The sequence below is a fragment of the Moschus berezovskii genome, chromosome 9 (genome assembly GCF_049115385.1).
Source record: "Moschus berezovskii isolate FMDL1 chromosome 9, NW_MosBer_1.0, whole genome shotgun sequence".
NCBI lineage: Eukaryota > Metazoa > Chordata > Mammalia > Artiodactyla > Moschidae > Moschus > Moschus berezovskii.
Genome location: NC_142468.1, coordinates 29,300,455 through 29,588,812, shown reverse-complemented (window position 1 = coordinate 29,588,812; position 288,358 = coordinate 29,300,455). Strand labels below are relative to the sequence as shown.

The 288,358-nt window shown below is 39.8% G+C and overlaps 2 protein-coding genes and 1 pseudogene across 3 annotated transcripts; 2 read left to right on the top strand and 1 right to left on the bottom strand.

Moving 5' to 3' along the window:
• The first annotated feature begins 75,830 nt into the window (after positions 1–75,830).
• Positions 75,831–237,928, top strand: SYT16 (synaptotagmin 16). Its single transcript, XM_055437169.2, has 7 exons — positions 75,831–75,900; positions 80,459–80,638; positions 204,042–204,254; positions 210,290–210,546; positions 216,624–217,064; positions 220,821–221,010; positions 237,110–237,928. Exons 1-7 carry the CDS (start codon positions 75,831–75,833, stop codon positions 237,421–237,423), a joined length of 1,665 nt encoding a protein of 554 aa, XP_055293144.2. The 3' UTR covers positions 237,424–237,928.
• LOC129562737 (large ribosomal subunit protein uL24) lies at positions 197,669–198,172 on the bottom strand. Its single transcript, XM_055436156.2, is given in 1 exon segment — positions 197,669–198,172. A coding segment is annotated over 1 exon segment (438 nt). The 5' UTR covers positions 198,139–198,172; the 3' UTR covers positions 197,669–197,700.
• A 6,741-nt stretch (positions 237,929–244,669) lies between the features above and the next one.
• On the top strand, positions 244,670–273,661 carry LOC129563306 (uncharacterized; annotated as a pseudogene). The gene is made up of 6 exons (XR_016038342.1): positions 244,670–244,711; positions 252,015–252,020; positions 257,208–258,107; positions 259,192–259,308; positions 270,623–270,738; positions 270,844–273,661. The product of XR_016038342.1 is annotated as an uncharacterized LOC129563306 (transcript).
• Positions 273,662–288,358: the final 14,697 nt, after the last annotated feature.

Here is a 288,358-nt window from a genome sequence, read left to right as displayed (position 1 = left end):
GACATCTGTTCTACCTATTCATAATTCTGCATTTTCCCCTCTATTCCCACTGCTTTGATATCAGCCCTTATTCTCCCAGAGGCTCCACATTAACATAAACTCAGGTGTGGTTGAAAGGGTCTAATTATGAATAACAAAAGACATTCTCCTCACCCCAGTCACTCAGGAAATTTCCAAGTGCTTTAGAAGCTCTGTGCCAGGAACTGGAACAAGGACCAAATGTGTATTTCTTATTATATCACAATATCACACCTGCTTTCCTTGACTCCTTCGTGATCTCCTTGAGTAACGTGTTAACTGGTCCTCATTTCTCAAGTATATTCAGTACCCCATTGCCAAAGATATCTTACCAAAAATTATACTTGGTTATATTGTTCATCTGCTTATAATTAAAATTTTCCTGTTACCTACTGTGCCAACATAATATGGGTCTAACTTTACCCAAACCCTGGTAGCTTAGATGGTAAAGAATGTGCCTGCAATACAGGACACTGGGTTCAATCCCTGGGTCAGGAAGATGCCTTGGAGAAGAAAATGGCAACCCACTCCAGTATTCTTGCTTGGAGAATTCTAAGGACAGAGGAACCTGGAGGGCTGCAGTCTATGGAGTTGCAAAGAGTCAGACACGACTGAGCGACTAACACTTACTTTCCAGCGGCATCATCTATTATTTACACTCTTGCCTGTAATCTTCTAACTCCATGCATCCCTGCATATGGTTTAGGAGGGGACTGGCGGCATGCTATGTGCTTTATAATTTGGCAGTGCTCAACAGGCCATATTTTTTCATCCCTGGCACAGCCTTGAAGGACCATTGTGTCTTGACTTCCCCTGCATGTCTGGTCAAAGAAATGTTTCTATTCTAAAACACTGAGCAAATAGCATCTCCTGTGGGAAGACTTCCCAGTCATCACAGGCACAGTGAAGTTATTTCCTTCTCTGTTTCCATCATAGTTTTCTCTTAGCTATCTTACCTGGTGGACTTACTTTCTTCGGTGGCAAATAATCACAAACTGGACGGGTTAGGACAACAGAAGTTTACCATTTCACAGTTCTGGAGGCTAGAAGTCTGAAATAAGGTGTCACAGGGCTATGCCCTCTCTCTGAAACCTAGCTTCTGGTGCTTTGCTGGCAATTTTTTGCATGCCTAGGCTTGTGGTTGTTTAACCTCTGCCTTTGTAGTCACAGAGCATTCTCCCCACCTCTTCCTCACATGGCTGTTCTCCTATAGGGACCCCAATCATATTGAATTAAGAGTCCATTCTATTCCGATGGACCTAGAAACAGTCAAACAGAGTGAAGTAAGTCAGGAAGAGAAAAACAAACATTGTATATTAACGCATGTATGTGGAATCTAGAAAAATGGTATGCGTGCTGCATGCTAAGTTGCTTCAGTCATGTCCTCCTCTTTGTGACCCTGTGGACTGTAGCCTGCCAGGCTCCTTTTTTCATGGGATTCTCCAGGCAAAAATACTGGAGTGGGTTGCCATTCCTGACCCAGGAGCTGGACCTACGTCTCCTGCATTGGCAGGCGGGTTCTTTACCACTAGCACCATCTGAAAAATGGTATAGATGATCATATTTGCAAAAGAGAAATAGAGACACAGATGGAGAGAACAAACAAGAGGGGGAAGGGGTATGAACCAGGGTGATTGAGACTGACATATATACACTACTATGCATAAAGCAGATAATTAATGAAAGCCTACTGTGTAGCTCAGGGAACTCTGCTCAGTGCTCTGTGGTGACCTAAATGGGAAGGAAATCCCCAAAGTGGAGGGTATATGTGTATGAATAGCTGATTCATTTTGCTGTGCAGTAGAAACTAACACAACATCATTAGGCAACTGTGCTCCAATAAGAATTTTAAAAAAAAGAGTCCACTCTACTCCAGTATGGCCACATCTTAACTGTTTACGTTTGCAATAACCATGATTCCAAATAAAGTCACATTTTGAAGAAATGGAGGTTGGGACACCAGCATGCCTTTTTTTGGAGTGAGGACACAATTAAATCCTTAGCATCTGTCTTTTCTTAACCTTTTGTGAATTTGTGGCCTTCCCTGCCTGCTCTGTCCCATAAAAGTCTCCTATGAAATGTTCAGTATGTGTTTTTCTTTGTTCACGAGATAATAAATTGTGAGAAGGAAGGAGAGGAGTCATGCATCCTTCATTAGGTTATGAATGAAGCAGAGGTGAATTTCTTCTTGCTATCACAGAAATCCGATGAGAGCACTGACTTTGCCTGTTTGGTGACTAACATATCTTTAGTGCTCAGAACATGCCTGACTTAGAGTAGGTGTTAAGTAAATATTTACTAAACGTTCATACATTTTTAGTTGGATGGAAACTATTGAATGAGTGGATTAAACTGATAGGAAATAAATTATAGATAATTTTGGAAACACTTTGCTGGTCTTTACCCTGGCCAGGTCTTTGCCAAAGTTGTTTGGTTGCATTCACAAGCTTTTGCAAGTAAAACTGATCCTTCCAAGCTGCTAGCCTGAGGGCTTTGTTGTTGTTCAGTCACTCAGTCACATCTGACTCTTTTGCGACCCCATGGATTGCAGCACACCAGGCTTCCCTGTCCTTCACCAGACGGTAGGAGGCTGGTATAAAGGTAACCACTGCTGGGGTGCTAATGGCATTAGAACTTGTGTTTGCTTGTTTGTCCATAAATCAGCATCCTCCTGAAGTCTTGGTCCATCTAGTCAAGGCTATGGTTTTTCCAGTACTCATGTATGGATGTGAGAGTTGGACTATAAAGAAAGCTGAGCACCAAAGAATTGATGCTTTTGAACTGTGGTGTTGGAGAAGACTCTTGAGAGTCCCTTGGACTGCAAGGAGATCCAACCAGTCCATCCTCAAGGAGATCAGTTCTGGGTGTTCATTGGAAGGACTGATGTTGAAGCTGAAGCTCCAGTATTTTGGCCACCTGATGAGAAGAGCTGACTCATTTGAAAAGACCCTGATGCTGGGAAAGATTGAAGGCAGGAGGAGAAGGGGACAACAGAGGATGAGATGGTTGGATGGCATTACTGACTCAATGGACATGAGTCTGGGTAGACTCTGGAAGTTGGTGATGGACAGGGAGGCCTGGAGTGCTGCAGTTCATTGGGTCACAAAGAGTCGGACACGACTGAGCAACTAAACTGAACTGAAGTCTTGGTGGGTCCTTCCTGTCCTTGAAGGGTGTCACAAGGAGGGAGATTTTGCCAATAATCCCTGATAAAATTTGATTCTAATTTTCAGTCTACTCCTGAAAACTCCTAAATCATAGGAGATTGGAACCTAGTTTTGCTCCTGTGTGCTGCCTGAATTGGATGTTTAGCTCAATTGCTATTCACTACCTGGCATTAATTGATAATTGCCTGGTTGCACTGAAACTGCCCATCCCTGGCTTCTCCCAGGGTCTCCCAGGGAGTTTTGGACTGTGGATGCTCCCAGTTATGCCTCATTTGGATCCTGATTTAGGACTGTCTTCTTAAAAGAGGGCAAGATTTTCCTTGTTTCCTTCACTTCTTTGTTTTTCCCCTGGACTCTTTTCCTTGGATGTGGGCTCTGCTGCCCCACTGCACAGCAAGTCACAAAGGGAGGGTGCAGCTTCTTTCTTGGGATCACTTGGCAGCAGTTCAAGATGAAGGGTAAAGGCAAATCTGGGAGTCCTTGTACCCCAGAGACAGTGGAGAGTCAGTCTTTGAGTCTGCATGATGTTCTGAGGTTTCCGTTTCTTAATAATGGCTTCTGGTTTAGGTCAAACTATTATGAAGAGCGTTGAGTAATGGTTTTTTCTGGTTTGAATCTTGAAAGTTTAGTATGTGAAGCTACTTTTAAACTCTGGATAAAGAATATAAATAGCCACCTTGCATCCTTCCAGAGGTGCACAGTTGGAGTATGTCTCTGTCACTGAAACATATGCTTTCTATTTGCTATGTGGTCATTTAAGTGACCAGCTGGGCAGCATGAACCGCAGTGTAATGATCTGAGATAAAGAGAAGCTACCGGAGAAAGAAAATCCATGTGACATGAAGCGCTGGGCTGTAAACAGGTGGAATGCTCACTGACACACTGTACTATTCTCTCTGGGCCTCTGAAGGCCCCTCGACTGGAGCTTGGCCCACTTTTGTCACATGAATTATATTTATAAATTTTTCCCTTTGTCTTTCATTTCCTATATCTCATTACTATAATTAGCAGCTCCTAATCATAATTCACTTGAATGTGTGGGACCACTGGGAGGTTAGAAACATAGCAATTATTGAAAAAGGGAGATCATTAAAACTCACTTAGAGAAGATGAAAGAATAATCATGAACACATTTTCTTTGGTAGCCTAAGACTTGTAAGGCCATCTAATTGCTTCTGTTATGCTTGGGGTCAATGTGGAGTATCATGCATTTACTTATCAACCACTTTGAAAACCTCTCCCTTAAATATTTCTTCCTTGTTTCTTCAACAACCTGCCAGCACCCTAGGACCATTACAGATGAGAGAAACCCACTGCTCTTCTCAGATGCCTGACATTTTATCCAAATCATCCATCTTGATTTCTGCCAGCAAATCTTCTTTGGGAAGCTTTCAGTTTGCTGTCAGGTATTAACACCTTTGTGTGAATGAGTTTTGTGGGTATGGATGTTACCGTCTTGCGAAGATTCAGGCTTTCACTTTGTAGTGTAGTGTTGTTGCTAGAAAGCGGCCTTCCAGGCAGGAACTACATTTCCCAATCCCCTTTGCATCTGTCTGGGGCCATGTGACTGAGTTCTGGCTGGTGGAGTGTGGATGGAAGTGACATTAGCTGCTTGCCTGTGACAACCTTCTGTGTAATCATGTACTTGTCCTTTTGCTGGCTGACCATCCATACCCAGGGCTCCTTGGAGGTCAAGAGTTGATGACAGTGGGGTCTTCATCAGTCTGAATGAAATTATTATTTGAATAACTATATAGAACATCTCCCCTCCACTCATACTTCCTGATGCAACTGAAATTCTCCTGTGTTAAGCCACTGAGAATTGGAGTTTATCTTTTACCTTTCTAGTGCTACTTTAACAAATAAAGTGGAAAACACTTCATTAAAAATATGTTTTGAGAGATAGTTTGAGACAACCAGTTCCTGAGGGTAAAGGAGGGAGGGATTTTGGCTAAGGGTGAAGGTAGAAAGGATCTAGAACAGCAAGCAGTGGGCCCCCAAATAAATTTCCTTACCTAATCATTCTTGTGAGGACTGTGTACTGCTTGTAGCCTATTGGTTAGAAGGAATTTCTTGCTGACTTGACATTTAAGATTTCTTTTCCCACTTTCCAGCTTTCTTAGCATAAAGTTTTCCTTCTCCTATTTTCATAACTTGCAGTGACTATTTGTAGATCATCTTCTATCGCCCTAAGCAATAGAGTGTACTTGTTTTAATTTCCCCTCACTCCTGGCTCCCATGTCAAAATCTCAAACTTATACATAAGCAGTTACACTAAGCAGCTCAGGATGTATTGTTTGTCTGTCCTTTCTTATATCCATCCACCTAGCCATCCATCTGTCCTTGCATCCATACATTGCTTGTTCTCACCACCTATTTTGTACCAGGAACTCTGTGAGGCTCTGAGGACACAGTGATAAATGAGATACATTGCACCTCATCTTATGGATTGGATTAAATTAGAAAGTGTTTTAGAGGTGAATTAGTAGAAAACAAAGATCATGGCATCTGGTCCCATCACTTCATGGGAAATAGATGGAAAAACAGTGGAAACAGTGTCAGACTTTATTTTTTTGGGCTCCAAAATCACTGCAGATGCTGATTGCAGCCATGAAATTAAAAGACGCTTACTCCTTGGAAGGAAAGTTATGACCAACCTAGATAGCATATTAAAAAGCAGAGACATTACTTTGCCAACCAAGGTCCGTCTAGTCAAGGCTATGGTTTTTCCAGTGGTCATGTATGGATTTGAGAGTTGGACTGTGAAGAAAGCTGATTGCCGAAGAATTGATGCTTTTGAACTGTGGTGCTGGAGAAGACTCTTGAGAGTCCCTTGTACTGCAAGGAGATCCAGCCAGTCCATTCTAAGGGAGATCAGTCCTGGGTGTTCATTGGAAGGACTGATGCTAAAGCTGAAACTCCAATACTTTGGCCACCTCATGTGATGAGTTGACTCACTGGAAAAGACTCTGATGCTGGGAAGGATTGGGGGCAAGAGGAGACGGGGACGACAGAGAAGGAGATGGCTGGATGGCATCACCTACTCGATGGACATGAGTTTGAGTGAACTCTGGGAGTTGGTGTTGGACAGGGAGGCCTGGCGTGCTGTGATTCATGGGGTCGCAAAGAGTCGGACACGACTGAGCGACTGAACTGAACTGAACTGGGTATTTTAAATGCCTATCATCTCTACCCTGTGCAAGAAGTCCCAGTAGATATTAGTACACAGAATTTCTGCTCTAAAAGTCTGAAGCAAAGATGGGCCTACTACCCCTTTGCTCTTAAAACTAATGGTGCTGCATTAAGGGTGAGGAGAGTTGAGTACAGTGGCTCAGTTCTCTCAATAGCCACTTGGTTCACGGGAACTTGAATCCAAGAGCATCATATGAATGACTTTTAAATACTAACCATTTTATTCTTGGTTATAGCTGCTTTGAGTATTTTCAGTACAACACCTGTTAGTGCTTCCTGACTGAAATCTGTACATTGACTATAGATTGATGTTCTTATGAATTATTATTACAAATGAAAATTTGCTTCATTTATAAATGACATCTGCATTAGTTATATTTTGGCATGGAACAAATTGCCCCACAAGATGACAACTTAAAACAGCAAACATGGTTTCATAGTTGGTGATGTCAGGAACCCGGAGTCACTTAGCTGTGTGGCTCTGGCTCAGGCTGTCTCCTGAGGCTGCAGTTAGAAGGTTAGCAGGGGCTGCAGTCATCTGAAGGCTTGACAGGGGCTGGGAGATCCACTTCCCTGAAGGCTCACTCACAGCTCCTCACCTCTCAGTAGGACTGGTCATGATCTGGCTTCTCCCTTCCCCCACAGCATGCTATCCAAAAGAGAGAGCATGCCACAGTATCCTTTAGGGCCTACCTTCAGAATTGACATATTCTATCAGCCACACAGATGACCCTGTGCAACATGGGGCAAGACTACAGAAGAGCATGGATACTAGGAGGCAGGGGGCATCCTAGGTCATCGGGGGCCATCTTGATGGCTGAATGGCTGCCCTAATATCCTTTTAACATAACTATTTTTTCACTCTTAGAAATGCCACTTCAGTCATATGTGCATTTGATCATGTTCCTGCAAACAGATTCAGGCCATGTTAGGGCTTCTGGGATCACATACAAAGCCCGAGGTTATGAGAGACTGCTTTTGTTTTAGGTGGGGGTGTGTGTGTGCATGGTCATACACTTTTGATTTTGTAGCTTCTTTTTTCAAATACATTGCAACTTTAAGGGTCTTCCAAGGTGGCGCTAGTGGTAAAGAACCTGCCTGCCAGTCCAGGAGACATAAAAGATGTGGGTTCAGTTTCTGGGTTGGAAAGATCCCCTGGAGGAGGAAATGGCAGCCCACTCCAGAATTCTTTCCTGGAGAATCCCATGAACAGAGGGGTCTGGAGGGCAACAGTCCACAGAGTTGCAAAGAGTCAGACGCGACTGAAGTGACTTAACACCAAGTGACTTTAAAACCTTGGTGACCATTTAACTGTGGGTCCCCTTGTTTCACAACCTCACGTGAGAAAGGTGGTGGGATGCCCATGTGGGACAGACCAGTCTTTGGTCTTGAATGGCTACTCCTTGCATGCCTTTCCTTCCTGTTCTTCCTCCCACAAGCTGAATGCAGATTTGACTTGGATGTCCTAAGTTTTGCCGCTTGGTGATATCATAAAGTGTTCCTTTAATTTGAAACTTTTCATAGACAACAAAACCAATTCCATTCTCTCCAATCATTCCACCTTCACCCTCTCCCACAGAGTCCCAAAGACTGGTGACCAGTCCAGGTTCGACGCATAAATTTTCCTCTGTTCATTTCTTTGCATTTGTGCTTTTTTAATAAAATTCTTTTTTAGAAATAAAAAAAAAATAAAACTAAAACTAAAACTACTATATTAAAAAAAAAAAATAAAATACAAATGATCTTCGAACTTTTGCTTATGACCCACCTAAGAGAAAGCATGTGCTCCCTTGCACATTTTAAGTTGACATCTAAAATTTTTCATCATAAATTCAAAGAACGGCAAAGTGTATCGCCAACATGAAAATTTTAAAATAAAAGCATTACATCATCAAAAAAAAAATAAATAAAATAAAATAAAAACAAAAACAAAAAAAAAAAAAAAAAAACAAAACCAAGCTGAGGAGAGTCAAGCATATGACATGGGTTAAATCAGTGAACTTGCCTGAAGTGAAAAATTGCCTGCCACTTGTTAGAGATGTAGATTCTCAGCACGGTGCAGACCTGTTGAATGAGGTTCTTCTGAGGAGAGACCTGTGGTTTTAAACAAAAGCACTTCAGATAATTTTTAAGTCCTGTAAGATGAAAGAAACACTGTGTTGGATCAAAATGGGCCCAGTCAAATGTATATCAGACTTCTTTGAGTTCAAATATAAGTTGCAGTTTGAATTAAAGAGAACAATTTTAATAGGCAGATAGTTTGGCTTCCAGATTTCTCTCAATGAACATTTGTTCCAAATTGAGCAGGATTGGTTGATGCTCCTTTGGTAGTCTGGGCTTCATGGTGCCTTCTGGGCTGTGAGCATCACTCCCTGATTGAAAATCTAGTGCTCAGAGACACAGGAGTTTTTAAATGTAAGTGTTCTTGAAACTTAAGTCAGCTTGATGTTCAACCAAAACACAGCAAACCATTTTAAACATTAAAATCAAAATGAGCCATATTGTTTTGAGAGTACTTTCAAAGTAATACAAGGAATTTTCAAGGTAGTCTATTTCAAGATAGTCAATTATTACTTCATATTGCTAACTTTAAAACCCTACAAGTGATAATACTGCATTTTTTCATGGCATATATTTACTATTTGTTTAATTTCCTGTGGCCACTATAATACCGCAAACCTGGTGGGTGCTTAGAACAACAGAAATTTATCCTCTCACAGTTATGGAGGCCAGAAGTCCAAAGTTGAGATATTGGCAGGGCTCTGCTTCCTATGGAGGTTCTAGGGAGAATCTTTACTAGCCTCTTCCAGCTTTTGATGGTGCCCAGTGTTCTCGACTTGTGGCTATATAACTTCAATCTGTTTTTACATGGATTTCTTTCCTCCCCCTTGTGTCTCTTGGAAGGAAACTTGTCATTAGATTTAGAGCTCACCTAGAGAACACCACCAGATCTTCAAGCTGGATCTAGAAAAGGAAGAGGAACCAGAGATAAAATTGCCAACATCTGCTGGATCATCAAAAAAGCAAGAGAGTTCCAGAAAAACATCTATTTCTGCTTTATTGAGTATGCCAAAGCCTTTGACTGTGTGGATCACAATAAACTGTGGAAAATTCTGAAAGAGATGGGAATACAGACCACCTGACCTGCCTCTTGAGAAACCTGTATGCAGGTCAGGAAGCAACAGTTAGAACTGCACATGGAACAACAGACTGGTTCCAAATAGGAAAAAGAGTACGTTAAGGCTGTATATTGCCACCCTGCTTATTTAACTTATATGCAGAGTACATCATGAGAAACGTTGGGCTGGAAGAAGCACAAGCTGGAATCAAGATTGCCAGAAGAAATATCAATAACCTCAGATATGCAAATGACACCACCCTTATGGCAGAAAGTGAAGAACAAAAGAGCCTCTTGGTGAAAGTGAAAGAGGAGAGTGAAAAAGTTGGCTTAAAGCTCAACATTTAGAAAACTAAGATCGTGGCATCTGGTCCCATCACTTCATGGCAAATAGTGGAAACACTATCTGCCACGGAAACAGTGGAAACTGACTTTATTTTTCTGGGCTCCAAAATACTGCAGATGGTGATTGCAGCCATAAAATTAAAAGACGCTTACTCCTTGGAAAGAAAATTATGACCAACATAGACAGCATATTAAAAAGCAGAGACATTACTTTGCCAACAAAGCTCCGTCTAGTCAAGGCTATGGCTTTTCCAGTGGTTGTGTATGGATGTGAGAGTTGGACTATAAAGGAAACTGAGCGCCCAAAGAATTGATGCTTTTGAACTGTGGTGTTGGAGAAGACTCTTGAGAGTCCCTTGGGCTGCAAGGAGATCCACCCAGTCCATCCTAAAGATCAGTCCTGGGTGTTCATTGGAAGGACTGATGCTGAAGCTGAAACTCCAATACTTTGGCCACCTGATACGAAGAGCTGACTCGTTTGAAAAGACCCTGATGCTTAGAAAGATTGAAGACAGGAGGAGAAGCAGATGACAGAGGATGAGATGGTTGGATGGCATCAGTGACTCAATGAAAATGAGTTTGAGTAAACTCTGTGAGTTGGTGATGGACAGGGAGGCCTGGTGTGCTGCAGTTCATGGGGTCTCAAAGAGTCAGACACGACTGAGCGACTGAACTGAACTGAGAGAATCCAAGATGATCTTATTTGAGATCTCACTTTAATTATGTCTGCAAAGACCTCTTTTTAAAAGTCATGTCATAGTAGTCACAGATCCTGGGGGTTATGTACTTATCTTTTGAGTAATTACCATTCAACCATTCAACTATACCACTCTACTGTAAAAATGAAAGCAAACCAAATAAATTGTAGTATCTGGGGTTAACTATAATTTATTTTTCTTTTGACTGAATATTTGTGGAGTCTTTAATCAAAAGTAGCTAAGGCAGGATTTAACCATGCCTTTGGTTTTGTTCATACTTAACTCTATTTTCCTTCTGTACTGCTTCTGCATCATTCTTTGTGTCCATTTCCACACTCCCTGCTGTTTTCTTTCTTTTTTTTGATATTGTGATTTTTATACAGTTAGAGTCTGCAGTATCTATTTTCATTTAAAGTTCAGTCTTAAACAAGAGGTTTCTGACCCAAATTTGGCAACTCTTATTTCCATTATGATAATTATTTCTGTTTCTTCTGTTACCCTGTGTGTGCGTGCTAAATCACTTCAGTTGTGTCTGACTCTTTGCGACTCTGTGGACCGTAGCCCTCCAGGCTTCTCTGTCTATGGAATTCTCCAAGGAAGAATACTGGAGGGGATTGCCATTTCCTCCTCCAGAGGATCATCCTGGCCCAGGGATCAAACCCACGTCTCTTATGTCTCCTGCATTGGCAGGTGGGTTCTTTACCATTAACTCCACCTGGGAAGCCCTCCCCGCCCGCCCCATTGTCCTGTTCAGTTCAGTTCAGTCGCTCAGTCGTGTCCAACTCTCTGCGACCCCATGAATCACAGCATGCCAGGCCTCCCTATCCATCACCAACTCCCGGAGTTCACCCAAACTCATGTCCATAGAGTCGGTGATGCCATCCAGCCATCTCATTCTCTGTCGTTACCTTCTCCTCCCACCCCCAACCTTTCCCAACATCAGAGTCTTTTCCAGTGAGTCAACTCGTCGCATGAGGTGGCCAAAGTATTGCAGTTTCAGCTTTAGCATCAGTTCAGTTCAGTTCAGTCGCTCAGTCATGTCCGACTCTATAAATACAGGCACTACAATTCTATATCTATTTTCCAGTGTGATATAATATTATCTTAACGCTTTCTATGAAATGTCCACTGTCTTTAAGTGTGTCCTGATACTTGAATCTAGCTTTGGTGAGATATAATAACCCCCCATGTGGAGTTCTGGATAGCTTCCATTGCTTTTCAGAAGCTGTTTTCCTGTGTTTGTTTTCTGTATTTAGTTGTCATATGTTACCCTGAACTACTGTTTGTCCTTTGGCAACAACTTGCTCTTTCACTGAAGTTTTATAGTCAGTCAGCTTCTTGCCTATTTACTAACTATGTGGGCAGTGATTTTAATGGACCTACCTGAACTTTTCCAAATAAAATGTGTAAGGTATTCCCTTAGACAGTTTTCTTTTATCTTGTTGGATAGACATTTCACAGGAACATCAACTGGGTAACTAGATGCCTTTGAAATGGATGCAGAGGTTAGATTTTTTGAAGGACTGGCCACACACTAGAGCCTAACCAGGTCTGAAGAACTGCTGTCAGAACCAGACATTTGCCAGAATGGTTTAAGACCATTGCCTTTAATACCGACTCAACCTACATAAACATACCTTTAAGTATGTTGGGTCTGAAAGTCAAGGTTTGGACAATTTAGAAGGGGCATTCACATTGTTATAGTTCTGGATTGTTCATAGCAGGCGTTGGAAAATCAGGTGCTCTACCAACTCATCTTCACTCAGTCAAATGATTGTTGTTTTCACTTGAAAAATATATAAAAGGAAATGCTGGAGGATCTGCATCCTTGAAATGAAAGAGCCACAGCAGATGACTAAGACTCAGAGGAGCTGTGTCCTATGTGTTTAAGAAAAAAGCTGAAAGCAGAGCAGCTTAAAAAATTGAAAGCATTAAAATCAATATTTAAGAGGTTCATTTAACCATAACAAAACACCTTAGCAACAGACTTTTTTTTTATATGCATTGCAAAGTAAGTGAGCCTCTCTAAGCTGGGATTGGCCACTCAGTGCAGTGAACCTGTGAAAAAGAACTCGATGTTCCATTGAACTGGAAGCAAATTATGTTGCCAGGGAAACCAGCGCCTCTGTGCTTCTCAGGTGAAAGGATGTTTGATCTTTAAAACAACAGAAACAGGGGTTTACATGAGGAATATTATCTGCATTGCCCAAAAAGTGCAGTTAGTGGGAAACATGTATTATTGCTGCAATTTGCCAAATGATTGTAGAGGCAAGAAATTGTTGGGAATGCATTTGGTACATACCTTACAAGGGATGCTGGCAAAAATTCAAGTGCAAATTTGTTCACGTCGTGTATATTTTCAGTATAGTAATGGGAGTGGCAGTCTTCAGGCTTTAATGGCATTTTATAGCTAATTTTAAGCAAGCAGTTAATATTTGGTGCTACTTCTCTGGGTACATCCTGGGAAACTAAAGATTTCTCAGACTTACCTCTAATTTGAACAGATTTCTCTAAGCACCAAGAAACATAGAATTAAGCATAAAAAGAGAAATGTGTGGGCTTCTTTAAAACTGGAGGATTGACTAAGATCACTAAACTCATTTTGCTTTTGACATGTGAACACTGTTGTCACACTGACAGTGTCACACACAGGTGTGACATTGTGTGCACTTGTGAGCAATGAGTCACTTGTTGGGCACGATTTCAAAAGAGTCAGCTTATATTACCTTGTGTTTGGGAGCTCTTTGAATTATTGAATTAAGATAAGGTTTATGGCCTTTGTATTTGCTGTCTTGCAAAGAGTGTTGAATAATGAACTACATTTTTAATCAAAGATTTCCTTTTACTCGAATCCCTTATTTCCCAGTAGGCCTAACCTGATTCATTATGCTGAGTTCTCTAGGAGGAGTCTGTGTAACCTTGGCTTCCTTCTGAGGAGAGATGAATATTGACTTGGGGGAGCAGCAAGGAAAAGGACAGTGTTAACTCTGAGAAGTACTTGAGTTCCCACGTATCTGTAATCTTTATCCCCCCAGATACGAAGCACTAAAGGAGTTACAGAGACCTAGTCCTCATCACTGTAATTTCTTAGTAGGGAGAGACAGATAGAAATAGGATAAAGAAAAGCTACAGCAGAGCTCTGAAATAGTGCCTGGGATGCGGTAGGCACTCACGACGTATTTGTCAAATGAATGGAGACACAAAGTGCAGTGGAAGCACGAAGTGGGGGGTGATGGATTCTACTGGGGATCTGGAGTCTTGGCCCTTCCTCATTTCACCCAGACCTCAGTTCAGATGCGACGTCCTTTTAAAAGCTTCCCCCACTCCCTGCCCCATCCCTTGTCAACAGCTCAAATCTATTAATACCTTTGTCTCCTTACCTCACTGCGTTTTTCTTCTTACACTTGTCACTCTCTGCAAATGTATCAAATATTTACTTGTTTACTGGTTTGTCTCTCCCACTTGACGGTGAGCTCATAAGTGCAGGGCTTTTTCCTGGCTTGCTGCCGTATTCCCAGAGCCCCAGGGCCCAGTTTATGGGACAAGCTCAACACATATTTATTGAAAGAATGAGACAATGAATGAACGGTGGGTTCTGGGAATACAGTTTGCTGCCATGGAAGCCCCAGGACTTACTTTACATGTTAGATGACAAAGACTAAGTCTTGAAAAGACCCTGAAGAGTTTGGTGAGCTGGCCAAATTAAAAACAGTTTTCTTCTTGAACCTGTAAATATAGCCCTTAAGAAAAAAAAAAATGATGTGCTATAATACAATATGGGCTTCCCTGGTGGCTCTGTTGGTAAAGAATCTGCCTTTAATGCAGTAGACACAGGTTCAATCCCTGGGTCAGGAAGATCCCCTTGCAAAGAAATGGCAACCCACTCCAGTATTCTTGTCTGGAGAATCCCATGGACAGAGGACCCTGGCAGGCTACAGCCCACAGGGTTGCAAAGAGTCAGACACAACCTAGTGTCTAAACCACTATCATAATACATTAAGAGGGGTGGTATGGAGTGCTGTTATACTCTGTTAGGTGATAGACAATTATTCCTGTTGATGGAAATTAAAGAAAATATACCCTCTGCTATGATTTAGGACACTGGACTTCATTTATACTTGGTTTGGCTTCAACTGAAAATGATCGAGGAGAAAATAAGATCTTTGTGTGGCGTGGCATTTTTTGTTCTTTTTGGCTGAAGAAAACTTGGAGACAATAAAGCTAAAGGAAAGACCTTACATCTGTGCATGTTGAAAATACACCAGGCAAAATGGCTCTCCTTCATGGGACGAGGCCAAAACTTGGCTTTGCTCAACACAGCAGCATTGTCTACAAACTATTTTATTGCAGTGTCATGGAAAAGGAGCCACACAGAATTGGAGAAGCTCCAGACTTAGTGGCAAATCTAATATTTTGAAGCAGGTTTTGGAGAAATCAGTTATGTCACATCTTTAGCATGCAAATAGATGACATTACTGGATGTGCCATGATTGCCTCACCTGTATTTCTTATTTGGAGAGTTCTTTATGAAAATTTTAAAAGTTGTTGACATCTTTAAAATGATGTAGGGAGTTCTAATTTGTTCAGTCTGAAAGAGCATTAATCTCTCTGTAGTAAATTTTTATATCACTTCAGGATTGGAGAAGCCTCATAACTTCTGAAGCTCAGGTTTAAGGGAAGTTTCTTAGCCAGGCAACATTCCAACTGTGATGAAAGGTTTGGCCTCCGTACCCAGATGGAGTATGTCTACTCTTGCTGTTTTGGTGAAGCGAGAGCTCCACATGTTATATTGTTGCTGAATCACGCTGTCTATGTGAAGGAATCCCATTCAGTACTTGCATGCTATTTTAATATACTTTTAGGACTCTTCTCTTTTATTTTCAGTCTTTACTTGAAATCCAGACTCATTTATCCAAGTGACATCTTCACTTGGGTGTCTAGTGGGCATCTCTGGTTGAACATTTCTAAGACAGACTTTTGATTCCTCCTCACCACCCATATTCCTCCTGAAACACCCCTGGGTTGTGTGAAGTGGTGCCATCTGTTTGCTGGGGCTGAAACCTGCAATTGTCCTTGATATTTCATTCTCTTGACACCCTCTGTCCATTCTGTCAGCCATACCTGTTGGCTTCATTCTGCCTTCAAAAATATATCAAACTTTATCACTGTCACCTAGGTATAGGCCACCACTATCCACCTTGAACTACTGTGGGAGGCTCCCAACTAATCTCCCTTCTTTCCCCTTCTCCTTCTAGCCCAAAAGTCCCCAACCCCTGGGCCACAGACCAGTACCGGCCCTGTTAGGAACTGGACCACACAGCAGGAGGTGAGTGGCGAGTGAGTGAGCAAAGCTGCTTCTGTGTTTACAGCTGCTCCCCAATGCTCACATCACTGCCTGAGCTCTGCTTCTTGTCAGGTCAGCAGCAGCATTCGATTCTCATAGGAGTGCAAACCTTAACCCTAAAGTCAAGGTGGAATATCCTGAGATTGCCATCGAGTAGAAATATAGTTCACAATAAATGTAATGTGCTTGACGCATCCCCGAAACCATTTGCCTCCTCCACCCCAGTCTGTGGAAACTGGTCCCTAACGCCAAAAAGGTTGAGAACCACTATTCTATATTATTTTCCAGACTGCAGCAAAATGGGCCTTTTAAACTATAAATCAGGCCTTGTTGCACTCAAAGCCTTCCATTGGCTCCCATCATATCTAGAGTCAGATCCAAGTTGTCACCATGGCCCACAGAGTCATACATGACCTGATCCAACTTCATTCATTCCTGCTTTTCTCCTTAGCAGGAACTCCTCATCACTTACTCTGGAAGAAAAGCCTCTTTACTATGTCATCTTCTGTGCCTTCACTGCTTAGTTTTCTTCATAAGTTTGTGGTTTTGGGGAGACATTAAATAACACCCCCCTTTCCTGTCATGTTCTTAATTTTATAAATAGGATGTCAAAGACAGTCAGGTGGTGAACAAAATGTCAGCCATTTTCACGATAAACTTGATGGATGAACATGGCTTTAGATGTTTAGCCAAGAGGGATGCAGCAATGAAGAGAACAGAGACACTTTTCTCATGGAACTCATATTCTAAAATGACAGATTTTTAAAATTCATATATATGAATATGTATGTATACATGTACATAGTATATGTACATGGAGTATATTATATGTATATGAAGTATCCCCATAGGACACACAGCTTAAGAATGGGATCATACTATGAAATTTGCTCTTGCCCGAAATTCTTTGAATTTCCAAACATCAAATTTTTGAAGCACTTGATTGAGCGATAGGCATACATTTAAACTAATTTATCTTGAGAGAAATAAAAAACCCAATTAGAGCCATTTGGCAGAGAGGAGTTAGTTATTTTTTGGCTTCCTTTTCGAATATGTGTGTACACACATGCACACATATGTATAGGAATTAGGCATATGTTTTATTTCCTAACTCTCCATGGTGGATGATAGTTTTGGTGAGATTGACATTATAAAGCAGATATCTGTATTAATTCTATGGGTGGAAATATTTCTCCTCTGTGCTGGAATCTAGTGTGACTATACCTTGTCAGTTGTTCTTTCTACAGGAATAAATCTGCAGGCCTCTGGAAACACTGCAGAATTCGTTTGAAGGTTGCTTCCACTGGAAGACCTTTGTGTTAAAGCATGGATTATTAATCCTCTGCCTGCTGACATCAGTGCATCAATGATCCAGTCTTTGCCAAAGATGATCTCATGAATCTGAGGACAAAGGAAATGGTACAAATTGAATTCAACCCAAATCTTGGAGCATTCCTGTGCTTCTTGATACAAGCCTGTGTGTCTGTCAAGGTGAAACATGGGGGCTTTGATTCTTGGGTGCTGTGTCTTTTTGAGTAATTTTCCTCAGGACCAGTTGGTATCAAAATGAAAAATTGGTTAAATATTAAAGATGACTTGCATTCTATTTCAGAACCATCTCATACTTTCAACTTTGTATTTAAGTAAAAACCTTCAAACTTCTGTTGAAATTTATCTTTGAGCAGATTTTTTGGGTGAGGGGAAATTTGGATTTATTTCCATCATTTTCAGGAAATAACATATTAATTTCTTATAAAATTTATTTTATAATTTTCTTATAAAACTTATTAATTTCTTATAAAAATAATAAAAATGAGCAAGAAATGTAACTCTTTGCAAGGCTGCTTGCGTGAAGGAAATAAATTTTTAGTCCACAACTGCCTTGTATGTTTGTGTGTGGTTTTGCTCATTTTTGTCCATGCAATGCTTATATTAGATTCTCAGAGGGGTTTGTGATCCTAAAAGTTAAGATTACTGTCCTAGAGTATTCCATCCTTGCATGGATGTCTGCTGTATTGCTTATACAGCATTCATTTCCCTCTTCTAGTAATTGTGCCCAATGTCTTTAACTGTGTTTAGGACATAGTGTAGGGCTTCCCTGGTGGCTCAGATGGTAAAGAATCTGCTTACGTTGCGGGAGACCTGGGTTCAATTCCTAGGTCAGGAGGATACCCTGGAGAAGGGAATGGCTGCCCACTCCAGTATTCTTGCCTGGAGAATTCCATGGACGGAAGAGCCTGGTGGGCTACAGTTCATGGGGTTGCAAAGAGTTGAACACAACTGAGCGACTAACAGTACATAGACAGTATGGGAGCCCTGTGACCTGGCTCTAATTAAGTCAATGAACGTATCCATCCTCTGGGCCACAGAGACAAGTGCATGGCCCTAATGGTCCAATAAGAGCCAGTTCCAAGATGCTTTTTGAGATGTTAAAGAAGGAAGCAACCTTCTCCTGGACTTGGTGCTTCAGTGATAGAAACCTGGAAGTGCTGTTGCCACCGTAGGGGAACTCTCCCCAAGCTGAAAGTGAAGCCTGCATAACTGACAGAATAGCCCAGGGGTCAGGAAGAACGGCCTCCTGATACTGTCTGATCATGTTGGATTTTTTTAAATTTTTATTTAATAAATGGTACAAAGCACAATGCCATAAACATTAACAGTTAAAATTTTACCAAATGAAAAAAATACTATAGAATACACAGTTGCAAAAAGCTACATTAAGTTATTTTACAACTGCCTCAAGCTGCAAAAAGAAAAACCCAATGCCATACCTAAGTTATCCCTCTCTCAAAATAATGCCATTTATATTATAAACCACGAGCTCCCCATCAAAAGATGGGAACTGCTTTTGTTAATTCATATTTATATATATGACTGTATCACTTTGCTATACACCTGAAACAAACACAACACTGTAAATAAAATATAGTACAATATAAAATAAAAATAAGTAACAGATCTTTGGGGCTTTACACTGAGTTAGAGTTCCTATCAGAGGGATAACAGCACCACAGCCGCACGGGATCCTCCTGAAGGAGGCACACGAATGACTGGGTTACAAGGGTTACAGGAATGAGAACTGCTCATTTCCCAGAAACTACAGCTCACAGAAAACCAACAAAGGCACGAGATACAGACCATTCACTTATGAATGTGTAAACTCAAGAAAGTCCACATCACTCCTACAACATGTCGAAAGTGCCTCAGAATTCACGCAATACCAACTTTCTCATGGTTCTGGTTAAATTACATATACCAGTTTATAACAAATGGCAAAATCTGTAACTCTGTTCAAAGTTTTAAAAGATTACTTAAGAATAGTTTCTTGTATTTCTATGCCACCTTTATAGTTCTGGTTTCTTATTTCTTAATTAGTAAATTCAGTGTGCAGGTTCTATCCCAGGCTAATTTATACACTTCCAGAAGGAATGGCCTCTTAAATCCACAAAGTATTGAGGTGGGGAGCCCCCAACCACGTCAGATTCGTTTCACATATGATAATATACATGTTTCAATCCATTCTCCCAAATCAACCCATGTTGGATTTTAAGTTATATGAAACCACCTGTTCTCTTGCTTAAAGCTACTTTGGTTGACTTTTCTATCACTTGCAAAGAAGAGTTAGGACTACTATATAGTGACTGTTTGTGGCCCCATGGACTGTAGCATGCCAGGTTCCTCTGTCCATGGAATTCTCCAGACGAGAATACTGGAATGGGTAGCCATTCCCTTCTCCAGGGGATCTTCCTGACCCAGGGATTGAACCTGGGTCTCCTGCATTGCAGGCAGGTTTCCACCGCCCTCCCCCAATTATAAATAAACATAAAACTATACATCATAAGCAATAATAAAATAGAAAAATTTTTAGTCTTAGTAACCAGAGTTTTGGGACTGAGGGATTTTCTGGCTGATATATATCACGAGTCACTGTTTAATATTATTGACAAAGATCGAGTTTGTTGTTCTTCCTTAAGCACACTTTTTTCTCTGTATTAGCCAGTGTCATGCTAGTAAGACAGGTTTGGGAGATTTGAGTAGTCAGTCAGATTGGGAAGATAATAGCAAGCACCCAGAACAATCATGGGAGTGGGAACCATATCCTGCAGCAAGGCTAACCTAAAGGCAACCAGTGGCTATATCTAAGAATATCCAAATGAAAAGAGGATAAAGAGCGAGGAATACAGAATCTGGGGGTAAGGGAAGTAACAAGCCAAATGTCCAGTGATAAGGAGATGGGGTGAATAAATTGTGATATATTCTAACACTGAAATATCTAGTAGCCTTTTAGAATTGTATTTTAAATGTTTATTTATGTTCATGGAAAGAGTCATAATATATTGCCTGAGAAGAAAAGCATGGCATTTTAGAAGAGTATGGTCCTGTTTTTTCTCCTCAACACATTAATATATATAAATATTAATAAAACATTCTCAAGGATGCCTCTGAAAATGCAAAAATGATTATCTCGTAGTGGGATTAGAATGATTTACCTTTAAAAAGTTTTGCTTGTGTTCTAATTTTTCTATAATGAATATGAATTCTTTGTGTAAAAGAACAGAAGAAGTTAGCTTCTGAGAGAGAAAATGACTAGTATTGCAAGTGTGCAGGCGGCGTTTCTAGGTGTCAGAGAAATATAGAGTAGAGAATCAAGAATTATAAAAACCTTTCCCTAACTTTTGGAAATAATAAAAAAAAACTCAACATCTGGGGAGGAGGCATAGAAGAAAGGCAGATCTTGGTGTACAGTCTTAAAGATTCAGCATTACAGAGAGTGACCACTGTTTTAACCTTTCCCTGTGGTAGTTTCCAAGTCAGCCCATTACTTAGGTTTTTCTTCAAAGGGGATATATCTTAATGTCACTGAAATACTTGTTTCATTGTTTAATGAAGAGACCTCCCTGTCCATGTGATAGAAATATATATTGTTAATGATCACAAAACAGGTAAATACTGTCTGTTCAGAGAGGCACCACTTTCTTTCCTAGCCTGTTCTCATTTTCCTAAGACAGACCTTTATCATCTCTCGTTTGCACTAATGTAACTGCTTCCTGGGCTTCCCTGGTGGCTCAGAGGATAAAGCATCTGCCCTCAATGCCGGGTACCTGGATTTGATCCCAGGGTCGGGAAGATCCCCTGGAGAAGGAAATGGCAACCCACTCCAGTATCCTTGCCTGGAGAATCCCGTGGATGGAGGAGCCTGGTGGGCTACAGTCCATGGGGTTGCAAAGAGTCGGACATGACTGAGCGACTTCACTTTTCACAACCGCCTCCTAGTTGTTTTCTCTCATTCCAATCTTTTAAAGATAAGTTACAGGTGTACAATGTAGTGATTCATAATTTTTAAAGGTTATACTTCATGTAAAGTTATTATAAAATATTGGCTCTATTTCCAGTGCTGTGCAACATATCCTTGTAGCTTATTTTATACGTAGTAGTTTGTACCTCTTAATTTCCTACCCCTGTCTTGCCCCTCCCCACTTCCCTTTCCCGACTGGCAACCACTAGTTTGTTCTCTGTATCTGTGAGTCTGTTTCTTCTTGTTGTTGTTATATTCACTTGTCTATTGTATTTTTTAGATTCCACAGTATTTGTCTTTCTCTGTTTGACCTATTTCACTTAGTATAATGCCTTCTAAGTCAATCCATGTTGTTGCAAATGACAAAATTTCATTCTTTTTTTATGCATGAGTAATATTTCGTTGTGTATATATATATGTATATATATAACACATCTTCTTTTCCATTCATCTGTTAATGGGCACTTAGGTTGCTTTCATATCTTGGCAACTGTAACTAAAGCTGCTATGAACATTGGGGTGTGTGTATCGTTTTAGTGATTTTGTTCATTTCAGATATATACACAGGAGCAGAATTGCTGGGTCATATGTTCGTTCTGTTTTCCGTTTTCTGAGAAACCTCCATACTGTCTTCGATGGTGACTATACCAATTTACATGCCTGCCAACAGTGTACAAGGGTTCTCTTCTCTCCTTACTAGCATTTGTTCTTTTTGATGATAACCATTCTGACAGTAAGAGGTGATATCTCATTGTGGTTTTAATTTGCATTTCTCTGGTTATTACAATGTTGAACATCTTTCCATGTGTCTGTTGGCCATCTGTATGGCACATTTATTTTTTTCTAATTAATTATTTTATTTTAATTGGAGGATAATTTCTTTACAACATTGTGGTGATTTTTGCCATACTTGACATGAATTACACATGGGTGCACATGTGTCATTTCTTTGGAAAAATGTCTTCCCATTTTTCAGGTCTTCCCATTTTTAAATATTTTTTTTTATGTTGAACTGTTTGAGTTATTTATGTATTTTGGCTATTAACCCCTTGTCAGTCATATCATTTGCAAATATTTTCTCCTATTTAGTAAGTTGTCTTTTTGTTTTGTTGATGGTTTCCCTTGATGTGCAGAACCTTTTAAGTTTAATTAGGCCCCATTTATTTATTTTTGCTTTTAGTCCCTTTGCTTTAGGAAACAGATCCAGAAAATATTGCTATGATTTATGTCAAAGAATGTTCTGCCTGTGTTTTCTTCTAGGAAAGAAGGTTTATGATTTCTGCTTTTATAATTAGATTTTTAATCCTAGAATAGAGGATATTCTATTAATAATTCAGTGCTTTTACAGTTTTCCCAGCACCACTTATTGAAGAGATTGTCTTTCCATTGTATAGTCTTCCTCCTTTGTTATAGATTAATTGACCATAAGTGTGTGGGTTTATTTCTGTGCTCTCTATTTTGTTATGTGTCTGTTTTTGTGTCAGTATCATGCTGTTTTGATCACTGTAGTTTTGTAGAATAGTCTGTAGTTCAGTTCAGTCACTCAGTCATGTCTGACTCTTTGAGACCCCATGGACTGCAGCACACCAGGCCTCCCTGTCCATCACCAACTCCTGGAGCTTGCTCAAACTCATGTCCATCAAGTCGGTGATGCCATCCAACCTTCATCAGGGTCTTTTCAAATGAATCAGTTCTTCATATCAGGTGGTCAAAGTATTGGAGTTTCAGCTTCAATATCAGTCCTTCCAATGAACACCCAGGACTGATCTCCTTTAGGATCAACTGGTTGGCTCTCCTTGCAGTCCAAGGGACTCTCAGGAGTCTTCTCCAACACCACAGTTCAAAAGCATCAGTTCTTTGGCACTCAGCTTTCTTTATTGTCCAACTCTCACATCCATATATGACTACTGGAAAAACCATGGCTTTGACTAGATGGACCTTTATTGGCAAAGTAGTATCTCTGCTTTTAATATGCTGTCTAGGTTGGTCTTTTCTTCCAAGGAGCAAGCATCTTTTAATTTCCTGGCTACAGTCATCTGCAGTGATTTTGGAGACCAAGAAAATAAAGTCTGTCACTGTTTCCACCGTTTCCCCATCTATTTGCCATGAAGTGATGCGACCAGATGCCATGATCTTAATTTTTTGAATGTTGAGTTTTAAGCCAGCTTTTTCACTCTCCTCTTTCGCTTTCATCAAGAAGCTCTTTAATTCTTTACTTTCTGCCATAAGGGTGGTGTCATCTACGTATTTAAGGTTATTGATATTTCTCCCGGCAATCTTGATTTCAGTTTGTGCTGAAATCCAGCCTGGCATTTCGCATGATGTACTCTGCATATAAGTTAAATAAGCAGGGTGACAATATACAGCTTTGACGTACTCCTTTCCCGGTTTGGAACCAGTTCATTGTTCCATGTCTGGTTCTAACTGTTGCTTCTTGACCTGCATACAGATTCCTCAGGAGGCAGGTAAGGTGGTCTGGTATTCCCATCTCTTGAAGAATTTTCCATAGTTTGTTGTGATTTACACAGTCAAAGGCTTTGGCGTAGTCAATAAAGCAGAAGTAGATGTTTAGGGAGCATGATTCCTCCAGTTCTGTTCTTTTTCAATATTGTTTTGGCTGTTTGGGCTATTTTGTGTTTCCATACAAATTTTAAACTTCTTGTTCTAGTTCTGTGAAAAATGACCTTGGTGTTTAGACAGGAATTTCATTGTATCAGTAGATTACCTTGAGTAAAATGGTCATTTTACCTATATTCTACCACTCCTTGAACATAGTATATCTTCCCATCTTCTTGTGTCATCTTTAATTTCTTTCATCAGTGTCTTATAGTTTTTGAAGCACATGTCTTTTACCTTCGTAGGTAGGTTTATTCCTAGTATTTTATTCTTTTTGATGAAGTAGTTAATGGGATTATTTAATTAATTTCTCTTTCTGAGAGTTCATTGTTAGTATATAGAAATGCAACAGATTTCTGTGTGTTAGTATTATATCCTGCAGCTTTAAATAATTCATTGATGAATCTAGTAGTTTTCTAGTGGTATCTTTTAGGATTTTCTATGTATGGTATCAGGTAATCTGCAAACAGTGACTCTTTTACTTGTTTTCCAATTTGGATTCCTTTTATTTCTTTTTCTTGTCTGATCTGATTCCAGTCTTTTTACTTCTAAAAGACATTGTATTAGTTTCTTCTCACTTTTGTAAAAAATTACCACAAAACTTGGTGGTTTAAACATACACATATTTTTATTATTAATATCATTCAGTATTGTGGCTCAGAAGTCTGAAACATGTCTCACTTCTTTTTGTAGGCTTTAGAGGAGAATTTTCTTGCCTTTTGCAGTCTTTAGAGACAGCTCACATTCCTTGACTCATGGTCCTCTTCCTCCATCATCAAGCCAACAATAGATAGTCATGTTCTTCTCATGCTACCATTTCTGTGGTTCTCTCTTTTGACTCCCCTTTCCACGTTTAAGGACCTGTGTGATTGCATTAGATCCATCTAGAAAACCTAGGATAATCTTTGTTTTATGGTTATATGGTTAGCAACCTTAATGCCACATGCAACCTTGATGCCTGTTTGCCATGCAACCTAACATATTCACAGGTCCTAGGGGTTGGAACATGGACATCTTTGGGGGCCTTATTCTGCTTCCCATGGACATCATTCATATAGCTCCCAGAATAAGTCTTCTAGTATGCACACCTGGGTAGAACTGTCTCCTGATTAAAATCTCTTCGAGCCTCTTAATCATCCAAAAGCATGCAAGGTTTGTCATCCTCTGGCTTTACTTCTATCTCAGCCTTTGTCTCCCCCTTGCTTCTCAGTTTGTGCACAGAGAATACTAACCTTGCAGTAATTTCTCCCCCCACCTTGCACGCACACATTGCTGTTTCACACCCCTGTGCCTTTGCTGGTACTGATCCTTTTCCTCTTTAGTCATCTGGTTCCTATGCATGACATTTTCCTCCTATCTTCCTGCTTTCCTTTGCTGGTTCCCCTTCCCCTCCTAATTTCTAAATGTTTGTGCTTTCAGAACATGTTCATAACCTTCATCTCTGTCCTCTCTCTCCCTTCTTAGATGATCTCATCCTTCTCATGACTTCAAACACCTGATAATTCTCAAATTTATACCTCTAGCATTAGATCTGTCCTTGACTTGCATATATAATTGCCCACTAGAAAACTTCACTTGTGTGTCCCATAGACATGGTAGACATTTGACATTCAAGATAGGCTTCCCTCTTGATTTCCTGCCACCTCCAAACTGTTGAATTCATTCACTTATTTGTTGAATACATGTTTATTGTTCTGTTTTACAGTACAACCAGGAACTTTTATTGACTGACTACTGCATGTACTGGAAAAACTTAGAAAAGTATTCATCTTCAGAATATCCTTACAATGTAGTTATTCTCATTTCCATTTTTACAGATGAAGAAATTGAAGCCCCCAAAGGCTTAGTCATCTGCCTCATTTATAGAGGAGGGAGTGGTAGGATTTGAACCTTGACAGTCTGCAGATTTCCTGCTGTCAATAACTAGGTTAGACAGCTAACCAGTCTCAGACTTGTTTCCAGTAAACTCTCCTCAAACCTCCAGGCTGACTTAGGAACCCCTCCTCTGGGTTCCCTCCGTCCTCTGTGCTCACTTTCAACTTGGTAGTTAACACACGATAGCTAAATCTGTGTCTTTTATCTCCCTCTGGAGAATGCACGTGGACTTCCTCATCTTGGTTCCCTCAACATCCAGCAGAGACCTGGGTACAGTAAGCACTGACAAATTTGTTGTTGGACCAAACAAATGCTCCTGTTTTGCTTCATTCTTTTCATATCCCATGGTCCTGTAACAGTGAGCTCTCTTAGAATCTTGTCCCTCACAAGGTGTCACTTTTCCCTTTGATCAGGCCCAACACCATCGCTCTTTATTACAGAGGTCACTAAATACATCCTCATTCTGACAGCACCTGAAATTTTCCTCTGAGAAGCCATCTGTAATTAATCATAGAAAGCGAGGGGACCATTTTCCTAGTTCCATATCGCTAACAGGAAACTTCTGGGTTTCTGTTGTATTCATAACCTTTGCTCTGTAGGCAGTGTCAATATTGAATTTCGTGTCTGCCCTGTTTGTATATTCTTTCTCGGTTTTCTCCTTAGCTGTCTGTGTTGCATATTGAGCAGTGTCACCTTAGGTTGTGAGCTGCTTCTCTGAATCCTGGCAGCTTTGTTGATTAGAATAAGGGGCTTAAAGCCACAGAAGGAGCATTTTGCTTGGCCTCTTCTGTTTTAGGGCTTCCCTGGTGGCTCAGAGGGTAAAGCAACTGCCTGCAGTGTGGGAGACCTGGGTTTGATCCCCAGGTTGGGAAGATACCCTGGAGAAGGAAATGGCAGCCCACTCCAGTACTCTTGCCTGGAAAATGCCATGAACAGAGGAGCCTGGTAGGCTACAGTCAGTGGGATCGCAGAGAATCGTACATAACTGAGCAACTTCACTTCTTCTGTTTTAACATTGTCTGACCCAAACCAGCTACTCTGCAAGTTATTAGTTACGTGGGGACTCAGCAGGAGAGAAATAACAGTAAGTCACCTGTGGGGTGACAACCTCAAAGTACAAGTCCCATTGGAAGTGAGATGAATCAGTAGAGTGGTCGTGAGAAAGGACTTTGGAAGAGGCAGGCCTGGTTTCAAGTCTCAGCTTCAATAAAATACTCGTTTCTTTACTCAAGACAAGTCCTTCTATGAGTTCTTCCCCTTGGCTTTACAGCTGGCCTAGGGTTCTTATGTGTAAAAGGAGACTATTTAGTACATACTGAATATTCAGGACTTCCCAGGTGGCTCAGTGTTAAAGAATCCACCTGCCAATGCAGAGACACAAGAGATGCAGATTCGATCCCTGGGTTGGGAAGATCCCCTGGAGTAGAAAATAGAAGCCCACTCCAGTGTTCTTGCCTGGAAAATCCCGTGGACAGAGGAGCCTGGCAGGCTGAAATCCATGCGGTTGCAGAGAGTTGAACACAACTGAGTGACTAAGCATACATGCCTTGAGTAGTCAAAGCACAGTTTCAAAAGAAAGAGCACACTTACGGCCTTTCCTAGTACCATATGTAAAGAAGTAAAGAAATGCTTTATGAATTCTTACTGGTGGTGATGAAACTAATGTTAGAAAAAAGCAGACTGATTATTTGTGTACCATTCTTTCTGTTCATTCTGGCATACTGGAAGAGAATGGGCCTTGAGAATTTTTAATTATGTAGAAAGTTATTAGGATAACAAGGAAATATTCCAAGAAGTTGGTCTACAAATTATGGCAACTATGGTACCAAACTCATTCAAGTCAGTATATTGATAAAATCAAACAGTTATTTCGTTACCTTTTTCTTTTTAAAAATGCCATATGCTAAGTTGTGCAGGTTTCTACTGCTCTGGTTGATTGTGCAGAGTCAAGCAACCATTCCAGAGACCCAAAAATCTCTCTTCCTCAAATCTCTTACTTCCTGACCTCACCACTAGATGACAGTCTTTTTTGTGTGTGTTTTGGCTAATGAGTGAGGGTAACACTTTGAGTGAATTGTTGTGCAGTTGTATCTTTCTAGATGACCCAGTAAGATCAGGAGCAAAACATTGTTTATAACCTCTGAGCACCCTAATGCGATTATTGGGATGCAGTACAGTTAAATGCCTGTGCCAAACAAATGGAAAAGAAATTTCAGCTCAAGTATTTATTATAATGCTCAGAATTTAATTATCTGGTATTTGGTATGTTTTCTAAAGTTCTTGAAAATCATGCTGTCACTTCTTTATAATGATTCAAAATTAACACCTTACTAATAGAAATGTGACCTTTCTTCAAAACCATGTTGACGAAACTGATTTTAAGACTACATTCTTTATTAAGACCATAATTAATAAATTGCAGAACAGCTGTCAGTCTTCTTGTTTGGAGAAATGAATAGTCTCTCTTAAAAGTTAAAGCTTCACTCAAGCAAAGTTAGTACTTAGACAGTGCTGTCTATGAAATGCCACTGTCCTTGCTGGATCAGGATGGATGGGAAAGGGGTATGAAGACACTGAAGTTATTTTGACATAAAAGTTGAGGTGGTGATTCTTACATATTAGACAGTTGCTTCAAATAGCCTTTTTTATGACCTAAGATATACCTGTCACTGTGCTAGGGCCATGGAGAGACACAGAAGAAGTATATAGGGAAGAGAGGGGGCAAAGAGTAGGGGTTATTTGGGTGACACTTATTTATTGAGATGATGAAATTTAAAGCACCACAGGACCCATAATAATTTGTGGGTTTTTGAGAATATTCAGAATAATCTGAGACATTTAAGCCAAGGTAATGCCAGATCTCATCATTTATGGAACATTTGACTATGATATATAAGGCTTAGAGTGTCATTTGGATGAAATTGTGGAGCAAGACCTGAAAACTACATTGCAGTTTAACCTAAGAATAACAGGAGCAGCAATGTGCTGTGTCAACAACTAGTATGTTATGCATTCAGAACTGAGGTGTACTTCCTTTTTAGTATAAAATCATGTACTTGAATTAACTCTTGGTTTGGATATTGAAAGTGTTAGTCACTCAGTATTGACTGATTACTTGTGACCCCATGGACTGTAGCCCGCCAGGCTCCTCTCTCAATGGGGTTTCCCAGACAAGAATACTGGAGTGGGTCTTCTTCAGGGGAGCTTCTGCACCCAGGTATCGAACCCAGGTCTTCTGCATTGCAGGCAGATTCTTTACCAACTGAGTCACCAGGGAAGCTTTGATTTGGCTTCAAAATTCTATATAAAATTCTATATAAATTCTCAAAATTCTATATAAAAACTTCAGTGATCTAGTTTGTGCCCTTGTCTACGTCTTGCACTGAGTTGCTTGGTTCTCATGCCGTCACGCTTTCTTTTTAATGTGTGTGATTCTCTTGCTTATGAGGAGCTGAGCAGATACATTCTTCAGTTCCTTATTGTGTAAAATGGTGATGATAATACCGACCTGATAGAAGTAGTGTATGGATTAGATAAGTTTGCTGTCTCCTAAATTCAGCTACAAGTGACAGAAAACCCAAATTACAATGCCGTACTCTTGCCTGGAAAATCCCATGGACAGAGGAGCCTGGAAGGCTGCAGTCCATGGGGTCGCTGAGGGTCAGACACAACTGAGTGACTTCACTTTCACTTTTCACTTTCATGCATTGGAGAAGGAAATGACAATCCGCTCCAGTGTTCTTGCCTGGAGAATCCCAGGGACGGAGGAGCCTGCTGGGCTGCCGTCTATGGGGTCACACAGAGTCGGACATGACTGAAGTGACTTAGCAGCAGCAGCAGCAGCAGGAAACAAGTCAGAAGTTTATTTCTCCTTCCTCTGAGCAAAGTCCACAGGTAGTTTTGTTGTTGTTCAGTTGCTATTGTATCCGACTCTTTGCGACCCCATGGACTGCAGGCTTCCCTGTCCTTTACCATCTCCCAGTTTGTTCAAACTCATGTCTGTTGAGTGGGTGATGCTATCCAACCAACTCATTCTGTGTCACACCCTTCTCCTTCTACCCTCAATCTTTCCCAGCATCAGGGTCTTTTAGTTAGGGATCATTGGTCTGGCTTCTCCATCATCAGGGATTCAGGCTCCTTTTATTTTGTTGTGTCACCATCCTAATGCAACGTCAAAGTTTCTCGTAACGCTTGTATGTGTGTCTCCTTGGACAGGCTGCCTTTAATCATATGCTGCTGCTGTTGCTAAGTTGCTTCAGTTGTGTCCGGCTCTGTGTGACCCCATAGATGGCAGCCCACCAGGCTCCCCTGTCCCTGGGATTCTCCAGGCAAGAACACTGGAGTGGGTTGCCATTGCCTTCCCCCTTAATCATATGACCTCATCCATTTTAGGGGGATGCTGAGACATGCCATCTTTGTTCTGGGATGGCCAACTGTTTGGCTAATAATTGATGGGTTCTATTCCTAAGGAAGAAGAAGAGACTAGATATTGGGGGCAGCTAGCAGTCCATTGGAGAAGGCAATGGCAAGCCACTCCAGTACTCTTGCCTAGAAAATCCCATGGATGGAGGAGCCTGGTAGGCTGCAGTCCATGGGGTCACTATGGGTCGGACACGACTGAGCAACTTCACTTTAACTTTTCACTTTCACACATTGGAGAAGGAAATGGCAACCCACTCCAGTGTTCTTGCCTGGAGAATCCCAGGGACGGGGGAGCCTGGTGGGCTTCCATCTATGGGGTCACACAGAGTCGGACACGACTGAAGTGACTTAGCAGCAGCAGCAGCAGCAGCAGTCTTTGGCCTGGCAGCCTAGGAGAGTTTTCGGCCTAACATGTTCTTCAGTTGCTTGTTCGCTGCCCCTCCTTCCCCCTTTTTACTTTTTTCAGTTTTTCACACCTGGGATGAGTCTTCATGTTTAGATTGGAAAATGTTAAGCCTGAGAAGAGAGATTTTTGGCAGTAAGGAAGGAATTCCTGTGGCCAGTTTCAGCTAATTTGTGATTGTAGAAGAAAATCTTGGCATAGATTAGTATCAAATCATGTGTTGTGTAACGAGTGTTCTCTGTGGACACAAACTGATGTATTAGCATTTGTGTTTAAGTACCTAATTATATTCTCAGCATAAAAATGTGGAAAACAAACACTTCCCAAAATTACTTCAGAGCTCTTTAGCACTGCATAGACCCATTGTAATTAATAAAAAGAAGGGATTCTTCTCCAGGATTTTTGAAGAATGTGTAATTAAAGTTTTCCTGTGCACTTATATTATGTATTCTCTTCTTAGGAAAGTTTCAAGGTTAGGCTTTAATGTGGATGGCTTTCATGGTTTTACTTTATTTTCTTCTAATATTATGTGATGCAATTGTTGTATTCCTCTATTCACTTAAAGTGAATGAGTCAGAATCTGTCATCTTGAAAGTGATGTTCCAGAAGAATCATCTGAAAGCTCTGTAAGGCCTACACATGAATTTCTGTTTTATCTTTAATGCAAAGGAGGTGTTTTATCCTCTATTATTGTGGATATTTCACAAGAATGAGAAATCAGGAGAAAACTTGGACATTCAACAGCCAGAATAACAGTTCAGATTGTGTAAGGTGCTGTAAATACTCTATGAGAGCAGGAACTTTCTGCCTCAGTCCTGGCTTTGGCTCTGGGACGTGCTAGGTACATGGTCAGCTTTTAATAAAAATATATTGTCTAAATGAACCAGTTGAATGCATGCATTGCCAACAATGGTGGGTGATGTGACTTAACAGTGCTTATGCAAAAGATACAGGGTTTCTGATCTACTGAGAACAGAAGTCAAGTTGTGACTTCTAAACAATTAATCAGGCAGTAGATACAGGAGGAATTTATTTTGGAGGTAACATGAGTTTGAGGTTGATTATGCATTGGAGAAGGAAATGGCAACCCCCTCCAGTATTCTTGCCTGGAGAATCCCAGGGACAGAGGAAGCTGGTGGGCTGCCATCTGTGGGGTCACACAGAGTCAGACACACTGATGTGATTTAGCAGCAGCAGCAGCAGCATGCCCAAATTAATGCACAGAACCAAAATAGGGTATGTACTCAGACTGGTTGAATCTCATGGTGGGAAGCACAGTATTTAGTTTTTCGTACCACCCCTGTGCTTCCCAGGAGGTGCTGTGGTAAAGAATCTGCCTGCCAATGCGGGAGACACAAGAGACAAGGGTTTGATGCCTGGGTTGGGGAGATCTCCTGGAGTAGGAGATGGGAATCCACTGCAGCATTCTTGCCTGGGAAATACCATGGACAGAGGTGCCTGGTGAACTGTAGTCCATGGGGTCACAAAGAGTCGGATTCGAATAAGCACAGCACAAAGCATCACCCCTGTGAAGGAAGGGCATAGACACACAGGCATCCGAGTATATGAGTCTCATATTGGAGTGGACTGGAGAGGCTGTGTATTTCAGTTTCTTTCCTGATTCTTGGATCTTTTCAGCAATGCCGCTAACAAGTGAGGGCCCAGGCTCTGTGCATTCTTCCAGTGATGAGTGACTCAATTTAGTTAGAGACATGCTCTTCCATTTACCAGAACATTCTGCTTCTATCTTTGGGAAAAAAAGAGTGTGACCAAGAGTAAAAATGATCGCAAATATAATGTCTAATCAGGCTCAGTTGGAAGGAGAGCACCTTCTATTATTTTGAAGAGAGGATCTGTTTTTGTGTTGGCCTAATGGTTGGGAAGATTCCCCTGGAGAAGGAAAGGGTAACCCACTCCAGTATTCTTGCCTGGAGAATCCCGTGGACGGAGAAGCCTGGTAGGCTACAGTCCATGGGGTCGCAAAGAGTCGGACACGACTGAGCGACGGAATGGAATGGAAGGGGAGAATTGGACTTCAGAATGGTCCATATATCACCTCTGAAGCAGAAATTCTTTTTTGTTTTGTTTTTAAGGCAATATTATTATTATTGTTTTTGGATTCAAGTTTTTTTTTTTTTTTTTTTTTTTACTTTAGAGTACTGTATTGGTTTTGCCATACATTGACATGATTCTGCCATGGGTGTACATTTTGAAAACGAAAAATGTGAAGTTATATACTTTTTGTCTTCATCAGAATCCTAGCTGTGATCTTGTACTTACTTTTTATCGTATGAGCTAAAACTACAAATAAGAGAAACAAAGCAATTTTATGATAAACCAAAATATTTATAATTGGAGTCTGAGTTTAGTCAGGGCAGTGAATTACATTTGTTCCCCAAAAGGAATAATTACTTACAGCTTGATAGCAAATGAATAATAATTTGTAGCAAATTTATCAGGAAGATAATTCTGCCCATAGAAAACTAATAGTGCCACTGAACAGGTGGTTATATATTTGTAAAAATATTAGGTTATTAAGGCAGACGGTTCTAATATCTATTTTGTGAGTCAGACCAGTTTCTCTACCTCCTCTTTAGCAAACATTCCTTTGGGTGGTTCTCATACTTAAGTATGCTTTCCTTTATCCTTTTTAGATGGGAACTGTGATCTTCCGTAGTTGGAGAGCATATTATTAACTCCAAGAAGGGCAAAAAGTCATTATGACTTAGAATTAGAGAACAATTAATAATAAGAATTCAGAGAGGAAGGGGAAGTGGAGGTGCTTTTTCAGGAAGTATTTAAGTAGCCGTGAAGCAGTTCTGGTGATGGACAGGGAGGCCTGGTGTGCCATAGTCCATGGGGTCGCAAAATGTTGGACATGACTGAGTGACTGAACTGAACTGAAGCAGTCGTTGAATCAACTTTATCAAGGAAATACCATGATTTAATTTGCTTTGCAGTCCTGAATATCACAAAGCCACGTATGTTTGGTTTTGAACATTTCTCGGGCTCACTTGGTGTTCTGAGGGAGGGCATGGTTTTTGAAAATAGAGGACGAACCACAATAGATGCAAATTTGATATTTAACCTATTAAAGCTTTGTTTTATTTGAAATTAATTTGAGCATCTTTTGTGCTGTGGATTTTTAAACTCCTTATGGATCTGTGTCTTATGAGTTCATCTGACCATGTCTAGAAATGAAGGAAGTTGAAAGCTGGAGATGGACAGAGGTTGGAGGTGGCGCAAATGCCTGGGAAGGAGGGGAGGGATGTTCACCAGTGCTGCGATGGAACTGCTTTGTTTTCGACTCCCATCACCAGAGATAGGAATGGACATTTAGGGCCCTAAGGGAAGTAAGTGATAGCTGTTTGCTGAGTAGCCATCGGCAGGAAGAAAGGACATAACCAAAGTCTGCTCCCCTGTGCTTGTGTCCATTTTAAAACTAGTTTTGACCTTGACACAGAGCTTTGAGCCTAACGAGCCTGTATATAGCTTCCCCATCTGTTTGTCTAAATACTTAGCTAGGAGAGGTAGTATATGAGTTTCTGGAGTCATCAGAAATCCCACGGCAACATGGTCTGACATTTGTGGACCCCTGATTCCTTTGAGTCTAGGTGAGAAGCCCAGTCTGCTGGAATTGTCAGGAACAGGTGGTGGCAATGACATTCTGTTCTCATTCACAGAGCTTGTTTCTTTGCTGTAAGATTGGCTGATGTCTGTAGATATTGGCTATTTCTCTCTTCAAAGGCACATGGAGGCATCTGGTTATTTCTTTTTATAAATAACCTGGGTTAAGAACTGAGCCTTGCTTCCTTCAGGGGCTGGAGCATAGTACACAGCTTGTTATCCGGAACAAGATAATGAGGATAAGTACATAAATAAGGGTGAAAGCACATCCCAGAGCCCCGGCTCTTGAAGGAAAAAAGGTGATTTAATACACGTAAGCCTGACACTTCCTGCGTACATAGTCATTAGTGACGACCTGTGAGGGTGAGGGGAAATTGACTCTGTCCTGTGGAGCAAGAACATTGCTAAATGTCTATGAAAAATTTTCATGCTCAACAAATTTTGCTTCTTTGCCTCTTCAATATTGGCTTAGCTCTGCTATCCATTCTGAGGTCCAAAGGGACAGTGATAAAGGGACTTTTGGAAAGAAACTTCTAGTTATTATTTATGTAGTCAATTCTTCCAGCTCTGCTCTGCACATCTCTGTAGGACCCGATGGAGCAGATTCTGTGAAGTTTGCTTGTCAAGCCTCCTCTTCAACCTCTCTGGTTTGGCAGACTGGAAAAATGCTGCTGGAGTTGCTAGAGGTTTGGGTGGTGGGCATGAAGTGAAGAAGGGGAATTCTAGGCATGCATAACTTAACACATAGAGAAGGACAGGAGCAGATGAAAGCTATAAGGTGTATGTAGGGGAGAACGTGTACTTGGCAGGTAAGGAAGAGAGTTTGGAAAGGGTCTTGTGAGGAAGAGTAGCCTGGGAGCTGGGCTCAGGATCCTGGATTGATGCTGCTGTTGATAGAGCAGCCTTGGGCATGCCACTAACTGCCTGTTCCTTAGCAGCCTCAGATGGAAGGGGAGGTTAAATTCACTAGATGATCTCTTGTTGTTGTTTAGTCGCTAAGTCATGTCTGGCTCTTTGTGATCCCAGGGACTGTAGCCCCCAGACTCGTTGGTCCGTGGGATTCTCCAGGCAAGAATACTGAAGTGGATTCCCATTTACTTCTCCAGGGAATCTGCCCAAATCAGGGATTGAAGTTGTGTCTCCTACATTGGCAGGCGGATTCTTTACCACTGAGCAGGGAAGCAGATTATCTCTTAGGAGTCTTCTGAATATTGCTACTGCAGCTTTGCAAATGGAGGAAAGGGTCATGGAACCAGAAATTTGAGCTGCTACTAGAAGCAGGAAAAGACAAGAGAATAGATTCTTTGCTAAAGCCTCCGGAAAGGAATGCAGCTCTGCTGACAGCTTGATCTTAGTCTCAACAGACTCCTTTTGGACTTTGAACCTACAGAACTATACGGTAATACATTTGTGTGGTTTTAAGTGTCTAAGTTCATGACAATTTGTTGCAGCAGCAATAAAAAAGTAATGCACTGGCCTTTCTACTGGGTGTGCCATCCAGTCCATATGCAGACCTCATGCTACTTGCTTGTCCTTTGAAGCCTTTTGGTGGGTCCCCCCACACTCACATTGTCTTTTTCTAACTCAGCACCTCAACACTTTATACATAGGGGTCAATTAACAACCGTTGGATGAGTAAAGAAAACAGCCCATTTTCCATGGTCCAATTCATGATTTTTAATTTGAGGAGATAAATTAAAAATCAGTTGGTTACATTTTATATATCTCTTTCTGGGAACAGGATGGGGTTGAAATATATTCTATTCTTTATTATTTTCCCCCTTTTTTAGCTTCTGTTGTTTTAAAATTATAAAATACCAGTTTTTGTAGCCAATTTGATAAGTAAAAAAAAAACCTCAGTGGAGTCACTCAGGGATGACCACTGCCATTGTTTTGATGTGTAGCTTTCTAGTAACTTATTATAAAATGTTAGCAAAATAGTATGTGAGAAATGATACTTTAAAAATACATATATAAAGTTTTACATAGTATAGTATGAATGTTTTTCTTTTTTTTTAATTGATATTCTGTCTTTATTTTTTTTTACAGTTCATAACTTTTATAAATAAAATAAATTAAATGTACAGTGAATAAGTTCTCTGAAATATTTCAATATTTCTGCAGGTTTAGTAACATCGTAAAATACATTTCAACTAAAATTCACAAATCTAAAAACCTGTTAGGCATTTTTAGGCGTTTTAAGTTGGAAATGAAGACCAATGTTACATCGTAATATGCCAATTACAAATAGTACTTCAAATAGCAAATACTACAGTTTGTCCCAAACTTTAAAAACTATTCATGAACTCAACACTGAACTATTGATGGCTATGAGAATTGTTTCCTAGCCTTTTTGAAAATTTCAACCCATTTACGTTTAAGGTAATTATTGATAAGTACGATCCCGTAGCCATTTTCTTTATTGCTTTGGGTTCAAGTTTATACACTCTTTCTGTGTTTCCTGTCTATAGAAGATCCTTTAGCATTTGTTGGAGAGCTGGTTTGGTGATGCTGAATTCCCTCAGCTTTTGCTTGTCTGTAAAGCTTTTGATTTCTCCTTCATATTTGAATGAGATCCTTGCTGGGTATAGTAATCTGGGCTGTAGGATATTTTCTTTCATCACTTTAAGTATGTCTTGCCACTGCCTTCTGGCCTGAAGAGTTTCTGTTGAAAGATCAGCTGTTATCCTTATGGGAATCCCCTTGAGTGTTATTTGCTGCTTTTCCCTTGCTGCTTTTGATATGTGTTTGATCTTTGTTAATTTGATTAATATGTGTCTTGGAGTATTTCGCCTTGGGTTTATCCTGTTGGGGACTCTCTGGGTTTCTTGGACTTGGGTGATTATTTCTTTCCCTATTTTAGGGAAGTTTTCAACTATTATCTCCTCAAGTATTCTCTCATGGTCTTTCTTTTTGTCTTCTTCTGGGACTCCTATGATTCGAATGTTGGAGCGTTTCACATTGTCCCAGAGGTCTCTAATATTGTCCTCATTTCTTTTAATTCGTTTTTCTTTTTTCCTCTCTGTTTCATTTATTTCTACAATTCTATCTTCTAGTTCGCTTATCCTGTCTTCTGCCTCTGTTATTCTACTGTTTGTTCCCTCCAGAGTGTTTCTGATCTCATCTATTGCATTATTCATTGTAAATTGACTCTTTTTTATTTCTTCTAAGTCCTTATTAAATCTTTCTTCCATCTTCTCAATCCTTTTCTCCAGGTTATTTATCTGTAACTCCATTTTGCTTTCAAGATTTTGAATCATTTTCACCATCAAAATTTGAAATTCTTTATCAGGTAAATTCCCTATATCTTCTTCTTTTGTTTGTGTTGGTGGGCAATTATCTTGTTCCTTTACTTGCTGGGTATTTCTCTGCCTCTTCATCTTGCTTATATTGCTTTGCTTGGGGTGGCCTTTCCCTCTTCTTGCAGTTTGTGGAGTTCTCTTTATTATGTCGTTTCTTTGCTGTGTGTGGGGTTGGACGGGTGACTTGTCCGGGTTCCCTGGTTAGGGAAGCATGTGTCGGTGTTCTGGTGGGTGGAGCTGGATTTCTTCTTTCTCCTTTAGAAGACAATGGGCTGCTTTTCTGGGAGCGTGATGTCCTCTGCCAGTATTCAGAAGTTGTTTTGTGGACTTTACTCCGCGTTCAAATGTTCTTTTGATGAATTTGTGGGGGAGAAAGTGGTCTCGCCGTCTTATCCCTCCGCCATCTTGTTCCTTCCTCCCCAGAACACTGGATTCTTATATTCCACTTGGTCGTGGAGTATCTCTTCCCAGCAGCTCCAGCAAGGCGCAGCTGCTGTACCTTATCTTGGACGAGGGGTATCTCCTCAAGGCCGCCCCTCCTGCTTTGAATGTGGATCAGCTCCTCTCGGCCCTCCGGTGCCCAAGCAGCCACCGCCTCCTGGACGTGGTACAGCTCCTCTCGGCCACCGCCCTAACCCTGGGCGCGGGGCAGCTCCTCTCAGCCACGATTCTGCACGTGGTCGGTTCCGCCGGAGCCGGGCGTCTCTCATGTCTGCGCCGCCAGAGCCGGGCGTCTCTAGTGTCTCTGTATGTTTTTCTATAGTGCTTTTACAGGCATTCAGAATTCCTCTGGGTGGGCTGTACTAAAATTTGTTTTGAACACCTTTCTCATCTTGTTAAGCTTTCATATTGTTCCCAATTTTTCTCTGTTGTGAACACTGCAATGAATATATTTGCAATATATTTGTGCATGTCTCTGATTATTTCCTTAGAATGAATTCTTTAAGTGTGCTAACTGGGTCGAAGATTCTGAAATTTTTATAGTGTCTGGTATAGATCACAAAACTGCCCTCCAGGAAAACTGTGCCAATTTGCACTCCCACCAGTCCTTTCATCCAGCTGACCTTCTTGCTCTTTCCATCTTTTGAACACATGGGAGGACTAGACAGCATGACATCAAAGGTGAGAAGAAGGTTGTTTTACAATGAAAGTGGGCACTGCTTTCACCAGTTGAACACAGCTCCAGCATAACCGAGACATCCTCCTATCATCCCTCCAAAGGATTGGTACCACAACTACTCAGAAAAGTCTGTGAACTGGCCTCCTCTTCCCACCACACCAAATACCATGAACTAAGCACAGACTCACAGCCCCCTGCAGTCTTCATAGGCTTCCAGTCTCTGGAAGGAGTCTGTAAAGAAAACTTGGAATGGGGGCGCACAGACCCTCCTACCTCTCTGAGACCTGCCCCCCCCACCTTTACTCCAGAACTTATTTATTCATGAAGTTGAGCCACTCATGACTCATGTATGCAGGTGCTGCATATTATGTAATGTAGACATCTCGTTAGGTGAGAGGGTTTTTATTTTTTTGAATGTAAGCAGTTTTATTAGAAACAGATAGGTACCTATTTGCATTATAGAATATAAAACTTGGTTTATATTCTATAAAAAATAGAGTGTATATTTGTATGGATGCTTAGAGTCCCATAAGTATCTGCTGAGTGGACCAGTGAAGAGATATTCCACGACCAAGGTAAGAGAAACCCAAATAAGACGTTAGGTATTGCGAGGGGGCATCAGAGGGCATACACACTGAAATCATAATCACAGAAAACTAGTTGATCTGATCACATGGACCACAGCCCTGTCTAACTCAGTGAAACTAAGCCACGCAGTGTGGGGCCACCCAAGACGGAAGGGTCATGGTAGAGAGGTCTGACAGAATGTGGTCCACTGGAGAAGGGAATGGCAAACCACTTCAGTATACTTGCCTTGAGAACCCCATGATACCTCTGCTCACTCAACGTTAACTGTAAAAGCTTAATGCTGGACTTCCAAGCCAAGGTCAGGTTTGGGATGGTTGGTAGTTAGACTTGGTTGTGGCTGTTTTAGAATCGTTGATCTAGTATGCACAGAAGCATTCATAAAATGTCAGGCTTATTAGTTACATTCTCTTTTTGGTGGCAGAGTTTTTCCCTGTGAGTTTGAGAAAGCCAGGCTAGTTGCCATAGCAACACAAAAGCTTTCAGGCACTTGTTTGTTTGTTCTATTCCTTTGTTGGTTTATGGAGTGGTCTGTGGAGCCTCTTGAAAGAAGATGTGCTGCTTAGTGTTTGACAGTTAAATCACCCTGTTGCCTGTCAGAGAGGAGAGCTGAGGGAAGGCAAAGGGACAGCCACGAAGCTCTTTTCTCATTGTCTGCTTTCAAAAGAGTCTGGCTTTGGAGAGGAGGTACCTGAATCTGGAGCAAGAACTATCTCTCAGTATCTCTGAAATGATAAAAGAAAACCATTGAGAGTTGGAACCACCATCCCTGTATTTTTCATCCTGTTTTCCCACCCCTCCACTGCCATTACTCCAGGAACACAGAGTGCAGTTATATACTTCCTCTTGAAAGTCCAAGGGTACAAGAGTAGTGCGGGTCCATCTGTGGACTCTGAAACAGAAGAAGTTCTGGGAAAAACAAAATTGGCCCTTTCAGAGTAGGTGATCCCACCATTACCCTTCTTGCTTGTGCTCTGAGGATTACGAGTCCAGGAAGTGTGGTCCTTCCCTGGCTAACACAGCTGTTTGTGAGCAGCAGCCAGCATGGTTTCTCCAACCCTGGGGGCCTTGTTCCTCTTCAGTACAGTGTGATTGTATGGATGGTGAGGCTTCGGCTATCCGAAACGTCTAGGATTGCCTAAAGCAATCCTAAAAAAGTAAAATGTAGACAAATTTATTTTCTGTTTAAGGAAAAAATAGATTTTGATATGAAATACAAAATGAGGAAGATAGAAAGATCACTAGTATTTCACTGTGTCCACCTCCAATCAACATTCTGGTACAAATTTTGTATGTGTACATGTGTACATTCACACATGCATACATATATGTATGTTTTTATATATGTATTCATGGTGCTGGAGAAGACTCTTGAGAGACCCTTGGACAGCAAGGAGATCAAACCAATCAATCCTAAAGGAAATCAACCCTGAGTATTCACTGGAAGGTTTGTTAGACACGACTGAGTTACTGAACTGAACTGATGCTAAAGCTGAAGCTCCAATACTATGCCCACCTGATGTGAAGAGCCAACTCACTGGAAAAGACCCTGATGCTGGGAAAGATAGAGGACAGGAGAAGAAGGGGGCAGCAGAGGCATCACCGACTCAAAGACATGAGTTTGAGCAAACTCCGGGACAGAGTGAAGGACAGGGAAGCCTGGCGTGCTGCAGTCCATGGGGTCGCAGAGCTGGACACAACCTGGTGACTGAACAACCACCACAAAGACATATACACATGCATTAACTCTACAGATATTCATATATGTGCATTGCTATTGTTTTCAGAGAAATATGGAATTTTGTTGCTGAAATTTTTCATTCAACTATGTATTAATATCATATTTCCATGCCTGTAACTTTAATAATCATGTCATATTTTTTAATCATACAGCTATAGTATGGTTTGATTCAACCATTCCACCCTTTGACATTTAGGTTATTTTTGAGTTTCTATTGTTTTCTTTTAACAATTCTGGAATTACATCCTTTTGTACTTGTATGTAAATGTCTTAAAGAATGTACCCAGCAAATCAGCAGCAAAAGCCTATTAAATGTTAGTCATCTAAGTTTTCTCTTTTTTTTTTTTCTAAACTGGTAAATAAGCCTAGAAAAACTCTAATGACTGAAAACATAGAGTGGCTTTATGAACATTTGACATTCTAAAGCTGCCATATTAACTCTAAAATTGAGGCATGGCTATGTAAAGGAAACTTCAGGAAGACATGGTATGATTTGGGACTACACTAGTGAGTAAAATGTGCTATAGGAGACATTAAATTGCATTACATCCAACGCCAAGTTGACAACCAAATTTTTATACTGTGTGGAGACTTTATTGTGATGACATGTGGTACAGCATAGTGGAGCCTGGCCTGGAGCTAGGCAGGCTCAGCTAGCCAGCTTTCTCCTGGTTCTGCCACTAACTAGCTTGTCGAACCTTGTACAAGTCCTTGGTTCCTTACTTACAATGTGATAGAATTGTTCTATTTGAACTCTGAGGTTCCTTTTAGCTCTAAAACTCAGTGGTTTGAAGCTGATCCTGCTTTATTTAATTCATGTGTAGTAATCTATGGAAAGAACACCATGGGATTTTCACATACTTTTAAGAGTTTTAAACTTGATGGCCTGAGCAGATTACTGCAATTTTGTTGTAATAGGCCCAATACTATTTAGAGAAATAATATTTTTGCTTGCCCAGTGTCCATTTCTTCTTCCCTGTTAATTTTGCCTGGGACAGCCACCAGTCCCGATGGTGGGCTTTTGGGGTGGTACTGTCAATCAAGTGGCTCCACCCTTCCAGCCACGAGATCTGCACGTCTCTTCAGCAAGACTCACAGCCCTGTAATTATCAAAACTGAATCATGTTGATAGTGACTACCATTCATTCGCCACATCCAGGTTCCCAAAATTCCCTCCTTCTGACTCTTTTCTAGGCTTACTTGTTCTTTTTCTCTCTAAGCTGTGAATGCTGCTTATCTTTTCATCAAATTATGGTTTTGCATTTTAGCCAGAGTTGGATTTTGCTGTCTGCTACAGAAGAACCCTCACTCTCCTTGCTGGTGCTGGCTCTCCAGCTATCCAGGGCTTTGGACCCAACAGGCAGGTCACTCCCTTTCTCTAAGACTGTGTGTCCTGGTCTGTATTAGTGAGCCCATCCCACCTGAGGAAACTTCTGGTTCAACAAAATTAGCATCCTCAATTCATTGTCCCAAGACAGAGTGCTCCGGGACCATTTCTAGGCCTCTGATCCTGTAATCCAACCCCTTCCCCCAGAATGCCTCCCTTGTCAGATGCTACTCCGTTCAAGTCCCCTCTTCCACCATTCCTTTCCAACCCACTCCGAAGGTGAACTCTACGGCATTTCCACACCACTTACCTGCACATCTGAGGGCAAGCTCAGCAGATTTTTATAGCTAGTTTTCTTGTGTTGTGAAATCCTTAAAGGTAAATGACTAATATTCCTGTACCCTGCCTCACCCTCCGTCTCAAACAGCATCTGTCATGGAGTTTGGCAACAGAAACATTCACTAAATGCCAGGGAAGGAGTGAAGGGGGAAAACAGGTGAAGAAACAGCCTGAGAGTCTCTGTGCTGTTTTAGCATCTCATTTCATAAAAGTTTCTTTATCCATAGAGAATTAAAACTTATAGCCTAGATGTGTGTGATCTCTTCCCTTAAATTTTCCTCTCTGAAACTATGTGTGTGTGTGTGCGTGTGTGTGTGCGTGGGCACACATGTGCAGGGAGAGTTCAGAAGAGGCATCAGATGAAATTTAGAGTATTTCTCACTGGACCACCAGCTCTATGAAGTCAGGACACTTGTGTGCCATGCTTACCTCCCTATTTCCTGTGCAAGTGGGAATTCTTTCAATATATGATGGATGGATTACTGGGTGAATGAACAGATTCTAAGCAATCATGTTACTCTCTGGGGCTTCACACTGTCACAGCAGGGAGATGTTCCCATTCTTCTTCTTTCCTCCAATTCTCTGACCCACCAAATCCCCTAACTATATCATATCTGGGGGGTCTGGGATCTCAGATGGATCCTCATTTCTGCCATAGAAACAACAGTGTCAACAGTTCTGCTCTTACTGGAAACTGTCTCAATATTCCCCACCTCTACATGGAAAGGAGCGGGAGGGATTCCTGCCAATCTGAAGTTGCCACATGCCAAGACAATTACCTTGACTGGTCTCAAGGTCATCAGAGACTTTGTTAGCATATACGTCAGTGATTTTAACCAAAAGAGCAGAGAGAGGTGGCACATAGGTAGGAATTGATAACTGTTAAATAAAAGTTTAAGCTAAGTTAAACCTTGATCTCTTATGTACAGTGTCTTACTTTCAAGGGACTTGCCTTCATGATGGGCAAAGTAAGGAAGTTAGTCTTCTGCTAAAGCCGGAGATCACCTTGAGTTTTCTAGAGTTCACTAAATCACTTAGCTCTGTTAAGTAAGCAGAGAAAACATTTTAAATGGCTAGGTATGGTTGCTATTAACAATGTGGTTGCTCTAGTGATTATGAATAATAACCAACTTTGAAAATCATGATGAAATACCATTTTGAAGTAAAATCAGTTTAAAGCAAATGCAATCTTTGAAACTCTTGCAAATGGAATCACAGAGACGTCACCACCTGCTGAGAAGTCCCTTCCCAACCACCACTGAGGTGCATGGTAACAGCATTGTTGGAACAATCCTTTCTGTGGCCTTGTCTGTGAGACGAGTCCTCAGTTACACTGGGCAGCTGCTGGGAGGCTTTTTTAGTCCATCTAAATTCACCAATGAGAACAGTTTGTTCAGATTTAACAAAACAAGAATGTGCAGGTACACCTTGTGACATGAGGTAAAGAGAGGCTATTTAAAAAAAAAAAACAACAAAAAACCTGAAAACAGGCTGAATTGTTACAAGGAAGGGAATATGCCAGGCCCAGCAGCCCCAGGGTGATGAAAAGACACCAGGGACAGTGCCTGGGAACGTGACCCCCTCCCAGGGCAGGGGTTGGGGAGGTGAGGGGGCGTGCCTCACCAAAATCCTATACCACTCTCCTCTGCCTCCAGAACAGCAGAGACCACAGCTCTAAGAGCAGACAGAAACAGAGGAGAGGGGTGGGGCAAGGAGCAGAGGGCGAGGGACAAGGGAGTGTGGGAAAAAAAAAGAGAAAAACAAGAGCAAGAGAGAGGAAGGACGGGGAGGAGGTGTAGCAACATCAGTATTTCCTTAAATGCAAGCTCTCTCAAGAATTTTAGGGTCACTAAGGAGGGGACTTGTACCTTTCTCATGCCTGGTCAAAATGCCTAGGGTATCTTTGACACTGCCACTGCAAGACCAGTAAATGCAGCTTTTGCATCTTGTGTTGCTGGGAGTCAGTCCCCTTCAGCTAATAGTATAATGCTCTATCCCACCCATCCCCCAACAGCCAGAACAAATTTAGAATGATCTACTCTTGACTTCTTCATTTTTACTAAACCATAGCTCCCAATGCTCTTCTCTGTGCTGGGAAATTGTAGCAGAAAATAGTGACTCCTTATGCATCACTATGGAAACCTTAAAACTTCCTCTAGAAACCATAAAAAAAAAAAAAAAAAGGCAGCACATAACCCTACTCTAACTTTCAATCACGATTCTCTCCAAGGAAGAAAACTGAAAATTAGATGGATTCATTCCGAGTTCCCTTTTCCAATCAAACAGATGGGATTTAGATAAGCTCTTAAAGCAAATTGTGATTCACATAATAATATGTAAACTTATCTCAGATCTCAGAGGCCTTTTCTAAAGAAGATTCTGATAATTAAAATGTTCCTTTACAACTCAAATTCCATTAAAGCAATATAGTTTAAGTGAAAGCTCTCTCAATGAGAATATTTCCTGGTCAAAAGGGTTAGAGTATTTGTGTCCTTCGCTCAGTTTATTAAAGCCCTGATGATCATGAGAAGTGTAGTACTAAAAATCCAGATAACATTGATTTTCTTAAGTCTTTGTTGAGTGGTTTTAAAAAGTCATTCAAAAGAATTTGTATTTAGAAAGCACCTCCTTTGTGCATTCCACAATGCAGAGAAAGGTCAAGAACAAACAAGATGCAATTATGATCAGAAACATCCTGCTAAGTCTGACTTAGAGTCAGTAGGTGACTCATCCAGAAGAAGGTTCTAAATTCACAAGCCAAGCACTTTTCCAATGAAATGTGATGTGGAGGAGGAACTAGCATTCATCATACTTTTAGCATGTGCCAATTCTATGCTTAGTTCTTCCCAAACAACCTTGCTCGATTGGTTTTATTACCCTCCTTGGAGAGATTGCTAGGGGTTGAACCCTTTATAGTCTTATGAGACAAGTAAAGGAATTTGAACCGTATCTTATAACTAGTGAGAAGCCACTACCACCAGCTGAGGGGGAGTGACATGATAAAAATAGTTCTGGGGGGAAGATGAATTTGGTAGAGTGCTAAGGAGGATGAATTTAGGAAACAGCATAGAAACAGAATTCTACAGAGAATTTGTGGTCGTTCATCATGGGTACAAAAAGGATATGAACTGAGGGGTGGTGATGCTTCGAAAGTCAGCTGCAGAAGTCTGGACGGACCTTAATCATTTTCTTCTCCATCCCCACTAGGTATGTGACCCCTCTAAGAACTGATTGTCAGTCTCTTTCAGGGCAGGAGACATTCATGTTTATTCAGTGAGACAGCTACTCATTCTCTGATGTACACTTGTAGTTCAAGGGAAGACACCTGTATTAATCCATTTGGGCTTCATGACAAACACCACACACTTAAACAACAGAAATGTATTCTCTCACAGTTCTGGAGACTGGAAGTCCCAGATCAAGGTGTGGGAAGGGTTGCTTTTATTCGGAGGCCTCTTATCTTGGCTTCTGGTCAACTGTGTTCCAACCTGGCCTTCATGTGGTCTTTTCTTTGTGCCCACCAGTCCCTGTGTCTACGTGTCCTCTGCTTATAAAGGCACCAGTCCTATCCAATTAGGGGCCACTCAAAAGACTTATTGTAATGTAACCACGTCTTTAAAGACCTTAGCTCCAAATATGGTCACATTCTCAGGTACTGGAGCCAGGACATCAACATCTGAATTTGTAGCGGACACAACTCTGTCCCTAACAGCACCCAGGGGGAAGAGGAAGAGAACTGCAGGAGGAGGTCGGTCAAGTATTTCGCTTGCCTCTGGCCCCCTGGTCTCTCTCCTGGTGGAAAAACAGGCCACCCCCAGACAGAAAGTTCCCTGAGCTAGCCTTCTGTCATTCTTTTCTTGGACAATTTAGGCTGATGTCATCTTTGGGGGCTTTTCAATTCCCAGTTTTAGGAGGAGCAGTCTTTCTCCTTTTTATTTTCTTTTAACTTCTCTGGCAGTGCTAGTCTCTTACCAAATTTTTTGCAGTCGTCTGTTTATATGCATGATAATTTTATCATGATGGGAGGGGATCTTTGAAAATGAACAGAATATGTACAATAAACAGATGTGTGAAGTTACAGCTACATAGTGCTCATTATTGTCCTCCTTCCAGGATTGGCACTGATTTTTTTTTTAACCTCTCTGACCTCAGTCTCTGAGGGGCATCCTCTTCTTGTGTTCTCTGTTTCCATCAGCTGGCTCAGGCTGAGGCCCCAGATCCTCATGTCCTCACTTCTAAATTCTTACTCCACTCTGGACTTCAAGCTAGAATTGCTTTCCTCACAGATGTATGAACCCCTACTGACAATGTCTGTTGCAGCCCAACCTCAAAAAAGCCCTGAAAAAGGCAGGACACCAGAGCAATTAAAACTGGAGACTTCAGGGACTTCCCTGGTGATCCAGTGGATAAGAATCCACCTTCCAATGCAGGGGACGTGGGTTTGATCCCTGGTTAGGAAATTAAGATCCTACATGCTGTGGGACAACAGAGGCCAAGCACTGCAGTGAAGACCCAGCATACCAAATACAATCAATCAATCAATCAATTTGAAAACAAACAAACAAAAAAAACAAAAACAAAACAACTGGGGACTCCAATCATCCTGTGGGGGTCAAATCATGGCTCTGCCACTTCCTACCCTATAACTTTGTATAAGTTACTCTCCAAACCTCTTTTTTTCCTCATCTGTTAAATGATGATGATAATAGTTCTTATGTCAGAGGTTTACTGTGAAATTTAAATGAGTGTCTGTAATGAGCACTGTAAATGAAATTAAATAATGCCTAGCACAGAGTAAATGCCATGTAAGTGTAAAATATAGTAATTATTATTATGCTTGCTTTTGTTCTGAGTGGCTTCCCTGGAGAGTCAGATCTTGTTGGTTCCTTCTGTTTCCCCCTTCCAGACTTCCCTTTTCGTACCCACGTAGGGGTGGGCAGCCTTCCCTACAATCCTCCTCTGATCAGCTGTCTATATATCTGACCAGTAACCGGAAGTAGCTGACAAGGTCTGTAAATTATTCTGGCCTTGGAGGCCGTTATATGCTGGCACAGTTACAAAAGTTTCTTCTGGGGCCTTTGCCTTCCTCTCAGGCTGGTGCCTGGAGAATAGGCCCCTACTCAGCCACCATGGGCCCGCAAAGCCTCCACAGAAAGGAGACATTTGTTCCTTTCCCTGGCAAGAAGTGCCACCATTTTGGAGCCAAGAACCTGTTATGATTTGAGGGAAATTTTGCACGGTCCCCACTGGGGAAGAATGGTACGTCTTCTTGTTACCTTCTTATTATCTTTCTTCTTAGGATCTGCAGGACAAAGATATCACTGTTGGTTTTGAAGGTAAATTTCTCTGTCTCTGTCTTGGACTGGCAACTGCTGGGAACTTTATAAACCATTAACTGGTCCCATGTGTATGTGTTAGTCTCTCAGTCGTGTCTAATTCTTTGTGACCCTGTGGATTCAAGCTCGCCAGGCTCCTCTGTCCATAGGATTCTCCAGACAAGAATACTAGAGTGGGTAGCCATTTCCTCCTCCAGGGGAGTTTCCCAACCCAGGGATTGAACCCAGGTCTCCTGTATTGTAGGCAGGTATTTTTTTTTTTACCATCTGAGCTACCAGGGAAGCCCCTAGAGACCCCTAGTGAAACACTCGATTGTAACGGGACCCCAAGGGCTCTGAGATTCATAGCTTTGCCATTAAGGTATCAACACATAGTAATTCAGATCTACACCAGTACCCTCCCTCTCCAGGTTAGTCTTTGCCTTGGGCAAAGAGTGATGGTTTTGTTTTTTTTTTAATCTTTGAAATGTGCATTCTTAATCCTCCGTTTCTTCCCTACAATCTTGGATTCTTCTTGCAATTCTTGGTGACTTTGTGAGAAGTTCTTGATCCTTTCCTCCTTCTCCAGGGTGCCCCCCGTCCATAAGAGAGAGCCTCCTGCTCAGCGCCTCTCACTCTAACCCTCTCTCCAGCCTGCAGCTTCCTCCTTACCTCATCAGCTAGAAGCTCCTGTCTTTCTTCCCCAGTCTCCATAGTTCCTCTTGATGGATGGATCCCATTACCGAGGCTGCAAACATGCCTATCTCTTCACAGCAACAGCAAACTCTCATCTTTCTGCCTCAGTGAAGTGAATGAAGTGTGGGGGCAGGTCCTTAATTTCCAGCCTGTGGACAATTGAAATGATTTATCTTAAAGATGGTATCTAAAGACAAGTCAACAGCATTTCAGGAAAATATCTGGAGCCAGATTAAATTCATCCAAAGGCAGAAGAGGTTCTTTGTTTTTGCGAGTCAAGGCTTCTTTGGCCATATATACCAAAATACTACTCATCAGTCACATTCATTTGTTTATCAGTACTAAAAATTTCCAAAATTTTATCAGACTGGACTACCTTGCTGCAATTTGACAAGATATATTATATAAATTACCAGTTTCAGATATTGGTTGTGTTTTTATTTTATTAATAAGATAAGGCATTGCTTATAGACATGAATTATGGGGTGTTTTAATTGTTGGAGCACTTCTTGCTAAGTCACTCAGCTTCCTTTAACATTTTTCTTATTTTACAACAACTGATTCTTAAATTCCCTTCTTCAATTCTTGTTTTGTGTAGAATAAATTTTCTTCCTATGAAGCCTTCTTTGAAAATCTTTTTTAAATTTTGTGGAGTTAGGTATCAAGTCCAGTCATGAGTGGGTGCTCAATAAACAATTGAATTGTTGAAGGAATAACCTCAGGTTGATTTTCCATGTGGGAGAACAGGCTCTGTTCAATCTTCTTGCTCTTCAGTGGAGATACCAGTGATGATATCAAAATGGGACTCCACCAGGTTTAAGTAATGAAAATTTAGCTGGAAGAGATGTTAGATAAGCCAAGAGAGAAATTTCTTCTTCTGTTTTTCTACTCACAGTAGGATTCTGAAACAATCTCTGCAGGAGTTTAGATGGCTGTGATCTTATCAAATATTATGTATAGAATATTTTTGGTTTTGAATTGATATTTTAGTGAGTGCTTTCAAAAGTTGGAATGGGGACTGAAAGGAGAAAAAATAGGAGAGACTGTTTTGAGATGTTTTAATTCATTCTGAAATTTTTAAATTGGATTTGTTCATGTTCTGGGATGTTGTGGCCCTAAAAAGTTTTTTTAGGTATTTGCATAATACATGTAGTTTCTCCTCCTTGTGAACTGAACTATGCTGTGCTTAGTCATGTCTGACTCTTTGCAACCCCATGGATGGTAGCCTGCCAGGCTCCTCTGTCCATGGAATTTTCCAGGCAGAAATGCAGGAACACTGGAATGGGTTGCCATTTCCTACTATGAGGGATCTTCCTGATCCAGGGATTGAACCCATGTCCCTGGCAGACAGATACTTTAACATTGCACCACCTGGTAGATCTGTACCAAATATAAACTGGTTCGAAACAACATTCTCCAGTAATGTTTTCTGTCAATGGGTCCTTCATATTACTGTTTGGATATCCTATAGAGCTGATAGAGATGGCAATTTTGCATTGAAAAATTAGAGAGGCCCTGAAGGACATTTCTTTCAGAGGTTTTATTTCTATTCCATTTTCAGTAGGGCTTGGTCATATTCTATGGGACAGAAAAGGGAAACCAGTAAAATCGTGGAATCACAACCGTGTCATGAAGAACAGTTGGAGAAACTTGCAGTTCTTTACGTGAGAGTATAAATTTGGGAGGCCTAATTGTTGTCTTCAAGGAGATCCAACCAGTCCATTCTAAAGGAGATCAATCGTGGGTGTTCATTGGAAGGAATGATGCTAAAGCTGAAACTCCAATACTTTGGCCACCTCATGCGACGAGTTGACTCACTGGAAAAGACTCTGATGCTGGGATGGATTGGGGGTGGGAGGAGAAGGGACGACAGAGAATGAGATGGCTGGATGGCATCACCGACTCGATGGACATGAGTTTGAGTGACCTCCGGGAGTTGGTGATGGACAGGGAGGCCTGCTGTGCTGTGATTTATGGGGTTGCAAAGAGTCAGACATGACTGAGCGACTGAACTGAACTGAACTGAATTGTTGTCTTCAGCTATTGGCAGGGTTGAGACTGGCTTTCTCTGTGAAGAAGAAAATATACCCAGAAGATAGCGACCAAGAAGGAATGGGTTGCTTGGCAGAGTGGTGAGCTCCCCAGATTCTAGAAATGTTCAGGTAGATGCTAATAGCTGTCAATCAGGGTAGCATATACTAGATTGCTTAATTTAGTGAGATGTTGGAAGTTCTTGGTAAAGAGAAGCACCCTGTTCCAAAGATGCTGTGCTTCTATAAGAGGATAAACATCAGAGAGTGGTGAAATCAACACTGTTAGAATACATGGGCAAACCTAGATGCTGACACTGTAATGGCATGTATTTGGGGGCAGGTCTCTTGGCCTCTTTGTTCTTTAGACTTTATTTTAACAAAGAGGTTTGACTCAGTGTCATCCAGGGTTCTTTCTGTATCAACAGTTTAGGGTAATAGTTTTCCCAGCCAGTACTTTTGATAGTTGACTGTAGGCTCTAAAATATTAATGGACCAAAACCATAAGGCAGGAACAACAGAACTGTATGCTTATTGAAGACAAAGATGTACTGTATATGGGACTTGCATTTGAAAGGAACCTTCCTGAGACTTCTCTTGTTCCATACTCTAATACAGTAATGGTTGTATGCAATAACTCATCAGTTAGCCCACTTAAAATAAAATATAATCTTGGAGGTTATGATTTTTAATTTAATTAAACTAACCTGCTTGGAAGGAAAGTTATGACCAACCTAGATAGCATATTCAAAAGCAGAGACATTACTTTGCCAACCAAGGTCCGTCTAGTCAAGGCTATGGTTTTTCCCGTGGTCATGTATGGATGTGAGAGTTGGACTGTGAAGACAACTGATCGCTGAAGAATTGATGCTTTTGAACTGTGTTGCTGGACTCTTGAGAGTCCCTTGTACTGCAAGGAGATCCAACCAGTCCATTCTAAAGGAGATCAATCCTGGGTGTTCATTGGAAGGACTGATGCTAAAGCTGAAACTCCAATACTTTGGCCACCTCGTGCAACGAGTTGACTCACTGGAAAAGGCTCTGATGCTGGGAGGGATTGGGGGCAGGAGACGGGGACGACAGAGAATGAGATGGCTGGATGGCATCACCGACTCGATGGACATGAGTTTGAGTGAACTCCGGGAGTTGGTGATGGACAGGGAGGCCTGGTGTGCTGTGATTCATGGGGTCACAAAGAGTTGGACACGGCTGACTGAACTGAACTAACTGAACCTGCATTATGGATCTATTATGAGCAAAGCATCAGGACTATAAGATGAGTAAGAACACACCATCTCTAGTTTCAGTAAATTTAGTATTGTGGGGATTACAGCTGGATTAAACTAATAGTAATGCAAAGTCCCAAGTTCAGCGAAAAGATACAGCATGGATGTATACACTGATTTGTGGGACAGGGAAAGACTTGCAGAGGAGTTGGCCTTCCAGTGGGTTCTTAGAAGTTGAGGAGGACTTTGACTCTTTGAAAAGGTCATTCCAGGGATAGGGATTCTTATGAGGATATACACAGAGGTTTGAAAGGCCATGGCATGCTTAGGAAATAATAGGTATCTGGTAAAGCTGAACACAGGGCCTGCGATATGTGGTTGGTGACCAGACTGGAAAGATGGTTTGGGACTGGTTTGGAAAGGGTCTCAGATGTTAAGGTACTAGTTTGAGCTTTAATCTTTAGGCCAAGGGGAATCCTAGAAGCTTTTATGCATGACTTTGTGTCTACAATATATTAGTATTCTTTATTCAGTCGCTGAGTTGTGTCCAACTCTTTGGACTGCAGCATGCCAGGTTCCTCTGTCCTCTGCTATCTCCTGGAGTTTGCTAAAATTCATGTCCATCGAGTTGGTGATGCTATCTAATCATTTCATCCTCTGTTTCCCTCTTCTCCTTTAATTATTTTAAATTAAATTCATAATTTTAAAGGAATTGAACAGTTGAAAACTTGAGATAGACTTTTTAAAAAAAATCTAAAAACAAATGGAGTAAAAGGGAAAGGAGATGGAAGACAATATCAATTTGGAGGTTTTTGTAGCAATCTGGCCCCAGAATGGTAAGGGTCTGTTTAAAGCACTGCCCTGGGGATAGAATGGTGGATATTCAGCAGTTTCAGAGGACATTTGAAGAGGGTAATGAGTCTTAGGCTTGATAACCTAGGGAATGCCTGTAGGACATCCTGGTAGGGATACATGCATCTGATGAGCGTTTCCACTTGTAGACCTCAATGATGGCTGAAGTCATGTGAATACGTAAAAAAATAGAAGAAATTCTTGTTAAAGTGGGAATGGACAAAACATGGAGTCCTTAAGAATATAAAAACTGTGAGAAGTGGGGCTTTGACAGAATTGTTGGAGTGGTAGAAAAAAGTGAAAGTGTCAGTCACTCAGTTGTGTCCTAATCTTTGCGACCATGGACTATATCCCACCAGGCTCCTGTCCACAGAATTCTGCAGGCAAGAACACTGGAGTGGGTTTCCATTCGCTTCTCCAGGGGATCTTCCCAACCTGGAGATCAAACCCAGGTCTCCTGCATTTCAGGCAGATCCTTTACCGTCTGAGCCACCAGGGGAGTGTGATAGGAAGAGAACCCTAAATGAAAAGATTCTGGTGATGTTTTAGGCATACAGAAAGAAAACTTGAAGATTAAAGGTGTGTGATATGGGCTTTTGCTCTGTTCAGAGAGTTAGGTGTTTTGATCTTAAAGGACTCTTTCGAGATGTGACTGAGAGAGTCCTTGAAAGAAGATTGTTGAATCATCTATCCTGCACATGGGTGGAAAGAGGCCTCAAGAAGATCCAACTTTTCTTTCTTTTATTCACTGCTCACCAGGCAACCCTTAGAAATGTGATTTCATCTTAAATGGAGCCATCTGAGGTAGGTTGCAAAGAGTCAGACATGACTGAGCAACTGAACTGAACTGAGGTAGGAGGTTCACTGTGATTCTGTGGATACAAGATTTGTTCTAGTTTTTGGACCAGGCATAACCATTATAAAATAAAAGTTGGTGTCCTGATTTCTGTTGTTCAGTTACTCAGTCATGTCTGACTCTTTGTGACCCCATGGACTGCAGCACACCAGGCCTCCCTGACCTTCACCATCTTCTGGAGTTTACTCAAACTCATGTCCTTTGAGTGACGCCATTCAACAGTCTCATCCTCTGTCATCCCCTTCTCCTCCCACCTTCAATCTTTCCTAGCATCAGGGTCTTTTCCAATGAGTCTGCTCTTCTTATCAGATAGCCAAAGTATTGAAGCTTCAGCTTCAACATCAGTCTTTCCAATGAATATTCAGGACTGATTTCCTTTATGACTGACTGGTTTGATCTTCCAGTCCATGGGACTCTCAAGAGTCTTCTCCAACACCACACTTCAAAAGCATCAATTCTCTGGCATTTAGCCTTCCTATGGAGAATCCCAGGGATGGGGGAGCCTGGTGGGCTTCCGTCTATGGGGTCACGCAGAGTTGGACACGACTGAAGTGACTTAGCAGCAGCAGCATGGTCACTTCTCACATCTCTACACAACTACTGGAAAAACCATAGCTTTGACTATACAGACCTTTGTTGGCAAAGTAATGTCTCTGCTTTTTAATTCTTTGTCTAGGTTTGTCATAGTTTTTCTGCCAAGGAGCAAGCATCTTTTAATTTTATGGTGGCAGTCACCATCTGCAGTGACTTTTTAACCCAAGAAAATAAAGTCTGTCACTATTTCTATTGTTTCCCCATCTATTTACCATGAAGGATGGGACCAGATGCCATGATCTTAGTTTTTTGAATGTTGAGTTTTAAGCCAGCTTTTTCACTCTCCTCTTTAGTTTCTCTTTGCTTTCTGCCATAAGGGTGGTATCATCTGCCTATCTGAGGTTATTGATATTTCTCCCGGCAGTCTTGATTCCATCTTGTGCTTCTTCCAGCCCAGCGTTTCTCATGATGTACTCTGCATATAAGTTAAATAAGCAGGGTGACAATATACAACCTTGATGACTCCTTTTCTAATTTGGAACCAGTCCGTTGTTCCATGTACAATTCTAACTGCTGCTTCTTGTCTTGCATACAGGTTTCTCAGGAGGCAGGTGGTCTGGTAGTCCCATCTCTTTAAGAATTTTCCACAGTTTGTTGTGATCTACACAGTTAAAGGCTTTAGCATAATCTAGCATAATCAATAAAGCAGAAGTAGATGTTTTTCTAAAATTCTCTAGCTTTTTCTATGATCCAGAGGATGTTGGCAGTTTGATCTCTGGCTCCTCTGTCTTTTCTAAATCCAGCTTATACATCTGGACGTTCTTTGTTCACCTACTGTTGAAGCCTAGCTTGAAGGATTTTGATTTATCACATATATTATTGTTGGAAAAGCACATAGATATCATGCAGTCAAGACACAGCCCTGTCCTCAAGATTTCATATCACCCTGGGTTGTAGAGTTTGGTAGTATGGTGCTTGACCTGAACTTTCTAACTCAGAACCAAGTACTCTTTTTGTATTTTCTATGCCTCTCTGCCGGAGAAGGCAATGGCAAGCCACTCCAGTACTCTTGCCTAGAAAATCCCATGGATGGAGGAGCCTGCTAGGCTGCAGTCCGTGGGGTCGCTAAGGGTCGGACATGACTGAGCGACTTCACTTTCACTTTTCACTTTCACACACTGGAGAAGGAAATGGCAACCCACTCCAATGTTCTTGCCTGGAGAATCCCAGGGACGGGGGAGCCTGGTGGGCTTCCATCTATGGGGTCACACAGAGTCGGACACGACTGAAGTGACTTAGCAGCAGCAGCATGCCTCTCTGCCTTTCAGCCTCTGGCTTAATTAGAGTGAACTAGTCCTCAAGAATTTGAGCATGTCTAAGTAGACTTCGATTGGAGAAGGAAATGGCAACCCACTCCAGTGTTCTTGCCTGGAGACTCCCAGGGACGGGGGAGCCTGGTGGGCTGCTGTCTATGGGGTCGCACAGAGTCGGACACGACTGAAGTGACTTAGCAGCAGCAGCAGCAGCAAGTAGACTTTGAATATCGTATTGTTAAACTTCAAAGACCTGAAATAGTTTTTGGATTTTGGTGGCTACACTAGGATGCACCAGTTAGTAAGATTCCACTTGAAGCTGTCATCCTCTTTCATGTTTTAGAGTGTTCAAATGATCCTGGTTAACCCAGGAAGGAAATCCAGCTCCCTGTGACTCTCATCTGATGAGAGTAGCTCTGTACCCTGAAAGGACCTGCCTGAAGTAGGCACAGGTGTCTCAAGAGGCACAGTTTTCTGGTGAAAGTGATCAGCACACAGCCTGCTCTGACATCAGGGCTTTGTTTCACCAGACTTTGCAACATGGTGCCCACAAAGCACGTGAATAAAAACATCACGTTCTGTGCCTCAAAACCCTGCTTTCATAGTCCTTGTTTGCTTTGCTAATTAAGAGACTTTCACAACTCCCTCTTGACCTAAATGTGTAAAATATTGCATGTTGTTTTGGCTCTTCTAAATAGCTTTTGTTTGGCACATTTTGAATTTATAAGGTCAAGTGTAATTATCTCCAGATACCGAAGTCTCCATTAGGAATAATTTCAAAGACAGAGGAGCCTGGCAGGAGGCAGTCCATGGGCTTGTAAGAGTTGGACACGACTTAGCAACTAAACCAACAAAGAGCAATACATCTCAAAACTTACTTACAGGTCTCCAGCCTCTTTGCAGCTTTCACAAATGTTTAGATTTCTAAATTGACCTTGATTCTGGATGGATAAATGGGGAGAAGTTTGAGGGAGTAGTTGGGCTGGGTCGGTTACTTATGCTGAGGGCGAGGAGATTATATAAAAACAAACAAACAACAAACCTTTTAGATGAACCTTTCATAGCTGTGTTTTAAGATTAGTATTCAGGTCTGCCATATGGAGCCAGATCTCTGGCTGTCATGGTGTAACAGTTTGGCCCTGTGTAATGTTGCCCTGATGTGTGATGCTAATCATCATGGGGAAGCCTAGTGCAGACGGCCTCCCAGCTTCAGCACACAGCCCCTCTGGGTATGGATTCTGTGATGTGGGCATGTAAGTGGGTGGAAACTTTCTTAATGTGTCACAATAATAACAAAGCAGAATCCACTGCTGTTCAGTTTCCCCTAGAACTTCAGCCCACGCAGCAGCCTACTTGGTTCACAGTCCTATGTGAATGCTAGACAATTAGCAGCTGATAATGAAGAATGCCATGGGAACCAGTGGGAAAATAATACCTTACTCCAAGGATATAATGAAATGAAATTAGCACAGACAGTAAAACAGACAATTTATGGTGGGTTTTTTTTTTTTTTCTGTTTGTAATTAAAAAGAACCAGTAAATACTTCTAATAGAGAAATCTGAGAATCGATTAGAATCCCATCTGTTTTATTCAGAATTTAATTCCAAGGAGCCTTCTTAACATCCACTAAGGAACGAGAATAGGTGAAATGTGCCTAGTTTATTTGAATACAATGATAATTTTGTTCAAGTGTTGTTACTTAAATGGTTGTCAAGTGTGGTCTGAACTTTAAAAAAGGACACAAAGAGTAGACAGTAGATTTTGTTTTAGTTGCTAAGTCTTGTCCAGCTCACCTGTGATCCCATAGACTGTAGTCTCCTCTATCCATGGGATTTCCCAGGCACGAATTACTGGAGTGGGTTGCTGTTTCCTTCGCCAGGTAATCTTCCTGACCCAGGGATTGAACCTGTGTCTGCTGCATTGGCAGACAGATGCTTCTCTGCTGAACTTCCAGGGAAGCACCAATTTTACTGTTATCCATTATGCTCTTAGCTAAAATGCCAGGAGACTGAGTGTTCCCAACAAATTCTTAGTAACAGGGTGAACTTATATCTCTGTGGATGCCTAATTTTCTGAACACAAGGCAATACTTATATCATCTAAGAAACTGGGGATTTAAATGGTCCTTAAATCTTCCTATTTCGAGATGTCCCATGTGCTGCTTGACCCTTGAGCACAAAGAGCTACATACTACTTTTTAGAGTCAAAATGTAAATTTGAAGACTCTTTAGAATAATCTTTTAAAAATATTTAATTGCTTGAGACTGCAAGAAAAAATTTGTTTTGAGGATATTGGATTAGTAAAAAACAGTTCTGTTAAAATTCAGTCTCACTGTGTGGGCAGTTCTGTGAGTTGAAAAAAAGTTATAAACAAATCAAAATTATATTTCACTCCAAATGCTCTCCAAATGGATTTGTTTTGGAGAGTTGAAGGAATTTGGGTATCTTTCTGCTGAGACATTTTGCCTGTTTTAAGTAGGCCCGTCTCTCAATTTCTCATTTATAAAAATATTCTCTTTTTACTTGAAAGATAAATTGCCACATTGATTCAACAACCATTCCACCAAAATCTTGTGTATGTTCCCTGATGTTTCTACGTGACATGCTTTTATTGGGTGTATGTTCCTAATTTGATTATATAGTTAAGTTCAGAGATGTTTAAGTTATATGGAATTATATCCATGCTAACTGATAAATTTTTTTTGGTGAATGACATATAAGTTGTACAAGGCCCATATATCATTTATTTAAATTCAGCAGCATAAAGTGAAAGTGAAGTCGCTCAGTCATGTCTGACTCTTTACGACCCCACAAACTGAATGTAGCCTACCAGGTACCTCCGTCCATGGGATTTTCCAGGCAAAAATACTGGAATGGGTTGCCATTTCCTTCTCCAGGGGATCTTCCTGACCCAGGGATTGAACCCGGGTCTCCCGCATTGTAGGCAGATGCTTTACTGTATGAGCCACCAGGGAAGTCCCCAGTGACATATAAATTGTATAAGGCCCATATATAATTTATTTAAATTCAGTGATATAAACATGCCATTAAAATCCAAAAATCCAAAAATGTTGATTGTAGCCTTATAAACCATCAACATCATCTCATTCATTTTGCTTCTTTTTCTATCATCCTCCCCACTGGGAAGATGTAGGGAAATGGAGAGATTGAGGTTGGTGGAGAGGAGCTAAAGAGTTTGGGAAACTCAGATAAATGAACAAGGTCTCAGAGATCCTTTGGTCGACCTATTGGTGCATTTCAACCATTTTCATCCTTAAATGCTGCTTCTGAGCTCACCATCTGAGTATTAAAGAAAAGGAAAGCAAGCTAGCTGATAATTCTTGGCTTCTAGAGACGTGTGAGTGTGTGCATGTGTATGTGTGTTCATGTTCATGCTAAAGGGGGATTTACATTTTAAACATGTAAAGCAGACAAGTTAGATTACTTAATTCTCAGGAGAAGATGGACACATTTCAACACATACATATTACTGTATTAAAGATAGCACCCCATGTATACCCCCAAATGCTATGTTCTCGAGTGTCTGAGAAATGATTGGTTGCTAGTGACTCCATATGTTGCTATGTTTTATTTTGGAACATGTTAAAATCTCACTTAGGTTTCATTAAGCCAATTTTTTTCCCTATTTTTTGAAAGGTCTATTTTTCCCTTCCAAAGAATTCATTTGAATATGTAGTTAGCATATTCTTGTTAGCTACTACTAGGAAGAAAATTTAAGTAGCACTACCCATTTTCATATATCTATACACACACACACACACACATACACACACACATATATATGTAATATTTTATATTTTGTAGTTCTAGAAATATTTAGAGAAGTGGTTGACTATCCAGGATGGTTGTTTGAGGTTATAGTGCTTAACTAGCCCTAAATTAGTATACTGGCAAAATGATATGCTTCTAAGTATTTAGGGCTTTGTTCTTTTATTTTTTTTGGTTCCAGAAGCATCACTGTAGGAAAAAGGAACATTAAACCTCTCAGTTTAACTTGTTCTGTACTAATTTTTAAATGACATTTAATTTTGTATTTGGCTGTAAAAGCATGGCTGATAGTATCACTTCAGTTCAGTTGCTCAGTTGTGTCTGACTCTGCGACCCCATGGACTGCAGCATGCCAGGCCTCCCTGTCCATCGCCAACTCCCAGAGTTTACTCAAACTCATGTCCATTGAGTCGGTGATGCCATCCAATCATCTCATCCTCTGTCGTCCCCTTCTCCTCCTGCCTTCAATCTTTCCCAGCATCAGGGTCTTTTCAAATGAGTCAGCTCTTCGCATGAGGTGGCCAAAGTATTTCAGCTTCAACATCAGTCCTTCCAATGAACACCCAGGACTGATCTCCTTAGGATGGACCGGTTGGATCTCCTTGCAGTCCAAGGGACTTTCAAGAATCTTCTCCAACACCACAGTTCAAAAGCATCAATTCTTCGGCGATCAGCTTTCTTTATAGTCCAACTCTCACATCTATACATGACCACTGGAAAAACCATAGCCTTGACTAGACAGACCTTTGTTGGCAAAGTAATGTCTCTGCTTTTTAACATGCTGTCTAGGTTGGTCATCACTTTCCTTCCAAGGAGTAAGCGTCTTTTTATTTCATGGCTGCAGTCACCATGCAAAATTACCATGCAATGATTTTGGAACCCCCAAAAATAAAGTCTGCCACTGTTTCCACGGTTTCCCCATCTATTTGCCATGAAGTGGTGGGACCAGATGCCATGATCTTTGTTTTCTGAATGTTGAACTTTAAGCCGATAGTATAAATGAGTCTAATTGTACATTTATTTTGAATTTGTGCAATGAATTAGCTGTACATGGAGTTGTCACATTGGTGTTCAGCTCTTAAAAGTTTCTCATTTCTTAACTTCTTTTCTTTTTGCAGAGAAGGTCTGAGCATAAACTGTAGGTCAAGGACCTCAACTCTTACTGTGCCACCATTACTTTTGAAAACATCTCCTTGTTTTGCAAAAGCTGCTGATATCTAGTGCTATAGCTTTTATTGTCACCTCTTTGCCCTGGGACCAAAGGAGTCTGGGCTTGGGCTAAAATTAGTGGTGAATACCCGTACTGCACTCAGGTCACCTCTTCTCTGACCTTATTCACTGTCCTTCCTGGGAGGATCCTTGGGTCCTGAGGTAGATGGATCCCTGGAGAGGATTCCCTTCTCCAGGGGATCGAATCCAGGTATCCCTTATTGCAGGCAGATTCTGTACCAATTGAACTACCAGGGAAGCCTGTCGACATGTCTGCTGCTGCTGCTGCTGCTGCTAAGTCGCTTCAGTCTTGTTCAACTCTGTGCGACCCCATAGATGGCAGCCCACCAGGCTCCCCCGTCCCTGGGATTCTCCAGGCAAGAACACTGGAGTGGGTTGCCATTTCCTTCTCCAATGTATGAAAGTGAAAAGTGAAAGTGAAGTCGCTCAGTCATGTCTGACTCTTAGCGACCCCATGGACTGCAGCCCACCAGGCTCCTCCATCCATGGGATTTTCCAGGCAAGAGTACTGGAGTGGGGTGCCATTGCCTTCTCCGGTCGACATATCTAGGCAATCCTAAATTCTTTTTGAAAATGTATTAAGACACAATTGATATATGTTGTGTTAGTTTAAGATGTGCAGTGTGTTGACTTCATAATTCATATATTGTCATAAGGTTATTGTCATAGCATTAGCTGACACCTCCATCTTGTCACATAATCGATTTTTTTTGTCGCATAATTCACGTCATGAATTTGGTTTTGTGTGGCGGGAACAGTTAAGATCTAGTCTCTTAGCAGCTTTGAGTACTGCTGTCTGCAGCCATTGTGTTGAGCCTTAGATGGAGCTGGAATTTTTAAGGTGAACAAGCTTATGCTCAAGTCAGGGACTTATGCTGTATGACCACACTTGGGAACCTCACAGAAACAAAGTCATGCTGCTTTTTATTTACTTTTTTTAATTTATTTTTTTGTAGTCGTTGAAGGATAATTGCTTTACAGAATTTGTTGTTTTCTGTCAAACCTCAACATGAATCAGCCATCAGTCAGTTCAGTCGCTCAGTTGTGTCCGACTCTTAGCGACCCCATGAACCACAGCACACCAGGCCTCCCTGTCCATCACCAACTCCTGGAGTTCACTCAAACTCATGTCCATCGAGTCAGTGATGCCATCCAGCCACCTCATTCTCCGTCGTCCCCATCTCCTCCTACCCTCAATCGCTCCCAGCATCAGAATCTTTTCCAGTGAGTCAACTCGTCACATGAGGTGGCCAAAGTATTGGAGTTTCAGCTTTAGCATAAGTCCTTCTAATGAACACCCAGGATTGATCTCCTCTAGAATGGACTGGTTGGATCTCCTTGCAGTCCAAGGGACTCTCAAGAGTCTTCTCCAGAACCACAGTTCAAAAGCATCAATTCTTCGGTGATCAGCTTTCTTCACAGTCCAACTCTCACATCCATACATAACCACGGGAAAAACCATAGCCTTGACTAGACGGACCTTGGTTGGCAAAGTAATGTCTCTGCTTTTTAATATGCTATCCAGGCTGGTCATAACTTTCCTTCCAAGGAGTAAGCGTCTTTTGATTTCATGGCTGCAATCAGCATCCACAGTGATTTTGGAGCCCCCCAAAATAAAGTCTGACATGGTTTCCACTGTTTCCCCATCTATTTCCCAAGAAGTGATGGGACCAGATGCCATGATCTTTGTTTTCTGAATGTTGAGCTTCAAGCCAACCTTTTCACTCTCCTCTTTCACTTTCATCAAGAGGCCTTTGAGTTCCTCTTCACTTTCTGCCATAAGGGTGGTGTCATCTGCATATCTGAGGTTATTGATATTTCTCCTGGCAATCTTGATTCCAGCTTGTGCTTCTTCCAGCCCAGCGTTCCTCATGATGTACTCTGCATATAAGTTAAATAAGCAGGGTGAATCAGCCATAGATATACATATATCCCCTCCCTTTTGAACCTCCCTTCCGTCTCCCTCCCCATCCCAGCTCTCTAGGTTGATACAGAGCCCCTATTTGAGTTTCTTAGCCATACAGCAAGTTCCCATTGGCTATCTATTTTACATATGGTAATATAAGTTTCCATGTTACTCTTTCCATACATCTCACCCTCTCCTGCCCTCTCCCCGTGTCTGTAAGTATATTCTCTATGTCTGTTTCTCCATTGTTGCCCTGTAAGTAAATTCTTCAGAACCATTTTTCTAGATTCCATATATATGGGTTAGAATATGATATTTATCTTTCTCTTTCTGACTTACTTCACTCTGTATAACAGGTTCTAGGTTCATCCACCTCATTAGAACTGACTCAAAGGCGTTCCTTTTTATGGCTGTGTAATATTCCATTGTGTATATGTACCACAACTTCTTTATCCATTCATCTGTTGATGGACATCTGGGTTGCTTCCATGTTCTAGCTATTGTAAATAGTGCTACAATGAACAATAGCATACGTGTGTCTTTTTCAAGTTTGGTCTCCTTAGGGTATATGCCTAGGAGTGGGATTGCTGGGTCGTATGGTTGTTTTATTCCTAGATTTTAAGGAATCTCCATAGTGTCTTCCATAGTGGCTGTTTCAATTTACATTTCCACCAATAGTGCAGGAGAGTTCCCTTTTCTTCACACCCTCTTCAGCATTTATTGCTTGTAGACTTTTTGATGATGGGCATTCTGACCGGTGTGAGGTGATATCTCATTGTAGTTTTGATTTGCATTTCTGTAATAATAAGTGATGGTGAAAATCTTTTCATGTGTTTGTTAGCCATCTGTATGTCTTTGGAGAAATGTCTGTTTAGGTCTTTTTCCCACTTTTTTTTTCTTTGTTTTTCTAGCATTGCGTTGTATGAGCTGCTTGTATATTTTGGAAGTTAATCTTTTGTCAGTTGTTTCATTTGCTATTATTTTCTCCCCTTCTGAGGGTTATCTTTTCACTTTGCTTCTAGTTTCCTTTGCTGTGCAGAAGCTTTTAAGTTTAATCCAGTCCCAGTTGTTTACTTTTGTTTTTATCATTATTCTAGGAGGTGGGTCATAGAGGATCCTGCTGGGATTTATGTCGAGAGTGTTTTGCCTATGTTCTCCTCTAGGAGTTTTATAGTTTCTGGTCTTACCTGTAGGTCATTAATTCATTTTGAGTTTATCTTTGTGTATGGTGTTAGGAAGTGTTCTAATTTCATTCTTTTACATATAACTGTCCAGTTTTCCCAGCACCATTTATTAAAGAGGTTGTCTTCACCCCATTGTATCTTCTTGCCTCCTTTGTCAAATATAAGGTACCCAGAGGTGCATGAAATTAAAAGACGCTTGCTCCTTGGAAGGAAAGTTATGACCAACCTTGATAGTATATTAAAAAGCAGAGACATTACCTTGCCAACCAAGGTCTGTCTAGTCAAGGCAATGTTTTTTCCCGTGGTCATGTATAGATGTGAGAGTTGGACTATGAAGAAAGCTGATCACCGAAGAATCGATGCTTTTGAACTGTGGTGTTGGAGAAGACTCTTGAGAGTCCCTTATACTGCAAGGAGATCCAACCAGTCCATTCTAAAGGATATCACTCCTGGGTATTCATTGGAGGGACTGATGCTAAAGCTGAAACTGCAGTACTTTGGCCACCTCATGCAACGAGTTGACTCACTGGAAAAGACTCTGATGCTGGGAAAGGTTGGGGGCGGGAGGAGAAGGGGACGACGGAGAATGAGATGGCTTGATGGCATCACCGACTCTGTGGACATGAGTTTGAGTGTACTCCGGGAGTTGGTGATGGACAGGGAGGCCTGGCGTGCTGTGATTCATGGGGTCGCGGAGAGTCGGACGCGACTGAGCGACTGAACTGAACTGAACTAATAGATGCATGGGTTTATTTCTGGGCTTTCTATCTTATACCATTGGTCTATATTTCTGTTTTTGTGCCAGTACCATACTGTCTTGATGACTGTAGCTTTGTAGTATAATCTGAAGTCAGGAAGGTTGATTCCTCCAGCTCCATTCTTCTTTCAAGACTGCTTTAGCTATTTGGGATCTTTGGTGTTTCCATTTGAATTGTGAATTTTTTTTTCTAGTTCTGTGTAAAATGTCATTGGTAATTTAATAGGGATCTCATTCAATCTGTAGATTGCATTTGGTAGTATAATCATTTTCACTATATTGATTCTTCCTACACAGGAACGTGGAACATCTTGCCATCTGTTTATGTCATCTTTGATTTCTTTTATTAGCGTCTTATAATTTTCTGTGTACAGTTCTTTTGTCTCCTTAGGTAAGTTTATTCCTAGATATTTAATTCTTTTTGTTGCAATGGTGAATAGGATTGATTCCTTAATTTCTCTTTCTGGTTTTCCTGCAACTTTGCTATATTCACTGATAAGCTCTAGTAATTTTCTGATACTATCTTTAGGGTTTTCTATGTACAGTGTCATGTCATCTGCAAACAGTGAGAGCTTCTTTTCCAATCTGAATTCCTTTTCTTTTTCTTCTTTGATTGCTCTAGCTAAGACTTCCAGAACTATGTTGAATAATAGTGGGGAAAGTGGGCACCCTTGTCTTGTTCCTGATCTTAGGAGGAATGCTTTCAGTTTTTCACCATTGAGAATAATGTTTGCTGTTGGCTTATCATATATGGTCTTTACTATGTTGAAGTAGGTTCCTCCCCATTTTTTGAAGAGTTTGAAGCTCAACATTCAGAAAATGAAGATCATGGCATCTGGTCCCATCACTTCATGGGAAATAGATGGGGAAACAGTGGAAACAGTGTCAGACTTTATTTTTTGGGGCTCCAAAATCAATGCAGAGAATGATTGCAGCCATGAAATTAAAAGACATTTACTCCTTGGAAGGAAAGTTATGACCAACCTAGAGAGCATATTAAAAAGCAGAGACATTACTTTGCCAACCAAGGTCCGTCTAGTCAAGGCTATGTTTTTTCCCGTGGTCATGTATGGATGTGAGAGTTGGACTGTGAAGAAAGCTGATCGCTGAAGAATTGATGCTTTTGAACTTTGGTGCTGGAGAAGACTCTTGAGAGTCCCTTGGACTGCAAGGAGATCCAACCAGTCCATTCTAAAGGAGATCAACCCTGGGTGTTCATTGGAGGGACTGATGTAGAAGCTGAAACTCCAATACTTTGGCCACCTCATGCGACGAGTTGACTCACTGGAAAAGACTCTGATGCTGGGAGGGATTGGGGGTGGGAGGAGATGGGGACGACAGAGAATGAGATGACTGGATGGCATCATCGACTTGATGGACATGAGTTTGAGTGAACTCCGGGAGCTGGTGATGGACAGGGAGGCCTGGCATGCTGTGATTCATGGGGTCACGGAGAGTCGGACACGACCTAGTGACTGAACTGAACTGAACTGAACTGAATCATAAATGGGTGCTGAATTTTGTCAAAGGCTTTTTCTGCATCTGTTGAGATTGTCATATGAATTTTGTCTTTCAGTTTGTTAATATGGTGTATCACATTGATTGATTTGTGTATATTGAAGAATCCTTGCATTTCTGGAATAAACCCAACCTGATCATGGTGTATGAGCTTTTTGATGTATTGCTGAATTCTGTTTGCTAAAATTTTGCAGAGGATTTTTGTATCTATGTTCATCAGTGATATTGGCCTGTAGTTTTCTTTTTTTGTGTTGTCTTTTTCTGGTTTTGGTATCAGGGTGATGGTGGCCTCATAGAATGAGTTTGAAAGTGCTCCTTCCTCTGCAATTTTTTGAAAGAGTTTTAGAAGGATAGGCATTAGCTCTTCTCTAAATGTTTGATAGAATTCTCCTAAGCCATCTGGTCCTGGGCTTTTGTGTTTTGGGAGGGTTTTGATCACAGCTTCAATTTCAGTGCTTGTAATTGAGTTGTTCATAATTTCTATTTCTTCCTGGTTCAGTCTTGGAAGTTTGAACTTTTCTAAGAATCTGTCCATTTCTTCCAGGTTATCCATTTTATTTCCATGTAGTTGCTCATAATAGTCTCATAATCCTTTGTAATTCTGCATTGCCTGTTGTAACCTCTCCTTTTTCATTTCTAGTTTTATTGATTTGATTCTTCTCTCTTTTTTTCTGTAAGAGTCTGGCCAAGGTTTGTCAATTTTGTTTATATTCTCAAAGAACCAGCTTTTAGTTTTATTAATCTTTACTATTTTATCTTTCATTTCTTTTTCATTTATTTCTGCTTGGATCTTTATGATTTCTTTCCTTCTGCTAATTTTGGTTATTTTTTGTTCTTTTTCCAGTTGTTTTAGGTATAAGGTCAGGTTGTCTATTTGATGTTTTTCTTGTTTTTTGATGTAGGATGATTGTATTGCTATAAAGTTCCCTCTTAGAACTGCTTTTGCTGCATCCCATAGGTTTTGAGTTATTGTGTTTTCATTGTCATTTGTTTCTAGATTTTTTTGATTTCCCTTTTGACTTCTTCAGTGACCTGTTGGTTATTTAGAAATGTATTGCTTAATCTCTTTGTGTTTGTGTTTCTTACAGTTTTTTCTGGTAGTTGACATCTAGTCTCATAGCGTTGTGGTCAGAGAATATGCTTGATTTCAACTTTCTTAAATTTACTGAGGTTTGATTTGTGACCCAAGATGTGGTCTATCCTGGAGAATGTTCCATGTGCATTTGAGACGAAGGTATATTCTTCTGCATTTGGGTGGAATGTCCTGAAGATATCAATGAAATCCATTTCATCTAATGTATTATTTAAAACTTGTGTTTCCTTATTAATTTCCTGTTTTGATGATTTGTCCATTGGTGTGAGTGGGATGTTAAAGTCTCCTGCTATTATTGTGTTAGCCAATTTCTCCTTTTATGTCTGTTAGTGTTTGTCTTATGTACTGAAGTGCTCTTATGTTGGGTGCATAGATATTTACAATTGTTATGTCTTCCTCTTGGATTGATGCCTTGATCATTATGTAGTGTCCTTCCTTATCTCTTGTAATCTTCTTTATTTTAAGGTCTATTTTGTCTGATATGAGAATCGCTACTCCAGCTTTCTTTTGCTTCCCATTTTTTTTCCATCTGTCACTTTCAGTCTATGTGTGTCTTTAGGTCTGAAGTAGGTTTCTTGTAGACAGCATATATAGGGGTTTTGTTTTTGTATCCATTCAGCCAGTCTGTGTCTTTTGGTTGTAGCATTTAACCCATTTATATTTAAACCAGTTATTGATATATATGTTCCTATTGCCATTTTCTTAATTGTTTGGTGTTGATTTTGTAGATCTTTTACCTTCTCTTGTATTTCTTGTCTATATAAGTTCCTTTAACATTTATTGTAAAGTTGGTTTGGTGGTACTGAATTCTCTTAACTTTTGTTTGTCTGAAAAACTTTTGCTTTCTCCATCAATTTTGAATGAGATCCTTGCTGGATAGAGTAATCTTGTTGTAGATTTTTCCCTTTCAGTACTTTAAATATATTCTGCGCATTCCCTTCTGGCCTACAGAGTTTCTGCTGAAAGATCAACTGTCAAACTTATGGGGTTTCCCTTGTATGTTACTTGTTGATTCTCCCTTGCTGCTTTTAACATTCTTTCTTTGTGTTTAGTCTGTGTCTTGGTATGTTTCTCGTTGGCTTTATCCTATATGCGACTCTTTGTGCTTCTTAGACTTGATTGACTATTTCCTTTCCCATGTTGAGGAAATTTTCAACTATAATCTCTTCGAAAATTTTCTCATACCCTTTCTTTTTCTCTTGTTCTTCTGGGACCCCTGTAATTCAAATGTTGGTGCATTTGATATTGTTCCAGAGGTCTGAGACTATCCTCAGTTCTTTTCATTCTTTTTACTTTTTTCTGCTCTTCAGAACTTATTTACGCCATTTTATCTTCCAGCTCACTGATTCATTCTTCTGCTTCAGATATTCTGCTATTGATTCCTTTCAGAGTATTTTTAATTTCAGTAATGGTGTTGTTTATTTCTGTATGTTTATCCTTGAATTCTTCTAGGTCTTTGTTAATTGATTCCTGCATTTTCTGCATTTTGTTTTCAAGGTTTTTGATCATATTTACTATCATTATTCTGAATTCTTTTTCTGGTAGTTTGCCTATTTCCTCTTCATTTATTTGGACTTCTGTGTTTCTAATTTGTTCCTTCATTTGTGTAGTATTTCTCTGCCTTTTCATTATATATATATTTTTAACTTATTGTGTTTGAGGTCTCCTTTCCCCAGGCTTCAAGGCTGAATTCTTTCTTCCTCTTGGTTTCTGCCCTCCTAAGGTTGGTCCAGTGGTTTGTGTAAGCTTCATATAGGGTGAGATTTGTGCTGAGGTTTTTTTTTTGTTGTTGTTGTTCTTGTTGTTTGTTTGTTTTTCCTCTGATGGGTAAGGCTGAGTGAGTTGGTAAATCTGTCTGCTGATGATTGGGTTTGTATTTTTGTTTTGTTTGTTGTTTAGATGAGTGTCCTGCACAGTGTGCTACTGGTGGTTGTGTGATGCCACGTCTTGCATTCAAGTGGTTTCCTTAGTGTGAGTTCTCAATATTTGAGAAGGAAATGGCAACCCACTCCAGTGTTCTTGCCTGGAGAATCTCAGGGACGGGGGAGCCTGGTGGGCTGCCGTCTATGGGATCACACAGAGTCGGACACGACTGAAGTGACTTAGCAGTAGCAGCAGGGTTAGTTCTCTGGTAGTCTAGGGTCTTAGAGTCAGTGCTCCCACTCCAAAGGATCAGGGCTTAATCTGGTCAGGAATGAAGATTCCACAAGTGGTTTGTTATGGCATTAAGTGAGATGAAAACAAATACCCAAAAACGAGAAACCAAAGATGAACCCCAGACAAATGGCAATTACAGAATCAAGCAAATACTAATTAAAATAATGGAGTATACACAAATACATGTACACCCATAAGCAAAATCAAAACAGTCCAACTAAAAGTACAGTAGATTGACCTGGTGAACAAAGTAAATAAAAAATTATATTTATCAGTTGAACAAAATTAACTAAAGCACAAACCAGAAAACAAAACTAAAGCAAGGTGCCAAGTGGGGAATAAAGCAGTGAAAACAAAACTAACAAATATGTTTAGAGGAAAGGAAAGAAAGAAAAGAAAGAATAGATATGCAAGGTTAAATAGAGGTAGACGAAGAACATTTATATATCACTCACTGAGTACATAGCATTTAAAAACAACATCATTACAGAAAGACAACAAAATACAAAGTCTTAATACCTACTCTGGACTTCAGTGCATCAGGCGTTTGATGGGCCTGCCTCTCTATTGTTCAGCTGCCGATGCTGGCATGTGGGCTATGAGAGGCTATGGTGATGGCTCCACCCCCAATGCCTGACTGAGCAGTATCACCTTGCTTCCATGGCTGCCTGGCTTTCTTCCACAGGCATTTCCCACCACAATCTCCTCCGTCACATCCCCCTTTATCAGTCTCTCCACAGTCAACAGCAGCCCTCACCCTGGGATTGCTCCACAATCCCTAAACTCCAGCTCCAGCTGCTGCACCTTCTAGGGGACTGGCATCCCTGTCTGGGGTAAGTATGGCTGTGGCAAGGACTGTCTGATTCTCATTCTATTTAGACTGCCACAGATCAGCTGTTTGACTCTCAGCCTTAAATGTTTCTCCTCTGACTCAGTTGCCCCGATGTGGAGATTGGACCCCTGTTTCAGTTCCCCTGCCTATTGAGGGCAGGTGCAGTCCTACTAACACTCTTGTTTTTTCCCCTAGTTCCTTCCTCCTACTGAGTTTTGCGTGGTTCTGTATTTTCTTTTCCGCCAGTCAGGTACTCCTGTCTGCTCTCAGCTGGTGTTCTGTGTGCAATTCTGTGTCTGAAGGTGTATTTCTGATGTATCCGTGGAGCGTCCACGTCCACCTACTCTTCCGCCATCTTGTTCTCCTCCAATGCTGCTTTTTAAAGGGATGAATGAAATCAAAATGGTGTGATGGAAAATAGGACTGTCAGGCTGATGGCTACTCAAGGATGGTAGAGGTGTTTCAGTGAGTAGAGTGTAGATTTACTTCAGGCTTTCCTCTTGTTTTTAATGAGATTCCTCACAATCTTCAGAGCAGTGCCAAGAAAGCTTATTCCTGAGAAATTATAACTTTACTCTTTAATTATTTCTATTATCATTGCTCAGTTATTTCTGATTTCCCTGCCTTAGCATTTTGTTAAGTAAAATTTCAGTTTCCTCTTATGTTATATCTAGTACTTATGAGTCAGATGGCTGCAATTGGCTAGCCTTTTTTTTTTTAACCTTTTCAACAGCTGTGGAATGAAATGTACAAACATCCTTGACCATGTGACATTCAGGGGCCTCTTTGTTCATGTCTTTGCATGCTCTGTCTTCTCCTTTAGCCACTGCTTGTGAATCAATAGATGGGGCTCTCCAGTGGAATGTGAGAGATATATTTAACTTTGAGGAAGTTTTCAGTATGAACTATGTGACCGAACTTCATAGCCATTTGATTTCCAATTTAGTAATTACTGGAATAATTAGATGAGTTACTCTGCAGATGGCAGTGAAGTTTCTTGACATATGTGCCCTTGTCATCTATAGCAGATGATATGCTTGTTCTTCATCATAGCATTTGTATATATGGAATGCAAGATGACTTTAGGCTTTCCTGCCAAAATCCCTTATTTTGTTTAGACTCAAACTCAGTGGCATCAAACTCTCTGGCTTTGACCAATAGAACTGTTGGCTTGCTGTGTTCGATGTTACACATTGATGCTAGAGCTCTGCTGATACAATTCCCATACTCTACAATATTCACACTTTATTTTTAATTCTAAATTCTGAATAATAAAATTATACAATGTTTAAACATGAGGAAAATCGCTTCCAAGCCAAATCTCAGAAAACTAATTTTTCTCATGTTTCTTTCCAGTCTTTAATAAAGACTGGAATTGAGACATCTTTTTGAGATAAAATTCATATTCCATAAAATTCACACCTCTTAAAGTGTACTATTCGCTGGGTTTTAGTATATTCACAAAAGTGCACAAACATCAGCACCATCTCATTTCAGAATAATTTCATTACCTCAAAAAACAAAACCCATACCCATTTGCAGTCACTCCTCATTTCTCCCTATTCCTCCCACTATCCTGCTAGCTTCTGGAAACAACTCATTTACCTTCTGTCACCTTGGATTTGTCCATTAGAAATTTAATATAAGTGGGATTGATTACACAATTACGTGGCCTTTTGTGTCAGATGTTTTTCACTTAGTGTAGTTTTTTTAAGTTTCATCCATACTGTAGCGTGAATCAGTACTTCATGTTTTAGTGGAATAATATTCCATTGTATGGATATGCCACATTTTATTTATCAATGCCTGGACACTTGGTCTATTTCTACTTTTTTTGGCTATTATGAATAATGCTATGCACACTCATTCACAGGTTTTTTTGTGAATGTGTATATTTTCAATTCCATTGGCTATATACCTAGAAGTGGAATTGCTAGGTTATATTTGTAATTTTAAACAATTTTTAGAGAGGTTAGTTTGTCTGCAACCCTGGTTAAGTAATTCTTACAAGTCTGAGGTCACTGCTAACTTCTCAGTCATTTCCTTGATACTCTACTCATGTAGAAAGTATTGGGTTGGCCAAAAATTTTGATCAAGTTTTTCATAAGATATAACAAAAAAAACCTGAACAAATTTTTTGGCCAACCAGATACATACACTAGTTTAATAGCATTTGGCTCCCAGTCTTTCATGCACCTCTCCAGACTTCCAATTCAGTTCAGTTCAGTTCAGTCGCTCAGTCGTGTCCGACTCTCCGTGACCCCATGAATCACAGCACGCCAGGCCCCCTGTCCATCACCAACTCCCGGAGTACACTCAAACTCATGTCCACAGAGTCGGTGATGCCATCCAGCCATCTCATTCTCCGTCGTCCCCTTCTCCTCCCACCCCCAACCTTTCCCAGCATCAGAGTCTTTTCCAGTGAGTCAACTCGTCGCATGAGGTGGCCAAAGTATTGCAGTTTCAGCTTTAGCATCAGTCCCTCCAATGAACATCCAGGATTGATCGCCTTTAGAATGGACTGGTTGGATCTTGCAGTATAAGGGACTCTCAAGAGTCTTCTCCAACACCACAGTTCAAAAGCATCGATTCTTCGGCACTCAGCTTTCTTCACAGTCCAACTCTCACATCCATACATGACCACGGGAAAAACCATTGCCTTGACTAGACGGACCTTGGTTGGCAAAGTAATGTCTCTGCTTTTTAATATACTATCAATTAGGTACCCATAAATATACAGAAAAAGATGAAATTGAAATTGATACATTCTGAGAGGAATATGAACTCTCATGAAATAACCACACTCCTCAAACTAAGTTTTCCCTCTGCTTTAGCTACATTTGTGCTTATTCCTAGGATTCTTCATCATCCAATTCAAAAGACTTTATCTTCTCTCACTGTCTGCCACTGACTCAGATATACGGAGTTTACAGTAGTGAAGAAGGTAACAGCACACTTTCACCTGTTTAGTTAAATGAAAAGTGTAGGCCATATTCGAGATCTGCTAGGATGCAGAAGAAAAAAATCCTAAAAATTGGTAACTAAAGAAATAGTACCCTAGTTTAAGACAGAAACAAGAACACTTAGCACAAATTATCAGACATCATTGAAGAAAATTCTTCCAAGATTTATTTATTTATTTTTTTTAAAGTATTTTTATTAAAAAAGCACAAATGCAAAGAAATGAACAGAGGAAAATTTATGCGTCGAACCTGGACTGGTCACTTATGATAATATACATGCTACAATTCCATTCTCCCCAATCATTCCACCTTCACCCTCTCCCACAGAGTCCCAAAGACTGTTCTAAATGCCTATGTCTCTTTTGCAGTCTCTTATACAGGGTTCAGGTTACCATTTTTCTAAATTCCATATATATGCGTTAATATATAGTATTGATGTTCTTCTTTCTGGCTTACTTCACTCTGTATAATTGGCTCCAATTTCATCCACCTCATTAAAACTGATTCAAATGCATTCTTTTTGATGGCTGAGAAATACTCCATTGTGTATATATACCAAAGCTTTCTTATCCATTCATCTGCAGATGGACATCTAGGTTGCTTCCATGTCCTGGCTATTATAAACAGTGCTGCAATGAACATTGGAGTACATGTGTCTCTTTCAATTCTGGTTTCCTCGGTGTGTATGCCCAGGAGTGCGATCGCTGGATCATATGGCAGTTCTATTTCCAGTTTTCTGAGGAATCTCCACACTGTTCTCCATAGTGGCTGTACTAGTTTGCATTCCCACCAACAGTGTAAGAGGGTTCCCTTCTCTCCACACCCTCTCCAGCATTTATTGCATGTAGACTTTTGGATAGCAGCCATTCTGACTGGTGTAAAATGGTATCTCATTGTGGTTTTGATTTGCATTTCTCTGATGATGAGGGATGTTGAGCATTTTTTCATGTGTTTGTTAGCCATCTTTATGTCTTCTTTGGAGAAATGTCTGTTTAGTTCTTTGGCCCATTTTTTGATTGGGTCACTTAGTTTTCTGGAATTAAGCTGCAGGAGCTGCTTGTATAATTTGGAGATTAATCCTTTATCAGTTGCTTCGTTTGCTATTATTTTCTCCCATTCTGAAGGCTGTCTTTTCACCTTGCTTAGAGTTTCCTTTGCTGTGCAGAAGCTTTTGATTTTAATTAGGTCCCATTTGTTTATTTTTGCTTTTACTTCCAATATACTGGGAGGTGGGTCTTGGAGGATCCTGCTGTGATTTATGTCGGAGAGTGTTTTGCCTACGTTCTCCTCTAGGAGTTTTATAGTTTCTGGTCTTACATTTAGATCTTTAATCCATTTTGAGTTTATTTTGGTGTGTGGTGTTAGGAAGTGTTCTAGTTTCATTCTTTTACAAGTGGCTGACCAGTTTTCCCAGCACCACTTGTTAAAGAGACTGTCTTTTCTCCATTTTATATTCTTGCCTCCTTTGTCGAAGATAAGGTGTCCATAGAAGCGTGGGTTTATCTCTGGGCTTTCTATTTTGTTCCATTGATCTATATTTCTGTCTTTATGCGAATTATCAGACATCATTGAAGAAAATTCTTCCAAGCTTTAAAAGAGTCACAGACATGATGGTGAAAAGACTAGGTTCTAGGGAAAACCAACAAAAGATTCCATTAAAAGTCACATTCTGATAATTTTTGGTATTAAAAGAAAAATTAAATTAAAATTTTGTATTGAAAAGATTCTAGACCAAAAATTTCTGTTGCCCATATAGTAACAAAAAGTAGCTGCAGTGTCACATTCATTTATGAAACATTAGACATTAAAAGTTAATGCAGTGATGTCTAGATAATTTTGAGGAGAAAAACATTTTGGTACCTACCTAGGAATTTTGAACCTACCCATAGTTTAGTCACGCTACAAGAATGATTACTAACAAAAATATTTTCAACTACAAAAAGCAGAGTTATTTTGAATAATACAAGAGCTTTCTCCTAATTCTTTCTTTTATCTTTGGAGATTTATATTGAAACTCCTTATATTATGTATATATATATATATATTATATTGTCTTTAATCTGGAATTTGTGTATGTTTTCATATTAAATGCATTAATATAAAATATATCTCAGTGTTGGTAAAAATAGTTAAGAAAATAGAAAACAATGATAGGTGGTGAGTTTCAACATAATCTTTAAAAAAATATTTTTCAATATTTTAAAAATATTTTACTAAATGCATGAATCAATTTTTCTCTAAGTCTCTAAAATATAAGAGAAGTTTTTATCTAGAAAATTTTTTTACAAGACAATAAAGGTAAAATCAATACAGACAATTAGTATTTGCCCAAATATCAAAATGACTGGAAGGAAGTACACAAAATCTTAACTGTGGTTGTCATCATCTTTTTCTATATTTTGTAGATTTTATGTAATATACATCATGTTGTTTTATAACGGAAAAATGCAGTGTATTCAAAAATAAAGATTTAGTTCACTGATGAATGGCATTATTAGGTGCAATGTTTCTGCTTATAGACAATAGATGAGCCTTTTTTTCCCTAAGCCTGGATCTTATATAAATCATATCTTATGTTGTTAGTGTTACTGACCTACTTGAGGTATATATTTTCTTTCCATGTATCAACGTGTCATAGCACAGAAGAATTCAATATTTATCTAAGCATCAAATATGTATCATGCATCTCCTAGGCTAGCTGCTGAGAGCACATTGGGTAAATGAGGCAAAGTCCTTGTTCATATGAAGTTGAAAATTTAACATTTGAAAACACTTGAAAAAGCTGTTGAATTATCAGTGGGTGGGAACTCATAGTAGAAGCATCCAGCTTGGTCAAGAGGAACAAAAAAGGCTTTCAGAGGAAGTCTAGTATCAGTGTTAGACAGTAGAGACTGCACAGTCATTCCGTGGATTTGAAATGGTCTCTCCAAAGGTCTGGAGGTGAGCTATGTTTGGGAAACCAGAAATAGATAAATATGATGGCAACAAAGAGTTTGATGCTGGGGAGTGATGAGTGATAAAGGCTAGAATCAGCAGCTAGGTCATGAAAAGTCTTGCAAACCAAGTTGAGGAATTCAAGTTTTGTCCTACGGGTGATGGGAAGCTGTTGGAAGGTAAATTAGTTTCTGAGGGTTACCATGACATATTACTAAATACTTGACAGTATTTAGTAACAAATTTGTTCTCTCACAATTTTAGAGGCCGGAAGTCCAAACTTAGGATATCAGCAAAGTTGATTTCTCTGGAATCTCTGAAAGAGTACCTCTTCCAGGGCTCTCTCCTAGCTCTTTGTGGCTGCTGGCAAGCCTTGGCATTCCTCAGTTGGTTTCATAACTTCAATCTTTTCTCCCGTCTTCACCTGGTCATCTTCTCTCTGTGTTTTCTCCTTTTCAGTGTCTTTTAGGGATACTTATCACTGTATTTAGGGCCCATCCTCATCCTGGATAATCTCATCTGAAGATCCTACTCTAATTACATTGCAAAGACCTTTTAGTTTAAATAAGGTCACATTCTGAGATTCAGGGTGGATGTCTCTTTTGGGGGTCACAGTTAAACCCACTACAGAGGGCTTTAGTGGGGCAATTGAACAAATCAGACTTATTTAAGAAGGATCACTCTGGCTGCTTTGTGGAGAAGGGATTTGTGGAGGGTAAGGCCTGGGTACTTGGAGATCAGTGGGAATCTGGGTAAAGGATCCTAGGGGCTTTGGAGGTAAGAAAGTGGAGGTGAGTGTAGGGTACTCTGAAGATGGTCAGTTGTGACTGGGAAAAAGCAGGGCTATGGTTGAGAGCATATGGTGGCGAGGAGGGGCTCTTAAGGATGGGAGATACTTCGTGAATTTTTAATGCAGGTGAAAACGATGTGGTATCTACTAAGGGAAGTAGTTGAAAATACAAGAATTGGTGGGAGGCGGGAGATAGAGATGATTTTAAGTGTAGTTAATTTACAGTGTTAGTTTCAAGTGTACAGCAAAGTGATTAAGCTATACATCAGTTCAGTTCAGTTCAGTCGCTCAGTCGTGTCCGACTCTTTGCGACCCCATGAATCGCAGCACACCAGGCCTCCCTGTCCATCACCAACTCCCAGAGTTTACCCAGACTCATGTCCAACGAGTCGGTGATGCCATCCAGCCATCTCATTCTCTGTCATCCCCTTCTCCTCCTGCCCCCAACCCCTCCCAGCATCAGGGTCTCTTCCAATGAGTCAACTCGTCGCATGAGATGGCCAAAGTATTGGAGCTTCAGCTTCAATATCAGTCCTTCCAATGAACACCCAGGACTGATTTCCTTTAGGATGGACTGGTTGGATCTTCTTGCAGTCCAGTGGACTCTCAAGAATCTTCTCCAACACCACAGTTCAAAAGCATCAATTCTTCGGTGCTCAGCTTTCTTCACAGTCCAACTCTCACATCCATACATGACCACTGGAAAAACCATAGCCTTGACCAGATGGACCTTTGTTGGCAAAGTTGTGTCTCTGCTTTTTAATATGCTGTCTAGGTTGGTCATAACTTTCCTTCCAAGGAGTAAGCGTCTTTTAATTTCATGGCTGCAATCACCATCTACAGTGGTTTTGGAGCCCCAAAAAATAGTCTGATACTGTTTCCCCATCTATTTCCCATGAAGTGATGGGACCAGATACCATGATCTTAGTTTTCTGAATGTTGAGCTTTAAGCCAACTTTTTCACTCTTCTCTTTCACTTTCATCAAAAGGCTTTTTAGTTCCTCTTCACTTTCTGCCATAAGGGTGGTGTCATCTGCATATCTGAGGTTTTTGATATTTCTTCTGGCAGTCTTGATTCCAGCTTGTGCTTCTTCCAGCCCAACATTTCTCATGATGTACTTTGCATATAAGTTAAATAAGCAGGGTGACAATATACAGCCTTGACATACTCCTTTTCCTATTTTGAACCAATCTGTTGTTCCACGTCCAGTTCTAACTGTTGCTTCCGGACCTGCATATAGGTTTCTCAAGACGCAGGCCAGGTGGTCTGGTATTCCCATCTCTTTCAGAATTTTCCACAGTTTATTGTGATCTACACAGACATATTCTTTTTCATATCATTTTCCATTATGGTTTATTATAGGTTATTGAATATAGTTCCTGGTGCTATACAATAGGACCTTGTTTTTTCAATCTATTTTATATGTAGTAGTCTGTAGCTGCTATTCTCAGGCTCCTACTTTATCCCTTCCCCATCCCTCTGGGATAATTACTTTAATGCAAGAGAGGGAAATGGGGTGTGGAGCACAACTTGTGCACTAAGCAACACATCCATCTCATATTTGACTGCTTCTAGGTATTTTAAAAGGTCTGCAAAGTTGATAATGGTGCTACCGAGGAAGATGTTAATTCCTGTTTGAGAACTCTCTATGTGGTAGGTGCCATTCAGGTTATTTTCCATGTGTTAGCTCATTTAATCTTTAATGTAGTTGTATTTATTGTCTTCTTTTATTACTTAGAAAACTGAAGCGCAGAGAAGTTAAATAATTTGCTCAAGGCCACACTGATAATAAGTGGCAGATTGTGATTTCTTCCCAGGTGTTGTGACTCCTGAAACTGTGCCAGTAAACGTTGCTACCTGTGTTGCCTCTAGAGGCAGAGGGAATAATCAATACATGGATACTTTTTTTAATTCACAGTATATGTCGGTTTTGATAAGCAGGCACTATTATCATTTTGCAGATTACAAAGCTATTTTTGTCTTGTTTATTCTTTCTCTGGCTTGCCACTAGATTGATTTAGTGAGGCAGTGTCATTTATTTTCTTTTCATAGGGTTGGGACTGGTTTGATTCATCCTTTCTCTCTTTATCTGGAAGGTAGTTTGAGCTGGGTATTATCTCTTCATATTATTAATCCACACGTTAAACCTACTCAAGGATTAAAACTGCTCTTAGGAGAGTCATTTTCATAAGCTTTCGCGTATATCCAACTGCCTTGAATAACTTTTCCTGACACCTGCTTTGTGATTGATTCCTTTATACAACTTGATTTTTGGATTTCTTTATGAAATGTTGTCTTTCCCCAAACGACATTTCTTTGAAGGAGTCTTCTCTCAACCTGGAACTAGCTCTGACTTTTTTGTTCTATGTGCCTCACAGCTGAACTCAATAGCTGGGACTGTGGACCTGCGCAGCACAGGGTCATTTAAAGCTCGGGAATTTTTTGATGAGGAGGGGACAGGGGAAGATGGAAATTCATCTTCCAAAATTCTAAAACATTAGCATTCAAAATATAATTCTAATTTATAATATGGATGCACAGATTAGGAATTTTCTTGTCACCATTGGTAATCATCACCATCATGTGTTGCTTAGTTGAATTAGAAAAACCATATCCAGGAAATGACTTTCCTCCAATTGCTAATTTGACAGATGTATGTCTGCAACTTTGTCTTGTGTAATTAGTTTTTCTAAGTTTTAGGCAGTTGTATTTTAAAAGACTTGCTTTTATAAGACTGGTCAGCCATTTCAAGCTCAACCCATTTGACTGATATCTAATAGTTTGAATGCTTGATGTTGAATATTAAGTGAAGGATAGAGGCCGAGTACATTATGAGGAACGCTGGACTGGAAGAAGCACAAGCTGGAATCAAGATTGCTGGGAGAAATATCAATAACCTCAGATATGCAGATGACACCACCCTTATGGCAGAAAGTGAAGAGGAACTCAAAAGCCTCTTGATGAAAGTGAAAGAGGAGAGTGAAAAGGTTGGCTTGAAGCTCAACATTCAGAAAACAAAGATCATGGCATCTGGTCCCATCACTTCATGGGAAATAGATGGAAAAACAGTGGAAACAGTGTCAGACTTTATTTTTTTGGGCTCCAAAATCACTGTGGATGCTGATTGCAGCCATGAAATTAAAAGACGCTTGCTGCTTGGAAGGAAAGTTATGACCAACCTTGATAGTATATTAAAAAGCAGAGACATTACTTTGCCAACCAAGGTCCGTCTAGTCAAGGCAATGGTTTTTCCCATGGTCATGTATGGATGTGAGAGTTGGACTGTGAAGAAAGCTGATCGCTGAAGAATCGATGCTTTTGAACTGTGGTGTTGGAGAAGACTCTTGAGAGTCCCTTATACTGCGGGGAGATCCAACCAGTCCATTCTAAAGGAGATCAATCCTGGGTGTTCATTGGAATGACTGATGTTGAAGCTGAAACTGCAATACTTTAGCCACCTCATGCGACGAGTTGACTCACTGGAAAAGACTCTGATGCTGGGAAAGGTTGGGGGCGGGAGGAGAAGGGGATGACGGAGAATGAGATGGCTGGATGGCATCGCCGACTCTGTGGACATGAGTTTGAGTGTACTCTGGGAGTTGGTGATGCACAGGGAGGCCTGGCGTGCTGTGATTCATGGGGTCGCGGAGAGTCGGACACGACTGAGCGACTGAACTGAGGGGCCAGAGGAGTTATATTATAGGCAGAAGCAGCCACATGTGTAAAGGAATGGAGGTCTATCAACTAGGAACCAGCCTAGCCTGATGTACCTGGCAATAGTCCTTTTCCTTTCCCCTGTACACAGGTCTGGGGATGCCAGCAGGTCAGGGCTTGCAGAGTATCTGGCATTCTAATAACTGTGAAGATTCCAGATAACTTTGATCAGTTGTTAGAACCAGAAGGTGGTTCACTTGGTGATATTTTGTCCTTTGTGTTCTCTTGCTAGTCCCTCCTGAGGCCATTGGCTTCTTGTCTGCAGCTGGGGTCTTTCTTGTTCTTCTGGTTGTCCTCTTCCTCTTCATCAACAAGAAGCTGAGTTTCGAGACCACAGGAGGCCTTCCATGCCTGGAGCAACACGGGAAAAGAAAGCACTCTAAAGACAAGACTGGAATCTGTGAAGGGCCAGGTAAGCATTATGCTTTGCAGTCTTCTGAGCTTGGCATTGGCTGTGGTTTTGTTCAGGAAAGGAATGTCACTGTTACTGGATGGACCCCATTAAGTAATCACACATGAGCAGTTTAGCAGCTGCTGTGGTGGCGTGATGAATGGACATTACCAAAGAATACATTAGCTTTAGGAAAGTAATGCTGTCTTTAGGGTCCAAAGAGCAGATGGGAAAAGGCTGACCACCGCTTCCCGTCTTCTTAGCTTTTTAGATGTCTGTGTTGAGTTTCCCTCTGACTAATGCCTGAAGGAAAAGAAAATAAAAAGGATTTTGGTTGACAAGAGCCTTGATGTGTTTTGGTTTCATTATTTTGGAATGATGTTGACACTTCACTTTGGTTAGATGTTTCTGAGATTTTCAGTGCTTAGGGCCATTCCGTACCTCGTATGGCAATAGTCACTTTTCTAAAGGGAGGCTTTAAGTTCATTGAATCTATTCCATCATTTACTAACTTCCTTCCTTCAATTTAACGGGGAAAATAACACACTAAAAGAAATAATCAGCTTCCGGCTTTTAAAGAACACATTCTATTTTCAATTACTGAAGGATAGAACTTTGTGATACAGGATGTTATCACAAAGTGATTATAATCACACAAAAGCTGGATGTTTAAAGACAGTGCTCTTATTTTATAGGTAATCACTTGGCTTTTTTTAAAAAAAAATTTGTTTGACCCTGCTGACTAGAAGTTGGTACTTGCCAGCTGCCTCTACAAAGATTACATCATGACCACTGCAAGCTGCTGACCTTCAACACCCCCTGAAAGAAGTTCAGGGTGAAAATCAGGAATGAGGCACTCTGTGCTCTGAAAAAAAAAAAAAAAATCTGGCAGAACAGGCCTTCAGATAGGTAGGTCTTTTCAGAAAAAGGTTTTATGAGTTCCAATTCTTTCATCTTCTCATACCTAGAAAAACACTCTTGTCATTAATGGTGAAATCTGCTTTGGCTATTAAAATTTTTTTTTTTTTTTTTTTACAATTAAAAGAAAATAGAGTAGCTATGGTTCAGACATCCTGGGAAATAACTATTTCCCAGATATCCTGAAAAATGATATTATGGGTGTGATTTCAGATTAGACCCTGTGACCTAATGTAGAACTTAATGTTCCTGTAATGCATTTTTGCTTCTGTACTTTGCTTGCGGCTCATAAAACCAAAGTTACTCCATTTTAAGATAAGGTTGTTTTTAAGTGAAGATTCCTAAAATTGTTTTTGAAAAAATAAAAAAAAGAAAAGAAAAAAAAATTTGTTTGTCTGATTCTCACTCTTCTCCCCCATGGCCCATGGATGGGGCATGACAGAACTGGTGGAGGGACAGTTTTACATTATGTTTTTGAGCTGGGGCAAGGCCTTGAGGAAAACACCCCTTAGCTATCCCACAGCCTGGACCAATGACAATATTTGATTTATTGATATGGTACCTTATATAGATATGGTTTAACTTGTTAACTTTGCTATAATAAAAGGCATAATTTAGGAATAAATATGTATTAATTATCTATTACTTTAAAAAATTACCCCCCACAAAGATATTTATTATCTCACAGTTTTCAAAATTGATGAATATGGGGCTTCCCTGATGGTTCAGATGGTAAAGAATCCACCTGCAGTGTAAGAGACTGGGTTTGATCCCTGGATCAGGAAGATCCTCTGGAGGACGAAATGGCAGCCCACTGTGGTTTTCTTGCCTAGAGAATTTCATAGACAGGATCCTGGTGGGATATAGTCCCTGGAGTCGCAAAGAGTTGGACATGACTGAACAGCTAACACTTTCACTTCACTATCATGTATTAATTACTTATTACTTTAACAAATTACCCCACAACAAATATTTATTATCTCACAGTTTTCGAAGTTGATGAATATGGGGTTAGCTTAGTTCAGTAGTTATTACAGATCAGAGTTTTTCATGATACTGCAATCAGAATGTCAGCTGCAGTCATCTAAAGGCTTGATTGGGGCTGATGACCTCACTTCCAGGCAGAAGGCTTTAGTTGCTATGTGAACCCTCCGCAGAGCTGCTTGAATGTATTTTTCACATGGCAGCTGGCTTCCCCCAGAGTGAATGATCCAAGAGAGAAGAGCAAGAGGAAGTCAGTTTTTTAATGACTTAGTCTAGGAAGGTCATTCAATATCTCCTCTACCACATTCTGGTCATTTACTAAGTGCAGTCTATCTTCAGGAGAAGGGGGATTAAGTTCCACTTTTTAAGGGAATAGTATCAAAGAGTGTGCGATGTCTGTTAAAATCATAGGGGAGAATAGTGGAAGGGGTGTCAAGTGTAGTTCTGGCAGTTGATTTGTCATTCCTACTGTTGCGGTAGCCTTAGTTTTTGAACTCTACTTGGGACATCTGGCTTGTCTTCTGAAAATAGAGTGGAATATTTAAAATAGAATTTTTCATGTGAAATCTGGGACTTACAAACACTTTAGCCACTGTTGTTGCTGCTGGGACATAGGTGAGACTTCTGCTTGGTCACGAGGTGATATGGAGTTAGGGTTCATAGTGATTCTTTCCTCTTTCAGCAGCTCACTCTCACTAGTTGTATGACCAAGGCAAATTATGGAACCATTCTAAATGTTTTCCTTATCTGTGTATCAGGGTTATCAATACCCCCCTTACAGGGTTGGTCTCAATTATGCGAATTAATTTTGTAAAGGTTCCAGCATGATGCCTATGGTCAAGGCCTAATGGAACTTTAACCATAGTTGTGTAGTATTAACACAATTCCAGTCACAGTAGTGGCTTCTAGGAGTGACATCACACATGAACATATTGTATTCATTACTTAAATTGGGAGATTAAAGTTGGTGATGTTTTCTCCTTTTCAGACTTTAATAAGTACAAAGAACTAAGGTTAGAGCTATTTAAGATAGTTTCTTTTTGTCTTGTTTGACATGTTATCTGAGTAATTTAGAGACAATTATGAGTTATACTTGCAAATAAGTCAAAGATAATATTGAAACAATAACAATAAAGCATGAAGCAGAAGCTGTTAGCTCAAGCAACACTGAGAGTGGGATATTCTGAAGGGAGCTTTAAAAATAGTTTAATCAGGAGAATCTACAAATTACAATGAAGAAACAAACACCTTCATTTTGAAATTTCTCCTTTGAAAGTTTAATTATTCTTGATCAAGAGTCTTTGAAAAATGTGCCTCTAGCCCAGATTTTATCTGACTTTTGATGTTTGTCTTAATTATCATCCGCAGAACCCTGACTTCTCAGTGGAGATGGGATGTTCTTAACATATTTGGACAAATGTTAGGAAGGGAGGAAGGCAGCCTGGTATGATAGAAAGAAGCACAGTGAAGACAGCCAGAGCTTAGTTTTGCTGCTAATTGGCTGTGGTATTTTGGGAGGTTCACTTCACTTCTTTGGGTCTTAAGTCCTCACTTGCAAATTTATGAGTCTGGGCTAGGTTTCTCCCCATTGCTGCAATGCAGTCCTGTTCGATCCTTGGGGTTACCATAGCAATTTATTCTCTAGGTCTCAGTCTATGAATGGAGGACACCTGATGAAAATGATTAAAAAGCAACAAGACCATCTTACTCTGAGGGTGAACCATATGAAATGTCCATTTTTATGGATCAAAAAAGGGCTGGATATTAGCAACCTAATCATTATAATCTAATTTATGTGTGAGGTTCTGAAGAATAAAATAATTTTTTTTTGTTTGCGTGATAATGTTAGAGAGGCAGACATGGCAGTTTATTTTCTGAACCCGTTGTACAAAATAATTACCCCACAAAAATACCTTTTAGGCTATATACTTTTTTCAAAATTCAACGGATTTTCACATATCATTTATCTGAATGTAGGTAAAGGATAAAGAATTGAAACAGTTTCTTCCTAATAACATAGGTAATAATAATAATTAGGTAATGATAATTGATGGCTACCATTTATTTAGCATTTACTACTCATATTCTTGCTAAGTCTGTTACATGGATTATTTGACTTCTTAATACAAAGTACTTGTGTTATTTATTGGTAGTAATTGCTTTGGAATGTGAAGTCAAGTGGGCCTTAGAAAGCATCCCTACGGTACTGAACGAGGGGACTCAACGGAGGCAGGCCGGAGCCGTTACCGTCGCCATGACCCGTGGTAACCAGTGCGAGCTCGCCCGCCAGAAGAAGATGAAAAAGCAGAGTGACTCGGTTAAGGGAAAGCGCGGAGATGACGGGCTTTCTGCTGCCGCCGCAAGCAGAGGGACTCGGAGATCATGCAGCAGAAGCAGAAAAAGGCAAACGAGAAGGAGGAACTCAAGTAGCTTTGTGGCTTCGTGTCCAACCCTCTTGCCCTTCGCCTGTGTGCCTGGAGCCAGTCCCGTCACGCTCGCGTTTTCTCCTGTAGTGCTCACAGGTCCCAGCACCGATGGCATTTCCTTTGCCCCAAGTCTGCAGCGGGTCCCTTTTGTGCTTCCTACCCCTCAGGTAGCCTCTCTCCCCCAGGGCCACTCCTGGGGGTGAGGGGGTTACCCCTTCCCAGTGTTTTTTATTCCTGTGGGGCTCACCCCAAAGTATTAAAAGTAGCTTTGTAATTCCTAAAAAAAAAAGAAAAAGAAAGAAAGCATCCCTATGAACAAAACTAGTGGAGGTGATGGAATTCCAGTTGAGCTATTTCAAATCTTGAAAGATGATGCTGTGAAAGTGCTGCACTCAATGTGCCAGCAGATTTGGAAAACTCAGCAGTGGCCACAGGACTGGAAAAGGTCAGTCTTCATTCCAATCCCAAAGAAAGGCAATGCCAAAGAATGCTCAAGCTACCATACAATTGCACTCATCTCACACGCTAGTAAAGTCATGCTCAAAATTCTCCAAGCCAGGCGTCAGCAATATGTGAACCGTGAACTCCCAGATGTTCAAGCAGGTTTTAGAAAAGGCAGAGGCACCAGAGATCAAATTGCCAACATCCGCTGGATCATGGAGAAAGCAAGAAAGTTCCAGAAAAACATCTATTTCTGCTTCATTGACTATGCCAAAGCCTTTGACTGTGTGGATCACAATAAACTGTGGAAAATTCTGAAAGAGGTGGGAATCCCAGACCACCTGACCTGCCTCTTGAGAAACCTGTATGCAGGTCAGGAAGCAACAGTCAGAACTGGACATGGAACAACAGACTGGTTCCAAATAGGAAAAGGAGTGCGTCAAGGCTGTATATTGTCACCTTGCTTATTTAACTTATATGCAGAGTACATCATGAGGAACGCTGGGCTGGAAGAAGCACAAGCTGGAATCAAGATTGCTGGGAGAAATATCAATAACCTCAGATATGCAGATGACACTACCCTTATGGCAGAAAGGGAAGAGGAACTCAAAAGCCTCTTGATGAAAGTGAAAGAGGAGAGTGAAAAGGTTGGCTTGAAGCTCAACATTCAGAAAACAAAGATCATGGCATCTGGTCCCATCACTTCATGGGAAATAGATGGAAAAACAGTGGAAACAGTGTCAGACTTTATTTTTTGGGGCTCCAAAATCACTGCAGATGCTGATTGCAGCCATGAAATAAAAGACGCTTACTCCTTGGAAGGAAAGTTATGACCAACCTTGATAGTATATTAAAAAGCAGAGACATTACTTTGCCAACAAAGGTCCGTCTAGTCAAGGCTATGGTTTTTCCCGTGGTCATGTATGGATGTGAGAGTTGGACTGTGAAGAAAGCTGACTGCCGAAGAATTGATGCTTTTGAACTGTGGTGTTGGAGAAGACTCTTGAGAGTCCCTTGTACTGCAAGGAGATCCAACTAGTCCATTCTAAAGGAGATCAATCCCGGGTGTTCATTGGAAGGACTGATGCTAAAGCTGAAACTGCAATACTTTGGCCACCTCATGCGACGAGTTAACTCTGGAAAAGACTCTGATGCTGGGAAAGGTTGGGGGCGGGAGGAGAAGGGGACGACGGAGAATGAGATGGCTGGATGGCATCGCCGACTCTGTGGACATGAGTTTGAGTGTACTCCGGGAGTTGGTTATGGACAGGGAGACCTGGTGTGCTGTGATTCATGGGGTTGCAGAGAGTCGGACATGACTGAGCGACTGAACTGAACTGAACTGAATTGCTTTGGGGGAAGGGTAGATATGGGTTGTCACAAAGAAGCCATTGTTCAGTGTTTTTTAAAATCTTATTCATTTTTAATTGGTGGAAATGTTCAGTGTTGAGATAAAAGTTGATTAAAAATAAACATCCCATGGTGAAATAATAGTTTTGAAAGAATCTTAACTTTGAAAGAGAGATAAGATTTTGTTTTGTTTGTTTTTCCCTCAGAAGCTTTCTATATGTATCAAAGGCAACATTTCAAAGTTGGAACAGAGAGCTTAATTTCCAGAAGCACAGGATAAAAAGGATAGAGGATGTACAGGAGGGTGGCTCCTCCCAGGCAGGAGGAGAAGAAAGGCTTTCCACTAGTGGGAAGGGCAGCCCACGGCTTAGAAGGACTACAGGAAAAGAGATTTGGAGGGCTTGAAAATTGCCTGGACCCTGAGAAGGGTGGTGGGTGTGGGGCCACCTGACGTGGTTGTAGTGAGAAGATCGGAGTCCAACATGGCCTGAGGAAGCGACGAGAAGCAGAGCGCCATGTGCATCCCCTTGTGGAGGGTGGCTGGAGACTGCCTCACTCGTGTCCCATGTGGGCCCAGCATGGCTGCTGCAGAGGTGGAACATACTGGTGGGGATGTGAGGGCAGAGACCTGGAGGAGATTTCTAGCACAGCTCCTCATTGAGTAGCTCGTGTCACGTAGGGTTTAGGAGTTTCTGATGACCGTCTGGGGAGAAGACAGTAAAGGCCTAAGGGTCACTGTCTTCCTGCTAGGGGGTAACTGCACCTTGTGGTGGGGTGGCCTGTATCAGAGGCTGGGGAGCACACCACCTGAGGCCTCCTAGAGCCAGGACTGTGTTCAAGGGCACATAAACTATGCAGTTGCACAGGGCTGCATGCCAGAAAGGGATGCTTCTCTTGGGTTAGTGCTCTGCTGGTGCCCTCTTGAAATTCTTAATGGTTTTTGAACCAAAGGTGCTTCCATTTTTGCACTGGGTCTTCACAGTATGTACTTGTCTTGCCTGGAAGGATCCTAGGAGGTACTTCAGGTACACAGCCTTCCCTGGGAAGGCTGTAGAGGCAGAGGCTGACACTCCTCTGTGGGTCAGGGGAGCCAGCAGGGAGAAATAGCATATCATAGTAAATGAGCACACGTCTATGCCCATTGCTCTCTGATGAACAAGAGCATGGAGTGGGAGTGCAAATCCCCCAAACTGATTATTGATCCTAAATGAAACTGACTGACTGACTTTGAGGAAGCAAGTTGAAGTTTAGTGTCTCACCATGGAGCATGGGAAGGCGTGGGGGTGACAGGGACAAGAGCACCATGAGACAGCATGTGTATGCATGCTCAGTCGCTTCAGCTGGGTCCAACTCTTTGTGACACTATGGACTGTAGCCCACCAGGCTCCTCTGTCCATGGGATTTTCCAGGCAAGAATACTGGAGTGGGTTGCCATGACCTCCTCCAGTGGATCTTCCTGACCCAGGGGTCAAACCTGCATCTCTTATGTCTCCTGCACTGGCAGATGGTTTTTTTTTTTTTTTTTTTTACCACTAGTGCCACCTGGGAAAGACAGGGTGTTGACAGCTTTTGTACATTTAAGCAAAGCTGGTGTTCAGCCAGGGCTCAGCAGTCAGCTGTGCCAGCTGGAGCTTGGGAGTGAGGTGGCTCACATGTGACAGTGTCTCCCTACCTACCAGTTGGTTAGAAAGCCCAACTGGCCAGTTTCTCCTCAAGACTACTCCCACCCCTTCACCTGCAATGGGATGATTAACTTCTAGTCTAGCAGGAGCTCCGAAAAGCCCCACCTTTTTCTGCTTGGGTCATGATGGCTGTGGTTGTCAGATACTTTTGGTTTCAGTTCTGCATTTAGGTTCATGTACAACCTTAGTACAGCATAATTCAATTAGTAGATACTATTAAAATCTCCATGTTATAGATGAGGTAACAGAGGCTTTGAGGATGAATTGTTTTCCAAGGTATTAAGTGGCAAATTGGAGACTGCCTAATGTCAGAGGCCAAGGTCTTAACTGCACTACTCTTTTGCCCACCTGTTCTCAATGCAAGCCACTCTTTCATGTTTTGAACTTCTGGGATGGGAGAAAGTAGGGGAAAGGGAAGATTTGGAGGATGGTTTGGTTTCCTGTGGCTGCCACACAACCACAAACTTGGTGTTTTAAAAGAACATAAATTGATTTTCCACACGGTTCTGGGGACCAGAGGTTTGAAATCAAGGTGTCCACACTCCCAGCTTCAAGTGGCTGCCAACCATCCTTGGCATTCTTGGGCCTGTGCCTGCGTCATGCCCGTCTCTGCTTCCATCTTCACATTACCTCCTCCTATGTGTGTCATCTCTCTGCCACTTGTCATTGGATTTAGGTCTCACCCTGATAATCTAGGAAGATCTCACGATCCTTAACATAGTCACTCCTGCAAATATCCTTCCATCATTCAAGGTCTCAGGGACTAGAACATGGACATATCTTTTTGGGGAAGGAGTCAGACACGACTGAGCGACTGAACTGAACTGAATTTAGCATTAGGAGAGTTGATGAAGAATTGAATAGAATTTTTTTCTTTCTCCATTTTCCTTGAACAGTGGTATTTCACATTCTCCATCTGGGTTAGAATGATTCTTACAAAGGGAGATAACAAAAGCTGGTCAGATATTTTTGGTATAGACTATAATCAGCAGACAGAGTTCTTTCCTGCTGTGAGCCCAGTTGAACTACACTGTCTCAATCCTGGGAGGCTTTTAAAAAACTACCAGTGATCAAATCCCACTGCAAACTAATTATATCAGAATAGGGAGTGACAGTGGTGAGCAAACGGTACAGGTTTAAAAAGCACACCAGGTAATTTAAAGGTGTGCCTGTGGTGGAGTGCTATGGATGGAAGGGGTGTGTTCATTGCTAACATCCCCTTTCAGGTTGGAGAGGGTAGAGCTTGAGCAATGTTCATGCTGGCCCAATTTACATTTACTTCTGCCCACAAAGTATCCATCTGGTGGTTCCTCACCTATGTCTTTCCCTGACTGGTTTATTTCAGTTCTACCTTGGTCAGCGGGCAAGCTTTCCTTTACGATGCTTCCCCTCCCTACCACTGCATGTATACCATGGCACTCTTAGCAGATGACTTCCACACGGGGATTTTAAAAAAGGAAAAAATATTTAGAGAAAGTGTCTATAAGATTATTCAAAGTTGTCAAGTTATAACCATCTGTAATTTATACTCAAGATTCTGAGTTTACAAAATTTTAGTAAATTGGACCCAGACAGAAGAATTTGGCTGCCCAGCTTTGTAACTTTCCATTGTTTTCTGAATAATTGTCCCTATATTCCATTTTCCTTTTATGCCCAAATAAGAAAGAGCAATGACAAATTTTACAAATGGTATGAGTCAGGATCTGAAACAAATGTAAATATCTGGGAGGTTTTGTTTGCTGTCTTTAAAGTTGTATTTTCTTTGCCTGCAGGTCTGTGGGAGTGGTTTTGGATCTGGACTGATCAGATGAATTTTAAATGAATCAAATATTTTAGAATCAGTCAGTCAGTCAGTGAGTTCAGTCGCTCAATCATGTCCGACTCTTTGCAACCCCATGAACCGCAGCATACCAGGCCTCCCTGTCCATCACCAACTTCCAGAGTCCACCCAAACCCATGTCCATCGAGTTGATGATGCCATCCAACCATCTCATCCTCTGTCGTCCCCTTTCCCTCCTGCCCTCAATCTTTCCCAGCATCAGGGTCTTTTCACACAAGTCAGCTCTTCGCATCAGGTGGCCAAAGTATTGGAGTTTCAGCTTTAACATCAGTCCTTCCAATGAACACCCAGGACTGATCTCTTTTAGGATGGACCAATTGGATCTCCTTGCAGTCCAAGGAACTCTCAAGAGTCTTCTCCAACACCACAGTTCAAAAGCATCAATTCTTCGGTGCTCAGCTTTCTTTATAGTCCAACTCTCACATCCATACATGACCACTGGAAAAACCATAGCTTTGACTAGATGGACCTTTTTTGGCATCAAGAAAAGGCTAAATATTCCCCTCCCTCCTTTTTCCAATAGGATGATTAAAACCTGTCAATACTACTGAAATGCTTTTGATACAATTTATAAACTTTTGGATTGTACAATAGTTTGTTTTAAAATTGTGAATTAGCTATTTTTATAAAGTTGAAATCTTCAACCCCTCCCATCATCGCAACTCATTGTACTATTTTGTCCTTAAATAGTGGAATAAATGGAATAGCCCCTGTTTTCTTCTTGTCACCCTTCCCCAGTGAGGCTTATGCAAAAAAAGACCCAACCTGGAGAATAATGCCTAGAGGGGGAAGTCCACTTGTTAACAGTCTAAATTGAAAAGTATCTTCTCTTCCTATTTTAATGCTTTAATTTGTGCTATGCTGTTTCATATTTTTCTAAGTATGTGTTGTATTGGGTCGAACTTTTTGAAACTACTGTTTTTGTAGGTTGGAAGTTTCATATGGTTCAACTTATACCTGATATGAAAAGCTGTAAGGAGCTGTAAGAGTTTAAACACCAGAATACACCTTGGTAATAATCATTGTGGTGTCTAGTTACTTGTTTTGGTGACTTAAGATACAAATAAGTGAGAATGTTCTTAACAAACCCATCAAAGTAGGACTGATTGAACCTTGTTTGATTGGTAAAAATTCCAAAGAATGCAGTAGAAAAATTACTGCTTTGAGAATATTCATTCATCTATTTAGTATTGTTTATTAAGAATAAAAAAAAAAGAATCAATGTTATGTTGCTCAGTTTCTAAATCCTGGAAAAAAGTGATAAAAAGAGATATAGTCCCCACTCTCTCAGAAATTCCATTTTTGGATAATGACAGAAAGACAAAACTGAAAGTGAAGAAGCAAATAAAATAATTATAGATTATTGTAAATGCTGTGCTGTGCTGTGCTTAGTCACTCAGTCGTGTCTGACTCTTTGTGACCCCATGGACTGTAGCCCGCCAGGCTCCTCTGTCCATGGGATTCTCCAGGCAAGAATACTGGAGTGGGTTGCCATGCCCTCCTCCAGGGGATCTTTCCAACCCAGGAATAGAACCCAGGTCTCCTGCATTGCAGGCAGATTCTTTACCATCTGAGCCACCAGGGATACCAGGGAGCCACCTTATAAACGCTATAAGGGCCTAAAATAAAGACTAAATGACAGGATGGAGAGATTGACCTTAGATGCAGTAGAACGCATCTTGCTTTGTTGGGTGGAGAGAGATAAACACACAAATACATTATATTGGTTCTTTTTTTTTTTTATGTTTTTTAGGAATTAGCTTATTATCTTGCAGAGGCTTGCATGGCCCAAATATGCAGGACAGGTTGATACACTAGAGACCCAGGAAAAAGCAAATGATGCAGTTGATGTCTGAAGGTCATCTACTGGCGACTTTCCTTCTTGCTCAGGGGAGGTCACTCTCTGTTAAGGTCTTCAGCTGATCAGGTCTGGCCCATGCACTTTATGAAAGGAAAACCTGCTTTACACAAGTTCACCATTTTAATTGTTAGTCTTATCCACAAAAAACACCCTCACAGAAATATCCAGAGTAATATTTGATCAAAGATCTGGGCACTGTGGCCCAGCCAAGTTGGCATATAAAATTAACCATCAGAGGAGCTTACTTAATATCTTTGAATCCCTGTTTCCTTCAGTGTATTATGGTAGGGAGGCTGGGAAGAGATATTCATTTAAAAAATATCTTTTTATTATGTAAATTTGCAAACTTATAGGAAAATAGAGAATGGTATAATGAAGCCCATGTACCCATCACCCAGTTTCAGCATTTATTAACAAAGACATTTTGTTTCTAAATTACACCCTATTGTCTCCATTTCCTTGTTTTCCTTGCCCAAGATGGAATAGATATGTCTCTTTAAATTTTCCATCCTTTGCTGTTTATTTTCTTGCAATTTAGATGATGGGTTGTTGTCCCCTGCTCAAGAATTCAACCCAGCAAATGACCATGTTACACAGCTAGCTGATTGCTGGTGATGGGAGACATTAGGTTGAAAGTTGGAAAGATACTAAAAGTCCTTCAACAGATCTGAGCACTTTACAGTCGGAATATGAGCAGCTCTATTTTCCAAGCAATTTATGAGAGGGTGCCTAGTGAGTTACCTTAGAAACAGATTCTTCTTGTGGCATTTGAGCTGCTTCTGTGATGCTAGGATATTAATAAAAACAAATCTGAAGCTCTCTGTAGGTACAAGCTGCTGTGGAAATGTTTAACACCTAAGTTTGAGAACTCCCAAAACACACATCACTATTTCAAAAGCTGCAGATAATTCCCTTCATGATTTTTCACCTTCCCAATGACTATAGAGTTGTGTGTGTGTATATATATACTGTATACAGTCCCAAGTCAATTTTTGGCAGAAACTTTGAGCCTTTTTGTATTTGGAATAGCCATACTATGAAATCTTATGACTGACTTCTGGGTAGACCTCAGTGAATCTTGATAGTTTAGGTAGAAGCAATTGCTGATTGTTTGGTGAGTTGCAAGTCTTTCTTTACTCCTCCAGCATGGGTTCCCTGGATAATCTAAGGCCTTAAACACATATCTTTTGCTGGAGCTAGTGAAACTGTCTCACCAACTTTGTGGGTAGCTTTGAGGGGCTTTGATGTATTGAAGATGCACATGTCATTTCCACTTATAGATGAGGAAATTGCTTGTAAGTTTAACATTCATATGTTGGTCTGCATGTGCTAAAGAATGTTATCATCACCAACAATTGATCTCACTGTGATATCTTTCAGAGATACATCATGCTATGAGTTAGATGTATCAGAGGATACTGGGTTGTATGCTTCTCTTGTCAACAAGGATCATTATACTTTAAAGAGACACATGCCTTAAAAAAAAACAACAGTTGATGAGTAGGTGGCAATAGAAAGGATTATTATTTGTGTAGAATAGTCAGTAGCACAGGTCACTGTTTCTGCATTGAAGTGGGTGTCTATGAGCATATGTTGAGCTCGCTATTTGAGATATCAGTTCTAAACTGACAACTGGTATTGGAGTACCAGCTTTAAAAATCTCATGATTTTTTCTCATTCTGACAGATTAAGGTAAAAGGAAGGGCATGTCTATGGTTATACAGTTCCATCAAAATATCCACATTCCTCTAAAACCCACTTACAGCAAATGCCTTATTCACAAAATCTCACATAATTGCGAGTTTATATTATTCAGGCTTTAATGTTGAGGTTTAATGACAAGGTGATGGGTACTATTTGAAATGTATGAATTTGGGGATTCCAGAAACATTTTGAATCTTATTTTCTTACTTTCTAATCTCTGGATCCTCAAAACAGTTCTTATTATTTAGGAACAATTAATGTCAGTTTTATAGAATGAAACTGCTATCTGCTTAAAAACTGATTTTCTCTTTTATTTTCTCTGAAGAAGTGAAGTGAAGTCGCTCAGTCGTGTCTGACTCTTTGTGACCCCATGGACTGTAGCCTCCTAAGCTCCTCTGTCCATGGGATTTTTCAGGCAAGAGTACTGGAGTGGGTTGCCATTTCCTTCTCCAGAGGATCTTCCCAACCCAGGGATCAAACCCAGGTCTCCCACACTGTAGGCAGACGCTTTACCAGGGAGTGAGTATTAACCACAGAATGGTAATTTATAATTGTCATTCCACAATAGTGTGGGCCACTTGATGAGAAAGAGGGTGATGGAGAAAACCTTTCCATTAGGGCATTAACTCTTTGAATGTTTCTTTTAAAATTATCTTGAAGCAAAATACAAATCATGCTATAAGGCACATTATGGAAAGTATGATGAAGCTCTGTGTCTTACTGGGACTCTTAAGCAGAAAACCTTTTTTGGTTGTTTTTTAAGTTGGTCTTTGATCTTCCCAAATCTTTCCATCACTCTTCTGCTCCTAAACAAGTAATGCTTATTAAAGATGTACTTTGCAGGATGCTCGGGGCTGGTGCACTGGGATGAACCCGAGGGATGGGATGGGGAGGGAGGTGGGAGGGGGATTCAAGATGGGGAACACATGTACACCCGGGGCAGATTCATGTCAAGGTATGGCAAAACCAATACAATAATGTAAAGTAATTAGCCTCCAATTGAAATAAATAAATTAAAAAAAAATAAAGATGTACTTTGTAGCTCACTAGTCTATGTTGGAAGGATGTCAGAGTCCTTTTAAATGTTTGTTTTTCCCACAGGTAGGCTTTATAGTCAAAGACCCAACAGGTATTAATTTTAAGAACATTTTAGCATGAGTTCCATTTAGAATTCCCATCCCCCAAACCAAATCTGAAACTAACCCCAAATGTGTATTTTATGTGGGACTCTGTTTAGAAATGGGACACCAGTGTGAAATGTCATATTCCCTATCAGTTGGAGGATTTTCCTTTCCATTAACTGCTCTATTGGAGGACTCATACTAGGATGCTTTTTGGAATAAAAGGTAGTATTTTACTTCTAGAAAGTAGGATCCCATTCATTATGGTAGTAAATGCTAGTTGAACTGAGCTGTGTTAACAGAAATCTTCAGGGGTATTTGTTATTCTTCAGTAAGCAAACTTTCACATCTTTTAGTGAGAAATTGGAAGTATTAAACAAGAAAGAGAAGTAAAAAGTAAAATACAGGCATTGTTGGCTTAAATTAGAAAAATAACTGTTATTTAGGTCTAACTGAATAGATACAATTTGTATTTGTATAGCTATATATAATGTTATTAAATAGGTCACATTTGTATGTATAATTAGTTAAGAATGTTTGAATCCACTATCACGCTTAGAAAATATGCTCCCATTTCTTACTTGAAATTCCCTGCCAGTGCAATGGGAAATGTAAAAAGGATGTTTTCAAATGTTCTTTGATAGGGGCCACTGTGGCTGGGCAGACCTGAGAGACATCATTTACCACCTACCCAACCTACTTATGTTTGAAGCCACAAAGATCCCATTAAGGCTGCTGCTTTTGATGGGATCCCAGGGGGATCTGGTTATTAATGTTTGCCAGACACAGAAGTATTGACATTGTCGTGTCGTTAACATTACTGTTCTAAGAGCCAAGTCATCAAGGACCCCTGGAGACCTTGTTTTGGTAACCACTAATGAAGGAGATAAAATGTGTAGCAATCGTCATTTTAAAATAAGCAATTTTACTACCTGTTTAGTTTGTAGCTTTTGTAAACAAAGGAAAGGAAAACATAAGGAAAATATTGAACATTTGTTAGCATTGATTTAGGTTGAAAATTCCAACCTAAGAGTATTGCTGTGTTCATTCATAGACAGAAGAGGGCAAGTATAAACAAGAATGTGAGGCCATGTTCCAGGACCTAGAAGGAACATGTACAATGGATTAATAATTTGTGTTGGAATGGTTTTCTGGCTATACATGAAAATCTCATTAGATGAAAGATTCCTATTTCCCTTCTCACAGTCATGGTGTGAACCAGATTAAAACTTGTATAATTTTGATTGCTGAGTATCTTTCAGAGACAGACTAACCTCACCAACCTGTGCTATTTATAGAAGTGACAGTGGATAAAAGAGCCCCTTTGAGAACTCAAACTGGGGCTCTGTAACAACCTTGAGGGGCGGGATGGAGGGGGAAGATGGGAGAGAGGTTCAAGAGAGAGGGGGCATATGTATACCTATTGCTAATTCATGTTGATGTTTGGCAGAAACCAACACAATTCTGTAGAGAAATTATCCTTCAATTAAAAAAAATAAAATTAAAAAGAGCCCTTTTGAGATTCTGAAAAAATGATCTTTAGGAAAAAGTTTATTTATTCAACATTTTGCAAATAGATTAAAGTTTATAAAAAAAATTCCCAGATCTTACAGGAATAAGGAAACCTAGTTTGTGGAGGCCAACCAAATTTAGTTCAGTTTAATTCAGAAAATGAATGCCTTCTATGTGCTTGATATGGTTGCTAAATTCTTGAATTTGTGATGTCTGTATCATAGCTATGTTTGAAGCAAAATAAATTTCATGTGTGTTGGAGTACAAAGTACAACAGAGGGTAGTTAAGGAGAGCTCCCCAAACCCCTGATTTAGAATATTCTCTGCAAGGAATACTGACAACTTTCCAAGTGCAACTCTATCATTTTGCAGATAAGGAAATGAGTGTCTAGGGAATTAAACATCTTTCCCAAGATCATAAGTAGTTGCAGAAGTGGAACTGGCTGATGGTGCCACATATCTATTTTAGTGTTATTTCAACCATCTCTCATAATCTTTTTCTTTATTGTGTGATTCCATTTATATGGAATGCCCAGAAAAGGCAAATTATAAAGATGGAAAGTAGATTAGTCGTTGCCTGGGACTGGAGGTGGGAATGGGGAGTAAGTGTAAATGGTCATTTGAAATCTTACTGGGGTAATGAAGACATTCTAACATTGGGTTATAATGATGGTTGCACAATTCAATGAATTTACTAAAAAGTATTGAACTGTTTATAATTAGAATGGGTGTGTTTAGAAAGGTGGATTTTATGACCTGTAAGCCATCCCTCAGTAAAACTCTGCTGTTTGAGGTGTCAGAGACCAGCAGCATGAGCATTACTAGGACCTGATTGGAAAAAAAAAACCTTTTAGACCCTTCTCCTAACCTCTTAATGAAAAAAAAGAACTGTAAGGTAAATAGTCCCCTGAAATATTTTGATGATGAGGGTGATGATGATGATAATCTTATTTAGCTAGTTTTCTTTTCAATTTTACTTCAGTAGAAAATGCAGAAGTAAGCTTTACCTTCACTTTGGTGAAAGTTTTTATAAATGTAAAATTTATGATGTCTGGATTAATATAATTTAACTATATTCTGATGGAGTATACTGGATATATTTTTTTCTGAGATGTAAAGGATTGCATATTGTTTTTAAAATAAGTATTTTCATAGATTTGAATTTGGGAAAAGTTATTCAGGTTTTAATTGAAAATTTAATTTTTAAATGTTAAATCATTAAAAATGGTAACCACAAAACGCTATGAAAATATGGGGAAGGCCTTAAAATGTTAAATGAATGAAATATGATATAATACTGTCTGTGTGTGTATTCAGATATCCAAAACTATAGATTGCCTATTCTATGGTAGTGACTCAACTGGATGCTGACAAAAGGGCAAAGAAAAATTAACACTCCCTGATTTCATGGAGCTTCTAGTTTAGTGAGGAAGACACTGTTAAAGAAATAATTATGTAAGTCATCAATAAGCTACAATTATAACGTGTTAAGAAGAAGAAAGAGATATTGGAAGAGAGTATTTCAGGGGGACACATTTGGGTCTGGATTATGAGGTTTGGTTGTCAAACAAAGCATGCTGAAGAGCACAGTATAAGTTAAGTCCTGAAAGGAGAAGAATGGGTTTGGGGGGACAGGAGAAGGAAATCTAGAGAGAGGAGAGCTTTCTCAGCCAGTGGGGAGGAGCCTAGTGAAGTAAGATGCTGAAAGGAGGTGGTGAGATGCTAAAACATGGAGAGCAAATAGAGAGTGATTAAAGACAAGAAGTCAAACCATCCATAGCCTTCTACATCTTGTGAAGGATTATTTTTTGAGGGGTGGGTAGGAGAAAATGCAGAGAGTCATTTCAGAGGCTGTTGAAGTGGTTTAGGTGGGAAATAATGGTGACTTGGATTTGGATATTAGTTGTGCAGGTGGGTGAAGGCAGGTAGATCAATTCAAGAGATGAAAGAATGAGTAGGCCTTGTTGGTGAAGTCTAGATGAAAGACAAGGAGATAAGTGAACTGTTAGGTTGCTATGTATTGTGATTACCATTCTATGCAAATTGCAAATAAAAATTATAGAAGAAATACACAAAATTAACGAGAGGTGGGTTTAGGTGGAGGACTTATACATTATTTCCCTCTTATTTAAAACAAATTTTCATCAAGCTGATTTATTTGTATAATTAATGAAAAAAATTTAACAAACACTAAATGATTGCTAATAATTACAGTATTGCTTAATTTATCTCTAGAGGGCTGCAATTATCTTAGTTCCATAGTGTTTTCTTATCTTCGAACCTACAGTATTTTCAAGTGATATGAATGATGTTTCTATCTCTTCTCTTGGAACAAAAATCAACAACCTGGTAAATCTCCTGAGATTTACCTGAGTAGTCTGACAGTAATTCCTGTTAATGGTGCCTGTATTTTGCTTTCCTCAATTTCATTACTTTATCTTCTAATTACATTCTTTTGTGCTCTGGATGTTAATTGAGATTTTATTTTATTTTATTTATTTATTTTTTTATGATTATCAATTTATTTATTTATTTTTAAATTTGAATTCACTTTTTTTTTACAGTTCATAACTTTTATAAATAAAATAAATTAAATGTACAGTGAATAAGTTCTCTGAAATATTTCAATATTTCTGCAGGTTTAGTAACATCGTAAAATACATTTCAACTAAAATTCACAAATCTAAAAACCTGTTAGGCATTTTTAGGCGTTTTAAGTTGGAAATGAAGACCAATGTTACATCGTAATATGCCAATTACAAATAGTACTTCAAATAGCAAATACTACAGTTTGTCCCAAACTTTAAAAACTATTCATGAACTCAACACTGAACTATTGATGGCTATGAGAATTGTTTCCTAGCCTTTTTGAAAATTTCAACCCATTTACGTTTAAGGTAATTATTGATAAATACGATCCCATAGCCATTTTCTTTATTGCTTTGGGTTCAAGTTTATACACTCTTTCTGTGTTTCCTGTCTACAGAAGATCCTTTAGCATTTGTTGGAGAGCTGGTTTGGTGATGCTGAATTCCCTCAGCCTTTGCTTGTCTGTAAAGCTTTTGATTTCTCCTTCATATTTGATTGAGATCCTTGCTGGGTATAGTAATCTGGGCTGTAGGGTATTTTCTTTCATCACGTTAAGTATGTCTTGCCACTCCCTTCTGGCCTGAAGAGTTTCTGTTGAAAGATCAGCTGTTATCCTTATGGGAATCCCCTTATGTGTTATTTGCTGCTTTTCCCTTGCTGCTTTTAATATTTGTTCTTTGTGTTTGATCTTTGTTAATTTGATTAATATGTGTCTTGGAGTATTTCGCCTTGGGTTTATCCTGTTGGGGACTCTCTGGGTTTCTTGGACTTGGGTGATTATTTCTTTCCCTATTTTAAGGAAGTTTTCAACTATTATCTCCTCAAGTATTCTCTCATGGTCTTTCTTTTTGTCTTCTTCTGGGACTCCTATGATTCGAATGTTGGAGCGTTTCACATTGTCCCAGAGGTCTCTAATATTGTCCTCATTTCTTTTAATTCGTTTTTCTTTTTTCCTCTCTGTTTCACTTATTTCTACAATTCTATCTTCTAGTTCGCTTATCCTGTCTTCTGCCTCTGTTATTCTACTGTTTGTTCCCTCCAGAGTGTTTCTGATCTCATCTATTGCATTATTCATTGTATATTGACTCTTTTTTATTTCTTCTAAGTCCTTATTAAATCTTTCTTCCATCTTCTCAATCCTTTTCTCCAGGTTATTTATCTGTAACTCCATTTTGCTTTCAAGATTTTGAATCATTTTCACCATCAAAATTTGAAATTCTTTATCAGGTAAATTCCCTATATCTTCTTCTTTTGTTTGTGTTGGTGGGCAATTATCTTGTTCCTTTACTTGCTGGGTATTTCTCTGCCTCTTCATCTTGCTTATATTGCTTTGCTTGGGGTGGCCTTTCCCTCTTCTGGCCGTTTGTGGAGTTCTCTTTATTATGTAGTTTCTTCACTGTGTGTGGGGTTGGACGGGTGACTTGTCCGGGTTCCCTGGTTAGGGAAGCATGTGTCGGTGTTCTGGTGGGTGGAGCTGGATTTCTTCTCTCTCCTTTAGAAGACAATGGGCTGCTTTTCTGGGAGCCTGATGTCCTCTGCCAGTATTCAGAAGTTGTTTTGTGGACTTTACTCCGCGTTCAAATGTTCTTTTGATGAATTTGTGGGGGAGAGAGTGGTCTCGCCGTCTTATCCCTCCGCCATCTTGTTCCTTCCTCCCCAGAACACTGGACTCTTATATTCCACTTGGTCGTGGAGTATCTCTTCCCAGCTGCTCCAGCAAGGTGCAGCCACTGTACCTTACCTTGGACGAGGGGTATCTCCTCAAGGCCACCCCTCCTGCTTTGAATGTGGATCAGCTCCTCTCGGCCCTCTGGTGCCCAAGCAGCCACCGCCTCCTGGACGTGGTACAGCTCCTCTCGGCCACCGCCCTAACCCTGGGCGTGGGGTAGCTCCTCTCAGCCATGATTCTGCACGTGGTCGGTTGCACCGGAGCCGGGCATCTGCGCCGCCGAAGCCGGGCGTCTCTCGCGTCTGCGTCGCCGGAGCCGGGCGTCTCTTGCGTCTGCCTAATTGAGATTTTAGAATCTCCTATATTTGGGGCCAATTAGTATGTGTCAGTCACTCACTTATGCCTGACTCTTTGCAACCCCATGGACTGTGGCCCATCAGGCTCCTCTGTCCATGGGATTTCCCAGATAAGAATACTGGAGTGGGTTGCCATTTCCTTCTCCAGGGGATCTTCCTGTCCCTGGGATTGAACCTGGGTCTCCTGCATTGCAGGCAGATTCTTTACCATTTGAGCCACCAGGGAAGCCCCAATATGTGCCAGTGGCCTTGGAACACAGGTGCACTCTTGACTGTGATCACTCTAGCTAGTGTGATGAGAAGTGAGATTCTTCCTCATTTTGGTTGGGTCTTTAAAAAGGTAAATATTAATCAAATATAATTCATTCTAAATTCTCAATGAAAATGTGTGTCTGAAAATGTATTTTTCTGCAAAAGCTGTGACAGTGTCTTAAGAAAATTGTATTATTAAAGTCACGTTAAATAGTCCCTCTGGAAATGCTGAAGACCTTATGTGTTTATGTAACCACTGAATATTTGTGAAGTATATTTACATCTCTGCCTTGGAGATAATAGGTGCTTCAAAATACCCAATGGGCTTACGAAATTTGGAGAATATTTAAAAGATGTTGTTACAGTGGTAGAAACCTTGAACAATGAAAAATTCTTGTTGCATCAACCCAAGTCTTTTTGAGATTATTATGCTCATGTACAAAGCTTTCTGTTGCATAGAGTCTGATAATAGATTTTTAAATAAGTCTTCCTTGACTTAGGTTGTAGTTTAGAATTTTTTACTTTATTACACTTACTTTGGAAAAGGGTAGTTTTTTAAAACTTTATCAAACTTATTTTGGAAAATGCAAAATTTTTTATTTTTAGAAAGGTTTCAGTAGTAAAATAGGCAACCAAGGTGGGATGGAAATGGGATGAAAATAGACCATGGAATCCTTAAACCTGGATTTGAATCCCACATTGACTACTTATTAGGAAAATACCTTGCAATTAAAAAAATTCATTTTATTCAAGTATAGTTGATTTACAGTGTTGTATTCATGTCTGGTATATAGCAGAATGATTCAGTAATACATATATACACATACTTATTAGGAAAACACCTTGCAATTAAAAAATTCATTTTATTCAAGTATAGTTGATTTACAGTGTTGTATTCATGTCTGGTATATAGCAGAATGATTCAGTAATACATAAATACACATTCTTTTTCATATTCTTTTCCATTATGGTTTATTAAAGAATACTGAATATAGTTCCCAGTGCTATGCAGTAGAATCTTGTTGTTTATCCATTGTATATGCAAGGTTAATGTATTTTTACCTTTTAAAATGTCAAAAATTTTAGTTTAGTAATGAAAAGCTGATTACCTGTTATGTACTGGATTCTTCCAGGCACTTTAAAAACACTATATAATCCAATTTTCATAGTGAACATCAAGACAGGGGGGTAGAGGGTAGTGTTCCCCACATTACAGATAAAGACACGTAGGTGCACCCAGGTAACCTGACTGGCCCCATGCTCTGCCATAATTGAGGGAAGATCCAACACTGATTTTGTGTGATTCCAAAGCCATTGCTAGTTCTTTTCACACTAATTTTTCTCAATGTCTACTGATGAAAATATGTTTTGGTTAGAATGAAGTTTCATGTTTTGCTTTATGCTAATTGCCCCCCTGAAGCCCAGCAGTGAAGGGTCTATTGGATTGCCCATTCCTCAGCAATGACAATATGGCTGTATTATATCTATATTGTTGACATTGAGAGTCTTCAGTAGTTAATTTTTATGTTTGTTAAAACCCAACATTTAGAACACATTTTGGACAAATGCTACAGAAGATATTTCATTTCAATTTCACATTTTCATGCTCACATACCAAATTTGCTCTTAACAAAAAACACCTGTAGACTCTTTGGAATCATGCTAAAGATGGTTTGCAGCCTATATTATAGTTCTTATTTTGACTTCATGCATTATTCATCTTTCTAAGCCTTCTTGTTCATGCTAGGTAAAGCAAAATGCCTTTCTCCTAAAGGTATGATAATTGTCATAAAAATTATAGGCTTAATTAGCCTCATGACCACTTCAGAAAACCAGTAATAAATAACCCACATTTGACAGATGACACAGGAAGTTAACTAATGGCTGCCAGAAGGGACTTTAAATAAACCCAGTATTCTTGACGTTTACTTATGATTGCCCTACAGATTTTGGTAGAGAATAAGAAGAGTAGATTTTCCAAAGTGATTTCTCTTTTACAAAATGTTAAACATCAACACACTTCAGTAGATGAACTTGTGGAAGATTTTGATCTGGGGTTTGGTTTCCTGGGGACCATATCATTTGAAACAATTTCTTCATCTGACTCTCTCTAGGAGCTGATAATCCTTTAAAAACCATACATGCTTATGGGCTTCCACTTGAGATTTCATCAAAATAACATGGATTTTTTAAGGCATAGCTCCTAGAAGCTGGTTTTCTTCTTAGGTCATCACTCTCCTCTTCCATCCAACTGTCTGTCATCAGATAGGAAGTGGGTTAGAAAGATTTACCTAATAGCTTTTAAAAGACCCTGAGCATTTTTATTCTGGGGATGGCACACTTTTGTTCACAGTTACCCTTCGCAGGGTGGTCAAAATGTTTGAGAAAGCATATGGCTCAGGAATTTGATCATTTTCTCCCTATATAAGCACAACTCTTTAGTGTTGACTGTGTTTTCATTTATGTTTTAAATGACCTTAGTTGAACACTTTTATAGTTAAACTGTAATTCTAATTAAAACAAAATTTAAAGAAATGTAGCCACGAGGAATTCATCAGTGGCTTTACTTTCATCTTTATCAGTTAGCCAGTCAGTTCAGTCACTCAGTCATGTCTGACTTTTTGCAACCCCATGGACTGCAGCATGCCAGGCTTCATTGTCCATCACCAACTCCTGGAGCTTGCTCAAACTGATGTCCATCAAGTTGGTGATGCCATCCAACCATCTCATCCTCTGTCATCTCCTTCTCCTCCTGCCTTCAATCTTTCCCAGCATCAGGGTCTTTTCCAGTGAGTCAGTTCTTCACATCAGGTGGCCAAAGTATTGGAGTTTCAGCTTCAACATCAGTCCTTCCAATGAATATTCAGGACTGATTTCCTTTAGGATTGACTGGTATGATCTCCTTGCTGTCCAAGGGACTCTAAAGAGTCTTCATCTTTATCAGTTGCTACTATTTCTTTATTAGCTTGCTAGTTTAGAGGCCTGTAAGTACATATTATACTTAAAATCATAGAAGCTCATGAACTATTTTAATTCAAATAATGAGCCCTCTCAGCCTCTCAGCTACCACAGACTTTACCTATATTTTCCTTCTAATCTAGGAACCTGGACCATCTTTTCTTTTCTCATGTAGTTTCATTTTATTTTTTATTAAAAAATTTTAATAGAGCACCAGAATCAACTTTTTCTTCTAAGCAGTAAGAAAGTCACTCCCTCTCCCCCCAGCTAGTATACCAGGTATATAACTGGTATTACCCTTGACATGCTTCACCAATTAAGTTGAAATTTACCTAAGCAGTGAAGATATCTCCATGATTACTCTGCCAGTTCATAACCCTTTCACTTCAGACTGCTTTCATATACAATGAAAACTCTCCAGTGTTGCTAACGTGATAAGTTTTCAGATTCTGGTTCTAAACATCTTTTCCTTGAACTATTCTGGTATATAACAACTGAACATCCTTTCACATATAGATTTGGTCTCTTTCCAATCACTTTGAGATCATCTAATGATAGTTACTGAGAAAAGTAAAGAACAAATCCCTGAAAAGATGACTTACTGTAGAACACATCCAGCCTTAGTGTTAAAATGCTTTTTGCCCCACACTAATAAATTCTTGGGTTTTAAAGTGGAAGGGAACTGTTAGAAGTCACCTACTTTACTGCTGAAGAAAAATGAAGGAATTAGGGCTACTTAGCTTTACATTTTTTCACTAGTACTTTTCATTCACTCATCAACAAACTTTGATAGTGTCTCTACCATGTGTGTGTCGTGGAACTAGAAAGTATGAACACAGTCCCAGCACTGAAGGTCTCACAGTCCACTGGAACAGGAAGCCTGACCAATAATTACCACAACAAGTAAAGCCTTCTATCATAATGGCACACTCACAGCACTCTGAAGCCACACCTTTGTAGATGAAGAGTTGACTCATTCTAGAGAATATGTATTTGCCAGGTAGTGTAGGAAGAGAGGGCAGCCTGGGCAGAGCAAACAGAACTCAGGAAGGAGCACAGTCCCTTTGAAAAATGCTCAGTGTGTTAGTGTGATGAGTCAGCAGGACTTCAGAGTGAGGAGTGGTGGGGATTGGCTGAGTTCCCACCGTGGGTAGTGTCAGTGGGAATGCTCACACTCAGCTGGACCTTCAGTTAGGGCAAAAGGTAGGGTATTGAAATTGTTCCAAGTTGGTTGAATGAGAGCCATTGATCTGAGGCCCCTGAAACTGTCCTGTTGCACCTCTAGACCTCCTCACAGCTAGTGATTCAGCAGTTGAAGAGTAGACACCCAGCAGGAGGCCCTTAGGGAATCCCCTCTGGCCGTAAGGGCAGTAAGGCAGTGCTGGCATCAATTTTTTGAGCATCTCTCCTCTTGCTTGCCATGGTAAAGAATGTAAACTTTATCCTACAGGGTAGCACTTGAAAACCACATGCCTCCAGGGGTCAGGCAGACTACACAGAAAGGAGTGAAGCTAGTGGGTATAAACAGAGAGGGGTGACAACTGCAGTGAGCTGGAGGCATTCAAATTAATTTTTAAAAAATTCTGTATTAACAAACATGAATTAACCTTTGCCATTGCTCAAATTTTGAAGAAGAAGAAATAGGGAGCCATACTGTTATTTAGTTTTTTTTTGTGTGGTTTGTTTGTTTTAAACTAGGAGAATGATGCAAGATTTGTTTTTAAAAATGTTGCCATGAGGATTTGATGGACAGAGATTTCAGGAGACACGAAGACATGAGACCAAAAGCATAGCCTGTTACTAGATCCAAGATTGGATAAGAAAATTCTGGTATAAATTAAAAGATATTTGGTTGTATAGGAAAATAAACTTTTCTCTGTATAACAGAAAAATAAAAAGATTATTGGATTACTAAGGAAGACATGTCATTTCTATCTTAAAAAGTTTCATGTAAGGCACAGTGGTAGAAGCTAAGCCTAGTGCTTTTTAAGGAAACTTTCAAGGCTTGTGATGCCCCAAAGCATATTAAATTAAGCAAAATATTTATGGAGGAAAAGCAAACAAACACACACACACACACAAAAAACCCCAAAATTGTGGATGGTGAAATGGGGTGGAACAAATGCTGAAAGAACTCTTCAGTGTTACAAGCAGGGAATTTGTATGGTAACATTAAGATGTTTTCAACAGTTCTGAGAAGGCTTTATTAATTAGTTTAACACATTTGAGTACACACTATATGCTAGACACTGTTCTTTGCACAATTTTAAATAGGATTTGTTAATTCATTTATTAAGGATTTATTATGTGCTCAGCGTACTTGAAGGCATTGGGATAAACCAGAGAACAAAACGGACAGTCCTTGCCTTCCATGGAATTTCCATTCTAAGGAAGACAGGCAATACACCTGATGCAAGATCAAGTATGGTGAGCAAACCTAGAGGATAGATTGAAGCTGGGGAAGACTAGAAACTGAAACAGACTAGGTATGTAATATCTGAGGATATTAGAGTGTGGGGAAAGGTGATAACTATATAAGATATAATGGAAGTGAGTCTTTATAGACCCCAAATTAGCAGAACTTGGAATGGAAGGAATGGAAAGGGGGAGATTTGAAGAGAAATTCACAACCAAAAATCCCCTGGAGAAGGGAATGGCTACCCACTCCGGTATTCTTGCCTGGGGAATCCTATGGACAGAGGAGCCTGGTACAGTCCATGGGGTTGCAAAGAGTCAGACATCACTGAGCGGCGAACACTTCACTTCTAAATGTAAGTCAAGAGAGTTGAACACTTGTCGCAAAAGTGGTGTGCTGCGTTTTGATGAGCTGAAGTTGAGATTTGGGTGAGGTGTCCAAGTGTAGCTCTTTCCTTAGAACAGCATTTATCACACGTTGGGGGCTGGGTGTCAGAATCACTTGAAGAACATGACAAAAATGCAAAGGTCCAGGTCCTTCAATTAACCTGGGCCTCTGTTTTCTTTATTAGCTCACCAGGTGATTCTGACACAGCAGAGTTTGAGAACCACTGGCTTAGATAACCAGATGTGCAAATCTGGTAAAAGAGATTTAGCTAGGCCTGGAGATGTATATTTTGGAGTTTTAAAAAAGAGTGTTAATTGAGACTTATGGATAGGTCAGCTCTCTCAGCTGATGAGTATAAAGTGGAGGAGGGGAAAAACTGTGGGACAATGAGTGATTGCATATATGTAGTTGGTGGGTAGACAAAGAAGAGCCTGAAAGACAAGCACATGAATTATTCAGCCTCAAGAAAGTGCAGAGAGCTCAGTTTCCCTTTAACTGGAATGTGAGTTCCACAGGGACAGATACTTCAGGGTTACCTTATACCTGGCATTGTGCCCAGCCCTTCATAGTCACTTAATCAATGTTTGTTTATTGAATGAATCAATGTATGGCTAGTACAAAGTCTAAAGAGAAATTTTTAGGTAGGCAGTCATGTCACGTGTAGTAGCCTGAGGTCAAGAGGGCTGAAATTTAAAGGATGGCTGATAGATTTGGTCAGAAAGAAGCTATTACTATAAAAGAGATGGGGTGATTAAGTGCAAGCAGTGAATGCTCTGCTGTCATTTATAACTTTCATTGTGAGATGAGCAGTGTAAAGGCCATAAGTATGTACATACATAATGCACATCCATATGATTATATATCACAGGTGTATATGTATCTGTTTGTATGCGTGTATATCTGTGAAAGTATAGCTATTTAGCCCTAGAATCTTCATTGTACCTTGTTACTCTGTTGATGTCCTGTAGCTGCCTACTTCAAGCTGTGAATCTTGTGGGAAGAAGTATCTCCCAGAAATCTCACAGGTTGTGGAGGGCTATCTTTGGGCATTTGGAATACAGACAAGGGTAGCAGAATGCTAAGGGCATGTCTCCAGTAAGCTGCGTGATCCACTTACCACCCTCAATCTTTCAGAGGTTGGTTGTTCCCCAAGAATATGTGTAATTTTTGAAAATTGCATAAAAATATATAACCCTGCTCTAAGATGTGTTAAAAGCTTTTTAATTCTAGGTACATTTTTCCTTTGAAAGGATAACTCTTTGTATCACAAAGCAGAGATGCTTATTAGCCTGCTCTCTGGGATCTGCAGATGAAGCATCCAACCTTTCTTCTATTTTGAGATGTCACATTCAACTGCCTCTTAATGAAGATTCATTTATCCTTTTCACGCTGTTAAGCATGGCCTTCTTTCAGTCCACATGAATAGAGCCCATTATTGCTAATGGAAGTTTTGCACATGTCTGCAGAGGTGAACGGGCATTGAAATAAGCTACATTCAGACTTTCACAGTCAGTTTTATTTAGCTGCCTTAAGGATTCCAATGATGACCCCTTTTAGTCCCCAAATGCTGTTTGACATAGACTGTAGGAATCTGGTGGTGGCCTGAGGTTGTAACTTTAACAGGTGTAGGTATTTCTTTCCTTTGTTTCAGCTGAGACGTTTTGAGAGTGAAATATTCACAGCCATTAAGTGACGTCCAGTTTAATTTCTCATCATACATGTTCTGTAGTTCACATTAAGTCCAGAATGTTGAAGGAATGGAGCAAGTGGACTTGTAGACATTGGATAGCTGGCCATGCTGTTGGCCATGGCATCTCAGGATGCTCAGAACTTCTTCCACCCTCTCTCTTCCTGGATATCTAGGGCTTATGAAGCTCTCTAGCAAGCAGGAGATACATTATTTGCTTCGCTGGTTAACTTTAGCAAACAAGACTCTAAATTGAGTGATATGCTAGACGAGGACTTAAATGATATTCAGATTCTGGAAACTTGCTTTGAAGATGAAGAACAAGGCACTGACCAGCGCCAAGAGAACACAGATTCCTTGTTTCTTGAAGTGGGTCATTTCTCCTATTGTAATTGTGATTTTCAGGACTCTGGCCAAAGTTCAAGCCCCAGACTTAGCCAACATGTAAAGGACTCCTGTTCCATAATGACCCTGTGGCCCAATCAGACCCTTGATGACCAGAAGCCACCACATGTGCTTTCTTCTATTGTTGAGGAAGAACATCACCTTGAAAAGCAAAGGAGTAGCCTTCAACATGACTTTGACAGCCACCTCTCTGGCATTTTAGAAAATGTTAATGGAAAAAAGCAAGTTAAGCTAGCCAGTGATCCTTTTCTCTGGGTTTGTCCAAGGGAAATTTGTACTCATTTTATTTTTATTTGTTTCAGTTATCATTTGAATTTTATTTTTCTCTCATATCTTTTCACACACTGGCTTCTTAATGAGCAATATAATCCTTAGGAATATTTTCAATGTATGAAACTTTGGGAGATCTGTATTGGTGGGCTCCATATTCCAAAATAATAGTTCTGAGCAAGTGAAATGGTGAAAACGAGTCTGTGGGTTCTGTTTGAGAAGCCCCCTGTGCATATGTCATGCTGTTTAAAATATCTTTTAAAATGTTCTCTCTTTTTTTTAAACTAGGTTAGGAATCTCTAGATGTTACTATATTATTCAGTGTGAAATCCTGTGCAAAAAGCCATACTTGTTGCAGAATTTTTAGTTGATAACACTCCAAGAACACTTCTCACAGTGTTGTACTGAGACGTGATGTGAGATGACAGTAGATAGGAATTCTTTGGAATAAGAATAGCTCGCTTTTTTTCTAGCCTTGAATGGAAAGGACACATTTAAAACAAACTGCCTATAGAGCATCATCCTGTCAGAACTGAGCATATAATAGGCCTTCAATAAATGCATAATGAATATGGTGAAAATGTAATTAACTCTATAAAAATAGCTGTAGTATGTTCTGGCATAAATTTCTCACATTTCTGTTATACTAAGCCTGAAGTAAGGACATTCCATTTTATTTATAGACAGAGAGGTACATGATAGACAGAGAAAGGTATTGGGTGTGTTTATAGGATGTGGGTTTGTACACAAGTTCATGCAGATGGTTGGATCTCTTATGTTATATAAAGGTGAAATCATTAATTCTCTTCTTGTTGGCAGGAATAGATTTTTATGGAATACTTTCATGGTTTCTTCATCCATTTTCAGCGATTCCTTGTAGCTTTATTTTTTAGAGAAATATTTTATCCAGTTACACGAAGTCTTGGTAATTGAAGAAATATAATTTCATATTCTTTTTATAATGCTTTTTTGATCCTCTTACTCAAATTAAAGTAATATTATATGCTAGAATTAATTGGTGAAAATAATTTAGACTAATATGCTTTCTGAATCTGATAAACTATAAATAGATGCAATTTCAAGTCTTCTAAAATTATTTATAGAGATAATCCTAGAAATGTCTGGTCTACTAATAGGATTTCTTAGACCTGACTTGAAATTTCTATTCCTATTTTAGAAAATTCTTGCTTAAGTTGAACTATATTTAAAATAATTAACATGAACTTGGCTCAATAAGTGTTTAACACTGGCTTCTGTTAATTTTTGTAATAATAGAATGGCAGTTAAACAATTGTGGTTAATTTGTTCATTCAGGAAATGTTTGTAGCCTTATGGAGGCCTGGAACCATGTAACAGATTCATTTCTGTATCCTCAATATCAAACAAAATGTTGACTGTATAATAGGACATCAAATAATAATTACCAATGGAACAACAAGGAAAGCTAACAACTCTAAATACTATTATTAATCTTACTTTACAGTTGAGAAAATTGTTGCTTAGAATTCAAGAATATACCCAAGATTGACATTTAGGAAGAGGCAGAGCTTAGGGGGGCTTCCTTGGTGGCTCAGACAGTAAAGAATCTGCTTGCAGTGCAGGTTCAGGACTACAGGACTACAGTCCATAGAGTTGCAAAGAGTTGGACACGATTGAGTGATTAACACACGCACAGCTTAGGTAGTTAATGCTAGAGCTTATACATGTAATTTTCCTTGCCCCTAATCTTTTAAAAGTTAAAATTTACATATAGTAAAATTTCTTCTTAGTGTACAGTTCTGTGAGTTTTGACAAACACATGGTATCCTCACCACTACGCAGGTATAAGACAGTTTCATCACCTCAAAAAATTCCCCCATTTGGAGTCAATCTTTTTCTCTACTTCCAGTTCCTAGAAATTGCTGATAAATTTTCTCTTTCTATTGTTTACCTTTTCCAGGATGTCATATAAATGGAATCATGCAGTTTGTAGCCTTTTGAGTCTGATTCTTCCCATAATGTACTTACTGTAGTGCACTGGAGATCTATTCATGTTGTCCTGTGTTCCAGTAGTTTGGTTTTTTGTTGCTGAATAATATTCCACTGCATGATGGCCCCAGTTTGTTGAAACATTCATCCCTTGAGGGATATTTGTGTTGTTTCCAGCTTTTATTTATAGGAGTAAAGGTGCTATAAATATTTGCAGACCAGTTTTTTTGTTTTCAACTAGGCAAATGCCTATGAGTGGTATTTCTGGGTCATATGGAAAGTATATGCTTAACTTTATAAAAAAAATTCTGTTGTTTTCCAGAGTATAATTTTTCATTCTGAAAAGTTCTGTATGAGATTTCCAGTCACTCATATCCTTATGGTTGTGATATTATTAGCCATTCTCATAGATGTGTAGTGGTAACTTATGTTGGGAGATAATTTTCCATTGGTGTCTTGTATGTGCTATGAGCAGGGCAGAGCCACAAACAGCCTTTTGTTTTGGATTTCAAGGGTGTTTGTGTGACAGCCTTGGAAGTAAGTGTCTCCCTCCAGAGCACAGAGGATATTTGTTTGCTCTCCAGTCTAGTAAAGTAATGTCTCTCTTCAGGGAAAATCTTAGGCAAATTTGCTTGCAAATGATATAAGTTTTCCAAACTTGGTGTTCCCTGGCTGTGATATAAACCCAACGCATGCATGGAATCTCTCTGGGCCTGCCTCTGTGCTGCCCCTTTGATACTTGGAGATACTGTGAGTAATAAATTGTCCTTTGTCTCTGACCCAGAAGTCTTGCATCTTTGCCAAAGTCTATAAAACAGTAGCAGACAAACTTGTTATTGTGCAAATAGGGTAAAATCATAGATCCTTCAAAGGTTTTAACATCCCATTTGGCTTTCATTTGCATTTCCCTGATAACCAATGACACTGAGCATATTTTCATGTAGTTGTATTCTGTAAGACATCTTTGTAAGGGTCGTAAAATTTTTTGCCTACTTTTATTGAATTGTTTGTTTTCTTATTCTTGAGATTTCAGTTATGTTGATATTCTGAGTATGAGTTACCTTTTAGGTATGTACTTTAAAAATATTTTCTCCTAGTTTTGTGGCTTGAGTTTTTATTCTCTTCACAATATCCCTCAAAGAACAAATTCTTAATTAAATGAAATCCACCTTATCAAGTATTGCTTCTATGAATTGTGCTTTTAGTATCATATCTAAACCTTTCTACTGTGTTTTATTCTAGAAATTTTAAAGTTATGAATTTTGCATTTAGTGTTGTTCAGTTGCAGAGTCACGTCCAACTTGTTGCGAACTCATAAACTGCAGCACACTAGGCTTCCTTGTCCTCCACTATCTCCCTGAGTTTGCTCAAACTTTGCATTTAGAGCTATGCTCTATTTTGAGTTAATTTTTTACATGATGTGAGGTATGAATGAAGACCTCTCCCCATATGGGTATCTGATAATTCCTACACCATTTGTTAAAAAGACTATTCTTTCTCCATTGCTTGTTTTGATAACATTGTCAGAAATCTATTATCTATATACATGTGGGTCTATTTCTGGATTCCATTTTCCCCCTTAATCTGTATTTGTATTCTTTCTCTAATAACACAGTCTTGATTGCTATAGCATTATGGTCTTGAAATCAGGTGAGTATTTGACTAATACTTTCAAAAATTGCTTTGATTAATCTAGTTTGTTTCCATATAGTTTTAAATTAGGCTTATTGATTATTAAAAAATTTTTGTTGAGAATTTCATTAGAATTGTGTTGAATCCATAGATCAGTTTGGAGACAATAATATGCTAGTAATACTGTATTTTAAAATCTACTAACATGGTATACCACATCATTTATTTAGTTCTTAATTTTTTCCATCTGTTTTTTAGTTTCCAGAATACAGGTTTTATATATATTTTGTTAGATTTATACTAAGTTTTTCCCTTTTCTTAGATATAATTGGAAATAGTTTATCTATAACTTTCATTTTCCAATTGCTACTTGCTAATATATAAAAATGTCATTGATTTTTGCATATAATCTTGAATTTTGCAAACTCCTTGAACTCAATGATGAGTTCTAATAACTTTTTAAAATAGCTATTTTGGACTTTTCCTTGTAGATAATATCACAGAAATGACAGTTTCATTTATTCCTTTTCAATATCCATGTCTATTATTTCTTTTTCTTGACCAATTAATGGTGAAAGTGTGTATCTTTGTCTTGATCCTGGGCTTGGTGGATAAGCTTTGTCTTTCACTGTTATTTAGTATTAGTTAGGTGTAACTTTCTGTAGGTGCTCTTTGTTATAGTGAAGAAATTTGTTTCTATTCCAATTTGTTAAGAATTTTTAATCAAAACAGATATTTAATTCTGTCAAATGCAGTTTTGCATCTATTGATCATATGAGTGTTTAATTTTTGAATATTGAACCCATCTTGCATACCTGGATAAAACTTACTCAGTCATGATATACTATTCTTTTCATATATTGCTGGATTTTATTTGCTAATATTTTGTTGAGGAATTTTTTTCATCAATTTACATAAGGGATCTTAATATGTAGTTTTCTCACAATGTCTTTGGTTTTGGTATCTGGGTAGTGCTGACCTCATAAAATGAGTTGTGAAATGTTTCTCCTTTTTAATAGTCTGGACAAATTTGTGCTGAATCAGTATATGGAGATCAGCAGAATTTGGAATTTTTGTTGTTAGACGATTTTTAAAGAAATTTATTTTTTTATTTTTATTGGAGGCTAATTATTTTACAATATTATATTGGTTGGTTTTGCCATACATTGACTTGAATCCGCCCTGGGTGTACATGAGTTCCCCCTCCCGAACCCCCCTCCCACCTCCCTCCTCCCCTTATCCGCCCTCTGGGTCATCCCCACATACCAGCCCTGAGCATCCTGTAACATGCATCGACCCTGAACTGGAGATTCGTTTCACATATGATAATATACATATTTCAATGCCATTCTCCCAAACCATCCCACCCTCACCCTCTCCCACAGAGTCCCAAAGACTGTTTTATACATCTGTGTCTCTTTTGCTGTCTCGTATACAGGGTTATCATTTGCATCTTTTTAAATTCCATATATATGTGTTAGTATATTGTATTGGTGTTTTTCTTTCTGGCTTACTTCACTCTGTATAATAGGCTCTAGTTTCATCCACCTCATTAGAACTGGTTCAAATGCATTCTTTTTAATGACTGAGTAATACTCCATTGTGTATATGTACCAAAGCTTTCTTATCCATTCGTCTGCAGATGGACATCTAGGTTGCTTCCATGTCCTTGCTATTATAAACAGTGCTGCAATGAACATTGGAGTACATGTGTCTCTTTCAATTCGGTTTCCTTGGTGTGTAAGCCCAGGAGTGTGATTGCTGGATCATATGGCAGTTCTATTTCCAGTTTTTTGAGGAATCTCCACACTGTTCTCCATAGTGGCTGTACTAGTTTGCATTCCCACCAACAGTGTAAGAGGGTTCCCTTCTCTCCACACCCTCTCCAGCATTTATTGCATGTAGACTTTTGGATAGCAGCCATTCTGACGGGTGTGAAATGGTATCTCATTGTGGTTTTGATTTGCATCTCTCTGATTTTGAGGGATGTTGAGCATTTTTTCATGTGTTTGTTAGCCATCTTTATGTCTTCTTTGGAGAAATGTCTGTTTAGTTCTTTGGCCCATTTTTTGATTGGGTCATTTATTTTTCTGGAATTGAGCTGCAGGAGCTGCTTGTATATTTTTGAGATTAATCCTTTATCAGTTGCTTCATTTGCTATTATTTTCTCCCATTCTGAAGGCTGTCTTTTCACCTTGCTTATAGTTTCCTTTGCTGTACAGAAGCTTTTAATTTTAATTAGGTCCCATTTGTTTATTTTTGCTTTTATTTCCAATATTCTGGGAGGTGGGTCTTTGTTAGACGATTTTGAAATACAAAGTCCATTTCTTTAGGGAGTATAGAATTATTCAAAATGTCTATCTTTTTCTTGAGTGACCTTTGGCAATTTGGCTTCTCAAGAATTTTTTTTTTTTTCATTTAAGTTAAATTTATGGGCATAGTTTTTTCTTTTTATCTTTTTAGTGTTTGCAGTATTTATGATAGTTCTCCATTGTTTCCTGATATTGTTAATTTTTATCTTCATTTTTTTGCAATGGTCTGTCTGAGTAGAGGACTATCTATATGTCTATATATTTTTCAAAGAACTAGTTTTGGGTTTCATTAATTTTTCCCTATATTTTTTTTCTGTTCTTAGTTGTATTGATTTGTTTCTATTATTTATTATTTTCTTTCTCTGCTTGCTTTGAGTATTATTTGTCTTTTTTTCTAATATAATCATTTAATGGATACATTTTTCTAGGCACTACTTTGTCTACATCTAAAAATATTAAATATATTATATATATTTCTTAATTTACCTTTGATTTCTGTCTTGATGCATTGTTTACTTAAAAGTGTATAGTTTAGTTTACAAATGTTGGAAATATTCTATATAACTTTCTGTTACCAGTTTCTGGTTTAATTCAGTTGTGGCCTGAGCAGTTTTAGTTTTAAAATATTAAAGCTTGTGTTTTGTCATCTTGACCTGTTCTAACTTGTTGAATGTTACATGTGTACTTGAAAAGACTATGTATTTTGCTGTTGTTGGGTACAGTGTTCTATAAATTACTTCAAATTGTTTGATGCTATTTCAGATTTTCTATATACTTATTTTTATACTGATTTTGTCTACTTATTTTCTTCCGTTGGTTACTGAGACAGTAGTATTAAAGCCTTCAACTCTACTTGTGGAATTGGCTATTTTTCTCTTTTCTGTTCTTCAAGTTTTGCTTCATGTAGTTTGAAGCTCTGTTGTTAAATATGTACACACTTTAGAAATGTATGTCTCCTTGGTGAATCGACCTATTGGTCATTATATAATACACTTTTTTGTATCCCTGGCAGTATTTCTTGACCTAAAGTCTACTTTGATATAAATGTGGCTACTCCAGCTTTCTTTTGATTAGTGTTGGCATGACATGTTTTTTTTTTTTTTTATTCTTTAATTTTAAACCTATCCTTATCTTTATACTGGGATTCTTGTATGTGGCACATAATTGGGTCCTGCTTTTTTATCCAATTTGACAATCTTTTAGTTTTATTTGGTGTGTTTAGACTATTTGCATTTATTGTAATTATCGATAATGAATTAAGATCTGTCATTTTGTTAGATTTTTTCCTATTTGTTTCATCAATTCTTTGTTTGGAGATCCAACCAGTCCATCCTAAAGGAGATCAATCCTGGGTGTTCATTGGAAGGACTGATGCTAAAGCTGAAACTCCAATACTTTGGCCACCTCATGCGACGAGTTGACTCACTGGAAAAGACTCTGATGCTGGGAGGGATTGGGGGCAGGAGGAGAAGGGGACGACAAAGAATGAGATGGCTGGATGGCATCACTGACTCTATGGACATGAATTTGAGTGAACTCCGGGAGTTGGTGATGGACAGGGAGGCCTGGCTTGCTGTGATTCATGGGGTCGCAAAGAGTCAGATACAACTGAGCGACTGAACTGAACTGAACTGATTATTTGTTTCTTCTATCTTGTTTTCTTCTGCATTCTTTTGGATGGAATATTTTTGTTATTCCATTTTATCTCCACTAATGGGCTCATTATTTTTATCTCTTTAAAGAAAGTTTAATGATCATCGTAAGATTTTACAACATATAATTTTAGTTAATTGCAGCCTATCTTGAAATAATACTGTACTACTTCAGTTATAGTTTGGTGATAGTACAACAGTAAGCTCCAAATTCTTTCTTCTCATCCTTCACTTTTTGCTACTACATATTTTACTTTTACATATTCAGTAATATTCAATGTGCTGATACAATTTTGTTTTAGTTGGCTATCTCCTAGAATAATTAAAATAGGAATTCTATATTTACCTCATTTATGTTGTTTGAAGAACTCCTTAACTTTTCTTGTGCATATATGTAGCTAATAAATTATCTTTGTTGTTGTTTGTCTGAAAAATATTTAGTTTTGAAATACATTTTAGACAGGTAAAGAATTCAGAGTTGATAATTATTTTTCTCTCAGCACTTTAATGTTGCCATTTCACTGTCTTGTAGTTTGCATAGTTTTCATATGAGAAATATGCTATAATTCTTACTTTTGTTTCTCTGCATATAATGTGTCTCCCCCCGCCCCTCACTGTGTGCTTTAGAGACTTTATCTTTGGTTTTCAGAAGCATATATCTGGGTGTGTGTGTATGTGTTTCTGTTAATACTGTATATGTGTATGTTTTTCTGGCATTCATTTTTACTGGTGTTCTCTGTCCTTCTTGTGTCTGTGGTTTAGTGGTTTCATTAGTTTTGGAAAATTCTTGACCATCAGTTCCTCAAACATTTTTTCTAATCTATTCTCTCTTGCTCTTCTTGGTATTCCAGTTATACAATTATTAGCCTAGTTGATATCATCCCATAGCTTTTGGATATTCTTTTTCTTTCCTGCATTCTTTTTTTCCTTGGTATTTCAGTTTGGGTAGTGTATTTAATGACATAGTTTTCAAGTTGACTACTATTTTCTTTGTCTGTGTGAAGTCTGGTGATGAGCCAATCAAAAATATGTTTTAATCTCTGTTGCCTTGTTTTTCATTTCTAACATTTTGATTTGTTTAAAAATTATTTCAGTCTCTCTGATGAAATTCCTCAACAATTCATGCATATTTCTCCCTTTTTCAACTATTAATATGTTTTTACCATATTAGTCATAGTACTTTTAAATTCTTTGTGATATCTCTAACCCTTGAGTTGTATCTGAGTTTCATTTTCTTGATTGCTTTGTGTCTTTACAGTGTACTTTTGCCTTTTGCTTTATTGTTTGTCTTGTATTTTTGACTGAGAATTGAACATCATATGAAGGGGAAGTAAATGGTGTTTCTGCCTAGAAGTAGATTAGGCTTTTCTAATGCTGGGCCTTTAGTGTGAAGGTGTTGAGTGAATTTAGTCAGAATTTGAACTGGGCTTGGATTTTGTCGTTTTTATTGTTAATCTCCTTGTAGTATAGCCTTCAAAATGAAGTGAAAGTGAAAGTCACTCAGTTGTGTCCAACTCTTTGTGACCCCATGGACTACACAGTCCACGGAATTCTCTAGGCCAGAATACTGGAATGGGTAGCCTTTTCCTTCTCCAGGGGATCTTCCCAACCCAGGGATCAAATCCAGGTCTTCTGCATTGCAGGCAGATTCTTTACCAGCTGAGCCCTAAGGGAAGCATAACCGTCAAAACGCTCTATTATTACATTGTATTTAGGGCACAGACATGTTTGCTACAGAGTTGGTCATTATCTGCTCCATCTTTATCGTGGAATCTCTTCTTATTGCCTGCACCTCAGAGAGGGTCTCTCTTTGCAGGATGTTGGCCCTTTCCCAGAAGGAGCCTGATGTTATTCAATACTTGGTGTTTGCTTGTATGGTGTGGTTATGTTGGAAGTTTCTGTTTCCTACTGTTCTAGAGCAGCCTCTGTCTTAGGCAGGTGATATGTTCCTGTGTCTTGGGTTAGGGCCTTCTCAGTTATCCTGCCCCTCCCTCAGAGTTAGGGGATTTTCACATGTCTGACCCTAGGACTTCTTTCTACCTCTTCCCCAGAGGTGGTAATTTTTATTCTGTTCTATTCATCACCTTCATGTGTCTCTACCTGTGGTCTGAGGGTGTTGGGATTTGCTGCCCTTTCCCAAGTGGCCTGTGGCTTTTATTCTATAGTGGAAAGATGAGAGAGGAATCCTGGTGAGACATCTAATTTTTCCTATAGCAGCTGCTCTTCCCCTCCTCCAGAACCATACCATGCGGGAAGCTTTCTCCACCCCTGCCCTGCCTGCCCTGCTCTGCTCATTCTTGTGAGTACCAGGTGCTTTCTGTGGAGCCAAGCCTCTCAATGGGTTTCAGTTTTCCTGGGGTTTGTGGCTCCTGTGGGTTCTCTACTCTTGTGCTAGTACACACTTGATCTTTAGAAATTCTTTGAAAGTATTATCTTAATTTTTCTTGCCAGCTAGTATGAATCCAGTATTTACCCCTGGCAAGTAAATGCTTGTGCTCTTTCTCCCACTGAAAGAAGTTTTCTTTTTGTAACTTTTGGATTAGTTGGTTGCCTTATGACCTCAGCTATCTTAATGAGTTTTAAAATGTGTACTTTTACATATTATGTAGACTTCATTTTTATTTAAAGAGTGATAGCATTATTTCCAATTGTTTTACATTCTAAGTGAAAGCTAGAACACTTAACACTCTACTCTAAAATTAAGCTGGACATTCTCATTAATTTGGGTAACATGTTTGGGCTGGGAGATACAGGTACAAATAAAATATTGATCTTCCTTTAAGGAGTTTTCTAATGTCTAAGAGACAGTTATATGAAAGAGGTCCCATTTTAAAAAATTGTGGAAAATTAGAACAATTAACAACATGGTAACTTTTGAGATGGTTTTGTCAGTAGTGATCAGTGGAGGTTCCACAGAGCCGATGATATAGGACTACAAACTCTAGGAATGAGTTATCATTTAACAAATGAATGGAGAGAGAAAAGCATTCCATTTGAAGGAATGACATGAACACAGATACGTGGACAAGTGTGACATTTTCAGGGATGGATCATAAGGCTAGTCTAGAAGCATAGACTGCAATTGGGAAAATCTTTTTTTGTGTGTGTTAAATATTTAACTTTTATCTTGTAAGTAGCTGAGACTCTCAAAGAGCTCATAATCAAGCGTGATACCAACAGAACTCCATTTTAGAAGGATAACTGTGGCATCAGTTTGCAGACTACGTTGGAGGAAAGGATATATGATAGAGAGCTATCATGTTGCTGTTCAGTCGTTCAGTTGTGTCCAACAATTGTGACCCCATGGACTGCAGTATGCCAAGTTTCTCTGTCCTTCACCATCTCCCAGAGCTTGCTCAAATTCATGTCCATTGAGTCAGTGACGACATTTAACCATCTTGTCCTCTGTTGTCCCCTTAACCTCCTGCCTTCAATCTTTCCCAGCATCAGGGGCTTTTCTAATGAGTCAGCTCTTCGCATCAGGTGGCCAAAGTATTGGAGTTTCAGCTTCAGCATCAGTCCTTCCAGTGAACACCCAGGACTGATCTTTAGAATGGACTGGTTGGATCTCCTTGCATTCCAAGGGACTCTCAAGAGTCTTCTCCAACACCACAGTTCAAAGCATCAGTTGCTTGGCGATCAGCCTTCTTTATGGTCCAACTCTCACATCCATACATGACTATTGGAAAAACCATAGCTTTGGGTAGACAGACCTTTGTTGACAAAGTAATTAATGTCTTTGCTTTTTAATACACTGTCTAGGTTTATCATAGCTTTTCTTCCAAGGGGCGAGTGTCTTTTAATTTAATGGCTATAATAACCATCTGCAGTGATTTTAGAGACCAAGAAAAAAAGCCTATCCTTATTTCCATTGTTTCCCCATCTATTTGCCATGAAGTGATGGGACCAGATGCCGTGATCTTAGTTAGGTGAATGTTGAATTTTAAGCTAGGTTTTTCACTCTCCTGTTTCACCTTCATCAGGAGGGTCTTTTTTTTTTTTTTTTTAGGTAATTAATTTATTTTTTATTGGAGGCAAATTATTTTACAATATTATATTGGTTGGTTTTGCCATACATTGATATGAATTTGCCCCAGGTTTACATAAGTTCCCCCTCCTGAACCCCCCTCCCACCTCCCTCCTCCCTTTATCCTCCCTCTGGGTCATCCCCGCATGCCAGCCCCGAGCATCCTATAACATGCATTGACCCTGAACTATTGATTCGTCTCACATATGACAACATACGTGTTTCAATGCCATTCTCCCAAATCATCCCACCCTCACCCTCTCCCATAGAGTCCCAAAGACTGTTCTATACATCTGTGTCTCTTTTGCTGTCTCATATACAGGGTTATCATTTGCATCTTTCTAAATTCCATATATATGTGTTAGTATACTGTATTGGTGCTTTTCTTTCTGGCTTATTTCACTCTGTATAATAGGCTCCAGTTTCATCCACCTCATTAGAACTGATTCAAATGTATTCTTTTTAATGGCTGAATAATACTCCATTGTGTATATGTACCAAAGCTTTCTTATCCATTCGTCTGCAGATGGACATCTAGGTTGTTTCCATGTCCTGGCTATTATAAACAGTGCTGCAATGAACATTGGAGTACACGTGTCTCTTTCAATTCTGGTTTCCTCAGTGTGTATGCCCAGGAGTGCGATCGCTGGATCATATGGCAGTTCTATTTCCAATTTTTTGAGGAATCTCCACACTGTTCTCCATAGTGGCTGTACTAGTTTGCATTCCCACCAACAGTGTAAGAGGGTTCCTTTCTCTCCACATCCTCTCCAGCATTTATTGCATGTAGACTTTTGGATAGCAGCCATTCTGACAGGTGTGAAATGGTATCTCATTGTGGTTTTGATTTGCATCTCTCTGATGATGAGGGATGTTGAGCATTTTTTCATGTGTTTGTTAGCCATCTTTATGTCTTCTTTGGAGAAATGTCTGTTTAGTTCTTTGGCCCATTTTTTGATTGGGTCATTTATTTTTCTGGAATTGAGCTGCAGGAGCTGCTTGTATAATTTGGAGATTAATCCTTTATCAGTTGCTTCATTTGCTATTATTTTCTCCCATTCTGAAGGCTGTCTTTTCACCTTACTTATAGTTTCCTTTGCTGTGCAGAAGCTTTTGATTTTAATTAGGTCCCATTTGTTTATTTTTGCTTTTATTTCCAGTATTCCGGGAGGTGGGTCATGGAGGATCCTGCTGTGATTTATGTCGGAGAGTGTTTTGCCTACGTTCTCCTCTAGGAGTTTTATAGTTTCTGGTCTTACATTTAGCTCTCTAATCCATTTTGAGTTTATTTTGGTGTATGGTGTTAGGAAGTGTTCTAGTTTCATTCTTTTACAAGTGGCTGACCAGTTTTCCCAGCACCACTTGTTAAAGAGACTGTCTTTTCTCCATTTGATATTCTTGCCTCCTTTGTCAAAGATGAGGTGTCCATAGATGTGTGGATTTATCTCTGGGCTTTCTATTTTGTTCCATTGATCTATATTTCTGTCTTTATGCCAGTACCATACTGTCTTGATGACTGTGGCTTTGTAGTAGAGCCTGAAGTCTGGCAGGTTAATTCCCCCAGTTCCATTTTTCTTCCTCAAAATTGCTTTGGGTATTCGAGGTTTTTTGTATTTCCATACAAATTGTGAGATTATTTGTTCTAGTTCTGTGAAAAATATCTTTGGTAGCTTGATAGGGATTGCATTGAATGTATAAATTACTTTGGGTAGTATACTCATTTTTACAATATTTATTCTTCCAATCCATGAACATGGTATATTTCTCCATCTATTAGTGTCCTCCTTGATTGCTTTCAGTAGTGTTTTATAGTTTTCTATGTACAAGTCTTTTGTTTCCTTAGGTAGATATATTCCTAAGTATTTAATTCTTTTCATTGCAACAGTGAATGGAATAGTTTCCTTAATTTCTCTTTCTATTTTCTCATTATTAGTGTATAGGAATGCAAGGGATTTCTGTGTGTTGATTTTATATCCTGCAATGTTACTGTAATCATTGATTAGCTCTAGTAGTTTTCTGGTAGAGTCTCTAGGGTTTTCTGTGTAGAGGATCATGTCATCAGCGAACAGTGAAAATTTTACTTCTTCTTTTCCAATTTGTATTCCTTTTATGTCTTTTTCTGCTCTGATTGCTGTAGCCAAAACTTCCAGAACTATGTTGAATAGTAGTGGGGAGAGTGGGCACCCTTGTCTTGTTCCTGACTTTAGGGGAAATGCTTTCAGTTTTTCACCATTGAGGATAATGTTTGCTGTGGGTTTGTCATATATAGCTTTTATTATGTTGAGGTATGTCCCTTCTATTCCCACTTTCTGGAGGGCTTTTATCATAAATGGATGTTGAATTTTGTCGAAGGCTTTCTCTGCATCTATTGAGATAATCATATGATTTTTATTTTTCAGTTTGTTAATGTGGTGTATTACGTTGACTGATTTGCGGATATTGAAGAATCCTTGCATTCCTGGGATAAAGCCCACTTGGTCATGATGTATGATCTTCTTAATATGGTGTTGGATTCTGATTGCTAGAATTTTGTTAAGGATTTTTGCATCTATGTTCATCAGTGATATTGGCCTGTAGTTTTCTTTTTTTGTGGGGTCTTTACCAGGTTTTGGGATTAGGGTGATGGTGGCCTCATAGAATGAGTTTGGAAGTTTCCCTTCCTCAGCAATTTTCTGGAAGAGTTTGAGTAGAAGAGGTGTTAGCTCTTCTCTAAATTTTTGGTAGAATTCAGCTGTGAAGCCGTCTGGACCTGGGCTTTTGTTTGCTGGGAGATTTTTGATTACAGTTTCAATTTCCGTGCTTGTGATGGGTCTGTTCAGATTTTCTATTTCTTCCTGGTTCAGTTTTGGAAAGTTGTATTTTTCTAGGAATTTGTCCATTTCTTCCAGGTTATTCATTTTATTGCCATATAATTCCTGATAGTATTCTCTAATAATCCTTTGTATTTCTGTGTTGTCAGTTGTGATCTCTCCATTTTCATTTCTAATTTTATTGATTTGGTTCTTCTCCCTTTGTTTCTTGATAAGTCTGGCTAGTGGTTTGTCAATTTTATTTACCTTCTCAAAGAACCAGCTTTTGGCTTTGTTGATTTTTGCTATAGTCTCTTTTGTTTCTTTTGCATTTATCTCTGCCCTAATTTTTTACGATTTCTTTCCTTCTACTGACCCTGGGGTTCTTCATTTCTTCCTTTTCTAGTTGCTTTAGATGTAGAGTTAGGTTATTTAGTTGACTTTTTTCTTGTTTCTTGAGGTGTGCCTGTATTGCTATGAACTCCCCCCTTAGCACTGCTTTTACAGTGTCCCAGAGGTTTTGGGTTGTTGTGTTTTCATTTTCATTCATTTCTATGCATATTTTGATTTCTCTTTTGATTTCTTCTATGATTTGTTCGTTGTTCAGCAGCGTGTTGTTCAGCCTCCATATGTTGGCATGTTTAATAGTTTTTCTCCCATAATTGAGATCTAATTTTACTGCATTGTGGTCAGAAAAGATGCATGGAATGATTTCAACTTTTTTGAATTTACCAAGGCTAGATTTATGGCCCAGGATGTGATCTATCCTGGAAAAGGTTCCATGTGCACTTGAGAAAAAGGTGAAATTCATTGTTTTGGGGTGAAATGTCCTATAGATATCAATTAGGTCTAACTGGTCTATTGTATCATTTAAAGATTGTGTTTCCTTGTTAATTTTCTGTTTAGTTGATCTATCCATAGATGTAAGTGGGGTATTAAAATCTCCCACTATTATTGCATTATTGTTAATTTCCCCTTTCATACTTGTTAGTAATTGCCTTACATATTGCGGTGCTCCTATGTTGGGTGCATAAATATTTATAATTGTTATATCTTCATCTTGGATTGATCCTTTGATCATTATGTAGTTTCCTTCTTTGTCTCTTTTCACAGCCTTTGTTTTAAAGTCTATTTTATCTGATATGAGTATTGCTACTCCTGCTTTCTTTTGGTCTCTATTTGCATGGAATATCTTTTTCCAGCCCTTCACTTTCAGTCTGTTTGTGTCCCTCGTTTTGAGGTGGGTCTCTTGCAGACAACATATATGGGGGTCTTGTTTTTGTATCCATTCAGCCAGCCTTTGTCTTTTGGTTGGGGCATTCAACCCATTTACGTTTAAGGTAATTATTGATAAGTACGATCCCATAGCCATTTTCTTTATTGCTTTGGGTTCGAGTTTATACACCCTTTCTGTGTTTCCTGTCTAGAAAAGATCCTTTAGCATTTGTTGGAGAGCTGGTTTGGTGATGCTGAATTCTCTCAGCTTTTGCTTGTCTGTAAAGCTTTTGATTTCTCCTTCATATTTGAATGAGATCCTTGCTGGGTAGAGTAGTCTGGGTTGTAGGTTATTTTCTTTCATCACTTTAAGTATGTCTTGCCATTCCCTCCTGGCCTGAAGAGTTTCTGTTGAAAGATCAGCTGTTATCCTTATGGGAATCCCCTTGTGTGTTATTTGCTGTTTTTCCCTTGCTGCTTTTAATATTTGTTCTTTGTGTTTGATCTTTGTTAATTTGATTAATATGTGTCTAGGAGTATTTCGCCTTGGGTTTATCCTGTTGGGGACTCTCTGGGTTTCTTAGACTTGGGTGATTATTTCTTTCCCTATTTTAGGGAAGTTTTCAACTATTATCTCCTCAAGTATTCTTTCATGGTCTTTCTTTTTGTCTTCTTCTTCTGGGATTCCTATGATTCGAATGTTGGAACGTTTAACATTGTCCCAGAGGTCTCTAATATTGTTCTCATTTCTTTTAATTTGTTTTTCTTTTTTCCTCTCTGTTTCATTTATTTCTACAATTCTATCTTCTAGCTCGCTTATCCTGTCTTCTGCCTCTGTTATTCTACTGTTTGTTCCCTCCAGAGTGTTTCTGATCTCATCTATTGTATTATTCATTGTATATTGACTCTTTTTTATTTCCTCTAAGTCCTTATTAAACCTTTCTTCCATCTTCTCAATCCTTTTCTCCAGGTTATTTATCTGTAACTCCATTTTGCTTTCAAGATTTTGTATCATTTTCACCACCAAAATTCGAAATTCTTTATCAGGTAGATTCCCTATATCGTCCTCTTTTGTTTGTGTTGGTGGGCATTTATCTTGTTCCTTTACTTGCTGGGTATTTCTCTGCTTCTTCATCTTGCTTATAATGCTTTGCTTGGGGTGGCCTTTCCCTCTTCTGGCCGTTTGTGGAGTTCTCTTTATTATGTAGTTTCCTTGCTGTGTGCGGGGTTGGACAGGTGACTCGTCAAGGTTCCCTGGTTATGGAAGCCTGTGTCAGTGTTCTGGTGGGTGGAGCTGGATTTCTTCTCTCTGGAGTGCAATGAAGTGTCCAGTAATGAGTTATGAGATGTCCGTGGGTTTGGAGTGACTTTGGGCAGCCTGTATATTGAAGCTCAGGGCTAGTTTCCTGTGTTACTGGAGAATTTGCGTGGTATGTCTTGCTCTGGAACTTGTTGACCCTTGGGTTTAGCGTAGGTATGGAGACGTTTGATGAGCTCCTATCGATTAATGTTCCCTGGAGTCAGGACTTCTCTGGTGTTCTCAGGATTCGGGCTTAAGTCTCTTGCCTCTGGTTTTTGGTCTTATTCTTGGAGTAGTTTCTAGACGTCTCTATCTGTCATTTCCAAGGTGGTTCCCTCTGTTTTAGCTTCTGTCTGCTGGTCTCTTCAGTGTCTAATTTCCGCCCTGATACTAGGGGGTGGGTGGACACTTTTTAAGGCTCAGTTGTTCAGTCCTGTTCTGGGAAGGGAGGAACGCTGCAGTCGAATATCTCTGGCGTCTGTGGGGAGTGCTCGCAGCGTCTCGGCCACACTGGGTTTGCCCCCGCTCACAGCACGTATGCTGTCCCAGTCTATACTGCACAGGCTCTAGGTTGCTCTGCCGGGAACTGTCCGAGGCCGGCACCGGGTTGTATGCACTTCCCAGGTCTGAGCGGCTCAAGTTCAGGTTCTCAGGTACTCCACAAAGGCGCAGACTTGGTTGGGCCTGCGTTTTGTGCCTTCCCCGGTCTGAGCAGCTCAGGGGACCAGGTGTTTGGCAAGCGCGGTCTCTGAGACTTATCGCCTCCCCAGTCCCTGCCACTCAGTTTTCTGGGTGTACAACTGGCGTACCTTCTCAGGGGGATATCGACCGGCCCGAGCCCAAGAAGTCCTAATTAGCAACAAGCCTGTGTGCAGATTGTATCAGATGCCTTTCTGGGGCCGCGGTTGCCCGCTCCGGCTCTGGCTGCGCTCCCTGCCTGTCTCGGTGGGGGATGGGGGATGGGCCGACCGCAGCCGGCTCACTCTGCTCAGTCCTTTATTCTGTGAGCGGGGCTGGCCGAGTCATAGGTTAGAGCTTTCCGCCTTTTTGTGGGGAAGCTGTCCCACAGTCTGCTTTGCTCTCCCCAGTTCTCTCAAATTATTCTCGCGGCATTCAAGCCCAGTCCTCTCTCTAAGCAGTTCAGCCGGCTCCTCCCTGCCCAGCCCCCGCTGCTAATGGCGTATGCAGGCGTCTGCGCTGCTTCTCCGCTGGGAGTTACCGTTTGGCGGGTAATCTGTGGGTTTTAAAAAAATCTTAAAAAAAAAAAAAGAGGGTTATGTGGCCCTCTGAGCTTCCAAGGCTCGCCACAGATTCGCCAGTGAGAATGTTTCCTGGTGTTTGGAAACTTCTCTCTTTTTAAAGCCTCCCTTCCCGGGACGGAGCTCCGTCCTTACTTCTTTTGTCTTGCTTTTTATCTTTTATGTTTTTTCCTACCTCCTTTCGAAGACAATGGGCTGCTTTTCTGGGTGCCTGACGTCCTCTGCCAGCATTCAGAAGTTGTTTTGTGGACTTTACTCGCGTTCAAATGTTCTTTTGATGAATTTGTGGAGGAGAGAGTGGTCTCGCCGTCCTATTCCTCCGCCATCTTGTTCCTCCCCTCCATCAGGAGGGTCTTTAGTTCCTCTTCGCTTTCTGCCATAAGGGTGGTATTATCTGCAAATCTGAGGTTATTGATATTTCTCCTGGAATCTTGATTCCAGCTTCTGCTTCATCCAGCCTGGCATTTTGCATGATGTACTCTGCATTTAAGTTAAATAAGCAAAGTGACAATATAGAGTCTTGATGTACTCCTTTTTCACTTTTGAACCAGTCTATTGTTCCATGTACGATTCTAACTGTTGTTTCTTGACCTGCATACAGGTTTTGCAGGAGACAGGTAAGGTGGTATTCCTTACCTGTATTCTGGTATTCCTCTCTCTTTAAGAATTTTCTACAGTTTATTGTGATCCATATAGTCAAAGGGTTTAAGTAGTCAATGAAGTAGAAGTAGATGTTTTTATGGAATTCTCTTGCTTTTTTATGATCCAGTGGATGTTGGTAATTTGATCTCTGGTTCCTCTGCCTTTTCAAATTCCAGCTTGAACATCTGGAAGTTCTCGGTTCATGTACTGTTGAAGACTCATGTGGAAAATTTTGAGCATTACTTTGCTAGCACGTGTTCAGTTCAGTGGCTCAGTTGTGTCCAACTCTTTACAACCCCATGAATCATAGCACACCAGGCCTCCCTGTCCATCACCAACTCCCAGAATTTACCCAAACTCATGTCCATTGAGTCAGTGATGCCACACAACCATCTCATCCTCTCTCATCCCCTTCTTCTCCTGCCTCAATCTTTCCCAGCATCAGGGTCTTTTCAAATGAGTCACCCCTTCACATCAGGTGGCCAGAGTATTGGAGTTTCAGCTTCAACATCAGTCCTTCCAATGAACACCCAGGACTGATCTCCCTTAGGATGGACTGGTTGGATCTCCTTGCAGTCCAAGGTACTCTCAAGAGTCTTCTCCAACACCACAGTTCAAAAACATCAATTCTTTGGCACTCAGCTTTCTTTAGAATCCAGCTCTCACATTCATGCATGACCACTGGAAAAACCATAGCCTTGACTAGACGGACCTTTGTTGACAAAGTAATGTCTCTGCTTTTTAATATGCTGTCTAGTTTGGTCATAACTTTCCTCCCAAGAGGTAAGCATCTTTTAATTTCATGACTACAGTCACCATCTGCAGTGATTTTGGAGCCCCCCAAAATAAAGTCAGTCACTAATTCCCCATCTATTTGTCATGAAGTGATGGGACTGGATGCCATGATCTTAGTTTTCTGAATGTTGAGCTTTAAGCCAACCTTTTCACTCTCCTCTTTCACTTTCATCAAGAGGCTCTTTAGTTCTTCTTCACTTTCTGCCGTAAGAGTGGTGTCATCTGCATATCTGAGGTTATTGATATTTCTCCCCGCAATCTTGATTCCAGCTTGTGCTTCCAGCCCAACGTTTCTCATGATGTACTCTGCATATAAGTTAAATAAGCAGGGTGACAATATACAGCCTTGACACACTTCTTTTCCTATTTGGAATTATTCTGTTGCTAGCATGTGAATTGAGTGCAATTGTGTGGTAGTTTGAACATTCCTTGGCATTGCCTTTCTTTGGGATTGAAATTAAAACGGACCTTTTCCAGTCCTGTGGCCACTGCTGAGTTTTCCAAATTTGCATACAGCACTTTAACAGCATCATCTTTTAGGATTTGAAATAGTTCAGCTGGAATTCCATCACCTCTACTAGCTTTGTTCCTAGTGATGTTTCCTAAGGCTCATTTGACTTTGCACTTCAAGATATCTGGCTCTAGGTGAGTGATCACACCTTCATGGTTATTTGGATCATTAAAATCTTTTTTGTATGTTTCTTCTGTGTATTCTTGCCACCTCTTCTTAATATCTTCTGCTTCTGTTAGGTCCATACTATTTCTGTCTTTATTGTGCCCATCTTTGCATGAAATGTTCCTTGGTATCTCTAATTTTCTTGAAGAGATCTCTAGTCTTTTCAATTCTATTGTTTTCCTCAATTTCTTTGCATTGTTCTGTTAGAAAGTCTTTCTTATCTCTCCTTGCTGTTCTTTGGAACTCCACTTTCAGATGGGTATATATTTCCTTTTCTCCTTTGCCTTTTGCTTCTGTTCTTTTCTCAGCTATTTGTAAGGCCTACTCAGACAACCATTTTGCCTTTTTTCATTTCTTTTTATTGTGGATGGTTTTGATCATCACCTCCTGTACAATGTTATGAACCTCCATCCATAGTTCTTTGGGCACTCTATCAGATCTAATCCCTTGAATCTATTTATCATTTCCACTGTATAATCATAAGGGGTTTGATTTAGGTCATATCTGAATGGCCTAGTGGTTTTCCCTACTTTCTTCAATTTGAGTCTGAATCTGGCAATTAAGGAGTTTATGATCTGAGCCACAGTCAGCTCCCAGTCTTGTTTTTGATGACCATATAGAGCTTCTCCATCTTCAGCTTCAAATAATATAATCAATCTGATTTTGGTATTGACCATCTGGTGATGTCCCCGTTTAGTGTCATCTCTTCTGTTGTTGGAAGGGGTACTCCTCACTAACGCTGGGTTAGATGAGAGATTCATCTCTCCATGTGGTCTCTGCTGACATAGAGTTGAAGGTAGCCTTAATGATGGTGAGAATCCTGTCTCCACTAGACCTTCCTCTGACACCACCCAAGTGGAGAGGGGCAGGGATGCCTCATTACTCCAGGGTGGGGTACAGACTCCCCATGAGCCCTCCACTGATACTGTGGGGGGCACAAGATACTTATTACTAGCCATCAAGGAGGAAAGTTCTGGATTCCTACCAGCCTTCTCTGGCACCCCCTAGTGGAGATATTGTTGTGCGTGCATGCTTAGTCGCTTCAGTCGTGTAGGACTCTCCAAGACCCCGTGGACCATCACCTGCCAGGCTCCTTTGTCCATGGGATTCTCCAGGCAAGAATACTGGAGTGGGTTGCCATTTCCTTCTCCAAATATGACCTGAGACAAGCCAAAACGACCCTCATTAAAGCTTAGTGAGGATGGAAGTCTAGGCTGCCTACTTGGCCTTTGCTGGCATGATTGAGTGTGGGGGACACAGTTTTCCTGTGCTGTTTGATTACAGTATAAAATTTGTTATCTAAAACTTTTTTGTTTTGGTATTCTGTCCCTTTCCTGGCCCTTTGCACAGAGAGAGCAGGCGTCTCTGAGTTTTGTGTCTTTGCTTATTGGTGTTCCTGGGTTGCCAGCTTCTTCAGCTCCAAGTCTGCGATACATGAGGCAGAAGAACCCAGGAAACTCACCACCGTGTTGTTCCTTGAGTCTCATGGCCCCTAGCTGGTTTGCCTTCTTCTTGGACCTTTCAATCTTCTCAACTTTGTTTTATATACAATGCCCAGAGTTTTGAGCTGTACTTGGAGGGAAGAATAGGGAAAAGTATATCTATTCTATCTTCTTGGAAGTGAAAATCTTCAAATTAGCCCTCTATAACTTTGTGACTTTAATTTTCACCCAATTCTCTCCATTTTACAGTGAAAATAAGAGGAATAGAAAAAATGATAAAGGGGCAGATGTTTGTATAGATAGTATAGGGAGAAATATTCCTCTATAAAGAGACATCTTATATGATGGCCTTCCTCAGTAAACCAAATATTTATTGAATGCCTACCATGTACAACACATATGCAGAGTACATCATGAGGAACGCTGGGCTGGAAGAAGCACAAGCTGGAATCAAGATTGCCGGGAGAAATATCAATAACCTAAGATATGCAGATGACACCACCCTTATGGCAGAAAGTGAAGAGGAACTCAAAAGCCTCTTGATGAAAGTGAAAGAGGAGAGTGAAAGGGTTGGCTTGAAGCTCAACATTCAGAAAACGAAGATGATGGGCATCTGGTCCCATCACTTCATGGGAAATAGATGGGGAAATAGTGGAAACAGTGTCAGACTTTATTTTTTTGGGCTCCAAAATCACTGCAGATGCTGATTACAGCCAGGAAATTAAAACACGCTTACTCCTTGGAAGGAAAGTTATGACCAGCCTAGATAGCATATTAAAAAGCAGAGACATTACTTTGCCAACAAAGATCTGTCTAGTCAAGGCTATGGTTTTTCCCGTGGTCATGTATGGATGTGAGAGTTGGACTGTGAAGAAAGCTGAGCGCCGAAGCATTGATGCTTTTGAACTGTGGTGCTGGAGAAGACTCTTGAGAGTCCCTTGGACTGCAAGGAAATCCAATCAGTCCATTCTAAAGGAGATCAGTCCTGGGTGTTCATTGGAAGGACTAATGCTAAAGCTGAAACTGCAATACTTTGGCCACCTCATGCGACGAGTTGACTCACTGGAAAAGACTCTGATGCTAGGAGGGATTAGGGGTAGGAGGAGAAGGGGACGACAGAGAATGAGATGGCTGGGTGGCATCATCGACTCGATGGACATGAGTTTGAATGAACTCCGGGAGTTGGTGATGGACAGGGAGGCCTGGCGTGCTGTGGTTCATGGGGTCACAAAGAGTCAGACATGACTGAGCAACTGAACTGAACTGAACCATGTACAAAGCACTGGGGGAATGGACCCACATACACAAGCATAAGCTGTGGACCTTTCCTTCAGATTATTGAAATGTTTATACCATTTGTTTAATACATTACAGAAGATTAAAAAATGTTTTCAATGCCCTGACTCTTTGGTGGCAGTGGGAGTTGAGAATGCAGCAGAAAAGGAGAATGTGATAGTTCTGTTATCCCAAATCACTCATTACTTTATAGATGGAGGAGCATTACTGAGTTATCTCTAGAGAACTTCCATCTTTCTCCCTCTCCCTGATGAGATGGAGTCCACTAATTTACTTCAGATGCCTTATAGCCAGTGAACAAAAGCTCTTATTCCTCTCTTTCATCATATTATTTAAATGCCCTCAGGACTGTCTTAAACTGGGATAAGGGGCTGGACTCTCAGCTTCATGAATGTTAAAAGCCCATTTTGGGGAGGGATTTTACCTGCCAGTTAATAGTCTTATATTATTGTCATGTGCTCAGTTTTTCCTTTGTACCAGAGAATCACATCAGCCTCAGCATATGGGCTTCTTTGCAGTCTACTAGAGAGATGTATTTGGAGATACCGTAGGAGAAGGCAGCATTTTAATCAGTGATTTATATGCACTTTTAAAAAAGCCTTGTCAAGCCTGCTTTTCCCATTTAACCTTGAATTCTTTTCATAACGTTGTATCTTGATTTCATGCTTTTTAATGTGCCATATTTTTCTCCACAATAGATTTTAAGCTAAATTGGCCCGAAACAAGAGGGATGCTGAATGCTTTCTGTAACCATGGAAACATTTCTGGGCACTTACTGAGGACCTGGTTGCCAATAGTAATGCAACAGAGAAAATAGATACACTTCATTTAGCAGTTGCCTATGATTAAGAGACAGATAGAGTCTTTACAGTGCCATCTCAAGATAGGCTTTTTGGTTAAAAGACCCAAATCCCAAACAGCAACTTCTCAGTCTAGAAGCAGTTATGACACCTTTGATATGTGATGGGAAGGAGTTCTAATTGCATTTAAAAATCATCTTTGTTTACAGTTTTTCACCTCGTACTTTTTTTTTGAGACTGTTTTTTAACCACATGTATTTGTTTCCAAGAAATATGCTCACTGTTTCCTGAAATAGCTCGCTAATGGAATTAATGTGTTCCAAGTACATTGGCATATAGAACTTTAGCAATACTCTTTAGCTAGATGGAATGTATTTAAAAAATAGAACAGCAGGCTTTGAAATCATGGTGATATAATTTGACTTTTCAATCACATTATTCTACAAGGCTAATGTAACATGGAAGGGAAAACCATACTGTGTTCTTAGTTACTCGTTGATCTCAAACTTTATGGATTGAAGGTATTTTGTTCTGTTGATGTTCTGAGGATTACTTGTGGCAATTGAGACTAAATGGTTTCAGGGAGGAGAATGCAGTTGATTTGTAAATTATACAGCCTTCGTTTCTTTTCTAGAGGATGCCTTTCTGAACACAGAATGCTTACTTCCTGCTTTCCTTTAATTGCAGTACTGGAACTTTGCTTTTTTATTGCCTTAGTGATTTCTTGAAAGCAAACCCATCCCTAGTTCAATTTATCTGCATTTGTTAGTACAACATTATACTTCATTTGATTGCATTTGCCACCATATCACTGGTTATTCAGAACTGTCCATGAAAAAGTTTGAGTATTCTGAAAAAGCTTCAGAATTTGTTTTCTAAAATCTTTATGAAGTTAATTTTCTTGCTGTGTTGACTTGCATGTTTTAGAAAAGCTGGGTATTAATGAACATGCCAGTACCTGACCTCTAGAACCTTGACATTTCAGAACCTCTAGTTTTCAGAACCTTGACAAAACCTCTAGTTTTCAGAGGTTGTTATTGTCAGTGTTACTTGTTTTTCAACTTTGTGTCATTTTAAAAGGAAATTACATATGAAGGCAATGGCAAGCCACTCCAGTACTCTTGCCTAGAAAATCCCATGGACGGAGGAGCCTGGTAGGCTGCAGTCCATGGGGTCGCTAAGAGTCAGACACGACTGAGCGACTTCACTTTCACTTTTCACTTTCACACATTGGAGAAGGAAATGCAATCCACTCCAGTGTTCTTGCCTGGAGAATCCCAGGGACGGGGGAGCCTGGTGGGCTGCCGTCTATGGGGTCACACAGAGTTGGACACAACTGAAGTGACTTAGCAGCAGCAGCAGCAGCAACACAATTTTTTATGGACAGAAGTTAGAACATGTAACTTATATGAATGATCAAATAGAGATCCAATTTTTGCCTTAATTTCTAAATATTATTATAATAGGCAGTAGGACATTTTTAAGGACAAGTTTAAAGTAAGAGAGCCTATTTTCTATTTTCCTCTTCTTACTCCCATTAGGAACGGATTAGAGGAATTAAAGGTAAATTATGCTACGAATAAGCTTTAATTCCATTTTCACAATTCCCGGGGAACCAGAAAATTTTCCTTAATAATGAAATTACCTGATAATTAAAAGCTCAGGAGGCTTCCTTGCCCTGAGACACTCACTGTAATTGATGCAGGTGTATGTTTTTTGCAATTATCTAGCCCAACAGGGAAGAAACTAGAGTCAAGTAGTAACTGCAATTTAATAAGAACCTTTTTCATTTGTGTGCCTTAATTCTTCTTGCTGAGGAAGATTCTTACCTGTGGTGTTCTCTGTGATGTGTATTTATCTTTTAAAATACCATGGAGAATTTATCCTCTTCTCTTCTTCCCCTCTTATCTTTTCCTTTGTTTGTTAAGTCCTCTTTCTCCCTCCCTGGTGCTCTTTTCCAGTGTCCACTTTTGTGGAGAGGGAGTTTCTGAAAAGGGACCTTGCAGTGGAATTGCTGAGATGTGGTTATAAGTTCCTCTTTTCTTCGAGCTCTTGTTAATTATGCTAAGGGTTGGTCTGCTGCTGCTGCTGCTGCTAAGTCACTTCAGTCGTGTCTGACTCTGTGTGACCCCATAGATGGAAGCCCACCAGGCTCCCCCGTCCCTGGGATTCTCGGTCATTGTTAATGGAGCTTTTAGTGCCCTTCATATTTCCCAGTTTTAAAATTTATGAAGCATTTCAAAAACATAGAAAAATATAGCATCATGCAAGAAACACCCACCATGTAACTTTGCCAAGTCTTAACATTTTGCTATATTTAATTCAGATTTACTTGAAAGAAGTCATCCAGGTTGGAGATCATTGGAGTCCCTTGAGGATGCCTCTATGTTTTTCTTCTCTCCCTAGTAGGAGTAAAATAAATCTAAATTTGGGCATTATGATTCCCTGTGTGATTTTATTCTTTTGCTGCAAGTATTTGTAAATTCCGTTCCGTTCTGTCGCTCAGTCGTATCCGACTCTTTGCGACCCCGTGGACTGTAGCCTACCAGGTTTCTCCGTCCATGGGATTCTCCAGGCAAGAATACTGTAAATTATACAGAGCATAATTTGGCATGTTTTAAAGTTTTATACAAATGATAGAATATTGAACATCTTTTATTCTGCAACTTGTTTTTGCTTCCACTCAATGTTACACTTTTAAATTGTTCAGATACATGTCTATATGGTTTATGTTAACAGCTATATAGGAATCCACTGTATTAATTAACATTCCATTTAATTGATCTGTTCTTCTATTGATCTAATTTATCCTTTCATGTGAACATGTATTTCCAAATTTTCACTACCATAACAGATAATTCTGCAATGGAAGTATATCTCTGAGCACCTATACTAAAGCTTATTTCGATGGAATATATGAAAGAGACAGTCCTATTTTGAGCCCCCTTTTTAAACATGGTAATTTCTTCTTTGACTGAGGTCCCTTGAAAAGATCCCCTTATTCTAGCCCCACTGTTGATGGGGTCCTGAATAGGAACACAATTCATATGTTTCTGCATCACCCAGAGTTCATCTTTGGTACTTTGAATAGCATCACTGACTCAGTGGACATGAATTTGAGCAAACTCTGGGAGATATTGGAGGACAGGGGAGCAAACTCCAGCAGAACCGGTGTGCTGTAGTTCATGGGGTTCCAAAGAGTTGGACATGACTTGTGAACTGAACAACAACAACTCTAGATGAAAATCAACACAGTTTATAAGAGAGAACTAGTGACAATACATTGGAGAAGGAAATGGCAACCCACTCCAGTATTCTTGCCTGGAGAATCCCAGGGATGGGGGAGCCTGGTGGGCTTCCGTCTGTGGGGTCACACAGAGTCGGACACAACTGAAGTGACTTAGCAGCAGCAGCAGCAGCAGTGACAATACAGTCAGGAGAAAACCACTGTACCATTTCATTTGAAGTTTGGTTTTTCTTTTATGAAAAGTAAATTGGAGATATGCATTAGGATCTGTGCTGTTTTTTAAACTATATTCTCTCAGTTCAAATCCATTCTTGCATATCCTGCTTTGAATGTTGAGGCTGGAATTCTGCAAACTACAGTTCACCTTTGCTTGGGGGTATTCTCTGGTCTTGTGATAAAAGGACCATTGGGACATGGGAGTAGGGAGAAGGGCCTACTTTTTCCAGTTTTTGGTTCACTGTTTCTGTTGTTGGCATCTTAGCACTGCCCTTCATAGTGCTGTCAGCAGCGTGGGTTCTGGTCTTCAGCTTCTTTGAGCATTCCAGAGCCAGCCTTTTTGCGCTCCACTCAGAGGTGAGAGCACTTACCAGGTCATTCTCCCTCCACAGATGTCTGAGCTGCATATCCATGGGGCCTCACCTCTGAGCTTCTAGTTTGTAATAACCTTGACCTCTTCCTTTTGCTTCCCCAGCCAGAGGGTGGTCGCTGCCTCCTGCAGCTCCAGTCTCTGGCTATTTCTCTGTTGCTCCTTCTATTCATCCAGTACCCACTACCCGTGGAACCAGTTCTCTATACTAAATTCCCTCTGTTGAAATACCTATTGTGGGTTTTGTTTCCTGACTGGACCTTGACCAGTGTAGTAACTAAAGTCTTGTCCAGGCAGCTTTGTAGGTTTTGAAGTAGTCTACGTGCAAGAGCTACAATCTGCAGGTGAACTAGGGCTTCCTGGAGATGATAAGTAACTGACATGATGGACATCTAAGTCTTACCCATTCTGATATTCACCAGGTGAACAAATAAATATAACATGTCAGGTGAGAGATGCCACATAGAAAAATAAAACAAGATAAGGGGTTAAAATGTTTTACATAGGGTGGTCTTTTCTGAATTTTATACACAATGAACTGTCTGGGAAGATAGCAGTTACACTGAGGTCTGAAGGAAAGAGTGATCCTACTAGAGGGAACAGTAAAAGGACAAGCCATGGGGTAGGATGAGAATTGTGTTTGGTGGATTGATTATAAAATGTGGCTTTTCCAAAGCTTTTCAGTAGCTGGTCATCAGTAATACTGTCTAGTTATTACTCCAGAGTTTCTGTTGTTCTTGAGATTTCCTGATGTTTCAAGAATCTTAAGGATGTCAGGTACAGGATTATCACAGGAGACACTCATGATCACGACATGGAAGGACTTTTATGTCATTTCAAAAATCAATTCCTTGGGGGAAAAAGAAACCATTATGAAGTTGAAACTTAAAGCATTACCTTCTTAAGCTGTGATATCAAAGTCTATTGCAAAACCAAAATAAGAACTTCAAGTTTTTCTGAGACTGTCTAGATTTTATTCTGTTTTGATTCACAAAAAGCAGCCACTGCTTATATGGAACGTTTGAAAATTGCTCTCCTGCATTTAGACCCATAATGACAAGCAGTTACTTTCATTTGAGTCTGTGATAGATGAGCTTTACTCTTGCTACTTTGCTTTGCAAGGTTGGACTTCTTAGCCATAAAGATGGCATTGAGCAAATATTATTTATGTACCTGAAGAGATGCTATTTACAAAACTGAACTAAACTCAAACTATATGGAGGATTTCTCAATTTCTTATAAGCAAAGAAGAGTGGTTGAGCTCAAGTAACTGATAAGTGTGGGGATAAATCTGGTTCCATGAAAAGTTATATCCAGGAGTTCAGATGTTTTCTTTGGAACTTGGTCTCTCTCCTTCCCTATGTCTCTTATTTCTGCATCCATCTGGGCTGGTTCCCTTCTATGGCTCCATGTGTACTGAGATGGTTGCCAAAGCTCCAGATTTATATCCTCTTAGGTTATAATCCAGTGCAGAAAGAAATGCCACTTTCTGGCAACTGAAAAAATTCCTGAGGTTAGCACTCATTGGCTTGATTCTCCCTGCTCGGCTTGAATTATGTGGCAAACCTTAGTAATCTATGAAATCAGGGAAATATGGAACTCTCATTGGCCAGGCCTAAGTCATTTGTCATTTCTATAGCTGGTGTAGAGAAAGCTTTATCAGAAGCAAGGTCTAAGCATAGAGAAAAGGTGGTTTACCTAGAAGAAAATCAGGGTTCCAAAAGCTGAAAGAGTAGATATCGGGTGGCAAAGAAAATGAAGCTCTGTTGGAGGAGTCAGTGCCTCTCATGGATGTCTCCATTGCCCTTACACTGTACACTGATCAGAAGCCTGTTTCAGGGGTGAATCTGGACTCCTTGTATCATCGCATATGGCTTATTGTCATCACTGGTGCCATGAACACCTGTTTCTCAGTGTTTAGGAATACACATCTCTTATGAGTCAGGAAAAGCAATTTTTTATTTGATAATTTGGATTTTGATCATGGCTTAGTTAGTGTTAATCACTCAGTCGTGTCTGTCTCTTTGGTGGACTATAGCCCACCAGGCTCCTCTGTTCATGGAATTCTCTAGGCAACAATACTAGAGTGGGTTATCATTCTATTCTCCAGGAGATCTTCCTGACCTAGGGATCAAACCTGGGTCTCCAGCACTGCAGACAGATTCTTTACCATCTGAATCATCAGGGAAGCCCTCCCTTGAATATTAGAAAACCTTGCTAACTCATCTTTTAGATCGGTTTAACTGCATACTTAACTTCATGTTAAATCACCACAAACTTAGTTGCTTATATATGTATTTATTTCAGTGTCTGTGGGTTAGAAATCCAGAAATGAGTTAGCTGGGTCCTCTGTGCAGGGTCTCACAAAGGATCAACTGGATTGTGTTCTCATCTGGACACTGGACTGGGAAAAATTCCACTTCCAAACTCTCTCAGGTCATGGGCACAATTGATTTCCTTGTAGAAGCAGGATTAAGGGTGCCAGCTTCATGCTGGTTGTTGATTGCAGGCTGTCCTTCACTCCTGGAGGCTATCTGTGGTTCCTAGAGGATGCCCACAGTTCCTTGCCACATGGGCATGTGGTTGCTTACTACATGAAGTGAGCAAGGAGGGGCCACTGGCAAAAGGCATCTTATGTAAAGAAATCATGGGCATGGCATTCTGTTGGTTACAAGCACATCGCAAGTTAGTGGTTACATACTCTGTTGGTTACAAGCACTTCGCAAGTCCTGCCCACACTGAAGGGGAGGAGATCATACAAACTTATGGAAACTAGGAGGCAGGGATGGGGGGTAAGGATCCTAGATTTGCTATATAAGCAGAGAAACTACATGAAAGATAGAAGCTACTTAAATGACTTCATGTGAGTTATCTACTCTTACAGATTTTTTTTTAATGAGAAAACTGTATTTCTGTTTTGAAAATCAACTGTTCCTTTCTCTTGGCTGCTCTACAAATGATTCAGCCAGGAATTGTTCATAAAATGATTTTGGTTAGAACCTAGATCTATAGACCTGAATCGATTTTCAGATGGTAGAGTGTGAAGGGAATGCAGACTTCACAGGAAAACTCACTACTGGCATGTGCTTTCTCATTGCAAATGTCCAAGAGACCTTGCCAAAAGTCCTTATTGATTTTGTAGATCATTCCAAGTGAAGAACTTCTTTATTGTTAATATTAGAAATAATAAATATAACAGCAATAGTTATTCAACAAAGGGAAACCTTGCCTTTGTGCTAAATAGTCTATCTAATTGCATTATGTTATTTAATCATCATAATTTTGTGAGGTGTGTCCATGAGTAAGTGGGTGGATTATTATTTCTGTTTTTAAAGAAAAGACAAGATTTCTAGGGAGGTTCAGTAACTCTTTGCATGTCTCTAGCTGGTCAAGTAGCTGAGATTCCAAACCACATGTGCCTGACTCAAAACCTCAAGGTACCTTCCCCATGTAGCCAGCATCCCAAAGCAGATTGAAGCGCTCCTATGCCGTCCTGCACCTCTGTCCTCTGTTACAAGAAGTCCGGCTCAATAACAGTTACTAGCAACAAATTACTGGGCATTATATCTTTTACAGTGGACTTAAATGCTCCTAAGTTTGGTTTAAGGGATTAATGGAGAAATAGGCTACATTTGCAGTCTCCATTTCCCTGCTTGCTTCTTTCTTCACTACTGTTTGGCCTCTAGTCTTCAACTATAATGACCATGCACTGAATTATTTGACTAGTTTCCCCACCTTCATTTTACTTGACTTATTTGGGAGTGACAGTGTTGAATATTCCTCCTTTGAAACTCATTCCTCACCTGGGTTCTGGATACCACTTGTTCCTGGATTTCCCCTTGCCACGTCTTTTTCGCTCACCTTCCTCGGCCCATCCCTTAAACACTGGTTCTTTCTTACACAAGTGGTTTCTTATCCCTCGTGGCTCTCCTAACCTTCCCCTAATTAGTATGTACCAAATTATATTGATTCTGTCTCTACAATTTCTCTTGGATCGGTCCAGCTTGTCTCTGTCCCCTCTACCTTAACTTATCTGAATCTATCTACCTAATTTATCTATCTATATCCTCTTCCATTGGTCTATTTCAATAACGTCCTAACTGGTTTCTCTATGTTCTTTCCACCTCTTATCCATTTTCTAAGTTCTCCTCAGAATGTTCATTCCAAACTCTGCACCATATTTCATACCTTCTCATACAAAAAGCTTTCCAGGATGACTTCCTTCCTTTGAAAGATGCATAGCTTTCAAGGATTTGGGCCATTGTCTTCCAGCTTCCAGAAATACCAAGATAATTCACATCTAAACATTCGGTTTCCTTTCCCTGCTCCTGCCTAGTGAAAACTGCTCATTTTTTGAGTCCTCTCAAGTACCATTGTCTCTAGCAAGCTTGGTTCATTCAGGTGGCTATACAAAAATAGTATAGACTGAGTGACTTAACACTTCTCACAGTTCTAGATAATCAAGTTTTCCAGCACCAGCAGATTCTCTGTCTCTGTGAGCTCACTTTATGGTTCATAGACAGTGGTCTTCTGGCTGTGTCCTCACATAGTGGAAAAGGGTAAGAGAGCTTTCTGGGGTCTCTTTTATAAGGGCAAGAGTCCCATTCTGACTACTCTACCCCCATGAGCTAATCACCTTCCAAAAGCCGTGCCTCCTAATACCATCACATTGAAGGAGCAGGATTTCACCATAGGAGGATACAAGGATTCAGTTCATAACAGTTCATAATATTTTGGCATATTCCCCGCACTACCCCTCCCCACCCCCACCCCCATGCCCCTGGCCTTTTTCTGGTGGTTAGCTGCTTCCTTATCTGTTCCAATAGCATGTTACATTTCTCACTTCTCAGTAACATAGGTTTCGTGTTGTATATAACTTAAAAAAAATAATTGCACCCACTCAAGTCTGTAGGTTTCTTGATGGCAGGGATGTGTGCTTTCATTATCTTTAGAGTACGAGAATTTAGCACAGCATCAGTTTCATGAATGGAAGAAAATAAAAGATTTAATGAATGAACATACACCTTATCTTGGCTGGCCCCATCATATCTCATTACCTTCAAGAAAATGAGCAGCCTGTAAATATTCCACAAGTAACTAAATTTCAGACTGTTGGAAGAATCTAGTCAATGCCACTCTCCAGGTTTCCTAACACATTTGACACTGTGTTGGAAGACATAGGCAAAAGTACCTTAAGGCTTGCTTTGACCTTCTCCATCCAGTGTTAATGAGGACTTAAAAGACAGATGAAAATGAGCTGTGAATATGTGTCCGCCTTTCCTTGTAGTTGTTCATTCTTTCTCTGAGCTACACAGTAAGACACAGGGTTTCTGCTTCTGTGATTGAAGTGGGGAGCTCCAGTGCAGGGAGAAATGGCTGTGACATTACCACGTGGAGCACCTGTGAATGGGACGCTCCCAGACAACTCGGCAGGGCTAAAACCAGTAAAGTGTAGACCCAACTGATATGTTCTGGCAACATCTCCTGAGTATGCACTGGAGTCAAAAGATCAAGGGAGCAATAACTCTTCTTTGGCACTCCAGCTATAGCAGTGAAGTCATGATATCTCAGTTCTCAGCACCACAGCCCCAAGTCATTTTCCTAAGAGGTGTCTCCTTACCAGAAGATGTTTGACTAAGATGGGCAAGATGTTCTATGTATCAGAGAGGTACTACCATTCAATGTTAGTGCAGAAGAATATTTATTTTGCTGATGATCAATGGAATCTTTGAAATATTTCGATTGCATTTTTGGTTTGGCCATATGGCCTTGATTATAGTGGCACGTGTTCATGCTCTGTTGTATCTGACTCTTTGCGGCCCCATGGAATGTAGCCCGCCAAGCTCCTCTGTTCTTGGAATTCTTCAGGCGAGAATACTGGAGTGGGTTGTCATTTCCTCCTCTAGGGGATCTTCCTGACCTCAGGATCAGACCTACATCTCCTGTGTCTCCTGCACTGACAAGCGGATTCTTTACCACTGAGCCACCTGGGAAGCCCTGATTACAATGGAATCCTTGTTAAACTCTAAGCATTTGGCCCCCACATAGGTTTCTGAAACTGCTGTAATTTTATCTATGTTAACTTTGTATCATTACTTCTGATGTACATGTTTTATCTTCCCTGCTAGACAATCAACTCCTTAGAACAAGGATCACGTTTTAATCACCCCTGTCTCCTGTCACCACTATCTATAGCATTGTGACTTGCATATGCTAGATTCATAATAAATATTTTGTCAGTTAAGTTAGTGGGAATGTTAAATTTTGCTCAAATTCTGGTATAGTTCAGGTTTAGATTTAGGTTTAGTTCAGGTTCAGGTTTATGCAAAATCAAAGACAAGTATGACTTGGGAGACAAGTCAAAAGAATTCATGGTGGCTTACTCTTTCAGCCTGCCTTATTATTAAGGAATTTTTGACATATGGGGAATTTAAGAAGAAAAGTTGTGGAAAACTGATATTTTTCAAATGCCTGCTTTATTAATAATTTTTAAAAGATCCAATTGTTGGCATGGGAATATAAATGCTTCTTTCTACTTGATTGATGATCGACAGTTCCTCTTGGTTTTCTTTTTTTTTTTTATAGGTAATTAATTTATTTTTTATTGGAGGCAAATTATTTTACAATATTATATTGGTTGGTTTTGCCATACATTGATATGAATTTGCCCCGGGTTTACATAAGTTCCCCCTCCTGAACCGCCCTCCCACCTCCCTCCTCCCTTTATCCTCCCTCTGGATCATCCCCGCATGCCAGCCCCGAGCATTGACCCTGAACTAGTGATTCGTTTCACATATGACAACATACGTGTTTCAATGCCATTCTCCCAAATCATCCCACCCTCACCCTCTCCCACAGAGTCCCAAAGAGTGTTCTATACATCTGTGTCTCTTTTGCTGTCTCGTATACAGGGTTATCATTTGCATCTTTCTAAATTCCATATATATGTGTTAGTATACTGTATTACTCCGGGAGTTGGTGATGGACAGGGAGGCCTGGCGTGCTGTGATTCATGGGGTCGCGGAGAGTCGGACACGACTGAGCGACTGAACTGAACTGAACTGAACTGATACTGTATTGGTATTTTTCTTTCTGGCTTACTTCACTCTGTATAATAGGCTCCAGTTTCATCCACCTCATTAGAACTGATTCAAATGTATTCTTTTTAATGGCTGAATAATACTTCATTGTGTATATGTACCAAAGCTTTCTTATCCATTCGTCTGCAGATGGACATCTAGGTTGCTTCCATGTCCTGGCTATTATAAATAGTGCTGCAATGAACATTGGAGTACACGTGTCTCTTTCAATTCTGGTTTCCTCGGTGTGTATGCCCAGGAGTGCGATTGCTGGATCATATGGCAATTCTATTTCCAATTTTTTGAGGAATCTCCGCACTGTTCTCCATAGTGGCTGTACTAGTTTGCATTCCCACCAACAGTGTAAGAGGGTTCCTTTCTCTCCACATTCTCTCCAGCATTTATTGCATGTAGACTTTTGGATAGCAGCCATTCTGACTGGTGTGAAATGGTATCTCATTGTGGTTTTGATTTGCATCTCTCTGATGATGAGGGATGTTGAGCATTTTTTCATGTGTTTGTTAGCCATCTTTATGTCTTCTTTGGAGAAATGTCTGTTTAGTTCTTTGGCCCATTTTTTGATTGGGTCATTTATTTTTCTGGAATTGAGCTGCAGGAGCTGCTTGTATAATTTGGAGATTAATCCTTTATCAGTTGCTTCATTTGCTATTATTTTCTCCCATTCTGAAGGCTGTCTTTTCACCTTACTTATAGTTTCCTTTGCTGTGCAGAAGCTTTTGATTTTAATTAGGTCCCATTTGTTTATTTTTGCTTTTATTTCCAATATTCTGGGAGGTGGGTCATGGAGGATCCTGCTGTGATTTATGTCGGAGAGTGTTTTGCCTACGTTCTCCTCTAGGAGTTTTATAGTTTCTGGTCTTACATTTAGCTCTCTAATCCATTTTGAGTTTATTTTGGTGTATGGTGTTAGGAAGTGTTCTAGTTTCATTCTTTTACAAGTGGCTGACCAGTTTTCCCAGCACCACTTGTTAAAGAGACTGTCTTTTCTCCACTTGATATTCTTGCCTCCTTTGTCAAAGATGAGGTGTCCATAGATGTGTGGATTTATCTCTGGGCTTTCTATTTTGTTCCATTGATCTATATTTCTGTCTTTATGCCAGTACCATACTGTCTTGATGACTGTGGCTTTGTAGTAGAGCCTGAAGTCCGGTAGGTTAATTCCCCCAGTTCCATTTTTCTTCCTCAAAATTGCTTTGGCTATTCGAGGTTTTTTGTATTTCCATACAAATTGTGAGATTATTTGTTCTAGTTCTGTGAAAAATATCCTTGGTAGCTTGATAGGGATTGCATTGAATGTATAAATTACTTTGGGTAGTATACTCATTTTTACAATATTTATTCTTCCAATCCATGAACATGGTATATTTCTCCATCTATTAGTGTCCTCTTTGATTGCTTTCAGTAGTGTTTTATAGTTTTCTATGTACAAGTCTTTTGTTTCCTTAGGTAGATATATTCCTAAGTATTTAATTCTTTTCGTTGCAACAGTGAATGGAATAGTTTCCTTAATTTCTCTTTCTATTTTCTCATTATTAGTGTATAGGAATGCAAGGGATTTCTGTGTGTTGATTTTATATCCTGCAACGTTACTGTAATCATTGATTAGCTCTAGTAGTTTTCTGGTAGAGTCTCTAGGGTTTTCTGTGTAGAGGATCATGTCATCAGCGAACAGTGAAAGTTTTACTTCTTCTTTTCCAATTTGTATTCCTTTTATGTCTTTTTCTGCTCTGATTGCTGTAGCCAAAACTTCCAGAACTATGTTGAATAGTAGTGGTGAGAGTGGGCACCCTTGTCTTGTTCCTGACTTTAGGGGAAATGCTTTCAGTTTTTCACCATTGAGGATAATGTTTGCTGTGGGTTTGTCATATATAGCTTTTATTATGTTGAGGTATGTCCCTTCTATTCCCACTACATAATAAAGCGAACTCCACAAACGGCCAGAAGAGGGAAAGGCCACCCCAAGCAAAGCATTATAAGCAAGATGAAGAAGCAGAGAAATACCTCTTGGTTTTCTTTGTTGATCTTCACATCTCCCTTACCTCCAAACGTCAGGATGCAGGGTTTAGCCTTTGGACTTGCCTCTCTTCCTAATCTCATCACAGCTCAAGGTTTTAGATATTATTCATATGTTAATAGGGGCTTCCCTGATAGAACCGATGGTAAAGAATCTGTCTGCAGTGTAGGAGACCTGGGTTTGATCTCTGGGTTGGGAAGATCCCCTCGAGAAGGCAGTGGCAATCCATTCTAGTATTCTTGCTTAGAGAATTCCATGGACAGACCATGGGATCGCAAAGAGTTGGACATGACTGAGCGACTCACTCCCTCACTCACTCACTCATACATTAATGAATCAAATTGCCAGCATTCACTGGATCATAGAGAAAGCCAGGGAATTCCAGAAAAACATGTACCTCTGTTTCATTGACTACACCTAAGCCTTTGAAAATATGGATTATAACAAACTATGGAAGCTTTTAAAGAGATAGGAATACCAGACCATCTTACCTGTCTCCTGAAAAATCTGTATGCAGGTCAAGAAGCAACAGTTAATATGGAAAAACTGATTGGTTCAAGATTGAGAAAGGAGTATGACAGGGCTGTCTGCTGTCACCCTGTTGGTTTAACCTATACGCTGAGCACGTTATGAGAAATGCCAGGCTGGATGAGTTACAAGCTGGAATCAAGATAAGTGGGAGAAACATCAACAACCTCAGATATGTGGATGATGCCACTCTAATGACAGAAAGTGAAGAGGAATTAAAAAAAACTCTTGTTGAGGGTGAAGGAGGAGAGTGAAAGAGCCAGCCTAAACTGAATATTAAAAAAACTAAGATCATGGCATCTGGCCCCATTACTTCATGACAAATAGAGGGGGAAAAGGTGGAAGTAGTAACAGATTTACTCTTCTTGGGCTCTAAAAATCACTGTGTATGGTGACTGCAGCCATGAAATCAGAAGATGTTTGCTTCTTGGCAGAAAAGCTTGGCAAACCTAAACAGTGTGTTGAAAGGCAGAGACATTACTCTGCCGACAAGGTCCATATAGTCAAGGCTATGGTCCTCCCAGTGGCCATGCATGGTTTTGAGAGCTGGACTGTAAAGAAGGCAGAGCACCACTAGAGAAGCCCAGTCTATTGGGACGTCCAGTCTGTCCAAATCTGAATTTCTGATCTCCACTCAAAATCTTACACTTCCCACGGTCTTGCCTATCTCTAAATAGCAACTTCATCCTTCCAATTTCTCAGCCAAAATTCTTGGAGTCATCATTCGCACCTCTCTCCTTTTTTCTCTGCATATAACCCATCAGCAAACCCTGTTGGCTCTGCCATAAAAATATATCTAGAATCAGGCTTTTTCTTCCTACCATCACTGCTACCATGGTGCTTCAAAGAACCATCATCTTGCCCCAGTGTAGTTGAACTTACTTCCTGATTTCTGTGAATCCACTTTTCCTCTCATGTAATCTGTTTTCAGCACGGGACTCAGTGTTCCTTTAAAACTCAAGGAGGTGTGTTATCATTCCTTTGCAGTCAGTAATTTCCATCACATTTAAAGTGAAAGCCACAGCCCTTTCAGTGGCTATAAGGTCTTGAATAATCTAGCTCCATGCGGTTGCTCTGACCTCATTACACTCTTTTCCCTCTGTTTGCTCTGCTTCAGCAACTTTGGCCCCCTTACCTCTTCTCCTAAAACACCAGCTGTACTACTGCTTCAGGGTTTGTTTTTTTTTTTAATTTATTTGATTGCATCGGGTCTTTGTTGTAGGCATGTGGGCTTCTCTCTAGCTGTGTCATGCAAGCTCTAGAGCACAAGGGCTCGTACTTGCAGTGTGTGGCTCTCCAGTTCTGCCATCATCTGTTTCCTCTGCCTAGAATGCCCAATGTCCAGATAGCTGCAGGGTTGCACCATCACATCTTTAAGGTTGTTCCCTGGCCCTTATCAGAGGCCTCCCTGATCACACAGAGTTTGAATTGTATCTGTCCACTTCTATACCATTTTTTTCCCTCTATGGAGCCCATCAGGCTCCTCTGTCCATGGGATTCTTCAGGCAAGAATACTGGAGTGGATTGCCATACCCTCTTCCAGGGGATTTTTCAAACTCATGGATTGTGCATTGCAGGTGGATTTGTTACCGTCTGAGCCAACAGGGAAGCCCAAGAATACTGGAGTGGGTAGCCTATGCCTTCTACAGGAGAACTTCCTGACTGAGGAATCAAACTGGGGTCTCCTGCATTGCAGGTGAATTCTTTACCAGCTGAGCTACCAGGGGAGCCTGAAGGACTTTCTTTTAAGGCTTAGATTTCAACAGATGATCAAACAGAATTAGAATGTGTTTATTTCTTAAGTGAACCTGGAGAAAACCTACAAATTGTGGAACGAATTAGTTCTATTTTCTGAATTATTATCATGAACCGTTGGTGTGAAGACTCTGGTCTTCAGAGCCACTTGGATTCATATGTCAGCACTGCTGTTTTCTTGTGTGCTTGCGTATTACATGCTAAGTGCTTCAGTCATGTCTGACTCTCTGTGACCCTGTGGACTGTAGCTCACCATTCTCCTCTGTCTGTGGGATTCCCCAGGCAAGAATACTGGAATGGGTTGCCATGCCCTATTTCAGGTCATCTTCCCGACCCAGGGATCGAATGCAGCTCTCCTGCTTCTCCTGTACTGACAAGCTGATTCTTTACCACTAGCGCCACCTGGGAAGCCCCTATTTTCTTGTGTGCTGTGCATAGGCATCACTTAAAGAGGCTTCTCATTCCTCGTTTATAACATGTAAAAGCAATATCTAGTTAAATGTGAAAACCTACACAAGACATGTTAGGCATGTGACAGGTGTATTGTTTTTCTCAAATATTCCTACTCTTTATTTGTTGTCTTTTGCAAATTGCGGGTTGGCCTAGATACAGAGGAGGTGCTCCAGGCTTCCAGGTGTTTCTTCATGTGATACATTTGCCAACACACGGAACTGTCTTTTGCTATGTGATCAGGCAGTAGCTGGAGTAGAGCTGAAGTTGTGGGAAGAGACTCCAGATCCCCTCTGGGAGGAGAGTGCCCAGCAGACAGGGCACCCTCCTTTCCCAGGACACCTGAGAAAGATGAGCTGCCCGGAGGCCTGGAGTTCACTGGGTCCCAAAGAGTCGGACACAACTGAGCGACTGAATTGAACTGAACTGAACTGCGTCCTTTAATACTGCTGATCCAACATTCTATTCTAAATGGTGACATATCATAATCCCATCACATGGTATTATTGCAGTGTTTGAAACTTTGGAGATGGGCAGCAGTGGGAATTAGTGAAGGGAATTCTTTTTTCTATAAACAAATCCTTTCACTTTCTCCTCCTAACTTATTAGAGATACACTTAGATTAGCAAAGGCATTTGATTTTATCTGGGTTGTTCCATAAATCATATTTAATGGTTTATAAAGAAATTGACCTGACAATCTCGGAACTATGTTGAATTTCAAAAATTTCTTTGTTATTCCTTATTTTAGTGAGTTGAAAAGAACTTTAGAGATTTTAAGACGTTTGAGGCTGTCACTAATTTCATTTTATTAAAGTTTTTTCCTCCCTCTATAGTAAATAGGTAAAAGCAAATTAACATATGTCCAAACTCGTTTGTCAAAGCTTATATATATATATATTTTATCTCCCTATCACCTTATTTCTCTTTGAGAAGAGTAGCTTACAAACCTAGCACCTGTCTCTTAAACAAAAGAAAACTTTATTTATTTTTACAGAGCTTTGAAGAGTTCCTAAATTTATCTATAAATTTGCCCAAGTGTTGAATTCAAGTGTGGAATTGCATTTGAAGGGTTCAGTTCTACATTTTCCGTATTTTCCTAGGGAAGGGGTGGCAATAGCTAATGAAGATTTCCCTTCATCTCCCCAAAAGCTTCCTTCTCCACAGCTGTTTTCACCAATCAGCATTCTGATTCGCAGTAGAAATGCAGACCCGGCCCTCACCTTCGGTGGGCTCTGTCCACCTCCGACACGTCTTTGTTCGAGCATGTGGAGTCTGTGTGAGATGTAGTTAAAATTCCCAGTGGGCACAAACCGGACATCACTGAATGAGCTGGGAATTCGATCCTGGCAGGCTCAGCAGTGAGCGTGGCCGGCGCGCTCCTCTGGGAACCCGGGGTCCCCAGCTCTGGTGCGCGCCGCTTGCGCCGCTTGGCGGTAACCGCCAGCACCGACATTCATACGCATGCGACCTACGTGGATCTTCGCTGGAAACTTGAGTCCTTGAGTTCTCAGGGTGTGGGTGGTTTGAGAAAAAGAAAAGTCGTGTGGTTCACACTCGTGAGAGGCGACATTTTATTCTTTGTTGGGGTGTGAACTGTTTGTGATTTATAAAATCGTGTCTGCTGACAGTATAGGTGACCTCATGGGTTTATTCACTGCCGGTAAATATTCTCTTCCTAATCCATCCCTACCTAAGAGCTCTTCTTGTATAACTAGTAAACTTTGGTCATTTTTCCAAATAGGCTTTGATCTAGTGTCAGTTGGTCATTTGCTGGGAGGTGATTGTTTCGTTGTTATTGTTGTTTGGTTCTGAATCACTCCAGGAGACAAGAATAAAATCCCGAATAAATTTTACAGAATGTCTCATTTTCTAAGGTACCACTCTGAAGCAGCAAGATGCCATGCAATAAGTAAGAGAAATCTGACTTTGAGTTCCGATCTGAGAGTTTATTTCCTGGGCAAGTTACTTGGGGTCCCAGGGCCTCAGTTTTCCTATCTATGTAATCTAATTGTGAGTGTTCCTGTGTGCTGTATGCTGTGCTTATAGTAGTGACTGGCCTGTAGGAAATTCCTCATGAACATTAACCATGTGAAGTTTCATCAGTTGAACATTCACCTACATTATTGTGTAGCTTTTTTGCCCACGAGGTTGGTAAGGGTGAGATGGGGATGGTTTTATAATGAGCTTTTTAATCCCTTAGGGGTTCATTTTGGATACGGTGTAAGGTGAAACTCCAAATTGAAGGCTTCTCTGATGGGCCATATTTTTCAAAGTACCATCTGTTGAGCAATTTCTTCCTTCCCCATTGATTTTTGGGAAGCTGTGGAGCTTCCTTTATCATTTATCGCATTCTTTTATCTGTTTCAGAGACGCCCTCTCTAGTTTCTTAGTTGTTGCTCAATTCTTGTTCTTTTATTTTTTACTCTTTTATTGAAGTATTACTTATAGCCAGTGAAGTGAGGAGTCTTAACCGTACAGCTTGAAGAATGTTTATCTTTCCACTCTTGTCATTACCACCCACATCCAGTTGGAAACCTCAAACCTCTTCCTCCTACCGGCTCTGTAATACAACCACTCTTCTCACTTCTACCACCGTAAATTAAGGACATTTCTTTCTATTCTTTGTTTAGGAATAGAATAGGAGATACATTTTATGATACCCTTATTCTGCATCTTTTGAAGTAGCCATAGGATTTTTTCCCCTTCTTTATTCTACTGGGCAGATCATATTGGATTTTCAAATGTTAAACCAGCTTTGCGTTTTCAGAGTAAGTTCCACCTGGTGGCAATGTATGTTATTTTTCCTATATATCAAGGGATTTGAATTTCAAATATCTTTGTTATGATTTCTTGTATCTTTTTCATGAATGATACTGGCCTGTCATTTTCTTGAAATGTCCTTTTCAGGTTTTTGTACCAAGGTTATGCTTGCCCTATCACATGAGATGGATGGTGTTTACTTCTTTTTCTATTCTCCTACTATGTAAGTTTGATATTATTTCAACTTTTAAAGTTGGCAGATTTCACTAGTAAAGCCATGTGAGGCCGAAGTTTTATTGGTGAAAAGATATAATTGCTTAAGTTTATTTAATACATAGTGGATATTTCAGATTTTCTTCTTCTGTTGAATCTTTTCTATTATTTTCTTTTAGTTGTGCAGTCATGTCAGACTCTTTGTGACTCCATGGACTATAGCCCTAACCTGCCAGACTCCTCTGTCCATGGAATTCTCTAGTCAAGAATACTGGAGTGGGTAGTCATTCCCTTCTCCAGAGGATCTTCCTGACCCAGGGATCGAACCCAGCTCTCCTGCATTGCAGGCAGATTCTTTACCATCTGAGCCACCGGGTAAGCCCAGTTGCATAATGTTTTTCCCCAAAGTATGCATGTAAATTTATTCCTGAAAAATACTACTTTAGCTGCCACCTACAAGTTGAATATGTTATATTTTTATTGTAAGTAAATTTCAACATAGTTTCTGATTTTTCCAATTGTTTTTTCTGGATATCATTCTTTTATTGATTTCTAGTTTACTTCTTTGTAGTCAGAGAATATACTTGTGATTTCACTTCTTTGAAATTTGTGATGCTTTCATTCATGCATTGGAGAAGGAAATGGCAACCCACTCCAGTATTCTTGCCTGGAGAATCCCAGGGATGGAGGAGCCTAGTTGGCTGCTGTCTATGGGGTCGCACAGAGTCAGACACGACTGACGCGACTTAGCAGCAGCAGCAGCAAGAAAACTGTATGCAGGTCAGAAGAAACAGTTAGAACTGGACATGGAACAACAGACTGGTTCCAAATCGGGAAAGGAGTATGTCAGGGCTGTATATTGTCACCCTGCTTATTTAAATTATATGCGGAGTACATCATGCAAAATGCTGGGCTAGATGAAGCACAAGCTGGAATCAAGATAGCTGGGAGAAATATCAGTAACCTCAGATATGCAGATGACATCACCCTTATGGCAAAAAATTAAGAAGAATTAAAGAACCTCTTGATGAAAGTGAAATAAGAGAGTGAAAAAGTTGGCTTAAAACTCAACATTCAGAAAACTAAGATCTTGGCATCCGGTCTCATCACTTCATGGAAAATAGATGGGGAAACAATGGAAACAGTGTCAGACTTTATTTTTTTGGGCTCCAAAATCACTGCAGATGGTGACTGTAGCCATGAAATTAAAAGACGCTTGCTCCTTGGAAGAAGAGCTATGACCAAAACCTAGATAGCATGTTAAAAAGCAGAGACATTGCTTTACCAAGAAAGGTCTGTCTAGTCAAAGCTATGGTTTTTCCAGTAGTCATGTATGGATGTGAGAGTTGGACAGTGAAAAAAGCTGAGCGCCGAAGAATTGATGCTTTTGAACTGTGGTGCTGGAGAAGACTCTTGAGAGTCCCTTGGACTGCAAGGAGATCCAACCAGTCCATCCTAAAGGAAATCAGTCCTGAATATTCATTGGAAGGACTGATGCTAAAGCTGAAACTCCGATATTTTCACCACCTGATGTGAAGAACTGACTCATTTGAAAAGACCCTGATGCTGGGAAAGAGTGAAGGCAGGAGGAGAAGGGGACAATAGAGGATGGGATGTTTGGATGGCATCACCAACTCAATGGACATGAGTCTGAGCAAGCTCTGGGAGTTGGTGATGGACAGGAAAGCCAGGCGTGCTGCAGTCCATGGGGTCACAAAGAGTCAGACACAACTGAATGGCTGAACTGAACTGAAAGTTCATTTTCGATAACTATAAGGAGTATCAAGATGTGTGTTACGTGTATTCTCTATATTAAGGTAATTTGGTTAATCATGTTCAGTTTTTATATAATGTGATCTGTTTTCTTTTTTTACATCAGTTTTGATGAGGGGAATGTTAAAAAATGTTAAAAACATCTTAGTTCAGTTCAGTCGCTCAGTCGTGTCCAACTCTTTGCGACCCTGTGAATCACAGCACGCCAGGCCTCCCTGTCCATCACCAACTGTCAGGTGATGTAATTTAGTTCACCAGTGCCTGCTCTGTTGAAGAGCTAGGTGTCCATTCTTGAAGAAGCAAACTCATGGAAGGGCGTGTTTTCTTATTATATAATAATAACATCTTATACTAATTTGTACCAACATTTCCTTGATTGTGACTTATGTCAAGTAATTATGTAGAATTTTTTTTTTCTTCTGAGTATTTCATGAAAGCTACCAAGTTGGAATAGGCAAGTCCTGGATGTGAAAGCTTTAATTTACCTACCTCATTTATGTGTTATTTTTGTAGCTATAGTCTCTGTTTTCCTATTGGATGACTGCTGAAGTGTTCCTGCTGCTGCTGCGTCACTTCAGTCGTGTCCGACTCTGCGTGACCCCATAGACAGAAGCCCACCAGGGTCCCCCATCCCCGGGATTCTCCAGGCAAGAACACTGGAGTGTTCCTAGACCTTGCATAAACCCAAGAGTTGATGTATTGGTGGGAGCAGCTGGAAGTTCAAGATGTTGTAGTGGGAAAAAAAAAACAAAAACTTGAAATATAAGAAATTGTTCTTTTTTTTCTTGAAGAAAAATTGTTCTTTTTTTCTTGAATATAACTTGAAGTTATATTATTTAGGGTTGTTATGTCTTCCTATTAAATTTACCATTTTATCATTATGAAAAATTCTCATTTTGAATAAAACTTTTTGTATTAAAGTTTATTCTGATATTAATATGACTGAACCATACTACTTTAGGTTACTGTTTACATGTTAGATCTTTGTCCTTTCCAATTATATCAGATTTAAAGTGGGTCTTTTGTAAACAGATATACATTTGACCCTTGGACAACAGCTTGTTAAGGGCACCAACTCTCCCAGGTAGTCGAATATCTGCATGTATTTTACAGTCAACCCTCCTTGTAATTTACTCCACATTTGCAGTTCTGCATCTGGCAGATCCAATCAGTCTTGGATTATGTATTATTTACTGTTGAAAAATAAGTGGACCTATGAGTTCAAACCGTGATTGTTCAAGGGTCAACTGTAGTTGGATTTTTTCATTTTTTTCTATTATATCCATATTTATATTTTAAGTGGATTGGTCCATCAATTTACATTTACTGACATAATTGGGTTTAAGGCATCTTACTGTTTCCTTTCTGTACTCATTCTGTCTGCTCTTTGCTCCATTATTTTCTTTCTTGCCTTTTGGATTAATTAAATATGTGTATTATTCTATTTTTCTTAACTTTTAATTTATGTATTCTTTTATTCCTTAGGTGGTTACTCTAGAGATTATAATATTCATTACTGACTTTTTAAAGTCTACTCTAAATTAGGTACTTTTATCAGATACTTTATCAGAGCAGTGTAAAAATTTTATAACATTCTGATCTCATGTACCCTTCTCTATACTTTTGTGTTTCTGTGGTCATATCCTTTATTTATACAAATATCCCAGGGAGTTGTAATTAATTTTTGTTTCTATTGAGGAATAATTTAAATATTTTACCACTTCCTGTGTAGCGTAAAGTTCATACAACAGTATATTCCTAATTCCTATCTAAGGTCCTTTGCTGTCATACATATACTTTAACTTATGCTTTAATGCCCAATATGTTGCTATTAATTTTGCTTTAGACAATTCTTTTATAACAATTAGAAATAAGAAAAATTTTAAATTTACCTTTATTTACATAGTTTTTGGGCTTCTCAGGTAGCTCAATGGTAAAGAATCTGCCTGCCAATACAGGAGTTGCAGGTTTGATCTCTGGGTCAGGAAAATCCCCCTGAAAAGGAAATGGCAACCCATTCCAGTATTCTTGCCTGGGTAATCACATGGACAGAGAAGCCTGGCGGGCTACAGTCCATGGGGTCGCAAAAGAGTCAGACATGACTCAGCAACTAAACAACAACAGTGTCATTTTTATCACTCTTTATTTATTTTTATGTCGTTTCAAATTTCTGTCTGTATTATGGTTCTTCACTTCAAAGAAGTAGATCTTGTATTACAGGTGTGTTGCAAATAAATGACAAAGAATCTGCCATAATTATTACCTCTGTTCCCCCACATATAACGTGTCCTGTTTTTCCTATTACTGCTTCAAGATTTTTTTTAAAACACTGTTTTTCAGCAGTTTGAATATGATGTGTTTGTTTAACTTATCTGGATTTGTGTCTTTTAATCTTCTTAAATCGGTGGTTTGATGTTTATTAATTTGGGGTAATTCTTGGCTGTTATCCCTACACATTCTTTTTCTCTGTTCTTTCTTCTCCTAGTGGGATTCTGATGTCTCACTCATATGTTATACCTTTAAATATTGACCACAATTCTTGGATATTCTGTTCTTTTTTTTTTACATCTGTGTTTTAATTTGAATAATTACCATTGACTTATTTTTTTAACTTAATGGCTTTAAGCAACAGCTATTTAAATACATACTTATTTGGCTGAGTTGGGTCTTAGTTGACGCATGCAGGATCTTTGAATCTTTCATTGTGGCAGACAGGTTCTGTAGGCACATAGCCTCCGGAGCATGCAGGTTTCATTGATCCAAGGCATATAAGATCCTAACTCCCCAACCAGGGATTGAACCCCGTCCCTTGCATTGCAAGGTGGATTCCTAATGACTAAACTACCAGGGATATCCCTGTTGACTTCTTTTTAAGTTTATAGCTTTTCCTTTAATATGTTAAGTCTATTGTGATGCCATTAAAAGGATTCTCCATTTCTTACAGTGCTTTTCTTTTCTGACATTCCATCTGGATCTTTTTTTTTTTTTTAAAGTTTCCATCTCTGAATACATCATCTAATAGTGCATGTTGTCTACTTTTACTCTTAGTCTTTAACATATTCGTCATCGTTGTTTAATTTTCCTCTGTCATAGTTCTAGCATCTGTGTCTAGTTCTCTGGTTTGCTTTGTTTCAATGGTGTCTCATTTTTCCTCGTTTTTTTGTGTGTCTCATCTTTCCTCGCTTTTTTTGTGTGTCTCATCATTTGTTTCTGAAATCTAGACATCTTGTGTAATATATATTGGTTGAAAACTGAGGTGAATGAAGTGAATAGCACTTATGATTGGATATATGCATACCTTATCTTTTACTACAAGACTTCCCTGGTGGCTCAGACAGTAAAGTATCTGCCTATAATGTGGGAGACCCGGGTTCGATCCCTGGGTGGGGAAGATCCTTTGGAGAAGGAAATAGCAACCCATTCCAGTACTCTTGCCTGGAAAATCCCATGGGAGGAGCCTGGTAGGCTACAGTCCATGGGGTCGCAAAGAATTGGACATGACTGAGCGACTAGGAGTTGAGTCAAACTAACCAAGATTGAGCTTGGTTTAGGTTTAGTTATTGTTATTGTTACCTTCTATGAATTGTAGACTTCAAATTCTTCTAGTGTTATCATGGTATTTAGGATAGAGGCAGGTTTACCAGAGAGTTTTTCCTTAATGTTTTTCTCCATTCTTTGGTTTAAGCATTCCCTTTGATACTCACATCACAGAAGGTCTGTCTCCATGTTCTTGACACATCCCCTAGCTGTACATTGCTGTTTCTAGTCATGATACTTGCTAGCCTAGTGGGTGGAGTGGGATAGTGTTCTCTCTTGTCTGGTATAGATTTGTTCTTAGGGGAGCAGCATCTGCCTGACTCTTGTGGGTGTGGCATTCTTGGTAATCCTTTCTCTTCCCCAGAGGTATAGGAAAGCTAATGATCTAGATCTCCGATGTGTTTCTGCCACTCTTTGCTGGTAGAGCTAGAGAGTTTTTTCCATTCCTTTTCTTTAGCTGCAGAAGTCTTCACCTGTCCCTAAAACCAACAGAATTTTCTGTCTTTCCTCTTGTGGGGGATACATCTTCTATGCTTTAGTGGAGAAAGGGAGAAGAATCTGTGTGGACTTTGTCCATTTTCCGCAGTGGCTGCGGTTTCCTTCCAACAGGACAGAACCTAGAGGGAGACATCATCTTTCCCTCCAGTTTTTCTTACTAGTACCCAGTGAGAATGGCAGAGAAGAGTCTGTGAGTGGGTATAGATTTCTGCTGTATCTGTAGCTCCTAGAGGTTTCACACTCTCATACTACCTCATACTTAGATTTTAGCAATTTGTTAAAAATTTTAGCTAAATTATTCATAATGCCTTGACTTGGGTCCAGGGTCTATCTTAGGTAGGCAAGTTTTAGTGTCTTGTATCTTTTTGGAGGCTCCTGTCTCTCCTTAGATTTTGAGTAACTTGGTTGCCCTGAAAGATAAACTCTTTCTAAAGGATTCAAGAAAAGTTATAATTTTGCACTTTTTTTTTTTTAGGGTTAGGGATAATTTATTATGGGAAGCATACTATAGGTATTGTTGTTGTTCAATCATTATGTTGTGTCTGACTCTGCAACTCCATGGACTGCAGCACACTAGGCTTCCATGTCCTTCACTGTCTCCCTGAGTTTGCTTAGACTCATGGTCATTGAGTTATTAATGCCATCCAACCATTTCATCCTCTGTCATCCCCTTCTCCTCCTGCTCTCAATCTTTCCCAGCATCAGGGTCTTTTCCAATGAGTGGACTCTTTGAATCATGTGGCCAAAGTATTGGAACTTCAGTATTAATCCTTCCAATGAATATTCAGGACTGATTTCCTTTAGGAATGACTGGTTGGATCTCCTTGTGGTCCAAGGGACTCTGAAGAGTCTTTTCCAACACTACAGTTCAAAAGCATCAATTATTTGGCACTCAACCCTCTTTATGGTCCAGTTTTCACATCCATATATGACTACTGGAAAAACCATAGCTTTGACCATATGGACCTGTGTCAGCAAAGTAATGTCTCTGCTTTTGAATACACTGTCTAGGTTGGTCATAGTGTTTCTTCCAAGGAGCAAGCATCTTTTAATTTCATGGCTGCAGTTACCATCTGTAGTGATTTTGGAGCCCCCCCCCCAAAGTCTTTCACTATTTCCATTGTTTCCCCATATATTTGCCATGAAGTGATGGGACTGGATGCAATGCTTAGATTTTTGAATGTTGAGTTTTAAACCAACTTTTTCACTCTTCTCTTTTACCTTTATCAAGGAGCTATTTAGTTCCTCTTTGCTTTATGCCGTAGGAGTGGTGTCATCTGCATATCTGAAGTTGTTGATATTTCTCTCAGCAATCTTGATTCCAGCTGTTCTTCATACAGTCTGGCATTTCACATGATGTACACTGCATATAAGTTAAATAAGTAGGGTGAAAATATGAAGCCTTGACATACTCCTTTCCCAATTTTGAACCAGTTCATTGTTCCATATCCAGTTCTGACTGTTGCTTCTTGACCTGCATACGAGTTTCTCAGGAGTCAGGTAAGGTGGTCTGGTATTCCCATCTCTTGAGGAATTTTCCACAGTTTGTCGTGATCCACACAGTCAAAGGCTTTAGCGTAGTCAATGAAGCAGATGTAGATATTTTTCTGAAATTCTCTTGCTTTTTCTATGACCTAATGAATGTTAATAATTTGATCTCCGATTCCTCTGCCTTTTCTAAATCCAGACTGAACATCTGTATATTCTCGGTTCACATACTGTTGAAGCCTAGCTTGAAGGATTTTGAGAATTACTTTGCTAACGTGTGAAATAAGTGCAATTGTGTGATAGTTTGAAAATCTTTTGGCATTGCCTTTCTTTGGAATTGGGATGAAAACTAACCTTTTCTAGTCCTGCAGTGATTGCTAAGTTTTTCAAATTTGCTGCAATATTGAGTGCAGCACCTTAGAAGCATTATCTTTTAGGATTTGAAATAGCTCAGCTGGAATTCCATCACCTCCACTGGCTTTGTTCAGAGTAATACTTCCTAAGGCCCTCTTGACTTCACACTACAAGATGTTTGGCTCTAGGTGATTGATTACATCATTGTAGTTATCCTGGTCATTAAGATCTTTTTTGTACAGTTCTTCTGTGCTACCTCTTCTTAACCTCTTCTGCTTCTGTTAGGTCCATACTGTTTCTGTCCTTTATTGAGCCCATGCTTACATGAAATGTCCCCTTGTTATCTTTAAATTTCTTGAAGAGGTCTCTAGTCTTTCCCTTTTCACATTTAGGTGCTGTATCTTCTCCACAGAATTGTTTGTGATAGTGGTGTCTTAATCGTGGAGTTTCTCTTTTATCATTTACAAAACTAACTTCTCTGACTACTCAGTGCTCTTTGCCTTAGATTCATCTTTTTCTGAAATTAATCTGTAAGTTATTTCATCAAAAAATCTGTGGGAAGATGGGGAAAGTTCCCCAAGAGCTTGTTACTTTTTCTGTTTCCTCCCCTAGCTTCTGTGACTTTATCCATAAGGTTCAGTATCTGGATTCATACCCCGTTGCAGCCTTGGCCATATTGCGTCTCTGATAGCAGTGCTTTCCAGAATGAATATAGCATATGGAGTCAGGAAAGAGTAATGATTCTAGTACCTTGAAGGTAGAGCCCAAGAAAGAAGGATTGTGGTCTGAACTAAAGATATACATTGTTTTTTGGTTGGTGGCTCTAGATCTGGGTTTCTCTAAGGGTATGTTAAAAATAGGTATAAGAACTTTTACATCTAGAGGCTATTCTGATTGATTGGTGCTGATGTCTCTTTGGCTGTTAAAAAAGTTTAATATTATCTTGCTATCATTACAGTATTCTGATTTTTAGATTGAAGTGTGAGTTTGCTGTCCAGTGTATTTCAACCCAACCTTACCTGCATTGCATTAATACTCACAGATGACATTTCACTGATCACTATCCTTTAGTTCCTCTAGGGTCATGACCTTGCATGTTTGATGATATGTTGGAAGTCTTACTCTTCTTGATCTTTCCACTTAATCAGTTGTGGTTACCAGATTGGAAACACAACTCAGAAGTCTCAACACAGTCATGTTTAATATGAATCTTCTGTTCCTTCTGTTGTCTTCCCCCAAATTGCTTGAAAAGAGCCTTTTTTATTTCAGAGGGAATTTTGTACTTTGTGTAGTCAGTGCGTCTCTGAAAAGTTGTTCAATTTTACTGCTGAGCTTTTCATTACTAGGGGTAATATCAAATGTGTGATATGATTTCTCTGAGTTTTATTCACCAAAAAGTTGTTATCCTTATCCTCTGTATTCCTGAAGACTTTGATGCTTCATCCTGAGCAACTCTATATTCAGTGACCGTGACTGTGCTGTTCCAGGCTTGGCTGGGCTTTGGCTGGCAGAATTTGCTCAATTGTGCTGTGCCACTGTTCAGTGCCCTGGATAGTAACTTATGTTTGGCCTCTGCCTTCGATTGGTTGTCTTGTAATTGTTCAATCAGAGTTTCAGATAAGTGGATTGTGTACTTACTGGGTTATATTGAACAGTGTAGTGGTGGTGGTAGTGATGGTATTATAACTGATATCATTTCTTGAAAGCTAATTAGGTGCCAGGCTGTTCTGCTTTATATGCACAATTCTAAGTGCTTTTTATGTACAAGTCTTAAGTCCTATTGTTGACTCTGTCTTACAAAAGAGGAAATTGAGGCACAGAGGACATACTGGTTTATTTGAGCAGGATTTGAACACAGAAAGTCTGGGCTCTTGACCAAAATGTTATATTGTCTTTATAATAATTAACCTTTAGCATCCTTCTATTTGCTTAAACTTTTAGGTGAGTCGTAGAATATTTTATATGAATTTTCATGTTAATTATAGTTGTCAAAATAGAAGAATTATTTAAAAGGACTGATTAAGAAGAACAGGTTTATAGTTGAATGGGGAAAGTCACCAACGTATCAATATCTGAAAGGCTAAAGTCTTATGTTATTATTATAACCCGTATTTATATAGATTTTAGTAAAGTATGTACACAACAGTTTTATATTGGGTTTAAAAGACAATATACAGAGGGAACTTGAAAATTAATTTCTAAATGGAAACTTGAAAGTGCTAAACCTATAGACAGTACCATGAAGTGTAGTCAGGGCAAAGAAGTAGGAGAAACTTAGTGGAGTTTATTAAATATAAGGAAAAGCAAATATAGAACATGTCAGTATTCTGGGAGCTATTTCTTTAAAGCAAAAGTATCTGTCTATTCTACAGAGAAAAATTCATTCAAGGAGCAGGATTTAATGCAGTGTGTGATGTTTTGCACAATTACCTTTCATCTGAGTGGTCCCCATAGGTCCAGCCTAAGCATCACCATTAGGAATGAAGTGGTCCTTTTGGAGCAATGTCTTGGGTGAATGTGAGGTGAAAGGAGATACAAACAGCATCCATCACATTCCCTTAGACTGGCTGTGCCACACTTCCCACTGGGAACAGACGTCAGGCTTTTCTGCTGCACCTGTGTGAACAAATAGCGATGCCCACCAGTGGTTTGATCTTGATTGTGAAGCTTCTTGCTGCATTTGTGGAGATCATGTGGAACTCTAAAAATGATATGTTACACTTCCTTTCGGGAATTCTATTCCCAGAATAGTACAGTTCTTTGAAATCCTCATTTACATGCACTGCATGGTTTGCAGAAGGTGAGAATGCTCACACCTGCTTTGCAAATTGATAAACTGTGCCCTACATTCATAACAGGTGGTTTGCTTGAAGTCAGGTAGTGAGTCAGCAGTGGGACTTCCAGCAGAATCCAGTTTTTCTGTCACCTGCCGGCTCTCTGGAGAAGATCTCCCAGCTCCCTCTTCACGTTAGGCAGTTGGGGAAAGAAGTCTCAGTAGTAGGGAGACATTGCTGGTTTTATCAGTCTGAGGGCATTGCCTTTCTATGTGTGTATGTGTGTGTACACATTGGTGTATTTGTGTGTGTTTCTGTGTTTGCTCATGTTTTATGAAACATTTTTGCCAAGCGGTATCTTCTTCCCACTTCCCAGATGGTAGTTCTGATTTTTTTTTTTTTTTTGGAAATTGCTCACAAATCAGAAGGCTTCATTTGCCAGTTGACAGATTTTAACAGCAGCTGGTAGGTGACCACCCTCCACCACCCGTTCCTCCCACTCTCTTCCTCTGCTGGGCATCAACAGACAGTGCCAGAAAGCTTGGGGAGGCTTAGCTCTGTGAGGGAGGTTTGACCATTATTGGAAAGATTCAATACAAAACCAAATTGAAATGTTTCTTTCTGCTTAGATGAAAGCCGTTCTTACACATCTTTCTCTGACTCCTTTTTTCCCATCAGCTCCTTTTCAGTAGAATGGTACCTTTGCCGCATTTATTGTGCTTGTGAGAGGAAGAAGTTACTTTTGAAAGTGCTATAATAGAGCTTGCTGAATGAGATATTGAAAATTCAACCCAAAAGAGATGAATTCGTTGAGTAGAAATCATTTTGAAATGTCTTTGAATGACGAGTTATACTGAGACAAGTGTGGCCTTGATTGACTTTAATTGGTTGGAAAATACTGAATAAAAGATCCATGGAGGCCAGCCCCACACCAGCCCAAATCCCATCTAGTTTTGTGCTGTAAATTTTGTTTATTGCTCTCACTTTCTCTCTCACATATTTAGCTTTGAACTATCTGTCTCACTTCCTTGCCAGGAGCAGAATGTAGCTTTCATCAGTCTGTGGCATGGTTGTAGAGGTTTTCATTTGCTTTATGTTATTCAGATTCAAAGGTGGTTTTAACCTTTCTCTCTGTTAGTGAATAGAGTGTGTTATCATTGGTTGAATTCAAGCATAGATGCAATAAAATGGATTTCCAGACAGTGGCCTTTTGTATTCATCAAGGGAAAAGCTGCAAAGAAAGAAAATTGAGGTCGTAATGTATCTGTTGCATTTGGTTATTAATAAACATCAGAGATGTCATATCATTTAATTCAAGTTGAAGAACATGAACTTTGGAACCAAACTGCTTGTGATTAAAGCCTAGGTGACTTTGGGCATGTTAAGTTACATTCTCCATGCCTCAGTTTCCTTATCTATAAAATGGGGAGAAACAATAATACCTGTCTCGTAGAATTGTTGTGAAGATTACATGAGATATTGAAAAGCACACAAGCTACATAGAATAGATTTTCTTGAACTATTAAAATCTACTTAGTTTATTATTTTGAATGTTGGCTGTAAAATTTCTTTGAAAATATTTGCAGCACATTAAAGGATAAAAGGTCACAATGTACAAATAACTATAAGCCTCTTGATATTAAACATGATGATGTCCTCAAAACTAACTCCTGTTTGGTTGAGTTCAGAGAAAGATTTACACTCTGAGTCTCAAATGAGCTAAACTGCATTAATTTGCAGGTCTATTCACATTTAGCACAAACACTATAGTTAGAAAAACACCGTGAGCTGTTCAGAAATGGAGATGATGTTCACAGTATATTTCAAAGGTGGAAAAAAATAGTTCAACCTCATTTGAAAGGCAAATAGTTACTAATCTACGTAAAGGGTAGTTGAACTTTGGGACATCTTTTAAATTCTACTGATCGCGAAAACAAGAAAGGCAAATTTGAGCCTGGAAGTGATAGTGTTTTAGGACTGAAAATAATTTAGAAATCAGAGTCCCTGCATGTTATGGTCTGGGAAGCTGGGACCTGGAGGATATAGTGAACTTGCTCTATATCACACAAGTAGGTGATGATGGGGAACCTGCATCATGACTCAGGCAGTGACTTGATATCAAACTCTCCTCCCTGGGTAAATTAGGAAATTTGGATCAAGTGGTGACTCTAACTCAGTGACGCGTGATACCAACGATCTAGGCATTGTACTGAAGGTTAAGTGTGGGTGGTGTCTGTGTGTGTGAGTTTGGCCAAAGAAGAAGGCTTTAGATTTATCTGGTATTGGAAGGCTCACCTCCCTGGGTAAATTAGGAAATCTGGACACGAGAAAGGGCCTATTTAGGAACGATGGACTTCATCTGCAAGAGGCTGCAGATACTGAAATCCTAAAAAATTGCAGCAGCACAATTTTCAGACTATAAATTTGGAAGGGAATTTTATGGAGTTCAGAATAGCAGGTGAATTACTTTGACAACGGCTAGAGAGGTTAGGAGGGAATTCAGTAGCATAGATGAATGAAACAGGAATCCTGAGATAAATGACCCAATAAGTTGAAAGAAAGAGAAACATGAGAAGTGGAAGGAAAGTCAGGTTATGAAAGAAAATGGTAGAATCCTAAAAATAACGAAGGTCAATGTTGGCATTATTGTCAGCAGCTGAATATCTTAATAAAATTTGAAATTTCATAGAAACGTAGGATTATTTGAAGATAATTTTTTAATCATTTTCTTCTCTATGGAAAAGCCACATAGTATTATTGGTTTTAATTTCTTTCCTAGCATACTCTCCTAATAGTATATTATTTTAATTACGACATTTAGGAGGATCAGAAATCATTTACTTAAAAATTTCTCTAAATAGTGACAATTTCAATTCTATTATTTTGTAGTATCCATTAGTTTAGGATGCTTTCATTTAGCCAATACCCAACACATTCTTACTTGCATTTAGAAATATATCATTTATTTGAGTTTATAAAAATGAATCCACATAGGGTAATGATACTTAATAATGACTATGTCTATTACCTCTAAATGCCTCGTAAGTTTTGTAGACAAAAGTATCATTAACAAGTTTTGAAAATCTGATTAAACATAATATTGGTAGATTGGGGAGGTTCCAAATTTAGTTAAGAAAAAACTCATTATGGTACATTTAACAAAATTTTAGAAAGCTAATTAAGGAAGCGTTAAAGTAGGAGTGGTTAATGTTTTCTTTTCCCCAGGAATAGAGTATTTTGGTAAACAGATTTTTCCCCAGCCCGTTTATCTAGTGAAAGTGTCATTACAATGTATGAAATAAAATTTTATCCCTCATTATTTAGGGTACCCCCATCAGATTTTGTTTATTTTTTAATTCTGTAGTTTTAGAAATACATCAGCTGTAAATGTACAGGTAGGTCGTACTCCAAACGGACAACCAACAAGGACCTGCTGCATAACACATGGAACTCTGCTCAGTGTTATATGGCAGCTTGAATGGAAGGGGAATTCAGGGGAGAATGGTACATGTATTTCTATGGCTGAGTCCTTTCACTGTTTGCCTGAAACTATCACAAGATTATTTACAATATTGTTGTTGTTCAGTTGCTAAGTCTTGTCCATCTCTTGGCAACCCCATGAATTGCAGCACAGCAGGCTTCCCTGTCCTTCACTATCTCCCTGAGTTTGCTCAAACTCATGTTCATTGAGTCAGTGATGCCATCCAACCATCTCATCCTCTGTTATCCCCTTCTCCTCTTGCCTTTAATCTTTCCCAGCATTAGGGTCTTTTCCAATGAGTGGGCTCTTCACATTAAGTGGCCAAAGTATTGGAGCTTCAGCTTCAGCATCAGTCCTTCCAGTGAATATTCAGGCTTGATTTCCTTTAGGATTGACTTGTTTGATCTCCTTGCTGTCCAAGGGACTCTCAAGTGGCTTCTCCAGCACCAAAATTCAAAGCTGTTTTAAATAACCCTCAAAATCCTTACCCCTCACTCTGGAATAGAAACTGTCAATTTTTTGACTGTCAACACAGTCATCTTCCAGAAAACAACAAAAACTTTACTCTCAAGGGTAAACTTGACTGAACATCGTACCTGCAGACCATAGTTTTCTTAGTTTGTCTTGTATCTTTTGTGGCTATGACAGGTGCAGTGTCTTTTTTTTTTTTTAAAGTGACCTCATATTTGCATAGAAGGAAATGGCAACCCACTCCAGTACTCTTGCTTGGAAAATCCCATGGACAGAGAAGCCTGGTAGACTACAGTCCACGGGATCGCAAAGAGTCGGACACGACTGAGCGACTTCACTTCACTTCACTTCATATTTGCATATGCCTGTCTATTGTCCTGGATTAGATGGGTAATTTTTGAGTGCTGTTCTAAATCGCTTCAGTTGCGTTTGACTCTTTGTGACCCTCTGCACTATAGCCTGCCAGGTTCCTCTGTCCATGAAATTCTTCAGTCGAGAATACTGGAATGGGTTGCCATTCCATTCTCCAGAGGATCTTCCCAACCCAGGGATCTAACCTATATCTCTTATGTCTCCTGCATTGGCAGCCTGGTTCTTTACCTCTAGTGCCACCTGAGAAGCCCTGAAAGTGAAAAGTGAAAGTTGCTCAGTCATGTCTGACTCTTTGTGATCCCATGGACTATACAGTCCATGGAATTCTCTAGGCCAGAACACTGGAGTGGATAGCCTTTCCCTTCTTCAGGGGATCTTCCCAATCCAGGTAGCAAACCCAGGTCTCCTGCATTGCAGGCAGATACTTTACCAGTTGAGACAAAAGGGAAGCCCTGTGGAGGGTCAAATCTTACCCCTAGGGTGTTGTTAGGGTCAGATTCCAACCTTCAGGTTATTTGACATGTTGCTGGAAATGGTCGCCCCCTTAACTTCAACCTGCATCATGATCACTTTTAGTATATGTTCTAGAACTCAGGGTGAAGTAGTTCCGAGGACACCATAGCTCAATGGTTTAGCATCTTATTTTTGACAATACACATTGTTTCTATTTGTGCTTGTATATTGCTTTGATTTGTACTTTGTCTGAATTGTTTGGTCAGAATTATAGGATTCTGTTCATCTCTTTATTGTATTACTATAGCTCTTAACAACACTGAATCCATTGAATTAAGGGGGTAAAAAACAAAGATAAAAAAGTAGGGTAAGTTGAGCTATTTCAAATCCTGAAAGATGATGCTGTGAAAGTGCTACAATCAATATGCCAGAAAATTTAACTCAGCAGTGGCCACAGTACTGGAAAAGGTCAGTTTTCATTCCAGTCCCTGAGAAAGGCAATGCCAAAGAATGCTCAAACTACCACACAATTGCACTCAAACATTCAGAAAACAAAGATCATGGCATCTGGTCCCATCACTTCATGGGAAATAAATGGAAAAACAGTGGAAACAGTGTCAAACTTTATTTTTTGGGCTCCAAAATCACTGTGGATGCTGATTGCAGCCATGAAATTAAAAGACGCTTACTCCTTGGAAGGAAAGTTATGACCAACCTAGACAGTATATTAAAAAGCAGAGACATTACTTTGCCAACCAAGGTCCGTCTAGTCAAGGCTATGGTTTTTCCTGTGGTCATGTATGGATGTGAGAGTTGGACTGTGAAGAAAGCTGATCGCCGAAGAATTGATGCTTTTGAACTGTGGTGCTGGAGAAGACTCTTGAGAGTCCCTTGTACTGCAAGGAGATCCAACCAGTCCATTCTAAAGGAGATCAGTCCTGGGTGTTCATTGGAAGGACTGATGCTAAAGCTGAAACTGCAATACTTTGGCCACTTCATGCGACGAGTTGACTCACTGGAAAAGACTCTGATGCTGGGAAAGGTTGGGGGTGGGAGGAGAAGGGGACGACGGAGAATGAGATGGCTGGATGGCATCACCGACTCTGTGGACATGAGTTTGAGTGAACTCCGGGAGTTGGTGATGGACAGGAAGGCCTGGCGTGCTGTGATTCACGGGGTCGCAGAGAGTCGGACGTGACTGAGTGACTGAACTGAACTGAACATGCTAGTAAAATAATGCTCAAAATTCTCCAAGCCAGGCTTTAGCAATACATGAACCATGAACTTCCAGATGTTCAAGCTGGTTTTAGAAAAGGCAGACGAACCAGCGATCAAATTGCCAACATCCGCTGAATCATCAAAAAAGCAAGAGAGTTCCAGAAAAACGTCTATTTCTGCTTCATTGACTATGCCAAAGCCTTTGACTGTGTGGATCACAATAAACTGTGGAACATTCTGAAAGAGATGGGAATACCAGACCACCTGACCTGCCTCTTGAGAAGCCTATATGTAGGTCAGGAAGCAACAGTTGGAACTGGACATGGAACAACAGACTGGTTCCAAATAGGAAAAGGAGTACGTCAAGGCTGCCTATTGTCACCTTGCTTATTTAACTTATATGCAGAGTACATCACAAGGAACGCTGGGCTGGAAGAAGCACAAGCTGGAATCAAGATTGCTTGGAGAAATATCAATAACCTCAGATATGCAGATGATATCACCCTTATGGCAGAAAGTGAAGAGGAACTAAATAGCCTCTTGATGAAAGTGAAAAAGGAGAGTGAAAAAGTTGGCTTGAAGCTCAACATTCAGAAGACTAAGATCATGGCATCCAGTCCCATCACTTTATGGCAAATTGATGGGGAAACAGTGTAAACAGTGGCAGACTTTATTTTTTTGGGCTCCAAAGTCACTGCGGATGCTGATTGTAGCCATGAAATAAAAATACACCTACTCCTTGGAAGGAAAGTTATGACCAACCTAGATAGCATATTAAAAAGCAGAGACATTACTTTGCCAACAAAGGTCTGTCTAGTCAAGGCTATGGTTTTTCCAGTGGTCATGTATGGATTTGAGAGTTGGACTGTGAAGAGAGCTGAGCACGGAAGAATTGATGCTTTTGAACTGTGGTGCTGGAGAAGACTCTTGTGAGTCCCTTGGACTGCAAGGAGATCCAACCAGTCCATCCTAAAGGAGATTAGTCCTGGGTATTCATTGGAAGGACTGATGCTGTAGCTGAAACTCCAATACTTTGGCCACCTCATGTGAAGAGTTGACTCATTGGAAAAGACCCTGATGTTGGGAGGGATTGGGGTCAGGAGGAGAAGGGGACGACAGAGGATGAGATGGTTGGATGGCATCACCGACTCAATGCTCAATGGACATGAGTTTGGGTAGACTCCAGGAGTTGGTGATGGACAGGGAGGCCTGGTGTGCTGTGATTCATGGGGTTGCAAGGAGTCGGACACAACTGAGTGACTGAACTGACTGAACTGAACTGAACCTCCCAGGATCATGTCTGGAGAATGGCTAGTATAATGACTCCCTCAGAGTCAGGAGGGAAAGCAAGCTGGACCGAGGTACCCATTCTATTTCCTGTTTGCTCAGTAGCTGGTGATTGGAAGACATTGTGCAACAGAGTTAAAAAAAAAAAAAAAAGAAGAAGAAGAGTAGAATGTAGAATACAGGAAGAAATTAATGAGGGAAAATGTTTTAAATTTTATTAAACAAGTAGATATTCAGTTACAAGTTTAGCAAAAAGAAATTGATACAGATTAATAGAAGCTAATTTTGATGAACAGTGGTTATTTTCCACCCCTGCTTACCAATGAGTTCTGTTCCAAGGGTGTCTTCAGAAGCTACTTGGAACGTGAAAGGCTGTTTCCTGTTAAGAGTTGGGGCTGTCGTCCAGAACACATAAGCCCATTTAATCTGTGTATATCAGAAATACAAGATAAAGAGTTGAATAAATGTTAGTGAAATATATAACAACCATTGGACATATCTGTGTTAAAAACCTACTGTGTGCCTGATTATGGTGACAGGTACTTTTCTGTGCTTGATGCTTTGGGGGTTCCAATTCTTCCCACTATAGTTGGATGTGGCTAATTAATTACTGCTTTCATTTAATAAATATTTATCGAGCAGCTGCTGTGGGCCTGACACTGCACTAGCTTGGCTGTGAGGATGCAAAGAGAGGGATTCTGCCCCCACTTTTAAAGAGCTGCCTCTCTAGAGGTGACATGTACAAGTACATGGAGAATGTTAAACTGTTTTGGTAAGGTTTCGACTGGGAGTAAGCACTGATGGGAGGAGGAGCAAGAATAAGGGAAAGAAACCTAAGCTCAGGCTTGTGTTTTGGAAAGGGGAGGGGGGGACAGATCCTGAAGAAGTTTAAGCATTTTGAAGAATGATGTTAGAATTAAGAGTTTGGGATTGACATACCCACTACTATATATAAAATGAGCTTCCCCAGCGGCTCAGCAGTAGAGAATTCACTTGTAATGCAAGAGACGTGGAGACGTGGGTGCAATCCTTGGATCAGGAAGATCCCTTGGAGGAGGAAATGGCAACCCACTCCAGAAATCTTGCCTGAAAAATCCCATGGACAGAAGAGACTGTCAGGCTATAGTCCATTGGGTAGCAAAAGAGTCAGACAGGACTGAGCAATTAAACAAGAACAACAATATATAAACTAGATAACCAACAAGGACCTACAGGAAATTATACTCAGTATTTTGTAATAATCTATAAGGGAAAAGAATCTGAAAAGGAATATGTATAGATATATGGGCTCCCTAGGTGGCTCAGATGGTAAAGAATCTGCCTGCAATGCAGGACACCAGGGTTCAATCCCTGGGTCAGGAAGATCCCCTGGAGAAGGACATGGCATCCCATTCCAGTATTCTTGCCTGGAGAATGCCATGGACAGAGGAGCCTGATGGGCTACAGTCCATGGGGCCACAAAGAGTCAGACACGACTGAATGACTAACACTTTCACTTTCATATATATACACAAATATATATTCAGTCACATATATGTATGACTGGATCATTTTGCTGTACATGTGAAGCTAACACAACATTGTAAATCAGCTTTACTCCAATAAAAAGTTGTGAATGGGAGCTGAGGGAGCAGAGGTCATTCTGGGCACAGAAACACGAAGATGGGAATAAAGGAAAAAGGAAGCAGCACATAGGTTGGGAGTAGGTGGGTGCAGGATGGGCTTGGTGGGGGTTGTAGCGAGACCTATGCTGGAGGCTGGTGTTGAATGCATGAGTGAAGAGCTTGGGAGAGAATGGAGGAGCTGCTTTTGCTGGTTGCCGTTCTGGACTTGGCAGTTGAAGCTGTGGGTGGTCTGAGATTAGCAGGTCCAGTGTGTGGACTGAGCCAAGTGCTCAAGGCAGAACCCTTCAGAGCACTGGCGCCAAGAGATGAGCAGGAAGGATGCAGGGAAGCATGAGGCTGCCTTGCTGTGGAAGATCAGGGGAATAACCTCCTCCGTGGTATCACATTTCATGTGTGGATCAATAGGTAGGACTCAAAAGCAGCAACCTCGGAGTGCATCATCAATGGACAAGTCATTGCATTTCTTTAACACCTTTGCCTTTGAGCTGCAAGAGCAGGTCTCAGGTGCCCTGCGAACCCTGGTTTCCACATTAAGTGATTTTCAGCAGCATGGGCTTTTGACCCCTTCAGCTTAATTGTGGCAGGAACCCTGTTCACAAGGTCCTTTTACTTTTCTCATGTTTCAGTTCAGTTCAGTCGCTCAATCCTGTCCGACTCTTTGTGACCCCATGGACCGCAGCATGCCAGGCTTCCCTGTTCATCACCAACTCCAGGAGCTTGTTTAAACTCATGTCCATCAAGTCAGTGATGCCATCCAACCATCTCATCCTCTGTCATCCCCTTTTCCTTCTGCCTTCAATCTTAGCATCAGGGTCTTTTCCAAAGAGTCAGTTCTTTGCATCAGGTGGCCAAAGTATTGGAGTTTCAGCTTTAGCATCAGTCCTTCCAATGAATATTCAGGACTGATTTCCTTTAGGATGGACTGGTTTGATCTTCTTGCAGTCCAGGAGTCTTCTCCAACACCACAGTTCTGGTTCATTTCTGGGTTTTGGCAGACAAGCCCTTCTCATGTTTACCTTGTATGTTTATAATTTCTTCAGGTACTCTGTGCTATCTCCAACCCCTAGAGTTATGTTTTATTCTAAAAATGGATTTCTTTAATATCTTAAAATATTTTAGAATATTTGAGATTCCTGTATCTAAAAAAATATTTCTCAATAAATCTTGTGGGGAAAATTTTTGCATAGCTTTTTAAACACCAACATATGATTTGGGATGTCTCTTCTAGAAATCAGACACATAAAATTAACTTTTATCTTAGATTGATATATGCAGTATTTATCCTTGATACAAGTGTACAAACCCTTATTTGGAATCTCCAAATCTAAGACATTGAAAACCAGAATTTTTTCAAAATATCAGGGATGACTTGGACTGAGACGAGGTTATTTAGAACTTTTACTTATTTCTCTTAGAGTAAATATTTGCATGTTTTAATTATTAATGCATCTTATTACAAGATGTTGCCCCAGACCCTACTGGGGTGTTAACTAGATTATGATATGTGCACTGTTTTTTCCTTTTTAAAAATCCAAAGAACCTGAATTCTGAAATCTTAAGTGCCAGGTGTTCCAGCTGCATGCTTTGCAGTCTTTGAAGTTACTGACCCATCTAGGCTATTTCTGCTTTCTGAGATGAGCCCACTTTTTCTGCCTGCTTTCTGGCCCTCTGAAGGCTTTTGCTATCATAGAAGAGAGTTAATGGGATTATAATTGCCAGGTGAGGGCTGGGTCTATTTTTGTTTGTAAACTGTGTCTGACATCAGGTCCTGGGACTGGCATCTCATGCTGTTTATTGAGCAGATGGACTTTTTTTCTAAAGCATGTTTTTAATTAATTAATTTATTTGTGACTGCACTGGGTCTTTGTTGCTGTACCTGGGATTTCTCTAGTTGCAGCAAGTGGGGGCTAATCTCTGGTTTCAGTGCATGGGCTTCTCATTGTGGTGACTTCTCTTGTTACAGAGTGTAGACTCTAGAGTGTTCAAGCTTCAGTAATTGCGGTGCATGGGCTTAGTTGCCCTGTGGCATGTGGGATCTTTGCAGACCAGAGATCGAACTCATGTTCCCTGAATTGGCAGGTGGATTCTTTAACCACGGGACCACCAGGGAAGTCCTAGCAGATGGACTTTTAAATAAGTGAATTCCTTTTCATTATCTTTCCTTTTCCTCTCCTGATTCCAGGCTTTGCTGTAGCTCTGCTCTGCAGTCTCTAAACAGAATGAAAGCTGTCTTTATAGGGCACAAGTTTGAATAGTAGCTTCATCCCGTAGGCAGTTCTGATCAGTGGATTTTGCTGTTTGAAGTGCATTTACAGATTCTGAGCCTCATCAAGAAAGAGGGCCATGAACAGTTAGTATCCTTGGCTTCGGATATAGGAGGGAAAAGTTGTCTTGGGACACGTACCTAAATTTTGACAATCCCAGCTACTGTGGATGAGCAGAAACTCTTTGGGTCCCACTATGATCGTGTTTGTCCTTTGTCATTTGAGGCCCAGCCTTTCTTTTTGCGTGGTTCCCTGGCACCTGGGAAATGAAACACCTATTATTTGTATATTGCTTTTATTTACCAAGTAGAATAATGTAATAGAAGGAGTATGGACTTTGGAGTCAGACAGAGCCTACACATTACTTGATTTCTGTGAATCCCAGGAACTTCCTCTGTTGAGTGAGCATACAATGGCTACCTCTGAGGATATTCGGTTCAGTTCAGTTCAGTCGCTCAGTCGTGTCCGACTCAGGCCTCCCTGTCCATCACCAACGCCCGGAGTTCACTCAAACTCATGTCCACAGAGTCGGTGATGCCATCGTCCCCGTCTCCTCCTACCCCCAATCGCTCCCAGCATCAGAGTCTTTTCCAGTGAGTCAACTCGTTGCATGAGGTGGCCAAAGTATTGGAGTTTCAGCTTTAGCATAAGTCCTTCCAATGAACACCCAGGATTGATCTCCTCTATAATGGACTGGTTGGATCTCCTTGCAGTCCAAGGGACTCTCAAGAGTCTTCTCCAGCACTACAGTTCAAAAGCATCAATTCTTCGGCGATCAGCTTTCTTCACAGTCCAACTCTCACATCCATACATGGCCACGGGAAAAACCATAGCCTTGACTAGATGGACCTTTGTTGGCAAAGTAATGTCTCTGCTTCTTAATATGCTATCTAGGCTGGTCATAACTTTCCTTCCAAGGAGTAAGCGTCTTTTAATTTCATGGCTGCAATCAGCATCCGCAGTGATTTTAGAGCCCCCAAAAATAAAGTCTGACACTGTTTCGACTGTTTCCCCATCTATTTCCCATGAAGTGATGGGACCAGATGCCATGATCTTCGTTTTCTGAATGTTAAGCTTCAAGCCAACCTTTTCACTCTCCTCTTTCACTTTCATCAATAGGCCTTTGAGTTCCTCTTCACTTTCTGCCATAAGGGTAGTGTCATCTGCATATCTGAGGTTATTGATATTTCTCCCAGCAATCTTGATTCCAGCTTGTGCTTCTTCCAGCCCAGCGTTCCTCATGATGTACTCTGCATGTAAGTTAAATAAGCAGGGTGACAATATACAACCTTGACGTACTCCTTTTCCTATTTGGAACCAGTCTGTTGTTCCATGTCCAGTTCTAACTGTTGCTTCCTGACCTGCATACAGGTTTCTCAAGAGGCAGGTCAAATGGTCTGGGATTCCCATCTCTTTCAGAATTTTCCACAGTTTATTGTGATCCACACAGTCAAAGGCCTTGGCATAGTCAATGAAGCAGAAATAGATGTTTTTCTGGAACTCTCTTGCTTTCTGCATGATCCAGCGGATGTTGGCAATTTGATCTCTGGTGCCTCTGCCTTTTCTAAAACCTGCTTGAACGTCTGAGGATATTACTCAGTTTTAAATGGGATATTATATATAATATAATGAGTACATTGTTCAGTTCAGTCTCTCAATCGTCTCTGACTCTTTGCGACCCTGTGGACTGCAGCATGTCAGGCCTTCCTGTCCATCGCCAACTCCTGGAGTTTACCCAAACACATGTCCATTTAGTTGGTGATGCCATCCAACCATCTCATCGTCTGTCGTCCCCTTCTCCTCTCACCTTCAATCTTTCCCAGCATCAGGGTCTTTTCAAATGAGTCAGCTCTTCACACCAGGTGGCCAAAGTATTGGAGTTTCAGCTTCAGTATCAGTCCTTCCAATGAACATTGAGGACTGATTTCCTTTAGGATGGACTGGTTGGATCTCCTTACAGTCCAAGGGACTCTCAAGAGTCTTCTCCAGTACTACAGTTCTAAAGCATCAATTCTTTGGCACTCAGCTTTCTTTCTAGTCCGACTCTCACATCCATACATGACCCCTGGAAAAACCATAGCCTTGACTAGACAGACCTTTGTTGACAAAGTGATGTCTCTGCTTTTTCATATGCTGTCTAGGTTGGTCATAGCTTTTCTTCCAAGGAGTAAGCATCTTTTTATTTCATGGCTGCAGTCACCATCTGCAGTGATTTTGGAGCCCCCCAAAATAAAGTCTGCCACTGTTTCCATGGTTTCTCTATCTGTTTGCCATGAAGTGATGGGACTGGATGCCATGATCTTAGTTTTCCAAATGTTGAGCTTTAAGCCAACTTTTTCACTCTCTCTTTCACTTTCATCAAGAGGCTCTTTAATTCTTCTTCATTTTCTGCCATAAGGGTGGGGTCATCTGTATATCTGAGGTTACTGATATTTCTCCCGGCAATCTTGATTCCAGCTTGTGCTTCATCCAGCCCAGCGTTTTCATGATGTACTCTGTATATAAGTTAAATAGGTACAGTGACAATATACAGCCTTGATGTACTCCTTTTCCTATTTGGAACCAGTCTGTTTTCCATGTCCAGTTCTAACTTTTGCTTCCTGACCTGCTTACAGATTTCTCAAGAGGCAGATCAGGTGGTCTGGTATTCCCATCTCTTCCAGAATTTTCCACAGTTTATTGTGATCCACACAGTCAAAGGCTTTGGCATAGTCAGTGAAGCAGAAATAGATGTTTTTCTGGAACTCTCTTGCTTTTTTCATTATCCAGCAGATGTTGGCAATTTGATCTCTGGTTCCTCTGCCTTTTCTAAAACCAGTTTGAACATCTGGAAGTTCACAGTTCACTTATTGTTGAAGCCTGGCTTGGAGAATTTTGAGCATTACTTTGCTAGGGTGTGAGATGAGTACAGTTGTGCAGTAATTTGAGCATTCTTTGCCATTGCCTTTCTTAGGGATTGGAATGAAAACTGACCTTTTCCAGTCCTGTGGCCACTGCTGAGTTTTCCAAATTTTCTGGCATATTGAGTGTAGCTCTTTCACAGCATCATCTTTTAGGATTTGAAATAGCTCAACTGGAATTCCATCACCTCCACTAGTTTGTTCATAGTGATGCTTCCTAAGGCCCCCTTGACTTCACATTCCAGGAATGTGAAGTCACATTGTGGCTCTAGGTGAGTGATCACACCATTGTGATTATCCGGGTCATGAAGATCTTTTTTGTACAGTTCTTCTGGGTATTTTTGCCACCTCTTCTTAATATTTTCTGCTTCTGTAGGTCCATACCATTTCTATCCTTTATTGAGCCCAACTTTGCATGAAATGTTCTCTTGGTATCTCTAATTTTCTGGAGGAGATCTCTTGTCTTCCCCATTCTGTTGTTTTCCTCTATTTCTTTGCACAGATCACTGAGGAAGGCTTTCTTCTCTCTCCTTTCTATTCTTTGGAACTCTGCATTCAAATGTGTATATCTTTCCTTTTCTCCTTTGCTTTTGTTGTTTAGTAAATTTTGCTTCGAGAGTCCTTTGCCTACAAATGATTGCTCTTGTCCCTCACCAAAACCTTAAAAAAGTGGAAGGCAGGGATCATTATTTTCATATGAAGAACTGAAACCTCAGAAAAGTCAAGTAACAAAGGACAAGTCACACAGCTAACATGTGGCAGGATCAAGGCTAAAACCTGTGTCTTTTGATTCTAAATTCTTTGGCTTTTCACTTCCTGTCTTCATAAGTGAAAGAAAATATTTCTGAGCATAAAGGAAATTTTGGATGGAACTGAGTTCAATTCAGCCAGTGCTTTCAGTATGCTGACAGAGTCAAGGGCACTGAGCTCCATCTCGGGGCTGTAAAGGCCTGTAGAGGACTCTGCTTCCAGATAATCGTGGTATTTAAGGGACAAAGCATGGGGCAGCTTTGTCAGTATGAAATAAATGCTGTGGAGTCAGAGAGTATTTGTGGTATTTGGGGCCCAGTATTATTATAGTATCATAAAGTTGCTTTAAACTGTGTTTGTGCTCAGATGCTCAGTGGTTTCTGACTCTTAAAGTATCACAAATTTCTTTTAAACTGAGAGAACCCTAACAGGTTAGCTTACTCACATTAGCTGTGCTGTAAATGTGTTTGGGTTCAGTGGATACATCAGCTGTGTGGGAGGAATCAAAGATATAATTCAGTTGGGGAAATAAGGCATAAGTGAATAAAATGTTAATAAAGATTTTAAAATAGCTAGTCAAGCTTGAAGACATATCGCAAAGCAGTACATACTTATTTGCTTAATGAATTATGTAGACAGCATTTCTTGCAGAAATTCAGAGAAGAGAGCAATATAAAGTTCCTTGGCCAAGATTTTATAATTCTGTGTTATCAGGGAAAAATGTAGAATAGAGATCTCTTCACTCTCACCTGTAATACTCTTTGCACTTGACTACACCAGTCTGAATCCTTTTGGGTGTAAGTGACAGAAATTTAATCAAAAGGGGCTTAAGTGTGCATGCTCATGTGCATGCATGCCCGTGTGTGTGTGCGCGCACACACACACATACGCACATACACACTAGAGTTTTTTAGTTCACAGAAGTGAAAAGCCCAGTGAATTGTGCTTCCATATGGAAATGATTGGCTCCACTTCACAGAGGGTCTTAGTATCAGGAATCCAAAATTCTTGATTCTACTATTTTTTGTGCTGGTTTCTTTCTCAGGCAGACTGTCTCCTAGGTGATGGCAGATACAGGCCTATATCCTACTACCTTAACCTCAGCTGCAGGAGTGTGTGTGTGTTTAGTCGCTCAGTTGTGTTCAATGCTTTGTGACCCCATGGACTGCAGCCCACCAGGCTCCTCTGTCCATGGAATTTTTCAGGCAAGAATACTGGATTGGGTTGCCATCTCCTACTCCAGGGAATCTTCCTGACCCAGGGGTCGAACCTACCACTGTGGCACCTGGGAAGCTTTTTCAATATTTCCAGTAGAGTTCTAGGGCTTCTCTGGTGGCTCAGATGGTAAAGAATCTGCATGCAATGCAGGAGACCTAGGTTGGATCTCTGGGTTGGGAAGATTCCTTGGAGAAGGGAATGGCTACCCACTCCAGTATTCTTGCCTAGATAATTCCATGGATAGAGGAACTGGGCAGGCTGCAATGCATGGGGTCACAAAGAGTTGAATATGATTGAGTGACTAATGCACACACACAGCAAAGTTCTGAGGTTGGCTCTCATTGCTAGTGTCTGAGTTATTGCCTACTCAAACCTCATCGAGGCATGTTTTCATAAAAGAAAACCACATGTCTTTCCTGAGAGAGAAAGATTCTGAAATGTCAAAATTAACGTCTGTATATTGTAACGCATATGTAAAACTTGGGACACTTAAAAAAATTAAAAAGAACCTAAGTCTTTGTGTATTTACCCACTTAGTAATATCAGGGGCTCTTCATTTCTTTGTGTAGATGCAGATTTATGTCTAGTATCATTTTTCTTCTGTTTGAAGGACTTTTTAGCTTTTTTTTGGTTTTGTTTTGCCACTCAGATTCTTTCTGAAGTCTTTATTTTGCCTTTTATTTTGAAAGATATGTTCTCTAGGTCTAGAATACTGTCAGCTTTTTCTTCCAGCACTTTAAAAATATTTTTTCACTGTGAGATTTCACAATGAGAAGTCTCCTAACATTCTTGTCTATATTTCTCTGTTCATAGTGTCTTTTTTCCCCTCTATTAAAAAAAAAATCAGTAGACTACTTTCCCAGAGCAGTTTTAGGTTTACAGAAAAATTGAGTAAAAAGTGTGAAAAGTTCCCAAATAGTCTCTTCCAGCCTTGTTTCTCCTATTCTTTATCTTAGATTGGTGTGGTACTTTTGTTATAATTGATGAAGCAGTATTGATACATTATTGTTAACTAGTTCATAGTCTATATTAAAACTGTGTTGTTTTGTTTCTGACCATCTCCAACTGGTTTTTAGCAATTTGGCTATGATTTGCCTTAGTGTAGTTTCACCATATTTCTTGGATTTAGGATGTTTTCTACTTCTTGAATTGGTGGGTTTATAACTTGCATCAAATATGGAGAAGTTTGGCCATGATTTCTTTACATATTTTTCCTGCTCCCCTCTCTCCTTCAGGGTCATCAATTATATGTATTTTATGCTACTGTGCCACTGCTACTGATACTCTGTTCATCTTTGCCCAGTGATTATATTTCTCAGTGTTTCATTTTGAATTGCTTTTACTGTTTTCAAGCTCACTACTCTTTTCTTCTTCATTGTCCAATTCTGTGATTAATCCCAATCAGTATTAGTTTTTTCATTTTAGTGTAGTTTTCAGCTTCAAAATTTTCATTTGACTCTCTACTTATTGTGTTCATAATTTCTTCTAACTTCTTGAATACATGGAGTACAGGGATAGTCACTGTTTTAATGTCCTTGTCTACAAATTATCTATGTTTTTTATTATCTGTGTCATTTCTTATTCCATTTCAATTGATTGACTTTCCCCCTCATTACACACAATATTTTTCTGCTTCTTGGCGTGCCTAGAAAGTTTTGATTGAATGTCATACATCATAAATTTTATCTTGTTGCATGTTGGATATAGAAATATTCTTGAGCATTGCTCTGAGTTGTGATTAAACAATTTGAAAACCGCTTGATCCTTTTAGGTCTTTGTTTAAAGCCTTTTTAGGTAGGACCTAGATAATGTTTTATCTAGATTTAATTGTTCTTCCCCACTGAGCCAAAACCCTTCTGAGTGGTTTACTCAATGCCACATCAGTTATAAGATTTTCAACTCTAGTTAGTTGGACCAGAGCACTATTCTTGACTCTGTGTGAGTTCAAGGGACTGTTACCTGACCAATTTGAGTGGTTCTTTCCATGGTTTGCTCACTTACCAATTTTCAGCTGAAAACTCAAGTATGGCAGATCTCTAGAGTTCTCTCTCTTTTTAGCTCTCCTCTTTAATACTGCTTTGTGAGCTTTCATAGTGTGGCCTCTTAGCTTTATCACCTCAAATCAGGGAGACCACCAACCTTACCTGAGTTCCCCTTTCCTAGACAGTGACTTCAAAATGTTCTCCGGGTAATCAGCTTGGACTATCGTAGGAGTTACTTGCTTATATCTCATCTCTTAGGAATTGCTATTTCTGGTTGCCTTTGTTTAGAATCTTTCGAGCCATGGGTTATGTCCAGGTTTTTAGTTGTTTCCTGTGAAAATGCAGACTTTGTTTTTCTGTCTTGATCAGAGGCAGAGATCCCCTTAATGAACTCTTAATTTAAAATTGACTTCAATTTTTTTTTAACTTAGTTTGATGTTTTGGAATTTTATTTCTTGTTTTCCAAGTTTTACACAGTCTCTGAAAGTGAAAGTGTTAGTCTCTCAGTTGTGTCCGACTCTTTGCGACCCCATGGACTATATATAGCCCACCAGACTCCTCTGTCCATAGAATTTTTTAGGCAAGAATACTGAAGTGGGTTGCCATTCCCTTCTCCAGGAGATATTTCTGACCCAGGGATGGAACCTGTATCTCCTGCGTTGCAGGAGAATTCTTCACCATCTGAGCAACCTGGTATAGTCTCTAAGGAATGTTAAAGTTTATCTTTGAGTGTGATGAATGGTAGATTATCTATTTCAGGTTGAGAAGGTTTCTTTTTATTCCTAGTTACTGAAGAGTTTTTTTTTTTTTAATCTCAAAAGCTCCTGAAAGTGTTGAAATTTATTTAATGATTTTATACATCTATTGAGATGATTATATTAGCGTGATTATTTATACTTTAGAAAATTTTTGAGTATTTAGACTTCTCTTAATTTTTATTTTCAGTGTATTTTTAAAATACATTTAAATTTTGTTTGCTGCTCTTTAGGATGTTTATAACTAGGATCATCAGAGATTGAGTTACTGTATAAATTACCTTCTTTGATTTCATAAATGATATGGGTTTTCCCTTCTAGAATAGCTTATATGAAAGAGCCAGTTACCTTCCTTTGAAGGCTAGAAAAAGTCATGTAAATTCATCTGGATGTGATATGTCCCGTTTGAATTGTTTTTCTACATTTTTTTTTTTTTTTTTAGTGGTTATTGGTCTACATGTTTTCTATTTTTTCTTTTTTAAAAAATTTAAATCTCTTTTTTTCTTTTGTGATTTTTAAATGCCCACGGTGTCTATAGTTATATTTGTCTGAATCAACCTTGTAAATGGTTTATCTTTAAAAGATAGTTTTTATAACATCTTCTGTATTTTTTAGTGTTTTCTTTGTATTTGTATTTTTTAAATATTTGCTTTCCTCTTTTCTATTTCTTCTGTGTAGTTTGGTTTAATCTATTGATCAATAATACCTTGCATTGACATTTCTATCATATTAATTTTTTCATCTTTTTCTTGACTCATAATATATACTCTAAATTAATCCATAAATTTTCTTTAAGTACCACTTTAACTATATTCCACAAGTGTATGATATGTGATGTGCTCATTATTTTTTAGTTATTAATATTTTATCATTCCAATTAGGGTTTCTTTTTTTGACCCATCAATTATTTAAAATTGTGGTTTCTGGTTTCCAGAAGCATTTTTATAATTTAAAAAAGTCTTGTTTTATTTCTAACTGCATTGAAATTAAAATGTGGTCTAACTGTATTTTTGAAGCTTCTTTTGTGGCCTGATACATGGCTGATTTTTATAACTCTTCCACATATGCTTGCAATGACTGTATATTCTTAGATTGTTTTGCATTTCACCTCATGCTAGTTTAATGCCTCTTATGTATTATCTTCTGTGTGTTTGTGGGTGAGCTCATCTTCAGAAGGCATTGTTTTTGAATGTGGTGATTGATATAATCCCCTGTACCTTTGCTTATGGAAGTGTTCCTTAGAACAATTTTGTACTTGCCTCTGTTAGTACAAAATCTCCTGGATTTGCCTATTAATTTTTTGCTTTCAGATGTCTGCCCTGCGTTGATATTATACTTCTGTAAGAGGTAAAGACTTGATATTTTTATTTCTCACAGGATAATTTATTTTCCATTCACAGCTCCAAACAAATAGCAAGCTTTCTTCCCACTTCTCTAAGTACAAACTGTTAGATGGAATTTTACTTGTCCCCTTTTCCAAGAAAGGGCAGCATTTTTAGAGAGTAATAGTCTTTTTTTTTTTTTTTGCTTCCTTAGTCACTTTTTTTTTTAAAATTTATTTATTTCAATTGGAAGCTAATTACAGCATTGTAGTGGTTTTGCCATACATTGACATGAATCAGCCATGGGTGTACATGAAGAGTAGTAGTCTTATGCTGAGGTGCTGAATCCAGCCTTGCATGATCCCAAGGCTATTCATATCTGAGATATCAGTCTATGACCTGCAAACAAGTTGGGCTACCCCTCTGGGCTAATACCAGGTGTCTTTCAAATTTTATCGGCATTTCTGTGAGTTTGTAGTATGGGGGGTTCTGTATGGCCTCAGGCTTCTGAATAGCAAGAACATAAAGCTGGTCTAATTTTTAAGGATGAGTAAACTGAGGTTTATTGATGACCCAAGATTATTCAACTGGAAATTGTCAGAGCTAGGATTAAAACCTGTGCATGATCTGCTTCTTGTTGGCATTCTTCCTCCCTTTGGCTTTTATATGGTATTTGTGATAGATAATTTTATTTATCAACTTGACTGGGCCATGAGATAACAAGATTGTTAGTCAAATATTCTGAGTGTGTCTGGGCAGATGTTTGTGATGAGGTTAACATTTGAATGACTAGGAACAAAGCTAGTGGAGATGATGGAATTCCAGCTGAGCTATTTCAAATCCTAAAAGATGATGCTGTGAAAGTGCTACACTCAATATGTCAGCAAATTTGGAAAACTCAGCAGTGGCCACAGTACTGGAAAATGTCAGTTTTCATCCCAATCCCAAAGAAAGGCAATACCAAAGAATGTTCAAACTACTGCACAATTGCACTCATCTCACAAGCTAGCAAAGTAATGCTCAAAATTCTCCAAGCTAGGCTTCAACAGTACATGAACTGAGAACTTCCAGATGTTCACTCTGGGTTTAGAAAAGACAGAGGAAACACAGAGATCAAATTGCCAACATCCGTTGGGTCATAGAAAAAGCAAGAGAGCTCCAGAAAAATATCTACCTCTGCTTTATTTACTATGCCTAAAATTTGACTATGTGGAACACAAAAAACTATGGAAAATTCTTCAAGAGATGGAAATACCAGACCACCTTACCTGCCTTCTGACAAACCTGTATGTGAGATAAGAAGCAACAGTTAGAATTGGACATGGAACAACACTCTGGTTCCAAATTGGGAAAGGAGCACCATTAAGGCTGTATATTATCATCTTGATTATTTAACTTATATGCTGAGTATATCATGTGAAATGCTGGGCTTGATGAAGTACAAGCTGGAATCAAGATTGCCAGGAAAAATATCAATAACTTCAGATATGCAGATGACACTACATTTATGGCAGAAAGTGAAGAGGAACTAAACAGCCTCTTGATGAAAGTGAAATAGGAGAATGAAAAAGCTGGCTTAAAACTCAACATTGAAAACAACTAAGATCATGGCACCAGTCCCATCACTTCATGGCAAATAGATGGGGAAACAATGGAAACAGTGACAGACTTTATTTTCTTTGGCTCCAAAATCACTGCAGATGGTGACTGCAGCCATGAAATTAAAAGATGCTTGCTCCTTGGAAGAAAAGCTATGAAAAACGTAGATAACATTTAAAAAAGCAGAGACATTATTTTACTGGCAAAGGTCCATCTAGTCAAGGCTATGGTATTTCCAGTAGTCATGTATGGATGTGAGAGTTGGATTCTAAAGAAAGCTGAGCACCAAAGAATTGATGCTTTTGAACTATGGTGTTGGAGAAGACTCTTGAGAGTCCCTTGAACTGCAATGAGATCAAACGAGTCCATCCTAAAGGAAATCAGTCCTGAATATTCATTGGATGGACTCATGCTGAAGCTGAAGCTCTAATACTTTCACCTCTGATGTGAAGAACTGACTCTTTAGAAAAGACTCTGATGCTGGAAAAGATTGAAGGCAGGAGGAGAAGGGGACGACAGAGGATGAGACAGTTGGATGGTATCACTGACTCGATGGACATGAGTTTGGGCAAGCTTCAGGAGTTGGTGCCAGACAGGGAAGCCTGTTGTGCTGTAGTTCATGAGATCACAAAGCGTTGGACACAACTGAGCAACTGAACTGAACTAACATTTGAACTGGTCAACAGAATAAAGCAGATTGCCCTCCCTAATGTGGGTGTGCCTTACCTAATCAACTGAAAACCTGAGCAAGGGGGAACTCTGCTTGCTTGACTCCTTGAGCTGGAACATTGATCTTCTCCTCCCCTCAGACTGGAACTTATACCATTGGCTCTCCTGGTTCTCTCAGTCAGGATGGAATGACTCACTGGCTCTCCCAGGTCTCCAGCTTGCCAACTGCAGTTTTTTTTTACTTTTCTGCTTCCATAATTATGGGAGCCAGTTGTGTGTGTGTGTGTGTGTATTTTTCTACTGTTGGTTCTGTTACTCTGGAGAACGCCAACTAATATGCTATTATACTGATTTTAAGTTTATGTGTTTATTAATTACTGAAGCATTTGTTTTATTTCTAATTGTATGTTAGACACTAAGAGGACAGACTAGAGAAGAATGAGTTAAGACTGCAAATTCTTTGAAGATGTTAGAGACGTCACAGCTATAGAAACCCATTTAGAAAATGTAAGTAAGAAAAGTAATAGAAGGTGAACTGTTCGTGGCAGTTAAGCATATAGAGAAACAAGGGACAATGTACCCAGGGCAGCATTTCTCATTCAGTGGTTCTAGGCTTGTTCAGTTGGTTCAATGTCTGAAAATTGAGGTGTTTTTTTGTGGCACCCTATGTAATTTTAATGCATTTATTTTCATCGTTTTATCAGTAGAAACTATAGCTAGACTGTGTAAGCCATGTAATAGTCATAGCCATGAGTATGCATGTTCATGACAAAGCATGTTAAAGAAAGAGGCGTGATTTGTTGTTGTTATTTAGTCACTAAGTCATGTCTGACTCTTGAGATCTCATGGACTGTAGCCTGCCAGGCTCCTCTGTCCATGGTATTTCCCAGGCAAGAATACTGGAGTGGGTTGTTATTTCCTTTTGCAGGGGATCTTCCAGACCCAGGGACCGATCCCATGTCTCCTGCATTGGCAGGCAGATTCTTTACCACTGAGCCACTAGGGAAGCCCTAGAGGCGTGATAAATGCTGTCCGTATTTCTTAGTTCGTATTCATTTCTGTTATTACCTATTTGTGCTTGTCAGCATATGTGTGATAACAGGCACCCAAAGCATATGGGTACCCAAAGCTGTATGGGAAAAAATGGAACATTTAGAAAATATTCCATAATTTTTCTGAAAATGGAGAAGCATTATTTATTATCTAATTTTCAGGGAGATTATTGGGGGGGCTATTATTATGATATGTGCATACCACCACTGAATATCGGATGTGCAAATTGTGTGACTTTTGGAATATAGCTTTTCTGCTTTTATTTTTCCTGAAAAAGCTGTTACTTAGCTAAGTGAATATGTTCAGTCTATATTTTTTTCAGTTATGATATATTTGGGTATATTTACTGTGAATTTGGTGCTGAAGACACTTTGAAATTTCCTTATAGAAATTATCACTGTAGCTTGACTGGGCTACAGTTGAGTTTTATCTCAAGATAAAACAACTTTGGAAATTGCCTTAAGGATTATTTGCTGCATGGAATGGGAAGATGAGTGAATAAATGGAACAATTGTTAAAGAAATCTAGAAACTCAACACCTGCAAAGTACACGATCTGTTCAGTATCTTTCTCAGCCTTGCTAATATATCCCAAGCCCTTCATTTTAGTATCCATGGCAATGAGATTTTTTTTGTCTTCCTAATCAGAACGTTTGTAAATTAAAGTGTTGATTCATATTTGCTTATAAGGATTCATTCGAGTGATAGAGAACTATTGGGGGCTGGGGAAAAGAAAGCAAGAACAAACATTCTGGTTTCATGTTTTCTCTGCATGTGCAGAAATTTAATTATCAGGTCACTTCATTCTCAGCAGAGTAAATTACAGTCCTGGTCATTAATTTGTATGTAAATGCCACCATTGTAGGAAGACAACACAATGCTTGAGTCCTATCAAGAGATGCCCTTGTAGGAGGCATACACATTATCAGAGCTTAAAAGAGTCGGGCAAGTAAATGGTTTGTCACTTGCTCTTGTTCAGGTTAGCCCTCTTGAAACAATCAAACAGCTTAGAGTAATTGTCAAAGCCAAGTGTTCAGAAAACATTTTTATTTGAGAGAGTCCAAAATAGTGAGAGATGAGGACCCAATGAATACAAACATAGGTCTTGCTCAGAATACTACCTGGAGAGAGGGCTTTTTGTGATCTCCGTAGTCAGACGTGGTCTTCCCCAGTGGCTCAGCTGGTAAAGAATCTGCCTGCAGTGCAGGAGATCTGGGTTTGATCTCTGGGTTGGGAAGATACTCTGGAGAAGGGAACAGCTACCCACTCCAGTATTCTGGTCTGGAAAATTCCGTGAACTGTATCAAAGAGTCAGACACGACTGAGTGACTTTCACTTTCAATGCCTAATCACTAATCACTCTCACTCTCAATGCTTTCATGTTGCTTCATTTCTTATCCTGGGTTAGTGGCCTGGAAGGGAAGAGAAATAAGCTTCAACGAGGCTATAGTATCTCTGGATAGAGGACCATTCACATAGCTAGCTTTACACATTAACTAGCTTTACACATATCTGTCCAGAGATGCCAGGAAAACTGGGGGCTTATTTGGCAAACACTTGGCTCATTGGAATAAACAGAGTGAGCTGAATGTGGCAGCAGGGGAATCCAGGCTGTGTCAGCATCATCTGTCTTAAGGGCTCTTTAGGTTTGACTTGAGTTAGTGGCTCCTGACTGTTGCAAATAGGGTCCAGTAACTGGGGACACAGAGGAGTCAGACAAGAGCTAAATCTTGGCCTACGTCTCGAGGTTTATCTAGTAACTCGAATATAAACCAGAAAGCCAGGAGAGTTTCCCACATGGACACAGAGGGGATCAGAGAGACATTCCATTTGGTGTGGTCCTCAGACTTCTCTCCTTGGGCTAGAGCAGAAGGACAAGTTCTAGATTTCATTGGTTTTGAGTTTTCTCAACTGCACAGAAATGGCTGTAAATATTTGAGTCGATAAGGGGAGGACAGAACTTCAGGACCTTGCATTCGGGGAGAGACAGAAGGCTGCCATGGGAACCAGCTTTACTTTGATTCACATTTTAAAAACTTTCAGTTCAGTTCAGTCGCTCAGTCGTGTCCAACTCTCCGCAACCCCATGAATCACAGCACACCAGGCCGCCCTGTCCATCACCAACTCCCGGAGTTCACTCAAACTCATGTCCACAGAGTCGGTGATGCCATGCAGCCATCTCATTCTCTGTCGTCCCCTTCTCCTCCTGCCCCCAACCTTTCCCAGCATCAGAGTCTTTTCCAGTGAGTCAACTCGTCGCATGAGGTGGCCAAAGTATTGGAGTTTCAGCTTTAGCATCAGTCCTTCCAATGAACACCCAGGATTGATCTCCTTTAGAATGGACTGGTTGGATCTCCTTGCAGTCCAAGGGACTCTCAAGAGTCTTCTCCAGCACCACAGTTCAAAAGCATCAATTCTTTGGCGATCAGCTTTCTTCACAGTCCAACTCTCACATCCATACGTGACCACGGGAAAAACCATAGCCTTGACTAGATGGACCTTTGTTGGCAAAGTAATGTCTCTGCTTTTTAATGTACTATCAAGGTTGGTCATAACTTTCCTTCCAAGGATTAAGTGTCTTTTAATTTCCTGGCTTCAATCAGCATCTGCAGTGATTTTGGAGCCCCCCAAAATAAAGTCTGACACTGTTTCCACTGTTTCCCCATCTATTTCCCATGAAGTGATGGGACCAGATGCCATGATCTTTGTTTTCTGAGTGTTGAGCTTCAAACCAACCTTTTCACTCTCCTCTTTCACTTTCATCAAGAGGCTTTTGAGTTCCTCTTCACTTTCTGCCATAAGGGTAGTGTCATCTGCGTATCTGAGGTTATTGATATTTCTTCCGGCAGTCTTGATTCCAGCTTGTGCTTCTTCCAGCCCAGTGTTCCTCATGATATACTCTGCATATAAGTTAAATAAGCATAAGGTGACAATTTACAGCCTTGATGTACTCCTTTTCCTATTTGGAACCAGTCTGTTGTTCTATGTACACTTTACCAAGGTGCAATTGATAAACCACACACGTACACAGTGTACAATTTGTCGATTTTGACATCCTGTGAAACCATCACAAGAAGCAAGAAAACGAACATTTGTATCACTCTAATAGTATCCTCATTCTCCTTCATAATCCATTGTTCTCTGTAACTTCACCCTTGCCACCCTCTAGGCAACCACTGATCTATTTTCCGACATAGTATCCTAGTTTAAATTTTCTAGAATAGTATATAAATAGATTATATTATTTGTACTCTTTTGACTTTTTTCCCACTACTCTCAGCTTAATGTTTTTGAGATTCATCCATATTGTTGGAGGTATAAATAGTTCAGTCCTCTTGATTGCTTTCTAGTATTCCATTGTATTGATTTGCCATAATTTGTTTATCCATTTACCTGTTGCTGAACATATGGGTTGCTTCTAGATTTTGGCTCAGTTAGTTCAGTTCAGTTGCTCAATTGTGTCTGACTCTTTGTGATCCCATGGACTACAACATGACAGGCTTCCCTTCCAGCACCAGCTCCTGAAGCTTGCTCAAACTCATATCCATTGAGTCGGTGTTGCCATCCAACCATCTCATCCTCTGTCATTCCCTTCTCCTCTTGTCTTCAATCTTTCCCAGCATCATGGTCTTTTCTAAAGAGTCAGTTCTTCGTATCAGGTGGTCAAAGTATTGGAGCTTCAGCATCAGTCCATCCAATGAATATTCAGGACTGATTTCCTTTAGGATTGACTGGTTGGATCTCCTTGCAGTTCAAGGGACTCTGAAGAGTCTTCTCCAACACCACAGTTCAAAACCTTCAATTCTTCTGTGCTCAGCCTTCTTTATGGTCTAACTCTCAAGTCCATACATGACTACTGGAAATATCATAGCTTTGACTAGGCGGACCTTTGTCAGTAAAGTAATATCTCTGCTTTTGAATACGCTGTCTAGGTTTGTCATAGCTTTTCTTCCAAGGAGCAAGCATCTTTTAATTTCATGGCTGCAGTCACCATCTGCAGTGATTTTGGAGCCCAAGAAAATAAAGTCTGTCACTGTTTCCATTGTTTCCCCATCTATTTGCCATGAAGTGATGGGGCTGGTGCCATGATCTTAGTTGTTTTCAATGTTGAGTTTTAAGCCAGCTTTTTCACTCTCCTCTTTCACTTTCATCAAGAGGCTGTTTAGTTCCTCTTTACTTTCTGCCTTAAGTGTAGTGTCATCTGCAAATCTGAGGTTACTGATATTTCTCCTGGCAATATTGATTCCAGCTTGTGCTTCATCCAGCCTGACATTTTACATACTCTGCATATAAGTTAAATAAGCAGGGTGACAATATACAGCCATGTATTTGTTTCCCAATTTTGAACCAGATTGTTGTTCCATGTCTGATCCTAACTGTTGCCTCTTGATCTGCATACAGGTTTGTCAGGAGGCAGGTAAGGTGGTCTGGTAATTCCATCTCTTAAAGAATTGTCCAGTTTGTTGTGCTCCACATAGTCAAAGGCTTTAGCATAGTCAATAAAGCAGAAGTAGATGTTTTTCTGGAATTCTCTTGCTTTTTCTATGATCCAACAGATGTTGGCAATTTGATCTCTGTGTTTTCTCTGCCTTTTCTAAACCCAGCTTGAACATCTGGAAGTTCTTGGTTCATGTGTTGAAGCCTAGCTTGGAGAAGTTTGAGTCTTACTTTGCTAGTGTGTGAGATGAGTGCAGTTGTGCAATAGTTTGAACATTCTTTGCATTGCCTTTCTTTGAGATTGCCTAGTGGCTCAGTTGGTAAAGAATCTGCCTACAATGCAGGAGACTTGGGTTCTATTCCTATGTCGGGAAGATCCTCTGGAGAATGGAATGGCAATACACTCCAATATTTTTGCCTGGAAAACTCCTTGGACACAGGAGCCTGGTGGGTACTGTTCATGGGGTTTCATAGAGTCAGGCACAACTGAGTGACTGACAGTTTCACTTTCACTCATATCCATACATAACTACTGGAAAAACCATAGCTTTGAATATATGGACTTATATATCTTAGGGTTGCAAAATTTTTTCCTATGTTTTTCCTAGGAGTTTTGTAAAGTTTTGCAATTCAATCTATGATTAATTTTTATACCCACCCACATAGTGTGAACTATGGGTTCTACTTTATTAATAATATTCGTTTTGCTCAAGCATACTTATTTGAAAGACTTCAATTTCCCCCATTAAATTGCTTTGGAACCTTTGTTTAAAAAAAAAAACACAAAACAGTGGGCCATATTTCCATAGTCCTATTTCTGGACTAAATTTTGTTGATTAATTAGTTTACCTTTTTGCCGTTATCAAATTGTTGATCACTGTAGCTGTATCATAAGTCTTAAAAGCAGGTAGGTTGGTATTCCCACTTTGTTCTTTTTAAAAATTATTTTGAATATTCTAAGTCCTTATGTTTCCTTATACACCTTAGAGTATGCTTGTCAGATTTTACAAAGTGTCTGCCTGAATATTGATTTCAGTTCAGTTCAGTCTCTCAGTCGTGTCCGACTCTCTGCGACCCCATGAATCACAGCACGCCAGGCCTCCCTGTCCATCACCAACTCCCGGAGTTCACTCAAACTCATGTCCACAGAGTCAGTGATGCCATCCAGCCATCTTATTCTCTGTCGTCCCCTTCTCCTCCTGCCCCCAACCTTTCCCAGCATCAGAGTCTTTTCCAGTGAGTCAACTCGCTGCATGAAGTGGCCAAAGTATTGCAGTTTCAGCTTTAGCATCAGTCCTTCCAATGAACACCCAGGACTGATCTCCTTTAGAATGGACTGGTTGGATCTCTTGCAGTCCAAGGGACTCTCAAGAGTCTTCCCAGCACCACAGTTCAAAAGCATCAATTCTTCGGCGATCAGCTTTCTTCACAGTCCAACTCTCACATCCATACATGACCACGGGAAAAACCATAGCCTTGACTAGACGGACCTTTGTTGACAAAGTAATGTCTCTGCTTTTTAATATATTATCTAGGTTGGTCATAACTTTCCTTCCAAGGAGTAAGCGTCTTTTAATTTCATGGCTGCAATCAGCATCTGCAGTGATTTTGGAGCCCCCCAAAATAAAGTCTGACACTGTTTCCACTGTTTTTCCATCTATTTCCCATGAAGTGATGGGACCAGATGCCATGATCTTTGTTTTATGAATGTTGAGCTTCAAGCCAAACTTTTCACTATTTAGATTGTATTAAATCAATAGAATGATTTGGGAAAATTAATATCTTAACAATACTGAGTCTTCTCTATTTTTTTATCAGGAATATTTTATTGCTTTTGGTATAGTAGCTTGGAATGCCTCCTGTTAAACTTTAGGATATAGGTATATAATTTTCTATATTTGTGACGTCTTTGTCAGTTTTTTTTTCATTAGTATTATGCTGGCCTCATAAAATGGATTGAGAAATGCTCTCTTTTCCTCTGCTTTCTGTAAGATATTGGTGTTATTTGATATTCATGGAACTCTGTACCTCAAAACTGCAGAATGTTCTTTCTTTTTAAGTCCACATTATCACAGTGGACTGTATGTTGAGTCATACAAATCTATACACTTACTGAATTTTTTCTTAGTTACTTTATCAACTAACTACTGAGAAAAGGGTGTCAAAATCTTTAGTTTTATTTTGAGTTTGTCTCTTTCTCCTTTGAGCTCTATTAGTTTTTCCATCACATGTTTTGCTGCTACTGCTGCTAAGTCGCTTCAGTTGTGTCCGACTCTGTGCGACCCCATGGATGATAGCCCACCAGGCTCTGCCCTCCTTGGGATTCTCCAGGCAAGAACACTGGAGTGGGTTGCCATTTCCTTCTCCAATGCATGAAAGTGAAAAGTGAAAGTGAAGTCGCTCAGTTGTGTCCAACTCTTGGTGACCCCATGGACTGCAGCCCACCAGGCTCCTCGGTCCATGGGATTTTCCAGGCAAGAGTGCTGGAGTGGCTGTTAATAGTTTCATACACACTTACAATTTTTATGTCTTCATGAGTTGATCATTTTATTGTTTTAAAATATAATTCCTCTCTGGTAAAACTATTGTCTTGATGTTAATAGCTGCGTCAACTTCTTTATAGTTTGCGTAACTTATTTTTTAAATCCTTTTGCTTTTAACTTGTCTCTGTATTTGTACTTATGGTCATTAAATAATTGGGTCTTGCTTTTTCATTCAGTTTGACAGTCTTTACTTTCAAATGTGGTCTTTATTTTATTTGCATCAAATGTGTGGAAATTACTGGGTTTAAGTATATCATTTGCTATTTGCTTTCTAATTATTGCTTCTGATTTTCATCTTCTGTTGCTCTTACTGGTTTCTTTTTGTGTTAATCATCTGTGTGCTTAGCGTTCAATTTAAATTCCTCTAAAATTTTAGCTATACACATTTGTATTTTCTTTTTTCATGGATTTTGTAAGAATTACATATGCATCATTAGTTTATCACGGTCCACTAGTATTGTACTGCTTTATATTTACTCTTTGCTTTATGTCACAACATTACACACCTCTGTGACAGAATAAATCACTTACTTCCCCCTCCTTTGTGCTATTGTTATCTCATGTTTTACTTTTCCACACTGTATCAACTCTCCACTCCCATGCAATAGTATATAATTTTTTCAGTTATCTTTCAGAAAAAGTAAAAGGAGAAAACATCCAATTTTTTTTTTTTATTTACTCACATATTTACCATTGCTTTTCAATCCTTCACTTAGATCTGAGATTCAGTTTGTTGCCAGTTCCCTTTCTTTTGACGAACTTCCTCTAACTTTCTTGAAGTTCTGATGAATACTCTTTTTATTTATATAAAAATGTGTTTATTTCACATACTTTTTTGAAGGATAATTTCTCTGGATATCGGATTCAGTGTTGATGTTTTATTTTTTTCTTTCAGCTGTTAAACGTATCATTTTGTTGTGTTCTGGCTTCCAATGTCTCTGAGAGATGACAGTTTTCTTTGTTTTATTATTTTCTAGTATGCAATGCATTTCTCTTTCTCTTCTTACTTTCAAATATTTTGTTTTATCTTTGATTCTCAGTTAGTTGACAATTACGTGCCTCACTGCAGAACTTTTGAGCTAGATCATTAAAATGTTTGATTCTGTATGTTGATTTTTTCTGTATGTTTTTTCAGCACATTTGGGTGATTCCTAGTTCTTATTTTTTCAAATATTTTTCTTCCACATTTTTTGTTTTGTTTTTCCCTCCTTGTACTCCAGTTGGTGATGAATAGGGAGGCCTGGCGTGCTGTGATTCATGGGGTCGCGGAGAGTCGGACACAACTGAGCGACTGAACTGAACTGAACTGAACTCCAGTTATACGCATTTCAGACTAGATATGCTATCCTTGTTCACTGAGGTTTTGTTTATTTTCTTTCCAAATTGTTTATGTTCTTCAGACTGATTAATTTTTATTGAGCTCCTTCAAAATTCATTGCCATATCCAATCTGCTAAAAAGCAAATTGAATTTTTTAACTTTGAAGATTTAATTTTCAATTTTAAGTTTATTTCATTTTTTGAATATTGTTTTCATTTCTGCACTGAAATTATCCTTATGTATGGTCATTATGATCATCCTTTCCTTTGATTCTTTGAACTTATACAATAGATACTTTAAAGATGCTGTCTTCTGCATCCAAAATCTGAGTCATCTTGAGGCTAGTTTCAGTTGAATGCTGTTTTTCCTTGGTGATTCACATTTTTCTTGTTTCTTTGTGTGTCTAGTGACTTTTGATTGTATACTGGACATTGTGGGTCAAATGTTGTAAAGATATTAGATTCTTTAATCTTCCTGTAAAGAGTATTGTTTTTCATTTTAGCCCAGTTTCAACAGTGAAATTACTAGTTGATTCCTTTGAGTATAATGGTTTATAGTTTGTTATATTGGGCTTATTTCAGTTTTACTCAGTCTTATTTCTAGCGTTAGCCTTTCTAAAGTTTGAACAGAAAATCTGGAGTGTCTACCAAGCTACTCTGCCTTGGCCAAATTCAAACTCCTAACTCAGACTCTGCAGAGACAGGCTTCAGACAAAATGTCTAATCAAATTTTTAGTCTTCTAGCTATTACTTTTCCTAATTTTCTTGAATTTTTCCATATGTATACATAGTGCAGATTTCAACCAAATGCTTGAGCTAAATTCATATGCAGATTTCGGAGCTCTCCCTCTCTGGGTCCCTCTTTTCTGGGATTTCCTTTTACATTTTCAGTTGCTCTGGTTGCCCTGAATTCTGCCCTCTGACACCTCAGGTCAATAACGCCTATGGTTTCTGCCTGAGTCCTTGATGCCCTGTGCCTCATAGACTTAGGAATACTTTTAACAGATAAATAGTATAACCATGTAGTCATCTAGTAATGTTTTCTTCTTTAACAAATTAGATCTCCTCTAGTTTCTACCTTCTGTTCACTCTCTATGCCTTCAGATAGTTTTTTTTTTTCATGAATTTATAATTATTATTAGGTTAGTTCAAGTCATGTACTCTGCTGCTGTCATAACTAGAATCCTCAATATTGTAACTATTTCCTAGTGCAGTGATCTTTATGTTACTCATAAAAGTTTTTCCATTTGACTAATTAATATTTAGCTGTTACAAGTGCCATCTCTTTGTTCATATATGAAATGGAGTTGTCAAAACATCTCATACAAGGTGTAGGGTGACAAAACAAGTGTGCACAGGAGAACCAGGTTGTAATCCTTCCTCTGCTGCTAACTAGCTGCTTGACATATAGGTATTTGCCTTAAGTAGTGGAAATGGCAACCCACTCCAGTGTTCTTGCCTGGAGAGTCCCAGGGACGGGGGAGCCTGGTGGGCTTCCGTCTGTGGGGTCACACAGAGTCGGACACGACTGAAGTGACTAAGCAGCAGCAGCAGCAGCAGTCTCAGCCCTAGTTTCTATTCTGTAGAATGAGGGAGTTAGGTTATATCAATGTTTTTCAACCTTTAAAAAAATGTCAGGACTTTTATTTTTTCCCAACAGAATCTTATAAAAATATAAACTGTATTAAAGCAAAACAGCCCTGATTGTACAGGGTATATAGCTCAGCCTGCTCAGAGCAACCACCCACATCTTTACTTTTTACCGTGGGTGGCACTGAAGCTCCTTTGTGGAATCCCAGACCTCCACAGAGCATTGTCTGAAAAAAAAAATCAAGGTTGATGATTTATATAAATCTTTTCCTATCCTGTTTGAGTTAAAAAATGACTGGCTTATGCATCTAAAAATGTGGTCATTTTTTTAAGGATCTGAGAGGGGCAGTTGTCACCTTTGACCCTCCCTTGTGCTTTTTTCACTTTAACCAACTGCTTATTCTTATCTCTATCCTTATCCAGCCACCCTGGGCAGACACTTGCTGTAGGTATTGAGAAATCTGGTATATAAGGGATTCTTGCAATTGTAGCTAAAACGAGCACTCAGGTACTGCACCACCGAGCACAACCCACCTCTGCCTGTCTCCATGTCCCATCTACAATATATGAGCGGTACTTCCCTCCACCTAATTGCTCCTATGTGGGTGGGAAGGAATTAATAAGTTTGGATCTGTACTGATCATTTATAAAGTCTTTCTCCATCTGTAAAATAGCGGCAGACAGGCTTAAGAAATCCTCTTTGCACCACCAGTTGGTGGTTTTGTTGCCTTAAAAGAAACAACGAAATGAGCAGGTGCTGAGCACTGCCCACATCCAGACAGCACTGCCAACTCTTACCTCTAAACTTGGAAAAATGCATAGTGAGGCAAGGAAACTGATACAACCCACATTGTCAGCTTAATTTTCTCTTATTCCAGCCCTCGTTTCTTTCATCCTTTCCCTGAAACAGTTCTGAAGAGTTTTCAAGTCAGACCCTGCAAGAATAGGCATTCTTCCCTTTGCTTATAAATGTCAGGGCTTCCTAGATGGGTTTCCATATAGGGCACTGCTGTGATGAGGAGTAATAATAGTAATAATCATTAACATTTTTAGCATATCATATGCCAGGCATGTTTTTTTTTTTCCCTTTCATGATTTATCCCACTTAGCCCCTATCAACACCTTTAAGATGTAAGGAATATCAAGATAAGGACACCGAAGTTCAGAAAGATTAAGGAACTTGCTTAGATCTCAGACCAGCAAATGGAAGGTCCCAGATTCATACTGAGGCAGCTTGACTCCTGATTCTGCCTTCACTGATGTTAGACCTGGACAGGGAGTTTCTGTGGCACTGAGGCCCCACTTTGCTGTCTTTTAGTTGTGAAGGACGAAGATGGCATTTCCTCTGCCTCTGTTTGTAAGAGGAAAAAAAAAAAAGATTCACTAAAAATCAAAGGGAGAAATATTCTGATTGCACTGCTATAGAGACTTGGTATTGATGGGTCTATAGATAACTCTGTCTTTTCATTCAAAGTCATGAACTTCCTGTTAGTGCAAGAAGCCCAGAGTAGCAACTCAATAGTGTGTGAACAGAGGGAAGGAGCTGGGTGGCCATGCATCAGGAAGATTGCGGAAGAGTCTGACTTCTCTTTGGTGGTAGATACTGAGGTGGTGTCTAAGATCTCTCCAAATTCTGTGATTGAGTGAAGTGAACAACTCAACTTCAAGATGTGTCCACATCCTTGGCATTTGTGCAACTTTTTCTCTGTTGTTTTAGCAAGCTAACTGGATGAAGAGGTGAAGATTTTAATACAGATTTCCATTTGTATTAAATATTATTTCCCAAGTGCTTAGCTTGAAAGAGGTTTGAACTTGGTATTTATACTGTGTTTCAGAAAGTACTATTTTATGTCTGAAAATTAAGTGCCACAACTTAGAAAAGACTTAGTGATTTTTCAAAGATTTAAGTTGAATGAAATCCAGATCCACACTTTAGTTGTTAACACAGACTCAATACAAGGAAAGTAGCAGCTGGGATCTTTCAAAAAGGTAAGAGTCAAATTTTGTTTTTTTTTTTTTTTTTTCATTTTAACAGTTTTTAATGAAAGCTGTAGACAAGATGACTTTATTCTTGCATCTTCTCAATTGTTTCTTCCTTATATTTGCCCTTTTCCTTTCCTATTTGGCGAGATTTGGCTTTACGTTCGAGGATCTTTTTGCGGTCTTTGTCCAGTTTTAGTCTGGTGATAACCACCTTGCTGGGGTGAATGCCCACATGGACAGTTGTACCATTAGCCTTCTCCCGCTGCACTCGTTCAATGTAGATGACGTATTTCTTCCTGTAAACCTGGACTACTTTGCCAATTTGCTGCCCTTTGTAGTGCCCTCATACAACCTGAACTTCATCATCCTTTCGGATGGGCATGGATCGAACGTTGTACTTCTGTCTTAGCTCTTTAGAAAGAGGAGAAGACATAATTTTCCTGCGAATGTGGGAAGGCGCATTGAAATGCCTTTTTCGATTCTTGCTTCGGTCAGAAGTCACAAAGGGATTGAACTTCATTTTGGCCGCCGGCGCTTCAGCGATGGCCACAGAAGGGAAGCAAGAGTCAAATTTTGAATTTGAGAAAATAACTGATTGCTGAGAGAACATGGAAAATAGTGTGTCAAAACCATTGACCTGGAGACCTCCATTTGGTCCTGGCTTGGTATATACTTTGCCTCTTCGGGTTTTGGCTTCTCTTTGTGAAAATGAGGGAATAGGTAGATGCTCATGAAAATCCTTTCTAACCCAACCCATGTGATTTTGTATTCTTAATGACCAAACACAGTTGTATAGATTTGACCAGGATTTTTTTCCTTCAAGCAACAGATGACAGAAGGAGCATAATGTGGTCATAATAATATTGACATTGGAGGCAGACCACCTGAGTTTGAATCCTGGTTACAGTGTTTAGTAATGTTTGCCTGTTATCACTGTGGCAAATTACTGACTTCATGATGCCTCAGTTTCCCCATTCACAGAATGGGGATAATAAAGTACTGATTTCATTGGATTATTGTGAGGAGTAAATAAGTTATCAGATGTAACTTTCTAGAATAGTGCCTGGCTCATGATCAATGCTGTATATGGGATTGCTTTTATTGTTATAATAGCACCACTATTGACTTCTGTTGCTACCAGTGGGTTTTTAGGAGGGATGTCAGGTTTCATGAATTTCCTGAGATCCTTTAGGACTGAGGCTTAGAATAGCATGTGCAGTTGCATTTAGAATCCTATGAGGAGAATGGACCAGTTATACTGCAGTCTGGGTGCGTTCACTCTCACATAGGGTGACTCTTCTTCCCACTGCTCTCTCTTCTTACAAAGGAAGCAGTGTCCTGGCAGATTTCAGGGTGGAAATGGCAAACCCCCCTCTCGTGCACTCTGAAAAGTAATCTAGATATGGCGCTAGTGTCCTGAGGCAATAATGTCTGATGATTTGTGCACTGACCAAGAACAGAAGTTCTGTGTTCAAGTCCCAGCTTTGTTACTTTGCTAACTTTTTTGCCTAAGGTAAATTACTTAATCTCTCTGTGCCTCTGTTTCCTATCTCTAAAATGAGAGTAATAATAATTATCCCTACTTATGGTGTTGCTGTGGTGACTAAATGGACTAATATATGTGAAGTCCCCAGAAGATACCTGGCATATAGTCTATGTTTAGTTAATGGGAAACATTATAATTACTGTTATGATTATGCAACAGGGAAGAGTAATTTTAAATTTACGCTGGATCTGTTTCTGTGACTTTAACCCTTTTTTGGTTTTATAAGAATACATAATGGTCTCCCTCAGGGAGATAACCTGAGTGGCCCAACTGTGAAGGACTATAAGGAAGTGAAACTAACACATTCCCCTGCCTGAGGTTTGCCATTCTAGGGGACATTTGCAAGGACTGAATAGTCTTTTTACTTTGTTTCCTTACCTCCCCCACAACCTCTGGTCTATAAAGAGCCTGGCAACCAGGCCCTGATGTGATAGCCTGCCAACTTCTTGGTCAGCTGACTCTCTGACTAAAGTCTCTTCCTTGCCACAACCCTTTGAGGCTCGGATTCATTGGCCTGTCATGCAGCAAGCAGAGCAAGCTTGGACTCAGTAATGCTTATTATACTGAGTGAGGAGAATCTGTGCTCTGTGGATGATCAGTGACTCACTGGGAAAAAAAATCAAGGACCCCATACTGGTAAATCAATGAATTCTAATTCTTAATTTTATATATGAGGAAATACTTGTGGACTAACTCACTTAATTTGAAATTGATGACTTTTGACTATGAAAAGTTTTAATAGTATAACAATAGTATACTATTAATGATATTAGTCACTATTAATATAATTAATATATGTTAATATAATTAAGTATATTAATAGTATGTAATTTAATAGTAATACAGTTCAGTTCAGTTGCTCAGTTGTATCCAACTCTTTGTGACCCCATGGACTGCAGCATGCCAGGCCTCCCTGTCCATCACCAACTCCCAGAGCCTACTCAAACTCATGTCCATTGAGTCCGTGATGCCATTCAACTGTCTCATCCTTTGTTGTCCCCTTCTCCTCCTGCCTTCAATCTTTCCCAGCATCAGGGTCTTTTCCAGTGAGACAGTTCTTTGCATCAGGTGGCCAAAGTATTGGAGGTTCAGCTTCAACATCAGTCCTTCCAATGAACTCCAGGACTGATCTCCGTTAGGATGGACTGGTTGGATCTCCTTGCAGTCCAAGGGACTCTCAAGAGTCTTCTCCATCATCACAGTTCAAAAGCATCAATTCTTTGGTGCTCAGCTTTCTTTATAGTCTAACTCTCACATCCATACATGATTACTGGAAAAATAATCTGTCTAGCTTGGACTAGACGGACCTTTGTTGGCAAAGTAATTTCTCTGCTTTTTAATATGCTATCTAGGTTGGTCATAACTTTTCTTCCAAGGAGCAAGCGTCTTTTAATTTCAAGGCTGCAGTCACCATCCACAATGATTTTGGAGCCCCCCAAAATAAAGTCTGCCACTGTTTCCCCATTTGTTTCCCCATCTGTTTCCCATGAAATGATAGGATAGATGCCATGGTCTTAGTTTTCTGAATGTTGAGTTTTAAGCCAACTTTTCCACTCTCCTCTTTCACTTTCATCAAGAGGCTCTTTAGTTTTTCTTCGCTTTCTGCCATAAGTGTGGTTTCATCTGCATATCTGAGTTCTTCTGGCAATCTTGATTTCAGCTTGTGCTTCATCCAGCCCAGCATTTCTCATGATGTACTCTGCATATAAGTTAAATAAGTAGGGTGACAAAATACAGCCTTGACGTACTCCCTTCCTGATTTGGAACCAGTCAGTTGTTCCATGTCTAGTTCTAACGGTTTCTTCTTGACCTGCATACAGGTTTCTCAGGAGGCAGGCCACGTGGCCTGGTATAGTAATACTAATGGAGTACAAATGGCCTAGTAGTACACATGGAATGGAATCTCAGAGTTGGAAAAAGTGCCAATGGATGTCTAATCCAACCACTTCTCCAGTGCGTATATCCCACTGGGTACCTCCCAGGTGTGTAGATGGTCCTGTACTCTAAAGATGGGGAAAGTTTTGTTTTGGTCCTGTTAGTCTCTGACCTCTTCCATATGTGATGGTCCATCCCATGCTAGAGAACTATGTCGTGAGGAGAATGTTTATTGTAATGGTGTTCTGTTGGGGATGGTAATGAAATCTCTTCTAACGCTTAGCTTTCAATGTCTTGCCATGGGTCTGGTCCCAGATAATGATAAAATTGAGTGAGCTGAAAATAATATGCTCTTAAGTCATTGGATCAGCTACTCCATAAAAGAGTGAAATAGATTGAATGTTGACACCTGTCAGGTAGAAAGTTGGAGTTGGAGAATTTAGATCTAGAAAAGATTTGGAAAGTGATTCATACATTAGAAATGATCCACAAATGAAGAAACAGGGTCAGAGAGATTAAGAGTCTCAGCCACATAGACTCAGCTAGCTAATATGAGCAAGCATAAAGAATAAGACTTCTTTCTACCACCTCTCTCCGATTCTCCAGCAGAGTGATTAGAAGTGTGGCCTCTAGAGACAGACTGCCTTGATTCAAATTTTGGTTCTACCCCCTCCTGGCACTGTGATATTCAGACAGTTGTAGACCTCTCTGCCTCAATTTTCATATGTGAAAGATGGGAACAGTAATAGAGGTTTTGTGTGGATTAAATGAGATATGTATAAGACACTTAGCACACTTCCTGGCACATGAAAGAAATTCAATAAGTGTTTGTTATAATTGCTTCCAAAGAGCCTCAGAAAAATCAACTCTTAAGGCAGAGAGTAAATGTTTTGGCCAGGTGAGTGTTTTCAAGTATTTTCTCTTGCTTAAAATATGGCCTTTAAATTTCTTCCTAGCCTCTAATTCTTAACTGATCTTCAGGACCCACTGTCCTGTTAACAACCATATCCTTCCCTGGAACCACTGTGTAAGTTTTGGATGAAAAGAGGAAATCTTTCAAAAATAATTCCCTGTTATTTATATTTCCAGTCCATATTCAGCAGATACTTACAGTGTCATCTGCCCTGTGCCTGACACAGAGATAGTGCCTGGGGAGACACAGCGGTGGGCGATCTTATTTGCTTCTTATCCTCAGGGTGTGTACAAGTTAGATGGAATGGTAGGTAATTTCTGCCACAAAGCTGGAGGAAGCACTGACAGGACAAGATAGTGATTTTACAGCACATGGAAGGAGCCTTAAATCCCTAAAGTTGATTAAGGGATCAAGGAAGGACTCTGGAAGAAATGATACCTCTGCTGAGACCTTAGTGGTGAGCTGGATTCTTGACTACTTTAGATGAGGACTGGAGAAGAGTATTCCAGACCCAGGGGATCATGTGTGAGTGTTGGGGGTGAGAGAAGGGCTCAGGTTTGAGAGAAAACACTGGGTATTCATCAATCCAGTCAACATTCAACAAGTGTTTAATTAAGTACATACTCCTCAGCAAGCATTGTTTTACATACCATAGAGACATCAGATAACAAAACAGGCGATATCTTTATTTTCACGGAATTTATTGGGGAGAAGAAAGAAAAAATATTAAGTGCAGGGAACAGAACTTCTTCAGGTCAGTCACTCAGTCGTGTCTGACTTTGCGACCCTGTGGACTGCAGCACGCCAGGCCTCCCTGTCCACCACTGACTCCTGGAGCCTACTCAAATTCATTTCCATTGTGTCAGTGATGCCATCCAACCATCTCATCTTCTGTCATCCCCTTTTCTTCTTGCCTTCAATCTTTACCAGCTTCAGAGTCTTTTCAAATGAGTCGGTTCTTTGCATCAGGTGGCCAAAGTATTGGAGTTTAAGCTTCAGCATCAGTTCTTCCAATGAATGTTCAGGATTGCTTTCCTTTAGGATGGGCTGATTGGATCTCCTTACAGTCCAAGGGACTCTCAAGAATCTTCTCCAACACCACAGTTCAAAAGCATCAATTCTTCAGCACTCAGCTTTCTTTCTAGTCCAACTCTCACATCCATACATAACTACTGGGAAAACCATAGGTTTGACTAGGTGGACTTTTGTGGGTAAAGTAATGTCTTTGCTTTTTAAGATGCTGTCTGGGTAAGCCCACAAGCTCCTTAAGGTAGAACAATCAGGGAAGTGTTTAGCACGAGGTCAAGCTAAGACCACAAAGTTGAGAGGAGTCAACCAGGTAAACTCCTGGGGAGGGAAGGTTTCTGGCAGAGGGAACAACTTGGGCAAGGGCAGGAATGATCAGATACTGCTGGAGAAATGAAGAGGACTGACCAGTGCGCTGGGGTGGGGAAAGTGGTACGAATGATTCAGTGTGTCTGTGTTGGGTTGTTGGGTGATGGAGAAAGGCATTTCTAGTATAAACAGTTATTCATTATTTTTTAAGACACATACAATGCAGTGTCGCTTTTCAAATCTAGGAAACTTTTGGAAGATCTCAGTAGCTAACATCGCTTTTCTGAAGTGGGTCTTCACTCTGTGTGTTATTAGCTGACATGAGGCCAAGAGCATGTTTTTCATCACCACCAGCTAGAAATACACATAAGATACATGTGTGTCCAGACTGCTGGTCCTACTCCCAGCCATGAGCACGTGTCAGCAGCATAACAAGCCAGCAGGCTGCCCAGCTCAAAAGAGGGCTCAGGATGTTGGTTACAGGTTGCTGGCAGAGGGAGGGGGGTGGCGTGGGCAAGGGAGTACCAACGTTTTCTCTGAGCTCTAGTCCTGTAGTTCTAATTACCCTTCTGAGTTTTCTTTTCCTGTTTCATTCCTTTGGACTCAAAACTTGTGTTTCAAAAGTGCTTTAAATTCTTTCTACCCACCTTCGATCTGCTTTGATCCAGATTAATTGGCCACTTTTTCTCTGGATTACCTGTCTCTGTTTTCTTGTGGGCCCCATAGAAGACTCATGGCTCTTGTTTGCTTCCAGTTAACGGCTTCGGAGATGATGAGGAGCTGTCCACATCTTCTGACAGTGATGAGGAGGTGATCAAACAATTTGAGATTTCTGTGTCCCGGTCCCAGAGTTTCCACTCGGGAGTGCCTGAGAAAGGAAAGCAGACAGGATTGGAGCAGAAACCAAAAGCCAGTTACTGTCTCTCCAGCCACAAAGAAGACAGCACAGAAGGGCCCACCTGCAAAGGTATTCTTTGCATCAAACCTTTCCTTTATCTAGACCAGGTATGTCAAATGGTAAGAATGATTTTGAGTCAATGCACTGGCATCTGAGAGTCCAGAGAGGAGAGCAAAAAGAAGGGTGATGTCCAGAAGGTGGGACAGGGCAAAAGGGCTGCTTCAGACCTTCCAGGGAGCCTCATGCAGAAAGAATGGATCAACCGGACCAAAGTCTTGATCTTGAATTGTGGAACCCCCTTCCTTCCTCATAGTCTACTGCTTTGTACATTTCGACAGCTAATGACTAGAATGGTATTTTTCAAGGTTTATAAAATTTCATTCCATTCTGACAAGTACAAAAATGTTATATACATGTCTGCTGATGTTGCACTTCTGTACCTTTCCGCCCATTTGAAAATGTAGGATCCATTTTCCATATATCTATGTAACCCCAGGAGGTAGGTTGTATTATTAAAACAATAGGTGTGTTTTACCTTCCAAATAAAAATAATGTGTTTTCATAATATCGAATAACCTTTTCTAAACAACATGTACCCTGCACACTCTCCCTCATGCCCTGTAGTTTCTGGAGCCCAACCTGCATTAGAATCCTGGGTACGAGCAGGCCTCTTGCCACCCTCCATCTTCATACTAAGTGTTTTCACAAAGGGAGAGGGCGACACTCAGGGCAGGGTGAGCACAGCCTGTGACTATGTGTAGGGCTTGTCAAGCGTCCTTCTCCCTGCCCACCAGGCACACAAAAGAACCTAGGGAAAGAACAGGATGACATTTCTTAGTGCTTTCCATAGCAAAGGTCAGGCATCTCTCTATCTCTCTGACTCCTTTATGCCCAGAACCCTGAATGGCGTAGGACATTGGAACAGGGAACAGTGTGTGAAGTGTATCTGGTAAAAAAAAAAAAAAGCCAGAGAAAATGTCATACTGTCTACCATAGTGACCTGGTCTAAAATGACCTGGGTTCTCTAATCTTTTCCTTCTTTCCTCTGGGGCTGTGGTTCATCCAACCAATGGGGCCATAGTTGGACTTCCTTGTTTTTCAACACTTAGTCGTAGGAAGACAAAAAGGAGAGTGTAGAACTGAGAGATGATAACAGAGAATAAATCTCTGATTTGATGATATGGATGAAGTGGGCAAAAAAAGAACAAAGGAGGCAGAAAGGAAAATTAACAAATGAGCCCTATTTTTTAGCAGGACTGTAATAATTTGCTGACCTAATGTAATTTTACTTATTTACATGGGCCACATAGCATTTTATTGCTCATCTTTTTAGCGCAGGTAAGCCAAGAGATAAACGCTCAGTGTAACCAAAGAATAGTGACAGTTGCCAGAGGCCCTCTGTAATCTCCTCACCCTCTTTCCTGTTTGCTTTTTCTCTGCTGTTACATCACAGCACTCTTCTCTCTCCACTGAGAGGGCAAATGTTAGCTAATGAAAGTTAATCGCAGTTGATCCCCTATGAGTAGCTTGTTTAATTCTAAAGCTAATGGCCCCATTTCCCAGAGGCCCAAGTGTCTAGATTTTGATTTATACAAACACACTGTTCTGAGAGTTCTGACAAACACTCTAGCCCTCAGCCTTCCTGGAATTAGCAGCAACTTTTGTTGTAACTGGTGTGATTCTAAGTTTTTTGACAGATGGTGATAGAAGGGCTACATTTTTCTCTACTGGAGGGTGGAATGAGTCTACTATATTGAATGAATTACCTGTACATTTTGAAGAAAATCAGCAGGAGTTTTCATAAGAATGATTAACTGCATGCTAAATTTTAGGTTATCAAATGCCATGGAAATGTTAATGTAATTTTTATTGCATGATTTTTTCTGTGTCATTTCTTTTTGTTCATTTTTAGATCATTGAATTTGTGTCAGTAGTAAAGAATAATGAAAAGATTAAGCATGCACCCCAGAGAGAAATTTTTTAACGCCTATTCTCTATTTAGCTATTTTCCCCTCTACCTTAAACATGTTTTTCTAAGAACAAATTTGCATGCATGTATGCTAAGTTGCTTCAGTCGTGTCTGACTCTTTGCAATCCTATGGACTGTAGCCCACCAGGCTTCTCAGTCCTTGGGATTCTCCAGGCAAGAGTACTGGAATGGATTGCCATGCCCTCCTCCAGGGGATCTTTCCTACCCAGGAATAGAACCCGCATCTCTTATGTCTCCTGCGTTGGTTGGTGGGTTCTTTACTACTAGTACCACCTGGGAAGCCCCGAGATCAAATTTAATTGTAGACAATTCTTTCACTTAAAGGGTACATTCAGAATGTAGAACCAGTGAAATTCAAGGTCCAAACCCAGTTAAAACCTTCTTCATATTCCAGCTAAGTTCTCTCTTGTCTCATGTGTCTGATTTAGTGTTATTGTGAATTAGTTGTCACTGTATTCCTGATAATGTCAAAGAGGGCTTGGCCTAAGTGATCTGAATCAGGGGCTCTGTATGAGGTCTCTAGGCATGTAAGGTGGGCTACAGAATAATAGCCCACTTATTAGACTTTGTTTTGAGCAAAGCCTTATTTTGGTCTGTGAAATATTTAGTTCTTAAGATGTTTCATAGTACCTAATCATTACCTTCCTGGTGTCATTTAAAACAAGTCAGTTATCCCCTGTTTGTGGGGGTGTGTGTGTATTTTAAGAGATTTATTGCAAAGAATTGGCTTATGTGACTGTGGGAGCTCTGAAATCCACTGTTCAGAAGGAGAGGCTGAAACTCAGGAAGGAACTGAAGCTTCAGTCTATAGATGAAATTGCTTCTCCTCCAGGAATGCCTCACTTCTCCTCTTAAGGCCTTTCAAGGGACTGATTATTTAGGATAATCCCCTCTACTGAAAGTCAGCTTTAATTATATCTACAAAATGCCTTCACAGCAACTCCTAAATTAGCGTTTGATTGAATAATTGAGGCCTATAGTCAAGCTGACACATAAAATTGACTATCACGAATGGTAGGCAAAAGTATGGGTGCTGGGGGAAGGGTCTTGTAGTAGAAAAGAAAGCATAAAAGGAAAATAGGTTTACACTTCATCAAAGTGGGATATGGACTAAGAAATTTCCTCTCATAAAATAAATATGGTTGATGTGACACAATTATGCTCTATAATTTCTAAGAAGCCAGGATACATTTCTCAACAACAGCCAATTACTTTTCTGTATGTGTTTAAGGTGACATGACCTTCTTTAATTTAAAGCATGGGAAGATGCTTTATGTAACAGTGAATAACCCTTCCCCCTCCTTGCAACTTGACTTGTCCCCCAGATTTGCCTTTCTAATTCATTCCTTGCTTGTCTGTCAAGGAAAATGGTTTGTTACATTAATATAGTTCTTAGGTTTTTCAGTTATGAATAGCTTTTTAAGGCTTTAATGTAGCTTTTGAAAATTCCCTTATTACTGATCTAAGTATTATCACTGTAGGAGTTGAAGTCATGAGACAATTTTATGGGGGTAATTTCTTGGCAGAGTTAGATTTTGTGCTGAGATCCTGCTGGGCGCTACACACGTTGATGGATGACCCACAGTTTAATAGGACATTTTAGTGTTCGTGTATATGAGGAATGGATAGGCTAATTAGAGCCTGAGAAGAAAATTCCACTTTGTGTTATAGGGTTTTGCAAACGGAATAACCCTTGTTCTGTCATTTTCTGGGTCTTTGTGTGTGTGTGTGTGTGTGTGTGTGTGTGTGTTTGCCAAATAACTGAAAGTATGAATGTCAGGATTTTAGGTATCCTATGAGAGTGTTTCCAAGAGGCCTGAAGTGAATTATTAAGAAAAACAAGGCAGATGGAGAACTTCTCAATGGCTTGCCATAAAATGGCAAAATCCCAAATGAGGGGTTGGAATTTGAGCCCTGAAAACCAAGTCTTCCCAAGGATTTTTGTATCTGGTCTGCAGAGGGTGATGATGTGTTTTTAAGTTTTTGTGTTTATTGTGGGTGGGTCAAATATTGTCTGCTAAACCACTGTCCACACTGCTCCATATTGCCACACATCTGGCTGTTCCAAGCATTTGTTATCTGCGTAGCCTTGAAAGCTACTTGAGATTTGACAAAAACCCACTTTGAGTCTGAAGGAGTCAGAGAAGATTCAGGAGTTGTCAGGACTTTGGATGGACAGGAAGGAAAGGAGAGGAGGAAGGGCTTGAAGACCTCTGTGAACAAAAATACGCAACTGTTGTTTTCATGGAAAAGACTCTGCAGTGTATGGATGTTGCTTAGCAGCTTCAAAGACCTTATGTTCTAGCTCAGATTTTAAGACCAATGGTGGGAACAACTGCTATTATTCAGTGTGTAAATAAGAGCTGAGTTTGTCCTCCTCACGAATCCTGTCTATATCTCTAATTTTCCATCATCCTGGGAGTGGGGGACACTGGAGAAGAGTAGAGGCCAAAGAGAAAAGACATCCTTGGCTACTTTCTGGACGTGGGAGGCAATTTAGGTTGAAAGCTATTGCTTAGGAAGAACAGGAAGACCCTGTCAGTTTTTCCTTATTATCTGAGGGTAACCTGGTTGTCAAGGAAGAGGAAGGGGATGAACAGGGTAAGGGAGTACTGAGAGAGAAGAGAATGACACTAAGGGCTGAGAAAGACTCTGAGTCTAAATGAGTCAGGGAAGATTTGGGAGTTGTCGGGACTTTGGATGAGCAAGAAGGAAAGGAGAGGAGCGAGGGCTTGAAGACTGCTGTGAACAAAATTATACAGCTGGTGTTTTCATGGCCTATGAGACCACAGATGCCTACGAGTTTGGTGGTAGTACTGAATGGGCTTTGCTGGGCTGGATGAGGCCGGACAGGTAAGCAAGGCTAATATTTATGGAAAGGCTGGTGGTTGCTAGGCAGATATTATTTCACATGTCCACAGTGAATTTCTGATGGCTTTTCCTGATAACTCAGTGGTTAAAGAATCTGCTTGCAATGCAGGAGATTCAGGAGACTTGGGTTCGATCCCTGGGTGGGAAGATCCCCTGGAGGAGGAAATGGCAACCCATTCCAGTATTCTTACCTGGAGAATTCCAAGGACAGAGAGTCTCTTGGGCTATAGTCCATGGGGTTACAAAGAGTCGAACATGATTGAGTAAGCAAACACACATAGACAAGGAAACAAAGGTTCAGTTCAGTTCAGTCGCTCAGTCGTGTCCGACTCTTTGCGACCCCATGAATCACAGCACGCCAGGCCTCCCTGTCCATCACCAACTCCCGGAGTTCACTCAAACTCATGTCCATCAAGTCGGTGATGCCATCCAGCCATCTCATTCTCTGTCGTCCCCGTCTCCTCCCACCCCCAATCCCTCCTAGCATCAGACTCTATTCCAGTGAGTCAACTCATCGCATGAGGTGGCCAAAGTATTGGAGTTTCAGCTTTAGCATCAGTCCTTCCAATGAACACCCAGGATTGATCTCCTTTAGAATGGACTGGTTGGAGCTCCTTGCAGTCCAAGGGACTCTCAAGAGTCTTCTCCAGCACCACAGTTCAAAAGCATCAATTCTTCAGCGATCAGCTTTCTTCACAGTAGGTTAAGACAGTTCAAATATTTTTCAAGTTCTTAAGGCAGAACTTGGATTTTAAACCCAGATCCTCTGAATCCAGGGGCTTCCCAGGTGGCACTAGTGGTAAAGAATCTGCCTGCCAATGCAAGAGATACAAGAGATGCGGATTCGATCCCTCAGTTCAGAAGATCCCCTGGAGGAGGAAATGACAACCCACTCCAGTATTGTTGCCTGGAAAATTCTATGGACGGAGGAGGCTAGTGGGTTATAGTTCATGGAGTTGTGAAGAGTTGGACTTATTTTATCCTTCTAACATAATGTACATCCTTTATGCTCATATTATCATAAAGCATTCAGTCTTCTTGTACCCTATATAATGAACTAATGGGTTTTGATTTTATGGGCCAAGTTTATCCACCATATAGATGCAAGTGTGTTTCAGCAGATGTTTTTTAATGAGTTTTGTTTTAGCAGACTTGATTGGGGTAGTTGCTATTCCCATTTTCTCTAGATAAAAAGATGAAACATGATAGTACATTTGAATGAATTTCCTTTTTGCAAATTTAGGTTTGGATGGAGCCAGCCAACTGACTTTTTCTGAGAATCTGTCTTATGGTGAAGATGATCCCATCTCTGCCCACTCACAGTCCCCTTGTGAGCTGGGGGACACCAGACACCATGGTGTTTCTCCTGGAGAGACCAGTGTGGTCCACAGCCTCAGCCGGCAGTCCACAGAGGGCAGCCTGGAGATGGAGACAGCTTTTAATAACCGGGGATTCGAAGATTCCTATGCTACTGACAGCTCCTCTGTGTGGAGTCCAGAGGCAAGTTGTTTGTTTTTCCTTGCTTGAATATTGTCAGCTCCCTGGTTCGTTGTTCCCCCTCCCCTCCCCATTCTTCTCCTCCCTTTCTCCCCACCCTTCAGGAAGAAAATTTTTCCAAAAAGGAAGCATTGCTTTGAAAAACAAACAACTCCTAAACAGCCTTTAATGGAAATATATTTTTTATTCAGATGACCAAGTCCCAGTTTCTATGTGTGCCACTAAAAAAAATCATATATAAGTGAAATCTATCAAAATGGAAAAATAAAAAGAAGCATTGGTGGCAGATTGAACCCAGGCTTCTTTTTTTATATAAAGGAGTTTTTAGTTCTTTAGGGAGGCTGGATTATTTCCTTCATAGTTTCAACAAAATGGAGTATATGTATATATTTTTATATCAAATCTTAAGTTATGAATTTTTGAATATGAGAATTATTTGGGAATGAAATGAAAAATACAATGGCCCTGCAAATGAAATTATACAAGGTGTTATGATGAGGATCTTACAGTATGAACATATTTATTAGGTCCAAATTGAGCTGAAGTTCTAAGAGATAGCATTAATCTGTGATGTCTTTGTGTCCATTGACTTTGCTTTTTGGATAAATCTCTGATAAAACATACATTGCCTAATTTCTTTTCCAGTAGAAACTTACTCCCAAAGATGCCTAAACATCCAGAAGCGTGACTGGAGGACTGCTCAGATTCATGTTCATTGAGTCACTGATACTGTCTAACCATCTCATCTCATCCTCTGCTGCCCTCTTCTCCTTTTGCCTTCAATCTTTGCCAGCATCAGGGTCTTTTCCATGAGTCGGCTCTTGGCATCAGGACCAAAGTATTGGAGCTTCAGCATCACTCCTTCCATTTAATATTCAGAGTTGATTTCCTTTAGGATTGACTGGTTTGATCTCCTTGCATCACTTTCAGTTCAGTTCAGTTCAGTCGCTCAGTCGTGTCCTACTCTCCGTGACCCCATGAACCACAGCACGCCAGGCCTCTCTGTCCATCACCAACTCCCGGAGTTCACTCAAACTCATGTCCACAGAGTTGGTGATGCCATCCAGCCATCTCATTCTCTGTCGTCCCCTTCTCCTCCCGCCCCCAACCTTTCCCAGCATCAGAGTCTTTTCCAGTGAGTCAACTCATCACATGAGGTGGCCAAAGTATTGGAGTTTCAGCTTTAGCATCAGTCTTTCCAATGCATCACTTTAAGAGATATTAAATATTATAATATTTAATATATCTAATACATACTTTGAAATTAATGTTGATGAAATAACTCATGTAGTTATATAAAACTTTGTGTGAATAGAGGAAGGAGAAGGGTAGATGGATTTTGTTAGCGTCAGTCTACCTGAGAAAATAAACAGGATGAACCTCTTATTAGAACCTGGACTGTCATACGCACCAAATGCTCGTCAAGGAGAAGAAAAAAAAAGATCACAGAAAATTATGTTTCAAAGCCTGTCTGCTAAGGTACTGGAGTACATAGACAAAGCATAAGGAAATGACACAGGGATATGTGTACTCTGTGTAGAGTTATAGATGAAGTCCAGGGATGGCAACTCAGATACGTGGTTTGTGGCTGGTTAAAAGAAAACCTTCATATAGAGACCCTCAAAGCTATCTATCTTATACATTTTGTTAAAAAAAAAAAATTCTGCTTCCTACTCGTTTACTGCCAAGAATCAGATCAAATCCCACACCCTAACATTCAACATTTAAAAATATGATTCTTTTTGGCTCTCACCACATAAACAAAACAGAACTGTTTACCTGCCTATTGACAGTCTGTCCCCTTGATAACCGTACCAGTGGGCTTGGAATTACTTTCTCCAGGCAACCTCCCATTTGCCTGCCTCATGGAGCTTCAATAGAAGACTGGGTGTTGAGGGCACTAAATGTTCTCAGACTCCAAAAATACCCAGACATCTCTGTGTGCTCCATTCAACCTCCTATCTATTTTGAGACAAAAACTGTAATTTGGTGCTCCTACAGTAGAACCTCAGATGCAGTGTGGAGGCAGTTCCTGTAAATGCCTGCTTTGCAGACTTAGCTCGCCTTTTAAGAATTGATTTATTTGCATCTTAGCTGTATTAAGAAGCCTCTCTTCCCCTGTGTATCTGGCATCAGAAACACACTGTGGGGTTGTTTACTTTGGGCCACACAGATGACATCAACAGTATCTTGTTAAAACAGAAAAGCTTTCAGTTTGATAGAAACATCTTTAAAATCTTCATGGGTTTTGCCCATGTGGCACAAGTGTTCCCATCATGAAGGAAAACCCAGGATATGAGAGCCAAAGGGACAATTTATTTTGCCTCAGAAGGAAACCGGTCATGCAGTGTGCCTACCTGTTAGGCTGATGGTTTTGCAAGCATTGCTCTCTGCTGGAAAAGGCCATTGACTTTTTCCTGCAGACCCAAGGCTTGGCAGGGATGACAATGGGAGGGTGGTTGGCGATTTTGAGCACACAGGGAGGTGGCTGTCCCACTTTTCATCTCTGCTTTCCACTGATTAACTGATTGGCTTTGAGAAGTTAATTAAAATCTGCCAAATGGGGATAAAAATGAAGAGATTTTTACCTTGCAGGAAGGTCAGATGGATTAGCTGTATTAACAGTACCCACCTGAGGAGTGCCTTTAGTTGCCTGGTGATAGGCAGAGTGTGTTGAAATAATTAATTGCTATGAAAATATCAGTTTTCACAAATCTTGGTCTCAGATCAACCCAGGAAGGGATCACGAAGCCCAGTTTTCATGAGCCATAGTTTGGATTGTCCCCATCCAGAGTCTGGCTGTTGCCTGGAGCTGTGTCTGATTCAAGATTCTCAGGACAGTTATTTCAGACCCTTCCCCAGGACCTCAGCACAACGCTGCAGATGGAGTGCACGTTTATCTGAATACAGAGCCTGGTAGCTAAGTGGGGAGATGCTCATTAACTAGGTATTTTTACCTTGGCATTGATATTGATGACAAAGCTAGGAACTGTTAGCTGATATCAAGAGCAGAGGCTTAAAATGATGTGAACTTCAAAGTCGTGTGTGTTTCCACCTCCCATCTCCTATCTTATTTCCTCTTCATCTCACACACTTACTATGCATGTAAGTAGTTAGGGTGACAGGTTTGTGGGGGAGGGAGGTAGACACCATGGTTTCACATGAGATTTGGGACTTTGAGCATTAATACTGGCAAATCTTGGGTAGTTCTGGCTGAGCATATGATTTGGGGGGGCAAAGAATGAGTTATTTAGGCATTCTAAGCCTTTGTTCCACTCGCCCCCAAAATGAGGATATTGAAAACCTATCTTATTAGGTTAATGAAAAGTTAATATGCATATCTATAAAGATAATGCTTCTTAGCTGGATTTCCCAAAAGTACAGCTTGCTTTGTTAGGACATGCAGTCCCAGGAATCAAGAGTGAGGGGCAAGGGAAGTGGTACAGGGAAGGGAGAGCCAGTATGAGGGTGTATAATCCAGTTGTCTACCACTCAGTGTGACTCCTGACTTGATCTTGTGCAACTATACTATAAGAAACTGTAGAAATTAGTCCTAGGACATCTGTCCAAGGGAAAAAATTTTACTGCATGGAGCATGAACCCCTCACATACTCTGGACTGTATATTCATGGGTGCCAATAAGTATTCTGTATTTCCAAGCCTTGACATCAGAGGATAGGCCTTTGGTGAGAGTTGAGAGTTACCTTGTGTGGGAGGGAGGAAAGACTTTGTTGGTTTGTGCCAGACAGAAGCGCCTTAGAGCCCAGCCTGTAGGGGAAAAAGGAACAAGAGGCCAAGAAGGTATGAAGTGCATAAGAATGGGCTTGCGTCCATAACGGGTTTAGTGTGCTACCTGGTGTAAGGAAGGGCTTTAGTGAGTGTTAACTGTTATTCCTTATGGTCCAGCAAGCAATTTGGAGATGATCAAGGGTAAGCTAAAATAGATGGGAGTTTTAACAGAAGACTGTGACTTGATTTTTGAGTTGGCATAACTCCTTGGAGACTCGCTTCTAATATTATATCTACACTAGTCAGTTGTATTCAAAAGTCTCTATAGCAACCACTTTTATCACTTGAAACTAAGTACCTCTGAATAGAAACACTCACACATGAATGCATGCTCAGAGAAAAAAATGTAAGAAGCCTAAATTTTCCCTTAAACAAGGAGCCCAAGTTTTCTTGGTAGACTAATGTGAATCTTAAAAGACAGGGCAATTATTAGACATCTACTAGGTGTCAAGTCCTTTAATTTTCATAGCAACCCTGTAAAGTAGGTATCATCTTCATTTTCCTGTTGATTAAAACAGGAAGTGGGAAGGATTAAATAACCGCCCAGTGTCCTAGAGGTAGTATGTGGCAGACTTGGGATTCCTAACAATATCTCATTCCAGAGAACCATGCACCTTCACCTGAATTCTGTGGGTAGGTTTTGTTGATGAACATGCATTTTTGAGGTCTATTATTATATTTTTAAAAATAAAGAGTTCTTTGCTTTTTAAACTTTTTATTTTGGAGTACAGCCAATTAAAAATGCTGTAATAGTTTCAGGTATACAGCAAAGTGACCCAGCCATACATATACCTGTATCTACTCTCCCCCAAACCTCCCTCCCTTTCAGGCTGCTGCATAACATGAGCAGAGTTCCCTGTGCTATACAGCAGGACCCTGATTGTTACCCATTTTAAATAACAGTGCGTACATATTGATCTAAAAATAAAAGAGTTCTTTGTATTAGCACAGTTGATATTCTATTACATAAAGAAGAACTGATTCTTATTTACAGTAAGAATCAGATAAAAATTCACTCATGAGTAAGATGCTTGCCTTCAGAGGAAAAAATCAAATTATGTTGACTTTAGTAATAGTTTGTTCGAGGGTGGTTCATTATAGTAAATGTGATTCAGCTCAGTTTTCTCATTGAGGTCATTGGATCTGACTGACTGAGGTGAGCTGCTGTCTAAAAGTGATATTTCATAACAAGGGGCCATGATTGGAAATAAGCATCAGTTCAGTGATGAGAATAGATATCTGTGGAGGCTTGTCTGAGCCGAGCATTTTTCTGCAGTTTCCCAGGTGATGCTGGTGGCAAAGACCTGCCTGCCAGTGTAGGAGACATAGGAGACATGGGTTCAATTCCTGGGTTAGAAAGATCCCCTGGAGGAGGACATGGCATCCCACTCCATTATTGCCTGAAAAATCCCATGGACAGAAGAGCCTGGCAGGCTACAGTCCACAGGGTCATGCAGAGTCAAACATGACTGAAGTGATTTGGCACATTAAAACCTCACAATGACACTCTATCAAGCAGGCACCTTAATGCTCATTTTTCAGCTGAAGTACAAAGAGCATGACCATTTTGGCCAGGGCCAAAAAGCTAGTCAATGTCGAATTTTAATTTCAACCCAGGTGTTCTGTCCCCAAGCCCAGCATTGTCTTTGCCAAATGGCTGTAGGGGATGCCCTCCTAAACCCTTCCCTACTTCGAGTGACTGGAGGCTAGCTGAGACTTCCTTGCAGCCTGAGAAATGCAGACTCCCAGACCTGACTCCTGGTCCTACTGAATCAGAATTCCCAGATGATTCAAGTCCACTAGAATGTTTGAGAAGCTCTGCCCTAAACCTTTTCCACTATGTAGATAGACAATCTATTAAAGGCTTACCTGTCCATGACCCTCACTAGGATCCTTCTCTGCAGGGGCTCCTGGCTTAAAGAGCACAGGCCCAGGCAGAGTCATTTCTCCTGGGAACTTAAGGAAAAGTTAACTTTTGGCAGTTGCATAATTAACTAATTTTAGACTTAGTATTTCAATTGGTTTCAATGATAGCACTTTGAATTGCAAAAGCTTTGTTCATTCATTCCAAAAGCATTCATATGCTTTGAAGGCTCACCATATGTCTGGTGCTGCACTCTCAAGGAACTCCCAGTCCGATGGAGAGACCAGGAAACAGACCTTTCTAATGTATGAGGTTATAAGCTACCAGTCCAAAAGTGTGAGGTTCTGAAGAAGCACAGAGGAGCACCATCTTTCCAAGATACATTAGGCATTGTTCCATTCCTAATCTTTCCCTCTGTCTACAACAGGAACAGGACGGGACCAATTTTCAGATGCCACCTGGGGTCCCAGAGCCCATATCAAAATGTGGTGACCTGGATGTCATCTTTGAATATAGAGCTGCCAGCCAGAAGCTCACAGTGACCATTGTCAGAGCACAGGGCCTCCCGGATAAGGACCGAAGTAGCGTCAATTCCTGGCAAGTGCACGTTGTGCTGCTGCCCAGTAAGAAACAGAGGGGCAGGACAAGCATGCAGAGAGGGTCCAACCCCATCTTCAAGGAGAAAGTCACCTTCGCCAAGCTGGAGCCCAGAGATGTGGCTGCCTGTGCTGTCCGCTTCCGCCTGTATGCTGCCCGCAAGATGACCCGGGAGAGAATGATGGGTGAGAGGCTCTTCTATCTCAGCCACCTGCACCAAGATGGGGAAATGAAAGTGACTCTTGTTCTGGAGCCAAGAAGTAATATCAGTGTGAGTATGTTAAATGGTGCTGCTAATGACGTGCTATGTTGGAGGATCTGGAATTGTCAGCCCTTGATGTAGTATATTCAGCCTGTGAATTCAGACACCCTTAATTTAATTTCCATTTTGCCCTTCTCATCCTTGTGAGCCATGCTTTGCACTTCGTGGTACAATGGGGTTTTTATTTTTGTGTGTGTGTGCCCATAGCCCCTATAACCTGATAGATGTATCCCTATCCATTTTTGGACATGACAGCAGCAGAGTAAAGGAGGACACGGGGAAGCTGCGAGAGATTTCCTGACCTTCTCATTAGCTGATAAGTGGTTCTACCACACATCCCCCTGCCCTGATCCCAGTATACATCATGATGCGTCTCAGAGATGGGGATTTCAAAGTGAGGTTCTTAACAAGTGTGCCTAAGTAGTCTGTAGAGTAGCCCTGAAATCCAGCCACTTCTAAGACCTTCCATGTATATGACTGGGCTTCTTCCACATGCCCGTCTTCTATGTCCCTGGGTTTCAGAATAAGACAGCACAACTTTTATATCTACAAACAAGTAACTCTCTCTTCCTGTGGTTATATATCTCTATATATCATCCAGTGTGAGGATCTCCTTCTAAAAATCACATAAAAGACCAGGTATTTATCTTGGGCTGTTGGGCCAATCAGTCATCCATTCCAAAATGTTTATGAGTCCCTACTATATGTCAGGTGCCATATAGGCAGAGGAAGGAACAAAACAGGTGATGCCTTACAATCTGGTGGAGGAGGGCGACAATAGACAGCTGGGGTAGAGAGTGACAGAGGCTGTATTTGCTTCTGAAGGGTCAAAAAAATGATCTTTCAGGTGGTGGTATGACACGGAAAACAAGGAACCCAAAGAGCCAGCCTAGGTGCTGTATGGACAAGGTCTGCAGACAGAGGGGCTGGTATATGTAGACACCAGCAGGTGGGAAGGGGCTTGACTTGTCTGAGGAAGAAGAAAGGAGCCAGAGAGTCCAGACTGTGCTGGTGGGAGATCCAGTCACTTACATTTTTAATAGATGTCTCAAAATTCATATCTTTAGACTCAAACTCCTGATTTTTGCCTCACAAAATCTATTTTGGGCTTCCCTCGTTGCTCAGTGGCAAAGAATCCGCCTGTGAATGCAGGAGATGTGGGTTTGAACTCTGGGTTGGGAAGATCGCCTGGAGGAGGAAATGGCGACCCACCCCAGTATTCTTGCTTGGGAAATCCCAGGGACAGAGGATCCTGGTGGACTACAGTCCATAGGGTAGTAAGAGTCAGATAAGATTTAGCGACTAAACAGCAACAAATCTATTTTACCTGCAGTCTTCCCATCTTGGCTAAAGACAATCTCATGCTTTGAAGTTAGGTCCAAAATCTTAGGAGTCATTTGTGACTTCTCTCCGTCTGAAATCCTACTGGCTTTTTATTAAAAATCCAACCAGAGCCTGACTGTCTGCTGGATTATTGAAATGGCCTCTTAGTCACCTCCCAGCTCCTACCTTTGTCCCCTGTAAACTATTTCCGGCTTGGGGACCAGAAGGAGCCGGTGAGACATAACCTGGATCACGTCTTTATTGTGGTTCAGTCACTAAGTCGTGCCTGACTCTCTGAGACCTTACGAACTGCAGCACATCAGGCTTCCCTCCTTTTTCCCTAAGCTCAGAATAGAGTGTGTCTTAAATCCTGGGGAACAGAAGTCTTGGGAGTTCAGAGGAGTCCTGCCTCATAAAGCATAGACATAGGGATGCTCCCACCCCTGTAACTCTGTGCCGGACCCTGTGCTTTGTGCTGGGGGCACCGAGCTGAGTAGGGGAAATGAGCTGTGTGAAAGAAACTTGAAGCAAAAATCCTCCCATTTACCTGTTATTTGTTGAGTGTGATTATCAGCTAGGCACTGGACAATGCAGTGTGACAGACAGAGGGGTTTATAATATAAAGCTGAGGATTTGAGGGGAGAGGCAAGCTGTGTAGTGACAGGTGTCACAGTGGACACTTCTGCACAAGCCCAGGGGACGGGGTGGCCCTCACCCCAAACTAAGCAAGTATTTCCTTGTGGGATTATCATCATCCAGGCAGCAGGGGCTATAAGGCATCTCTTAAAACCACCTTGCTCTGTAGTTTATAAATTGTGTGTGCTAAATTGCTTCAGTAGTGTCCGACTCTTTGCAACCCTTTGGACCGTAGCCCAACAGGCTCCTCTGTCGTGGCAAGAATACTGGAGTGGGTTGTTATTTCCTTCTCCAAGTTTATAAATTATATTCTATGAAAAGCTCTGTGGGCTCTATAGGGATGCCGTGGCTTTGTAAACAGGGTAGTTTCCTAAAATGTTAAGAAATATTTGATTTCTTTCAATGCACTTATTTATCAGGGTTCCTGATGAGAAATTTTAGGAAATGATTTCAGATGTTGAGAAGAAAGATTTGAGCAGAGTCCAATGCACATGTTTCTTTTTCTAAAATTTATTTTTAATTGGAGGATAGTTGCTTTACAACGTCCTTTTGGTTTCCACCATACATCAGCATGAATCCACATAGGTATACCTATGTTTCCTCCCTCTTGAACCTCCCCCCGATAACCCACACTATTCTACCACTCTAGCTCATCACAGCGGAGAAGGCAATGGCAAGCCACTCCAGTACTCTTGCCTAGAAAATCCCATGGATGGAGGAGCCTGGTAGGCTGCAGTCCGTGGGGTCACTAACGGTCAGACATGACTGAGCGACTTCACTTTCACTTTTCACTTTCACACATTGGAGAAGGAAATGGCAACCCACTCCAGTGTTCTTGCTTGGAGAATCCCAGGGACGGGGGAGCCTGGTGGGCTTCCGTCTATGGGGTCACAAAGAGTCGGACACGGCTGAAGTGACTTAGTAGCAGCAGCAGCAGCTCCTCAGAGTCTGATGCACATGTTTCTGATGGAGGAGGTGGTGGCTCTAGGAGGTTGGCTAGCCTGCCTTCAGAGCCAGTTCCCACTGCTGCTTCTTGAGTGACAGTTATTGTCCTGATCTCCTTTGCTCTCCTCCTCCTGGCATGTCTGGTGCACAGAGGCAGATGCTTTGGAGAAGCAAGACATGAATATATGACAGAAAGTGTGGGCTCCACTGGTGCCTAAGGTTTCTAAGGCACGGTCCTTGTGTCAACTTCCTTACTAAGCAGTTGTAAAAGTGCTCATGTTCAATAGAATTCATTTCCTTAGGAAGAAAAAAAAAAAACGTAGCATCTGCTGTATTCCTGACAACCTTAAAAAGCAGAACCGTGGGCCAAAATGTTCTATGGGGTGGTAGGCAGCCAGTGGTCATTTCTTTTCTGGTGAAGGCGAAAAGCCTCCTATATTGCTGCATTCCTCAAGAAGCTGCAGAAAACAGAAGCTGAACTCATGCCTGGGGTGGACGTGAAACATTTGAGCACAAATTGCACAGGAGGGAATTTGGGTCTATATTAAATGTCCTCTTAGCTCTCCATGTATCTTTCTGGGTTTGATTTACACTAGTAATAACATCTTTGTCCATTTTGTCTTTAGAGAGGAAAGGGTGAATGGAGACAGCGGTTGAATCAAATATGTCAGCTAATAATGCAGGGGATCCCATCCAGGACTGCGCTCCCCAGGCCCTATTATCATTCACACCAAGTGCGCCCTTAGTAATCTTTGGCAGCCGTGGAGATTGGGGCCACAATTTCGCCAAACATATCGGCTTTCTGTATGGGAGAGGCGCGCAGCCAGGGCCAATGGATCCTTTGTTGTTCTTCCCCTTCAGAGTGGAGAGTCTCCGCTCAGCCCATCTGCAGTGTCTCGCAGCGATAGTGCTTCATCCACGCAGTCGCTGTCGCATGGAGGGGCGCCAGAACTGTTGGTGGGGCTGTCATACAATGCCACAACAGGGCGATTATCCGTGGAGATGATCAAAGGCAGCCATTTCCGAAACCTCGCTGTGAACAGAGCGCCTGGTAAGTTCACGCCTACACCCCCGGTTCTGGTCCTCCCAGAGGCAGGCAAAAGGTTGTGTCTGCTTTCATCTCAATTCTGTAACTTGTAAAATAAAAATGATCTTGGTGTGATTTAGACAGTTTTTACCAAATGATACCTCTGGATTTTTCAAATACTTTTCTATTTAATTAGATTGAAGGCTTCTCTGATACCTGGATGAATCTTGATACAAAACAGGCTGGCCTCTGTGAGTGTATTAAAGGGAAAAGAATGATGTCTTTTCAGCAGCATAACATGTATGAACAATTCAAATCTGCTAATAGGCCCAGGTCCTCAAATACTTTAAAGAGGCAGAGTTCAGTCTTTGGAGCCAGGCAGACTTGGGATCTAACTCCAGCTCTGCTCATTTACCTGGTAGCTTTACTCTGATCCTATACATTTTACTTCTCTTTCTGAACCTCAGCAAACTCATCTGGAATAAAGGAATACTAAGAGTACCTTCCTCATGTGTTGTTTTGGGGCTTAAATAAAACGATTTATGTAGACATTTAGCATAGTGCCTGACACATAGTGAGCATGCAAGAAATGTGAGTGGTTATGTTGTTGACGGCAGAGGAGGTGGAGTAAGAAGACATGGGCAATCCAGGCCTGACTCGCCAGGGAACCTTCTGAGATTACCCCTGGAAAGAGCAACTCAAAACATATCCCACAGTGACTGTCCAGGGCTCAAGAAACCATAATAAAAGTGTTGCTGCTGCCAACTGCCCGAACTGCCTCTCAGCACCCAAGAAACTAGAGATTGAACCTTGGAATAATGCTGCTAAAAAAATCAGCTCACATTTAATGATCTTGCTCGTTAGCAGAAACAGCTTAAGAAAGGGTGGGAAGATGGTTTCTGCCTCACTTCTGTCTTCTGGATCTCATGCAAGCATTTCTAATTAGAGGAATCTAATTTATATCTAGAATTCTAGCTGCAAGAGAGTCTGGGAAATGCTGAGTCTGGGAAATGTTGAAATTCCAGCCTTTTGAGTCCAAGAAGGTAAAATAGATGGGGGGTAGGGTAGAGTGTGAGTGAGCCTGTCCTCCACAGACTGCCAAATCTTTTCTGAAATAAGTACCAGGTCAGTAACAACATGATAGGCTGCATGAGCCAATGGACTCTGGCCTCACCTGTCAGCACCAGGTGAAGAGCCAGCCAAGCTGGTGGAAAAGGTCAGCTCCTACAATCAAATCTGGACTCTCAGTCTCTAACTGTGCCACCACCCGCAATGTCTCTGTTCAGTAGTATCTTGTTAGTCAGTCTGTATTAAAGCCATTAGAGCAAATTAGTAAGGAAAGCGCAACAGTCTGGATAGCAGAAGAGACCAGGAGTGTAAACCATATTCTGTATCAAGGCTCAGAACCACGTAAGAGCTATTTAAAATCCGTAGTACATATTGATTATTAATTGCATGGATAGACTCTCCTTTCTAGATATAGCTTTTGAAAAATAACTCTGAATTTACTAAAGATCTGGATTTACTGCTTTCCCTGGAGAACTTTTGCTTGTCTCTTTTCCTGTCTTCTGAGATTTGATGAGATCTGAACAATTTGGGGGAAGAAGATGGTGCAGCTGCAGAGAATGATGGGGGAGATGGACCACACAATCATGGCCTATTCCAATGCATGTTGGGAGGCTTTCAGTTGCATGTTGAAAGGTTCCAGGCAATACAGGGGAGAAGGACAGTATGGTGGCTAAGAAAGTATCAACTGGAGGATGCCAAATCTAGGTGTTTGCCACTTGCTAGTGGTGAGTTACTGAACTTTTTTGACTATCTTTTCTTATTTGTAAAATGGGATCATAATAATATATACTTTTCAGGTAGGGATATTACATGTAAAACTGTGCTTTGAGAATGGTGCTAAGGTATCTTTCCACACTTTTTCATAAAAGAAAATATGCCAAAAAGGAAACTATTATAACAAATATTTAAAACTGAGTAGGAAAACAAGGCAAGTCCTCATTTTGAAATTGATTTCCTTCCAGAAGTTTAAGTCAGATTGGCATTTACTACATGGTTTTATATAGAACAGTGATGCAGTGTAACTGAAAATGTAACTGACATGCTGTATCTTTGTGACCAAAGTAATAGAAGACAATGTTGCTGTGATGCTATTAATTAAAACAGAAACCCAATAGTGAAGACAAAAGGTTTTTGTTTACATGGAATGCTGGTACTTAAGGAAAAGCCAGTTTAATTAGGAGGGACTGAGAAAGTAGAAGGTTCTTTTGTGGAGATTCTAAAAGGGACCTCTTGGTACTTTCAAGGGCTTCAGATGTTGATGATGTTGGTCTTTCATTATGTCTCACTTCTTTATGCCACTAGCAGGACTTTGGCAGTCATCAGACAAGCTTAGGGTACAGTTCAAGTTCCCATATGGAAGAGAATAAGAGAGAGAAAGGGTGAGGGAGCAAGAGTTTTATGAGGTAACTGAGCAGCATTGGAAGAAAGAGAGGGAGAAGAGGAAAGGACGCAAGCTGGGAAATGAATGGGCCTGGAGTGGGGAATGGGGACACTGCCAATTACACTCATCTCCATGGTGAAATTGGACAGAGGGCAGGGGGTGTCCCAGGACCCTGCGTCAGAGTCCACCCTGAGGGAGCTGCCTGCTGGGAGGGAGGCACGGGTAGAAACATGTGTGTGAAGATCACAAATCCTGTGCTTGAGACCCTCAGCTCAGTGGCAGTGACCTTTGTAGAAAGGGATCATCAATCCTGCCTTGCAGGGTGGCATTGATAATGTAAAGAATGGTTCTTAAGGAAGTCCAAAGAAAAAGAAGTTGAGCCTGATGACTAGGAACTTCTATAGAATGCTGAAGGTGCTAAATCTTGATGGAAAGAGACAAAGGCTAGGATTTAGAAGTGAGGATCTTTTGCATCAAAGTATTTTGTCAGCCAAAAGATAACTTTGAATTTGCCAACTTGATCCAGCTAGATGACTGTTTTGATATTTTAAACTTTTATTTCTAAGCAAGATAGAGGAGAGGTGGACTAATAATAGATGCAGTTACCCTTCTCTTTTCAGGCCTTAGAAGAAATAAGCCACCAAATGTATGCTCCTCTCCCCAAATCCCTGGGGGCGAGGGCTCAGTGAAAGGCAGGTTTAGCTCTAGTGGGCTGGAGCTGGTGGGAGCATCCCTAAAGATGAGTGTCTACCATACCTCCCCACCCCAGAATGGTTAAAACTAAAAAGACTGATTCCCTCAAGTGTTGGTGAGGATGTGGCAAATACATTATTGGTTGGAGTGTAAAATAGAATAACAGCTTTGGGAGAAGGCCTGGTGGTGTCTCATATAGCTGAGCATGCACTGAAAATCCAGCAGTTCTATTCTTGGGCATTTGTCCATAAGTTAAAAAAAGAGACTTTCATTAGAAGGTTTATAGCAGCTTTATTATAGTGTACAAAAATGGCAAAGAGCCCTTATGTCCTCATAATTGAATAAATAGATTAAGATATATTTCTATAGTAGAATACTATTCAGCAATAAAAAGGAATGAAATTAACTGAGGCATTCAACAACATGGAGGAATCTCAAGAACATACCAAGTACCTACTGCATGATTCCATTTATATGAAGTTCTAAAACAGGCAAAATTTGTTTAAACATATAGTGAAAAAAAAGCAGAGGAGTGGTTACTTCAGGATTGGTATTGGTGTCAAGATGACTGGGCATGGACATGAGGGAGTATTCTGGGGTGATGGACATATTCTGTGTTTTGATAGGGATGTGGGTTAGATGGATGTTTGCATTTGTTAAAACTTACTGAATGGTGCTAGGCTTTGTGCGCTTCACTGCATGTAAATTTTACCTTATAATATGAAAGAAGCATAAATTATTGAACTCTAGTTAATGAAACATATGCTGAAATGTTTAGGGGTAAAGAACAATGATGGCTATAGGTATGAGATTGACGGATAGATGAATAGATATATGAGAAAGCAAAGTCTGTTATCTCAGGCTACTATAGCAAAAATACCATAGGTTGAGTGGCTTAGACCAGGTGTACCCAACCTCTGGGATCTAATGCCTGATGATCTGAGGTGGAGCTGATGTAACATTACTAGAAATAAGGTGCACAATAAATATAATGTGCTTGAATCATCCTGAAACCATCCTCCCACCAATGCATGGAAAAATTGTCTTCCACGAAACTGGTCACTGGTGCCAAAATAGTTGGGGACTGCTGGCTTAGACAACAGAAAAAGTTTTTTCTTGCAGTTCTGGAGGCTGGGAAATCCAAGTTCAATTTGGTTCCTGATAAAAACCCTCTTCTTGGTTTTCAGGCAGATATCTTGCTGTATCTTCACATGATGGAGAGTACCTCTATCTCATGGCTCTTCTTCTAAGGGCACTGATCTCATTCATGAGGGCTCCACCCTCATTACCTGATTACCTTCCAAAGATCCCACATTCAAATACTGTCATATTGGGGATGAGGTCTTTGACATATGAATTTTGGTAGGACACATCAGGCCATAGCATAGGGGGAACAAAATATGACAGTTGAAGAATGTAGGTGATGAATATATGGGTATCCACTGTATAATTATTTCAAATTTTCAGCATGCTTGAAAATTTGTTATAAATAATAGGCATAAAAAACTGGTCTGGTCTAGAATAGTTCAGTTGGGCTAGGTAGATAAAAATAAAACATGAACGTAGCCATTGATGGGGAATACTGAGGTGGGAATTACATTGATTTTTAAATTATGTTGACATCTCAAGGTCCACCCTTGACTCAACCTTGGACAGAATAGACAGGGTATCAATCAGATAACCTGAGGGCATCTTCTATTGCATCCTTCATAAAGCACATCCATCCCGAGACAAAGTATATGATTGGGCATTTCTTTCTTTCTAACTTTAACCTTTTCTCTATTCATCAGATCCATTCTGTTCCGTTCAGTCGCTCAGTCGTGTCCAACTCTTTTGTGACCCATGGACTGTAGCCTACCAGGCTTCTCCGTCCATGGGATTCTCCAGGCAAGAATACTGGAGTGGGTTACCATTTCCTTCTCCAGGGGATCTTCCCGACCCAGGTCGGGAGGGATCGAACCCGGGTCTCCTGCATTGGAGGCAGAGGCTTTAACCTCTGAGCCACCAGGGAAATCCATTCATCAGATAGATAGATTTTTATATCTACATCCCTCTTCCTGCCATCTTCCCTCCCTCCCTCCCTTCTTTTCTCTTTCCCTTTTTCCTTCATCCCTCCCTTCTATTTTGGTGAAAATGCCAATATTATAAAAATTTACATATGTTTACATATATTTTTCAAATCATAGGTGGACCAGGGAAGGTAAAATAGGCTATTTGAAAATTACTGGAACTATTCCATAGAACCTATTCAGAAACAGTCTGTAAACAAGTTAACAAAATGAACTGATCTTAGCTCAAGACAGGTAACAGTATGTCAAGAACCATTCCAGGCACTTTCAAGGTAAAATCTCACTTAGTACAAGGGATCATTATTGTTGTCATATTTGCTATTAAGACAGTACAAGCTAGTCTACAAACATGATGACAAGGAATAGCCTCCACATCTGTACATGGCAGATGACCTAGGTGAAAAACCCTCTTTCAGTGTCTGCTAGACATCTGAAATCCTTATACAGAAGCTTTTGAAGAAGTCACCATTCAGAAGTAGAAGCATTTGATTATCTTTTGAATTTGACTTTGTGGGAAAACAATTCACTAACAGTTTAGCAACTCTGTTCTGTTCTTTTCCTGGGCTTTCCACCCAATTACTGCATGGCCTGGACAATTGTTTTAACCTCTCAGAATTCCATTTACTTCCCTATTAAGTGGGGTTAACAAGTTAATGCTACCTATACAGGTCTACATTTCAAAAAGTTAGCTATTCTGTTGGCAGGTTCTGTTTCTCCATCCTTCTCCAGTGCGTTACTGCATTGTGTATATATACACACATATAATGGTCCCTGTCAAAAATTATCATTAAGATGTCCCCTATAGTTAAAAACAATGTGTTCCCCAGCCTCTCAGTGTGTGCATGATTAGCCATATGTGATAATTACATCCCAAATGATAATACTTACAGCAGCAGCATATTAACCTTGTTAGGCATTCACAATAGCAGAGACTAGAGGAAGGAAAAACAAAAAGCAAATCAAGCAGGCTCGTGTTTAGTGTGAGGAACAAATGGGAAGTGGGGGGTAACCTCTGGATGAAACACAAGGAAAAAAGGACTATACAGAAATGAATGAATATAGGATATACCACCTTCTTTTAAACACTGGGTCCAATTTTCAGTTAAGTATAGTAAATCCTTATTAATAGCCATTACATGTTCAGAATCAAGGCCAATACATATGAAGATTTATGTGTAGCCATAACTTATTGACTGCATATGTGATGTTCCTTTACTCATTAAATTCTCACAAGAAAGTCAAAGTTAGAAAATCTGAAAAGCAACAGGAGAGAAAATACAGTTACCACACTAGTGAGTTATATCTCAATAAAACCGATTAAAAAATAAAAAACAACACTTGGCTTTCTTCAGAAGAATGACAGACTGAGGACAGCCTCGTTAACAGCAATAATAGAAGCCTGAAGACAAGGGGAGAATATCATCACAGGCTTGAGGAAAAAAACTTATTATTCTTTTCAAGGGACAGGAGAATAGAGATCTTTTTTTCTTTTACAAAGCTTGAAAGGGTTTATCACTGGAAGAACTACTAACTGGTGTGATTTCAGGGAGAAAGGAACTGAACCTGAAAGGAGTAAAGTGCAAGCAAGGAAACTAACAACAGGAACGAAAAGGCCAACATGTCGGTAAATGTGAGCATGCTCAGACTGTGTGAAGCAGAAACGGCAAAAGTGGGAAACATGCCTGACACTGGGACTACAGCAGCAGTGTGGAACTGAAAGTCCTAGCAGGAATAGTGTGAAAGATGTGAAGGGGAGACAGAAATCAAAGAATTCTAGGGTACTTATGCTACTTAGAAAGAGGGTGAAAGTGAAAGTCACTCAGTCGTGTCTGACTCTTTGTGACCCCATGGACTATAAAGTCCATGGAATTCTCCAGGCCAGAATACTGGAGTGGGTAGCCATTCCCTTCTCCAGCGGATCTTCCCAGCCCAGGGATCGAACCCAGCTCTCCCGCATTGCAGTCGGATTCTTTACCAGCTGGGCCACAGAAAAAAGGTAGAGGTATTGATTCATTTGGGACATTAAATCAAGGGTACATGTTAAAATTTTAATCTAACTTCTAACCCAGTAGAGAGACTAAATTAGAATAAAGAAAATTCAGTTAATCTCATGGAAAGCAGAAAGAGATATTTAAAAGCCTAGAAAATGCAGAATAGATGGCATAAATGAAATCAATAAAAATAAATAAAAATATAATGGTGATAATAATAAATTTCAAGGGACTAAAACTGCTTTGTTAACGATAGATATAGCATTAGGTTAATATTTCTTTTCCTCCCAGTCTCCCCTATCTCTCTCTCCTCACATCCTCTCACTTCTACTACATTTTACATTGGGTGTCCACCTAGCCTCATAATGTTTAAGAAAAAGAAACACTAATTACCAACAAATTGGGCTTAGTTCTAGAATGCAAGAATGACTTAACATTAGGGAAATCTAATGTATTTAATTGCTCACTATGCTGCTGCTTGATAGTATCTTAAAAAGCAGAGACATTACTTTGCCAACAAAGGTCCGTCTAGTCAAGGCTATGGTTTTTCCCGTGGTCATGTATGGATGTGAGAGTTGGACTGTGAAGAAAGCTGATCGCCGAAGAATTGATGCTTTTAAACTGTGGTGTTGGCAAAGACTCTTGAGAATCCCTTGTACTGCAAGGAGATCCAACCAGTCCATTCTAAAGGAGATCAATCCTGGGTGTTCACTGGAAGGACTGATGCTAAAGCTGAAACTGCAATACTTTGGCTACCTCATGCGATGAGTTGACTCACTGGAAAAGACTCTGATGCTAGGAAAGGTTGGGGGCGGGATGAGAAGGGGATGACCGAGAATGAGATGGCTGGATGGCATCACCGACTTGATGGACATGAGTTTGAGTGAACTCCGGGAGTTGGTGATGGACAGGGAGGCCTGGCGTGCTGTGATTCTTGGGGTCGCGGAGAGTCGGACACGACTGAGCGACTGAACTGAACTGATGCTGCTGCTGCTGCTAAGTCGCTTCAGTCGTGTCCGACTCTGTGCGACCCCATAGACGGCAGCCCACCAGGCTCCCCCGTCCCTGGGATTCTCCAGGCAAGAGTACTGGAGTGGGGTGCCATTGCCTTCTCCAATGCATGAAAGTGACAAGTGAAAATGAAGTCGCTCAGTCGTGTCCGACTCTTAGCGACCCCATGGACTGTAGCCCAGCAGGCTCCTCTGTCCATGGGATTTTCCAGGCAAGAGTACTGGAGTGGGGTGCCATTGCCTTCTCCTAGCTCACTATACCAACTGATTTATGAGAAGACTTGATCATGTCAACAGTTGCAAAAGAAACTCTTGATGAGATATACTATGCTTTATTGGCAAACATAACTCATAGCAGATGAATAATAGAAGATGTATCAGTATAGGCAAAGTTATGGTGCAGTAACAAATTCTGCAGGGTTCATGGCTTAACACAGCAAAGGTTTATTTCTCCCTTTCATCACAATCCAAAGTAAGCCAGGTAACGCTCCTCTAAACTATGAGTAAGGGATATAGATTCTTTCCATTTAATGAAGTGATAATATATTCAAAATGTGACCAGCCTTATTGTCATGGAAGGGGAAGAGACAGGGGAATGTCTGACTTCAGCTGTGATTGAAGGTAATGTATTACTTCTAATATTCTATATTCAGAAGTCAGTCACATGGCTCAGGCACCTCAAATCTGGTGTGACGCCTTCATCCTTAATTTATACTTAACCCAAGTCACTATCACATTATTCACCTGAGAAGGTTTATTGAGCCTTTGTTGTTTGAAGCTTTTTAAAATTTATCTCTTTCTGTTTGGAGATCTAGAAGCAAGAAACTTTTCCAGTCACAGAAATGTCTGAATTTCAGGATCTCTTTCTCTTTCCTTGCACATTTATCTTTCCTAAGGGTACATTTCACCTCTCCCCAGCCTCTAGATGAAGCCAGTAGTAGTGAATACACACTTCTAACATTCTGTTTTTCAATTTTTTCCCTTATAACTGCAAATATTAGGCATATGTGCTTCCTTCCAAGTGATAGCAGATGACAGTTTACCATCACTTAATGTGGATGATGGATCTCCACTATCCTAGCCTCTGATAGGAGTTTCTTCATCACCTGGCACCCAACTTCTAGGCCAGTGGTCTTCTTGTATTTTTATTTTAGTTGCATTCCAGTTCATATTACTGATTACTTTGTCACAATTCTGTCAGGAAAATACAAAATACTCTAGCTATATTTTGAATCAGAAGTTGTTTCTGATAGGCTTCAAGCAGGGGAAGTCTGGTCAGTAAAGGTCAGGAAAGCTCTTGCCAGGAAATCCAGAAGTAGAGGCATCACACGAAAGGTGCCAGTACAATCTGAGCTATGTGCATGAAAGGAATGGTTCTCATAAGGATCTTTGAATGCCATGGGTGAACACCCTACTTTGCCATCTGCTTGCTAATTCCTGTCCACATGCCTGCAACTGGTTTGTGGCCTGGAAGGATTTGTGGCTTCCCTTTCCTTTTGCTTTCCTGTCTCATGCAGTTCACTTTCATTAGTGAAATCTAACTGAGATCTTACTGGCAAGAGATTGAGGGGAATGTAATGTTAAGTTTGGTAAAGAGCTTGGAAAGGCATAAATGGTATTAAATGTCAACAACTAGTATGTGGTAGAGAAGTGTTAGTCGCTCAGTCATGTCCAACTCTGCAACACCATGGACTGTATGTCCATGTAATTCTCCAGGCAAGAATACTGGAGTGGGTGGGCAGCCATTCCCTTCTCCAGGGGATCTTCCCAACCCAGGGATCAAATCCAGGTCTCTTGCATTGCAGGCAGATTCTTTACCATCTGAGCCACCAGGGAATAGGGAAAGGAATACTTAACCCTGATGGTGAGCATTTTAAGAAAATAGACACTAGCTATCATTCTTAATCTTGACATCCATCAAGAAAGAAATAAGGATTCCCATTAGAATTACTCTCACTCAGCATTAAACTGGAAACTCAAGGCAATTTAGTAGAATAAGAAAAAGAAATAAAAATTTAAAGCTAGAGAAGAGAAACGAATCAGCAGTTCGGGATCAATGCATGTTACAGGATACTTGGGGCTGGTGTGAGGGGATGACCCAGAGGGAGAATAAAGGGAGGAGGGAGGTGAGGGGGGTTCAGGAGGGGGAACTCATGTACACCTGGGGCGAATTCGTGTCAATGTATGGCAAAACCAACCAATATAATATTGTAAAATAAAAAAATAAATTAATTAAATTAAAAAAAAATAAAGCTAGAGAAGAGGAAACAAAACTGCCATTCTTTATAGAAAATATAATTGCATTAAAAATGCAAGAAAACCTATAAATTTAAACTAATAACATTTTAAAATACAAACTTGTTTTCTAATACATCAAGGACAGATAGTAGAGTTTTAACATATTAATATATACAAAAGTAACAGTAGCTATAGTACCAAAAGATACCATTAATAAAAGATGAGTAAGAAAATTATTTAAAAATAACAGCACTTTTTGAAATACACAAAATAAAACTAAATAGATGAATGTATTTATTGGTTAGAATAATCTATATTGTGAAAATAATAGCTTTCCTCAAATTTATATATCAGGTGCAATCCCAATCAAAATCCCCACAGATTTTTTATTTAAAAAAAGGACTTGACTAACTGATTCTCAAATTCATATGCAAGAGCCAGTTAAAGAAAGAGTTTGGAATAACTAAATTTTTAAAAAGATGATATAAGGATTATTCCTAACAGATATCAAGACATATTCTAAAAGGGTGATAATAAATATCAAGGGAAGGACTCTAAAGCTAGATGCTTGATATCTGATCAACATTATATTGCAAGTCAACTGGGAGATAATGGGCTATTTAATGTATAATGCTTCTGATTTGGGAAAATAATTAGATCCCTACCTCACGCCACATACAAAAATCAATCTTAGGTGGCTTAAAGATCAGATTGAAAAACAAATTCTTAAGACTCATAGAAGGAATGTGGAAGACCATTGAGTTTGGATAGGATTTCTTTAAACAATTTTTTAATGTGTCGACTGAAAAGGAAAACATTGATAAATCTGACTCCACAAGAACGTAAAGCACTTAAACTGCAAAAGTTACTATACACAAAGCAAAAGGATAAATCACAGGCATGGAGAAGGTATTGACAATAAAAATAACAAGATTTTGTCTCTGGAATTTATAAAGAGTCAATAATCCACTCATAGGGATGTATGTATTAGAGAAATTCTCAAATGTTGGTATGATATAAAATACCAAAGTGTTCACTGAAATCTTTTCAATTCTTTGTTATTAAAAACAAATGTCCATTAATTAAAATAATGAATAAGCTACTTGTGGTTTATTAATATACTAGAACACTATGTACACTTAAATGAATCACTGGTGTATACAACAATATAAGTAATATAAAAATTTAATGCTGAATTCAAAAGAAGACAAGCTTTGGGAGGACATACAGTAAAATGCTAAATACTTTTAAATGTGTGAAATAGTTTTAAGTGTATTCTGGATAGCTTTATTTACAGCTACTTTTATAGTGAAAGGTGAAATATACATAAAGTTGATGAATTCCAAATCCAGGAGAGAAATTACCTGTAGTGAGAGAGGAAACCAAACAGGATATAGGAGGGATACTCAAGGATCTTCAATTATATTTTATTTCCTAAATATCAAGCAGAAAGGTCAATAGTAAATATGAAAAATGATGTATATCAAATGGGGCTTTCCAGGTGGTGCTAGTGGTAAAGACCCCACCTGCCAATGCAGGAGAAGTAAGAGACTCAGATTCAATTCCTGGGTCAGGAAGATCCCCCAGAGGAGGGCATGGCAACCCACTCCAGTATTCTTGCCTGGAGAATCCCATGGACAGAGGAGCCTGGCAGCCCACAGTCCATAGGGTCGCAAAGAGTCAGACATGACTAAAGCGACTAAGTATGCATCCATGATTGGTATAGGTAGTATTAATGTTATTCTCTCTTGTGTATATTGAAGATGTTTAATAATTATGAATACATTAGAAGTTAAGGAGAGGTTAAATGACCAATTCCTTTCCTTTGCCCAGAGAATAGTAGTGCCCCACCCCCACCCCAAGGCTAAGTCTGTTACAAATGACAGACCATCATGCTGCTGTGGGGCAGCTGTTTTGTATGAGCTATGTAACTAGCTTTTGTGGTATTGCATTGTTTCTTTGAAAAGATGACTTCTGAATCCCAAATGACATAGGTTTGTGTCATGACAAATTGGAGATATTTGGCTGTTACAATTTTTTTGGTTCATGTGGTGTCTTCTTTGTGGAGAAAGTGACAGTGACCCATAACACAGTTGACAGGGTGAGTCAGAAGGACAGCATCCAGAGCTACCAGGGGATTGTGACCCATTCAGCCTTTTGATGATGGTTTTATGTTGCTAGAGACGCTGAGAGGCATCTGAATCAACAAAGATGAAATACTGCTTGGTGGTGCTCTGCAGCAAGTATTACACTCTCAATTCCAAAGAATTAAAACAGCTCAGTAAAGTTGCGTATTTACTTGACCCTTTCTCTTCCATTGTGACTGATGCTCATTGAACCCCCCAAAGACTCCAACTTTACTCCGCACTATTCCTCACAAGCAGAATTTTCTGGTCATAGCCCTGGATAGCTAAAAAGTAAGCATATGATTACTGTCAATAAAAGGTTCCCTTTTGAGCTGGAACAATCGGCATGGGCATTTCTCTTCTTCTGGTCAGATGTCCTCAGACCGGATTGTTTATACTTTTATTATTTCCCCCTTTTGTCATACATGTGCAATTCAACTCTAGTGATGGTTTGGTTGTGAATAGCCTTTCTCGTAATTAGAAAATAATCTTCTGACCAGGTGAAAGCTGGAAATTGCTCTCTTTGTGAAATGAGCAAGTCTTTGTTTGCAAGATTAATTCAATTCCCACTGCCATAACTGGCAGCAGAATTGCCAGATCAGTTTGGTGACTGGATTGAACTTTTCCTCCAGAAATTGTGTAGCTGTACGGCTGCGGAAACACAAGTTCACTCCCTTATTGTCAGTTTGCTGACAGCTTTTTCCATAGAGCAGTTTGAAGAGTGGAGAGCCCTTTTTCTGAGACAGAAAAGTGTTTTCACACCTGAAGTGCAATTTCACACCTTGTGTTTCTCAGCAGATAAGTGCATAAAATAACACATCAAACCGGAATAGAAAAAGATCAACATAGAAAGAAAACTGCAGGTTGTAATTTGTTTCCTATCTTACAGTGCCTTGGTAGAGAACGATAAATTACAGGGATCTGGGTTTACACTTTAAAAAGTTTGACTGGTTGTTAGGTGGGAAAGTGAACAGTAAACACTTATCGGCATTTAGCCCACATTGAACAGAATGTACAAAATGATAAAATTTGGGAAACACCAAAATGTAGATTTTTTTTTAAAAGGATAAAACACATATAAATTAGTGGTAAAAGTTGTAGTTAAGAGAAAGTCAATACATTGATACATTATGTGATTTTAGTAAAAATAGAACTGTCTTAAGATATAATTTTTTATAATTATCCATTCAGGAATTTTAGCAAAAGTAATAGACTATGTTAGTACTTACTTTCTATAAATGACTAAACCTATGATGCTAGTGACCATCTGATGGTATTCTAGTGCAGGGGTTATAAAATGGGTTTAGCTCCATTTTGCAAATTTGAAAACTTAAGTTCAAAAGAAAACAGAAAGTTGAGCCTCCCGGATGGTCACAAACATTCATTATAAAATATTTAATATTTATTAAGTGTCTACCACATGTTAGGCATTATACCAGGCATGGGGTACAATGGTTAACAGGGAAATCTCTCTTTCTCCCATCTGGGAACTGACGGTTTTGCAGCAAGTAAACAGACGATGGAAATACTGGGTAATGAGTGCTGAGAGAGGCTAAAATTAGATTTTGATGGAGCCTGCAGATGGTCAGCATGGGGGAAAGTGGTCATCCAAGATTCTTAGATAAAGTGACATCTAAATCAAACTAATGAATGACAGAGGATGAGGTGGTTGGATGGCATCACTGACTCAATGGACATGAGTTTGAGTAAACTCCTGGAGTTGGTGATGGACAGGGAGGCCTGGCGTGTTATAGTCCATGGGGTTGCAAAGAGTCAGACATGACTGAGCGACTGGACTGAACTGAATGGTGGGTATCATTTGGGATGTCAAGGCATGTATAACTTATGCAGAGGTGAAAGAGAAAGAGAAGCAGGGTGGGTTGGAGGGATAAAGGTAGTTCAGTGGAGTGGGGATGCAGTGAATAAAGGCAATGGTGATCCACAATGAAACTGGAAGATAAAAGGGTCAGGGTGTGTAGTCTTTGCTGAGAGATTTAGTTTTTTATCCTGAGACTAGTGGGATATATTGAAGATTTAGTCTTTGTTTATTAGTGAGAGTGATACAACCAGATCTGTACTTTATAAAGACCCCTCTGACTATTGTTGTTCAGTTGCTCAGTTGTGTCCAACTCTGCAACCCCATGGACTGCAGCACACCAGGCTTCCCTGTCCTTTGCCATCTTCCGGAGCTTACTCAAACTCATATCCCTTGAGTCTGTGATGCCGAATCCAACCATCTCATCCTCTGTTGTCCCCTTTTCCTTCTGCCTTCAGTCTTTCCCAGCATCAGGGTCTTTTCTATTGAGTCAGCTCTTTGCATCAGGAGGCCAAAGTACGGGAGCTTCAGCTTTAGCATCAGTCCTTCCAATGAATATTCAGGACTTTATGGTCCAACTCTCACATTCATACATGATTACTTGAAAATCCATAGCTTTGACTATACAAATCTTTGACTATGGGATTTGTCAATCCAGTGACTGGACATCAGCAGAGAAACATGCAGTAATGCAAATGGGAGAGGTTGGTGACCTGAACTGACAGTATACATCAAGAGTTCAGCAGCATTGGGAGAGAAGAAAGTGGGTGGATTTGGGAGCTGTTGTAGAGGCAGAATCAACAGAACTTGGTGATTGATCAGCTGGACTAGGGGTAAGGAAGCCAGTCTTGTCACAGATGTGGTCCTGAGTTCTGATTTGGGACTTGATCAAATGATGCTACATTCACAGAGTTGGGGGACACTAAAGCAGCTAGTTTTTAAAAAGGAGACATGATATGTGTGAGATGGGATTTTACAAGAAACAGTGTGGCATTCCGTTGGATTTTGAGCTTGGAAGGGAAGTCTTGGTCAGAGATACAGATCTGGTTGTTGTTCCTGAGTGGATGAGATGGTCCAAAGCATATGTAGAGAATGAGAAAAGAAGAGACTCTTTAGGCGTAAATAGTACTTTGACAATGAAAAGAAAAACACATAGAGCAAAATGTATATGTAATGTTACATAAATAAAATATGGATGAAGAATGTGCATGTCCACAAATACCACTGCACACACACCCCTGCACGTGTAGACCTTCCAGTAAGCATCAGCATGGCATCCCATGGTGGGCTACAGAAAACATTAAGCATTAAAGGTTAATCATCCCTTTCGGAAGAGTTCATGTAAGATGTGTGTCCTGTGTGTGATAGTCACTCAGTCATGTCTGACTCTTTGCAACCCCATAGACTGTAGCCCACCAGGTTCCTCTGGCCATGGAATTCTCTAGGCAAGAATATTGGAGTCGGTTGCCATTCCTTTCTCCGGTGATTTCCCAAGTCCAGGATCAAACCCAGGTCTCCTGCATTGCAGGCATATTCTTTACTGACTAAGTCACCAGAGAAGCCCATGTGTTAGTCCAACAGCAAGTTCCAGGCCTAAAGATGCTGCTCAGTTGCTAACCCTAACCCTAACCCTTTGAAAAAGGAAAAATGTACTGCCCATGTAGATTCTGCAATTAAACTAGCAAAACAGAAGGCACTGATGTTTTCTCATTTCTATTGTTTCTTTCTTAGATACATACGGAAAGCTCTTTCTCTTCAATTCTGTGGGTCAAGAGATGTCTCGTTGCAAGACGTCCATCCGACGTGGTCAGCCCAATCCCATCTATAAGGAGGCCTTTGTTTTCCAGGTGGCCCTCTTTCAGCTGTCTGATGTCACACTGATGATTTCCGTGTATAACAGGCGTACCATGAAGCGTAAAGAGATGATTGGTTGGATTGCTTTGGGTCAAAACAGCAGTGGAGAGGAGGAGCGAGACCACTGGGAGGAAATGAAGGAGATCAAAGGGCAGCAGGTCTGCAGGTGGCACACCCTTCTCGAATCCTAGGTTTGTCAAGAGGTGTTTGTGGGCGGTACCCACCCTGGTGATATGTGTTTCAATGACTGAAACCAACTCAGTGCTTGCTGGCAGGCTTTCTACAGACAGGCTGTAAGAAGGGATTGAATTTTACTAACCCCTAAGACCTTGTCAGGGTGGGAGGATCTTTGAGTTTCTCAAAGGTTTGATTTAGATTTAAATACTATAATTAAAAAAAAAGCCCAGATGTGTACTGTCGAGTATGCTTTATGGAAAATGTCATCATGGTTAGGATGAATGATGATAAGTTAATTTGTGTTAGTAGGCTATTGAGTTTTGGGTCAGGCTCTGGAATGAAGCTTCTCTGGCTGCCTCTGCTCCCTGAGATTTAACAGTAAGAGTGCTGTTAAAAGTTACAGTTTGTAAACCACTGGTGTGTAGGAATCAGAATTTCCTTAATATGGTGCAAAACACTCCAAAATACAGAAATAAATCTGACCCCAAGTCTCATAAAAGAATGTAGCTGTCATCCATAATCCCCCATTTCACATTTTTCTCTTTATTAAAAAAAAAAAAACCTTCATTTATTTGACTAACAAATAAATGTTATAAACTTGTACTTATAAAGCAAATTTGTATGAATTAAATAGCTCTTTTTATCTTATATATATTGGTTTCCTATGAGATTTGGTTAGATGAACCATTTTGAATCTGAAAAAGAATTAGAAAACTACTGTTACAAGGCAACTTGTCTCCTTTACAGCATGTAAGATTTCAAACTTAAAACTTTCAAGGTTTTTATGCTCTTTTTCTTACCTGACAAATTCTTATAGAATGAGAAGAAAACCAAAAAAACCTATTTAAGTCATGGGTGTATTGGTTTCTCTGAATCTAGTGTCTCCTATATGATATTTTTTCTATATTCAATACAATATACTCACTCATACATATTTTTTGATTGTGCACTTGCATGTAAACCATATTTTAATGCAATATTTTTGACCATCAAAGCATAGTGCATTGCATACAATAGGTCTTTAATAAATATTGATTTTATTGATACTTAGAAATGAACATGTTATAAAATGAATGAAGACTATTTTCAGTTTGTGAGGAATGACACTGATTCTTCTTTGAGCATTTGAAGTGCCTATAATTGTCATTTTTCATGGTATTTGCAGCAACATATATTAGTCACTACTTGCATTCTGGTCACATACCATTTAGAACACTGATCATGTGTTTATGAGCATGAAATTTTACTTCTGACTGACTTTTACATTATTGTGCATTGCATGTTTATTTTCTTAGGTCTGAGCCCTTAATTTCAATTACTTTAAATTGGCAGTCATGAAAAGGGAAGGGATGTGTGTACGTGTAAAACTGAGCCCCATGTGCAGCTCTTCTGAGCAATTGCTGTCACTTATTTTTAGCTTTTATGTTTCATTGTTGACTTTTCACTGTCTGTGGGAAGGATGATAGCTAGTGATGGATGTATACAGTTAAAAACACATAACTCCTCCTCAGCTCTGCATTTTGACAGATTGTAAACGTAGGCTGTAGCACTTAAATCACATATTTATTCCTTACAGCCTGTAATGGTTATCCTGACAAGCCCAGACTAGGACACAGGATAACTTGAGTCCAATTTCAAGCTTTTGAAAGATGTGATTTCCTATGGAAGAATCAGAATTAGAAAAATAAATGAAAATCTTTCTTTTCAGGTCATGGGAGTTCTGTACATAATGCTGCTCAGTTATTGTGAATAAGTAGTAAATCCATGTTCCATTGGGTTTTCCCCCTGCCTTGCTTTGGAAGACCTCAAAGTGCTTTTCCAACATCATATCCATTAACTGCTGAGTGGTCTTTGCAGTGTGGCTGTGTCATTGAGTAGAACTGAGTGCAATTGATTAAGTAGTGGCACAAAGAATTGGCTTTTCACATCCCTTACTCTCTTTATGCGCTTGTGCTTAAGGGGAAGCAGAGCAGCCTTGTTATGCTTTCCTTTATCCAGTGACATAAAAGCAGCATTCACTTAAAAATTTACATTTGAAAAAAAATCTGCATGTATTGTACAGATGGGCCTGGATTTTTCCTCCTCATATTTTCCTGCTCTATGTTTGCCGCATCCTTAGTCTTATGGTACTCAATAATCGCCTATACTTCATTTTCTGCTGCCTTGACCCACCATTTCTATGGTTTTCTTCTGATACAGTGAAAATATCCTTGTGTGTTTGATCTTTTTTTCTCATAGTCTGCTTATGGTAGAGTTGACAGAAATTTTAAGGGGAGGGCTGCCTGAGAAGCATTTTTCACTGGTATGATTTTACTATGTTGTTGCTATTCACCATGTAGGATGCATGTACAGCCACATTCACCCTAAAGCTTGTATAAATATAAAATGCTAATGACAAGACACATTAAAATATGAGTCTGAATTTTTTTTACATTGATTTGAAATTCTGGTTTAGTAAAATCTTCATTTCGTGCACTTAAATTTCCTTATTTTCTTGGCAGAGTCTAGACACAATGCATTTAACGTGTTTTCACTTGAGCTTTTATATCTACATTTCTTTTCAAAAGAGTTATGAAAGATAATTCATTGGTTCTGCCATGTTAAAGCTGCTTTTGCTATTTTATCTAGCTAATAATTAATATCTCATAGTGAGATATGAAACTGAAGAAGCACTAGAATTTGTTGAGTAGTTCTTTCTATGAGAATGCTTATAAAATATTATTTTGGAAGGTAAATAATGCAGGCGGTTTATGGAAATGTGATTTACAGCGTGCCTTCTTTCAGGGCATGAGTTAACACTGAATTGGGAAGTGCCCATTTCCCTAATCACGGAGGTGGCTCTTGTGTTCCCTGCACGCCTTTGACTATTGTTGAATCTTTAAACGGGCCATTCACCAGGCAGCCGAGCACCTGGCCCTCACTCTCTCCTTCACTGGCTCCCAGTGTGATGCACAGTTGTTTTGGACCCTCTTTTTGCTGCTGTTGCATAACTGTGAAGGGGGAAGCCTTGTCTCTCTTAATAGAAAAAGAGCTTGTGCCGTCTTTGGGTGTAATAGACTTGACATTCCACCTGTACAAAGTTGGAGAAAGAATCCTCGCCATGATGGGAGATGAGAAGAGAAAAAGAAAGCATGGTACTACGCTGTTGCTCACCATAGGCACTGTTCACTTTGCGTCAACTTTCATGACAGTCACAGATTGACCTCAAATGTTGGTATCCTCCGTGGCGCTACAGCCTGAAACACAGCCTCTGTCTTTGTAACTTGTAGCACTCACATATTTGACAGGTTGTTAACACTTCTCAGTCACTATGTTTTGCATCCTGGTTGTACCACATGGTCTTATCTGACAACCAAAACTCCTTTCATGTAATGCATTATTTAAGTTGGAACTCCCATCAGACTAAGTGAAAATGCTTCTCTGATAGTCATTGAATTGATTAAATTGATGGTTTAGCAAGGACCATGGAACTACGGGTTTCTCAAAAGCCTGGTTATCCGTTTGCAGCAGAGGGCTTAGTATTCAAGATATGAGGATCAGAAAAGTGAATATGAAAGGATTATTTGTAGATGACATAAAACCAAAAGCTAGCATCATGCCCTTTAATGGTGAAGAAACAGGACTAGAAATTACATGTGGCCTCTCCTCTAACCTTTGCATAAACTGTGGCTAAAGACCATGCCATTCTATTTGATCCACAGGGAAAACAAATGATAGATAATCCTGAAATGGCCAAAATATTTTTATTGTATTAGAACTTGTTCATTCCAAAAAAGAAAAGCTAGGAAAAGTTATAAATAAATGACATAGCATGAGTATGGAAGAATTAAAGGATAAATATGCTAGATACCATCAGCATCTATTGCATATATACAAGAAAAATAAACTAATATAAATGAAAAGCCATTTTAGATTAACTATCATTTTTCACAACTTGTGAAATTCTAGAAAAGAGAGATGGGGTGAATGAAATTAGTCTAAACGGTTCAGAGAAGTTGGCACAGGGTGTGGCCCTAGTCTGGTTTTAAATAAACTCTGCCTACTGTGTGGCCCTAAGAAAATTGCTTAGCCACACTGTGAGTCTGCACATTCAACTGGAAGATGGAAATAATACCTACCTCAAAAGGTCTTTTTTTTTTTTTATAATAAAATAACAACATAGAGATGGGCATATAGTAACCATTCAATGTTCCCTTCTCACGATCATGCTTAAAAGTGCATTTAAGATTTGTTTCTCTTTCTAATGAAAGTAATAGTAATGCTGCTGCTGCTAAGTCACTTCAGTCGTGTCCAACTCTGTGTGACCCCATAGACGGAAGCCCACCAGGCTCCCCCATCCCTGGGATTCTCCAGGCAAGAACACTGGAGTGGGTTGCCATTTCCTTCTCCAATGTGTGAAAGTGAAAAGTGAAAGTGAAGTTGCTCAGTCGTGTCCGACCCTTAGCGACCCCACGGACTGCAGCTTACCAGGCTCCTCCATCCATGCTGCTGCTGCTGCTGCTAAGTCACTTCAGTCGTGTCCAACTCTGTGCGACACCATAGATGGCAGCCCACCAGGCTCCTCCATCCATGGGATTTTCTAGGCAAGAGTACTGGAGTGGCTTGCCATTGCCAGAACAATTTGCAAATACTTTAAAAAGGGTAGGTGAAGCTAGTCTGGAAGGCAGCTATGTTCACTGCTATACTAGTAACACTACACGAAGCTAGTCTGCATATGGGACAACCTCAACTGCGAGAAGCCTAGTGTGTGGAAGAAATTAAGTCTTAATAAATCCCTAAATGATGTATAATGACCAAATCCTGACCAATTTATAATTGTATGATGACCAGTTTATCCACTCTGGTGCTTGTATGTACATCTTGATAAATCACACTCAAGACCTCTCCTCACACCCAGCTCTTCTCTACTGCTCATATGTGGACAGAGCACCTTGTTCCTATCAAAGGAGTTGGTAAAGGTGGCAACTTGAGTACCTATTTCAGCTTTGATCTGAAAAGTAAAATGAGTAGTGTGGCACTACAGAGGAGCCTGGCAGGCTCCAGTCCATGGGGTTGTAAAGAGTCAGACATGACTGAGCAACTAACACACGCATATTGAGACTCTTTGGCTTCCCTGGTGGCTCAGATGGTAAAGTATCTGCCTGCAATGCAGGAGACCTGGCTTCATTCCCTGGGTGGGGAAGATACCCTGGAGAAGGGAATGGCAACTCACTCCAGTATTCTTATCTGGAAAATTCCATGGACAGAAGAGCCTAGCGGCTGTAGGGTTGGATGGGACTGAGCAACTAACACTACTGACACTCTTTTCAGAATGGAAAACATTCTTTTTGGGAGCTCTTATATCCATATTATATCCTTCAGTTCAGTTCAGTTGCTCAGTTGTGTCCGACTCTTTGAGGCCCCATGAACTGCAGCATGCCAGGCCTCCCTGTCCATCACCAGCTCCCGGAGTTTACCTAAACTCATGTCTATTGAGTCGGTGATGCCATTCAACCATCTCATCCTCTGTCGTCCCCTCTCCTCCTGCTTCCATCTTTCCCAGCATCAGGGTCTTTTCAAATGAGTAAGCTCTTCGCATCAGGTGGCCAAAGTATTGGAGTTTCAGCTTCAACATCAGTCCTCCCAGTGAACACCCAGGACTGATCTCCTTTAGGATGGACTGGTTGGATCTCCTTGCAGTCCAAGGGACTCTCAAGAGTCTTCTCCAACACCACATTTCAAAAACATCAATTCTTTGGCGCTCGGCTTTCTTTATATCCTTATAGGTAATTTTTTTTTAAGTGATCTAATGATGCAGCTATTTACATTTAGCTGTTTGACTGGGAGGTAATAGTCAGGACCAATGATTTATCTCTGTTTCCCTTCAGAGACCATAAAGAAAGGAATTTTGATCAGGGTTGATATTAAGTCCTTTTTAAGTGGTTTTCAAGAGTGCCTTGTTGATGTAATAGAAAATGTGTTCTGTTGTCCTCCAGTAAAGAGTGTCCAAATAACTTAGAAGAGCCTTTGTGAACATTTACTCCTCATATTGAGCACAACCAGGTGCCACAAACCAGTCACGCATACTAGTGGATTTAAACTGAACAGGGTTCTCAGATGAGGACGTGTGAGACCACATTTCCGAAGTTGCTGAAGTGTTGACTCATGTCCTACTATTCTCAGTTAAGGAGAAACGTGAAGAGATTGGAGAATTCCTTAGCTTAGGGGTTTTAGCTAGGAGTAATTCAGCATGTAGGGAAGGTAAAGGAATTGGCTGAGTATTGAGAAGGTTGAGGGGTGATTTCTAGAAACAGTTATCCAGGATGTAAAGAGTGCTTACTAAGAGGACCACTCATTCCTTCTCTTCCTGACATGTGGACAGAGTCAGAGCTTTAAGTCAAGAGAGTTTAACTGAGCTGTAAGGAGAATGGTATAAAGGGGGTTTTGTGCTAATTCATAATGTATTCTTTGGATTTCCTTGTCTTTGGCACCATGCTCTTTGGGATAGCACAAGACTTAAAATCTTTTATGACTACACTTTGAAGCAATTAGTCACAATATAAATAACAGTGCTTACCAGCATACACTTTTTCAATTAGACTCATTATGTACCACAGAAGTCAAGTTCCTTGCTTTGAGTTATTGGAAAGAGGTGACATGTATCGATTCAATTTATTGGAAGAAACATGTGGGAAGTCTGAGACTTGGAGTCGGCCTTGGCCACGTTGGAGAGATCATAGAATCATCACTTTTGGAAGTCTTTTGAAATAGAAACATCTGCATGAGTGGTGGGTTCTGACTAAAGGAGAACAGCAGGGCACCCAAAAAGACAGTCTTTCTGAAGTTCCTTCTGAGCCTGATATTGTACACATAACCTGCAAACGGGATCAATAATAACAACACTCCAGGTCTGCCCTCTTCCCCTTTGGACATTTTTCCACATTGATTTTTCTCTGCATCATAGAAGGCTTTCTCCAGGGAGTTCATGCTCAGCCTTTGTTTAGGTTACTTTGAGGATGCTTGCAGGCTCCAGGTGAATTTCCTCTCCTGGGGTGCTTTGACTGTTTTTGTTTCCCTCGGGTTATGAAGCAGTATCCTAGACACACAGACAATAATCAGCTATATTTATAGCCACTGTGGACCTGATAAAACAGCTTGAGGTTTAGAGAACAAACTCAGAGGCAGGCATGGAAGCCTAGGACACTGGAATAAAACCACGCTACTGGCTCTCCATAGTTCACTAATGCTGCCTCCAGGTGTCTCCATGGGAGTTTTTACGTCATGCCTTCAAGCGACAGTGTTCCCAGTTCCACTTTAAAGATTGTGAGAAGGCTGTCTTCCCATTGATATCACCATGCTTCTGGAGTACTTTTGTTTCATTTTCCCCTTAAAGTATCTACTTGCTCTATTTTATTGTTTTAGTTTATATATAATTTATTCATTCAAAAGATAGTAGGTATGTTATATCCCAGACTCTGGGCTGCTGCTGCTGCTGCTGCTAAGTCACTTCAGTCGTGTCCGACTCTGTGTGACCCCATAGACGGAAGCCCACCAGGCTCCCCCGTCCCTGGGATTCTCCAGGCAAGAACACTGGAGTGGGTTGCCATTTCCTTCTCCAATGTGTGAAAGTGGAAAGTGAAAAGTGAAAGTGAAGTCGCTCAGTCGTGTCCGACCCTTAGCGACCCCACGGACTGCAGCCTACCAGGCTCCTCCATCCATGGGATTTTCTAGGCAATAGTACTGGAGTGGCTTGCCAAGGGGCTGCAAAATAGCAGGTGAGTAAAACAACTTAAGCTCAATCATTTTCGTTTATAAACACTTATTTATTTTACTTCCCTGGTGGCTCAGATGGTAAAAGCATCTGCCTACAATGCGGGAGACCAGGGTTCGATCCCTGGGTTGGGAAGATCCCCTGGAGCAGGAAATGGCAACCCACGCCAGTACTCTTGCCTGGAAAATCCTATGGATGGAAAAGCCTGGTAGGCTACATTCCATGGGGTCACAAAGAGTCAGACAGGACTGAGCGACTTAACTTTCTTTCACTTTCTATTTACTAGATTCTGATAAGAACTCTAGGTATACACTAAGATCTTTGATTATGCTTTAATTTTGAGCTACTGTATTTCTGTAATGGTCTCTTCTCCCACACCTCCCTTTCCCATTGAAAGGGAGAGGATTTAAGGAAAGTGGAAATTATTACTCTGCCTCTACTTGAGGAATAAATACATTGATTGTTAGCCTATGCTCCTCTTTGAAATAGATATATTTTAGCCTTAGAAGAAGGAAATACAGCTTCCATTCCACAAATGAAGTGAGTTATAAATGAGATAGAAGTTGGTTATTTAATATATTCTATTTTTAGAATGGACTACTGAATGCCCTTTGTAAGGCAGTAAGTTAGACCCTGGAATGCTAGGTCTGTGCAAACAAAGGTGACACAGTTTTCATAAGCTCAGTGATTTACTAGTTGAAAGGCATTGCTACCTTTTACTTTTTGAAAAAGTATACTAGAGATACTGGCTGCCAGATAAAGGGGTGACAGTGTAAACAAAGATGCCTATGTTCCTCTGTTTCTTTTGGTGAAAATTTGTCTTAGATATTATACACATTAAACACATGTGGGCATCCTATGAAATGGATGAAGATCAACATTGGGGGTGTCATTATATTGGCAGAAGGACCAATAATTGTTTTCTAGTCTCAAACAATGTAAAATCAGTGTGAATCTAACTTTTAATGCCTTCAATTTTATAACAGAAGACAAAAATAGGAATTTTTCCAGTGGATTTATTGCTTATAATTCTTATCATAAAAATTTATCTCAGATAAATACTAAACATGTCTCAATTCATGTGAGTTAAGTCAGAATGTTTGGTGGCCTATAAATTCTACCAAAGACAGTTTTTTAGTGTTGCTTAGTTGATGGTCCATAATAGAAAAGTTCACATATCTTATTTACTGCTGCTACTGCTGCTAAGTCACTTCAGTCGTGTCCGACTCTGTGTGACCCCATAGACGGAAGCCCACCAGGCTCCCCCGTCCCCGGGATTCTCCAGGCAAGAACACTGGAGTGGGTTGCCATTTCCTTCTCCAATGTGTGAAAGTGGAAAGTGAAAAGTGAAAGTGAAGTCGCTCAGTCGTGTCCGACCCTTAGCGACCCCACGGACTGCAGCCTACCAGGCTCCTCCATCCATGGGATTTTCTAGGCAATAGTACTGGAGTGGCTTGCCATTGCCTTCTCCGATCTTATTTACTAAGACCTAGATATTTGGGAAAATATATCAAACAGCTGCCAATAAAAACTCTGATCGGTGAAGAAAATATGCACTAAAAATATTTTCATGTAATTTATTCTACATAATATATTCACTTTCTAGGAATACATGTCTTTTAAGAGTTTGTCAAGTTCTTTACAGCTGGTAACTTCAGCAAAACTTACTAATTTTGCCACATTTCCTTGTGGACATGATAATGTTTATTAATTTACAACTACCCCCAAATATAATGCAATCTTTTATTATACCACCAAAATAATGCAGCTGTAAATTAAACTTTAGTATTAATATTATGGAACAGTCTTTTACAGAATTTTAAATTTTATTTTATTGAAGATTCTATTATTAAGTTTGTAAGAAGTTAGTATTTGCATACTTTCTTGTGACAGAAATTTCTATAAAAATATCTGTTGAAATAAGATTTGACCTCTATTTTCGGGTAAAAAACATGATGGTCTTTGTGATCTATTTACTTTTTTAAAAACTAATAAACTTAATTTTTTTTAGCAGTTTTAAATTCACAGCAGAATTGAGCAAAAGTGCGGAGTTCCTGTACACTCCCTTCTCCCCACACTTGCACACCCACATCCACTATCAACCCTCCACACCAGGATGGGCACATCTCTTACTACTGACGAAACTGCACTGACGTATTCTTACCACCCAAAGTCCATAGTTTACATTAGGGTTCACTCCTGGATGTTTCTCAAACCTAAAAATTTTTTGTGTTTTGCTTATTCACCCCTCCCCAATAATCCTTGGCAATCAATGATCTTCTTACTGTCTTCATAGTTTTGCTTTTCCCAGAATGTCATATGGCTGGAATTATGCAGTGTGTGGTGTTTTCAGATTGGTTTCTTTCATTTAGTAACATGGATTTAAATTTCTTTTATGTCTTTTCATGTCTTGATAGCTCTTTTATTTTTTTTTAGTGTGAGTAATAATATACCGTTGTCTGCGTGTACCAGTTTGTTTATTATCTATTTAATGATATTTGAAGTTCTAATTGCTATGTTACATTTTGTTAATGTGTCTGATCTGAATCCAATAATAGATGAATTAATTCATATGATTCATCAAATAAAATATAGCAACTTACAATCTGGGATCAATTTCACCTATGTGAAACCGAGTTTATTTTACATTTGAGGAGACAATTCATAAAAAAACCACATAGTTTTATCATCTATGTTAACATATGTAAGCCTTTCCTCACTCCATTAGAGTCTAATGGAGAGAGGAGTTCCAAAGGCTAATTAGAGAAAATTCCAAAGGCTCTGAGAATGTAATCCCTAAATTCAGAGATACTGTGGTATTTTTGTTGTTGAACAATGATTTAAATATACACTGATGAAAGTGCTAATTACATTATTCCTATTCATGACAGAAAACTACCTTCTGTTACTAGTTTATATGTCTTTACATCTCTACCACTGCTGCCAAGAGAAAGGAAGCTTTGTGATCATGCCCTGCCATAGGCAGTTGTACAAATCAGCCGAAAGTGGTATGTAAGCATCTGGATCATACAGAAGCTCTGAATGCTGAATGGAAGTGCATGCTCTGATAATGCATAGGCTGACCAAGCAAGTAAGGGTGGTGGAGTAATAACACTGATAATCACACTGGGTGAAGGGAGAAGCCTGACTGATGATCAATATCTGGGGAATATTTATATGTGTAGTAACTGCCCTTTGCTTTGTAGCTGCAGCAACCTGTGGAACTAGGCATTATTGCAAAGATGGTATGGTTGTAGAAAGAATATTGGATTAGGTTAAAATTAATGAGGCCTCTGTTCTGGTATCAAGTCTTCCTTCAGTGAGCTATAAAATGACTGTCAGGTCACAATTTCTGTAAGCCTTCGGTTTTGCAGCTGTCAGATTTTACTTATTTTTGCCAGGTGGTTTTAAGACTACATTTCTTTCATTCCTTCATTAATATGACAAACACTCTGAGTCCCTACTGTGTGCCAGGGCCATAGGTCTGACAGATGAAAAAATACTTTGCAGAATTAAGAGTTTGTGAAGACTGTGAGATGTTTCATTATTTCTTAAGGTAAATCGATTCTTACTTACATTGACGTAATTGATGCTTTTAGATCTTTGCCAATCATTGAGCTATATTCATAGAATGTTAGTAATTTGACTAAAAGTTGGAATGGTCTTTAGTCATTTTGCCTCTGAGAAGTTAAAAATAAGGTTATTAGGTTCTGATTCTTTTGCTCAGACACCTGACCACAGAACAAATCACAAACATATCTTCTCAGTAGGCTGCCAATCTTTGAGTTGAACACAGACCTTTTTGATGTTTTAAGAACATTTTAACTTCAAGAACAAATTCAGTTCAGTCACTCAGTCATGTCCGACTCCTTGCGACCCCATGGACTGCAGCATGCCAGGCTTCCCTGTCCATCACCAACTCCCGAAGCTTGCTCAAACTCATATCCATTGAGTCGATGATGCCATCCAACCATCTCATCCTCTGTCGTCCCCTTCTCCCCCTGCCTTCAATCTATCCCAGCATCAGGGTCTTTTCCAATGTGTCAGTTCTTCGCATCAGGTGGCCAAAGTATTGGAGTTTCAGCATCAGTCCTTCCAATGATATTCAAGATTGATTTCCTTTAGGATTGACTGGTTGGATCTCCTTGCAGTCCAAGAGACTCTCATGAGTCTTCTCTGACGCCACAGTTCAAAAACATCAATTCTTTGGTGCTCAGCTTTCTTTATGGTCCAACTCTCACATCCATACATGACTACTGGAAAAAATATAACTTTGACTAGACAGACCTTTGTCGGCAAAGTGATATCTCTACTTTTTAATATGCTGTCTTCTTAGTGATGCTTCCTAAGGCCCACTTAACTTCGACTCCAGGATATCTGGCTCTAGGTGAGTGATCACACCATCGTGGTTATCTGGGTAATGAAGATCTTTTTTGAGTAGTTCTTCTGTGTATTCTTGCCTCCTCTTCTTAATATCTTCTGCTTCTCTTAGGTCCATACCATTTCTGTCCTTTATTGAGCCCATCTTTGCATGAAATGTTCCCTTGGCATCTCTAATTTTCTTGAAGAGATCTCTAGTCTTTCCCATTCTACTGTTTTCCTCTATTTCTTTGCATTGATCACTGAGGAAGACTTTCTTACTTTTTGGAACTCTGCATTCAGATGGGTATATCTTGCCTTTTCTCCTTTGCCTTTAGCTTCTCTTCTTTTCTCAGCTATTTGTAAGGCCTCCTCAGACAGCCATTTTGCCTTTTTGCATTACTTTTTCTTGGGGATGTTTGATCACTGCCTGCTGCACAATGTCACGAACCTCTGTCCATAGTTCTTCAGGCACTCTGTCTATCAGAATCTATTTGGTACTTCCACTGTATAATCATAAGGGGTTTGATTTAAGTCAAGAACAAGGAAAGTATTAAATAGCTTTTTTTTTTTTCCCACAAAATGGGATTTGAGTACAGTATTTGGAAAGATTCTTCCCCATCAAAAAGGTCCCTCAGTCTATATTATTTTTTCTTTTGAAGCAGTATTCTCCATCTCTGTCCTCTCAACTGACTGTCCTCATCCACAAAATCACTTTCTCCCTAAATAGCACTTATTATCTCTCAGAAGGAAGTAAAGATTAAAGGAAATATTTTCAAGGTACATCCAAGATGTCATAGCAATATTTTGTATTCACAGTACAAGATAAATTTGACTCTTAATTTTTTTTGGTCTTCATATGGCATCCAAAACAGTTGTTCACATTCACACATTTATGTTTTACCATATGCATACTCTGTGGAACTCTGTTTTTTAAAATATTTTATTGGTTTTCCTTTATATCTCAACTTTTGATGGGTGTCCTTGAGGATCTTGCATGAAAAAATGTGAATGATTCTTTCATTGTTAACATATGTAACAGTTTCGGGGAGATTGTGCTACCCTACATGGAACACACTATTCTTAGTAGGGAGTGTGTTCTGTATTTCTGTTCTGTTCACAGCTGGATACTGGAGATGTATTAATATTGTAAACCTGTACCTTTTCTTTCCTGTGTTTATGTCAATGAGTTATTTATATGTACCAGACTGTCCTGACTTTTTGGTGGTTGTGAATGCTGGTTATTAACTTCATGGATTTCACTTGTGGGAAAGTTTTTATGATATGGTGTAATAGAAAAGCTAGTTCTTCTTTAGATTTCTAAGTCACTAGCAGGTGTACCTGGGCAAATTGTTGTGCAGGGCCTTGCAGCTTGCTGGTTGTAAGGTAGAAGCTGTCCCAAACCTTTCCCATTGCTTCATGGGCTTTTTCAGATCCAGCTGCGGTCATATTTTCTCAATTTTCCAGCACTCTGGGTGGTACAGAGATTTAAGAGAAAAACAAATTTTTTTTTTCTCCTAAAAGGTTGAACTTTTATTTTAGAAACTTCTGAAAATGTTCAGAACATTCTATATAGGTGTCCTCGTGTTTCTCACAATATGACTTATTGACTTATGGTGTCTACTATTTAAGAAGCATGAATGTATTTCTAGCTGTTACCAGAACAAACAGCTATAGAATGTAATGACCTACCGCATTTCTAAAACTGCTAAATTCTATCAGTGAATAGTGTTTAGGAAAAGGTTTGGAAATTTTTTAACTGTTCGGCTTAACTAGATTACCTTTCTACCTTTTGTAATGTTCAAGATTTCATAACAATGGTTTTAATGTACTGTTCTTACATTGTTATATCTTATGTTTTAACTGGGCAAGCTAGTGAAATATTCAATGTTGATACTCAATTCAAGATTAATACTCTTATATTAGAAATACCCTTGAAACTATGTTGGAAAATATAAAATGGTTTACCTGTGATAAAGAATAAGTTTGTGATTGGAAGAATTATACTGTTTTTCATGTACAAATAATCCTAAGGCAGATGTTCAGTCTCACAGTGAGGTTGGAAGCATATTTTATGCAGGCTAAAAACTATTTCTGTATTAGATATTTAAATGCATGAGGATAAATTATAATTGCTTTTTGTTTAAAACAAAAACATAGAAGAAGCATTAGCCCCAGTTTGTACAAAATGTCTGCTGCAACTGAACTCACATTAGTTCAAAACTGAAAATCATTTCAATTTTGTAAAACTGCTGCTACTGGTCTTATCAATAAAGTTTAAGCAGATGGCTTCTATGCATACGTGTGAAATTTTTACATCTTTAAAAAAGATACAGTTTTGCAGCATCAACATGCAAATTTTATGGGCCTGAATGATATTGCTTATTTTAGCATATACAAAAAACATTAACTCCAAAATCATACCAACTTCAGACATAGCTATACTAGAACTATAAGCATTACATTTATGACCCATATAATTTATTTTGGTTTTAGGGTGAGGTAAGCTTTTATGTGAGGTAGGCTTTTATGTGGAACACAGATACAAATCAGTATATATCGACTCAAATGCTAGCTTAAAGTGCTGAATTTAAGAATATTAGGTAAGTGAGAGAAGCCTGGTGGGCAGTCAGACACAACTAAAGCAACTTAGCACACATTCAAGGAACTCTGTGGACTTCCCAGGTGGCACTTGTGGTAAAGAACCTGCCTGCTTATGACATAAGAGATGTGAGTTTGATCCTTGAGTTCAGAAGATCCTCTAGAGGAGGTCATGGCAATCCACTCCAGTATTCCTGCCTGGAGAAATCCATGGACAGAGGACCCTGTTGGGCTACAGTCCATAGGGTTGCAAAGTGTTGGACACGACCGAAGAGACTTAGCACACAGCACAAGGAGCTCTATAAATATAAAGATCACCTGAAATAACTTAGTTTCCTATGAGGAGGATTCTGAGAAAAATGTAGGCATTCCCGTACAAATGGAATATGTGGGGAATTACTCATCTGAGAGGCCCTCTTCCAGAGTCCTCTCCCTTCTATGTATAGACAGTTCTGATAAGTTTACAAGGCTCAGATGCGGCAAGCCAGAAGTAGAGGGAACAGAGCTGTTATGAACAGACACCTCCACAGCAGTAAAAACACCACTGACATCCCCAAACCAAAAAAGAAAATGAAAAAAAATCTATAGATGTTTCAGGGAAATTTTATTTTTACCATTTTGCATACTGTGTTAGTTGAGGGGATTAATGCTATGTGTTATAATAAACCAAACCTTTGATGAGTTAGTAATATAAAAGTTTATTTCTCATTAAGATGTTCTTGTCCATACAGCTTGCTATCTTAGCATTTTAGGGATTGGGGCCCATCTCAGAATCCTTAGAGCCTCTAGAGGAATATTTATTTAGTCATGCAAATAGAGGGGGAAGAAAAAGCATGGGAATCAAATCTCTTTAAGGAGTTAGGCTAAGTGGTGGCAATCTCTACTTCTGTCCACTGACCAGGACTAGTCACTTGGCTCCACTTACATTTAAGAAGGCTTGGAATTGTCATTTATTTCTGCGTACAGGAAAATGAATCAGTTTAGTGAGAATCTTCTATATAGCATTTAGCACACTTAATTTTTTATCTTTTCTTTAGAAAAATTATCTCAAATGTTGTGGTAGCCATGATTATTTAAGGAAAGCTTCCTAACTACAAGCTCATTTCTTAGGTTGCTGAAGTTCTTCCTAACCTATGGTGGCACTACAACATTACATGCTGATTAAGAATTCTACTTGTTCCCCTAGTCATCTTAGAGCATTTTTAACACTCTTTAGGGTAGTAGGTGGGGGCTGCAAATGAAGATCATTTGAGGTCCCATTTCTAAAGTCACAGGGCAGAGTTTGAGCAGTCACACTGAGTGCAGTTGAGCATTTCTATGTGTATCTGTGCACTGCATACCTATGTGATATTTTAAAACACCAGAGAAAATATATAAAATTATGAGCAAAAGCAGAATATCGCCAAGGAAAGATATTTTTAAAGTCAATCATCTGCAGAACCAAACTTGACAAATGATTGCTGTCTCCTGACATTCCTTCAACAGAGACTTAAACATCCTTAAGTGTTAAAATAATTGCGACAACATCCATAACTGTGATTCTTAAAGTCTTTTGCAGCAATTTAAAAAAATTCTTAATTATCTTGAGTAACATTTTATGGACGAATCAAATCACATTATATGTCTTGTAAACCTCATAGTCTCTTTATAATTTCTCTAGGGTCTCGCCAGGGAGATTCAGAAACATGGCTCAAGAGGACTTGGGTGACAATTCAGAACTCTGGTGAATTTTAATGTGCATTCTATGACATAATAAAACATCTAATTCTATTCACCAAATAGATAAGGAGTAGGAGACCGGATTAGTGTTATTTCTGTGGTTGTCTCAAGGAGGGACAAGATTCAGTGGTGAAAAGACTAGAATTTAGATGAATTCTCAGGTGAGTGGTATGGTATTTTAATATTTAATTTTTTTTTCTTTTATTTATTTATTTTTTTCCAATTTTATTTATTTTTTTTCAAGTAGAACAGACTAAATTTCTTTAAACAAACTTACTTATACTCCAGAGTCCTTTAAAAACTTAATAGCATTTATACATTGAAGGTATTTGATTTTCTTGTAACTAGCACTTCAAATGCAACAAGCATTTGAAGCAACAAGCATTTGACCCAACAAGTAAAACTTTCTACAGTTCATAACTTTTATAAATAAAATAAATTAAATGTACAGTGAATGAGTTCTCTGAAATATTTCAATATTTCTGCAGGTTTAGTAACATCGTAAAATACATTTCAACTAAAGTTCACAAATCTAAATATTAGCCTAAAAATGCCTAACAGGTTTTTAGATTAATATTTAATTTTTAAACCCAAAATTGTTTAGTGAAAGATTTGCTCTAATCAGTTACCAGAAGAATTGAAGAATTTATAAAATTATATCTGCAGACATATCACTGTGTGGTTCAGTACAGATTAAGCTCTTATACCTGTTTCTATTTCTGACTTTACCACAAAGTAACTCTGTGATCTTGAGATTACCTTGACCTTTCCTTCGTGTCTTCAAACATCTGTTATTTTTCTTGAGGTGGTCTCTCCAGATGAAGAGGAATTTGGCAATTATTTGATGAGTTATATTGACAGCAAAAAAGGCAGTTTCCTGGTATTTTCTAATAACGTATACTAGAAGTGCTGTCCATGTTGGTCAAGTTAGCTAGCTGCTTCTAAACAGATTTTTTTTTCTTTTGCTCCATAGAGATGCAGCATGTGATGATGGAAGCTATGTTTTACCTGAGGTTGGAAAAGAATTTTAGGGAAAGATGAAACAGTTCAGCTCAGAGGACTCACACCTACTTTGGAGGAAGAGAATCAGGAGTACAAAGGACTTTTAGGTTATTTTCCAATGCCATTAAAATCTAGACAGTGACTTTTTTTAGTGGAAATCAGTTAAAGTTTTGTTTTTTACCAATCAAATTCAGCCATAGGCAGTGTTCTTTAAAAAATTTTTTATTTTATATTGGCATATAGCTCAGTTGGTAAAGAATCCGCCTGCAATGTGGGAGACCTGGGTTTGATTCCTGGGTTGGGAAGAGCCCCTAGAGAAGGGAAAGGCTACCCATGGACTATTACGTCCACGGGGTTGCAAAGAGTCAGACACAACTGAGCTACTTTCATTTCACTTCACATAGTTGATTTACAATGTTATGTTAGTTTTAGGTGTACAGAGAGTAAGTGACCTTTATAAAATGGTTTAGGAAGGAAGAGAAGTTGCTGTACCAATACAATGTTCTTTAAGGGCAGAAAACAGTTTTCTGTGTAATAGGGTTTTTTCCTCTCCTTCACTTAACAAAAAGGACAACAAGTAGTGGCCACCCGTATGGCTTATGTAAGTTCACTAACTGATAGCTACACAGCTAAGGTAAAAACAGAAGCCCCAAGCCAGGCTGGGTGATACCATGCACACGCATGTCATCATAACTAGTTTTAATGTACCAGGTACTGCTGGAGAAGGGAATGGCAATCCACTCCAGTAATCTTGACTGGAGAATTCCGTGGATGGAGGATCCTGGTGGGCTACAGTCCATGGGGTCACAGAATTGGACACGACTGAGCAACTAACACAACACAGCCAGGTACCGTGTGCTAGGTGCTGGGGACACAGTGTTAACAAGGGGGAGCTAGCTGTAAACCTGGTGTGATGACTGTTGTGAAGTGGGATCAGTAGGAAGATTGGGAATGTAATTAAGGGTTAATCTAGTTGGTGGGAGGCTGTGAGGGAAAATCACTCAGGAAGTGAGTAGTTAAAGAAGTAGGAAGTTATGAGGAAGTGGTAGTTAAGCTGAGACTTGAAGGCTGAGTAGGAGTAAGCCAGGTGAAAGAGAGGCACATTAAGGAAAGAGAAACAGCATGTACAAAATACCTGAGACCAGTGAGAACCTTCCCCATTCAAGGAAACTGAAAAAAGTGGACCATGAACAGCAAAGGAGACCGCCTCCTGAAATGAGCTAGCCAAGAAGGCAAGGCTGACTGAGATATCACCTCCTTTCTTCACTCACAGTAAAGAACAGGTAGCAGTGGTATAATTCTGGCTGTGGCCATTGCCCAGATTTGAGGTGTGCCAGTCTCAAAGCCACCTTTCTTACCTTATAGCTGACATGAAATCATCAGATCTCCAACCTGCTTATTTATTTTTTTTCCAGATGGATTTTAAGTTACCAACTCCCCCCCCTCTACTTTACAGAGGTGTAACAGACAAAACTCTAAAATATTTAAAGCATACAACATAATGATTTGATATCCATATATATTGTGAGTGGATGTCTAAAATTGAGTTTATTATTAGTACAAGCTTACAGCATTTAAATCTTAGGGCCAACAAACTCTTAACTCTACATTCTATCATAGGTGTTAAGTTGGTACTGGGTACCTGAGGGGCAGAGGTCCCTGAGATTTATAGGGCCACTTTTTGTAGCCCCTTCAACTGTGAAGAAAATCTGCCATTGCAGGAGTCAACCTGACACTGTACAGCAGCTCTACTCTGGCTCCAAAGAAAGCAACTTTTCTTTTTAATTGATTCTCAGAGGTGTCCTCTTCCTTCTGGACCCTGACCTGACCCTATAGGGAAGTTGTGTATCTACTTCTTCAATTATATTCCTTTTCTGAGAATAGCACTGGGCAAAATTTCTCTGCTATGTTTGTCATCTTCCCTTCTTTCATTTGGCTCACCGGCTACCCAAATTTGCCCACATTGGCATTCTCAACATCCCCCTCCACCCAAGAACAACAACCCTATTGAACAACAACAACAAGAAGCAATGATAAAAAATAAAAACATAGCCTGAGTGATACAATGCAGAGACAGCACAAGCTTTTGGGTGACTTTATACTAAAGTGTGAATGACTGAAACATGCATACCTCCTCCAGTCTCTTTTGTGAAAAGTACATTTTCTTTTATATATTTTTATTTTAAAGAAGTTTGCCTATTAGCCTGAGGTTTTAATTAGCCACTGGATCAAAATGAAGCCTTTCTAACTGCATAAAGTACTTCAGACCACAGGGTCATTTTTTCTGAAACTTTTGGCACTATACCAGTAGGCCGCCACAGACAGTGCCAAAAGGATTTAGACTCTGGACTGATTTCCATGTATTAGCTGTTTATCCCCTCTTCAAAATCTATCAAATGTTCAAACCTGCAGACACAAACAGGAACACACTGGGGAGGAGAGTCCCAGAGGGCGGAAGATCCTCTCTCTGCTCCTTGTCCCGCACGCCTCACCTCCTCACGCACGCACACTCCTTCATCTCGCACCTTGCCAGGGACCTGCCCCAAGGTGAATTGCATCCCAGCGGGTCTAGAGGCACTAACAGAGTCCTGCTGCTTCTTCAGCCGCTGCAAGTGCCAACCCTCTCGCATGCCCAACCCAGATCCTTCTACAGGACACTCAGCCAGGGCCTACAGCGAGTGACCCTCCCATAAGAGGCGCGGCCATCATCACCTGCCCAGGGCCTGAAGCCCGGCACGCAGAGCCACGGCGTTCACCAGACCGCAGCAACCCAACCGGCTCTTCAGGCCTCAGTTGAGGCGAGCACAGGTCCCTCTATTTGGGGCTCTTTGTTCGCCGCCTTCCTGGTTCCTGCTCTTAAACCTTCCTCCCAGCAGCCCCCACCAGCGCACCGACCTGCAGGAAAGTTGCTCCCGAGCTGTGGAGGGGCGTCATCGCCTCCTAGCAACGCTCCTAGCAACCGGATAACATCTGCTCCCTCTGGTCCAATGCGAGCTGAGAACAGCTGCGCGCCCGCCTCGCGTTGCGAACCCCGAGCGAGAGGCGCTTCAGAGACTGGAGGGACGGACCTGCAGGAGCCAGGGCTGCCCGCCGAGCTGCAGTTGCCGCCGCTGCCGCTGTCGCGCCGCCGCCGCCGCCGTCGCTGTCGCCGCCAGTCCCCTTCTGAAGAGTGACAGCGCCGTAAGAGCGGGAGGGAGCACCAAACCCCGCGCCTTTATGACACAGGTGCATGCGCCGGTCTCCTGGTGAGTGGACCCAGCTTGCAAGGTATGTCTGAACTTATCCAGCCAGGTGCCCGCCTCAGGCTCAGGAAAGACTCTTTCATTGAGGGCGTGGATCGGGACGTGTTCTGGGATCCCACCCCGCCCCAGTCATTGAAAAGTAGCTAGCTGGTGGTCCCCAACAACATGATTTGATTTTTCTTCTTTAAATCTTGGGATTGTTCTTGCAGATGCCCCTGCCCGTCGCTGTTAGGTTTGTGCTAGGAAGTTTTCAGTCCTCCCTGTTTTTCCTTTGACTTTACTGCCTCTGTGCAGCTAGGAGGGCTGGAAGCAGTGAGCTGCCAAAGAAAACCTGTGGTTAAGGCGAAAAGGATAGTGTAGCTTCGGCTAATTGAATCAACACGTATGGAGAGCAACATTCTTTTTAGGTCCTGCTCTGGAAAAGGTCCATTTGGCTGGGAGCAGCCAGTTCACTGTTACTCAATCTCCTGAAAAGTAACCATAGTAACTCACCTCTCTTTTGACGGGATCCTCCTCATTGGCTGCCTATCTTCCTTTGGAAAGCTCATCTCTCTAAATATAGAAGATGATGAGATCTGTAAGCATACATCTATGTAAAAATAAAGGTGCAGTTAAACATGGCCCTTTAAAGAAAAACTGTCTTCAAAGATAAAGTACCCTTTGACAATTTCAAATCTTGTGAGAAACAGTGTGTATTCCGGTGAATGATTGAGTAAGTCTGTTTTGAATTAACAGCTGAATTGTTACTTTAGAGAGAATATTTCTTGAAATCATACAAAAAATCTGGCATTTAAAGAGCTAATTATACCTGTTTTTTTTTAATCAACCTACTAATAATGTCCCCCAAATAATTGCCCAGTAAATATTTGATGAGATGTTATTCATTTCTTTCCACATTTCTTAGAATAGTTGAGTCCTCATGTTTACAATTAAATTAAATGGAGAACATTATAGTAACTGTGTATTTTTGAAGGTTTACTTACTTCTTTGGTCCAGATCAACTCTACCTCAAACATCTTAGTGTCTTCCTATTGCATGCCTTCTCCTGACCTGATAACCAGTTCAAGTCCAATGTTATTTGTGTTTCTCTCCTTGTTTCAAAATCTCAGGTAGCCATTCACGAGTCTGAGGCTTTGAGAAATGCTCACTGTGAAAAGGGGAACTTTCACCAGATTTTCTGAAGCTGTCCTAGAAATACACTTTTCAGATTGATTCAGCATTACCAGGTAATCACTAGCTTAAAAGAAATTACTGTTTAAATATGTATCCAGAGAAATAAATGCTAATGCAGCATTACCATAACTTACAAGATCAATATAAGGGGTTGTTTATATAGATGGTTGCTGGGTAGAAGTCAATAGAGGTTTTCTGTAGAAAGGACATTTGTGGGCTGGCAGATTTTCCTCTTGAAGACTCATATGAGTAGGGTGGGGCCAAATTAGGTAGCCTGGCTTGGCGAACATGTCAAGCGGAAACCCTATGAGCACATTGGTACATGTCTGAAATGAAGGCAATAAAGAAAGCTCTCTGCAAAAAGAGAATGTGGTGATTTTAAAATTTAATTTGCATTAAAGTCATTGTGATAGAAACCCATGAGTGTCAAGCATTTTAACTCAATTTTCAGAATATAACATAGTCTTTTACTGAGTGTTCAGCCCTCCAGTGTTGTGTAACTTTCACATGTACTGAGCTATCCATGTGCAGTTCCTGTAGGTAACCAGTCTAGCAGATTATAATTAAATACATAAAAATATACCATGGCACATTTCTTCTCTTTCCTTACATCCTTTTGCAAAAATAAATAATTGAACAATTTTATTCAGAAACCTATTTGAAAATTTATTCTAATCTGGTTGTTTAGTTTTTGTGGGTGTCATGAGACTTTACAAGTACTGATCTCTTTGATCACTTATTGAAATATCTGTAGCTTAATAATTTTAAGCACTAAAGTTGACTGCTTGAGTCCCAAAATGCTTGTTTCATTAGTCTTTAGCACCACCCACCTGTTTTCCTTCCTCCATCATAATTACTACATTTTATGGTGAGAAACAAATCAAATAAGATTTACTGTCAGCTGTCATGCAATGCATATAAAGTTCTAGTCATGCTATCAATCTGAGGAAAGTTTGAGTAAAGCAACCATAAGTATTGGCTCATGTATATGCATTATTAGCCTTTGCATTAGTAATTTATATACATCCTATCCCTATTTAATATGCATAGAAGTTTAAAATCATTCAGGGCCTTTCAATTTATATAAATGAGTCTGCTCTTTCACTGAAACCACTGTCATAATCAAAAGGTCAAGTGAAAGGTGTTTTTAAATTTTAATATTGATTCTATCATGAATGTATAATGTGCAGAATATTTACTGTGCAATCTTGATGACCATATCTATTTAAAGTCATTCACCAGAAAATATTATCATGGTGTTTTAAATAAATGAAAACAAATCATTATAACCTAAGCATTTAATCCTAGAGAGATTAGTAGATTCTAATAGCATGAAAAAATATTTAACCAATTTGTAATTAGCTAACGTAGCTAGTCTCTCTTGTCAATGGGAAGACCAGCTGTACTTGAACATATCATGTCTCATAGAGAGGAGTATACTTAGGGTGCTAAGTCTTAAGGCTGAGATCAAGCAAGTTATAACTGAAATCGAGTTCTAGTTTCAATTTTTCACCCAGTACCCTATTTGGAAGTTTTTAGGTGTTTATGAACATCATTCTGCATTCAGTTTTATGTCATTTACTTTCGTGGGATTTAGATGATGCTTTGAAACATGGAGAAATGTTGAAAGGTTTAAGATGCTGAGGCCACTGCCTCTACATCTGGGCTTTCCACTGAGGACTCACGCCAGCTGGCTTTCACTGTCAAAATACCAACATCTCAACAACAGCTCTAGAGCCAAGGCACAACGGGTTCAGATTGTTGTATCTGTCAAAGCAATATGCTTCAGAACCCCAGAAAAGGCCTGTATGATTTCAGAAGCAGGGGGCAAAGTTACCATAACAGTCCTGTACGAAAACTGAAGAAGTACCCCTTTAGATATTGGGAGGAGCTAATTTTTGTCAGCACTCCCCGCCTTCCATCTTATTTTTAATAAGTTGTCTATCTAGATAGTCTCAATACCTTGCATTAATGTTTCCGCTTTTTAGTCTAACACAATTATTTTTTAATTATTCATGATTAAATTTAACAGGCTAAAAGCAGTTATCTAGTTTGCTGCCATAATTCTCAATAGGAGTGGTAGGAGGATATTAACAAAGGATCTGCTAGTGTTATGTCCAGTACTGTAATGTAACTATACTTAGAAAAAATTAAACCTTTTCTCATGCTATAAATTATAGAAAGTAAAATGCAAAAAAATAAATCTTCTTGGTAGGTAGAAATATATGAGTCTTCTAAATATTAGTGATAATCAAGAGGGGAGGAGGGACAGGGAACCTGGAAAATCCCCTCCATGGTGGTGTATCAGAATTTGTGTTATTTTTAAAATGTTTATTAAAAGGGGGCATGGGGTAAGATGTGAAGAAAAGTTGGGGATGTTGCAAAGCAAATCAGGACTCAGAAACCTGAAGTCTTATTTTACCGCGTTATGGCTCAATATCTAATGTGGGGGATAAGACATCTACTAAGTGGTATGCATGAGCTGAACACAATGTAATTTAAAGAAGTATCTATTACTCTTTAGAATAAAGGTGCCCTGTGAATAAAGAACATGTTATCACCACAAGAACTCCAGGTGGTGACATAAATGAGGCAGTTATGAATTAACCAACTCTAGAGCAAGATGTTCAAGGGCATGGAACCCATGAATATGAGGGCCAACTGTACAACACAAGTTTATATGAGGGACTTGAGCATTGATAGATTTGGGTATCTGTGGGGGCCCTGGAGCCAGTGCCCTGATATGGAGGAACGACTCTGTATTCTTAGTGAGTAAAGTTGATGATTAGTTCTAATTTATGTTTTTCTACAACACTTCTGGATATCTGGTTTAATGTTTTTGGTGATATACCCAAACTCAATGGTAGTACCGAAGTGGAAGAAAATGAGGGTGATACAAATGAGGTACTTTTGAAAAGACTACTGCTTTGAACATTGGGGTGCATGGATCTTTTCAAATTAAGTAAATTTGTAAAATTAAGTAACTCTTTTCAAATTTGGATATATGCCCAGGAGTGGGATAACTGGATCATATGGTAGCTGTGTTTTTAGTTTTTTAAGGAATCTTCGTACTATTTTCTATATGACTGTTCAGTTTACATTCCCATCAACAGTGTGGGAGGGTTCCCTTTTCTCCACACCCTCTCCAGCATTTATTGTTTGTAGATTTATTTTTTTTGGTATTATGGCCATTCTTACTAGTATAAGGTGATACCTTAGCACTATTTACAATAGCCAAGAAGACATGGAAGCAAAGATGTGGTATGTATATTCTTCCTGGGTGTCTCAGTGGTAAAAGAGTCCACCCGCCAATGCAGGAGAAGTGGGTTTGATCCCTGGGTTCAATCCCTGGGTTAGGAAGATCCCCTGAAGAAGGAAATGACTACCCACTCCAGTATTCTTGCCTGGAGAACCCCATGGAGCCTGGTGGGCTATAGTCCATAGGGTATAAAAAGTTGGACATGACTTAGTGACTGAATAATAGCAGCAGCAGCAGGTGCATATATATACAATAGAATATTACTCAGCTTTAGAAAAGAATGAAATAATGCCATTTGCAGCAACATGGATGGACCTAGAGATTGTCAAACTGAGTGAAGTAAGTCAGACAGAGAAAAACAAATATTATATGATATCGCTTATATGTGGAGTATAAAAAAGAGTACAAGTGAACTTATCTACAAAACGGAAATAGAGTTACAGATGTAGAATATAAACTTATGGTTATCAGGATATAAGGGGGGATAAATTGAAAGATTGGGATTAACATAGACACACTACTACATATAAAATAGATAACTACATGGACCTCCTGTGTAGCCCTGGAAACTCTACTCAATACTCTGTAATGATCTACATGGGAAAATAATCTAAAAGAAAGAGTATATATACATTTATGTATAGTAGATTCGCTTTGAAACTAACATTATAAATCAACTATACGTCAAAAAAAAAAAAAGAGGCTACTTCCATACACATGCTGCTGCTAAGTCACTTCAGTCGTGTCCGACTCTGTGCGACCCCATAGACGCCAGCCCGCCAGGCTCCCCCGTCCCTGGGATTCTCCAGGCAAGAACACTGGAGTGGGCTGCCATTTCCTTCTCCAATGTGTGAAAGTGAAGTTGCTCAGTCATGTCTGACTTGTAGCGACCCCATGGACTGCAGCCCACCAGGCTCCTCCATCCCATGGGATTCTCCAGGCAAGAGTACTGGAGTGGGTTGCCATTGCCTTCTCCGTCCATACACATAGCAGGGATTTAAAACCCTTCTCTTTGAGCAACAGGCTGGGGTACCTAAGGAAGTAGAGCATTTCCCTAGACATCGTTGATATTTCTTGTCACCTCCACCTGTCAATGTGGTTGCTTTGCCAGTTTTCTTTCTGATTCATTCCCACTTTCCAAGGTAAAAGGTAGAGTGTAAGGGAGCCTCATCCTTCAAAATAAGGGATGCACTTCTGAGGGGTGATAAGTCACAAAACTTCCCCCAGGCACCTGCTGCACTAGGTCTCTCTCAAGAGTAGGGCCAGATCTCATATGTAGGCTTCAGTGCAGTATCAAAGGTATGGTTACCTTTGATCTTTTGATATGGTTACCTGGCTGATCCTATCCATTTAAAGATGTTCTCTTTGGTTCCAAGACCATCACCAGTGAAACAAGGTAGGCGTGTGGAACACCAAATGGTCTTTTATTTAATATTACATATTTGTGCTTGGGGCTCTCTTTTATGCTGGCAGTTTCTTGAAAAAAAATCTGTAACTCCGTGACTGTCAGTATCCCTTGGAAGTTCCTAGGAAAGTTTTCCAGAAGCTGCAACTTGTTGGTAATTTTAAACTGCCAGTAGGGTCAATCATGTGCCTGGGGTGGAAGATACTTCTGAAGGAACAGGTTGCTCCATTGATTCATAGCTAAAAACTGGCAATTATCTCTGCTCCTCTAGAGCATATTATCCAGAAAGGTGCCAGGCAAGAGGTTATGAGGGAGAAGATTGATGGGATATTGCTAAACATCAGCAAAGCTAAAGGTCTACAGAAGATGCAGCATTATAGCCTTGCATATTGCACCTGTCTGTCTTCTTGAATCCACTCATGGATGTTTCATGCATCCTCTGCTTAACACTAAAAAGAGGACAGATGTCCTCTGTACAACATAGTGCTGCTGAGTAGCATATATACACTCACATATATGGCTTCAAAAATGAGGCCACTGCAATAGTAATATGTAATATTGAGCAGAAAATATGTGGATGTATGACAGGCACTCAGTGCTTTTTAAACATCTCATTTAATCCACACACAACTCAAAGATTTTGATATTTGGCCTCACTTAATCAATGAGAACTGACTCATTGGAAAAGACCCTGATGCTGGGAAAGAATGAAGGCAGGAGGAGAAGGGGATGACAGAAGATGAGATGGTTGGATGGCATCACCGACTCGATGACATGAGTTTGAGTAAGCTCCAGGAGTTGATGATGGACAGGGAAGCCTGGTGTGCTGAAGTCCATGGGGTCGCAAAGAGTCGGACATGACCGAGTAACTGAACTGAACTGAATCAATGAGGAAACTCAGGGTTCTTTGAGATTAAATACTTTGTCCTAAGTCACTAAGAAAATAAATTGTAGAACTGGGATCAGAACCAGTGCCCCAGAAGATCATGCTGAAGTGTCTGTAGCCAAGGAAGCAAGATTGCAGAATGTAACTAACAGGGAGCATTAGAGTAGCTTTTTGTAAACAGGTGTGGCCATGGCACTTAAGAAAGGATTTCAGTAGCTTTGCCATCGGCAAAGCATTATGTAGATATGTAGGGATACATACTTTTTTAAAGCTCATGCCAGGCTAATCTAGGCAAAGAGAAATCATTCAGAGATTGGAAGCTGAGTCACGTGGTTTGTCCACATCACGGATTGGTTGTTGATCTGACTAGAAGCTCTTTATTTTCCCCATTGATCAAACTCTTCCTTTGACTTCGCATACAGATGCATACAGCCAATAGGATGGTCTAAACTCTGTTTTTGTGGTATATTGATTAAAGTATTATGGGATAGAAAATTAAAACCTTACCAAAATTAAGATATGTTAATTTCATCACTTCACAGTTTCTTAGGTTTTTTACAGTCTTGGATAAAGAATGGTTTTACTATGACAGTAGTGGTCCTTTTATGATCGTCTGTACTCTTGAAGTGTTTGTAAATTAATTTGCTGATGATTTTCCCTTAATGTACTGCCCGTGGGCTGTGCACCAAATGAAATCACTTGTGCGCTAATAGGATTTCAGTTGTCTGGAGGCAGAAGCAGGAGAGTAAGAAAGAGCATTTGAGCAACCATTTGTAATTACATTTAAAAAATTTATTTAAAGAAATATGCATAAATTGTTCTGTCAGAACTCGAATGACAAGGATGGTCATTCTGTTCTGTGACTTTTCCTTTGTTTGTTGACGTTTTAGACTAGGAAAGACATTGAGGTTGGCACAGATATTTTATGTACCCAGAGGTTAGAGTATTAAAAACAATTTGAATATTCAAGTCAGCATTAGCCATTTTACTTTCAGAGATAAATTTAGGCTCAGCCTCATTCAGTTTTATAATTTATATGCTGTTCTCAGAGTTCAGGACATGGACTATGAAGACATAAGGTCATTTTACTTTTTCTTGTCTATTTCATCAGCTTTATTTGAATAACAGGCTGGGTTGAGTTGGGCTTTTTAGTTATGGGAGAATTATAAAAATAGATTTACATATGTTTACTGGGTCATAACAGGCAAACTTATTTGGAAATTCAGAGTGACTTTAGTTCTCCTAATGACCATTTGGATATTTTAAAAAACAGTTATATTTCCTTCACCCAAAATGTATAACCAGTGACAACATATCTAGAAACATTTTCTTGGAGTTGTTATAGTATCTGTGCTATTTTCATCTTGATCATTTGAAATATACTTTTGCAGTCATTTAACTCTCTAGTTGGGGCTTCTCAGATGGTTCAGTGGAAAAGAATCCACCTGCCAATGCAGGAGATGCAGTAGACCTGAGTTTTATCCCTGGGTCAGGAAGATCCCCTAGAGGAGGAAATGGCAACCCACTCCAGTATTCTTGCCTGGAGAATCCCATGGACAGAGGAGCCTGGTGGGCTACAGGCCATGGGGTTGCAAAGAGTCGGACACAGCTGAGCACATGTGTATGCATGCGCAAGCGCGCACAGACACACACACAGACACACACACACACACACACACACACACACAGATTTAAGTCTCTAATTATAATCTAGTATCTCTGGGAGGCAGGGTGATAGAAAGAATCTTAGGGTCAAAGCTAGGAGGCCAGGCTAGGATTTGCTTCTGGGATAGATCTATGCCTATTGGCCCTAATAAGAGCTAGGATTTGATTGAGTGCTTACTATATTCTGGGCATAATGCCAGTCACTTTCCACGAATTATTTCAGTGATCCTGTGAGCCAGTATTATTTCTATCCCCACTTTACAAGTGAAATTTGTGGAGCGTTCATGTAAGTTTCTCAAGGTCACACAACCAAGAAGTGGTGAATCTGGACCACTTCCGTCTGCATTCAAAACCCAGACTCTCAGCCACACACACCAAACCACTGAACCCTTCTGGGTCTCAGTTTCCCCACCTGTAGATCATGTAGGCTGAGCCACGTGATTAATAAATAGTTCCCAGCTCTGAATTCTTTGAATTCTCATCCAGCCAAGAAAACATATGTAGGAACTTAAATTTGCTATATATTTTAGCCTCAAAGTGGCTAAAAGCATCCTCCAAAATTTGATGCCGAAAACATTGCGAATAGCTAAACAGCATGCAAGGAAGTAACTGTCGAATGGATACCAGCTGTGAAAGCTTTTCAGCATTTCAACAACCCATGGGGGTATTTTTTAAGAGCAATAAACTAAGTGGCTAAGTGTGTCGCCCACAGAGCTGAGACACAAATCTAAACCCCTGAGAATTTACTGTGTTTCCAGGGTCCAATACATTCTCTATCTTAGGATAACTGCCTGAATACAGCAGACAAAATCTTTATGAACCTTGCTTGGGACCATTCATATATTTTGGTCTTGTTAAATAAAAAATATTTTACCAGATCATCACTTGGTTTATTTGATACTTGTTTCTCTAAGTTGCCACCTGCCCTGCCTTTTGTCATTCGCTAAAAGGTCTTTACTTGGCTATTAATGCTGTAGACATTGCATTACTTTGTAAAATAAATGAATATGTGTTTACTTTCAAATATATATGTGAATATATATACATATATATATTTCCAAATCTTTCTTCACCCTTTCTTGCACTATAGTAATTCATCAAGCCTCATTTTAAAAAAAAGTGACCTGTTCAGTCGTTTATAATGCTAATAACCATCAATCATTGACATTTCTTAATGTGAACCGCGGAATTTATGTTGAAAAGTGATCTCATTCATTTTTCACTACTAGTTTAAATGGAATCTGGCTTTGCTCATAAAGCTAAAACATCCAAGCCAATATAGCCAATGTCACAATAACAACAACAAAAATCAATCAAGTCAATTGCTTGGCAGTCTCACGATTAGGCAATCAGTTGATGGGCTGAACGTTCTGTTTTCAACTTGCTGTTGTGGTGCTACTACTAAACTTGCCTAATTATATGACAGAGAGGCTCTCAAAATTTGGTCCCAGGTCTGCAACTTCAGCATTACCAGGGAATTTTTGAGAAATAGAAATTCTCTACTCCTAGCCCAGACACAGTGAATTAGAAGTTCTCGAGGTGGGACCCAGCAATTTGTGTTTTTAGGAGAGACAGTTCTGATGCTTCCTACCTTTTGAGAACCATAATGGCATCAATGGGTTAAGTGATTTAAAAGAAATCAGAAATTCTTGTGGTTGCCCAGGGGAAGAAAGAGGGGAAGAGATAAGGAATTGGGAATTGACATGTACCCACTGCTTTAAAATGGATAACAACAAGGTCCTACTGTATAACACAGGAAACTCTACTAAATGTTATGTGACAGCCTGGGTGGAAGGGGAGTTGGGGGAAGAATGGATGTATATGTATGGCTAAGTCCTTTGCTGACCACCTGAAACTATCACAAAATTATTAACAGGCTATACTCTAATATAAAGTAAAAAGTTAAAAAAATTAAAAAAAAGCGATAAGTAATAATTGATTGTTATCACAGAATAACCCAAAGTTTCGCCTACTTATTGATTCAGTCCTTTAAAAATACACCTGTGTTAGTGTGTTAGCAGCTCAGTCATATCTGACTCTTTGCATCCCCATGGACTGTAGCTCGCCAGCACCTCTGCCCATGGGGTTCTCCAGGCTAGAATACTGGAGTGGGTAGCTATTCCCCTCTCCAGGGGAGCTTCCCAATCCAGGGATTGAACCTAGATCTCCCTCTCTGCAGGCAGATTCTTTACCATCTGAGTAACCGGGGAAGCTCAAAAATACACCTAAGAAAATGTTAATTAAAAAAAACCAGCCCCTGAGAAAACTAGGTTCATTGATGTTTTCATTACAAATAATTTTGTTTTCCTTTTTTTCTGACCTCTGAAATCTGTGAAAATTTCATATAAACTGAGATGTGCTAACTGAAATCAGGAATTGTGTACTGACTTTTTCAGTTGTGAATGATCATTACACGTTCATCTCTTTTTAGGTCAGACACACCAGTGGTTTAAAATTCTTATTTCCCTTACAGAACATGCCAACTCTAATTTAAAGCTCTCTTGGGTTTATAATCCACAGCAGTGCCAGTGAAAATTTGGAAAGTTTTAGGTGTGATTTTTTTTTTTTTTGTAGATTTTCCTACTGGTTAAGGAAAACCACCTAGCTACAAAAAGCTACAGGAAATGTTATACAGATGCCACCCAAAGGAGGAAAAATGTAGAAGAGTCATGTTTTTAAAGAGTACGTTTTTAATAGTTAAGATTTAAAAATTTCAAGATGTCAGGGAAAAAACATCAAATGTCTTAACCATGAATTTATTTAGCCAACACATTAATAAACTACTCATTTTGTGAATCAAATGGTCTCAACACCCAGAAATATTCAAAGGTGTGTTTAAGGGTAAAATTGATAATGCTTAAGTATAATTTTTTTTTTTTTTCTGATTTCGTCTACTGAGGTTGAATGAGTACTGAACTGGACTCAATTTCTGTTCTAAATTCATTCAGGGCTTTCACTAGGAAGCACCTTCTCTATCTTTAGGTTTCAAGGCTATCAGTTCATTTCAGTTCAGTCGCTCAATCGTGTCCGACTCTTTGCGACCCCATGAATCACAGCACGCCAGGCCTCCCTGTCCATCACCAAGTCCCGGAGTTCACTCAAACTCGCGTCCATCGAGTCGGTGATGCCATCCAGCCATCTCATCCTCTGTCGTCCCCGTCTCCTCCTCTTTTCCATGATAAGAGCGCCACCTAGTGTACACACTAAAAATTCCCTTTAAACCAAACCTCTGAAAATCGACCTTCAGAACACCGTCCTTCCCTAAACAAGCTAGGATTTTCAATAATAGTGTATAAAAGGAGAGAACAACATTTTTACTTTAAAAATTATACCAAGGTCAAGTTTTCTAATCAGTGCGATATTTGAACTGTTTGCTTGTGATAACCTATGCTAAGCCAGGTGTTATGAAGATGGTTATATCATGACCATATAATAGGGTTTGTCTGTCGACATGCAATTATTTCTTTCAAGTATGTAATTGGGTCACCAACCATTTTACATAGATTTGGCTAACCGAGCAACATTAAATGCCTTCTGTAAGGGAAGCAGTATAACTAAAAGCATGATGAAAAATAACATCTCTTTCCATTTATTTTGTGCATCAATTTCAAATGTGGATACGTTTTGACATTAAATGGCATGATATTAACTAGAGGACTGGGGGCTTTCCTGGTGGCTTACACAATAAAGAATATGCTTGCAGTGTGGGAGATCCCTGGGTCAGGAGGATTCCCCTGGAGATGGGAAAGGCTACCCATTCCAGTATTCTTGCCTGGAGAATTCCATGGACAGAGGAGCGTGGCAGGCTACAGTCCATGGGATTGCACAGAGTTGGACAGACTTAGTGACTAACACTTCAAGAATGTATTATAATTATAGCACTTTGTTTCTGAGGAGCTGCATAAGGAACTAAATATAATTCTCCAAACTTGAATCTATATTTTGGGTCTGAATAGTGTCATTTGCCTGCAAACAGGCTTCTTAGCCACAGGACAAGCGCCACTGACTTCTTCACTGTGTTGCTTAGTAAGTAAAGAGAGAATGTTAGTTTCTGGGGTCACCAGTTTACTTTGACAAGTAGAACTTTTGTTTTTACACACTCTTTTGCTACAGTAAAATCTGACTTTTCTCCAATTATTTTGTTTTGTTTAGCTTATCCAACAAAAGTATTAACATATACGTTAACAACGTCGAAAGTAGCCTACTTTAAGAGAAAATATGCAGAAGAAGAAGATTTACATCAAGATTACCATGGGTATTTTCCAAAAGTAAGGGTATAGTTTTAAATTTTGTTTGAGTCTTATCAATAGCAAAGGCTCTTGTTTTCATTTTTCTAAAATGTCGATTGAATGATGATTGTATTTGCTTTTCAGCACCTGATATTGCCTGAGGACAGGACTTGCATTCTTAAACTTTCACTGGAAAAGCTCAGATTTCTTGAAGACCCAGAAACCTACTTAAGAAGGTCTGTGTTAATTAACAATTTGCTGAGGAAGATCCATCTAGAGACGGAGAAAGAGAGCTATGAATACTTTAAAGAAGCTCCCTGTTATAAGACTGCTTATTCTGATACAAGAAAACGGCTGAAGTTTATGGTACAGGAATGCTGTTCTCAGTCTCTCTATTACGAAGAGCTGCATTCGTATCATATTGTGCCTTATGCTTCGGAGAATGCCATTTATGGAATGGGCTACACTAGCAGCCACTTGGAGCAAAATTCTCAGTTGCTTATTTATAAAATGAATTAAATTAACTGTTAAAGTCCATTGATACCTTGTTTCTAAATGCCTGAACTGTTCATAGTGAAGATGTTAACTTAAGGCACTAATTATCAGTGCCCTTGAGATCAGAGATGAGATGCATGCTGAACTGATTGGAGAGAACCCTGGTTATTATTCAGCAGCCCTTATTATCATCCAGCCAAATTGAAAATATGTCCATGTGTTATAAAGCAGAGAATAAGTGCTTTAGAAGCTAAGTTTTCTTGCTTTTTTTTTTTTTTTTTTTTTTTAAGATTGTGTAGGAAGGGACCTAAACTAAGTTCCTTTGCAGATTTAAACATTTCAAACCACCTATTTCCAAATTCTACCACTTTTCTTGGAAAGTAACAGATTCATTTTAAAAAGATTATGTCTTGTCCCTGAGGATTAAAGGTGGAACAAATTTAATTTTCTGTGAATGATGAAAGGAAGGATCAGTCCTTTCTGAAATGCTTTGGTTTGTCAAGCATTGTGCCAAATAATTGACACCATTCTCCTTTTACCATTAGTGGCAATTCAAGATGTGACCAACCTGCTACAATTTAACTGCTGAATGTTAACAACCAGAACACTCCATGCTGATCCATTTTAATTTCTTTTTTTTTTGCTTCATAGAATTTTCTCTTTAAAAGCGGAATCTATAAAATAGCCTTGCAGATGGGCTTATCTCTAAGTTCTAGGGGTCAATTAAAATTTGTGGTTGGCCTTTAGTTGCATTTAAATTTATTTATGATGTCACATTTACAGGCCATGAAGCTCAGGAAATGGGTAGGCAGGTCATATTTGATTTTAATAGGCAGATAACTTTAAAGAATCTTATCTGCAAAAAAATGGTGAGAACAAGAAATCCTATATGATGTTATTTCTTCATCTGAGAGTTCATTTAAGGCTGTCTAGATGAACCTTTGCACTGATTTTTGTATAATAGTCGACTGTTCACTATTTGACAAAACATTTCAGAATGCCTTTAGTGGTGAAGTTGAGATAAGTTCCTATATTTTGCAATTTGAAAGATAATTCGTTAACAAGTTGCATAGATTCCTGAAATTGTTTGAAATGGTTCATGATGTTCTTTGAGGTTTGAGTGAAATGTCTGATTTGAATGTCTGGACTTATGTTCCATGGCGCACATCATTTAAAGAATTGTCATTAACTGATAAAACAGATTTTAAAACTAGGTGCCAAAGGTACATTTAAGAAAATACCAAAGACCCAAAGATGAGTGTTAGATAGACTATGATAATGAAGATAAGAACCTAAAGTAAGGATTATACAGGACATGGAAGAACATTGTTAAAGGGATTTGGAGTGATTTGCTTACTAACGTGCTTTCAGAGCACTTTATACATACATGATAGTGATAGTCAAGGGCACTGCTTGGGCCTTCAGTGGTCATCTGTTTCCACAAATCTAAACATTGTGACTTTTCAACATTGTATCTTCCCTTGTTGAATGCCATCTTGTAATCAAGAAGGTCTTTATCTCTTCAAGAGAATTTTGTTTTTAGTTTTGATTCACTACTTGCTCCCTCTAATGAATTATCAGGGTGATTAACATGGATGCTTTTGGTATAAAGAATAAGACTCCCCTAATTAGCATGCATTGTTAAAGACCACATAGATATATAACTGATAAAATTATCAGGTTTCTATTTAATTGCTCAGTCAGAATTAGAGAAAAATGATTTGGAACAAATTAAAAAATTATAATTGGGGCTAATTTTTAAGGCAGTTTAGTATGAATGGTGAAATAGCTTTGACATACACATATATTTAAAAATTAATTTAAGGGCAAAATTTGTTACCAAATTTCAACAACTTTATTTCACTACTTATACCATACCTTACTTCTCAGAATGTGTTTATTAAAACGTAGTTTTCTTAAACAATGGAAATATTAATTGAACAGACTCCAAATTTGATAGGATAATTACGTACTTTGAAAAATAAAATTAGTTCTCTAATGTTTAAAACTTCTTACCAATAGGGACATTTGGCTTGGTTTAGGACAGTATTTATAAGAAAAACACACTAGTGCTAATAGATATGACTTACAAAAATGCAACATATTGAAATCATTTGAGGATATAAATGTGTATACTTTGGGACTGAAAAGAGAGGGGGAGAAAAAATTACCAAGAAAGTGTAATATTGTAAAATTTACTGTTTGTCCGAAATCTTAAAGCAAGAACTCTTGGGCAATGAACCTGTAACAGACATAAAATCTGTTTTATTTGATGACATCATTAACTGAGCTCTCTGAATTTTACATTCATATACAGAGAAGGAACTGTCTTAGAAATCATCGGTATTTGTGAATATGCTTCTCTTTTTTAAGAAATATGTGTTGATTTCAAACCAGGTTATTTAAAAACTATCTTTTAGAGCATTTAATTTCTTTTCCAATAAACAATTCGTAGATAAGGAGCAGACTAATGTTATCTTGACTCATTGAAAAATTATAATTTGTATTTCAACTATTTAAACTTGTCTGAGTTAACCAATAAGATTGCTGTGATTTTACCATGGCAACCTGTTACATAGGGACCTGCTCTGCCATCTCCATCCTGCACGATCTGTATGGGAGATGCAAAGGTAGGAAAACAATGGCAAGCTTTGAAAACAGTGACAACTTTTTTGAACCTGAACATCCTTTCTTTGGTGACAAGAGCTATGCTTAAGGTAAGAAAGAAATGTATGAGTGCCTTTGGTAATGTAGACTAATTTTGTGGGTGCCCACACAGCCTTAAGTTCTCATAAAGAAGAAGAAAATGAAACAGAGGAAAAAAGAGGAAGAAAAAAGGAGAGGGAAGTGCAGAGATAAAGGACAGAATTAGTAAGTGAAAGCGAAAGTCGTTTCACGTGAGGGCAGTTGCTTGCTATACTCAATAGTTCTTTCCTGGCTGCTGTATTCCCCAAATCTGAATACCCACAGTGTATTGATCTTTTCTTTTACTCACCAACGATGCATAAGACTAGGTTCTATTCAGTATGCAGATTATTTGAAATGTGGTACTGAAGCTGTTGCGGAATGACACAGACACTGGGATCTCGGCCTCCAGAGAAGAATTCAATCCGGGGCCAGAGACGAGGCTTGATCGCTCAGAGCTTTTGTGTAATAAAGTTTTATTAAAGTGTAAAGGAGACAGAGAAAGCTTCTGACACAGACATCAGAAGGGGGCAGAAAGAGTACCCCCCTGCTAGTCTTCAGCTGGATGTTATATAGTCACTAGCAGTCTGTTAATGAAAGAAAGGAATGTCTTAAGGCTCAGAATGGCACCGGGCCCCTCACCCATAAGATGCATTTTGGGATAATCTTGACACCGGATGATTCATCCCAGGCCATAAAATGATTAAGTTAAATCTTGTAGAAGGGCAGATTGCCATACAAATAGTTTCGTTTTACATAGATTAGGGAAACAATATCTGAGTATAACATACCAGTTTGTCAAGTAGCTTCTGAGCCATTTGGCGGAACCGACTTGAAGATAGAGTCTGGGGTAAATGTGTAGTACATTAACATAGCTTGAGACCAACATTTCCATAAGAAAAATGCATTGGTTAACTCAAGATTTGAGAATAATTAACTTCAGGTGAAACCAGGTGTCATTATGGCAACACAGTGAAAACTTCCTTTTAAATTTGTATAGAGAAGAAAAAATATCACTAGTTTGTTTCCTCCTGCTACTTAAGAGAGAGAAAAATGTCTGGCACTTGCAGGCTATTTCCTCCGCTTTGAGACCCGCTGGCCTTCCTGCCTGTTACCCTCTCAGTACCACTATGAAATATCCCTAAAATGGAACTCCTTGGGTGGATGAGAAAAGGAAAAATAGAAATTAATTTGGAAGAAAGACTAAATGGTGAGTGAGCCGGTGTACATGTGGTTATTCTCAAACACATGAACAGATTTCAGTGTGCATCCCAAGATGTAATAAAGTCAGTGCTAGAAGACTTGAAAATAAGTGCAATTCCCCACCATTTATTGAGCAACAGTTATGAGTCGGGCATGGTGCCAGGGTTGAGGATACATAGGTGAATGATGCACAATTCTTTTGTCCACGCTGTTTATTGATGAGGGAGGAACTCAGAGATGTTTGGTTTCATTTTAAAATGTAAGACTTCTTTACTGGGAGTAGCACTTGTATTTCTCTTTTCCAAACTATGGGATGGTTATCAAACATGTATCTCCAAAGGTGTTTGTAGCTAAGAAGATGCACAGGGAGAAGAGAAGGTATACTGAGCTAGATTTTAGAGTGGAAGGAGAGTACGTTCTGCTTTGCAGTGTATTTTATACTTGGAAGAATGAGAGAAAACCAGTGCTGCAGAAGGGAGGCGTCGCTCATCCCTGGGGCACAAGAGGTTGTAGGTGAGGAAGGGAGATCAGTGAAAGTGCAGAACAATTCCTCCTCCCCGACCTCTCTAGCTTTGATGTACTTTTACATGGCAAATCAGGTTAATATTGTCAAGGATATCCCTGAAGGGATAGCAGAATCAGGAAATCACAGTCTGAGGGTTGTATATAATGTGTTCAACTTAAAGGGCAATTTTCTTTAATTTGCCTTGTATTGGTAAATTGCAAAAATGAACCTCAGGATTTCTTAACATCAGCTGCTGGAGACATGCTCCTCTCCCAGTTGCTTCCTTTCTGAATCACAGTTCAGCCAACCCCTGTCTTTTCAGTCTGTTGGAAGTGGAGCTTATGGTTCTAATACTCCCTCCCCTCTCTTTTTAAAAATTTTGATTGGTGTATATAGTTGATTTACAATACTGTGTTAGTTTCAGGTGTATAGCAAAGTGAATCAGTTATATATATATATACGTATATCCACTCTTTGCTTTTAAAGATTCTTTTCCCATAAAGGTCAGTACAGAGTATTGAGTCAAGTTCCCTGTGCTATACAGCAAGTTATTAGTTACCTACTTTATATTGTTGATACTGATTTGTTCAAAACTACTTGAAAGAAAGCAACAATTTGCAGTACTGGTTGAACCCCTTGAGAAAGGTTTACAGAGTGTATCAGACTAGAATTCGTCATAGTTTCTTGATAGAATTATTTTAAATACTATTTGACATAGTCCTTAAATAACTATCTACTAAGGTAATCTTTATGTTCCTGGAGTTCAATGTAATGGTTATAATTTCTACATGTTTTGCTAAATACCTTAGGTTGGAAACAATGGAAGATCATGTGTAATTAATTCAAGCAGTTGGTTCATGAGTATTTATGTAATATTTGAAATTTAAATTTATGTTCTTTTTTCCCATCAAACTTCATCACTGTATATCAGCAATGTGACATGTCTCATGATTATTATTTCCTTACTAAATGGGCCATGTCTAAAAGTTTGTACCTTCATGGTTGAACCCTTTGGATTGTATTTCTCCATTAAAGTTTCTGTCTTTCCATAAAGATTATTCTATAGTTGAGTGGATAAAGAACATTCCCCTACATTAACACTTTTCAAATCTTGTGTATACAAGTCACCAGACATCAAGTTAGAATACAAACTCTTTTTAGTAGGCCCGGTGTGGAGTCTGAGAGTCTGCATTTCTCATTTCCTAGATGATATGGGTGCTGCTGGCTCACTGAGTACACTTTGAGTAGCAATGCTCTACATGGCTTTGAGAATGAAAACATACACTCAAGCCTAGTCTTACTACTTTCAAAGCATATGCATTCATGTCTGCTTTCCATAGAAATTTTTTCTTCAAAGAAATGAAAGGCAAGAAGTATCATAAGCTAATTTTTCAAACTGGCCACAAATATTACAATATTCTATACAGTAAAATCCCTAGAAAATGATTTATAGATTTTATCTACATCAAGTGCAGAAAGGGGGTATGGAGGTAGTCATGTACCATTCTTGAGTATCTGCATGGGTTGAAGAAGTTGGTAAACGTGAACTGAAAATGGTACCTGGAACTTCATCTTCTTGTCGTGAACTCTGTCTTGAGTTTTATACCATGAAAAGTCCTCCCCTTGGTACAGACATACGGTTTCTCTTAAGCTGTTGGTGTCTGAGTGAGGGGTGGAGGATTGGTGTGAATGAGGGAGTCACCTGAATTGTCTGACTTGAGCATGCCAAGTGATTTTTGTCAGGCTCTCTTTTGGTCTTAAATTGTTGGTATAGCTATTGTGAAATAGAGTGCCATAAATTTGTCATAAAATGAAAGGAGAAAAGCAGAAATTTAGTTCTGTGGAATGCACTAAAAAGCCAAACAGATGGTGTTCTACAACATTTATGTGGGAAAATGTGTATCTGTTACATAATCTAAAATATGTCTTTTTCACATTTAAAATATTTGGGTCATGATTTAGTTTTTATTGGATTGTTTTTTAAACTTAGAAGAAGAAGAAAGGTCACTGTATTTTAAGGCATATTTGACATGTTACTAATAAAATTTTATTTCTGGTGAAATATAGGTGCTTTTATTAAGTAGGGGAGGGAGGGTCTTAAACTATGCCTTTTGCCTTATGTCCCTCAATTCCAGAGGTCTCATTTTAAATGCATATAGCTATATTTCTTTGAACAGTTTATTTTCATTGCAAAATTTGCTGAAATATTCAGAAGACATTTCCAATCTCTTGGTGAATTTTTTCACTAGAATTGACCCTGAAATGTTTTTTAGATAGTGTGAGTCATGAGAACACATGAAAGAACTCACTCAATTTAGGTTTTATTCAAGTATGAGATCATAAGTCTCAGAGTCAAAGATAATTTTTCTACCCATAGAACAGCAGATGTACCTACTCATTGATCCCTTATAGATTTGTTAGGCAAAGGGCAGGTGGTTCACACCAGGAAGGTACATTAATAGATTGCTTCCCTTTCTAGTAGGAAATGGTGTTTATTATCAATTTTGCCAGCCAGTTATTACCATATCCCCTATAATTCATTGACTTATGTGGGGAATCAATACCCAAGTGTAAGCTATTTCCAAATAACCAACATTGGCATCATGAACTCAATGGACATGAGTCTAAGCAAACTTCAGCAAATAGTGAAGGACCGGGAAGCCTGGTGTGCTGAAGTCCACGGGGTCGCAAAGAGTCAGACACAACTGAGTTAACAACAAAAACACTTTTCTGTGTGCATCCAGCAAGACAAAGGCTTGATTAATTTTAGTTACTTGAGCAATCTAGGAACAACTAACCCGTACAAATTACAGAGACTTTCATGTATGTGTTAATGGAAACTCGAACACATATGGATGAACACATCTAAGAGGGTAACATAAAGAGCCAACTGGTTTCTGGAAGTGAAAAAAAAAACACTTTATATGTTATGATGTAAGTGCCTTGGACACAGCCTGGCTTGTAAAATTGATAATAAACACATTTCCTACTAGAAAGAGAAACAATCTATTAATGTATCTTCCTGGTGTGAACCACCTGCCCTTTGCCTAACAAATCTATAAGGAACGAATGAGTAGTGTATTTTATGGTAATAAATCTTGTCCAAGTGATTCTTATTTTTTCCATTTGTGCTCTATTTTGATTCCAAAAGCAGGCTGTTATAATTTTCTTTCCTAATTTAAGCTTTAAGGAACACACACACACATACACACACTGAGAAATCACAAGTTGCAGAAGGATGGGCTTTTAAAAAATTTATTATTATTAAAAAGTAAAAGAAGTGTGAATACTCTAGGGTGCTTCTTTTAGGAAGCCTGGAATCTACATGAGAATCCACTTTCCTGGATCCCTGCATGATTGAATGCAATTCAACTGATGCCGTCAGTCAGCATAGATAGAGACAGCATCTCCAGATGACTGCCTGGGATCAGAAGCAGTCATACTGTGGGAGGCAGAACCGCAGAAACAGCCTGGATAAGCCACATTGAGAAGCATAGATATTGTAGCATTGTTGAGTTGATGGTAGCATATTACAGCTAGGTTAAACCTCAAAACAAAGACCCAGCACAAGAAAAGGATTTGATGATCGTTTCCCCTTCTTTTCCATTACCCCAACATTACTTTCCCACCTCAGTCCACCCCAGCCCTGGCCCAGGCCCTCTAGTTGTGACTTGATTGCTATCGCTGAAATTAATGGTCATGGCAAGTTCTACCAGTACCTATCTTTATAAAGTCCTGGTTAAATAATCACAATCATTCTGTCGTACTGTGGCAGTTTTCTTAAAATCGTTTGATATGAGTCCACTGAGTTAAATATCTTCCACAGCGTGAGGGCCACTCCCAAACATTCACTTCCCTGGAAGGCATTTTTACTGTTGCCCCATGAATTTTACAATTAGAAATGTTTGTAAATGGTACTGTATAAATACAAGTTATGTTGAATTATCATTACTCCTCTCTAGTTAAAAGAGAATATATTAAATAAACTATTGGTTCATACATACAAGCAGAATATGGCAACACTTTGATTATGGTCACAGTATTTATGTAGTTTATGAGGAGTCAAAAACAAAAGTTTTATCAGTATGTCTCATATTCTCCTTTTTAAAATCAATTTGTGATACAAACTAGGTCACCATGTTTTAATTATCAAATTAAAACAACTTCATCCTCACTTGACCTCATTGTCAGGAAGTCTATTCTTTCTTCTGGGAACTTTCTTCTTTTCCAAGGTGTTTCAGAGCCATTTTCTCTGATAAGCTTCAGCCCAGCACGAGAAAGGGAGACCCTTTAAATCAGCTCATCTTGCCATCAAAGGTGGCAGTAGTTCAAGTGTCAATCTTGTGGTGTCACCGTGGAGACCAATATCAGCCAGGGCTAACTAAGCCTTATTACTTGTGGTTGCTGTGAATAAGGAAATGTCTCCTATCCTGACTGCCCTAATTTTTAAAAACACGTGTAGGTTAAACTCCTTCTCATGTTAGACTCTCCAAGGAAACTTATACAGTTGATATTAAATACTCAGGAGATCTAAATAAACCAGCAAGTGTTGTTTCTATTTAGCTTTCAAAATAAACCAACTCTAAAAACTCTTCACTCTGTCATAGTTGATAGGCCACTGGAAACTGGGTCAAATCTAAAATACTAAGTAGTTCACTGTCTCTGGTTTGAATTATGTCCACTTTCCTGGATCCCTGCATAATTGAATGGAATTCAGCATGAATGGAGAGAGCTTTTTGCCCGGGGAGAAGCAGCAGTCATGTTGTGGGAGGCAGAACCACAGAAACAGCCTGGACAATGGACACAAAACGCACCAGGGACTTAAGTATCTATTTCCATATTTAGTCGAAAAAGGCCCTGGGCTTGGGTCCAAAATTTAGTATTGTTGTTTTTCCTTCTTTGAGTTTGCTTTACGGGTGTGAGTGCATTTCAGACAGATGGCTAAAGTGATTGCTATTCTCACTTCTATACATACTTCACAATTAATTTCTTCTCATTGGTTGGGTTTCATCCGAAGAAAGTATTTTATTTCTTTGCATACTACTGCTGCTGCTGCTGCTAAGTCGCTTCAGTCGTGTCCGACTCTGTGCGACCCCATAGACGGCAGCACACCAGGCTCCGCCATCCCTGGGATTCTCCAGGCAAGAACACTGGAGTGGGTTGCCATTTCCTTCTCCAATGTGTGAAAGTGAAAAGTGAAAGTGAAGTTGCTCAGTCTTGTCCGACTAGTAGCGACCCCATGGACTGTAGCTCACCAGGCTCCTCCAGCCATGGGATTTTCTAGGCAAGAGTACTGGAGTGGGTTGCCATTGCATACTACTAGCCTACTGCTTTATAAACTTGTGCCCTATTGCTTTGAAACAAAAACTCAGCGATAGTCCTGGGTATAGGGTTTGACATTACCTGGGAGAATTCAGGTGGCATCCTCAACCATAATCAAAATTGCAGTATTGAAAAAATGCTCTCAGACATGGTGAAGAAGCTTATATTTTATATCTGAATTATAGTATGACAATAGTTCAGTAATGGTTCCAGCCCTTTTTCTAATATCCAGTTCTTTTCAAGACAATTCCACCTATAAAACATATCCTTAAAAGAAAGTCTGTAGGCTAAGTATTGACTTTAAATCTTGACTTTCCACTTAAAGTTTACTAGGAAAACTTACTGCCTTAAATTTTATGCTTCTGGGGTAGTTCTTGTTGCCTGAAAAATGCAAAACTATTTTTAAAAAGTTGCTTTCCGTGCTGGTATCTTTGGAATGGTCTGAAACTCTGACCAGGGCTGGGTCTGCCACAGTCCATGCCCTGACCATGCATATCTTCTTCTTGGATTAATCCCTTGGTCATTATGAAATATCCTTCTTTGTCTCTTGTTATAGTCTTTTTTTCCTGGAAATATTGCTGGCTCACTGGTAGGTAGAGCCAGGTCCCAGGGCCTCTGGCTGTAGGGACCTGAGGGTCCCAGAATTGGTTGTGTGGGTTAGATGGTGGGCTCCCTCAGGACCACAAAGGGTTCCGAGGCTGGTGCCTGCCCTATTGGTGGTCAGGGTTGTGTACTGGAGTCTCTAGCAGGGTTTTGGGAATCCTAGGGCTAGTGCTTGTGTACTGGTCTGTCAGGCTAGATCTTGGGCTCTCTAGTAGACAGGCCCATGTCTTGGGGTGGCTGTGAGATTAGGAGGTCTTAAGGCAGCCTGCCCACTAGAAAGTGAGGCTGCGACTCTGCCTGGCTAGTTTCTTGGCCTCTGGGATTCCAGTACTGGTGCTGACAAGCTGGTTGTTGATGGGCTAGAAGGAAGATTCCAAAATGGCACTTGCCAGAACCAGTGTTTATGTGGTTGAACAAGCTCCCCAAAATGGCTGCATCCAGTGCCTTATGCTGCCAGGGTGAGCTCCAGTTTTCTCTTGCATCTCCAGGATACTCTCCAAGATCAGCAGGTAGGTTTGACCCAGGCTCCTTTCAAATTATTGCCTCTGCCCTGTACTGCCTTTAAGAGTGGCATCTCTATTTTCCACAGCCTTCTGGGTCTCCTGAAAATAAGCCTCACTGGCCTTCAAAGCCAGATGTTCTCGGCTAATCTCCCTGGTGTGGACCCCCGGGCAGGGAGTCCAGAGTGAGGCTCAGACCCATTGCTACTTGTAGAAAGTCTCTGTAGTTGCTTGATCATGCACCAGAAGTCAAGACCATGTGGTATGGTCTTGACTGTACCACAACTCTGCCTCTCTCATCTGTCTCATTGTGGTTCCTTCTTTATATCTTTCATTGTAGAAGGTCCTTATGCTTTCTGATCAACAGTTGCTCTGCACATAGTGATAATTTTGGTGTGCCTCTGAGAGGAGATAAGCTCAGAGTCTTCCTACCCTGGCACCTTGGCCAAGCTCATCATCTAGAATTGAAGAAAAGATAAAGAACTTCTTAGACAAACAAAACCTGAAAGAGTCCATTAATGCTAGTTCAGTTCAGTTCAGTTCAGTCGCTCAGTCGTGTCCGACTCTCCGCGACCCCATGAATCACAGCACGCCAGGCCTCCCTGTCCATCACCAACACCCGGAGTACACTCAAACTCATGTCCACAGAGTCGGTGATGCCATCCAGCCATCTCATTCTCCGTCGTCCCCTTCTCCTCCCGCCCCCAACCTTTCCCAGCATCAGAGTCTTTTCCAGTGAGTCAACTCGTCTCATGAGGTGGCCAAAGTATTGCAGTTTCAGCTTTAGCATCAGTCCCTCCAATGAACATCCAGGATTGATCTCCTTTAGAATGGACTGGTTGGATCTCCTTGCAGTATAAGGGACTCTCAAGAGTCTTCTCCAACACCACAGTTCAAAAGCATCGATTCTTCGGCGATCAGCTTTCTTCACAGTCCAACTCTCACATCCATACATGACCACGGGAAAAACCATTGCCTTGACTAAACGGACCTTGGTCGGCAAAGTAATGTCTCTGCTTTTTAATATACTATCAAGGTTGGTCATAACTTTCCTTCCAAGGAGCAAGCGTCTTTTAATTTCATGGCTGCAATCAGCATCTGCAGTGATTTTGGAGCCCAAAAAAACAAAGTCTGACACTGTTTCCACTGTTTTTTCATCTATTTCCCATGAAGTGATGGGACCAGATGCCATGATCTTTGTTTTCTGAATGTTGAGCTTCAAGCCAACCTTTTCACTCTCCTCTTTCACTTTCATCAAGAGGCTTTTGAGTCCTCTTCACTTTCTGCCATAAGGGTAGTGTCATCTGCATATCTGAGGTTATTGATATTTCTCCCAGCAATCTTGATTCCAGCTTGTGCTTCTTCCAGCCCAGCGTTCCTCATGATGTACTCTGCATATAAGTTAAATAAGCAAGGTGACAATATACAACCTTGACGCACTCCTTTTCCTATTTGGAACCAGTCTGTTGTTCCATGACCGGTTCTAACTGTTGCTTCCTGACCTGCATACAGGTTTCTCAAGAGGCAGGTCAGGTGGTCTGGGATTCCCATCTCTTTCAGAATGTTCCACAGTTTATTGTGATCCACACAGTCAAAGGCTTTGGCATAGTCAATGAAGCAGAAATAGATGTTTTTCTGAAACTCTCTTGCTTTCTCCATGATCCAGCGGATGTTGGCAATTTGATCTCTGGTGCCTCTGCCTTTTCTAAAACCTGCTTGAACATCTGGGAGTTCACGGTTTACATACTGCTGAAGCCTGGCTTGGAGAATTTTGAGCATGACTTTACTAGCGTGTGAGATGAGTGCAATTGTGCGGTAGTTTGAGCATTCTTTGGCATTGCCTTTCTTTGGGATTGGAATGAAGACTGACCTCTTCCAGTCCTGTGGCCACTGCTGAGTTTTCCAAATCTGCTGGCATATTGAGTGCAGCACTTTCACAGCATCATCTTTCAAGACTTGAAATAGCTCAACTGGAATTCCATCACCACCACTAGCTTTGTTCGTAGTGATGCTTTCTAAGGCCCACTTGACTTCACATTCCAAGATGTCTGGCTCTAGGTCAGTGATCACATTATCGTGACTATCTTGGTCGTGAAGATCTTTTTTGTACAGTTATTCTGTGTATTCCTGCCACCTCTTCTTAATATCTTCTGCTTCTGTTAGGTTCATACCATTTCTGTCCTTTATCGAGCCCATCTTTGCATGAAAAGTTCCCTTGGAATCTCTAATTTTCTTGAAGAGGTCTCTTGTTTTTCCTATTCTGTTGTTTTCCTCTATTTAAGCCTACCCTAAAATAGATGTTAAACTGTCTTCTCTAAGTGGAAAAGAAAAGGTTACTGCAAGAAATAAGAATCTATAGGAAAGAAAAAATCCCACTAGTAAAAGCAAATATATTTAATAGTAAAGACTGTGGCTCAACCACTTAAATAAGCTAGTACAAAGATTAAAAATGAAAAAAATTATAAAATAAACTATAACTCAAAACAGTGAAGTGATAGATATGAAGGTGTGAAATGTGACATCAAAATACAAAAGATGGGGTAGGCAAGTAAAACAAATGTAGATCTTTTAGAATGTGTTTGAACTTAAATGACTACTTGTTCAAAACAAGAATATAGTTATAGGTCAACATGTATGAACCCTAAGGTAAACACAAATCAAAAACTCACAATAGACATACAAAATCTGAGAAAAAAGAACACAAGCATGTCACTAAAGAAAAACATCAAGCCACAAGGGAAGAAATTGAAGAAGAAAAAAACAGAAAAATACTTCAAAAACAACTAGAAAACAAGTAACGAAATGGCAATAAACACATAGGTATCAATAAGCACTTTAAACATTCAATGGATAGATTGCTCCAATCAAAAGACATAGGGTAGCTGATTGGATTAAAAAAAACAAACCTACCTACATGGTACTCCTGAAGACACAAACTTCAGGTCTAAAGACATACACAGACTGAAAGTAAGGAGATGGAAAAAGATATTTCATGTAAATGGAAATGAAAAGAAGCTGAGCAGTAGCAATAATAAGGAAAAAAGATAGGACCCAATGAACAAAGTCAGAAATGAAAGACGAGACTTAACAATCAATATCAGAAAGATTAAAAAATCATAAGAGAGTATTACAGTTTTATGCCAACAAATTGGACAACCCAAAAGAAATGGATAAATTTCTAGAACAATACAATCTTCTAAGACTTAACCAGGAAGAATGAGAAAATCTGAACAGACTGATTACTAGTAATGAAATTGAATTTGTAAAAACAAACAAAAGACCAACTCCAGCAAAGTCTACAACCAGATGGCTTAACAGGAGAATTCTACCAAACATATAAAGAAGCGTGAATAACTATCCTTCTCAAACTATCCCCAAAAATTGAAGAGAAGGGAACATTATCAAATTCATTCTATGAGGCCACAATTACTCTGATTTCCATACTAGGCAAATTTTTCCTCAAAAAAGAAAATTATAAGCCACTATTGGGAAACAGTGGAAACAGTATCAGACTTTATTTTGGGGGGCTACAAAATCACTGCAGATGGTGATTGCAGCCATGAAATTAAAAGACTCTTACTTCCTGGAAGGAAAGTTATGACCAACCTAGATAGCATATTAAAAAGCAGAGACATTACTTTGCCAACAAAGGTCCGTCTAGTCAAGGCTATGGTTTTTCCAGTAGTCATGTATGGATGTGAGAGTTGGACTGTGAAGAAAGCTGAGCACCGAAGAATTGATGCTTTTGAACTGTGGTGTTGGAGAAGACTCTTGAGAGTCCCTTGGGCTGCAAGGAGGTCCATCCAGTCTATTCTAAAGGAGATCAGTCCTGGGTGTTCATTGGAAGGACTGATGCTAAAGCTCAAACTCCAATCCTTTGGCCACCTGATGCAAAGAACTGAGTCACTGGAAAAGACCCTGATACTGGGAGGGATTGGGGGCAGGAGGAGAAGGGGACAACAGAGAATGAGATGGCTGGATGGAATCACTGACTCGATGGACATGAGTTTGAGTAGACTCTAGGAGTTGGTGATGGACAGGGAGGCCTGGTGTGCTGCAATTCATGGGGTCGCAAAGAGTCAGACATGACTGAGCGACTGAACTGAACTTATCTGAACTGATACAGGGTTAAGGTTACCTTTTTTGTAAATTCCATATATATGCGTTAGTGTACTGTATTGGTGTTTTTCGTTCTGGCTTACTTCACTCTGTATAATAGGCTCCAGTTTCATCCACCTCATTAGAACTGATTCAAATGTATTCTTTTTAATGGCTGAGTAATACTCCATGTTTAAAAGTACATTGTTGAGAGTTTGCAGTTTGGACTACTAGAAGAGTTTCTTTACTAGTCTTATTTGTTATGCAGTTAACATTATTATTGACAAATGCTAGATAATTTAAGAGTTTAATTTTCATATTAAGCATGTTGAAAGGTGTGTTACTCTTTGTGTAATTCGTGATTTTTGTCTGTCTCCTTCTCTATACCTTGAGGTCCCCAAGAGACAGAGTGTCTTTTCCTTTTCTCTTTATCCTCAAGAACTAAATAAATGTTTCTTGAATAAATAAATGAAGAGATATACACATGGCTGTGAAATTCCCTTTATAGAACATTTCACACACAATGAAACTCAGGTAGGCCTATACTTAATTATTAGGATGATAGTCAAAGTAGGTCCTTTGAACAAAACACACAATTACTATTCACTAGATGTTTACAATCCAAGAGAATCAATATTGCAAATGAAAAACTAACAGACAAATGAAACTACCAAGTAAAAGACCTGCTAAATAAACGCAGATGCTAAAGTAGAACACATTGACAAATGGATGTGCTGCTAGGGAAGGTGTTTTCAGGACAAGGTAAACAGACCTAATTCCTAATCTCTGTCAGCATTGCCATGGAGAACAGCTGGTGCTGGTGTGGTCAGAGAAAATCTTCAAACAGGTAAATAAAAGCTTGCCAAGATTAAATGAGTAGAGGAGGTAAGTGTTTTATATAGTAGTTTTGAATACATTGAAAAAGACCATATGAATAGATGGAAAGATTAGGATTGACTGTGCTTTTATCCAGACCCTAGAAAGGCTTCAGGGGAAAAAAAAAGGTTTTAGGAGCAATCCGTGAAAACTTGTAGGTGCTTCCATGGAAGAAATGAATGATTGCTCAACTTTATATTGAATGTCAGTAGTAAGTAAATATACAATTTGGGATTCTTAATTTCAAACCCAGAGCTCAGTCCACTGCCCTTACAGGTAGCCTCTGGTATTGTACACTTGGGCTAGAGTGAGGCTAGAGTTTAACATATTTAAAAAAAAATGATATATTGATAAGAATTCTTTTTGTCTGACGTGACAGAGACCCAACTAGTTTAGGTAAGAGTTGGGGTGAGGAGGGGCAGAGAATCAGCCAGGGCTAATTCTGGATATTTAAAGAGACACTACTGGATTCAAAGAACTCACTCTAGTGCCTGGTTCCGGCAACTGAAGATTATTGTTTCTACTTATACCCTTTTAGAGAGTTTATTTTGAAAGTTAATGTTGGGCAGTTCTTTTGTTCTTGTCTGTGTCTATCTTTCTTCTGAAACATTGGATGCTTCAGCTCTAATGTGTGGTGGAGAAGGCAGTGGCACCCCACTCCAGTACTCTTGCCTGGAAGATCCCATGGACGGAGGAGCCTGGTGGGCTACAGTCCATGGACACGACTGAGAGACTTTACTTTGACTCTTCACTTTCACGCATTGGAGAAGGAAATGGCAACCCACTCCAGTGTTCTTGCCTGGAGAATCCCAGGGATGGGAAATCCTGGTGGGCTTCCCTCTATGGGGTCACGCAGAGTCGGAAACGACTGAAGCGACTTAGCAGCAGCAGCAGCATACTAAAGGCTGCTCGGGGCTGGTGCACTGGGATGACCCAGAGGGATGGGATGGGGAGGGAGGTGGGAGGGGGGTTCAATATGGGGAACAAAGGTACACTTGGGGCAGATTCATGTCAATGTATGGCAAAACCAATACAATAATGTAATTAGCCTCCAATTAAAATAAATAAATTAAAAAATAAAAAGAAAAGAATTTCTGAAAGTAAAAACTACATCTGATAATATTTCAGAACTGCCCTCTTATTATACTAATTTGTGATAGACTTGGATTTCTGCTGATATTTATAAGCCCAAATGAAAAAGTGATGTTCTTCTAGCAGTGAATAGTATTATTTATAAAATATGAGTAGTTTCAGTAACTTCAACATAAATTAACGGTATTTAATTTGTGTTTTAAATATGAAATCTCTCTTCATTCTCTTCCACCTGATACCAGCAGAGGTTGAATGTATCTATATTTTCCTTTACAGTACA

Excerpts from the sequence above, each read along its gene's own strand:
- SYT16 (XM_055437169.2), top strand. The coding sequence starts at position 75,831 with ATGAAAAGTCTTGCAAACCAAGTTGAGGAATTCAAGTTTTGTCCTACG. Across the intron at positions 204,255-210,289 it reads AGAAGGGCCCACCTGCAAAG|GTTTGGATGGAGCCAGCCAA; the intron begins GTATTCTTTGCA and ends TTGCAAATTTAG. Across the intron at positions 217,065-220,820 it reads AGCCAAGAAGTAATATCAGT|AGTGGAGAGTCTCCGCTCAG; the intron begins GTGAGTATGTTA and ends CTTCCCCTTCAG.